This window comes from Thunnus albacares, chromosome 4 (genome assembly GCF_914725855.1).
Source record: "Thunnus albacares chromosome 4, fThuAlb1.1, whole genome shotgun sequence".
Taxonomy (NCBI): domain Eukaryota; kingdom Metazoa; phylum Chordata; class Actinopteri; order Scombriformes; family Scombridae; genus Thunnus; species Thunnus albacares.
This window is the reverse complement of record NC_058109.1, coordinates 32,712,783-32,933,568: the sequence shown is the minus strand read 5'-3', so window position 1 is coordinate 32,933,568 and position 220,786 is coordinate 32,712,783. Positions and strand designations below refer to the sequence as shown.

The window sequence follows — 220,786 nt, the reverse complement described above, 5'->3', positions numbered from 1 at the left end:
GGAGGACATTTCTCTTCATTTGATAACATTAAAAGTAAAGTTAGACTTTTCTTCTCGACTCATTTTAAGACGAGAGAGAGAGAGAGAGAGAGAGAGAGAGAGAGCAGCTGTGGTTGAGTGAGGAAGAGAGTGAATGAATAGAGGGAGTGGTGGTAGTGAGAAAGCTGGTAAATCAGATCAATAAAACGTTATTTGCTGATTGTTTCACAGTGGTTATGTTGTAGAGCACAAACACACCCACACCCCCCACACACCTCCACTCAACCCTGCAGCGGTGCAGCGCACTGCCTGATTTATTCTGAATACAGCCTAATACTGCATAAACAGGCCGAGGACAGAATCATCTGTCAGGCAGCAAAAACATACTGGTGTCACAGAATGTCACGGTGAGGAGCTCAAACAGACTGAAACATGATAACTCATTCTGACTGCTTCAGGAGCCTGACAGGAGAGAGTGTGAGTATGTGACCACAAATGTGGGATTTACGTTCTGCTTTAATGGAAGTATTTCATGTTTCACCTTTATATGAGGAAAAAGGCTTCAAAGATGAGCACTCTCTGTGAGTATCTTGGGGAAACTTTCCCAGCAGGTTTAGCCTCAAGGTGTTTCGGATCTTCAAAAAAGGCTAAGAAAAAATAGAGGGTGGATCATCTTATATTCAGGCCTATAATAAATGTTGAGGGAACTGCATGATCGGATGATAATTCTCTGTTCTCTGTGGGTTTGTCACTCGAGTGGTACCTTTCACATTATGTGTAGTTATGTGATCCACTGTTAACATGGAATTTTCGATTAGTGCGACTTTAAATCAACATGAAACAACATTTGTATTTGCATTCAACGACTACATTTCCCATGAGGTTTAGAGTGTGCGTAAGAACTGAAAGCTAGTGGAACTGAAGTGTGGTGGGAATTCGGTGGGAATTTATAAACAGGCGTAAAATCACTGTTGCAGTCACACACAGACAAACGTTCCTTTATTGTGTATTTATGGACAGTTTGCACATTTATGATTTATCATTAGCAATAAGGATGATTCATCAACTGTAATAAAACCTCTCAGATTTGTATTATTTGGAAAACAAATGAGCATGAATAAATAATAAAATGTGAATAAATCCGGTTGTTGTTTTTTTTTTTCTCTTCCTTCCAGTGACTGAACTTGCTGTATACATTATAAATCAATTCATCTAGCAAAAACATATCCTAACTTTATAAAATATGGGTTTTTCAGTTCAAGTCCAGTGTCTTCAAAAGCATCCTAAAGAAAAAAAGAAATCGTTTGAAACCTGTAGTGAAATGTCACTATAATACATATTCAAGAAATATCATGAGGTTCTTCTCTAATAAAAACTGACATCAACCATCGAGAGGAAAACCTACCAAGGTGAACAAGAAAAGACATTCTCTTGATGGCACGGAGAGGGATAAATTAGGGCTGATCATGTCGTTTTGAGAGCATTTAGATATAAACATTCTACTTACATGTTCGTCTTCACCTTTTCATCAACACTGAGGCAAACAGTGTAATCACATTTAATCAGAAGTAACACTTTATTTTACAGTCTGCGTAGCTTATGTGTACTATGTTCCCAGCATTCACAATAAAAATGTGTTCGGATATGTCCTCAGAATTATTGCACTGAATTGTATTAGCGCTGATGTTGATCCCAAAAGTGAGATCCACTGAATTAAATAACTTCTGTACCATTTTGTTCATAAATGTCAAGAGAATAAGAGGGCTTTCAGATGCAACACACCCCTCCCAGCAAAATATTATTCAGAAGATATTGAAACTTTTGGGTATGTTGGACGATCAACTCTAATATATGTCTAATTTTGGTTGAAAGCTAAAAAGATGCACAACACATTAATATTGGATTAGTATTTAGGAATTTTAAGGATTAATATTTAAGGGATTATTTAAGGAAATATAAAAATGTTGTTGAAAATTGCCCAGGTTTGGCGTATAGGCTAAATCAGGCTCCACTTAAGGATAATTTTGTTTTTTGGGCTTAATGATGATGTCATCGGACAGACTAGGTTTTGTCTGTCTGCTAAAACCAGTTCAACACTGGGTGCTTGGCGGGCCACTGGAAGCCATGTTGGAGACCTTGACAATCATTGTAGACGGGTGTCCTAAACATTTCAACAGAATTCAGCAGACATATACATTTTGTGCTGCCTTTTTCTACTGATATTTTTTTCACAAACACATTTGAGTCATTTTATATTTAGATATTATCAGCAACAGTTAGCTAACAAATCAGTATCTCACTCTGGTTGTACACTAGATAATGTACAAGCTAGAGTTACTGTAGCATCTAGTGGTCAATGGAAATTAAAACCAGCTGCTTTGCTTAAATGAGCCTGCTGCCAGCTACCTATTGTAGCTTACAAACAGCACTAAAAAAGCAAATGCTAAGGTTAACTGATGTTAATTTTGGCCATTAATACATTTCCAATATTTGGGATTTTCCAAATGCATTTCAAAAATCATTTTAAGCCAAATGATAATGTATGTCTATATATGTAATCAAGGAAAAGCATGTAGCCTGACATGCCTTGAGAAATATATATAGTAATATATTAAATAATATATTTGAAATAGATTCTTAGGCAGTTTAAAATATATATCATTTTAAACTGCTTAAAATAGTTTAAAATAATATATTTTAGATTTGCAACAGTTGCAATAAATTTCAAATATACTTTCTATACATTTAAAATATCAGTGCATTTGGAAAACATTTGAAATAGAGGCAAATGTATGAAGTGACCGATATATAATTTCATATATATATAGTTTTCTAATTTGCTGTCACAGTGAAGACTACTTTGTAAAGGAATCTTGATGAGACACTTTGGCTTCTAATACTAATATTTCCAAATATCTCTTTTTCTTCTTGGTTGTTACTGCATATGAATAATTATCTATGTTATATTTTTAAACAGTTAATTTTGTAACGGACCAACATTGCAGCTCACGTTATGGCTGCGAGGAGATTTGTGACACAACTTCAAAGCCTCTACAACACAGAGAGATTGTAGAATAAAGTGCACTGTAACTGAATCATACACGTCTTCCAAGTACAGTAGTTGTGCGCCGGGCAGCTTCAAACTGGGCAGAGGGCTCTAGGGCTCTCCTGGGGTCATTCATCAAGGTTGGACGGCGGAGAAATGTGCCTGTTGTTGGTATTAATAGCCTGGGGTGAAATAGGTCTTCTCCACTGTGGAGATGATCTGGCAACTCGGGTTAGCCCTATCTCACTTTTCTCCACTTTTTCTGACTCAAGCGTCATTCTGTGCCTCATCCTATTCCAGCTGTTGAGAGGCAGTGAGTGTCAGAACAGAACATTTGAACACACCCCCACCCCCACACTCTACATTACTCCATATACTCTTACTATTGTCCGGTTCAGTAAATCATATTACTCTGATAAATTCATGATTGATAAATTATCTTCTCTTTGTAGACAATAAAATTAAAATAATTTGTGGTAATTAAGGCAGTCTTTCCATTTATAAACAAGACATTTAAACTCAGAAAATGTAATCGGAAAGGAAAAAAAAATGAAAGGTTGGACTTGTCCCATAGAAGTCATGTTTACTTGCTCCATAGTTAAAACCTTTCACGTTTTGTTCTTCAGTCTCTCAAGGAAAAAGTCTTGTAAAGTTCCCGCATATCTTCTTCTCCCATTTATCTGATCATCTTGTTTCCCGTGGAGTTCCTCTAGACCTTATAGAAACCTGGGTTTCTAGATTTCAGCAGACAGAAACCTCAGCGTTGGAGTTATACATGCACTGATGGCACACTCTTGTTCAGGACCTGTGCTCTCATCAGCTGGACACTGGTCATGATCTTCTTCTGGTGGCCCATCAGCGTCACTCCGAGCCTCTGGATATCCCTGCATGACACAAAAAATGTACACAGAGCGTTCCATGACAGTCATAATGCTGATGACTTACATTGTAGGGAAAATAAAGAGGCTTTTTTTAGGCATGAATAATGTTCACATTTAAAAAGTTTTGTTGGAACATACAGTAAATTCGTCTGCTATTTGAATGAATTGTATTCGACACAGGCCTGTATTCATAATTTATTCATTGTGTTAATTAATAAGATATCTACCTGTTGTCTATCTGCTACCCTTTTACCTTGCTTTTGATGCTGTCCGCTGTTAATTGATACTCAGAACTTCCTTTATCTGTTGTCTTGACAAATTCTGGATATTGTTTCCTCAGCATTAAATCCATCAGTCAACTTTTTGCCTACTTTCTACTTTGCCATTCTTTCAATCAGTGTTGAATGACACACTGCAGCTATCCTGCACAGATATTCCTTCATTCCAAGACAGAAAGGGTGTAATCCCTCCCTTCCCTGATAGGCCTTTTAATGTGAAATACATAACTGCAGTAAGTGTTGAGCTTCACTGACAGAAGCTTAACACCGATCAAAAAAACAGCAAAGCAGAAACGGTTGGAATAAATAAGTGAATGTGAACAGTAATTCTGTTAAAAAAGAGAAACTCAGAGTAACAGATTGGTGAGTATGACATGATGTTGTTACCATGTGAGCATGTTTGTGATCAGCACAAATTATTGTGCTGATTATTACTTACCATTATTTGAAACTATGTCATTATTTGGATACATTGTTTTCATATTATGAACTATCTAAAGCTTCAGCCAAGAATTATTTGTAACTGAAATCCCTCCACACAACTCACAATGTGTTGGAAATATATTTAACTTTTACACTGTGCTTCTCGAAGGCCGGATGGAAAAGAAACTCCTGGCACAGATATAAAGGTACTGTAGGAGGGTTTATTATATTTATGACTGAGCTCAATGGAGGAAATGCAGTAGACAGAACTGTGGAGGTGTTAATTAATAGAGCAAATGAGTGGTGCTGAAATGACTGGCCAAACTGATTTTAGCTTGATTGGCTGAGATTTATTGGGAGCTTTTTTACAGTATGCAGAAACTAAATTTCAAAGTGTCAATCAAACAGTCAGACAGTACAGACTGAAGTTATTTTTCAGCCTGCAGGGTCTTTAAGCTACAAATATCACACAGAGTTGGTGGAGCCCAGCAGCTAACAGCTCAGCATCACCTCTGAGTTGTTATAACTCTCCATCATGGTCAGTACATACCCTTGGTTCATGCCTATGACGTGACCCAGAGTGTGGTACCCCCCTGCTGCAAAGCGGTCCTTGTAGCGGCCCATCTTTATGGTGTCCAGCCACTCGTCTACTGAGTTACAGCTACTGAAGTCGGGAATAGCTCTGTCCATCAGCGGAGGACTGTTTAAACTGCGACCGAGTGAGAGAGACAGATGGCCATAGATAGACAGAGAGAGAGAGAGAAAGAGAGAGAGAGGAAGATGAATGGCAAGACAAAAAGATTAGTTGGAGGGAGTACGAAAACGAGAAGAGTCAAAAAGTGAGCGAGAAGGAGAAGGGTTGGGGGGGGGAAGGAGTCGAGGGAGGTGGGGGGCTTTGAAATGTGCAAGTAACCGAGGCAGAAAATCAATAGAAGTTAAAATGATAGAGAAGAGGTGGCGGCTGTGGTTGCAGGATGACTGCTTTGGGTAGATTAATACAGGGAGAAATCCTTTACACTCCTCCTCTGCCTCTTCCTCTACCTGCCGTTTCCCTCACTACACACACACACACACACACACACACACACACAGATGCACAGACGTGCAGTGCCGCGCACCACTGACTTCGGAAGACCTGGGATCTGAACTAAGCAATTTACACAGGTCCAGCTTCAGCTGGGTGTCCTCTCAAACCTGGTCCCAGATTCACCGCGGATCAATGTCAATATCATAGCGAGGCTTTTACTTAATGCACAGCGCGTCTGTCAGAGATGAGCTTATTGGAAAGCGAACACGACCGCTCGCTTCATCTGCCAAAGAACTTTGAGTGAAACTTTAGGCTGCAACTTTATCCCACTGCGCTCATGTTTGATAGCAGCAGGATGAGACTGGATTTACTCTGCCTCCCACACCAGGACAGTTACTTAGTAGCCTAGCAGTCTGTCACCATATATTGTCCTGGAGATCATCTTCTCAACCCCACGCTGGTGTGTCTTGCATTGATTTGCTGCTTAATCCGCTAATCACATGAACCAATATTTGATTAAATGTTGGCGAACAGTCTAGCCAAATTAAATCAAAGAACTCCTCAGTATGTGACATAATGCACCCATGTTGCTTTGCTGCAGAAATGGATCTATTCAGCCGCCCACCCACCTGCAGAGCGTGTCAATAGACTTCAGGTTATCTGGGTTGCGGATTAGCTTGTCAAGAACGGTGACTATCTGGCAAAAGCGTGGCCTCTCGTTGCGATCCTTCTGCCAGCAGTCCAGCATGAGTGTGTGTAGAGCAGCAGGGCAGCCCATAGGAGCAGGAAGCCTGTAGCCTTCTTCCACAGACTTGATCACCTGCACATGGACAGTAAAAAATGGATAAAACTTCAGAGTCTGCTATGGAAATACATCGGTTAGCTATGGTCAACAGACAGCACTCACATCTCTGTTGGTGAGGTTCCAGTATGGTCGCTCTCCATAGGACATCACCTCCCACATGACCACACCGTAGCTCCATACATCACTGGAGGAGGAGAACTTCCTGTAGGCGATGGCCTCTGGGGCTGTCCAGCGGATTGGGATTTTCCCGCCCTATAGGGAAGAAAGAGAAGGACAATCAGGATGTAACAACTTTCTGAGACAGAGTTAGAAAAAATGTTATGGTTAAACATATGATCAGAGTCTGGCGAGATTCTTCGTTACCAAAACCAACAATGAATCTACTAACAAGAGTAGTTTGTGTATCAAAGCCTGATATATCTTATTCCACTGTAGAGCTTCCACATACATCGTCCTGCTGCTGTAAATACTGACTAGGGTACCAAATGTGAATCAATATGCTTCAGAAAATAGTCCCAGACAAATGCATTATTTCCTGTTTGAGTAACGTTTGCTAAGAACCACAGTGACAAGCTGTTGTAGGAAATTACTGAGGCTTTTTAAAAAATGAAACTACATATTGGTGACCCTTTTTCTTCAGTAGAAACAAATATTCTTGGAAGTAAGTGCTACAGACAGGGTTGGGAAAATAAGTATTTAAAGCCTTTACTTAAAGTGAATCAATATTTTTACTTTAGCAATAGATCAAATGACTCTTTGTAATGGGAAGCGTCACTCCTATGAACCCACAGAGAATTATTACCCAACTCTGAAGCTCCCCTCAGCTCTAGCTGCTTTTTAGTATCTTTCAGCTTATTATTTCAGTTTTACAACCAACTGAAGTGAAGTGGTAATACCACAGTGTAAAAATAACCCAATACAAGTAAAAACATCATAGGTATTATCAGCATAACCAATAAAATAAAAAAGGAAAAGTATTCATTTTGCAGATTGGCCTTTTTCATACTGTTATATTGTTATGTATATGTTTATTTTTTGTATATAGAATCTTATTCATATCAGTATCAAATAACTATACCAGTAAAATAAACGTAATGGAGTGACAAGTATACCATTATATACTAAAGTGTACTAAAGTGCAGTACTTGAATAAATGTACTTCCACCGTTGAGTAAATGTGCATGTTGGCAGAAACTTCAATGACACACTAGAGACTAAAGTGAGTCATTGTGGATATGTGATCAGGAAAAGATGTTAGCAAGTATGTGAACTACTTACATTATTCTTGATATAAAACTGACAGTTCATTAGGTTGAAAAATGGATACATCACTTCTTACACAAACAAAGCACTCCCTGTAGGTTATTTTAAAACATTTGAAGGTTACTCTCAAAATGCAGCCCATTATAGATACTTGATGTAGAGGTCTTCACGGGTCTAGATTGGCTGTGAGAGACTGACAGCCTAATCAGGTCAGATAGTCTCTCTTTTACTGCCATGGGCCCAGGGTCTGAGTCAATATGTCTAATATTTAAAAGGTTGAGTATCTGGTGAAAACAGGACTTTCAATTATATCTAAAAATTACTTTGAAGCATATAAACAAGTTATTTTTTGAATTAGTTTCTATGATTTAATTAGTTTGTAGGATATTATGATTATAGGATATATTATCTGTTATATAGCCTAAAGCTGCTCTTTCCCTCTGCAGCTGCTTATTACTTGATGATGCATCAAACAGCTGCAGATGTTAGTGTTCTTTCTCTAACAGAGTCTGTTCAAGTCTACTGCATTTCAGATCAGGCCAACATTTTGGACCCCTAAAGAGCTTGAAGCTTGATGTCCTGCTAAAAAATTAAAAGTGGCAACTTGCAACTGGAATTCTCTTACCCTAACTCATGATCTTAATACTTTCAGGTTCTTCAAAGTGACTTTGCTGCCAGCTTCCACACAATAAGCAGCTTTAGGGTTCGTGTGCATATAGTGTTTTTTTCTGAGCGCCAGCATCTTTTTTCAGTTGTTCCCAAAGAGGAGAGAGTGTATGCAGCAGCATGCAGCTGTCTAGAGAAAAAGCTGTGCACCCAGTGTCTTTTTTCAAAGGGCTCTGACTTTTTTGTGCCGTTGCTCTGAGCACCTCTAGTTGAAAATCACTGAACTTTTCAGAAAGGCGCTGGTGTCATCACTGACACTCCTGTTCAGGCAACCAATCATATATTAGATGGGACGGGACTCGTCACCCTGGTAACCAAGAAAATGGAGGAGAAGCTTGTTCTGGCTGTGTCTATCCTGAGCTTTATGATAGGACCTATGTCAGACAGAAACTATCAAGCATCAAAGCAAAGGGGCAATATTAGTCTATCATACAACGGCAATTAGAGAGGTGATATGTTGTCATAGAAATTGTCAAGATATTGTTGTCATAGAAACAAAACCCACTTGCAGAGTTTTTTTCTCTCACCGCACAAGCACTACATCCCAGCGCTCCCCAACGCTCTGCCAACGCTTTCTGTCAGAGAAAAACACTATATGGACACACGCACTTATTCACTTTTCAACAGTTCTCAGACAGTAATGTGAATTGTATTAATCATCAGCCATTATCAACCATTAATTCGAGATGTGCCATAATGATACTGTAGTGTACTGTAAAATCACAATCTGCAATCCCTTCAGAATGTCTCTGAGTAATGCTGCACAAAATCACCTTGCTTTCTGTAATCTGACTGCTGTGCTTTAACAGATTGTAACAGAGAAATGTGTTAAACTCTGATTTCCATCTGTGTGCTGTGAGCTGGTAGTATCAGACTCTGTGAGGAGCTGCCTTTTTTTTAGTCAAGACTTAATACAGTTGTTCCCATTAGGCTGCTCGTTCAATATTGGACTGCTGCCTCCTGGAGCACTTTACTTTGCTCTCGCTTTCACGTGACTTTGTATTGCTTTTGTACAATTGTGTTTGTCTCTAACTTTTATGTTGGTCTTGATGTAGTTTTCCTGGCCAGATCTCAGTGAGACTCCCTTTTTAAATGAAGGCTGTATCAGAGAAATAAATACATTTTACTTATCTTATCAATTTAAATCACTTAATATAAAACCTGTCCCCCAAACTGTGATGCCTTATATTTGCTCTAATAAAATAATCAGATGATTCTGGTGACATTATAGCTAGAAAAAGCTGATCACACCATTTCTATAGTTTGTCTTTTCAGTCTGAAGCTTAAAATTCAAAACATTAACATTTTGGGAAATACACTTCTTGGCATTCTTGTTGAGAGTTAGATGAGATGATCGATACTACTCTTATGTATGTGCATTAAGTATGGAGCTAGAGCCAGGAGGTGATTAGCCTAGCTTAGCATAAAGACTGGAAGCAGGGGGAAACAACTAACCTAGCTCTGTCCAATTCAACAATTCTCTAACTAGCACGATTCGTGCACAAACCGAAATGTAGAAACAACAATTTGTGGTTTTAGTGGGAGCTATATAGTGTCTTGTATGTCTTGACAAACAAAAGACTCACTTTCCACACTTCTACGCAATGTCTAAACTGGTGTGACAAGACTCCAGGAATCCACCGTTCACCAAGAAATTGTTCCAGTATGTATGGTACCAGTCAAAAGTTTGGACACACTTTCTCATTCAAGTGAATGGGAAGACTCGCAATTCTGTTTGTTTATGCATTAAACAAAAGATACAACATGTTCATTATTGAACTTTAGTTGTGCTAGTTGGCAGATTTTTGAACTTTGTACAGAGTCAGGCTAGCTGTTTCCCCTTGCTTCCACGCTTTGTGCTAAGCTAAGCTAATCATCTCATAGATCTCGCACCATACTTAATGAAGATATAAGAGTGGTATCAATATTTTCATGTCACTCTTGAGTAAACAAAATAAATAAGTCTATTTCCCAAAATGTCAAACTTTTACGATAAAATTTTCAAATTTCAGATTACTGAAGTCCCATCACATGTAATGACCTGACTCTGACCATGTCTTTAAAAAAACGTGTCTGAATGTGTGGGTGTGGCTGAATTAATGCTTGCCTCAATGTGAAAACTCACACTGGTGGTGTATGCGGCGTCAGGGTCGTCCTCCAGCACTCGGGATAGGCCGAAGTCAGACACCTTACACACCAGGTTGCTGTTGACCAGGATGTTGCGGGCAGCCAGGTCTCTGTGGATGTAGCCTAGGTCAGACAGGTAGGTCATACCAGCTGCAATGCCACGCAGCAACCCAACCAGTTGGATAACGGTAAACTGGCCGTCGTGTCTCTACGGGATGTCGGAAAAGGGAAAGGAAAGAAATTTCAGGAAGGAGGAGGTAAGTAGAGACGGTTTTAATGGCAGATCAAAAAGATGTGATGTATAGCAGCAGAAAAGATGAAGAGAATGATAATAGAAGAGATTTTAATCAAGATAGAGAAGAGAGTGAAGATAAGAGAATAATACATGCGAGGGATTTGCTTTTAAGTAATAATCCACATTAAATTCACATAAGCAGATACCTTAGCAGTTTGACATTGCCAATGTAATACAATGTTAATTCAACCTTTAACTTGTTAAAGAAAACTTTTGCTGCTCTAAACCACCAGAGCCTGATAGCTTTCTCCTGGCAACAATCCTTCCATACACAGGAAGTGATGTGTACAGTATCTCGAAATATACAGTAAGTACAATGTCACTCTCAAGTGAAAACCTTTTGGTTTTGAGAAAACTGAATTATCATGAAACTCTTTTAAAACTACTGTTTTTTTGGGTTTTTTTAATGGAATGTAAGGGACTGTTTGTTATTTTTTATAGCACTGGGAAGGGATTTATGTTTTTTATTTTGGCTTAGGGGAGGGACGTACAACTTGAAATGGTTGCATTTTGTATTTATTTTGAATAAATTCTTTCTTTTCTTTAAATTTTTTCTTTTCAAAATACTTGTTTTTTGGTGATGGGACTCAGAAAACGTTTCTAAGGAAATAAACCATTCAAACCTTCCTATTCAGTTTGTGTTGGGATGTGAAGGGTTAAATGAAAGAAGCACCTTTTGTCAGCCTATACGAATTTTGTGCCTCCACAGTTGCTAGGGAGAAAATGCTGCTTTCAGCTCTGTGATTGGTAGTCCAGCTATAATTTTACTGAGGGCCGAGTAATTCAAATGACAGCAAAATTGACCAATCATCCCTCTGAATGAGCAGGCTTTGTTGTCAATACTCAGGTTCAGGCTGCTGTGTGCTGTGAATGGGTCTGCACCATTACCACGCTGGTACACCTGTAGGCAGATTCTGCACACCATTGGACAGTTATTGTAGCCAGCAGATACGCCAAATTTCAGGGTGAGAGCAAGAGAGACTGATAAAACAGAGAATTGATGAATGTAAGTCATACCGCTGTGATTATTTGACAGCTAGGAAAGCTACCATGACTTTTGCCCTGTAGGTCGACATTGTTTGTTTTGTCAGCTGACAATTACGTGGTTGGTGCCACTGGTTGACAGATTACACAGATTACAGGCAGATTACACTCCATTTAAACAGTTTCCCTGGCCTTTGCCGTTACATGTTGCGGTGCACCGGCATACTGAAATGGAGCGGACCCAATCACAATCTAGCAGGAAAAAAACAGATAATCAAGCTGGGAGTAACCATGGCTAGTGAGGATTATTCATGCCTTTTTCAAGACTAATTTAAGGAAAAATTGGAGTTAATCAGCAAAGGAATAACAGTTACCTACACCAGAGCTAATTTAGTGCAGAAAAACAAAGGCTTTCTTCAACCCAAGGATTTTGTTTTCAAGTAACTTTCGTTAATGTGATCATCAAAGGCTAAATTTGAAAATCTAATAGCGGCCTCCATGCCAACTGATATTATTCTGGCTATTGCTGCCACTAGTGTGTATGTTACTTTATTTGGAAAAACGGTCATTAATATGCACATGTTGGTAATGTTGACTGTGTGCGCGCTGTGATGTGTGTATGTGTGTGTAGGCTTAATAAATGTTGGTTTTGTGTGGTGGGAGGGCTGGCTGTCATGCACTCATATTCTGCTGAAGTGCACACATCTTGTGTGATGATGTGATTATTTGTAAGGAGGATTTGCATTTTGCCTAAGAAATTATCTGGTTTGTTTTGGTGATAACTCCCTCTGTGCTGTTTGCTCGTTACATTGGCTGGACTAGTTTTTAGCGTCTTATTTTTGTTTCAGAGCTGGAGTTGACATAGGTAACTTATGCAGCACTATAGGAGAGGATGCAGTAAGTTGGGCTGGTAGTTTGTTTTTTTCTTATGAGGGAGGGGGGGTCAGGAGGCTTAAGAGGTTTAAGAGTCATGGATCGCTATTAAATGTAATGGTTGGAAAAAGTCAGCTTGTTTTTTATGTTCTCCAATACTACCTACCTTTGGTGTGAATATAATAAAACATGGTTATTTATGGTAGAGGGAGGGTGATGTATTTTTCCCCAGTCACTCAGGGAGGCTCCAGGAAAAATATTTGTAGCTCCGGGGAGGGTCAAGATAAAAAAAAAATCACACCCCAGCCACCCCCCTGCCTCTGATAAATAACAAACAGTCAACAAGCCTAAATCAAGTTTTTTTTCATTTTCACTAGACATTTGTGATGAGCAGCGACAGCCACTATGTTTGCAGGCAAAGAGAAGATATCCACCTACTCATTAACAGAGAATCAGATAAAAAGACTACAGATACAGTATGTCCACTCAGTACATGAGTGCAAATGATCTTCGAGAGGTGCAGTAAAAATGACGCATTAGCAACAAAGTCTGAGAAGACTGAGAACCATTAGGATTCTCAAATACTTCTAAGAACCTTCAAGACAAAAGGCTTCAATACCAACCCTGAGGAAGGAGTCCAGAGAGCCGTTCTCCATGTACTCTGTGATGATCATCACTGGTTTGCCTGGAAAGACAAACAGAAACACGCTGCACTGAATATCTACAGTGTACAAACAACCTATTTACAAGCATGTTTAACACTGATTTACTGTCTGTGTTACATATGGTGTATAAAAGGATGACATACTATGCAAAATTACTGTATGAAGAAAAGAGTGTTGTAGAAAGTAAACTAAATACTACTACTTTTGATGCTTTGTGGCATCAGAGAGAATTAAAAAGAAGTCAAAACAGTGCTCTTCAGTGTGCAAAACTTAATACAACAATTTTTTTAACAGTTACCCTGAGATGAACTTTTTAGCTTTTGCAAATAAAGTGACTTTATTTTATTGTTGCATGTATTTTTCCCCTTGACCTCACTCAAGAGTCACTTCACCACAAAAACAGTTTCACTTTTTTTTTTTTCACCCCTCATGGAATCGCATCATGCAGATACAGTGTTTATTTCATTTGACACTTTATGTCTCAGCACCACACTGCATGTTAATTCTGAGCAGGTTTTGAGTATGTAGTGAGTTCACACTATCAAAGTGATAAAATTAAGTGTGCTCCAAAAGTATGCATGCAATTAAAAAAACGAGCTTAAATTAAGTGCGACTTTGGTGTTCATTATTGTCCCACAATGCAATGCACAGAGGAAATAGTGGTTGCGTCTAACACCAGCAAAACATGAAAATACATTGTGAACAGTGGTGAGACGGCTCCAGAAAGATGATGAAAAACAAAAATGATGCTTCTTGTAGCTGTATACTATTAAAGTATACTATTGTACATACTGTATACAGTTAGTACATAGTATAAAACTGGGACACAGCATGAGAATACTGCCACAACCACAATACAATGCAAGTGAATGGAATCTGGTCTGTGGCACAGAAAACTAAAAAAGGTCAAGAGAAACAGAGTCTCAGGATAATCCATGGAGCTCACTGTGAACCGGTTCTATTAAAAGTGTGGCAGTTATACTTTGAAGAAAATCATTCTTTTGAATTTTTCTAATCACTAACAAGGGTTGAATGTGGAAAAAAAACATATTGTGTGTTTTTGTGATTTGGGTGAACTGATCCTTTAAAGCTAGAGTGTGGGATTTTTGTCTCCCTCTTCTGGACAGTGAGAGTAAAGGGGGGGCGCTCGGCTGTGATTGCCTGACACAGGCATGCAGCACGCTCTCATGCACGCCCCGAATGACAGGCACAAAGAGATAGCCGGTAAAAACGGATATGTTTTGATGGTCCACTGGCCCAAAAACGTCTTTTTTGACAGCCCACTGGGATTTGTCCCAGTATTTCCAATGATCAGTACACCACTGGCCGTAACCTACTGTTGCGGCTGTAAAACAGTTGATAAATTGTTTTGAGCATCACACAACCCCCACGAAATCGTTTCAATAGAACAGAACATTTGGAAAATGTAGAAGAGCAGCACAATTAACGGTCAAATGGCCAACACGGGAATGTCGCCCCCGACATGAGATTCAAAACTCCATATACTGTGAAATATAGAGATTAATCTAATGGTGATAGGCTTCATCAGTGTTGTGTGACCTCATTTGGCAAGGGCTTGGATGTAACAGACTTTCATTTATATTTCAAAGTTCCACACTGCAGGTTTAAAGAAACAAGGTTTGAAAGAGCCTAAAGCAAGTCAGCACTTACACTCATTTACACTCAGGTATTACCTGGCAGATGGGATGTATTTTAGGAGGTAAAATGTGATTATTATCATCCCAGTAAAGATTCAGTAACTCTTTTACCTCCAAAAATGTCACACCTTCTAATAGTCCTATGTGAGTTGAACTCCTTGGAAAATACTAGGCCATTTATACCCCATCCTTTCCTGTCTTTTCATTTCTTCAGCCCAGGTCCACCTCAGAATCACAATGGGCTTATTTAAACAGAATGTGAATGTGGAGCCAGAATTGTAAGTGAAAGGAAGAGGTCTCAAGAGCTCAAGAGCTATGGGGCAAAATCTGTGACAACTTTGCACAAGTGGTCTCTAACCTACATTACATTACACATAGACAAAGCTTATGATATGCGGGTAGCCTAAAAAGGTATTTTTATTGATAATTAATTCATGCTGTTTAATATTCCAGATGTCTGTCTAACTACTCTACAGTCAATAATCCTGAAACTGGCTTCAGATTGATAGACAGTTTAATCGTCAGCGTACTCTGGGTTACCACTCCCTCCAGTCGGATAACATTGGGATGGTCGAACTGGGCCATGATGGACGCCTCAGCCAGGAAGTCCCTCTTCTGCTTCTCTGTGTATCCTGCCTTCAGGGTCTTCAGCGCCACTGGGATGTCCCGTTTCCCCGGGAGCCTCATACGTCCATAACACACCTCCCCAAACTCCCCTAAACACACACACACACACACACAAAATGATCCCAACTCAGCACCAAATACATTCAACCAGGAATATTCAGCATGCATTGTGTTCAGCTGCACCCCCACCCCCTCTTAAGCCATGGTTGTAAATGAGAATGTGTCTTAAGTTAATTTCCCGAGTGAGATAAGAGAAACAAATCCACTTATAGGCTGTCTGTCTACATATATGTGCAAAACCTGAAGTAAGCCAATCATCCATCATCCGCTTTCTCATTAATTCTTATCTTTGGCGCAGAGAAACTTTAAGTGTGATTGCCGTTATTTGTCTTCCTCAGTTTTGTACTCTTTATCCCTCGTTATGGGTGCAGCAGTCATATCTAGCAAAGTGTATTGTAGAGCTGACACACTGTTAGTATTCCCTGCTTGTCTGAGGAGCTTTGACTGACAGCCCCACGCAACGCTCTGATTCCGCTCTGCCATCCTCCTCTCTGCTGCACACCACAGCCTTTACACCGGCCAATGATTTTAAGTTAGCTCAGCCAATGATTTTCACTGTGTGTGTGTGCGTGTGTGTATGTGTGTCTCTGTATGTGTGTGTAAGCGCACACAAGTTGATGGTTTTACCTGAGCCAATGATTTTCTCTATTTTGATCCTGGAAGCTTCAATTTCTCGGGCAAACTCATGGACCGCCTGGCAGGGGTCCTCGTATGTGTGCGGGTCGATATAGAACCTCGCATCGGGGAATGACACTAAGATACACAACATTAGCATTTGGTCACATATCAGAGAATGAGAGCAACATCACATCTGAGCCCCTGTCACTGGTGTGTGGAGGGAAAAACTTGATGAAAAGGAAATAAATGATTCGGAGAAAGGAGCAGATGGAGAGAGGGAAGGAATAAACAGCATGCAGGGAATAAGGCCGCTGTGCTTCTGTAATCGCTCAGAGTGTGGTGAAAATTGTTTGCTCTAAGGATGAACTTTATTACATCGGGATGAAAATGCGACCTCTTCAAGGAACACAATCTAATCTTTTATTGGTAATAATTGAGGAACGGGCCAGACATACCGTGACCGTTCTGGTAATGCATCTTCTCCTCATCAGAGTCCTGGAAGGCCTTGCTGTAGCCACAGTGTCTATACAAAACACACACATGCACACACAAAGGACAAACACACACACACACACACACACAAACACATAAACATACAGCGAGATGAATACAGGACAATAGTGAAACATTTGTACTATCAAACTCCCCTGCAGATAAAACCACAGCTCATAATTAATAAATCAATAATTGTTCATGATGAATTATTAACTTTTTACAGAGCTATTCATCATTTGGTGATGCTTAGTTATTTATGGGGGAACAATGGCGGCCTTAAGCATCTGGGAGCCCGTTTCAAGAGCTAATGTGCCCCCACCCCCCCTCAAAAAAAAAACAAAAAACGAGAGAATAACTTTAACTTTCTGTCGTTCATTGAGTTTACGAGTCGCACATGAAGGCACCACTCAGTTATCTTCTGATTTTCATAAAGCGGTTTTGTTTTGGTTGTTGTTTCTCCGATGCTCCCTGGGGACCGTGGAGCCAGTGTGACCACGCGGTTGCGTGTCCGGCCTGTGATCGGCTCACTGCTGATCATCTGCTCTGTGCAGATCTTAGTCAGACAGAGAAGCTCAGCAGGGATTCAGCTCAATCCTCACCGGCTCTCAATGCTCCGCCACCTGGCAGGCGACTGACCTCCTCCCCATTGACAGGCCCGCAGCTCCCACTCACTCACCAGCTCGTTAATATTTGTTTTTTAACGTTTTCAGCTATGTGAAAGTGGAATAACTCGCTGACTGTGGAGCATGACAGCGCAACCACTGGCACTCTGCTGGACAGCGACCTGGACGTGAAGCAGCATAATGAATGCTGAGTTGCTAACTCGTTCTAACTGCAATTAAAGCTGGCTGGTAGCTTTGCAGCGGTGTCCAGCGTGTCATCTTTGAAGATGAGATAACCACAGCTCATCACAATATGTTTGTTTTTTATATTTTTAAAGTGGGTGAATTATTCAATTCTCGCATATTAGAATTGCCTTTGGGAGGGCGGGGCTTGTTTCAATTGAAACGGGTGAAACATAGTTAAGGCCGCCAGTGATAGGGAATAACATGTCAACCTGTTCCTCTTGTTATTCAGGTTTTCCAGAACCAACAAGGTGGAAGATGAAAGAGGTCAGTCATCGCAAATGAACTTAAAGTGTCAGTACAGCCAAATTACAAAAAATATAATATATACTGTATAATATTTAATCATACAGGTTTTTAGATGCAGTATCATTCTGAGATTTCTGCTGCCACCCCAATGCAATGGAAGTGAATGGAAATTAGTTTGTGGAATGGGATTTTTATATCACTAGAAGGAAATGAAAAACATGTATTATATAAATATATATTGTAATTTGGATGAACAGACCCTTTTTACTTTGGTTAAGTTATGAGGTTTGCTAATAATTTAAATAGATAAAGTAATACACATATGTTTCTATTAGTATGCTTCCATGTTTTGCTAGTAATGTTGACTGACATCAGTCCTCATATAAAGAAGGCATTAACACATCTCTGGAGGGTGTTTAGGAGAGAAAAGGCAAAGGGATTTAAATCCTTCTTCACATATGCAGATTCAAAAGTAGCAGGCTGTCTTTTGCACTTTATGGGTGAAGCTTTATTTAGCATAAAGCACTCAGTTTATATACTCAGCACAATTTGTGTAGTTATTTTCTAATGTTGCCCCTGCACTGACACATGACAAACTAGTTCATCTGCTGCTGTTCTAGCTTGTGGCTCTGTAGTTTGTTTAAAATGTATAATATAAGTATGATGTGCAAGTTGTAAAGATTGATTGGCATTGCCATTCTGTATGTTCAAGAGACACATCTGGTCCTGCCATTGTCTGGTGTGGTTGCATCCTATTTCTGTGTTTATGTTAACATTAAATCCACTTTTTTGAGTAGGTAAATTATGCGTACAGCCACAAGTCCAGATCTGAACCATTGTTTTGGCAGTCAGTGAATGTGGAGACTCAGGGGAGACTGGACTACTGTCACTGTTTTCCATATCAACTAGTATAAAAAAAAAGACACTTTGGGTCGCACGAGTGAAGTAAAACACAAGCTGTTACTGGCCGGTGTGAGAGTTAGTTAGCAGGGGGTGGGGGAATCTGGGTTTGGAAACACGTTTTGAATTTGTTCAAGGGGACGTGTCCAAGCTGAAACACAGTGCTCTTTAAAGAGACGTGAGGCGGAGAAGAAATCAGCTTTGTGCTTCCTGAGTTTCCTGTAGGAATCAAAAATAGCACTGTTGTACGCCGGCCGGTACAGTGCATCAGAGGACATCCTCACAAATTTGAATGTTTCTACATCACGCTGTGGGGTTCCTTCTCATTCTTTGAGTCTCAGCCATCATTGCAAGCGTGTATGTTGAGTTCAAGTCAGAATGACTATAAACAGTGTGATCAGAAGGTAAGGCTGCTTTAGACTGTTTGGATTTCATTCTATACTACTTTTAAGCTAAAACTATATTTTACAAATGACTTCTACCTCTCTACTAATATTTGAGCAATTGAGATATTAATAATAGATACTAATTTGAGTCTTAAAGGCATAATTATTATTTCTTTCAATTTGGTTACTTTGAAAACCTGGCATGGCTGTTGTGTTGCTGACAGGAACTCTGTCCCTTCTACACAAATCATTCACTTGTCCAAGCTATGAGACGGAAGCACATGCTACTAATAGAGGAAAAGAAAAGGGTCTGCTTAAACCAAATACACCAGTTGTTGTGACAAATTGTTCCATTAAGTGATGACATGAAGACATAAAAACCATCTATATGTCTCCATGTTAGGACACTAGCATGATTTAGCTTGAATAACAGCGGGGCACTAGCATTAGCCAAATGAGGTGTATATTTTATTATCTGACATATATATTCATATATATTAAGATGTAATTAAAAATATCAGGTGATCAACTATTAATTCAGCTGCGGTGGCTTGAGGTATTTTTCATTATCATTCAGGTTTATTTCTTGTGTAAGTAGTGAAACTGTCCCAGGCCCATTCAGTCATATGGAATTTAAGGTATTTTCTCATCAATTAGATATTAATTTGGCCTACAGCCAATTTCAACTTTTTCCTTAAAGAGAGAAATCTCTAGCAGGATAAAGACTTTCTCTTTTCATCTTCCATCTTATTAGCATTTCATATACTGGACTTGTAAGGACAACATGATTTCAACTAGATAACAACTATAAATCCTCCAACTTATTTTTTTTCCTCAAACAGAATGGAAAGGAAACATTTAATATGCATTGAAGTATGAGTTAATTAAGTACAGTGAAATTAATTATTCGTTGCAGTACTACAGAGATGTAAGTTGAAGACATCAAAAGGGGGAGGAGGGGCTGATGGGATAAGTGGGAACATTTGGCTTGCAAGCTACTGGACATGAATCATCATAATTAAATCCACTATGAGGTGGAAATCATAAGTTAGCAAATTAACTAAATAAGACAGTGAGAAGACAGGGAGAGTTGAGGAGATGTGAGAAGCTGAGGCATTAGCTTTCAAAACTCCTCTCTACTCATCAGCCTTACTTCTGGTAGAAAAGCATGCAGATTATTTGTGCAACCCTGTATTATGCACACATCAATTTGACAAAAGGGAACAAAGGTATTTTAGCTTCTCAAATAAAGGCTTAAATGAGATCCTTCCCCACTTCAGGACTACATTTTAAGACTATTCTAAGACAGCTTCACTCAGATTACAATTTTACTTTCATTTTAGTTGCAGCCAATACTACACGTGGCAAAAGCGGGGAGAAATACAATGCACATGGGATTTTGATCACAAGCAACATCACACAAAGAGAGGCAAGGTAGAGTAGTGTAAGAAAGTGTTCCACACACAGCAGCGATGGGTAGTGTGGTAAAGTGTAGCCTTGCCGTTTCCTGCAGATGATGATGGCCAGAAAGGTGACCAGTGTGGACACCAGGGCCATGCAGATCCAGATGATGGTCATGGTGTTGTAGCGCAGGGGAGCTGCAGAGACACACAAACACATTACATCAGCTGAAGAAAAGGTGTTTGCAGTTTCCATTTACACACGCGCTGACACACACTGGCAAACACAGGTGGCAGGGAGAGTGTTCTTGGTTAAACAAGATAAACAAGAATTGGAAGCTTCATTAAAGAGATTGGCATTTTCTAATTACCACCTGTTTGCATTTTGAGAGTTTGTCCGTCGCATTATGGGAAGGAAATATTCCTATAAAAGATTGTTTGCTGTCCCAGATGTATATGTGATTAAGCTTTTACCTTTGAGCACACTTTTATAAATACCGACATGGAAATGCAAGATGTACTGTCTGTCAAAAAAACATTTTAATGCTTTGTCATCATTTGTCTTATACCTGTCAAAATTGATACATTAAGTGCACATAAAGTAGCGACTACGGATAATGTAATGTTATATAAAATGTTATATAAACTGATGTATGGTAACCTTCCTATAATGTGATAAAAAATGCTTTTCCCATATTATGTAATTATATCATGATTGTGGTGGCATTTTTTCATGTAAAATAAAATTCAAATGTAATAGATAAAATGATGATGCAATAAGTGATTTATGGAATAACAACATGAGTTCGTACACCTAAAACAGAGACCGAGTTTCACTTCCTGAAGCAAGGCGTCCATCTTGGTCAGGTATTGTAAGCAACACAACTAGCACTTGTTGGTAGGTGGGAGGCCAGTGAGGGATGGTGCTGGTTTTCGCACTAGAAACTCTAACTAGTTGGGGGAAGGGGTCTAGATGAGTTGGCACAGTGATGCAAAAAAGATTTCAGTGAGGATGTACATACTTACCTGTAATTACATTATACATGAAAACTATGTACATTTTAATCAAATTATGACAATGTTGGTCTTTAGATGGTGCTGCATGAAAATGTAAAGCAGCTTTAAACTAACTTTTGTAAATTGCAGACACTGCATGCAAGTGAACTTTTTCACACTAAATGTATTACTTTAATCATGTAAAGTAGCCTGAGTCCAGACCTCTGAACTGCCCACATCTCAGATTTATATTCAGCGATCTATATAGGTCTGGTGTTGTGCTCACTGATGGTTGTTCTTCTGGTTGAAGAATCAACTGAGCAACTACCACAACTTGTGTTAGCTGAAAATGTTGAGAAGGATACACCAGTCACTACTGACTGGTTAAGGCAAAATAACCTTCCCAGAAAATGGGAAGGTTATAACATTTTTAATGAAGTAAGAGTCTTCAACCACACTAACAGCTCTGTGGAGTTGTACCTAAGCACAGCAGTGCTTTGAGCTAAATGCTAACGTCAGCATGCTAACATTCTCATTTATAATGACAGTGCTAACATGCTGATATTTAGCTTTAGTTTTCCATGTTCACCATATTAGTTTATTGTGTTAGCATGCTAATATTTACGATTTAGCACAAAACATTAAGTACATGTTTAGTTTTGCAGAAACTAATAACACATATTAACATTTTGACCTGATGATAGTGCTAGATGAAAGATCAGGGGATAACTAAAGTTATTACAGTTCATTCTGTGGAGAACATGACTGTGTGTAACAAATTTCATTGCAATCAATGTTAAGATATTTCAGTCAGAATGGTGAACAGGCAGAACAGCATTTCCATCCATAGAGCAGCTAGCACAGCAAAAAATAAATTCAGTCTGATTACCAGGTTACACCTTGAGGCAGCTTACTGTTCAATGTCACACAAGCTTGGATACAACTCAACACTGAGAAACTACAGAGCTGTTTGCAGAAGGATGGATACGATTGTGCTGGAAAAAGGCTACTCAGTCTCATAAATTTTAGGACTTATTGATTACTCAGCATGTAGGCTAGTGGGATGTGTGCAGTTCTCTTGTTTTCCAGAGACTGAAAATGAATCAGTATCAAGTGGAGGAACGTTGGGGTCCAGTGAACAGCAGAATGAAGGGAGACTATTAGTCAATGAAACAGCACTGGGACTCCAACCAAGCAGGAGGTTGAGCTTTGCAGACCTAGAGTCAGCTCTGCACGTTTTCTGCCAAATCCCCTATTAGGAAAGAAAAATATTCCAATAAAAGGGGTCTTTAGTATCACCTAACTTTCCGTGTTGTACTTGCCTCAGGTGGACAAAGTCATGAAGGCTCCTACCCTACCCCGGGACTGTGTACAGCAGTTTAAAGCTAGGATAGGCTGCAGTTTTGCTGACAGGGGTGACCCTCTAACAAAGCGCAGATCAATGGAACAGAGGGATGGACTGAGGCGGTTATCGGCCTTACTGACACCCAAGCCTCTTGAGCCCCAGACCATGCTGTGCAGTCTGGCCTGGCTTTGAGAAGCTTTCTGTGCCAAGTCTTTTAACAGAACAAACTGTCTTACTGGACTTTTTCCACTGCATTAAACAGCATACAACTGCTGAAGGGTTCCTCTGGCTGAGGGCAGGCAGATGGTTTTAAGCAACAATTCAGTGATACAGTACACCCTCTCTGTTTCTCTGTTTCTTATAGAACATCATACAATACACACACACACACCTGCTTTCCCAGTCTGAATCTCCACATTCTGGCTAAAGCGTCCGCAACCTGCTGACGTTCTGGCTCGGACTTGGAAGATGTACTTGGTGCCCGGCTTCAGTCCCGAAACTCGGGCACTGGTATTTCTTGACTTCAGAGTGGAATAACTGTGCTCTTCATTATCCTGTGAGAGAAACGAACACATTTAAAGATTAGGTTTTGGGAAATTGACATGCTGGTCAGCTCATGAGCTCACTGTGTATCCCCATGAAAGCTTTGCTGCTCCTTGTTAACTCTTTACAGGAAGTGGTTTACGATATATAGCATGTAATACTATAGATTCATGCATTTCACAACTCCAAACATGAGCACAACACCAGATGTGGCCAGTTTATTGTCGGTGACACTGCACTGCACAGTAATGTGTAGTTTTGTCAACTGTCAAATTTGTCAACTGTCAGAGATTTTGCCATTTATACTAAGCTACCCCTTTAATAGGCTATCTCTGGTCGTATCAATCCATTGTGGGTACATTAATGAGCAGGGCAGCTTTATATTTTATATTTTTGTGATTTTTGCATCAGTGGGATAAAGTAGCTTGATTCGTCAGGTGTTTTTCAGGATTATCCAAAATCAGACATTTCCATCTAGTTATTTCATTCAGAAACAATTTTTCACCACAGTTTCTTGTCTCATCATTTTCATCTCCTATGGTCAATTAGCTCAATTAAAAAGAACATGAAGTGTGTCTTCAAAACGGTATTGTATCAGTTTTTTGGTTCAAAAGAGTACTCAACTGATTTAGCACTACACTCCAATAACATTGTTGGCTTCACAATGGACAGTTTCTAAAAAAAGGCTCAACATCAGTGCAGCAGAGCCAGAGATACTGTCTCTTTTCTTCCATGCATTACTCTTTCTTGTTTCTTGCTGACAGCACAATAGGAGATTCAGGTGTTTTATGCTAGTAGAGGCTAATGTAGCCTGGAGCTGCTAGCCCTCAGCAGAGATGAGGAACTACAGAGGTCTGGGAACTTTACTTCTCTCTAACTTCACAATGATTTGTTTCATTTTCAAACTTGTAGTCTTCAGCCCCAGCAGACACTGACTCGAGTAACATCACTTGAGGAAATCTATCAGATTTTACACAACTTTCTCTGGGGACACAAAAGGTTTTATATAACTTTTTTCACATATGCAGTATTACTCCCCAACATCTGGAAATGAACTTTGATGTGGTAAATTGGTGGAAATAAACCGCAAGATTTAGTAGTAGGTGGGATAAATAATAAAAATGTATTCAGCAACCTGTGGTACTGTCTGTTATTTGCTGGTGTTGCAATAAAAATTATTGACAAAAAAAAATCGTTGTATGTTCCAACAGCCACAGACAGAATTGTCTTTCGTATTCTGAGTATGCTTGTCATCTTTATGTGTTATATGTCTGAATTAAACACCACTAATGCTATCAGTCAAAATGCTTACAGTATTAAGATCATTTTGTAAACCTTTTTTTTTAAGAATGCAGGGCCATTTGTTGTAGTTTTTTGAAAGTAGGTCACTATCTTGAAACAAGATAAAAAAGAGCAGATCACATTAGATCTGCCATTTATGAAAAGCTTTACCCCCCACTTTTTAAAATCTTTTCTTAAATCATATGTGTTAGATTTCTTATCCTTTATCCTGTTATCATACATGAATACAGCCTTATCTGCTAGTCTGATGTAACTGGCAGGTAATTACCTAAAACATCTTTTGATCAGGTTCTATCAGTCAGGAAAAATGACAGGTACTCTGAGGAGTCTTTGTCTTATTTTCATTTTCCCTTCAGATGATAGCTTCTTTTATGATGCACCATTTGTTCAAATGTAAATTGTCAATCTTATTACACTTACTTGCCATGTTAAGTTTAGTTTTTTATGTACATATTCATTAAAAAAAGGGGGATGCATTTATTGTTTTGAAGGAAGCTTGTTTTTTTGTTTTTTTTAAGTCTTGATTAACAATAAAGTTGATCATTATCATAATCATCTTCTTTGCTATCCTCACCTTGTTTTTCATCTGCTTACTGCAGCATCTTTTGAAACTTAATTCAGAGATAATTCATAAGTGTGGAGGTAGAATAAATATAAAAATAATAAGAGGTGCAAGGTGCATCCAAACAGAGGAAAAAAGTAAACCATGCATGTGTCCTTAGAAAGGATAAGAGCCTAATTATGAAGAAGTGCTTGGTGCAGAAATAAGAGCCTTTTTTTTGTCTTCATTATTATCCTCAGCTAGTATGCTGCTGCAGCCTCCACCCTGCTGTGACTCATTGTTGTTTAGTACAGTCGTATAGAAACCTTAAGAAAGCACATTGCTGACTTGTCCACTTGAAAATCCCCCACAGGCGTCTTGCCCCCTGAGCAAGGCCAGATTAAGACACCAGTGCAAGAGACGAGCTAATCCTTCAGCGCTCTCCACACCATCCTGTTGTTTGGCTATGAGACTGCACGCCCCAAGGCCGCTCCCTCCGCAATTAGCTGATTTCTATCAACACACACATACACACACACATACACACACACACAGATCTTCTCACCCAAACACACGTGCATGCACACATTCACACACTTTCAGCAATTAGCTTGTCGTGAGGCTTATGCGCCCGCCAGCCGCTTGCTGTCACCGTCACTTGCACTAAGTTGGAATCTACACCATCTCATCCTCCTCCTTGCTCTCCTTTTCTCGACCCCCATTTCCTTTCAATTAGCCAAGCTGCCAGCAGGATCTTTTTCTTGGATTAAGTTATCCAGAGTCTATCCAACCGCCACTTCTCTGCATTCACAATATCTTGGCTCAGCTTAGTCGCAGCCCTTTGAAGACAATGAGCTGTGTCACTTTTTCCCCCTTCATAAGCTGCTAGGATAGTTTTGTGTTTGCCATTTTGCAAAATATACAAAATATGTAGACACAACCCCATGTGTAGACATAAACAGTATTTGTTTCGGTGCAGTTCTTGAGTGGTGGTGATGCAACAGTAAGTACCTTCTCATAGTATTTGATGTCATACTCCAAAATAACACCGTTGGGCTGGTCGGGTTCATGCCACAGCAGAGTCACACTGTTCTGACTGGTGTTCTCCTGGCGGATGGCTAACACTTCAGAGGGGGCTGAACAAGAAACAGGAGAAATTACTGCTTTGTCAGTTCAAGATGTGGTTCCTCAAAGACAATCACAAAGAGCAAGGTGATGAGAATACACTGGAGTAAAGTTCTGTTTACACAGGAAGTGCTGAATTTTATGAAACACATTCAGACAGGATGATGAAATGATGATGGACTTTTGAAGATTCTTAAACTTGCACAGCTTTCACAGCTACATCAATTGGTGCTGAATTGAAGCACTCTGCTAAATTCAAATTATTCTGACAAATGTGACTACCATGTGGTTTCAAAACTCGAAACTAAATAACACAGCACTTTTGTCACTGCCTGCCAAAACAGTTCTTTTTCTGATCTGACACCCGTATCTGCAGGACATCATGGTTTTGTGAGTGTCCTTCAAACTGTATATGATTACATTTTATGTATGTGTTTTCTGATCTGCCACCGCTATAGTTGAGATGTGGGCTAGGTTTAAAGATCCGATATTATGGCCTTCTCTTGACTCATTTTTGTCAACTCTGAGTCTCTATTTTAAACATATCGATGACATTTTATTCACCAAAAGTTGTTTAGATTTCTCTAAATCCATCTTTTCTTACAGCCCAGATTCCCCTCTGTCTTCCAGCAGGCTGATTCGGAAGCTATTTGCATAAAATCAGCATTATTAATGAGTACCTACTCCAATTGGCTGGGGGGTGGCCTCCACCTTCACCCCCAGCCAATTGGAATATGACCTAATGAATAATACAAATTCCCTTATGCCACATCTTTACCTGTAGTAATGACTGCTGTTGGAGACATAAGACAATATAATATATGAATATATAATAATATTATAATGAAGGTTAAGAATCAGTTGTTGCACAGCTGAGATTTCAAATGTTTCAGAATGGTTAAAATCATGTCTAGGTTTCCTAACAAAGTAGCTGGAGGTTGCTAGCTTACATTTAGCACACTTCCAGTGTCCTGCTTTGCTCGTCATCTGGCTGAAATGCAAACTCTGTAAACAGAAGTTACGCACACTATCAGGGTAGCGCTTGAGCTGCGAATTTCAAAATTTCAAATTACTTAAAAAGAAAGAGGAGATAGAAATGAGTAATTTTACAGCACAGGAGGGCCCCCACCATCACCCTAATCCATCCCAAAGCTCATTTTTCTTGTTTTCCACAATACCAGCCCCTTAAGGACAAAAACTACACAGTTAAAGCAGCAGCAGTACTTTTTTAGCCACTTGGGGGCAGCAAAACAAGCTGAAAACAGAATGAGTTAGCAAACATTATTGCCTATTTACACATCCAGCAGACATTTAGAAACAGCATTCATTTGGAGTCACCTTTCTGGCCTCTTGATGTACTGTATTTAAGCCAAGTATTCACTCTACTTTTAACTTTTTTTCTTTTTTTGAGAAAAATATCTGGCTCTTTAACAGCTAAACTACTATGTTTACCAGCTAGTTGCTAACTTCATCTGTCTGCTGTTTAGTCAAAGCCCTTGCTACTGCTGGAAATGAGGTCAATGGAAGTGGTGAAAACTAAAACCACCACACTTAGGAACATAAAACAATGTGCTGAAAGATGCTAAAATAGTATGTAGAGCTGAGGGGACTGCAAAGCCATTAATAATTCTCTGTGGGTTTGTCGGTGTGAAGGACCACTTTCCCATTACACAATGTCATTCCATCCATTAGTAACATGAAAATATTGATATGTCAAGTACAACTTTAATGTTAGGGAAAGATTGGGTTAACAGAGACTGACACTGGCCAGGACACATAATACAAGTAGCAGTCTTTGTTGACCCATCCTGAACTCCTTCTTATGACATTTTGCAGCACTACAACAACATTACACTATCTCCACCTTTTACTTTTGAGACACACAAGTCATAATTTGATGAGCCACAAGAGGTAATTTCAAATATATGCGTACGCTGTCATTTTTCTGGTGATGACAGTCTTTTCAGTCCTGTTCCATGCAAACCATGGTGAACTCTGGTTTGAACATTAAAGGGATTTTTGTGACGCATCCTTGTGGCTTAGTGGTTAAGACACCTACTATGTTCACAACATCCCTTGTTAGATTTCAGCTGGCTACCCATGTTGTATGTCATTTGACGTCTCTCCTTTCTCCCTATATTTCCTATTAACTCACAACTTGTCAGTCACTGTGGGTGGTCATCTACTGATGGTGGGCCACACTTGGAGACCATGACCAAAAATCAACAAAGCTTTGCTCTATTAAAACCAAAACCCCTGATCCTACCTGAACTAAAATAAGTCCTTTGATTCATTGGCTGCGTTCACACTATTATAGGGTTTCAGGGGCTACAGAAGGGACAGATATAAGCTAAAAAAAAAAATGCTAAATTTTTCCAACTATGTAAAGTTGGAAAGTTCACTGCTCAATACTTAAGTGGCAGTCAATCAATGACATGATTATTGGTAGTGATTACTGAAAAGTCAATCAGGATGAAGATAAAGCTGGCCGTTTATAGACTCAGTATGGAGTATAGATGTGTCAGAGTAGGACATGAGCACTCTTTGCTGACGGTGGCAGCTATTCCAACCAGTCCTTATGGAAACAAAGTGTGGGTGGCACAACCTGTTTTTCATTATCAGCACAAAATGTCGTTGAGACAGCACATTTCTTTCAAAGATTGTTATTTTGGCACTTTTGCTAAATTTGACGGTGGAGAGAGACAGCAAGGAGAGAAGAGAAAGACTTTTGATGAAGGGCCAAGGCTGGATTTAAACTCAAAATGATGCAACTGCAAGTGAGCTGCCAACATGCCCCATGGGCTAAGTTTATCTTTTATTTCTCTTTCTCTGGATAATTTACAACAAGTTATTCAAGGTTGGTTTTTAACATGAGACATCGTAGTTCTATGGTCTGAGCTTGAGCCATCACAAATTCTTTCACATACAACCATTGTCCTGCCTTCTAACATCTATGTGCCTTGATGATGTGATACTGTATGTCATTGTTTCGAACCCTACCTGCCTGGTTCGTTGTAATGTTGACCAAGGCGTAGAGTGATGGCTCATTGCTCAGGTGCGTCACCGCATTCTTGGCCAGGATGCGGAAGGAGTAGTTGGTGTGGGCCACCAGGTTGAGCACCGTCACCCAGGGCTCCGTCAACCCGGTCTGGCGCGGGACGAATCGAACTGCGGCTGTGCCCGAACGCTCCACCATCCCTCCTCCCACGGCCCCAAAACTCGCCCCTCCGACTGCCTTCCCTCCACCAGTGCCTCCTGGGGAGGATGCACAGTCCTCGCAGGGCCCTCCTTCTCCTGAGCACTTCTGACACAACACGTTATACTGTAGGTCGCTGCGACCTCCGGTGTCCAGAGGGCGATCCCACTCTAAATTCACAGACGTCCCGTTGACCGAGGAGATGACGTTTACTGGAGCAGATGGAGGGCCTGGAGAAAAGAAAGACAGTGTTCAAGTTCATTCACAGGTTTGATCGCTGTAGGAAATTGGATTTTTGAGGCATAGATAAGTCCGGCACATCATTCCATAGTTGCTGTACATTGCGGATGTGTGCAAGTGTTTGTGTGCACATGTCTTGGATATGGTTTTGCCTGTGGGATTAGATAATCTTGTGTACCGTGTGTTTGTGCTTACGGGAGCATGGAGCTGCTGGTGGGTCATCTGCCGCTCGATAGTAGTTGGAGTCACAGGGGCAGGCGAGGGCGGCTCTGGTCTCTGAGTGGCTGTGTTGAGGACATTTACCACACAGGCCATCGCCCGCCACTGGCTTATAGAAACCCACCTCACAGGCTGCAGAGAGAGAGAGAGAGAGAGAGAGAGAGAGAATAAATAGAGTAAATAGAGAGCTTGCAGGGAAGGGCTCTGCACTCTCATAATCACTCAGACCATGATAAAATTGAGAGAGTGCAGCCAGAAAGGCATGAATCACACTCCTATAGCAAGCTGTGCATATCAACGCCGCTTCAACTTTTTCAGAACTATGTCATCTCCTCCAAAGCATTCATTTTAGGACATAACCCAACCCCCCCTTCTCCAAATCTATGTATAATTACAGGCCTTGTAACCGTAGAGACCGCAGAGCAGGGGAGATGAAAGTCATACTTCTTTCTGCTCAGATTTGGGCTGAAAAGGCTTTGCACTGTTGATACTCCCAGTGAGACCATCAGAATCCAGACCGTGTTTCAACCTTATTCAGCTCCTCTGATACATATTCATTTTTAACTCCGCACTGATTAATAATGGAGGGGGCTCTGATAAATATACTCTTTTTCCAGGCATTTAATAGGCTTCTGCTATGGTAAATGGGGCAGGGGTAAACCTTGCATACACTCAGAAAGCAGCAGCTTTAGCAGTAGACACCGGCATGCTCGTGTTTGCTCTCCCTCACAGGGTAATTTATGTTTCCCAGAATGCTGTTGGTTAGTTTACAGATGCAGTGTTTTCCTAACCTTTTTAGTGTTATGTTTATAGAAGACCATTTTAGGTGCTTAGACTTCAAAGGTGCTGAAAGAAGCATGAAATTGGATAACCAACATGAGTGAAATTATAACAAAGTGAACAGTTAAAATGTATTGTGGATTACTGGCTGAGACATTTTTAGATGCATTTGAATGCTTTTACCTGAAAAGTACACATGCAAATGTCCCCCATGACTGCATAGAAACACATAGACAAACACATACAATTGATGTGCAACTTATCCATTTGGTTAGATTTTATGATGTCCTGCATGATGGCGTTCAATTTGATAGGCAGAATTAGAATTTTTTGCAGCCTTTTTATTTTCAGCTAAATGTTCAGTGGAACCGTAGTTAATGCAATGGTGAAACAGCTATTTCTTTTGAAAAATTAAACCATTTGAATGATGCTTCTTTAACCACCAGGACATGATCCCTAATTGGCTTCCTACCTGCAGCCTTGCATGGTGTTTTATTTGAAGTGTCCAGTCAAAGGTGCAGCTGCCAGGAATCCTACCCTGGTGTCTGTGGCTTAGGCCTGGAGTGTTTTCACTCTCTTCTACTCGCACACCCACATTATGCATGAGTAAGTTTTGACAGACATGTAAAATTGAAATAGAAATGAAAATGGAGAGGAAACTAAAACAATATGGTGGGAAAAAATTGTAATCTTTGCCTTCAAAGTTAAAATAAATAAAACAAACATAGATTTCTTTCCAGGTTTTCAGTGTGCCTGCTCTTATTAGATGCAGTGGGGTAAATAGTCAAAATAGAATCATCTGGTCTTCTGTACAAACAAAAACAAACCAAAATTAAAATAGAAAATATTATGTAGTAAAACAGAAAATTATTCATATTCATATTGGAAAATATGGAATATGGAAAAAATGAGCATTATAAAATGAGTTTAAGTTTTAAGTACTTTTACTTACAAAACACAAAGGTCATGTGACTTTGATACTTTTTGTCTTTTTGAGTGAGCACTCCACTCACCATAACCTAAAAACACTCACCTAAAAACAAATCCTTATATATTTTTAATATATTCTGTTTATTTCTTTTAATTCATGCGAGAATAAATTGATTTATATAGCAATTTTAGGGTTGTGTCTGAAGGCAGATTTCATAATTCTCATCAGTAAGCAACAGCTCATAGAGTTACAGCAGCTTATGTTAATACTCATTTTTGCAAAAAATGGACTTATAAACATGAACATAACCTCTGTGTTACAGTACAAGAGTAAAAATGTGATTGATAACTTATCCACACACAGTAAACAGTGGCCTGCTTCATTTATCGCTGAAGCAAAATTGACATAAATCTGTTCTGCTCAGATCAGCCAAATTATGTTACATACCTTTGTTATTCATCTAAGTAAATTCATAAGATGTTTGCAGGTCTAATCTATTGGGATTTATATGAGCCTTGTGTTTACATTGTTATTTACTGTAGATTTATGAGGAGTCATGTATAAGATTTGCTGTAATCTATAAAATGGGAAACTTCATGTTTTTTTATAGGGCCACATATTTTTGCTGCTATTTGCCTACCACTGCCAGAGGGGTGAGTTCCTCATCATAGATACAAGCCAGCTTTTCTTGCTCTGATAATACAGTGAACATAAAAAGATGTGAGTTCACATGAGTTCAAAGAAAGATGAAAGTATATCTGGAATGAAATTTTTAAACATATTTGATTAACTGCAAATGTCAGAAAATAGTGAAATATGCCCATTATAATTTGTAAATGTGTTGTTTTGTCTAAGCAATAGTCCAGATATGTCATATAGGCCAAAGAAAAGCAGCAAATCCTCACATCCAGTGATTTTTTGCATTCTTGCTTGCAAAAAAAACTCAAACAATTAATTGATTATCAAAATATTTGCAGATGAATTTTCCGTCATCAACTAATCAATTAATTGACTAATTGTTGCAGCTCAAATACATTGTAACAATATCAGTATATATTTACATAATCACATAATTCTTTCAGCACAATTCACACTGTCACTCAGCTTCATTTATAATTATTTTAGCTCATCCACTTAGATGTGTTTTTCTTACGGTAACTCCCACTGAATATTACACTTATTGTACAGACTGATGTGTGCAAAATTAGTTGGAGGGCTGGTTTTACTTTCCTCCACAGAAAGGGGAAGATTTCTTTGTGCTTGACATTTGGGTTAGTCATTTTTAATTAATTTAGGGTGGTACATAAGACATTTACAGAATGGTGCTTTCACAGCAGGGCTTCCTCTATATGGCTGGATTTCATAATTGAATTCCCATCATTTATGATTCACCATAGGATGTGCCATGACTTCTTAGCCGTCAATGCCACTGCTGAAAATGTCAGCGTCTTTCTTCCTGTCCTCTCTGCTGAGAAGACCTGCTTTCATGAAAAGTCACAGAGAAACATGCTAATGTGGACAAAGAGGGAGAGCATGACACTTTGTTCTCAGTGTGTGTGTGTCTGTCATACAGACTTTTCTGTGACATTGGAGTGACAGGCAGTGGCTTGTAGTCAAACTTGAAACAATCTAAACATAATGAGGTCTACATTTTAGGATGCAAAGCAGAGCTGGGAGCTCTAAGCTGGAGCTGAGTGAGCCAGTACTGTAATGTAAGGTGTGGTGGAGCTGAGAGCAGCTTGTATTTTGCAGAAAAGGATTTACCAGCTCAGCTTCCTTCCACTATTTACCAAAGAATCCTGTGCTGAGACAGAAATGTCTGGATTTTATTTACAGACATTAGGTTGACATGCCAACAAACCAAGAGGGACCTGCAGTTTCACACAGAAGTCCATGAGTCCTGCCAAAACGTTGATTCTGAAGCCTGACACCGTCCAGCAATGTATCCTGGGATGTCAGCAGGAGTCAGTATATATAATTAACCAGTATCTTTAAAAAAGCTTCCTCCTTGCAACACATTTCCTAATTGACAGTGGATGAAGTTAGCACTAGTGTCATGATCCAATCACACAATGTCTACAGTATGAGAAGAACCTCCTGTTGATTTCATCCATTACTCTAAGATGGTTAGCCCCATAACTAGCCCTCTCACCAGAGAAACATGCTAAATTAGCTATTAAAGACATGTATGTTTGTTAAGAAGTGAAACCAAGTTCAAACAAACATGTAACTCTTTTATAATTAGCTGAATTGACTGTATTTGTGTTGATGTTTGATTTTATTTAGATGTAACTGCCAGCGGCGGGGCTTCACAGCCATTTTGCTTCTGTAGTTCTTTTCGTCAAGAGGGAGATATCTCAGCCAATCAGTTCTGAATATCTCCAACTTGGAATTACAACTAGTGGGCTGATGATGGTTTTATCCACTCAGCTGCTCATAAGTGTAGTCTTCTCAATATGAATATGAATGTGACCAGGAATTAGCATTAGCATTAGGGCTCATTGCTAATGGCAAGCTTTGGGTAGCTAGCTATTGAAATTGTTGCAATATAAGACAACATTATCAGACCGACAAAAAGCTGTATTAATCCTTTGAACCCCATTTTAGTTCCATCTATCTGATTATTGCATAGTCTGAATCTGCTCAGTTAACTTTTAGCTAGCAATCAAAATCCAGCCATTATCCAGCTCTATATGAGTGTAATTTCTGAGCATACATGAAACACACATACTTTTATATGTAATTTATATGTAATTTGTTTGGCTGTGTTTAGTGATTATCATGTTCTGAATTGAATGTAAATGAACCAAGTGGTAGATGCAAAGCCTGATGTACTGTCTTCATATTTGCAGATCCATATATTTCAGACCTGGAGAAGGAGTTAACCTTTCCAGTAGTTAGCTGAATAATTTTTATCTAAGTAAAAAGTAGAAAAATGTCTTGAAATATGTCTGGAGGGCATCTTAAAATTGATTTTTTTATAGTGCTAGACTCTATTGAGTATTTCATCTGGCTATAGTGCCATATGCTAATACTTAAGTATCTGCCATTACTAACTTGATGTAAAATGAGTGTAAATGTAATATGAGGAAATTGAGCCTTTAACTACTTTGCAATAAGAGGTCGAAACTGTAGGATGAAACTATGACAAGTGTAACTGAGAATGAACTTTACCTCTAAAAATGTGCAACACACTACATACACACCCACACATACACACACACCTGCACAAGTGCTGATAATGTAAAACACAGAGCAGATGCTCAGATATGTGCACAGACACCATCACCACACACACACACACACACACACGCACACAATATTTGTATCACTATAGATAAACAGACTGGGGGCGATAGTGATCTTCTCTTTCACTGTCGCCCCACAGGAACCAGAAACTATTTCTATTTGCAATATTTATCCCAGACTGTTTTCTCTTCCTCCTTTTTATCCCGTTAATCCCTCCATCCCTTGATGTTTTTTGTGAAGCCCCTGAGTTGAAAAGCAGGTCACGATAAACATCGGAACAGCTCGTTCATCAAGGAGAGAGGCGGCGTGCGCTTTGAAGTCTCTGACAGATTCACCAGGAGTTCTACACACACTCACACATATACACACACATGCAAAGGTTATGATAATGCAGAACACACACAAACATACACATGAGGTGTTTGATGCAGCCACAGTAAGCATACGCAAAATGAATTTATCAGCACACAGGTAAATATGCAAAGGGAGAGCGAAGGCGGCCCATGTCAAGACCAGCTGTGATAACCTTTCACTTCACTTCTGATATGCTGCTCATTTGGTGCTCTGGATGAAGGAAAGGATGAAAATATATATATAGGAATAATAATAATAATAATAATAATATCATAATCAGAAGACAAATAAAGAGACCAACAGCTCCAAGACCAATGTGGTCAATGTAGAATGACAACTAATGCCTGGCTAATGAAATGATATTGGGAAAAATCCATTGAAAATGCCTTAGAATAACAACATCTCCAATGTGCTTCATACCATCTACTCTATGTTTTGTGTTTTACTTTGTGTGCCACCAAGTCAGATTTGTCTGGAATCTCCCAGCACAATCTTTACAGCACAAACAGGACGTGAGTGCTGTTCTTCCAGCACAAACTGAGCCAGGGCTTTGAAAGTTTCTGGTTACAGCCTGGGATGTCACAATCCTTTTATTTACTCGATGAGGAAACCTCTTCTGAACGCACCGTGTTGTGAGAGAGTAAACTATGAATCACATGTGCAAGTCAATGGCAACCGGTAGTTTCATTTATGTTTCCACACTGACAGCGAGTTTGAGTGAGTGATGCTATTTCAGTGATATTTTACAAGAAAAACTGATGGTATGTTATATTTTCTTAATGCAGAATGATGAATGAAAAAAATGAAATTTAAAAGAAGAACTATAACCAAATTATCAAAATAAACATTTGAGACTGTGGAACTCTGTATTGGAAAATACTCTAACGTACTTGGATTGGGACTGATAGTAAGAATACTTGATTGGAAAACACTAGATTACGAAAAACACAAAGTGTGCAACCAGTGGCCTCAGATCCCCAAAGTTTACTGTGTGTTTTCAGTTGTAAGTAATTTGATTAATGGCAAATTTGATTAGGAATTTGCACCACAAGCACTACATCGAATCATGTGGGTCTTGCATCATAAGCTTACAGTATCTTGCAGCCCTGTCTTGTAGAGGCCTCTGTCAAAAATGAGTTTTAGGGTAGGGCTGAAGGTTAGGGATATGCACCATGAGCACAATATGAACTATCAGTTGTTTTTTATTCAAATTGTCTAAAACTAATTGAAACACAGACAACCTGAAGCGAGGTATGGTCCCAGTGTAGGAGTACTAGTTGATTTCAGTGTTTTAGGCATATAATGAAGGAACAAACAGGGGCCCAACAAGACAGTTTTGAGACCTGAACAGTTCACTCCCTTGTAACAAGAACGTGAAAAGATAGTCTGACAGAAACACAGCTTGCAGCATGTTAAATTAAACAAACGTTCACAAAGTCTTTGAAACAGAATTAATGAGAGATGTTCATTTTGGGAGAGTCACGACTGCTGTCCAGGGTGCTGATTCTGGATCAGTCTTGGGTGTGTTGGTGTCTGGAAGGCACTAAGCTACCTTCGGTCAAGTCAGTTTAAGAGTTATTTCATTCATTTGCATCATGTCTGTGGCCAGTTTACTCAGTTTTCTCTCTCCATTGCGGCAGTTCTTGTTTCATGCGGCAGTGATCTACATAAAGTCTGAAATGATGTGTGCGGTGTGTTCTCTGCACTTGGGTACTGTTGTATTATGAAATAAACCTTTTTGAAAGTTTGCTTTTTTGTTGTGTCTAGGCTGTGTCACTGCAGACCTACGTCTCTGAAATGAAGATAGTAAAGTTGGGAAGTTCTTATGAATTATAGCCAAAACTTTACAAATATGATCCAGGTTCCAAAAATATTACATTTTCTTTGACAGCATCCAACAGGATAACACAACAAACGGTAACAGTTTAAACACTGTTATGACCGACTGTAGTCAAAACTATTTTTTTTCCATGAAAAGAATTTCAGAACATTATTTGTTTTGTTATGTTTACAGACATTTAATTCTACTGTGTATTGATCATAATAAGAACATATAATCAATTACCTCTCAGACAAAGTGATGGATATAATAGAATAGAAATATGGCCTATGAACAGAAAAAGTTGTGGAAATAGAAAGGAAAGGGATGTGGTGTGAAAAGGCACATGCATCTCTGTTTGGTCGCACTGCGTTAGGTAAAGTGTTAACGGAATGTGTGTGTTGGTAAAAGTGTCTGTACGTGTGTGTGTGTGTGTGTGTTACTGTGTGTTTGTTTGTGTGTTGCCTTGCGTGTCAGTACCTGTCAATGTAGTGCACTCGCTACAGGAGAATTTGCATTACAATGAATCTTAATAGCCGTGTGCGGCACTGTGTGCTGACCTTGATTTATTCCCTGTATAAGTGGGTAAATAAATACATTGGGAAAAAGGGGGAGCTGAAGAAAGCACATCATCGTCCCACGCGTGAGGAGACTGAGGGAGGAGTGGGGAGGAGCGGAGGGGAGTGGGGTCTTAAGTGTAACCTGGGTTGGCTGGTGAAAGCTCACATTTAGCGTGCTGTGCTGGCTCAGAGCCTGCTCTGCTTCAAGGATACATTTGAAAAATCAATAATAAAATGAAAACAATAAATGCATTTCTTCATTTAAAAAAAATAAGGACTGAAAAAATAAATCACTAAAATGTGTAAAGACACATTTTATGGTGGTTGTAAAAAAAAAAATCCCCATAAACAGTAAAGTAAGACTCAAAATTGTGGAAGAATTAGAAGTAGATGTAGAAGTAGAAGAATTTAAATAGATTCATAGCATTGAAAGACGCATAGCCATCACCACATTCAGGCTTACGAGCTGGAATGCATTAACATTGTGATGGTCACATGTACCTCAGTAAACAGAACTCCATTTGTTATTTTTTAATGGCTCTCTGGGATGTTTTCTTTTGTCTGCCAAAAGACACAAGTCATTTTTCTTACTTGGAAATGTTTTAAATTAATTTCAGTTAATTAATAAATAAAGGTGCAAATCAGCACTTTTTTGTCTTTTGTCTCCATCTTTGGAATTGTTGTTGAGTTGTTTTGGCACTGCCAGTCACAGAGGTCACTTTTTGCTACAGCTATAGTTGAAACTGCTTAAGTCTAGTCTGTTCCTGTCGAGTTTGAATCCGAACAGTTTGAAGATTTAGTCAGGAAGTCCAAATGGGAGTTCAGCCTGAGTCAGGACTGTGTCTAAAAGTGGTTGAGACCAAAAGAATAAGTTCACATTTTTTCCAAGTCTGTCATAAAAGAACAGTCAGGTGCTCTATTCCTCCTGTCCATGCTGCTCTTTATGAGATTCCTTCCTAATGTGCTTCCAATGCATGTGATGGAGGACAAAATCCACAGCCCCTGTTGTGTGCAAAAATCCATTCCAGCCTAAGGTAATGAAATCAAGGGTGGACCTTCCACAGTTACTGTTTTTTAGTATAAAATTCCCTCTCTGTGTTTCCACAGGCAGTGTTTCTATGCTGAGCTGTGATGAAGGGATAGTAACACAAAGGGCATAAAAGATTATAACCTTGGAAGATACTCTGGATTTGATTAACGCTGAAACTACAACCTAACTTCAGATAAACTTTGAATTTATTTTTTCACTAACGAGGATTGTGGATTTTGCCCACCAATCATTTTTATTGGAAGCACAATATGAATGAAAATTGTTTCAATGTACATACAGGCACCTGACTTCTCTTTTAAGACAGACTTGAAATAAAATGTGAACCTATCTTTTAACCAGTTATTGTCTTCCAAACAAAACATTTCATTTTCCTGTGTGCCACAGTATTTGGCATTGTAAAAAACTACTAAATACTAGGATTTAGAGAAGCAAATGCAGAACCTTTTATTTACTGGACACACATTGAACCATAATTGTGCTGCATCAGTCAAAAACAGAAAGTAGAAAAGCTGGAATTATTTGATCACAAATGTTTACTTTGCTACTTATCCTTAAACTTATGCATCAACAAGAGCAGATTGAAAAGTTCTTTAAGAACATCTCCAGTCCTGATGTCCTAGACCTCAAGCAGCAGCGACCTTGTAAGGAAGTGAGTGCACTCCAAAAATCCAGTGACAAAGTTAGCCAAAGGCTCCTTAGCTGGTTCCCCAGGGACCACATGAAGCCACTAACGAGCCGCTAAAGCTGTCTGAGTGATGGATGAAGGTGTTGGTGAGATCAGCTGTGGAAATGGGACACTCACCATCCACAGTGTCCCTCCTCCTACAATGCCAATCCAGATACTAACAGCTGGATTGTCGCTCTGCTACAGCTCACTGTACACTTTAAATGACGGCATCACCTTCTAATATGAGGTACGCCTGATTTACTCGGCTTTAGGTCCAGGTGCATAGAGACAGATGACTTTGGGGGGAGAATAGATGGGACTGGTTAACGATCTTTAAAGCAAGAAAGATAGATGGGTTGAGCTTGTTAGTGCCATGACCAGAGGACAACACAGGAAAATAAAATCATTATCAGTGTCCCTTGCAAGTAAAAGTGTCCTGTGGCATTCTGGGACATGGCTGTGGTCAGATTGGTACTGACATCCTTGACACTAATGTTGAACTGTATTATGATTTATGTGTTAAATAAAAAACAAGTTACAATTCACAGAAAATTAAAAATATTTTCATTCATCTTAATCATGATTATAATGAATCCAAGATGCAACTGTGTTATAACTTTTATATTGTCTGTAGCAGGGTGTCCGTACTTTAATATCGTCCTATTGTCATCACCAGAGATCACCAATGAATGGTGGATGGGGAGGTCTTTCTCTGTGATCACTCATTTTAAATATCAGTATAGCCGATCTCTCGTTAATCTGCATTTTTGTTCATTTTGTCAGATGATGTAGTGCTCATAAAATAATGATGTTATCTGCAGCCCGAGAGCTTGTATTTACTGTATGAACCATTTATGAGCTGATCAGATTTCACACTACTTCAGATGTCTGATAACAGACACAGAAAAATGTGTAAATGAGAACTATATGGTGCATTCGGCTGCAGTGTACGTGATCACAGAGAGCAGGAGACTGAACAGAGGTCCCTCTCTTCTTCTCTTGGTCTCATTGTCTCTAATTACAAACATAAAAAACTAGGTTTGCTGTAAATTGTGTGAAGACAAAGTCAGTAGCAAATGAAATGCATTCTTGAAATCCATTTTAAGTCATCTGTCAATAAATACAGGCATTTATATACATTCACTATTGCATGTTTCAGAGACTTGAGCCGCTTCAGCAACAATAGACCCAGCATGTTAAGATAGTGGAGCAGGGAAAAGAGCAAAGCTTTCTTGAGCACTGAGCAGGCATATGGAGAATGGAGATGCTGGGTTTTGTCAGACTGCAACAGTGCACTTGTCAGGATTGGCAGATGGAAAAGGGATCACAAATGGGTTGCTTGTGCTGATTGACAGTGCACAGACATGCCACTCCAGCAGAAACATGTCCTGTAAATGCACAGTGGGGAGTAGATTTTATTTTTCATTATAACATTCTAGTTACCCTAATAATCAACGATTCAGTTGTCGATGATCTGATCAGTTGTCGATAGTCGATCTGATCACCATTTGGCACAAGCCTAGACTGTAGTTTATACTGTACAGCATATTCACAAACCTTAGCACATTTAGCACAAGACAGTAGACAGCTCATTACACAGTCAGCTCCTGGACTCTGCCACAGAGACACATTAGAAGAGAAAATAACCAGTCTGTGGCAGCATTTATTAGACTGCAAAGTGGGAACAAGTGAGGCTGAACACTGCAATAAAACCTAAAGCCTGGTGCTGACCCACAGTTGGCTACCTACCACCAAGGCCCCAACTCAGAAAAAACAAAAAAAAAAAGTCACCTGGAGAAAAATAGCAAATTTTAAACTGTCAAAGTGAAAAAGCGTTAGTTTATCCCACCGGGTACCTGTGTTTCCTCTGGCAATATGATCATAACACATTTCTGAGGTCATCTACCACATAATTAGCTGACCTTATTGAGAAAAAGTGTGAACAGAGAGGAAAATATTACAGAGATTCTGGACATTGCAGCATTTGTCTGAGCGGTCTTCCTAATTAATCCAATAGAAACCACAAAAGTCATCAGTGTTTGTTTATAGGAATCCTTTCAGCATTTTTCTAATTTTTTGTTATTGAAAAAAGGAAATGTTTCATACTACAAGCCTCTTAGCCTCTTAGTGGGTGGTCCAGTATAGGTGTTTGATTGACAGCTGATGTAAACTAACTTGCTGGTAAGTATAGCTTACAAGCCAAGGACAGACAGCTTTTTGTTAGCAGTGGCTTTGAAGACAATGGACCACAACATTTAGCATCTAAACTGGCCGACATTGCAAGTAGGTTTTTAAACTATTCAGTGTTCAATAAATATTAACTAATTATCAAGCCTGCTGACTGGTGTTAGTGCTTTTTTATGTTTGTTTGGTAGCTCAGCAGGTTGCTGTCTGGCTTGTCATTGTCAGTCAGTCACAGAATGGTAACAATTCATGTTTTATGAAAATCAAGTTCAAATCAAATTAAACTTAGAGTAAGCATGAGCAGTCAGCACAAAGCCTTAATGAACTTTCACTATTTATTTAGATTTTTTCTCTCTTTGTCTCTATTTTCCTTTTACCAGATGACTGGAACTGACTCAATTCAACCAATCAAATTTTGCCACGACCTCTGTGAGCCAATCATCTTGTTGCTGTCAAACTTTAAAACTCTACTTTTCTCTGCTGCTGTCAGCTGTCATTTCAGTGTGAGATTGATGTGACCCTCCTCCTCATCCACCTCCAGGTTATTCAGAACCAGCTGTCCATGGGTTCTTCCACTGAGCTCATCAGAAGTGCCAACAAGTCTGTTTTTCCCTCCTTCACTGTCACCAGTGTCTAGACTCCACTGGGGGGGATATTCCTCTGCGGCTCATGGAGTGATTACCCCCCAAATATGATGACATCACAGTTGGGTCTAATCGCCAAGGACTCCTCACATATCCCTGCAATTTTTCCATGCTGTGCACACAATGTGAGATAAGCTCATTTAATAACTCTTTAAGTCTCTCTTTCAGTTAGTCTCTCCTGATTGGAATGATTTGATTGACCATATGTCTGTATGTCTTTTCTGTGTGTTGATTTGGAAAAAAAGGGTGATGAATACAAAGTGATACATGTATATGCAAAGAAGTTCTCCCTTGTCAATCTACGGACAAGGGTGTGCAGTTATGAAACTAAAAAATTCAACTCCAGTGTCTCCCTTGTTGATACTGATTTCTCTCTCAAAAGAGAGCACAGGACGTGATTTAAGGAGCAGATGATGTTTGCTTTAATTTAATTTCAGTTGGACTTAAAGCTGCACCCATCAGTATTTTTCTTTTAGCCATGGTTCAGATGACTATGTGTAATGTGAAAGGTGTTACTTGTAGTGACAAACCCCAAAGAGAATGATCACCAGACTCTGCAGCTGTCCTCAGCTCTACTGAACATTTTAGTGTCTTTCAGCTTATTGGCCTGGATTTTCTTATACCTGCATTTTTACTGTTTTTGTTCGCTCCATGGCTCTCATCATCTCATGGCAGACAGCTTTAATAAACACACTGTACACTACCTGCTCAGCACCAAACATCTGACTGACATAGTCAGAGACTAGCTGGTGAACACAGTGAAGCATTTAGCAGCTAAAGAGCCAGAGATTTCCCTCAGGAGGTGGTGGCGACCAACACAGCGCTCAATGGAGAATATTTGTGGCAAGTAACATGTCCTTAAATGAACCCTAACGTAGGTCTGTCTGCTGGAAATGAAAATCGGTTGCAAATACATTATATCAATAATATTACATTTATAAAGTGTGATTATAGTCTGTTGTGCTGCCCATGTGACCAAAAAATAAATAATTATAGGTTTAATACAAATGCAAATGCATTGATTTGATTGGCTATATGCCAAAAATCTGATATGTAGACAGACAAATCAAAAAAAGAACCAAAAAATATAGTATACATTTCTCACTTTAGGGTATTAATGTACAGTATTCACAGAGCAGATCTGCATGCTGTTGCAAAACATAAACATGCAATTCCAGTTAGACTTTAAAGGACGGGTTCACAATTTTTCAAGTCTGTCTTAAAACAACAGTCAGGTGCACAAATGAACACTGAAACATATTTTTGCTGTAATCATTCCTCCTGTTCATACTGACCATTAGAAAATCCCTTCATAATATATTCACAATGGAAGAGATGGGAGACAAAATCCACAGTCCTCCTTCTCTGCAAAAATTTATTTAAAAGTTTATCTGAAGCTTATATGAAGTTTCAGCGTCCAGATGAGTCAAATCAAGTAGATATCTTTCAACATTACAGTCTTTTTAGTGCCAAAGTCCCTCTTTTTGTTACTATACTTCCACCGCAGCTCAACAGGGAAACACTGTCTGAGGAAACACAAAGAGGGAATTTGATACTAAAAAGACTGTAAATGTGTCAGATATCCACTTGATATGACTAACTCAGACTGTTGAAGCCTCATGTAAGCTTCACATCAACTTTTAAATGCATTTTTGCGCAAAATGACTGTGATGGGCCTCCATCACTTACACTGAAAGCATGTTTGAAGGGGATCTTTTAATAGCCAGTATGAACAAGAGGAATGATTACAGCGAGGAAAACCTCTTTCACTGTTCATATGGACACCTGACTGCTGTTTTAAGACCAGTGTTGGGCAAGTTGAATACTGTAATTAATTAGTGATGAAAAAATAATTATATTACTTTATTACTTTTGTTACTCAGCCATCAGTCTTGTCGAAGTTGCCTTTAAACAAGTCAAAATACTCCACACACACGCTGCATCTTTGTATTCAACGCAATGAAATAGAAAATGAGGCGTTTGTGGTTCAACAAGCAGGCAGTAAACAGTTTGGAAGAAGTCCCGACCTAAGCTGTGCAATTCACCCACCCTCCAGCTCTGAATTAAACCAGCGTCAGGTGACTCCTGAATGTAGGCGTACCTGTGACTAATGTTAGCAAGCCAGCTAAGCTACAACACAACTTTGGAATTACTGCCAGTCGCATTTCTCCTCCTCCAGAGCGTCTGTCAGCTGAACGCAGAGACCACACTGATATCAACCCTCCATTAATCCCGGTAAGACAGCGAGCGTAAGTGTAAATATAATGGCGCGTTACAGAGATTAGTAACAGTAATATGATTACTGAATTTCAAGCTGTAAAAAAAGTAAAAGAAAAAAGTATTAATATTACTGTAATGTGTTGCAAGTAATGCATTAATGCCCAACACTGTTTAAGACAGACTTGAAAAATTTTGAACCTATCCTTTAATGATTTAGGCATATTCTCTCCTACATGTCTTTTACATGTGAATCATGTGTGTCTATAAGTCTGTCTGTTTTTCAAAGATACACACACTCGCTAGTATAGATATGTTACAGTTTATGGTACAGATACTAGCATTTGAACCCTCTCTAGCTGTCTGTACTTCTGTCTGCTGGAAAAACACTGATATCAGAGAAACTAAGGCAAATAACAAGTATGGTGTCAATATCTTAAGTCCATATACAGTACCAGTCAAAAATTTGGGCACAATTTCTCATTCAAGTGAATGGGAAGGTGTGTCCAAACTTTTGACTGGTACTGAACATTCCTGCCTCTCTTTGCCTCCCTGTTGGCCTCCCTGCTGGGTTCAAATCAATTCCATCAATGAAGCCATCACAAAAGGGAACATTACCGCAGTGTTTTCCTGTGAAAAAAGGCCTGGTAATTACAAATCAAACGAGACAAATACATCCTGGTTAATGAGCGTTAAACGGATGTTAATTATCCGATTGAATGGCTGTCTCTCCATTAAACTGCGTCTGATGGAGGGAGTGGGAGGAGAGGGAGGGGGGGTCGAGGGGAAGGGTAGCTCAAAAAAGAGGCATTCTGAAAGCCATATTAGCAGCAGATTGAGAAGATCAGACAGTGTAAAGTGTGTGTCGGAAACGCAAGCGAGAGGGGAAAGGCGTGGGGAGAGGCAGCGGGGGAGGGATGGGAGGAAGGGAGACTAAACTTTTCTCTTTTTTCCGACATTAGCAATTGCCACGATGCATCAGAGGGGAAATTAATCAACTGTTTTTGATTATTTATATATTTGAAAAGGACAAAGTGTGCACGGAGAGAGCTGAACACTGACGGAGTCACACTGTGCTAATACGGTCACACCCGCTCTGCCAGGCAGCTCCAGTCATGGCATATCCGTCTCAGAGGGATCAGAAGAAAACAAAAGTTCACTAAACTTAACATTCAAAACAAGGTACAAGTCCTCACTGATTCATCAAGCAGCTCACATAACAAGGGGGGAGTCTACATTTGGATTAGGAAGTACAGACAGAACTACTTTGGAACACGTGTTTTGAGATGAATGTCTGAGCAGACGTGCGGTCAAATGATAATTCCTGGCAGGATAAGAAAACATTCCTCTCAGGATCACCAAGACAAAATAAACAGGTAGGGAACACACTCAGAACTAAGCTCCATCAAAACTACTCAAGACCGAGGTTGTCAAAAGCGCTTTGAATAGTCTGATTAACCTTTGATACCTGGAATTAGTGACCTGCAATTGTGCTACATTATGATCTTTTCAAACTAACAGCGCTTTACATGACATAAAAACAAGCAGAGCTAAATCAAATGCTAATCTGCAATTTAATATTATGATTTTGTTTAAAACTGCTGATTAAAGACTTTATCCATTAATAATAAAAGGAAAAGAACATTGTATTTTGGTAAGACTTTGTTTCACATGCTCACATCCATCCTGAAAATCTGATATCATATACAGACTGAATTTTTAGATGTAGATTTCAAAATGTAATAAATCAAAGAAAGCACTACTGGTTTCTATACAGCTCAAAATGCTGGTTAAACACTCATGAATTCCTATCAAATTAAGAAATGCATGAAAAATGTCACAAGTTTTTAAATTCTATTGTTGTTCTAACGTAAAAATGAATTACCAACTCAAAAGAGTGACCAACTGCCTCTGATGCCCCACAGAGTTTGTGCTGATTACACTACTTGAAGATGTGTTTGGTATAATATGCAGAACTATAGAAACTGAAATGAACACTTAGTGCAGCGTGGAGGCCTGTGTAAAACTATTATTGTTTCACTTGATGTTATGTTTAAATGGTTGATATTCCTAAATACATTTCTTTTTAGTCAAATCACACAAACTAACCAGCACACAACAATAAAAATAGTGTTTGGTGCAATTTACGATAAAATAGAATAAAGCTGCCGTTTGCAGCTGTGTGTGGTGATATTCTACATTTTTCTTATGTCAACTAATTCCATGAAAAGACCAAAACCAGCAATCAATGTATCCTAACTAGTGTTGCCTGTGTATCCAAAGCCTGAAATATCTTCTTCCTCTGTGCCATAAAGCTTCATTGTTGTTCAAAAACACATCATGAGTCACACCTTTGCACTGGCTGACATCATCATGAACACACAAACTGTAGTTTATTTTATGTAAGTCACACTTTCTAATTACCTGCTGCTGGAAATACTCAGTAGAGCACCGAATACGTATTAATCCACAGGTGAAAGTAGTTCCCAACAAATGCACAATTTACCCTGTTACATTTACTAAAAAACTGCTGTTTTAGGAAATTATTGGGCCTTTTTTAAATTATATATAAAACTGCATATTTGTGACCAGTTTTCAGAAGGAGCCAGGAGCTTGGGGCACAGACAGGGTAGGGAAGGTGGAAAGACACACTATGCATTTTCAGTTTTTCATGGGTTTTGTTGACAGCAACAACAACAACAACAACAAATAGGATATCACAAGCCTTATCCTTGAAAAGCAGCAGAATGCATACAGAATAGACAGAGAGTGGGAGGACCTATAGTGGATCATTGGGGCTGCACAGCTCACACAGGGGCCCTTATAGCAGCTTAATCCATCCTTCGACATAGTAGTAGCTATTTGACAAATACCAATATCATATCATATCAGCTCAAATGTTGGCAAATTTGATCAAGATTGAACATAATTTAAGATAGAAAGCTAGAAACTGACAAAAGGTAGCATTTAACTCTGGTTTTTAAGTAAATTATAGATTAATTTATCTTAGGAATCGACTGAAGTTTTTGTTTGGCAGAAATTTTAGTCTCAAATGTTCTTCAAATGCCAACATCGTCACGATTCATCACACACACATACACACCCATACATTCAACCATCCACATCCATAGGAACGCTGCTCTCTTCAGTGGAGGCCTGGAAGAGGGAGAAGTAAATGACAGCGCCCTGTGTGCACATCAGTTTAACTCAACAAGAAGTCAGGGCAGAAAATCATTTGAAGAAGTCCCGCAGTCCCTTCAGATGGAGGCTGCCAGCTTCTCAGTGATCTGCTATCATGTTGCCTGTCTCTTTACTGTCAGCGCTAATAGCTCTTAGACACTGGACTGGGACATGAGTGGCTACTGCAGGCCAAGGGTGGCACACACTCAATCAATAATTTACCCAGCAGCGCTCGGCCTTTTGCGCGTGTGTTTTCATTCCTGAATTAAGCATTCATATGGGCTGCACATAAGAGGATTTGTTTGTGAGAGTGTGTCTTTGTGTGTCTGGTAACATGGGTATGCAAGCGTGTGCACAAGTGTGTGTGTGTGTGTGTGTGTGTGTGTGTGTGTGTGTGTGTGTGTGTGTGTCAGCAAAGTTGCTTTGTGTACTGATGTGTAGCCCTCAGCACCTGCTGTGGAGATAGGGCTTCGGCCAATCACAACAAAGATTGGAGGGAAGTTTGAGTGACACAACAGTGCTGTGTCTGGCTGAGATATGATTCATTCTGTTATCGCTCGCTCACTCGCTCTCTCACTCACTCACTCACTCTCGCACACACACGCGTGCACGCACGCACACACACGCAGAGTCATGATGGCTTAACAGTATTAAACTGTTTAATAATACCATCTCTTCCCATCCACTGTTTCTTTTCCTCTCCTCCCCTCTTTCATTCTCCTTTCCTTCCCCCATCATCCTTCTTCTTCTCTCCTCTCCTATTTCCTCACTACCTCCATCTCCTCTAACTTTCCCTTCCTTCCTCCATTCCTCACCTCTCCTCTTTCTGTTCTTTGCTTTCACCTCTCCTTTCCTCTCTTCTCTTCTCTTTCCCTGCCTCCCTCTTCTCCTCTCCTCTTTCTGTCCCTCCCTTCCTCCTCTCCTTTCCTTTCCTTCCTCTCCTCTTTCCTTAGTACCTCCTCTCCTTTCTGTTCCACCTTTCCTTTTCTCCATTCCTTCTCTTCTCTTCTCCTCTTTTTGTTCCTCATTTCCATCTTCTCTCCTCTCCTCTCCTCTCCTCTCCTGACTGACCAATCAAAATCCATCCACCAACGAGGACCAACCAGACGTACACAAAAAGACTAATTAGTCTTGGCATGGCAGCGACAAATCCCTCAGCACTGATGCTCACATACTCTAACAAACAGATGTACACTGCTTACACGTTTAATGAGACCACACACTCACACACACATTTGCGTGTGTACATACGTTCCCAACGCCTCGTTTCCCAATGCACAACATGCAGCCGCAGCAGCTGTGATAGCTGTTGTTTAGCGCTTCTGTAAAGTTTCTGTTTAGCCATATCAGTACGGTCGACGTCACTCTGTGGCAATAGCTGCATTATGTGTGATTGCGTGCATGTGTGCTGTATGAACACGATGGGAGTTTATCTATCAGCTTGTAAGGAAGCCTCCCAGTGTTATTGTGAGGTTGAATATCCCAATTTAGCTGAGTGAGGATGTTTCAATTAGCTGCTTTTCATGCCCTGCTACTTGCTGTGCTGTAATTCTGGTTTATTACATCTTGGGTCTTATTTTCATAGTTTTAACCAGTCAGTTGTGAAAACATTGTACTCGCCAAAGTAATTGCTGAGCTCTGGGAACACGGTGACATCACTACAGTGAAGTCCAACAGGGTGGACAGGGTTGTTAGGGGCTCACAGTGACATAAAGGCTACACGAAAGGTACATCAAATATTTAGACATTAGAACATGTTAGGCCTTTATCTCCCATAGTTGCTTACTTATATTAGCTAGCTTGTTAGCCTTAAAGAGTGAATAGCCATTTTATTTCTTTTCAGTCATTCTGTTTATCTCGTCTCTTATTTTTGTAACATTTGTAGTGCTTGTGGCCATTTTTCTGGCATTATTCTTCATGGATGTGTCTAAGTAGTCAGCTATGTAGGAAGATGTTGTCATTATTCATAACTCTGCCTACGAAACTCTGATTGGTTGAACGTCTACATCTGATGGAAACAGACATTTAATGGCACAACACCAGGCCTGTCCTCTTTGTAGCTGTTTCACATGGAGCTAATTTTAACTACTGAAGTACAGTACTTGAGTACTTGAGTAAATGGACCCTGCATGCTAAGATAACTGTAAGTATCCTATTGTTTTGGATCAGGAAAGATGCAGCACAGACAGATCCCACCATGTTCAAGGTAATTACTGCACATATAGTCTATGAAATTATACAATTCCTCAGTTGTTTTGGCTAATAATATAGTTTCCATGCAGCCCAGAAGCAAAATGTTCAGTGGCTCACTTCCAGTAGATGGCACAGCTGATGGGATTGAAAGCAAAAGACATCCAAGAGGAATGTTTATGTCTGAGAGTTTGGTTAATAATTTTAGCCTTTGTTTTCTCTTCTAAATAAGTTTGAATAACCTGGAGGTTTCTTTAAAACCTGTCTGATCGTTGAACTTTAGCGATGCTGCCGTGTCCCGGGACTTTGCAACTACTTTAGTGTGTACAATGTTATGATGACAGATAGGAATGATGACCAGGACTACAACACTGCCATCCAAGTCGGATTAATCTGTAATTTTCCTTTAATAAAAAAGTGATTATGTTCCTTAGAGTTCATATGAAGTTAATACAAATCTCTTGTGAAATGATGTTAAAGGACTAAAATCCTCTGTGTGTGTGTGTGTGTGTGTGAGTTTGTGTCGCCTTGCAGGAAGTCATATGTGTGTGTGTGTGCGCGCAAACCGGGCAGCTTTCCCGCCTCGAGGCTGTAAGTGTGGGTGTGTTTCTGGAGCCTTGGTGTCACTTGCCTCTAAACAGTAACAGTGTTGTTGATCAGCAGTTGTTTACAAACTGCCAGGAGGATGGAACTAATTTGATCACTCCGTATTCCCCCGTCTCTCTCTCTCTGGAGACCGTTTCAATTTGAGCTCCTTATACGTTCTCGATAGCGCGCCACCACAAGTTGATTTTGACAGCAATTATGAATACTGTGTTCCACTCAAGTGGTCATGAGCCAGAGAATAATGAAGTTCTCACCAAATCATCTGTTCCCCAAATCACTTAACTGCATCTTCATTAGGAACTTTGCAGCCTGCAGGAAGTCGTAGCGGGGGTTGGCTGAAAGACGTAACTGCTACGCGGCGCTCGGTACATGACGAAGAAATAGATCCATAAGCTTAATTTCGATTAAACTCTGTACAGTGTTCATGTACATCTCACCACCACATCAACTGCTTTCATTCACTTCATACACTCCTACAGCTGAAGTGACACTTCAGCTGATTTCAGGTCTTATTGATCAAACACTTCCACGTCTTTCATTGCTAATACATCAACTGACATTTCAGCTGCTTTCACCTCTTACTACTCAACTGTCACTTCAACTACTTTTAGTGTTTACATACAGACTGTCGATCCAACTCTTTATATGGTTTACTAAATTACACTTAAAACTAAAGTTTGAAATGTTTTCAGCAATTCCACTTCAAATGACGCCTGAAGTCCTTTTAATGCTTACTCTTCAGCAAACACTTCAAACCCTTTCACTGCTTCAACTTCAACTGACATTTTTACTGCTTCAAGTGCTTTGACTTAAACCGCATCCTCAAACAACATCTCACACACCATCTGTCTGTCTATTATTAAATGTTTATGCTAAAAATGTCAGAAAATAGTCAAAAATGCCCATCACAATTTTTCTGAAAAGACTGTCTTCAGTTTGTTTTGTACAACCAACAGTCCAAAATCCAAAAAATATTCTATTTCCAGTCACATAAAATGGAGACAAGCAGGAAATTAATACATTTGATAAGCTGGAAGCAGTGCAAGTTTGGCGTATTTGCTTGACAAATTAAATGATGATTTAAATTGTTGATGATTTATTTTCCGTTGATCAAATAATAAATTATTCAACCAATCATTTAAACATGAGTTGAGCTGGATACGCTGGTAATATGAAGGATGAATTAACTAAAAACAGAATAATTCAATAAAATCAATTTGTTATGTTTTCAGGAAGAAACCTCCATCTTCATCAGGGGCGAAGAGAGAGAGAGAATGGTACTCAACATTTAATAGAAATAATACTAGTCTGATAGTCATTAATCATACAGTATATAAGGAAGCCGTTATACTGGTTCAACACCTTTTCCACAGCTGGGTGTCGGTTGTTTTCACCTGTCTGGACTTTAGGCACATGGGGACCTTGTCAGAGATGAACATGCACAGGTCTAGTTTCTGGAATTTCAATGAATTTTACATGCATGTGTGTGTGGAGTGTCTCCAACTCTGCATATGTGCATCATATTGTATGTCTGAAGAGGAAAATACTAAAAGTGAGGAGGAGTGACAGCAGGGAGGAAGGAGGTGCTGACAGGCTAGAGAAAGGATAAAGCCCTCAGCTCCTCCGTGTGTGTGTGTGTGTGTGTGTGTGTGTGTGTGTGTGTGTGTGTGTGTGTGTGTGATGAAATAAATAATAGAGGAATATTAAATCCTCCTTGTCGCCTGCTGCTGTCTTCCTCTGATATTTCTCTATGGTGCCACATCGACAGATAACGATCACATTATGAGGCGAGTGTCACACCTTTTTCTTTTTCTGACGCCACACTTCTCTCATTTTTACTTTGTCTCATAATCTGTCTTTGTATTTTTTATTCTTTCATTTCACTTTTTTTTAACCTCTCACCTCTTCTTAGCCCTTCCATCGCCCTGCTCCTTTTTATTCATGCTGCTTTTTTTTTTCTTTCAATCTCCCAACCTTCCCTTCACTCTTTAAGCCTCTCCCTCCTCCCCTCCTCCCTCCCTCCTGCTCTCTGACTGACAGGGAGGAGAGTCTGAGGCTCTGAACAATTGCACAATCCCTCAGTGACTGGAAGGGCCAATAATTGTTGTCTGAGGTGACGAATTACAAGACCTGTAAGGATTGCACACTCGGACACACACAAGGTTTGATCACACACGTCATTTAAAGGCTAAAGCTGAACGTGTTAGGAATAGTCCTAATATTTGTATTGTTATAATTTCAGCCTTAAAACAGTGCCATCCAAAAGCAATTTTTCTCCAATTTGAGAAAATAATCAGACACTAGATTAAAAAAAACATTTAATTTGCCCTGACTGACAGTACAATTCTAAATCTCATTATTTGTTGTGGTCATGTTTGTATCTTTCCCTGCTTTAACACACATCAGATTATATTATACAATACTGTTATACACATGTGGCACAGCTAAAAGCCTGCAAAGTCCTTAGACATTGGATCAAACCAGAAAAATGAATTTGTTCATGCACGATCGATAGGTGAATTACTTTTGCCTGATGCCTTCTTCTTTTTGTAAAAAAAAGAAAAATGTACAATTTTCAAGCAGATACAGGCTATGTTCATGTGATAATATGTGTTTATATTTGAAGCTTTATTTACTACAGGAAGGTATAATCAGAGTGATGAGGGTATGTGTTAGTTGTACATTTTTTAAACTTTTTTTTTAAAGCAGTAGTTTGATTTGTTTGTATTCAGTGATAAAATGAATTATAACTAAGAATATATGGTTTATGCTTTATGGAACCATTATTTCCTGATGACTTCTTCAGAGTTTCCAGAAGGTTTGTAAGAAATTTGTTATTAATTATATAGAAAATAAAGACGGTTTTGAGTTATTTTATTTAGTTTAGTTAGTTGTGCAGAGATTTGAAGCACTTGTTCATTTCCAAAGGAATTTCTTCAGTTTACCCGCCGTACACATGGCTCTAGTTTACTCTAGCTTAGCAATTAATTAGAATTAATGAATTGTAAGTTAATCTATCAGTTAAAGAGTGTCTGTTTCACCCATAATTAGAGCCAAATAACACTGCCTGTTCTCTCTACAAAACCAGAAAATAATTAGGAAATCCTCTTTTTGCGGACCCGTGAAATAAACTGTCACTGGCGATTTTTCCTTTGGTCTAAACAAAACACTTTTAACCTTATAAATGTCACTGAGCGTTTAGTAGGTCAAGACAATACAAACTCATACTGTTCAAAGACTGGTTAAACACAGCAAACTTTATTTTACATTCTGGTTTAGATCTAATTGTTTCCAGCGATACAACAAATGTAAAGCTAAAAACAATTAGTCAACTAAATGATTAGTGAACCAAAAGACTATTAATCAATTCTGGTTCCAGCTTCTCAAACATGCAGATTTGCTGCTTTTCCCCCCATATACAGTATAACAGAAATGAAATATCTTTGAGTTTTGGTCAAACAAAACAAGAATCTTGAAAATGTCACCTGTGACTGATTAATCAACAACTTAAATAACAGTTAGTTGCTAATTTCCATTTGACAGAATGGTGCAGACGTGTTGAATGTTTCACATGATGTAAACATCATACAGTAAAATGCTGGAACAAGCTGATGCTGACAGGAAGGCTGAAATAAGATGATTTTAATAAGCTTATTTAAGAGAGAGGCAAAAGGGGGAAAATTGTATGTTAAGGGGTTAATATTGTTGTTTCTATTCTCCCTCTAGTAGCTGGATTATGTTATTTCCAGCAAACTCAGTCATAAATCACATGAAAGTATCAGACAGCGCAGTTCAGAGAGTAGGAGGACAGGCTGTGGTCCATTGACTGAGCAGAGGAGTAAGCTAACCCACATGTGAGTAAGTACCCACCCCTCTCCCCCTCTGTGTGTGTGTGTGTGTGTGTGTGTGTATGTGTGTGTGTGTCAGGCTTGGATGAGCCAGCTGAGCTGAGTAAATGTGACCAGCCTAAGTGTGTGTGTCTCATATCAGTGTGTCCTCGATCGCTCTCACTGTATGGGGCACTTTAGTCCATTCTTCACTGGCACCGGGAGGCACGCATACACACACACACACACACATACAGTACACATCTGCACACATGTACTGTATGCACAACTACACACACACACACGCAGTGTTTTGATGTAAACTCAAGTGGACGAGGGGTCCAGTCAACCACTCCGCCAGTCTTTCTCCCTCTACCCTCCTTCTCTTTTTCCCTTCGTCTTTCATTGCTTCCTTTCCTGTGACACTTTCAACTGCATGTCACGCAACCCTTTGCTCACACACATGCACACACACACACACACACACACACACACATACATCATGTCGTGCTCTCAGCCAGGGCTCTGCACCTTTATCAGGGGAGAGCCACTTAAGCACGCTCATATACACACACATATTCACGCACATTCATGTCTGATTTTTTTTTATATCCCCCCCCCTTCCACACACACATACAAGCCTTCACCACTTAAGTCGCCTCCCTTTCACCATCTCGTGCCCTCCCCTCCTCTCTGTGTCTTGTCTGGTCTCGTGTGTGCGTGACTGTGGCTGGCTTTGGCGAGGGTGAATTAGCACGGCGACCCAGTTTGGTGCCAGAAGAGACAAGACGTCAGCGGAGAATATATTGAAGAGCTCTTTATTTCCCCTCCTTCCACTTTCTGCTCTGGCTGCGGTGATGTAATGGTAAATAAAATACAAGGTTAAAGACCTCCAGCTGAGGATTATCATAAAGCAAAATGACTTCTATTATCAGATGCTTTTGTTTTTTTTTACCCCCTCCTCCTTAAAAGATCCTTTCCCTACAACCTCAGATAACTTACATTAGTATGTTTAAAATGTGGATAAAATCTGCTCCATAAACGAAACGTGACTTGAGGTGATTTTTTTCCTTCCTTCTGGCCACATTTTTCCCCGTTTCTCTTTATAGGTCCTGTTTTGCATTTCTGTGCTGATGCTAATTGCCTGCAACTAATTATAGAAAGTCTGCAAGTGGCCCTCTGAACCGGACACACACACACACACACACACACACACAAACACTCCACTTCCCACGCTTTTAAACACATTTTGACAAGGAGCTCTCACTGTGTCGAACCAAGAGGGTGTTTGCTGCTGGCCTCAGATTGGTGAGACACAACAGAGATTTGTGTGTGTGTGTGTGTGTGTGTGTGTGTGTGTGTGTGTGTGTAGGTGTTTAGGTGGGTGGGGGTGGTGGGGGGTGCAAGGGAACCGGTGTTGCGTGTCTCGTTCGGCTCGTTTAGCTGACAAACTGCTTTTAGCGTTTAATTATCCATCGTTCTGTGATTAATAGGTTTTAATTACTGTAACCCATGGCAACCTGAAATATGCACAGGTCTCAGAATGAAGTCAGCACATCAAAACTCTTGGGAAAAGAATCAAAAAAAGATAAAAAACAAACAGAATTTAGATTAAAAGGAAGAAAAACAAAAGAGGATCAAGACACGTTTCACTTATTATTCATCATGGACTGAAAGAAGACACTTGAGCTCAGATAGACACTTGACTAGTATCTTATATTTGTGAAAAAAAACTGCTAGATCTCAGAGAAGCTTTTGACCAGACCTTGAACTTCATTTATTTTTTTTCTGATGTGATCCACAGCCAGAACTTCAAACAGACTTCTTTATTCACTAGAAAGGTTAGAACCTTTCCAAATTCATGTGTTTGCTGTGAAGGCTTTTTGCAATCTGCAGACTTTTCTGCTGATGCTCTGAGCTCAGAAGAATCTTTCAGATAGTTAAATAAATGGGGAACTCTGATGCCTACATGATTCTTGTGAGTTGACAAATTTACCAATCGAGACAGAATGTACCTGCGTTTTCGAGTATCAACTAGGCAACCACATTGATCCACTGACAAAAAGAAACGGGTAGTCATGAGCATTATTGTGGTGGATACACACTGTTGAGCCCATTACGAGTATGATTTGGGCGCCATGACTGATTTGACCAAACTGGACCGAGACCATCAGTTGATGTTGACAGGGTGTGTAGAGTTTAAATCAGAGCTGATTGACAGCGGCCTGGCAGCACAAGCAAACAATCCCACAACTCACATCAGATTGTGATTCAAATGTTGATAAATCCTGACCGGTGCACAGGAATGACATCACTCCATTTCAAACCAGTAAGAACAACGCAGAAACAGCACAGACAGAAATCTCTCATGTGAAATAATCAAAGCTGTTTGAACTTTGCCAGGAAGCTGTGTGTTCATGTAGGACCCCATGGGTCACGGTTACAAGCTGGTTGCGATTGTATTCAGTGCCTTCAATGATTCTAATTACTTGCCTTTTGATCCAGTCGCCTGTCATGTTTGATCTTTACAAGTGGAATCAGGGCTGTTGATTTGCACGTGGAATAAAGAATGATAAAAAAAAAAAAAAATACTATTACTTAATAATCTAATCCCTTTTCCGCTTGGTTGCAGTATAAATCGGTAAGGCAAGCTCGATCTAATGACTCTGGTTTTTGATTTAGTACAGCGACATTTGAGAATTCATTTTAAGGAGGTCATCAGGTTTGTCCTCAGCTTTAGTCGAGACTCTTGACCTCACGGTGGACCTCACCTGTCTTAAATATGATGACAGAAACAGCTAGAAACAGCACGAAGAGGAAGCAATTTGTAGCGTAATATTATGGGGAAGGGGACGTTAGACGGTTGCTATGTTTCACTGACATTTTAACAAGGAAAGTAAGACATGAACACAACTCCCCTTTGAACTCTTTTCCACTTTCTGATATTTCAGGTAAAATCCTTACACTGACCTTATGATTGTGCATAATTATATAGATTACTTATAAGGATCACCTGGGAAATGATTTTCTTGTGAGTTCTTGCAATCAGCATTTGGATTAAGTAAACTTAATGATAGTTTAGATTTTAAATTCAGCCTAAAATCACTATGACACAACCTTGTGGTTGGTATTTGTTGTGTTCCCACCGCAATCGAACCACACCAGAGTTTGTTTGGAGCCGACAGACACTCTCCTTTTAGAAGATGGTGCAGTTAATTAGTCAATGCCAGAGGTCAAATGAATGTTTTCACCATCCTAACTGAACCAAACCAAATGGACAAACTCACCAGAGTTCATTTAAAGCTCAGTAAACACATCTTCAGTTAACTTACCTACACAGGAGTCTCTGTGCTCTTCGAATCCGGCAGAACACACACACCTGCCGATGGGCACCAGCCACTCGCCCTCAGCGCTGCAGTACATCTTGGGTGTGTCCCTCTCCTCGGCGTGATCCACACACTGACCTCTGACCTCCACCAGAGAGGACGAGTCGGCGCCCGTCACAACGTCGGTGAACACCGCCAGGTTACGGCTCACACCCACACAGCGCTTGTAGTACACCCGTACCGAGGTGAGGGCGATGCACGCGCCGATGTCCTGGAAGGCCAGGTAGAAGCCTCGTCTGTTTAGAGGACCCACGCCTCGCACCTGTGACGACACAAGGGTTTTAACACTTTGATCTCACACATCACAGGTCATCATGGGAGTGTTAATATGCTTTTACATCAAATATTACACAGAAAATATTACACATAGGAGGTGTTCGAGTACACTCTTTACAGTGGCTGCATCAGTGAGCTGGATGTAGCAACAGGGTGGACAGAGAACACAGAACAAAGTTTTTGTAACAACAATCATTTATGTGCCACTGCAAAGTCAGCAGTAATACAAAGCCAGTCATGCTGCAAATTTCATCGGTTAGTTTTTTGCACTTGTTTAGTAATGTCTTGGCTCCAACTACCCAGAAAGTGGTTTGATCTGTTTATGCAGATCAAATGATGCAGTGCAGTTTTGGTTATTGTTTTGTCATGAAACGGTATTTGCATTTGAGCCCAGTTCCGGGGAAATAGTGCCCTCACACAGAGGTTCTTAACCTGGGGTTGGAACCCTTTGAAGGGGTCACCAATTAAATGTAAGAGGAAGTGAGACAATTAACAGGATATGACAGATGACGAAGCATAGTTCTGGTGCACAAAATAGTCTTTTTCTTGTGAAATACTTAATAGGTTTAAACATTTTATCTGTAAAAGATATTATAGATGATAACACACAAGATTAAAAAAAAAAAAAAATGTTGAAAAAAGATGTTACAGGACTCAGGAATATTTTCTGACCTCTAAAAATGATTTAATGTAACAATGTGAAATCAGTGGTGGAACTGCTCACAACAAGTGACAGTCATTTTTAGGGCACAAGGCAAAAAGGGAACCTCTATCCTAAAGTATACGGCAACTGCATTTGCAAATGTGTGTAATTTAATGTTACTTTACTGAATTTATTATGTTGAACACCTGTAGTGACTTTACAAATGTATTTTCAGAATGAACACTTCGTATAAATGAGTTACGTCTGAATTTGACCAGTAGAGGCTGTATTGTGAGACTGCTTCATAAAATCACCTTAGAGAGTCGGCCAAAGAGGAGACAGATTTAGTCGAAATAGGCAAGTGCTGTAAACAAATATATATACTTTTAGCATGAAAAATATGGAAATACATATTTGTTATTTATGAAAGTTTGTGTATTTTAACAAAGTGTTAAGAAGAGCCAGTGCAACTTAAAGCTGGAAGGTGGAACTTTCACATATAAATAAACGCCACAGTGGCTTTTGAACAAAACAGGTGGAGCAGTGTGAATACAGCCTTAATTGAATCTCTGTACTGGAGTTTGGCAGCAGTCATTAATCAACTGCTCTGCTTCCAAGAACAACCTGGAAACATGGACGTTTTTACATTTTTATATGCTTGTTTTTCATATCGTATCACTTTTGACTATGTTGTTAACCCACCCAAACTGATCTGTGATCATCTGTAGAAAATATAAGGACAGATTTTTTTCTTTGAGCAGTAAGACTCATTTCACTAACAAAGACCACACCATTTGAGAAAAATGGTGCAAAAAATTGGCTGCAAAGCTGAGCGGCGGCGCCCTATCCAGCTCTTATTATACATCCATGGGCTGAAGCAGTTGGCTGCGTCTTGACGTCATCGATGTGTGGCGTACAGGTAGCGGTGGGCGGGGAACCCGGAAGTGAGCGGCCGTCCGGAGCAGTGGTGGAGGTGAAGGCAGAGAGGAGCAGGAGGTTCGGCGAAACGGGATTTGTATCTGGAGTTCAGCCGGCGTTGTGACGTCATCGGTGTGCGTCAGCCCGGTGGCGGGAAATGAACCTGGAAGAGCGGGAGGATTTGAACTGCCGGCGAGAGGGCTGATGGAAGTGGAGTCTGCATAGAGTTGGAAAGTTTGTCTTTATCATCATTTCGTAGGAGTGGGATGACCGTCTCCTTGAGAGCTCGCTGGAGGTGGGCAAACATCCGGTTGAAGATGTTAATCGCTTGGAAAAAAGCTGCGTCGGAGCGTCTTGATCCCAGCTGATCAGAAGTGTGGCGTCTGGAGGAGAAGGGTTCCATGTGGATGTGGTGGTGAAGGAGATATCATGTTGGTACTGCTGGATCTAGTCGTGGGCATTATGTTGCCGAGGAACGTGGATCACGGAGCACGGGCAGGAGGTAAGCATTTGCGGGAGAGAAAGGGGTTAGACACGCTTATATAGGTATGCACGGATGATTGAATTAGTGAGGCACAGGTGATTGAATTTAGTGAGAGAAAGGGTTGTGGTCTTCTTCCTGAACCTTTGTTATAATAATAACTCCATTAACATCCAGTAGGGTAATATATAACAGTAAGAACCTGTTGTCTCTGGTGATATATTGTTGTTAGGCAGGTGTTTATGAGTGTATACAGGTTGTATTTTGTTGTCAGACATGCTGTTTACAGTCTGCTGTGCATGATTTTGGATATTTATGTCTTTATTATATAGTACCACTAGATAGATGATAGGAAACAAGGGGGATTAACATACAACACAGGTCCAGAGCCAGGGATGTTGCAGTTAATAGTAAGAGTCCCAATTCCTAAACCACAGGGGTTCCCTGATGTTGCATACATCATTATGTTGGATATAGTATTGTAAATAATATCACAGTAAACTTGAGCTTAAACATGAACAAGAAAGACTGACAAGACATACTGTCTGATGACATATTGTTATTTTATTATCTCCTTATTGTCCAAGCCAACATCTAACTTTAAGAACTAAATCTTCATTTGCTGGGTTACTGTCATGTCATTTTCTTACTAAAGCTGTTACAAGTACAGTACTACTGTAGCTACTGTAGCTGTAATAATTAAAGATGAACTATGATTGATTTTGTGTTCATGCTGGCGTTAAGACCTGTCCTGTTTTTAGGCCTGTTTAATAAGATTACACCAGTAGTGCAGACAAGCCAATCTGATGAGGTTTCCTTGATATTACAGTATGAACCTTTTCTCTTTATATTTTCTGTTTCCCCTAAAGATGTAAGAGAAGAGTACACTGATGTATAGAAAGCACAGATCTGCTTTTGTATTCCTTTAAAGGAGCAGTTTCTAACTGCTGGGACATCATCACTGCAGCTTAATTAGTAGCTTTGTTTACAAACTGATTTGATGTATTGAAGACATTTTTTTTCGTTGTCATATTGACACACCAAGCTGTTGATACATCAGCGCTGCGTGCTAATTGGACAGCTAATTTTGAGTTTTGCAGATTTGTCGGGGCTATTTAAGGGTTGTTTTTCTCACTATTTCATGTAAATGACAGGATTAAACATATGGTGTGTAATCAGTATCAACAGTTGTCATTTAAGTTGCTTCAGGCACTTTCACTCCTGCTGCACTGTGTGCTTAAATTCCCAGCAATGGACACATTCTGGTTTCAGCTGCTCTGGTTTTCTGGGAAAGGAAAGAAAACATACAGTACCAGAAAGAGTGTCCAAACCTTTGACTGACTATTATCTATAGAATGACAAGAATACTGTAAGATGAGATCAAATAAATCATCCTTGCGGTCCTGTGAAAATCCTGTATCTCCAAAACAGTCAACTATTCATGAGCTTTGAAAATCAGGCTTGTTTTCAGCTTTGTGACAATATGTTTTCAAATAATACAAAAGAGGAATTTTGTCAACCCATAAAGGAACAGTCAATCCCTTATTTCCACTGAACAATTAAAAATGATAATAATATCTAAAATTCAGTTTTCAAATTCAATTTACAGTAGGTAAACAGGCAATGTAAGATGATTTGTAGTTTATAGAATATTGTTCAAAACCACCATAAAAAACAAATTTTCAACCCTTGTAACATGTAGGTTTCCAGCAGATAAGCCAAACAACCTGAATATGTCACAATAAATAGGATTAGCATTCAGTATAGACAACATACAGTATGTACATTAATGTATGTAACATTTATTTGCTTGAAAGCTATAATATGTAATTATTCTGCATTAAAATGTTTAAAAACAACTAGACCTATGTTATATATTGTGTTGAGTTGTGCACTTAAATTATCTCAAATGTTTCCAACAATTTTCAAACCCAGAGAAATCAGTAATTTTAATCAAGGTAACTGTCTGTTTCATTTGGTCGTCTGTAAACGGTGTCACACCCCCTCTACCAAAGAGTATATGTGTACAAGATGCATATGTTGATGTTGTGGTTGTCTGCCAGAAACTGTCATAAATTGACTTTTATTCAGTTTTAAGCCACATTTTTACAATAAGCTTTTTAGATTGTGGTTATTTTAATTATATCTTTTAACCAGATGAAGGATTTTAGTCATCGGATGTCTGGATATTAAGTTATTGGAGAAAAAAGAGGAGCAAACGTTAGCAGCAGTTCGGCTCACACAGAGCCCCTCCTGGACATCCTGTGTCTGCTGAACAGCATTGGAGAAACACTTATTTTTAACGTGAAACTGCTTTGTTCACTGTTTTCGCAGGTTTTAATCCCTGTGTATGTTTGTTTTTGAAGAGGAGGAGACCTCTGCAGATAATTTGGCTCCCGGTAAAAACCTGTTGAACGTCTGGATCTTAAGTTATCAGAGAAACAAGCTGAGTAAACGTTAGCAGCAGCTCGGCTAACAGACCGTGCCTGACATCCTGTATCTGCCGAACAGCATCAGAGAAACACTGATCTTCAACACGAAACTGCTTTATTCACTGCTTCTACCGGTTTTAATACTGGTGTACATTTGTTTTGGAGAGGAGACCTCTGCGGATAATTTGGCTCCCTGTAAAAACCTGCTGAATGTCTGGATCTTAAGTTGTCAGAGAAACAAGTTGAGCAAACGTTAGCAGCAGCTCAGCTAGCAGCCCGTCCCAGATGTCCTGTGTCTGCTGAAAAGTGTCAGAGAAACACTCATTTTTCATGTGAACTTTATTCAGTTTTTTACCTGTTTTTTAACCTGGGCTTGTATCGCAGAGTGAGATTAGTAGGTTAGCAATAGGGCTGTAATGATTATCCAAATCCAAAATTTTGAGACGGCCAAGACGGCTAACTTCTGGTTAGCTCTCTGCTAACTTGAATGGGGATAAAATAATGTAATTGTGCAGCTCTTCTAGAGACCGTGACACGGAAGACAGAACACGTCTCGAAACCGTAGACATTTGTGTCTTGGTTTCAGAACCATTACATCTCTAGTTAGCCAGCTATCTCTGGGCTTAACTCAGGTTTTCTGGGAACATGAAGCCGGCTCACTTTTTACCGGGATAAATCACCATGGTAACTTATGCTGAACATCTAACCTGCTCTGTCTTTAGGAAAAAGTCTTTTTGGGCCAGTGTGCTGAAGGATGCTGAAGTTGTAATTACATGGTTTGGCCACAATGTCCGACCACTGACCGATCAGATCAATAGAAAAAAAGTCATTCCTACAGGATCCCGACAAGAACAAAAGTCTTGACTTGACAATAATGTGACAGGTTAAAAAGGTTTATATTTCAGTAGAAACATTTAATTGTTCCAGGCTTTCTATTTCCACTCTAGTTTTACTACACTAAACACATAATGATGCATTTTAACATTTTAACTGTGCAAAGTTGATTTTATCCCCGGAGTGATAGCTGACAGCGCGGATGATTTCACTGCAGCTCAGAATAACATGAGACAACTGTGTGATGATAATTGGAAATAAAAACTAAAGCAGTGGTCTTTTATCAGAAAAATAGTCCACACTGTTAATTGGCTCCCATGATTATAAATGCAACATTTGGGTCAGAGAGACCTCATCAGCCATTAACTACTTTTCAGCTCTTTGCTTCAGTAGCAGAAACAGCCTGAAATTACATTTATGTTTTTTTTTTTTAATGTACATGACATATTCAGAATAATTTGTTCATCATCCAACTAAAAGGCAAAAATACTCACTCTATACTAAAGTCATATATAATAATTCCTACATGTATTTTAAGCCTTAGCCTAGTTTTAATATTTTGAAATTACTTCTAGTGTTTCTACATCTTCTTATTCTGTTGTATGATTACAAAAAAAGAGGATGTCTGTGTAGCTGTGTGCAGTTTGTTGAACTTTCTTGAGTTAACCCTCCTGTTGTCCTCGGGTCAATTTTGACCCGGGAAGAACAGAAAACAGTATCCTGACTAAGAAATTATGAATTATTTTAACTATAGTTGAGATTAGAGGAAAATATATATGTAATGTATATGTAAAAGATTAGTCAGGATACACAGCACATAATGACACCTGTTATCCTCCCGGGTCAAAATTGACCCGAGGACAACAAGAGGGTTAAGCCACTTAAGATAAGTTTGATTTGTCTGTCTCATTTCTTGGAGAAACTTGTTTTTGTTTACATAGATTTGAATAAATCACTTTTTTTTGTCAATGAAGAAGTCTCTGTCTCTTCTACAATATATATACATTATTATTAGACAGTTCAGAAGTTAGAAAGTTCAAAATTGCTATTTGGCATTACAGTCACGTGCCGAATGTTATTGGCAAAGCTCCTATACCAGCATAACTGCCACCTAATTGAAGTGGCTAACTCAGTATTAATGCCTAAGAAATCCAATGATAGTGTGCGATGAAGTACACAATGTCTTTCATATCTTTTTGTAACAATGTAATGTATCAATAAAAGTATAGTTCTACTCTCCAGTATCAGACTGAGGCTGTTATCAATATCACAGTATTTCCCATGATACCGAACCAAGCCCTGCTGTTTGTTTGCTTTTACAGATCTGCAAAACTGAACACAAAACAGCCTGAGTGATGAGACTGGAGGAGGCTCTCCAGGGCCGTGGATGTATCCAACTCGTCTTGAACTCCTGTGGAGGCGTACGTGCTAAGAATCGGAATAAAGTTTCCAAAGTAAGATTCAAAGAGCCTGCACTGACATTTACCTATTGTATCAGTCAGTTTTCATGATGTTGTTCAGAGCCGTTGCTCATACCTCAGTGTTGAGTTTAAGTCTGCGGACTCCCAGGTCCACCCCCGTGAAGCTCTCATCAGCAGCGATGGTGTCAATCTTAATGAACTGGTTCTCCCGTATGGCCGAGCCCACCGCTCTGTCAGACTCGTAGTAGTACAAGTTGAAGGTTTCCTGGAGAACAAACGGAAACACAATCTGATGTGAATATACAGTGAAGTGTGTGAGTACTGTAGGTTCACTGTAATATAAAAGTGAGTTGAAATAGAAATCTGATGTCAATGTCTATGTTGTTTTGGTATCAACCAATAATCAACCAATACCATTGAGATTTCCATATGAGTAGAGGTTTCATTTGAAGTGTTGAGTGAGATTATTTTGCAGCAGTTTGTCAAAGTCCTCACATGTCCATGCTAGATTTTGGAAGAAGGAAAAACACAGCTGCGCTGGGTGTGGTCTGTGTACTTGTGACCTCGCTCAGCTGTGATGTAGTTTGGTTGTATAGTGCTATGGTACACTGCTGCTGCACAGGGTGTAGGAAAAGCATTTTATCACCACTAGTTGGCAAAGCAAGCCAGATTATTAGTCTGGGTGAACTTCCTCTTTAAAGCTAAATTTGTAGTTACTAATTATGCATAAAGGTCATTGTTAAGTACTTCCAGTCACCCCACCTGTGTAAGAGTTTAAATAGACTTCATCTCAGATTGTGGTTTTTGAATACTAATGTGATTTTTTTTTTTAAATGCTAACCATATATTATACAAGAATATAAGTTATATCATGTGCATTTAAAAACTCGCTATCTAACCCTCTCCTGTCTGTCTGTGTGTTACCTTGCAGGTGCCCAGTACTCCAGGCATGCTGTTGCAGTCTCTCAGGGTGAACTTGACCTCGATGTAGATCCTCCTGGCTCCTTCACGAGGGATCCAGCCCGTCCTCAGCCAGTTGTTCTGGCTGGGGCTCATCACATTACAGACCTGATTCGAAGTAAGTGTCATAACAGCAACATACGTTATCAATAAAAACAAACCTTCTCAGGCATTAAATGTGCTGTGTGGGCCCTTTAAATGATCGCATTTTTGGTCCTTTTGACTTCTTTCCCACCTCCTATTTGTTGCTCTGTTCTTCACAACAGATAATATGTAATCAGGTGAAGAAGCCTAAGCTGACATGAAGATGAATCTGCGATCGTGATAGTCAGAATGGTAGAAATATGTATCCTTGCAAATCATAAAGTGTTCCTGGTTTTGTGTCATAAAGCAAACAGATTCCAAAAAACTAAATCCCGTGCACACAATGTAAAATGCAGTGCAGGTGATACACTCTGCAGCAGGTCTTTACTGAAATCATAGTAATGTCTCAAATGAATGTGGAAGTTACTTCCTGATGGTAAAGCATTTCATATAGCATCTTACTGGTTTAGCATTATAGAAATATATAGGTTCTATGGCTTGTCCATCCATGTGTATCCTTGTGTATAGTCTTGTATTTTTTCATGTTTTAATTTTTCAAAACTTTGAAATTTAACTACTGTTAAGCCTACAAACAATTAACTGATGAATGAATCAATCTCCCTACTAGAATTTTACTGGAGAAGCTTTGAAACAGCAAATATAAGTATATAAGTTATAGACTTGGGTCACAACTATTGATCATTTATCTGATGATATTAGTTTTCTCAGTTGTTTAACTGAAAATGTCAGAAATTTGTGGAAAACGCCCATCACTGTCCAAGGTGAGTCCAAGGTGATGTCTTCAAATAGCTTGTTTTGATCAACAAACAGAACAAATGTCAAATGTTATTAAATTTGCTATCACACAATTATTCACTGGAACCTCTGAGTTTTTGACATTTTGGCTCAAAAAGTTTTTTATACAATTAAAGTTGATTAATTTTCTGTCAATCAACTAATTGTTTCAGCTTTATTATAGACGGTTGTTAACTGAATAAGTAATAGATAAAAAAAACAACTTAAGACTCTTTAGTGTCTTTTCTGGGGATCATGGGGTCTCAATGTTGTGACCACCACATGTGATATGATTCTACAGGTTGGCAGAGAGCACCAGGTAAAACAAAATCAACTTTCTCAACAGGAATTGTGGCATAATCTTTAATATTAATAATAACAACAAATACGATACCATTTAATTTAACAGATAGTAAAGAACAACTTCTGATTAATTATCCACAGTTTGTGTTTTACAGTCACACTTCATTCACCGTGAACAATCCCAGTTTCCCAGGAAACAAAGTGATCCTGGAGATTATTATAATAATCCTAATAATACATTCAACCCCACCGCACACTGAAAGCGTTACACACCTGGTATGTGTGGATAGGACTGAAGTACTCGTCCATCTCGTTAATGGCGTCCCACTGGGCGGAGAGAAAGACAAAGACAGAGAGAGAGAGAGGGAAACATTCCCGGGTCAGTCACATGTTCACACGACTTTCAGAATCCTATGCGGCTGCCGTCTATATTTCCCACATGATCTTCGATTCGTCAGTGCCCGCGCGTCTCCCTAACCGCATGAGGAGATTATTAGCTTTGACTTCATGTGATGACTCCTGTCATACAGGCGGCGGTCATGCTAGTGTGGCAGGTGTATTATATGCTACAGTGTAGTGTGGTTTAAGTTTCCAGACGATCGCTGGTGATTTCAAACCTCATTATCTGTAAGACCGTGTCGGCGTGATGCACACAAAGACAAACATTAGAGATGTTTTTGTGTTTTCTCATTCACTTTCTCATGTTTTTTTTTTTTTTAAATCTAAAAGCTTCATCTTAAAATCTCCATAAACCCAGTTAAACTGGGATTACTGCTGGTTTTAAATATGCTGATGTATTCCACTCTGGCGTCCCGGCGACTGACGGTTAACACATGCAATCATGTGCTCCACATTTTTTTCGCATGTCGGAATTCACTTAACGTAATTCCGACGGGACACATTTTCCTTTTAATGAGATGCCCCTCATGTATGTAATTAGATTTACATTGTTTACCGAATGCCGCCGGCAGCCAATAATAGAATTACGAGGAGGAACAGGAAGTGAAATGTGTTGGTATTTCTAAACGTGTTAATGTGCGTTACACCTACAGTATACTGCAGTACTAAATCCAGCAACAGGAGTAAAACTGAATCACAGGAAGAGGCCTGTTCCACCTCCTCCTGTGTGTATTGTAAAGAGATATAAGCTGCACTCCCAAACACTTCTATCTAAACACGGAGGAGCCCAGAAAATACCTAGATTTCATGTAGTAGGACGAACAGGAAGATTAAGTTCTAAATTTAGATGATTTTTTAATCATCAGTGTGTATGTACACAGGAACACTTTGCTGTGTAAAACCAGATGATTGAACATAATCTCATTTCCATGAACAGATAGCAGCCCCACTGAAGACACCAGCCGCTTTATTTTTGCTCCATATAAACAAGGCATTTACATTATGCATACATTTGCATTTCATTTTGCGAGATCATAGTGAGTTGTCACTTAGCTGTCAGGTCTGTGATAAATCAGTCAGTCTTCAGATGTCAGTCCCAGTCAGTGTATAAAGGAGTTAAAACACACACACTGAATATATTTGATTTTGTTCATCACCAACATAACCATTGAGCTTGTTTTTTGGGTTGATGCATAAAAAGGTCAAAGGTCAAAGCCTCTATTCTAGCTACAGGTGGACTATGTGTGGCACAGGCTAAACTGCCCCCAAAATAGTCACAGTTATAATGTTGGGGAGAGAGAGAGAGAGAGAGTAAGAAAGAGAAGAGAGACAGAAGCCTCCAGTTATTGATTATGATTTCTACTCTGTGTCATTAAAGTGTCAGGAGATGTGTGTTATATTGTTGAAAGACGACAAAATGACAAGTAGGGCTTCTCAGTTGTTTGAAAAACGAATCAAATTATTACTTCTAAATTAAATTATGATAAAATAAAATTAAAAATCCGGGACACTAATTATGTTATAATTTAAAGCACTGTATAATATATTATTTGGAAAGACCTTCTAGAATTTAATGGCTTTACAGTGAGCTTACTTTAAATTAACATTTTTATATTTATTTTTTCTGCAATAACTTATATTTCTCAGTCACCCGTGACTTTATCCAACTTTATGTTTGTGTCAATCTATCATAACAACATATGTATGATTTATATCAGTGTAATATTACTGGGGCTGTCAGTCTGTTGTCCTATCAAGGCTCTGATGGAGAAGATTTATTCATCACAGTGCACTGTTTAAGATCAACAGTGTACAGTAAATGATAACAGGAAGGAAATAACAGGAAATAAAAATCCATTACAGCTGTGTGCTGCTTTTGTATTTTGTTTTGTGGACATGTGTGTAATTATGATGTGTTGGCTATGCTATGACTTTGGCATCATCTCTGTGAATTTACATCGTTTTAATGCTGATCAGTGTTCTTGCGTCTGCATTCCCTAAATAATGTAAGTAATGAATGTTATCAAAACAACAAATAACACCCAGATTGACAAAAACTGGAACTTTCCAATCCAACCTGGTGAAGATGCCTGCCTCACCTCTCAACAGCTTAATGCTGCATAGAAGCATGTTACACCTACTCACGGTTCTCATTGTCAGTGCAAATCCAGTTGCACAGTTACTTTCTCGATGTCATGAAAAAAAAAAGTCATCCTTTCGTGCTCCTGTATTAGACACATCCCACCGAAGATGAGTAAAAGAGGAAATGGGGTTGTTCTGTCAACTGGTTTATTCATGGTAACATGAAGACTCAATCACAGAGTGTCAAAAGTTCCCACAAACAGCTTAACTCAAACTGCAGGGGAATGGGATTTTAACAGCAGCTCCTTCATTCAGTATATCTTCTGCAACTGAATGTGAATGTAACTGTGTAAACATGGCGTAGACCAAGCAGGCAACCAACTAGATCCCCTGCCCATGTTCATGTTTGAGCAGGACACTAGAAAGTTCACTTGCAATGAAATCTTTTAATTTCCTGGAAAACAGGATCTTTAAAGTCTTTAAAAACACGTGGGCGAGAAGGATCTAATCAAGGTGTCCAGGGATTCGATCGGGCTGCTCAGAAGTCTCTGGAGAAGCGCGGCGATATGGAGCCGTAGCGAGCTGAGGACGACTGGCCTCCACCCACATCTCCCTCAGCTATGTCGTTACATCAGGAGGAGGAAGTGGAGGAGGAGGAGGAGACATTCTCAAATTATTTTTGCCAACTGATACTGACACAAACACCTCTAAACCCAGAATTTCACTCTGCTCAATTCGACAACCCACACAAGCTAATAACGGTTAAGTGGGAGGAGGCGCCAAATCCCATTAGACCGGATAACTTAATATATCCTCCCAAACTTAATGTAGCTACTCCCCAATATGCAGGATCACTTCTCACAACTATCTGAATATATTTTGATTTAAACTGTTCTTCCTTATCTGTTTTATTTGTTTTTGTCTTTTATTTGTTTTACAGTTTTTTAATGATGTTATTACATTTTTTAGCTTCACAAAAAAATGCACAATCGCCCCATCGCCCCTGCCTCTCCGTGGAAAAAAAAAAAAAAAAAAGCAATAATAAAACAGAAATATCTCAGTGGATGTAAACAGAACTGGTGACTCACTTCAGCACCAAACTATATGACTTCCTCCTCCTCTTCTACCAAGAGAAAAGCAATTCTCCCAATCTCCCTCCTTCACATGAGCTGCAGTGAGGATTACAGGTTAAAATTGGTATTCATCAGACTCAAAACCGATGCTCTCTTCAATCACGGTCACAATAAATTCCAACCAAACGATTCTGGCGTTGATTATTTTACAAAGGTGTGAGCACAGCCGATCTGTATGTATGCGTGAATGAAGACGCGCGTGTGTATTTAACCCCGGCGTTACCCGTGCTCCTCCTGGGCTGGGGATCCTCGGGCGAGCGGAGGAGTAATTGAAAGGGAAAGCGTCGACCCTGGGAAGCTTTGGGCCACGCCCAGCTGAACTCGGCCCCGGATAAGACGACTGCAAGGGCTCTCCATGGAACACCTCTCCTCACCCTAGACTCAACCTGCTCCCCCCCGTACCGCTCCAACACACACACACACACACACACACACACACTCCCTAAGGCGCCACCAGCCAAAAACCACTGGGATAATTAAGATGTAGGAAGTCTCACCCATCTCACCCATCCCCCCCTCCCCGTCCTCATCCTCTCATCTTTATCAGCTAAATTGAAACCGTCCTTGAACTTGTGAAGACCCGGACTAATTAGTGCGGTGTATAACCTCTCTATCTCCCTCATTATTCCCTTCTTGCCGTCACTGCACTCTCAACTTCTCTCTCTTTTTTTTTTTTTTTTTGTCTTTTTCTTGGGAAATCTTAGATTTTTACCTCCTTGTAATTTTCTCCAGGAGTGAAAGATCACAGTAGATTGTCAGGAGGTTGGGAGCTGTACAGCAAGAGGGGAGGTGATGAGATTGGTGGAGATTGGTTGTTGTTTAGTTGTGAGAATAATGGAAATCTTTTCTGTACACGCTCAGCAGACAGACAGGAAGAAGAAGAAGAAGAAGAAGTCAGGGAGAATCAGCAGGGCATGTTTATCTTCTGAGAGAGCGATAAGAGAGTTTTCTATCATGGCGACAACAGAGATGCGGTGCTGCACAGAGCGGCCGACTGACAATGCAGCAGCGTGGGTGTGTGCGGATATGTGTGTGTGTGTGTCAGAGAGAGAGAGAGAGAGAGAGAATAAAGTACAACTTAGAGAGAGAATGAGACGGAGAAATTAATTGGCAGTAAATTGCACATCTGTTTCCTGCCTGTCGACTCATCGGATCTCTCATCAGGAGAAATCAAACGTGGCAGCACACAATGCAAATATACCGCAGGTACAAACAAGCGTATGAATATAAAATGTCTATCATCTCCGTACAGTAAATGAAAATATATTTTCACTTCATTTGTCAAACACCAAAATGTTTCATCTCCATTATCTCCAAAGTGAATCCAGACTGTACAAGTCTGTTTCAGGAGTGTTTTCAACAATTTACTAGGTTGTAGTAGTGCTGAGCTGTTTCTGATCAGTTCACTTAAGTCCATCAAAATAAAACGTGTCACACAATTCTCTCAACAGACTGTGCAGTTCAATGCTTTATTATCCAAATGATTTCAGCTGTCTCTCAGGTTGTTGTTACTTTATATACAGTCTTTCAATTAGTCATGTAAATAACCACAAACGGTGAAAAAACAACATTGAAATCTTGTAGCACTTACTGGAAAAGCCACATCTCACACGGGCCTTTATTATCAGATGAGTTTGTCACTCAATCTCTATTTTTCAATACAAAATAAAAAATGCTGTTCTGTTTCTGAGTAGTTTTTTTTTTTTTTTAAAACACAAGAAAGGTTTTACATTTCATTTCGGATAAAGGCCAGAACAGTCAACTTTCTGGGCAGTGATATAAAGATAAATAAACATTTTTTAAAAGTGTCTTACATATGTTGTGATCATCGTTAATCATCACAAATTTCAAAAATATCTCGATCATGATATGGAAAATGTATGAAAAATTAAAATTTGCATTGACACTCGTTGAACTGTGTTCCACTGTTTTGCATTAAGACCAAACTCTTCAAACCAGTAAAACCAAAACTCTAATCACTCACTCTGTAAGTTGTCAATTACATTTAAAGCTTCATTCAAGGTTCCTTCTGGCTCAATTAGCAAATTCCAGGATGTTTCTGCTGGAACACTTTATCCTCATGTCACCAATATTGTCATCTGTTAACACGGAGCAACCATCAACCCACCACCCGCTCGTGCTACACGGGATGTAAAACAAACAAACCCTGACTGAAGCTGGCTGGTTGCCTGGAGCAGAGGAATAAATCAGAGTTCAGAGAGTTCAGAGAGTGAACATATGACATCTAATAAATGATGCATCAAACAGTAGTCTGTCAGATAAAGACCATGAAGTAAATAGATGGTTATAAGTTTAAAGTTATTTTTTACTTCCGTGTTGTTTCAACCATCCACTTTATCAGCTTGTTGCTGCGTTTTAGTAATTAGCTTGAATGTAACTTTAAAGCTCATAAGCTGTATTCCCACCACATTAAATTGTTAATCCACAACTGCTGTAATTAACACTATGCAAGTTTGAGTTCTGCTTCATGCACTGTCAGATTTTTAAAAACGGAAGCCAGAGAGAGGAAGAAGTGAGGGAAAGTAGGTGCATCAGACTGAAGATTTAAAGGGGACATATTCTGCACATTTACAGGTCTATGTTTTTAATCTGTGGCTCTACTGGAATATTTTTTTTGCATGATTTACAGTTAAAAACTTCTTATTTATCTTATACTGACCCTTTATGCAGCCCCCTCAGTTCAGCCTCTGTCTGTAACAGGCCGTTTTAGCTCCTGTCTCTTTAAGGATCCCCTCCCTAGGAGCACACTCTCTTCTGATTGGACAGCAAACCATGCAACAAACTAAAGAACTACTTTTTCTCATTCTTTGCTCGAAATGTCAACTGCTCAAATAGTACATGTTCGAGCTGAAATTTGATCCAAAATATGAGAGTGAACAACACAAACAACACATGGAAAAACAACAACAACAACAACCTTAGCAACAAAGGCTACAGAATAGACGGGCATGCACGCGAGCTCGTTAGCAAGGTTGAAAAAAAACATTGCAAATGAAGCACTGAGAGCAGGTTGCAGTGGAACTTAACATACTAACATATTTAACATCTGACAACAGATAAGTTAATAACATAAAAATCACAAAAAGCATAATATGTCCCCTTTAGGAAAAAATATGATGGAGGAAAAGACAGAAACTGATTCAGAACCAGCAGGATTCAGATTATGAAGAGAGACATGTGAGAGAGCAGAATAACTGTTAAGGTCCATCATATATTTTTAAGGCATGATCTAAATCCAGATAAATTCAAAACACATGATTGGAATCTGCTGTAAAATGATTGACAGGTTTTACTACAGAAGCTGTCATTATACAGTATAACAACTATATTAATGTACTGTTCTCCCATGCCGTTTAAGGGTTTATTACATAATTAATGCAAAATTGTCAGATACAGCAGTTGAGAAGCACAAAATGCTTTTGGGAAAGTCACACATGAAAATCAAACTATTCATGTCTGTGTGTCATTTGGCTTTAAGTGAAACATCTATACTAGAAGCCTTGGAGATTGTTGGAGATTGGTTGTTAAGACTGAAAGGTTCACGTCTTCATCATCACAGCCCTCGTGGACCCGTGACAGAGCCGACCACTACAGCCCTGCTTGTAAGTCACTTTGCAGCAGAGTTTTGAGAAGCACTACAGAGTGCTGGAGCAGACAGACAGGAAGGAGCGGTGATAAGAAAGTGGACGATAAGCTCAGCGTTGCACCAGTGTACTAAATTTGAACCTGTGATGTTACGACTCAATTGCACCTCAGTCCACTGATTCCCCAGCATGCCCCGGGTGTACTGATATTATTGCTCATATCGTCACTATCTTCATTACATAAAATACAAACAAAGACAAAATCTCAGTGTCTTCTCATTTATTGCTAATTGTCTTCCTGATCGGGACGATCCGGGGTCCCGCAGACGAATGGCTCAGCCTCTTCTGACTCTTTTGTGGCAATTAATACTCATCTGATCCTTGATTTTTTTTTTTCTGATTCTCCACGCTCCCTTTCTCTCTTTATTCTCACTCTCTTTTGTTTTATCCAGGCTATTTAGCACTCCCGCTTAGACAAAGAAGTTGCAATCTGAGTTGCCTGAAGATCAGATGAGCTGTTGTTAAGCAGAGTAAAAGGCTAAAAGTGTTTGTTTAATGCAGTCGCCTCTCCGAGTCTCCGGCTGTACTCTCATACGAGTCCGACGCCCTGTAGCATGACATCAATATCGGTCTATTCATAAAGTGTGATATGAAAGAGAGTGGATGTCAAAAAAAAAAAAAAAGGATGAAAGAGAGAATGAAAGATTGATTAGCAAATACAGAGAGAAAAGGAGTTGAAAAGAGAGATGATTATGTGCTGCTGGTGTGAGGGACAATAGAGAGGGAGTTGCCTGTTTAAGACTCTATTCATCATTGTTGTTTCTGAAGAGGCTGAAGGCAGCTGTGGGTACACACACACACACACACAAACATTCTTGCAGAGTGTTAGGGGTGCTGATGGAAAATATTTCCTATACAAGTTACATTTCTGACAAGATTTGCTTCAAGGCTTTCCAGACTGCACAAACAAACATGCTGCTGTTGTATTGAACTTTTTTAATGAAAAATAAGAAATGAGAGAGAAATAAAGAAATGAGCCAGAAGTCGTACTGTTCTGTTACTGTATGTTGTCATCTGTGACCTTCACCGTCCTTATTTGTCCTCTAAAGGCCTTCTTCCTGCCAATCAATTATTTACATAAACAATAGACACATCCAATGTAGTAAACACTGGAATAACAAATCTGACCTGTTACCTTTCATATTGCTTCACGCTTCACTGTAATTTTGACTGCATTTATGAAAATGAAATCAAATGAAAACAATAATAGAGTCTCATGTATAATGGCAGGGCCAGGGTGAAGATTGTATGCAGATGTGGTAGCTGTTGATAACGTATGTGCAGAAAATGAAGTTTTTCAATCTTTTTCAGAGTCGTTTTTAATATAGAGGTGAGAGTGCTGCACAGGTGAGTGGAAGTGGGTTATTGTTCTTTATACAGTAGATAATAAAGACAAATTAAATAAATAAAAAAACAATAGGTCACTCAAGCTGCAATATAGTTGTAAATGTTGAGTTCATGGTAATGTGCATTCTTCCTACAAAAATAAAAGAATGTTTTTGTGAAATCACTTTTTTTTTTTTTTTTTAAATAAATTACAAGAATTCAGGAATGTAACAAGATAAGTCAACCTTGTCTCCTGCTTTTCATACTATTAAATGGTTCAAGGAGCTACTAAATGGTTTTGCTTAATACGTTTTGAGGGAACATAATTGCTATTTGGATTAGATTCACTGTGTTTTCTAGTCAACAACAGTCTACATTCTTGTACCAAACAGAGGTCATAGCAGGTGGTCGTGCTGGATGGTATTTGTTCAGTGTTTAGGACTCTGAGCCAGAAGACTTGTGGTTGGGTCCTACGTTCCCATGTGTGTACTTTGTCCCATGCCACAAGTCAGCGTTGACTCATCCCTTCAGCTGGATGTTGTTCTCTCCACTGTGCAGAATGATGTGCGAGCAGAGTTTGTTTTCACATTCATCCGCTAAAGAAAGAAAGTTTCTTGTGTACTTACAAGTAGAATTTGTCACATCACAACTACTTCGGAGCCAATCACGGTCCAATTTACGACTGATTTTAAAATTTGAAGTTTTGTATGCTTTGAGTTTCCTAAACAGAAGACTCGTTTTTTAAAATCATGCTCATGTTGCCGTGAGCAGACACTGATTATCAAAAATTCTTCCAGAAAATTTGCTGTTTTTTCCAACTAACAGTCCAAAATTGAAGAGAATCAATTTGGAATGATATAAAACAAAGAAAAGCATTACATCTTCACATTAGAGAAGCTGCAACCAGAGAATGTGTAACATTTAATTAATTACCATATTAGTTTCTTACTAATTTTCTGTTGATGAAATAATGGCATGTTGAAAACCGCAGGATTACACACTGAACATTACAGCGGTTAAGCCAAAGTTCAATTTTGAGTGTTGAGATATTTTCTTTGATGACTTAATTTTTGAAACAGCAGTTGAGAAAACCATCTTACCAAGACGCATTTACGTTATATGTTCTGAGGCTTTCGGTCATATCGCATGATCTTCATCAGCAAATGTAAGTAAAGCAGTACTGGCAGACTTCAGCTGGTAATGGCCAGATTATGGGACAAGCTAACTGCTTGTAATCCTTTACTGTCACTCTCTTGCTATTATTTTGTAGCCTTAAACTGTACAGAAGCTGCAGACAACACACACATTTTAGTGCGAGAGGCGTCGAAAGAAAGACAAGACAAAGCCGGAGAGCAGCGTCGCCTTTGAAAGATCTAATTTCAGATTAGTATGTTTGATGGAGGTTTCTTTAAAAATCATAGACAGAGAGAAAAAAAAAGACAGAGCGGGAGGGATAGAAAGAGAATGATGAAGATAGAGGAAGAGAGTCAGTGGGGTGTGATGGCTGTGTAACACTGTGTGTGTGTGTGTGTGTGTGTGTGTGTGTGTTCGCTGGTGGCATTTCCAGGCTTAATGCTGGGCTCTATGTGAAGTAACAGGTCTGCATATTAACTCAGTGGAAATATCAGGCTCTGCCCAACACCTTCCTGCCTCTCAGACTATCAGCCACACAACCAGAACAGACTTAATAACTTTGCTTGTGTGTGTGTGTATGTGTGTGTGTGTGCGCGCACATCTGTGGTTCTTTGACAGCGATAACCTTTCTGGAATGGGAGTGTTAATTGCACTAGTCTGGGATCAGTGGGGGAGATGGTTTAATTGTAATCTATTCTGAGATGCAGTTCTTACAGGACAGTATGTATCTGTGTGTGTGTGTGTGTGTGTGCATGTGACTGTGTGTAAAAACATGAAAACACTCTTACATAGAGAAATTAGAATAGTGTTCATGATAAAGTTGAGTGTGTGTGGGGAGGTGGAGGTATTATCATGGAGGCTTTCCTGCCAAATATCATCTGTGGCAGTTTCTACCTCAGAGAGCCTCATCAGTGTCCTCTGTTCACCTCTCCAGGCTTCCAGCACTCTCACTCGGGAGTATTTAGGGAATGTCCTATTCGATTTTTGGTTCCCAAGACTTTTATTTTTTCAAATTATCCACCTGCTTCACCAGGGGATGATGGCTAATGATGGATAATGGAGAGGGGTACACATCTATCTAGATCCATTCATTGAACAGTTTCTATACGTGTGTTGAGACTGTTGCAACAGCTAAATGTAAAGCCGACTGGATTTTTGGCTTTAAAGTCGAGACTAAAGTCCTTCAAATGGAGGCAGACAGCAGGGTCAGTGGAAACACACACTGTACTGTTTCAAATGTCAACAATGAGCTGTAAAACTCAAGAAATAATGTTTTATTTCAATCTTTACTGCAAATACCGCAGCATCTATGAATGATGGATTTTTTTTCCGTGTGAAAAGAAACTTGAAACTTTGAAAATGCCCTGAGGGGGCATTCAGCCTAATATCAGCTCCACGTGAAAAAATGCAGCCCTCCCATTCATTTGTATGGGAGCAGTGCTTGGCAAAAGCGGCTATCTGGCAAAAAGTTGAACCAGTCTCAACTTTTACTGCAACGCAACCCAACATCATCCAGCAAGGCGCTGCGTTGGCCAATCACATACATGCAAGTGCACATTCCTGTTGGATTATTTTGAAACATGTACACCATATTCGACTGTTTACCTCATGATTGTGGAGAAGAAAGATTAAACACAGTTTCCACCGTGATAACTTTGTCTGTGAGTATTACAAACTGTTCTGTAGTGTTCTGGCTACTGATAAACCTTTAAATGCATTAATCTGTAGCTCCAACTCGACTTCCTGGATTGTATTTCATTGTCTCACCGGTACCTTAAACATCACGCCCCCACCACCACGCCGTCTTGTAGTGTTTTAACACAGGGCAGTTTTTGGTCTGAGCATGGCTTAAGTTACGCACATTTAGCTGGTGCAACAGCCTTTAGAAGTCTGCAAGACTCCAAGAAAAGCTGCAAGGGAGGGAGATGACTCCACACTTGAGGCCCATTTCAGATCATTTCATTCCAAACAGATAATCCCTGCTGCTCCTGTTAAAGCCGACAGCAGAATAGAGCTGTCTGTCAAACCCTGTCAAGGCTGAGGTGGTCTGTTGACCTCAGATCTCTCATCCTAACACCTGGGCAGTTTCCCCTCCGAGGACTGCTGCAATGATCAGGAAAATTCAAACCTGGATCACACAGGCTTCAGCTTTCTTCGGGGGAAGTTCTGACATGAGATCTTTCAAATCAAGACGGTCCATCTCCAGACTGAGCACCATTTACCATCTGCATACTCCTCTGCAGCTGCAGATACCACATCCAGACCCTCTAGTGATACCTGCAGCGCATCTTCACCTAGCATGTTTATTAATACCACCAGGAGTCACTATATACCTAAAGCCGCCAACGGGTAAAATTTACCTATGCACCTGGCTACGGCATTTCTAATACTAAAAAATATCCTCTGTCATTGTAGTAAGGCATTATCTTCACAAAGAAATGTCTAAAGTCATGAAATGAGTTTGTTTAATCATCACCTGTGATTTGGTCGTCTTGTTTTATAATCTAAGTATCTTTAAGAACAGTATTAGAAGGAATATTTGCATATTTGGGTGGTGTGATATATTTATAAAACGACATTCATCATATAATGAGATAACCCATGTTATTTAAATGATCAAAGTAGCTTAAATACACCAAAAAAGGACAATAATGAACCAAAATAATAATAATCAACAACCACTGCACTTATGGGTGATTTAATGTCGCAACAAAATCGTCATGACAAAGCCAAGCGCACAATTTCAGCTAATCAATTATTAATTTAGGCATTTCAACAAAGTGTGAATAAGAGAACATCACCAAGAAGCTTTTTTTCTTTAATTTATAACATCATAACACAAATATATATTTCTTTTTTGATGTTCCAATCATGAAAACAGAGCAAGGCATCTGGTAAATTAGGGAAAATAGCCTATAAACAATAAAGGATAACACGGCAAAACAGAAATGAATGAATAATCAAATAACTAAAAATAAGTTTTACACACAGTGAATGTTTGTGAGGAGGCTAAATCATCTTCATTTGAACACATCTGATTATACATGTCCCTCAAACCACTTCGAGCAGACATTCAACAATTTTTGCAGGTCATTCTCCTCTGCTCTTTTTATCATTTCATTATGACTTGACGTAGTTATCAGATCACACACTCCCAACAAATGCCATTGCCTACCAACTTAGAATGTTTAAAGTTGAATTGCACGGAAATATTCGGGTAAATTTGACCTGGTGGCAGTTATAGGTATAAATGCCAATCGTTTTTTTTTCACTATTTTGAACAATAGAGGGTGCTATGCAACATTGTTTTAGGTCAAAGACTGGGAGGCTTGAATATTTTATTAAAACACTGTAACGTACAATTGAAAACCTGCCACGACGGGAAAATTTTACCCCGATTGATAAGTGAAATACTTCCCAAGAGCAGCTGCAGAGGTGTATTAGCACCTCGATCAGCGTGTAATCAGACCTGGAGGATGGTGTTACTGATAGCAGCAGAATAGAGAAAACTGTCACAAAAAATGTGTTGCGCTTCTCATCCCAAAAAGTTATTTATGAATAACTTTAAAGTTAAGAGACAATTTATGTGTAAATGTTTGTGTAAATGTGTTTCTCTAGTTCAACAGTCAGTTCCTATATGAGCTTTTTAAGTTGTAATCATGAATTCATACTGTATAACATCAAACTATTAGTTAAACAAGCTGGTTACAAGCATGATTAAACTGCTCAATTAACAGTTCAGTTCTTTTCAATTTACTTTCCAGCAATATAATGTAAAATAAATATAAAGAGACAAGAAAGACAGTGTTCTGTATGCATGGCAGTGCTTTAGTGTGTCATTGTTGTTTTATTGCTTTGTTACCAACTGTTAGACTTTTCTCTTTTGCCCCCAAAAACTTTAAATTGTATCCTCTCCTCCTTTTGAATTAGTCCATTTCTTTTCCTGAAATGATAAGGAAACAATGTTGATGGTCGATATTCTCGTCGACCTTGCTGGATAAAGTCTAAGTAGAGTGAATACCTTCTGGACTAGCTCATTAATCACAAAACAATTACTACTATAAGAAATATAATAAAGAACAGAGGATAGTGGGATGTGACCAGCAAGTTCAGGTGGTCACGGGCCTCGCATTAACACACACAACTAATATAAACACAGCAAAATTAAGCAGGGTGTTGTTACTGAGTGTTTAAAAGGAAATATTCATGTGAAAAATGTAGTTTTTTCCCTTTGTTATAACACATGCCACACATCAGTGTCTATTACATGTGCACAACCTGCTCTGCTATTTTGACTGTTTTTGTTGTCCTTGTTTTTATGATCCTACAGCAGACAGTTATTGTGATCAAAATGTGAAGCTTGGTTTGTGTAGTTTGGTTATTATGATTAGAAAAATATTCCAACAGTGGTGATTGTCAAGTATTTACAATATGTGATCAAGAGCTGCAAATCTCTGTTAATGATGTGTTTTAGAATTAATACATTAAAAATTGCATGTTACATTATATCATCATCAACATCCCAAATATTAGGTTACATTTATTTGGCAGACGCTTGTAGGAGGAAGATTACAGTAGATATTAGGGTTGCAATGGATCACAGAACTCATGGTTTGGATCGTATCATGGATTTGAGTCACGGATCGGATCATTTTTCAGATCAGCAAAAAAAAAAAAAAGGGAGACAAACAAATAAAACTTTGTTTTCCATATATTCTCTAAAACACATACAGCATGAAACTTTTGCTCATGGTCTTAAATGAAAACAACATTCAAGATATCCAATGTTAAATCTTAAAATATATAAAATATTCAAAGCTCAATTGTTAAATTAAATTGCAATATGAAGCGCTGATACCTTCTTTCTTTAAACATGGTGGTGAATGAAACAACAGCCTGTCTCCACATCATCAAAACTTGATGATAACTTACAAACCTGAACACACGTCTCGTCCTGCAGCTTAGTTTGTTGAACGAGCCACCAAACAGACATCCACCGGTGAAAAGTGCACCGCTAACATTAGTTAGCAGCTACGTAGCTAATTAGCTGCTCAGCTTCAGCACATTGAACAGCATGTAAACATATCTGCAGATGTCACTACGGACCCGTTAGATGCTGGTTTGGTCGTTGCTCTTCAAAATCCCCGTTAGCGATGCGCTGTCTGTCCATGACTTGTACTTACAGCAGTTTGTTTACTTTGTCTTAAATGAGATATTAAATTTTGCAATTAATCCGCAGTTCACGTGTGCCGAACTGTGGGGGGCGATCCATACAGATCACGGATCAACTGCGGTCCGTTACACCCCTAGTAGATATCATCCAAAATTGCAAGTGTAGCCCTTTTAAACAAACAACTTAAAGCATGTTCAATGCTACAGTATACAAGATTCTTGTGTTAGTATTATTAATTTATGGAAACAAGAAAGGGGGCACTAGTCTGTTACTGTCCATCAGCTACCCTCCATTGGAATGAATGACGCCTGTTCTTCGTGAGTTAGTTAGTTAGCGTTAGTTCAGTTAATAGTCAGATACAACTTTAAATCAGCACAAGTTGGCAACATAAGCACAGTCTGACATCAGCACTTAGATGACCAAGAATAAAAGAAAATGCCAGAGTGGTGCCTCAAAGCGGCTCAATGCCTGAGAACTTCCCTCATGCCAGCAGAACCTGGGACCAGCACTTTGGACAGCAATCACGATGCACTTCATGTTCCAAAATATCTACAAACCAGGACATTATAGACTGATGGCTGATAGCCTTCAACCTTTAGCACCATAGCTTTATCATCCACAAAGCTGTGTGAAACCAGGTAGATAAAGTCACATTAACCCAAGCCAACGGTGGAAAATAAATGTAGATAAGTAACTGTCATATTCCTTTGTTTTATATTGTTGTGATGTGAAAGTAGCAGGCACAGGATGCGTACAGGTGTGAATGATAACTAGAGGTTACCTTCCAACACTATTATGGTCATATTCCAGCCTGCTCCCGTGAGCGCTGATGTTGATGGAGGAGATGTCTGACAGAGCAGACACATTATTTCTTGGTTGCCAGTTTTTAGACAGCCTAAATTGGGCCTAATTTCTAAATTAGAGATCCCCTGCAGACATGTTTAAGACATATCAAAATACTCTGCTTTGAATAATAACTTGTGTCAGACAGGCTTCCCACAAAAAAGTTCAATTACCTCGTTAGAAATTCTTCAAATTACATTTAGTTCTTCATCATCATTTAAAAGTCACGACTGTCGATTGACAGAAATCTTCTATTTTGAGATAATAACATACATTTAGAAAACATGAATTGAAAGCATTTTACAGCAGGAATACATGGTGGGAAAACTAATTATGTTAGTATATTAACATCCAGCTGTTCTACACTGCAGCTTACCTGCATGACCCCTGCAGGTAGAACCAGCGGCGGAAGTCACTGTCAGACGGCACAGAAAGCAATATGCAAATATGTGTGTATGTGTGTGTGTGTGTGTGTGTGAGAGAGAGAGAGAGAGAGAGAGAGAGGAAAAAGAGAAAGTAAGAAGGAGTTGGAGAAAGAGTTAGTAATAGCAACAGACTGTGGGCTTTTGACACTTCAGCTCATCACTTGCTCATCCACATCATGGCTTCCACGGCCCACGTTAATAATCTCTCTCACACACACACACACATACACACGCACACACACACACACACACACCACTGTCAGCTCTATTGATTGTGGGGTGGCCGGTGGATGAACCTGTCATGGCCAACATAGATCGGACGGGAGGATAATGAAGTCTTCCTGCCCTATCTGACAAGCTCACAGAGAGAGAGAGTGAGTGTGTGTGCGCGTGTGTGTGCATGTGAGAGAGAGAGAGAGAGAGCGAGAGAAAAACTGAGAACGATGCTCCCGGGACAGCCCACGGGCGTCCTAACCATTGCCTGAATAAATTGGATGGAAAGAAGCCCCTCGAGTCGAAGACGTGATCTGTCATGATGTCATCTAAACGAGACTCCTAGAGAGGGAGAGGTCAGGGTGCTAATAAAGACCTTATACACACACACACTCACACTTACACACACCATCGATTGAACAGTAAGTGCAAGCTGACAATCTTCAGCTATTTTGCTGGAAACATTTTAATCCGGCTGTAACATTTCTAAAAAAAAAACAAAAATTCAGCTTCCTAGTCTTTCCATTCTTACGAGCTCACATCTTGGTGATGTCTCATTTTTCTCTCATTTAGGGATTTGGGATTCAGGGATTTGCTGCTGGCTTGGTTGTTAAAGGATGAAGCTGGTGTTATTCTGTACTTTTCCTACTGACCACAAATTCCATTAAATGACCAAAACCAACAATGTGTTAGTTTGTCTCAATAATTTCTAACATCGCTACCCTGTCTGTGGCTCTCAGCCCCGAGCCCATTGGTTCCTTATACAGATCCACAGACATAAATGTTAAAGAGTAGGCCATAAATATACAGTTACATTTTTTCAAAAGGCTCATTAATTTCTTAAAACAACTGGGCACTGTAGCTTGAAGCAAACAACATTCAAACAGGAAGACATAGCGCATTTGTTGGGGACTATTTTCAGCTGTGGATGAATATATATCACTAGATATGTACTAATATGTACTAGAATACATATTCTAGTGAACTAGTGATAGTGTATGTGAACTGAGTCAAAATAAACTACACTGTCTGTGTTCATTCCAGTGCAGGAACATGTCAGGCAGTGTAACAGTGTGGCTCACTGATGTGTTTTTAATAGTTTTTGGACAACCGTGGAGCTCTACGGCACAGCGGATTAAGATATATCAGGCTTTGTTCCTTCCAATCCTTGTTCAATTCATTGTCAGTCTGTCTTATGATGGGATTTGTTGACAATAAGAAAAATACAGAATATCACCAGCCTCATCCTTTAAAGCTGCATTAATTTATTTTTTGCCACTTAAAGTAGGGGCACGACATAAAACTATAAACACAACATAGATACATTATCACCTTATAAGGTTGTTATGGTGAATATGTTAGCAAACACTTGCCCATATAGACATCGTGTTTCGATATAGACGTTGTGTTTCTGGCCACCTGATGAATGTAAGTACAACATTCGCTCTCCTTTTAGCTCTGTTTTGGTCTCCACCAACCTGAGAAAGATCTGGTTCTTTAGTTGCTTAATGATGCACTATGATGCACTATGTTCAGCCAGCTAGTCACTAATGTTTGCTGTTTGGTGCAGTGCACAGCTGCATGCTGCATCTAGGAAAGAAAGTTGATGAGAGCACTGATAATGAACCGAAACAGTAAGGCTGCAGGCTGTAAAAAACCAAAACAATCACCTAAAAGACACTCAAATGCTAAAGAGAACTGTCCAGTTGGGTTATAATCTATGGGTTCCTCAATACAAATACATACAAGACATTACACATTGTCATTTGACCCATTTTCGTATGAATATATTAAGGAAGTAGTGCAGCTTTAAAAGATACTGTAATTGGAAAGTGAATTCATCTGGGAGGAAACTAAATAAACAATAGAAAAGCAAAATAAACTGTTGTCTGAGCTGCATAGAGGAAACTGTCTGTCCCCGACCCCTGTCCCTCTGTCTGAATATGACTTCACATTCAGGAAACTACACACTGACAATTTCAATCCATCTTCCTCCAGCATGGATTTGACACTTATTCCTCTTGTATTCCCCGTAGGCAACCTCTCTATCTATTTTTTCCTCTCTCTCTCACCTTTGCCTCGCTCGCTCGCTCACAGCGACATGTGTGTCGCCTCCTGAACAATACCTCAGTGTAAAAATAATGTTATTGAGCCTGCAGATAACTGCAGAGCCGAGTTTTATGTATTCGTTACGTAACAGTATTTCACATGATATTGCAGAATCTAAACTTCTCAGGCACTTTGCGGATCTAACAAGGCATGACCGTACAAACATAAGTCACTCTCAGCTTCAAAAGAAAACAGCTTTGCGTGACATAATCATCAGACGACAGAAATCTTTTCCTTTCCACTGCAGTTGTGTTTTCTCGACCTAAGACCATCAAAGAGCTGCTGCTGCTGCCCGGAGCAGAGGGCAGCTGAAAAACTGATGCTGCTAGCATGGCACATTTATAACACTGTAAACTGTCAGGATAGCAAAATATGACCTTATATGTGTTCTGAATGAGTGTGAGAGTGAGTGTGAGTGTGAGTGTGAGAGTGTTTTAAAGAGAGCGAGTGAGATTTAGAAACTGTCAAAACATCCATTTATCAAAGAGCCCATGAGGTCTCAGCAATGTTTTTCTCTCTCGTTCTCACACACACATGCACACATAAACATTCTGTCTAAAGCACCTTGCATATTAGTCACACTATTCATAGTGTCTAAGTAAGAACAAGTTCTGATTTTCACATGCCATGCCAACAATAAAGTCTGTCTAAAGGAAAATGAGAGATTTCTTTTTAAACACATTATACATGTCAAGAAAATTGCTGAAAACATGTGAAAAGACTGTGAACTATGTAGAACTGAATTGTGGAGTTAAGAGCGTTAAACTGTTTTTCCACCAACTGTGCTCAGGATTTTTTGGGTGGGCCTGAAACGATGGCTGTATGACATAGATGGGTTACTAGCACAACACCCCGCCCTCTCCAATATATAAACACTAGAGCGCAGTACTCATAGTTACTATTTTTACACCGGGTAGTTTTACAAACTTTCATCTGAGAAAACTGGGATTCACTTCGGAGAATCCACTGTTACTGGTGAACGGGGCCATTTTCAGTCAATATTAGCACTCAAGGAATTATTTTAAACCTAGCCGCCAGCAGCTGTGGCTTCAGCAACGGCTGTTTAGCTGGGAGGACGGGTAGAGTCAATGGATGGGGCGCTGGCAGCAGGTGACAGCGGCTACCGCCCACCACTTCGGCTTCAGCACCGCCTATGCGGCTGGGAGGTCCCCAGCCAGAGGGAGAGCATTTGCCAGGCAGCACTTCACCAAAAACCACACCGTGAGAGGCTTTTCCTTCAAGGGTGACGGCCACAATGAAGCCGCTTTTCAGCAGAGAAGTGAGTAACGTTAAGTGCATTGAACGCCATTTAAAAAAAAACAACAGTTTAACATAATGATTGGTGATAGATCGCTTGTTGACTACTCATTTAAGTTATATTTTTGCATTGTTGCTTGATGTGTGTCTCCTGTCTGGGACGTCCAGTCCCGTAGGTTGTTTCTCTCAGGCTCGTGACACCGGTTGCCTTTCATGTTGATTACCGAGGCCACATTTCTTCCATTTGAGGAGGCTGCATGTGGGTTTTCACACATGGATCCTATTGTATAATTATATGGTCTTGTCACTGATTGGACTTTGGGTCTCACCTGATTATCTATATTTGTATTGTTATATCTTTTGTTCTCTACGCTGATGATGATGGCAAGAAGATGGATTAGTGAGTGCTGTTGTTTTGTTTTGTTTATTTAGTCTTTATCACAACTGCGCACCCGATATAATCTTAAGATTTGGAGTTGTGCGCACCACTACTTAGTAGCAGTTCTATATAGGCTATAGACAGCTGAAGTGCCTCCTGTGTAGACAAGTTTTTACAATTCTGCAGATTTTGTCCGCCATCTTTTACAGTGTAGTTGGGCTAGAACAGTATCTCTCCACTGCCAGTATGGAGCAGAGTAATGATTACAGCAGCAAACTCTGTCAATGTACATATGTGAGTATTGTATTAAAAAAGACTGAACCTACCTCTGCATTGTCATATCACTTATTATAAACACCTATATGTCAGGTACTTTCAGGTTCTTTATGGCTGCTTGTAGTTGCAGTAGTTTATCCTGGAGCAAAAGCACTGAGAGTGTTGTCTTTAGCAGTGCTAACACTGGCGTTCATTGGTACTTTTCTGGCTCCCAGTCAGACTGGCTGAAAAACCTGAAAGCAGAAGCCGACCCGCAGCTGCTGCTGTTCTGATAGCTTTGCTGAGGAATCAGTTTGAATGCATCATTATCAAGCTCAGAACATACCCAGTCTACAGTGGCACTTACTGCTCCGAGTACATCAAACCTCCCACATGGAGGACAGCAGCTCCCTCACTCTTCACCTACTTACCTTGTGACTTACTACTCACACTAAGACAGCTGAGCTCTTTTTTTTTTTTACAAACACTATGTACCTACATAAATGACTGTCAAAATACACATGGTCACTGTCAGTGGTCACAATGTGAGTATCTGTGTATGAGCAGTAATACAATGTTGAGCTAGTTGTGCAGCAATCTGTACACTGACTATTTGATCTCAACATGGCAGAAGCATTGACATTCTTATTTGTCTCACTAGTGTTTTAGTACAACCTTAATGAATATGTCACACTGCATTACACCACACATATTCTGGTAAAATGTGTATGAGTGTCTGACAAAATGGGAATGCTGCTGATATCAGGCAGTTTGCAGACACTGTCCAGAGTTATTGACCTGACATGCTGATACAGATTTTAGCTTGGTTAGTAGTTTGCATTTTGTCTCAAGTCCAAATTGCTCTTAATCTTACATTAAACTGTCCTTAATGTTTTACATAAAGCACTTTTTTTGCTTTGCAATTCCTTTTCTCAGTAATAGCCTCATAAACACCAAAATCATTACACGGTTAAAAAGGCAAGTGAAAATAACAACAGCAAAACTCAAAAAACACTTCACATGACTTTCAAAGTCATCATTTAAGAATTTAATATAATGAATTACTTAAGTTAAATCTGTTAATGATGCATCATAGGATATACTGTACCCTATAGATACATAACAAAATGCCATTTTTATGTCGGTGCTGTAACAAACAAAGAGGTCAGGTTTTTTTTGTCCTGTGACCTAACTGCTAACCTCTGTGACCTAGATTTTGCATAATGGGCATGACTGGACACATTCACATATAGGTGTCAAATATTGATTTCACCTTACATGGAAAAATGCTGTTTAGCTAACTCTCTATCACAATGGTGAATTGAGCTCCTCAATTACTTAATGCTAATATTGTCATTTTAAAGGGAAACAGGAAACATTTTTACAAAATGTGATATTTCCATATGAATGAATGCTTTTCTGTGTTTTTTTGGGTTCCTTTAGTCAGATCCTGTACATTACAGTTCATTTAATGTTTGCTTCTGTTTCCATGCTCAGAACAATTGATAGTTTTTTCAAAGCATCACAAACAATCTGAAATTAATGTTTGTATGGTTGGATTTGATCTATTCCAATACAAGACTATTAGAAATTCTGTAAAACGTTTCAAAATTCACCAGTCAGTTGTTTTAGTGAAGGACTGTAGGACTCAGCAGTCTAATGCTCCATTAGCCTATAATGGTGGATTGAGCTCTAAAATTATTTGAGGAAGCCTGAAATTCTTCAGGGAATGTGCCCGTTGAGCAACTTTTATCGGAGGGGAAAGGGCCGCCATCTTAGAACAAGCTATCCAGTTCTCTGAATACATCCACATTACACGTGTCAGACATGACGCTAAATGATGGTTATTCATAAGCGTCTGAAACTTAAGTAGCATCTACTATGTAAAGAGTAGTGGTTGAGGGAGTGATTTCGGACACAGCCTCAGAGTTAATTTAGCAAGCTAACATAAACCTTCATCTGCACTCCAAAAGACAACAGTCTAGTTGTTTTTTATCCCCGTACACGTATGCCACTTTTAAATTAGCACCGCAAGAAACAACTTCAGATCCTTGCCATTCAGCACAAGATTCATACCTTATGTAAGCTGACACAAAGCTGAGCTCCTGAATCCATTCAATCAAACATTTCAAGTGCAGGAGCTCATAGTGAAACAATGTCTAGGAATGAATAGCTATGAATTAATATATCTGGCATATTGGACCGATTAAATGAAACACTACAGGCTGGGTTTATGTAATCTAGATGTTATAACACGGACCTGTCAGGCAGAAGAGACTCACTTCTCACGCTGATTTTACACAGAAGGAGTCATTTCGCCCCAGAACTCTAATCCAATTCTTCCAGCTCTTTTCTCTGGACTTGAAAGACAATCCATCTGTTCCTCCTGGCCACCGTTCAATCACACCGCCTTCTGTTGTGTGGGCCGGAGGTGAGTTAAATGTTTCTACCACTTCACTGACAGCCAGGGGAGTCGGGGATACGGTGGCATCTCACTGCTATAAAAATCACTGCTGGAGTCCTAATTCATCACCCCCAGGCATCATCATGTGGCATTACAATATGCTAATGTAGCGACGCCGTGCCCTCACTGTCACCTCCTTCGTTCTCTTTCATCTCTCTCCCTTTTCCCCCCCACCATCCCCTCCTCTTCCCATGTGGGGCAGCTGGGCTCCCCCCTCCTGTGATTTGCACCTCGCTGCCGATATGCGGAGGGGGTTGAAAATGTTGGACCCGATGTTTGAATTAGGTGAGCGTTACATGTAGTTGTCTGGCTGCAACAGACGAACATGTAATTAGCCCTTTGGTGTCACCGTGACAACCGGATACCATTTAATAAGCGCAGGCTCCCTCTTAACTGGAAAATCACATGCTTTCAGATGACAGGGGATAAAAATAGGAATACCTTTGCAACAGGTGTCATTTTGTGGTGAGAATTTGTGCAGTTGGGATTTCACAGAGATACAGGACAATGAGGATTACCCAGCAAACATACAATGCTGACTTGACGTTGATTTGATATTGATCATTTTGGGATCAAGAATTGGATTTGTTCAAATATGTATGTTTACAGCACTTCTATTATGTGAAAAGCTTGTTCTTGATGGATATTCCTTAGTGGACATGTATGTGTGTTACATTCTTAAATCTTACCCCATGTGACGGATACGTTAGCCAGCCCCAGTCTCCTGTGATCGTCGTCGTGTCCAGTAAATTCACTGCAGAAGAAGAAGAACAACAGAGAGGTTTAAGTGATGAACTTTAAATGATAGTTTTTCTCATCCTCCCTCCATCCATCCTGTCCTTCATCACCATCCTCTGTGTGCACTGGAACCCGACGGACTCAAGCACATACACACATACACCTGTCTGACAGGTGTGACTGATGAGGCGGGACGGTCGTCACAGCAACTCTGAGCCGGGTGTCACAGTGTGTGATGTCACCTTGACCTGGTTCACCCTCAGAGCTGGAACCTCAGCCGTCCAAGCTCAGAACAGAACAAGACACAAATAGTTTACTGTTAAATTTGCAGGGTGAAACAGTCCAGGACCTCAGCATCGACTGGCTGTTAAAATACTCAATAAACTGTTGATTTAAATATGAATGTCACCGGACAGACTGCACCTTTTCTTTTCTCTTTGCTTTAACAACTGTTAAATGTATATACATCCCAAGTTGTAAACAAAATATATATAACATGAGTAACATAACACCAGCATGTGTGCAAAGACAAGCACACTTGTACAGTGTGTAATACCTGCCAAAAATTCAGAAATAATTTGACAAATCACCATTATAACTGTCACCCAGCAGCTCATAGCTCTTATTCAAAATAATAAATGTCAGTTTCTTCTTACTTTTCATTCATTTTACAAATTCAATTTGCTGAGCTTCTCCTCAGGTGACAGACATAATTGATATTCACTGTATTATTAAACATGTCACTACCACCTACACTTACAGTATTATTCAGTCATTTCTGAATGCTGATTCATTTTCTTAAACAGACAAAAGTACAAAATGACAAATATTTATCTTTATTAGCTTAGCTTATTGGGTGTTAGCTTAGACTGAACTTATTGAAGTGAAGGTTTCATGGAAAACTCAAACTGAAGCAAAACCGAATTTTCTCCTTGCGTTTGCTAAAATGTTTGAACAGTCCATGTTTATTCGTCCCAAACAGCCAATAGCTACTGACAGTACAGACGTTAGCTGTAATGTTAGCTAGCCAACACAGCTGACTGTACTTTGCTAGTGTGCCAGTTTGTGTGACAGCTCAGCCTCTGACTGATATCAATAACATTACTCACCAAAAGTTCTGTTTATTATTTTTCTCCAGTTTCTCTAATGTTTCCTCTTGTTGCTATACATTTGTCTGGTAGATTCATCAAGTCCCAGGAAAAGCATTTTAGCATCTTGTGCTTAATTTGTGCCGCCTAGAGCGAATGTGCATCCGTTCTCTCCCACTCGCATCTTTTCCATTGACTTTGTGTGCAATGTTGATGCATTCACAATTTGTTTCACATTCTGTCTCGACACACCTTCAGATCTGAGTGACAGGATATTACAAGAAAGAGGGATGTACAGATGAGGAAAAAGCCGACGAAGAACTAAGTGAACTACTAATTCCACCCAGTGGCAGTGTCCATATCTTGCAGATGTGTGTGTGTGTGTGCGTCTGTGTGTGTGTGTGTGTGTGTGCGTGTGCACGTGTCTCCCCTTCAACACTCCCAGCTCTGCCTCAGGGCTGCTTGTCAAGCAGCCAAGTGATGTTTCTCACATTAGAATGAGTTTAACAAAACACTTCTCTCATCTTTCATCTTTCTGTCTGACACTTGTTCTCTTCCTGTATCTCCTGCATGTTAAAGCTACAATATGCAACGTTTTTGCCTTGCAGTGAGAAGTGAACTGCGAGGCCTGGCCTTCTCCACCTCAACCGGCTAAGTTCATGTGTGGATACTTTTCACTCATACTGATGAGTATTCAGATAAACACAGACAGATCATCTATAATCTAGAGCTGCTAACTGGTTACTTTGAAAAAGTAGCAAACTGAAAATAAGCATCAAGTCCAAGAGAGATCTGACATCAGATGTTTTACATATACACAGTTTGGGGGACGTTTCTGACCACTGGTAGAAAGGAAAACAACAACATTTATGCTTTTTATTATCATTATTATATTATTTAAGTTGATAGGGAAGTATCATGGCTGAAGAGAGAACAGCAGCACCTACATCTGCAATATAAAGACACCACAGCGATCAGTATTTCAAGCATCTGTGGTACACTTACACAGGTGTTTTTCATTCTGCCTCATTAGACCTCCTCTGGACTGTGTGAGCAAACTGTTGGACCTGTTTGGTCAATAAAGTCCTTTCCAATTCATTTAAAGCTGCTACATTTTGACCACAAGAGGTAGAGGAACCCCAAAACAAATACATGACATATCAGCTTGTAAAGTTCAGCATCCATACAGCAGACACTAAGCAACATTATCCTTCAACTGGAGTCGTGTTTCTGTCTGAATTCACTCTCTGCTTTCATCTCTATTAACTTGTGAGAAACACGTCTGGCTCTGTTGCTTCTAGAGGTTCAACTTACTTACGTTAGCTAGCCTAAATGTCGGTATGAAGTTGTCCGCTAAAAACAGCCGCTTGCTGCTGCTGGAAACGAGCTTGATGAGACTGAACCACATGATGTGTTGTATTAAAACCAAAGCAATGATCTAAAATAGACTAATAATCAACATGACTATCAGTCTATAGCCACGCAGCTGATCTGTTTGTACTTATCACAGCATGCTATCTTAGTTTGGTGTGTTAGCATGCTAAGATTTTCTAAGTAGCAAGAAATATGTAACATAGATCAGGCTGATGGGAATGTCATTTGTTTTGAAGGTGTCTGGTTAAAATTTTGTCCTGATAATGGAGCTACATAAAAAGTCAGGAGATCATCATAGATTCATCCTTTGTGGACTATTATCTGTACCAAATTTCCTTTCAGTCCATCCATTAGTTATTTCAGTCTGGAATAACCCACACCACCATAGAGCCACACCACTTAGCATGGCTAATAAGCACCGTAGAGCTGCACAGCTGCCTGATAGTTCTCTGCTGATATAAAAAAAAAATGAATGGAGCTTTAAGTGCTGAAAGTTTGGAAACTACAAACTCCCAGCATAGATCTGCTCAACTTCAACCTAAAAAAAGATCCACAGTAATGTAACACAAATGATGTCCAACAAAACTCAATGATCTGCAAAATCACTTTATTAAAACTATACCAGGCAGTCTGGCTCTTTGATGGCTCCAAATAGGGTCGGCCATTCTGAAAATAATGAACTTGAATAGCAAGAATCTTGTAACATGCTAGTAAACTGCACACAAGATGCTGGTGATTAGCAATCTGTGCAACTTAACAGTGCTCGGTTGCTTCTGCTTCAGCGAGAGTTTTGTGATTTGCTGTAAAGTGTCAATGTGTCACTTCCTGTGGGTCAAGTAGTGTCTACACCCACAATTCATAGAGGCAAATGGGCTGATACTAAAGCATGGTAATGGGAATAGAGCACTCTTGTCTGCTGCAGCTCCACTTCATGATTTAGACTAATAAGACGGGAGTATTTTTCCATAAAAATCATGCTAAGTGGAGCTTCATGATCTTCTAATTTCTCCGTGCAAAGACTGTTGCTTCCCACACAAACACACACAAACACTCACGTGTTGCAATTAGCTAGTGTGTCACTCCTCCTAATTTGGGCATTGGGCCGCTGAGGAGGGCAGTGGGTCAGAACACATAGACAGATGGCAGTGCCACCATCCTCTCATCCCTCCATCCATCCCTCCCCCTTCCACCAGCTTTCTCTCTGCCTTTCTCTCCCTCAGGGCGCCGACGTCCCATCGTCTCGTATTGATGGTGCGCTGGCCCCTCACGCTCTAGCCAAGGTCACAAATGGATGCCGCCAATTACACTCCTCTGAGTGCTCTTCATCAGCCCACCGAAGTGACATAATGAAAGCGGCGTACTGGCGCAAGTGGATTTAATAATTCTTCAACGCACCGAGGGAATTTTGCTCTGTTATACTGTTATTATTAAAGGACAAAAAAAAAAAAAAAAAAAGACAAACATAACCCCCCCAAATCTGAAAACACGAGGCGATGTATTATCACCACAGCACACCCTGTGAAGATTCACAAGCTTTTCCCAGTGGTATTAATTTAATTTCCACTCAAATGAGAAATCCCTCTGTCTTTGAAGGTGGTGGGAGTCATTTATCTAATTTTCTCTAGCTGTCTGAATTATGACTCGTATACAAGCGATAAGGTTTAGTGGCATGTCTGGTACTTTGCTTTTATGTGACAGGATCTGTGTGAATAAAACAGAGGACAGGCAGTAATTAGCTCTTTGTTTTTGTTTTTTTCTCCTTCTCACTTCTTCTCATCTTACATGCAGGAAAACAGATCTGAGGCTCAGTTCTCTCTCTCTCTCTCTCTCTCTCCCTCTCTCCTTACATCACACCTCCACCCTCATGGCCAGGGGTTTTTGTTTGTGTTGGTGACTCCTTCAGCCTAAATTTTCAGGTTTTGTCATTACAGCCACAGTCAGTAGACAGATGGATTGAAACAAGGCTTGTTTTTCCAGGGTACTGACTGAGGTCGGAGGGTCCTGTGCTTCAGTGGCAGAGCTCCAACTAAAAAAAAAAAAAGTCTGCAGCAGAGAAGAGGTCAAGTCTTCATTTGACGGTGGAGGCAGCCGAGGGGGGGGGGGGGACGACCAAGTGCTTCTCCTCAAGGACTCCGGGCTTGAAATTGAGTTTGTTCCTGTTTCACAGCGTTCTGTTCATAACTGAAACACAAACCACCAATAGCAGCCCCCACTCCACGCGCCCACCACCCACCCCCCACACCGCACCACCTCCACCAATTTCTCTCTCTCGCCCTCGCACTCCTCATCTTGGAGAGCGCCAAATGAAAAAGCTGTCCGCCGACTTGAGAGCTTGTTTTCGCTCGCTCAGAGACACGCCGCATATTTCCCAGGGCGGTGGTCAACTTTCCTCCACCATTACTTTCCCCTCTCGCCCTGCGACTCAATCTGGCCAGTGGGTTGGCTGGTGTGTGGACGCCTGCGGCCTGGCATTCATGTTGCGAGTATGTATCAAATCAGCAGCCGGGCCCACCAACGCTTTCGAAAGGCAGTGACGCGCACGCATGCACACACACACACACACACACACACACACACACACACACACACACTCTCTTTGTCCCATGCAGTGGTCATGGCAGGCTGAAAGAGGGAGTGTATGTGTCTGAAGTCAACATGGAAGAATTATGGGCTGTCTTGGAGGAAGTGGAGTTTGCCTGCAGCGCCTGCAGTGACTCCATAAAGCCGACAACGACAAAACAAAACAACAAAAAAAAAAAAACCCCACACATACACACACACACACACACACACACACACACACACACAGTGGGGGGAACTATAGAAGAAGGAAATAGCAGAATAGATGCTCAAAACCTCATTTCCACCCCAAAAGACATGGCCATACATTTCAAAGGAGAAAGTGCAGCTATTATTCTACACCAAGTGTCTAACCACACACACGCACACACACACACACACAGCACTGTATATATACATACATACACAGAGATAGCAGACAACATGCGAGAGCAATCAAAAATGTGCATTGTACCATTTTCTGGAAGAGAATAACACACACACACACACACAATGAAACACACATTCAACAGAAGTACAGCCTTGCAAACATGTACAAATACATACACACACAGACAGCTGACACATATGGGTACACACACACACACACACCCGCACACACACAGACACACTGATGGCACAGCTCTTGGGCCAGACAGGGACTATGACAGCTGTGTAATTATCTCATCAACACCTCCCTTCTCTAACAAGCTTCTCCTTCTCTTCTCTCTCTTCTCGCCGCCTGTAAAGCTCCTCATCAGCGCCGCGACCAGAGGAGACGATAAAAGCCTTCACAGAGATGAGAGGAGCTCCACCAAAACACCAAAAAAACCCCTCTCACTCCCTCTCTCTCTCTCTTATTTTCACACATGCATGCTGACGCACACTCACACACACAGAGACAGCCATCTTCTATCCTTTCTAGTTTTGTTTTGCATTTGCTCCGCAGTCCAACACCAATTCCCCACTCCCCAATTATGAGAGCAAGTCCACATAAATTACTGCCTCTCAAAAAGAAAAAAACAAAAAAACAACAACACTCTCGGCCTTTGTTCGCTCACGGTGGCAACAAACCAATACAAAATGACTTGAACCCCCCCCACCTCCTCCTCAGATTTAAATTTATTTCTAACACTTTTACAACAGTAATCCTGATGATGACTGGTGATGGCTTGTATGCAGAACAAAATTAGACATGTGAAATGAAAGGTGGAATACAATTAAAGATGTTCATTGATTCCTTTGATTGAAAAATATATCAATCTGTTGCCTGTGAGCAAATAGAGGAGAAAGGAGCATGAATGCAGCGGGTCACGTTATTGCCGCACACAAGGACACTCGAGTACGACAGCATGGCGGCTGTTTGAAGCCGCTCTTTTCAAGCATTTCCACATCAAAACCATAAACTAAGCAAGACATGATTTCTCAGGCACGACTGTGCTGCATGATAAATTTACTACGAAAAAAAGTATGATTTTTATTTTGGATACCAAGGCTGTCGCTTACTAGAAGGTGCCATGCATGTACAAATAAGAAAATAAATATATTGTGACTTTGCAAACAGCATATTCTGGGCCCTTAGCCAGAATTTTAGAAATACGGAGCTCACGAGTCAAAATTCCCAAGAAATTTTTGATAAGCCATCAACCAAATTCTGTACAATTTTTTTTATTCGTTCATTCATTTAACTTCATTAGCAGTTAAACTTCATTTAATTTCTGTAAATGTTATCTCCTTATGTTATAGTGTACATGTTTGGATCTGTTCTCTACACTCCCAGGTATGTGATAAAAAGGGCAAAGTTATTTGATCATAATTCACTTAGTTTTTGGTCTGTGTTAGGGTAGAAAAATTTAGCATAAAAAAAATCAAAATCAGCCTTCCTATCATTCAATATATTATCAGAAATATTCACATGTTTATTTTTTGATCTAGAAATCAGCTTTTGAGGATCCTCATCATCCTGGACACCAGCCTGTTTGTTAACTTATATTAGAATACTGTAGTGTGTACTATATTGCAATTTATCCCCACAATTTGTATATTTGTGCATACATTTTATTTTTCTTGAAAACCTCTCATATATTTCTCCTGATGCAGTTGTCACCGTGGCAACAGATTCCCTAAAAGTCTGGTTTGTAAAAAGATGTAAACAGTGCTTCCAAAAAAAAAAAAAAAAAAAACAATCTCTCAACTGACTTTTACAAACTTTACTCAGCCAGTAATCCTTTTTTTTTTTTTTTTTACAGAGTAGGGAACAAAGTTTTGTGGCTCTCTGGATGACAAATGGACTGCAAATAAACCACAACACATGGGAGCAAAACTGCAAGCTGGGATCTCACCCAATACATAACATATTAGTGTTGCAGCAGCTGCTTTCCCACAAACTGACATATGTCACTGCACAATATACCAGCTTCCTCCTGGTTGCTGGCCCTGTTTCCATACCGTGTAATTTACTTCTACATCATGATAACCAGGATGTAGTATTTCTACATACTGTTTATTTTTGCTGTAAACCTAATTAACTGATCACATTTCTTTCATTGCAGAAAACTAGAAACACCTTTTTTTAAACTACCTAGTGCATATTTATAAGCCATAAATAAGTGATTAATAAATGGTTTATAACTGTAGATAAAAGGACATTTTTAAATGTTTATTCATGTATTTGTCAATAATTTCAACTCTTCCTGTGAAGCATCAATAACTAGTGATCAGATAATATATATTTTAGTTTAGTTATTAATGAAGTATTCGTGTATTTATAAATGCATTCTCACTCTCCATGACAACTGATCAAACAACTGATCAAACTTCAAGGCCATGAGGTGTTGCTGAAAGTAAAATTTAGTAAGTGGACCTTGAGTTAAACTTTTCATCAGATTTCTATTTCCAAGGTCAAGAATGAAGCTCAGCTGTTTATGAGCACATTTATTAACAGTTTTAAATCAATGTGAATGATTGCATATTGAATACATGTTGTATCAATGTAATAGTTGACAAATACATTCATAAACAATTTAAATGACTTAATATCTACTACAAGCACATTATAGTGTACAGATATAAACCATTTATTAAGTGTTTATATACTGCTTACAAATGCTGTATTACAAAGGTTAAAGTACAGTATCATGTAGCAAAAGTCAAATGAATCCTGTACTCTCATTTAAAAATGTTTTCTAACATTTTTTAAAACTAACCTCGTCATGAAAGTAACACAATCGGTGCATTAAGTGTCGCTCCTCCCTTAAGTGTTAACTTCACTGCTGCTCCCCACTGTCATAGATTTTCCTTTCTCATCAGGTGATGAGTCACACACATCACTAAACTCCGAACAACAAAACACCATCAAGTCAAACTTTGTGCGTTCTAATAACATTCTCTTGTTTATCGCAGGAAGAGACGATCGATAGAAGCATCGATGCAGGTTACAGACGTGCAGATTTTCTTGGAACCGGCTGTTTCGAGAGTTTATGCCTATTGGCGACAGAAAATGATGTAAAGCAAAATGGCTGATCAGTTATAACATGATCATTATCACAAGACATGGAGTCCATGGTACTAACCAAGTTAAACAAGAAGAAAAGACGATGAAGTGCTTATATTAGGAGTTTAAAGTGATGTGGAGACAGAGTCCTTGACATTGTATGCAGGCAGCTCGTTACACTTGGTTGAGAGTGTAGACAGGGAATTAATCGTTTTTATAGAAAAAAAAAAGCCTGACATTCTGGCTGCTGTCATCAATTACAAACAATCATGTCAAACTACTTGTGCTGCTCCTCTCCTCCTCCTCCTCCTCCTCCTCCTCCTCAAGCCAAAGTCATTGGTTCCCACCAAACATGTAAATCTTTTATTTTTTTTAAGTATATGATTTCATTTTCAAAAAGTAGTTTCCTAAAACAACTGGATACTGTAGTAATTGTTACTCAAACATGAGGAAAAGGGACTATTTTCAGATGCGGATTAATCCACATTTGGTGCTATAGTGAGTATTTCTGGCAGCAGGACAGTGTGTGTAGGATTGAGTCAAAATAAACTACAGTGTGTGTGTGTGTGTGTGTGTGTGTGTTCATGGTAATGAAGGGGTATGTCACAACAACAGTGTGGCTCACTGATGTGTTTTTAATAGTTTTCGGAGAACAATGGAGCTCTATGACACAGAGGAATAAGATATTTCAGGCCACAGCTACACAGACAATAGTTATCAACAACTTCATGTAACACCAGAGGAATCCCCTGGCCTCTTCAAAAATAATCACAATGAGCGCTAAGCAGCGTGGTACACAGATTTTAAATGGATCAGTGCTTGATATCTGAAAATGAAATGAAAATTCATATCAGTGCATTGTTGGTATGGTACTATGCTAACAATTTAGCTAACGCTATGCTAAGTGACATAGACACTGGCCTTATCCCATCAGTGAGAAAGAAGAAACTATCAATACGCTTTGGATGCTAAAGATAGGTGAATGATCAGGTCTGTAATGAATACGAACATGATATAGACCTACTGCCTGGATTCATCAGCTAATTAGTCATAATAATGATGCCTTTGTTTTAAATTCAAATACCATACATGTAAATAACACATCTGCAACATTATTAAAATAACTAAAAGGCCACTCATCTTACTTTGTATAATATCAGGATCCATCCATCCATTATCTATACCTGCTTATCCTGCTCAGGGTCGCAAAGGGCTGGGGCCTATCCCAGCATGCACTGGGAAAAGGTAAACAGCCAAACACATTCACGCTCATATTCACACCAACGGGCAATTAAGAGTCTCCAACTCAACTGAGCTGCATGTCTTTGGACCTTCAAAGTAGACCAGAGCATTTGGAGGAAACCCACTCATAGCAGTGAATGCTATGGAGAGTTAGCATGTAACACTGGAGCCAGAGATGTAGTAGCACAACCAGTCAGTCTCTCTTCTTTAGAAGCAGCAGAATATTTAATATATGTATTAACATTTGTAATTCCTTGTTAATGGATTTTTACGTGTTTGTTTACTTTAATCTCACCTTTTTTCTCCCTTATATCCTATTTTTTTTCCCAATGATTTGTCATGATTTGTCAAGACATTGCACATTTTCATGCTTTAGGTATATTCCTAAACAGAACATAAGCTGACTTTATACGTCTCAGTTACCATTGTTGCAGTCCATACCTTTCCATATATACTCCGCCTGGTAATATCTTTTCAAGCTTGCTACTGCTGACACTATTTCTCTCTCTCTTTCTTTCTTCTGTCCTCTTAGTATTTGTTGCAGCAGTGGCCTATTTTCCCCACAGGGATCATTAAAGCTTCATCTCGTTACCTCTACACCTACACTAACCTTCTTCTCTCCTCCTCCTCCTCCTCCTCCTCCTCCTCCTCCTCTTCCTCTTCTTCCTCCTCGTCTCATCTTTTTCCAAACTCTCCCTGAAGTTCTTCTCCCCAGAGGCCCTTCTTTTCTCCGTGTGTCTCCATTGTGGTGTAAGCATTTTGTCCTTGGTGCAGAGAAAGCAGTACAGACGGATGGAGGGAGAAGACAGCCGAGAGGTTTATTATGACACCCCCCTAAAAAACACTTTGTTTTCAACTTTTCATCTTCTCCTGTCAACTGTCTGTTTGTTTTGTGAGTGCGAGGAATGTCATTTTAGAGGTTTAAAGTGGTAAACAGAGCCTATAACTGCCAACAACAACAGTAACCAGCCAGTGCTACACACACACACACACACACACTCACAAACATTATAACAGATCACCACTGTCCTTGATAAAAACATGCATTTTTAGTGTTTGGCGATTATTCATTTTTGCAGCAAAAGTGTGTCTCAAAAAAATGTGCTGAAAAAGAAAACTTTCTAAAAAGAGAACAGAGCAAACCCACTGGCATACCAGTCCATTTTTTGAAATCAGCATTTTTTATTTTTTTTTTGCCATAAAAATTGCAAAGGTGGACTGAAAATGGTCTCATTGGTACAAGAGCCCTGCTTCATTTTCAATAGTCTGGATCTCAAAAGTTGAGAACATGTTTTGACCAGTGCAGGAAAGTAACACATTTTACAAGAGTGGAGAAAAGCCCAAAAACATAAATACAGACTATTTTTTTTTCTTCTTTCCCCCCCTCATTAATTATCTCATGACCCTTCACATTTATCCTTCTGACCCTTTGAAGGGGGCTGACTCTTAGTTTGAAAATCACTGGACTAAAACTGTAAGTAGTTCAGACTTCACTTCAAGCAGCCTCAACAGTAAAATGCTGCTAATACACTGATGCGCCAGTATTAACAATCAAATCATGTCATATATGATAATACAGTGTACTTTGAACTTTGAGTACATTTTGACTGTAATAATCTGTACTTTTACTTTGGATGAAGGACTTTTACTTGTAACATTTACATTGTTATATTGTTATGTTGCTATTTTATTGTGCTACTTCTACTGAAGAAAACAGGAAAAATACCCGCATACTGTACTGCTGTCATATGAAGGACATGTCTGAACACATGTGAACCACAGATGTTCATTATCAGGAAAAGGTGAAAATATGCTCAGCTAGAAAACACATTTCGTAATGAAACACTTCACCGTGTGTGATTGACCCGACGAAATCTGTAAATGAGCAAATCAAAAAACGCCACCGTTTTTTTTTCAAAAAGTGATTTGCGCATTTGCTTTGAAATAATTCCAGAAATAGTTGAATACGCCAAACAAATCACATCTTTTAATTTATGAAAATATAAGTAAAGAAGACAGCGAACAATCTGTCCAGTACGTTGTGACCGCAGACACCCTCCAGGACTGTGCAGGCTGCAGATGGGCACCATGCTGCACAGCCGGCCCTCAGGGGACTCCAGCAGACAGGGAACAGGGACTGACTTGATTTAGGTGTACTAAACTGTTTCTAGCTTTATCCCAGAGTAATAGGACACCGTAACATGCTTGATAGTTTTTTGATGAAATCGTTACCTGGCTCATGCATTTTTGATTTGTTGATTTTACAGAATCAATAGTATAGGAGACGACGAGCATAGTACGGAATTCTAATATTTTTGTGTTGATGTATTGTTACTAACATGGGAAGAATCTTATGATGAAGACGGTATATTGTCTTTATTGTTGTTATATAATTCATGATTTAATTAGGAGATGTGACATGCAGATTTATCTCTAGTTGTGGTGTGTGTTCGGTGCGTTTGTTGCACCTGCAGAGTATTTGTGGATATGCATGTGTCTCTAATTGACTGATAAGCAGTCCTGACATGAAATCTTTTTTCAATCACAATAGCGAGGCGGGAACTCGCACTTAAAAGGCTGCCGACTGTCTTATCGCTCCACATCACAGACGCTGTAAATGGCTGAACAAAATACACAGGAATCCAACATGCGTACACGGATCTGCTGCTACTGTAAGCTACAAGTATTTTTACACTAGAAACACAACAGCACATATCATCATTACCGCCAGATATCCGAAACTGTTATGGAAATGAAGCATGGAAGTGTGCAGCATGCAACTTTTTCTATAATATCAGCACAAAATGCACTAGAGACAGCGCTTTTTCTACCACAAAACCCCCCCAAAAAAACAAAAAAAACCCCAGCAGATTATCCTGTAAACACGCCCCAGTTTACTCCTTTCCAAAATCACAAGATTGGGTCACAGAGAGAGGGCAGTGGAGTGGCTGCTCCTCTGCTGGAGTGGCAACTACATGATTTGCTTTACACTGGCCAGCGCACCCCTGCACAATCCCTCATATCTTATTTTAGCAGGTGCTCCCAGGCTGGAGAACGGGACCCTGCTTTGTATATCCCTGCAAGGCAGCGTGTTTGCTGCATGATGGAGGGTGGAGGATGCTTAGGGCCAGCGAGGCTCATCCTTTCCCAGGGGAGAGGAGTGAATAGCAGGCTATACTGCTGCCCAGGCCTGCCTAACTTCCCCAGGGAAAACATCCAGAGGGGTATAGACGTAGCGGAGGAGAAGCATGTGGAGCTATTTATAGAGCAGGTAAAGAGGAGAGGTGAGGAAAGAAAGGGGGGGGGGGGGGTGAGAAAGAAGAGGGGTGTTGCAAACAAGAAGAAGAGAGTCTGAAAGCAGATGACAGAGTGTGATTTCTGCAGCCGATAGCGTGCACAGAGATCTGGGTTGACGTTGTCTGCAACACCTGCTGAACAAAACACAGCCGCTGACTTTTAGCATGGCCTGCCTGTGCAGAAGCTAACAAAGTATGCCCCAACCTATTGATTTATGATAGAGAGAGTTCACGCAGAGGTTAGCCACGCTCAACAGAAAGGCAGCGAGATAGAGCAGAGAGAATAGGAGAGTCAAGATGACAGCGATATTTTATCAATACGGACTTGACTTGCAGCCTAGAGATCTTTGTTATGTTTCTATACCAGCCCGCTTCTCACTCTGCCTTCCTTTTTAATAAATAAAATTACTTTTATTCTTTATTTATTTTCTCCCTCGCTGGCTGCTCCACCCGCAGGCCCCCGCGCTGTCAGCTTGTTTCAGCCCTTGTGCAGCATGTACAGTATGTCTCTATTTCACACTGATGCCCTTTAATCATTTTCATCATTTCAGTGAGCTGACATTTTACATAAAGAGCTCTTATCATCCCTGGCTTATGCTTAATGATGAATGGTGATAATTACTGTCAGTCAGTGCAACTTACGTGCCACGGTCATGTTACTATTTCTGCTCTGGAGTGTGTGTGCTTAAAGTGAGAGAAGACGTTGTATCCATTGGTAGATAACATAATAATGTGGGACACATACTATACTACATGCGGTGGTCATGACTCTGTTTCATGAAAAATCATTGGTACACTAGTCATGCTAGTTAAAGCTGGGGGTTCCCAACCCCAGGCCTGTGACTGGTAACGGGCCACAAAACATTTGATTCCAGGTCTCAAGGAAATGATATGATTTGGCAAGAAACTGCAGTAAGTCATCCATAGGTGAGGTAACCAGTCTGTCATCGCCTACTTAGCTACTCAATCTCCATATGCTGTATTCATATTATTATTGCAACAAGCTCGCTAACATGACATAAAAATTTAAAACATTGAGACGTCCAAATGTCTGGTCTGTATTATGGTCAATGAGTCAATCCTACATACACCATTCTGCTGTGGTAAATATTCACCAGAACATTAAATGTGTATTGATCTGCAGCTAAAAACTGTCCCCAACAAAAGGATTTCCTGCTGTTTAACTAACAGTTGCTAATAACTACAGTGGTCAGCTGTTTTGTGAAATTACTGTGCCTTTATAGCCAATGAACTGTCGGCTATTGTGACCCATTCATTAGGAATGAATAGGCTTTGGTTCCACAGACAGGGTACAAAAGGCAGAGACTATTGAGAGACCGACTAACCCTTTTTATGGAATTTGTTGACCGTAAGTAACACTGACTGTAACACCATCATTCAACTGGTAACACTTTACTTTAAGTCCCTCTATTCAATGTTTATAAGCAGTATATCAAATTTAAATAAATAGTTTATAACACAATATAATGCAGATATGGAGTCATTTTTACATGTTTATTAAGGTACAGTATTTGTCAAAAATGATCATTTCTTCTATGAAAACATGTTTTCTATTATTACAACTGTGTTTTACATTGTCATTCATTTTCTGTGTAAATACCACCATCCATTCATTGCTGCCCACAGCAGGAGTTACAGGCAAATACATTAATAAACACTTACATCTGTTTACACCTACGTTAGTGTGTTATGTACCATTTATTACATGTAAAGTGTTATTAATAACCAGTACTGAGAACAGTGGCAATACAATCATTTCTGTATGTATGGTCATTAGCACTGCTGCTCTATGCTAACAGTATAGCATATTAATACTACAAGAATGGCAGATCAAAGAGGGAAAGCTAATCCTTTAGCAAAAAAACCGTTTGTCAGAAGCTGTTATTATATGGCTCTGTTATGTTTTCAGACCCATTTGTCAGATTGTTAGCTGGGTATTTCAAAAACCTGTAAACAGATATGAAATGAGAAAAGAAATTGTGTTTTAAATTAGGTCACAGGCTAAGGATCATTTACACTGTTTTCTTACTGCAAACTTCGATACATATATTCCACAATTGCCTATCACTATATGTATTTTTATGCGGATCCAGATGCAGTTTAAAATTTCTAAATTGCCTCTATTACTGAAATAACAAATTTAGAAGACCATGCAGCCTCTCTCCTTTTTAGCTGCTTCACAAGAGTATCTACATATTCATCCATTGTGAATTGATATCTAACAGCTCCCAACCTTCCAGCCCTCTCCAGCTCCACCTGCTAAGAAAACAACTAGTCTCTTTTGTGTCATATTACATTAGCATGGAGCACTGAGCCAGCAGTAATAGATGATGATTGTGATTAATGAGTGAGTAATAAGTCTTGATGTAGTCCTCTTTTTGGTGTCCACATGCATGTGTATGACTTTTTGCTTACATGTTCTTGACTGCGTATCAGTGTGTGTGTGTGTGTGTGTGTGTGTGTGTGTGTGTGTGTGTGTGTGTGTGTGTGAAGCCCAGTCACAGTAAAGTCCTGATGCCGTCCGCCTGAATGAGCGCCGTCACGCAGCCACCAGCTGTCCATGCAGCGACACCGCGACACGACGCAGTGACTCTCAGTGTTATTAGCAACAACTAAAATAAAGCAGTCTGAGGTTAAAAATAGCATAAAAACAACAGGAACTGAGGTGCGTGACTCAGTATCAAAGCATAAATTCTAACACTTGATGTGATGACATGCTGCTGTATTAACGTGTTTGTTTTCCCTGAAGGATGACATGTCAGAGTGGAGAAAGTTGCATTGCAGAGCTAACTCGAGCTTTTTCCTCCTCTGTCATCACAACCGAAAGCTGTTGCTCCGGCGTCACCAACACTGTCTCAGCTCCAAGGCCTCGCAGGGATACACAAGCTTTGTTGTTAATCCAGTATGAGTGTGAGTAGATGAATGAATTTAGCTTCATGCATTTAAAAGGGCCGAGTATAAAAGACAGAAGATGACAGTACAGAGAGAGAGAGAAAAAAGGAATATTTGGACTCCCTGCTTTGGCTCTTTTTGTGGGTTAGACGCTACTGGATCGTTCCATTAAACATCACCGGAAGGGTTGTCTACAAGTTTAGTCTTCTTTTTCTTTTCAGGTTTGACTCTTGCAGTTTAAATGATAATTATTTAATTCAGTTAGCTGTTTTTTTTTTTTTCTCAGCTTTTCTGGCAACTTCCCAGAATCAACCTTGAAATGATTTATCTTCTTCTATCGAGTTTGCTCTCTGTATTTTTATAAGACCTTCCTCACCTACGTATGACTGCCCTGATTAGTCGTGTTAGCCATTCACACTGTGATAAAACACAGAGCTGGCTGTGCTAAAAGAGAATAGATAAAGAAGGGAAATAAAACACATTTTTACAAGTGCTAATAAAATAAATTACTTGCAGGTGGCACAATGGCATGGCAGTCTGGGAGATTGTGCTGTAAATGCTAAATTACAGTTTCTCCCTCTTTAGCAGGCAACCTTTGTGAATTATTTTGACTGTAAGACTTTTTTTTTTTATAAATAAAGGATCTAGACATACTCGTAACATCTTGTCCTATGCTCTGGATGTGTCTCGGAGTAATGATGAATTTGCTGTAAAACAGTGATGGTACACTGTAAGAGTCAAGAGGTCAGGACAGGCAAAGGTAGTTTTTAGGCTTCATTTACCACACGGAGTCCTGTCCTCCAAACAAGGAGAGGGTGTTTTTAACACTCTTTCTTTCTTTTTTTTTTTTTTTACACTAAATGCTGTGGTTCAGTAGGAGGTAACTCACAGGCTAGGCACTGATGCAAGACATTGAAACAGACTTTTACAAACCTTTTGCCAAAATACCCTCCATTTGATTTATTCACCTTCTCCTCCCTTTTTCTTTCTCCCTATCTGTGTGTATAAGTTAGACATTATAAACGCTTCCGTTCCCTTTAGACTAATGCCTCACATATTCCAGGCATTAATATCATCCTCACATAGATAACTTGGTTAGATGGAGTGTGTGTGTGTGTGTGTGCGCGCATCTGTTTGTGTTGTGTGCGCATTTTGGATTTTCATCAGATGAGAGATGAGTTATGTGCTTCCCCCCACCGCCGTCCACATATTAATTACATCAGGCCTGTGATATATGGACAGATCACTGGGTGTAAAACACATTATTTCCTTATGGAAACAGGAGAGATCCATCAGCCTGCATCACAGTCTGTTTGGGACTCACCTGAGCATCTAGCTTACGTGTCACAATCAGATTGCAAATCTCTCCTGCTGTGCGCCTTATGAATTCAAGACTGTCCTCACCAGAAAAATGACAGCATCAGGCTTTTGTTCGAGTACCTAAAACGACCCATGTTTAGGTTTACCTGAGAGGGACCTCTTTTGACTGTTGTCTCTCAGAAGCAAAGGCAGAAGTAGCATTTCATGGTTATATGGCCACAAAATCTCTAAGGGAAGGTGTTGGGGAGAAGTGGTCAGGCCTGGAGAGCAAATGACTTTGATACAGTAACAGTGGAAGAGCAAAACCATTTTCATAGATTTCAGGCTGAATAGTCAGGAGTTCCAGCCATTTCTGTTACTCTCCAAAACTGACAATCCGACATTCACATCCAACACTGCAGAGGTGAGAGAGGAGCAGGGGTTTGAACTTCTCTCTGTAGCTGTCTTTTTTTCCATTTTAGTTTAATTCAATTTATGCCACTTTTCATGTGAACAACTACTGAGTGCAACACTGTGAGACTGTCAGAAAATGTGCACCATGTACCCCTGGATGGTCTATATTGTCCCTATTGGAAGCATAAACACGTTTTATTTCTGGCGCGCTCAGACAACTAATCATACCAACCCTTACGCTTTCATTTACTACTTTACATTTACAAGTTCACAAATATTACAAATACACTGTTAGGAATCACATATTATAGGCTTTTCTTTTATGTAATCGCCAATAGATTAAACAATCTTTGGCAGCAAGACTGTAACTTTTGCTGAACAGGCTACAACTGTAGCCACAACTGGTAACTACAAGATGACGGCACAGTGACTTTACCTTAATTTCCCAAGATTCTCTAGAATGAGTCACAAGCAGGAAACAAAGAAGCCTGTCTGCTGGTGACTGAAGGGTGTGTTTACATCTGATTAAAATGTTTTAGTTAAAGTTGTGTTAAATAAAGTAAGCAAATATTCAGTAATGACAGTTACATAATAAAATCTAGCTAAAGTTTGCTAACATGAGCTAACATTAGCCACCATAAGCTACTAGTCATACCAGGCAAAGTAAGGCTGTAGCAACAAAAGCTGAATTAAACTGAAATTGAGCAAGGGTGCGCTTTATTGCGTTTAAGGATTTAAAGACACCTCTCAGCAGAGGTTAGAGGATATTTTTTACAACTAAACCTTAGGTAGTTTATCTATAGTAAAGCCCTAATAGTCTTGTGGGAAATAGAAATAGCAAGGAATTCCCCCCTTCCCTCTTTTAAACTTGTAAAAAGTGCAGGAAATGTTTCCACACATGTTAAAAGTTCTGCAAAAGTGGTACTGTGTGTTGTTGCCAGTGCAGTGGCGAGGCTGTACAGGAGATCTGAGACACCAACGTTCAGATCCTATCAACAGTCAACACTGCTTTCTTTTAAGCATGATCACAGTTTTTCTATACCTTTAACAAGTACTTTTAGTTGCTCAAACTCAACTGAACCTCAACCATAGAGGTAGCAGATTGGAAAATGAGCAATGACAAATTATTTTGTCATCTAGTCTGGACTCTCAGCTTGTTGCTGTTTGAGTGCATGTGACTCAGAGGAAACACTCTTCACAAAGTGAGCTGAGCACAAACTTTGAGTTTGACCTTATTAGTTGGATGGCTCTTTGTTGCCGCAGCAATTGGAACAGGTTGGCAGGTTTGTCGACGTTTATCAGAGCATATTAGACCTTCGCTGGGCTTCTATTAAACTTAATGAACATTTAAATCCTTTAATGGATTGAAGGGAATTGAGAGCAGCAAATTATCAGCTAGGCGCTCTCCGCTGGTGTTGATAAAGACACCCGCCGATGGAACTTGAAGAGACGCATTTAAGACAGCAGCCTCCCCCTTCTTTCCCTCTCCTCATCTCACTTTGTTCTCTCTCCGTGACCGTCTCACACTCTTCTTGTTTCTCTCCTTCACTCTTTCTCTCTCTTTTGCCTGTATATCCCTCTATCACACAGCCGCTCTTTTGTTTCTAACACACGCTGTGCTCCTCTGTCTGTCTATGACTGAGGAGAGGAGGGTGTTGCTGCAGAGCCAGATCTCTGTCATTTATCAGTCCCCATGAAGGGAACATCATAGAGATCTCTCTCCAGGAGGGATGTGCTAACACAACCACAACACCAGCCCATTACAGAGCTGTAAAGCGTCGCCTGCAACCTTCTCTCTCTGTCTCTCACTCCTTTGCTTTATCCTCAGCCATCCCAGTGAGGGATCTTCTACTCCACATGCTAGCAGAGCAGAGAAACATAAATTACCCAACAATACAACTGCAATCACTGAGCGTAGCCAAGCCGGCATAAGGGGCTGCTGAACTCTGGCCAGCCCAGCATCAGGTCCCGCTAATGGGCAGAAAGGGCTCAAGAGAGGCCGCTGCTTTCTGAGGCCTGGCCTGCTCCTGGCCACAGCTCAGGAGGACTGACAGACTCGACTGTATTGATCTGGTAGTTTCTATATTCCTGTGGACAGCTGGCTAACAAGGCTGATGTCTCAATAAAGACCGGTGCCTTGGGGAGAAAAGGGGGAGCAGCCAGCTGCCCGACAGCAACCTGTGTTAAGACAAACCAGCAGACGGAGAGAGGGAAAGGTTCACGCCATCTCTGGTTTTTTAATGCGCCCCCACAACGCTGCACATATTGGCTTAGTCCCCACAGGATGACACTGGAAACTGTTATTATCAAGCCAAAAGTGAGCCAGGTAAAAACACAGTTTCAGCACATAATGACATTACTTTTGAGAAATTATATTGTTTTTAAAGTGATACACAGAAGTAAATCACAGTCCTTTGCTGTTAAAGCGTAATTAATAAACCTCTCATTTAAAAGATCCTTTCATAGTTTCATGGTGAAGTCATGACTTATTAATACAGCGCTCTGTTAGCGTGGAACACAACCCCTCCCAGATTTCTCCTAGAGCCCACCATATCTCCTAATTGTCTTCTATCTATTATTGACCGAACTGACAGCTGTAACTTATTGAGCAACACAAACAAAAGAAGCAAGAGTATGTGTGAGAGACACAAACTGACAGACTGATTGATGAGGATGGTGATCTATTTTTGATGCGTGAGACTTTGGGGTATAGTTTGGCCGCTCTGTGCGGTGAGGAGGTGGAAACAGGCCGCTCCGTGAGTCGATAATAGGTGTTAGGAGCTGAAATATGGAGGAAAACATCTTTCTTTTCAGCGACGAGTCTCATCAGTAAGCGTACTGGAGTGTCCTTGAGCAAGATACTGAGGTGTAGACACAGAAAAGGACAACACACTCAAATAACCTGAGCGCTAAGCACAATAAATATTTTTCTCAGTAATATGTGGCATAAAGGTTTTCCCTCCAAGCTATTAATTATGAAAACTCTGGTGTTATTTTATTTTATGTGTTACTAAACATGCGGCAGGTACACTATTGATCGAGGAGAGATCAATACAAACAGCAGCATCCGAGCCGACTGTAGCAGTGATCAAAATCTTCTTCTTTTTTTTTTTTTTTTTTGATTTTCTTACAAGCTAAAATTTGTCTTTGCCTTTTATTGTACAAAGAGAAAAAAACTGCAGCTCCCAGTAGTCAGACTTCTTTCAACTTTTCTCTCTTCATTTCCTGTTTTCCCTGAGATTTTGTTGCTTCTAAATTACGTGTTCAAATCTTAAAATCATGCCCTAAAAAAGTCTTTGTTGCTAATCATTGTTCCCTGCTCTTGGTCCTCCTGCAGCAGAGGTATGTGGTAATAATCATCCACCTACAGTTTGCTCATTAGCAGCAATTCCTGCTCTCTGCATGGGTCTTTTCATGTTCTTCAGTACTAACAACAACCTGAAGGAACGCTCTCTATCCTCGCTGGGAATGCGACAGTGTGAAACTGTGTGCAGGAGTTGAATCAGGGACAGTGCCCACAGACAGGAGGGGCTGCTCAGGGAAACCACCACCTCTATACAGCAAATGACTGAGTACATGGTCACAACAAATGTGGGAGCTGCTGGATACAACAAGGTTGGTCTTCATTTCCTGCTCCCTGTACGTTTGAGGCAGATTCAAACACTAATGACCAGTATTTTGTACCAGTAAGTTAAATTTTGCAATTTTCATCCCTCAAAATTGCACAGATTCAGCATGTCCCGACAAAAGTTTTCTCTTGAAAACACCAAATAGCCCCTAGTTTAAAGGACTTTTATCACAGTGGTCATGTTCTGAGTTCGTACCTCTTCCTCAGATGTAACAGGAGGAACTGTTCTGTTCTAGGAGGAGTGTGTGATTCAGTCTTTATTGTCAGTGCAGAAAAGCGTCTAAAGCAAAATCTGGAATGTGAGATTCTCAATTTTGTTATCGTAGCAGGAAAACACTACAGTCTATGGAGACCCAATGTGTTCAAAATAAAATAAATGGAACATTACAAAATAAATGATTATATGAATAAGTAATGCCAATAAATATACAGTGTATACAGTATATATAGTCTAACCATGACATTGTGAAATAACCTAAATACAATTTTGGACTGAACTAAAAATGACCTGCAATAACATTTCATAAAATCTCATAATAATGAGCTGAATAAAATATTGGATTATTTCACAGTTTAATGGTATATAAATATTATATACTGTATATTGTCTGTATTTATTCATATGGTTATTTATTTCATAATCTATTGTTTATCATTTATTTATTCAATTTTGAATGCCTTGGGTCTCCATATTACCAGTTATAGTAATAAAAAAATTTACACATATCAGACTCCATATTTAAGTAGGAGGTTAAATATGTTGGTGATCCGTCCCAACCTCCCAATTAACTTCACATAATAAACCACAATTGTAATTACAATGAAATTCTTTTTATAATTTGAAATATAACTTCTTTTTTTTTTTTTTTTAACATATTTTAGACTTTATTTTACAGTATACCACTGGTTCTCAAACTATGGTACACATGCTCCCTCTAGTGGTACATGGAGGAATCTCTGAAATATTTTTTTAAAATGAAATAAAATTAATTTAAAAACATATAATACTATCAAAATACTGCTACAAATGAAAATACCTTAACCATGAGAACATTGTAATGGGACTTAAAATAACTTTTGCCCCTCATGTAATATTTTTGTTTCGATATCAGCCTGCTACGTAGTCGGGTAGTAGCACACGCAAACATCCATGATTAGTTACAAGCTAACCTGTGATGGCAAGATAGTAAGCGGAGGTAGCTAAAATGACAAATGGTTCAAAAACACTGCAATCGTGGCTCTAAACAGGAACTATTAGTAAGAATGGTGCGGATCAGAAGGACAGTATTTCGAGAAGCCCTGCAGAAACTGAAGTGGACGACAGTGAACCGAGCACAAGTGCTAGTGGCTACTTCAGCAGCACCAGTGAAGCCAAAGAGATGACACGCATCATGTGTGGGGAGAAGGCTGCCAAACAGTTCATCTTGGTGCCACCTTCAAACGACACTGTATCGCAGAGAATAGGAGCCATGGCAGATGACGTTGAACATAAACTGACTGAGTGCATTAAAAGTAGTCGCTATTATTCTATCCAGCTAGACTAGACGACTGATGTTGCAGATTTGGCCAATTTGCTTGTTTACATCAGAAATGAGCATGATGGTGCAGCTCAGGAGGACTTTCTATTCCGTCAATTTCTGCAGACCATAAATACAGAGTTTGTCCAAGAGAAAAAAGTATGTTGGAGTCTGCACAGATGGTGTCAAGGCTATGATAAGTCACCACAGCAGAGTAGCAGCTCATGCTTCATATGGAGGTAAGGTGGCTTATCAAGAGGGAAGGTGCTTTGAGGCTTTTCAAATTGCACACAGAAGTCCAAATGTTCTTACAGGAGAAGAGCTTCCCCTCATCAGAAGTTTTTGAAGATACTGTGTGGCAGAGTCAAGTGGCATACTTGTTGGACATTTTCTCCTCTTTAAATGAATTGAATTTGGGATTACAGGGACTCTCCGTCATTTTTTTTTGATGTGCAGCACAAAATCAACACAGAGCTGAAAAAGATGGAGTTGTTCGAAATCAAAGTCAAGACAGATGATATTTCAGCTTTCCCCACTTTAGACAGTTTTCTGTCTGACAATGACCTGACCCTTGATGTTGAGGGGACAACATCGTTGCGCACCTCATCTCGCTCAGACAACAGTTCCATGAATATTTCACAGCGATGGGCGAAGCGAACAACTGGATGAGAAATCCATTCAGCATCGAAACCTTTGAAATACCCAAGGACTACCCAGAGAACTGTCTTGCAACAAAACATTGAAGTATGCTTTCAGAAGTCAGTCGTTGTTGGACTTTTGGATATAGCAACACAGCAAATACCCTGTGCTTTTTGACAAGGCCATGCGCTTTCCTTTTGTGACCACATATCTGTGCGAGACAGACTTCTCTTCACTTGCCGTCATTAAAAAGAAATACAGAAGCAGGATGGATGCTGAGCTAAACCTGAGACTGAAGCCGATCTCGACTGGCCCAGACAGACTGTGTTCACAGACGCACCTTTCTCTTTAGGCTTATGTACGTTGTCAATAGCCACCAACATGCTGGCCAACTTTTAATTTAATTTGTATTTCATCTAAAAATTGTAAAACATTTTAGCAAAAGCAGTCTATAAAACATGGTTGTTTGTTAAATGGTTGAAATCAACCCTTTGTTATTTTTTTTTATGAGATTTGATTTCATTTAGGACATTGAATGTATTTTAAGTGTATCTGATGCACAAATGCAGAGCTCTTAGCTAGGCGCAAAGGATCGTGGATATCAGTGACCGGTAATGGTGGGTTAGGTTTCAATACTGCACTTCACCATGTTTTAAAAAAGAATCTCTGATTTCTCCAATAATGGCCCCAAAGCCAAACAGCAAAAACCCTTACCCTGCCAGAACACAGTCAACTCCCTGCCGGCAGACCCCAGAATGCAAGAGTGAGAGAGCAGGAGGTCTTCAATGAAAGCCTGTTTGTAAAGCACTGTCTATGGCCTGTTCAGAGTTAATGTTTTCAGTTGCTGTGTGTGTGTGTGTGTGTGTGTGTGTGTTATAAAACGCCTCATTCTATTGCTACCCGTATAGCGTGGCTGTGGCTCAGTCAACAATAAATCATCTTCTGATTAGGAATAAACCTGCATTCTGTCTGTGAACTGTCCATATCTGAATATGGTACTGTGCTGCTTTGACATACAGCATGTTGCTGTTCAAGTTTGCTGTCTGTTGTAGTGTAAAATATTCTAAAACTGGTGTAGAATGTTGTTGGCCATTCAAATTAATACAAAAATCATGATCATTGTGCAGCATTTAACATAATATCAGCTCTGACTGACTTCCATCATCATCATCATCATCATCATCATCATCCCTGAGCAGGTTGTTGGTATGCAGTTGTTATTCTTAATGTTCTCACTTGCTGTGTGTGTGTGTGTGTGTGTGTGTGTGTGTGTGTGTGTGTGTGTGTGTGTGAAGGGCTGCCCTTGCATTGTATGGGAGTTGTGTGGAAGACTTTCAGTGCCAGTTTTAGTGCTACCCCTGTGTACAGCGTGGTTGTGGCTGACAACAGTCAACAATAAACAATATTCTTATTAGGAATAAATTTACCTCCTGTGTGAACTGTGTGCAGCTGAACTGGGCCTACACCACTGTCGGTCATGATGGTGGTACTTGGAGAGCCAAATGTTTTCCGAGGTGATAAATCTTATAAAAAGTTTGAGAACCACTGCAGTGGAGTATGAGGAAAAATGGGAAAAGAGTCAGATGGATGATGTGTGAAAAAGGTTGCCAGCGAGATCACAGTTTTACCGACATTGCATTTTCAAGGTATTTTTGCCGTCCAATGACAACAATGTACCTCCTGATTTGGTGATTTTGAATTTTTCACATAAACAGAAGAATTGTGTGTTACTTTAAGGATTGAGAAAATTATAACACAATTATAACACTACCAAAATAATAATTTAAAACTCATTGGATTATTTGAAAAAATGTGCATCACAAAGCTGAAAATAAAAACCTGTTTTATCACTTATGAAAAGTTAATGTTTTGGAGATACATGGTTTTCACAGGACAGCGACTGTATGCCTCTTAGAGCACCTTTTTACTGCAATATGTTCTTTTTTCACTTTATAAAAACATTTAAAAAACAAAAAAAACAAAAGTGCTTTTAAATACTCTTGACCTTACCTCTGAGACTACAAATCTTCCCACAATTTCTGTTATGAATTCACATAGAGAACGTTCAGATTTACATCACTTTATAAGGTGCCACGCTCCGTCCCTGCGAATGAAATATGTGGGTAAGCTAAGCGGTGGAGGCTTTACCTTCCTCCACTAAATCCCTGCTGGTCTGTCACTGATTCTAGATCATTCTCTTCTCTGTATTTATTGTTTCTGGATAGAAAGCAGCAGCAATATGATTGTGTAATAATTACCGTGTCTCTCGTGCACAGTGTGTCTAATATTTAAGACATATGCAAAAACATTATGAGATGTCAAAATATTAAGGCTGGCTTTCCTTTTGTCTCGCTCCTCCAGCTCTGACGCCCTCTTACCAATCATACACACACATATATGTACACACACACACACACACACACACACAGCGCTCCAAACACAAATAAATGACAGGGTTTGAAGGACACTAGAGTTATGATGTGAAGCGGCTCGACTTACATATACAATAAAAAAACCTCATTGTGTCAGTGAGTAGTGGAGCGTTTGGAAGCACCAGTCTTATAAAACTCTCCTCCTCATTTATATGTATCTACACAAGATGAATATGACTAGAAACATGAACAATGGACAATAACAAAATGGCTGGTCATGGCCATGTCACATTTTCACTTTACATCTAAAAATCATTCACAGCGTCTTTCTTGTGTCCGTGCTCTTGAGCGTTGCGTGTATGAGTGTGTGTGTGTGTGTGTGTGTGTGTGTGTGTGTGTGTGTGCGTTGTCGAGCCGAGTTCCGCAGGGCTGAGTGAGTGTTACCTGCTCCTCCACCAATTTAATTTCCAGCTGTTAATTCATTCTAAAGGTTTTCTTTTCCTCGTACATGTAATATTTGTAATTGCCCTCGAGTCGGACTGCAGCCAAACCAAAGCGAAGAAGAGAAATTAATTTTCTGTACTATCACTTAAGAGTGCAATGGGACACCCGACAAAAGAAGAAAAAAAAAAAAAAAGAAATCTGTTAGCGTTTAGAGATGAGCTATTTATTTGGGCTTAATTACAATTTTGCCCGTAATCACTTTACAAAATAGAATGAAAGCAGTGGTTACTATTTTGCAGGACCTTGAAAAATTGATTTGTTTTTCTTGTGTTTAGTTATATTAATTTGAGTGCGGGCTAAGAGCTCAATCTAATCTTAGGGAACGTTATATTCACAACTGTGGTGACTTTATTCATGGACAGAGACATCTTTTAAGGTGAAGTGGTGTGAATAGAAATCAATTGGATCGAATGGATTCGTACACATCGATTGAAACTTTGAAATAGGATCCACTTCATCATCATGTTTTCAAGTTCACCATGTTGGAAGCCACCATAGGAAAGTCCTCCACCACTGGATGCCTCCGTTTTCATCTCATAACAACAAATACAAGTTTTTAGAGGAGGCCTAGAAGACCATTTAATATTTCTACTCACAATTTTCCACCACTGTGTTTATGAGCCATAATTATATACTTCAAGCCCTCAAACTGAAAAGACTCCAATCAGACAATTTAAATGGTTCCCACTAAATTATTTGTGAATATATTCTGTAAAGGTTCAAATTAATTATCTCGTTAGAAGTAAAATGTTTTCAACAAAATTAAGTTTTAGTGTCACATGATGGTCTCATTTCTGTTTTAAGGAGGATTCACAACCTTGAAACACTGAATTTTCTTCATTTTTAGGAAACCAAATTTAAAATCCCAGTGATGTCCTGGATCGCTGTGTCCCCAGTTTGATCCCAGCCGGGACCCTTTGTTGAGTGTTGTATCCCTCTTTTCCCTTCATACTGTCAACTATCAAATAAAGGAAAAAATGCCTAAATGTCTAAATTCATTTAAAAAAAAAGTGAATAAATATTGGTGGAAAATACCACCAGCTTCAGTCTATTTTCTTAATACAAAGTGAATCATTTAAGTTTCCAAATGCGCCTCACAGTCTAGATTTAATATATAAGACCTACATATGATCTATCTATGTATGATATACAAACAAAATAATAAACTAGATTATATTTATTAAAAAAGTTTTTTGCATAGGAGGCATATTTTTTGTGGTGATCTAATTTTTATTAGCTGTTTGTGTTTAACTTATAAATCGAGAGCGATTGATCAGTAACACGGCGGTTTAACTGTGAAAACACATTGAGACAAATGATGGACAGTAAAACAGACTTTTCATCAGGAACTCTTTGTTTTCCATTTCACTTACACCTGAATGCTGACTGTCAGATTCTGTATAGGTAACGGAGGGGGGGGAAATAATGTGCGTCTAATCGCACTGAATCGCTAATCAGTAAAGGGCAGCATTCATCACGGGAGAGAGTGAATGTATTTGAATCAAACAGCGAAGGCATAAATGAAGGAAAGATGAAGACACTTGACCTGGAAGTCAATTTGCAAAATTATGGTAAATGCTCTAAATAGGAGCAGCTGGGAGGGGTAGGAAATAAAAACCTGACATATAAATAACACAAGATTTTAATGGCGGGTTGTGAATGTGGCCGAACAGACGGTCTGTCTGTCTGTCTGTCTGACTGCATGGTAGTCCTCGCTTCCTGCTCTGTCCCATCCCGACTTTACAGAGCTTAACACAGGATAAGTGGCCTGCCCTCACCTCTCCACTGCTGAGATGATCCCACCTGAACCAAGGTACTGATCTCTTTTTTTTTTTCCGCTTTATCTCTTCTTCTGCTGCCTTTTTTCCTGCAGCGGTAAGCTGAATGTTGCCGCCGGGGCGATGAAGGCCCTAACAGTCGAATCGCTGCTGTCACTCAGCCTCTTGAGACCAGACCTATGTCAGGGACCCTATCACACACACACACATATATAAAAGAGGTGCCGGGGGGACTTTGTGGGGTGTGTGTGTGGCATTAGTTGAACAAGTGACAACAACAGTTTTCCGTCTCGTGGTGGAAAGATGAAGGACGGGAGAATGGAAGTAAACAAACCCAAGCAAGGGCTTAAGGGAGCAGAGTGTGTGTGACAAGAAGACACACACACACACACACACTTTAAGAAGCTCAAAAGGAAAAACACAAGTGTGATTGATTCATAAGATGTTTGCCTCAGATCAGGATGGAAACAGCACACACACTCTCACACACACACTTTCACGTCACAGCCTAACCCCACAGCGAGCACATGCGCTGTTGCAACTGACACGCAAACCGGGCAAATATGAGCAATGTCAAAACGAGTTCACACACACACACACACACACACACACACATGAGCATCACCTGGATTTTCTTGAGTTGTTGTGCAGAGCAAACTTTGATGTCATGCCACACGCAAACACACTATCTGTAAGTGTGTGTGTGTATACATTTGTTGACCCGTGTGTGTCACGCATGGGTCACGTCGGCTCGTTGCTGTTTCATGTGTTTTCAGAGAGCTCCACATGTATGAAGTTAATCCTCGCTGTCAGAGAATATGCATTATTCAACTCTGTCTGTACATACACACACACACACACACACACACACTCTCTCTTACCTTCGTTGCTGTTAGTTCCTGCGGTGCCCAGAGCTTGTAGTGATATAGTCCATAGCAGCATCGCAGCCAGCCCCGGATCTGAAGCCATGGTGTTCTCCCTCACACCCCGCCAGTCTCCCTCTGCCTCTCTCCCTCTCTCCTCTCTTACTCCCTCGCCCTCACTCTCCCTCTCTGCCACTCACTGCCTCTCTCTTCTCTCCTTCTTCTTCTTCTTCTGTGTCCCAGGGTTGAAGCGAGAGCCGGCGCTGAGGCTGAGGAGAGAGTGTGTGTGTGTGTGAAGAGTGTGTGTGAGTGTGAGGGCTGCGAGCTCATTGGGTTGGAGTTAGAGCCTGCCTCTGTGGCTCGCTTCAGTCTGCCGGCTCCTTCACACACACACACACATACATACATACACTTTCAGCAGGCAGCCGGAGGGGGGGAGGGACAAGCGCGTCTGTCAAAGTCTCGGCAGCCAATTAGAGCGCAGGATCGGCCGGCGCTGCTCACTAAATGCTCTTTTCTTTGCCACACCCTCCTGTCCTACCTGCCTGGCCAACTCTCACTTTCTGTTTATCTCTCTGGGTCATGAGCTGGCACACTGCATCCCTCTCTCCCCCTCTCCCTGTTATTTACCCTCATTTGTCATTGGCTTGCTTCTCCCACACACTCTCACCTACCCAGTGGCAAATATCTGACTGATGGGATGGACTGAAAACAGCAGCATGTCTCAAGGCTCAAGGACAATGATCGGTTATCGATCTTCTGTATTGCGTTCTTAAAGCTATTATCTATGTTCAGATGCAGCCGAGTGAATCCACACGTGTGTGCGTGTGTGTGTGTGTGTGTGTGTGTGTTCAAGGACTATAGCTGTGGTTACATGAACATTTTTTTTCATTCTGATTGAAATTCAGATTGAAGATTTCGGGTCAACTGTTTACATTGGATGTGATTTAATACATTCTGGTGTTTATATGCAATCACGCATTTAATCAGAACTGCTGTGCAAAAGTGCAAAAGTGATGAATACATCAGGGCGATATGTCAAAATGTTCCTACTGGCCACCGTCAGCCCAACAACCGAGGGGTGGAGGGGTGTGTGGGGGGGGGAAGGTTGCTTGAGTAAAACTCAGGAGAGACTCAGCAGCCAGACATTTCTCCGCTCTCTGTTTACGAGCGGCTGAGATTGTCACTACAATGAGAATAGCTGGTCCACTTTAAGTTAGTCCACCTTAAGTGAACCGGTCAGGTTAGGCTAACCCGTTGTCGCTAACAGAACACGGGAACTTGGCTTTGATCTTGAGGAGTTGTAGCATTTATTCACTGACAAACAGCCTAAACTGTACACACACTACTGTACTACTACGTTCACAGCTGCTAACTTCATACTCTACTGTCACACACACACTCTCTCTCTCTCTCTCTCTCTCTCTCTCTCTCTCTACCGTCACATCGCCTAATGTGTGATGTGATGGGCATGTGGAGTAAATAGAAACAGAGACAAACGATCAGATTAAGTGTCTACATGATTATCAGGCACTAATATTTTCCTATTGAACGTATCATCAAAGGTTTACACCACCCCTCTCAACCCGACTGAGAATTCCTTCCGATCGGTCCGGTCTCTTCTGATCGAGGTGGTTACATGAGGCATTTTTATTCTGATTGGGCTATTCTTCCAATTATTAGTGGAATATTAGGATGCATGTAAACGCAGCTTGTGATCTTGTATTGATTCATGTGATGGTGAGGAACTCTGCAAATGTTTCAGATCACAGCACCTGTCCTGATCAATAGATGTTTCACTCTGGTCACACTGCAGCACGAGACACACACACACACACACACACACACACACACCGCTTCAGAATGACCTGAGCTGTGTTGGAGTGAGCGATGATTACACACACTGTGGTTTACCGCACTGACACTAAAGCTAAACGCAACTCCATTAATGTTAACTGATGTTAAACTGGTGCAATAATAATAATATAGTTGACAAAACAATCTCACCTCAAAGTCCATTTAGCAGCTGTTCCCGTCCTGTTCTCTTGATTTAGATCATATAATATGATCAAAAGCTCTGGAACAGCTGCTAAATGGACCTCAAGGTGAGATTCTTTTGTCAGCTCAGTCAACAATGAACTTTTAATCTCAACAATATACAGTTTTAGTGTTCATCATATCAATTAGCATCAGACTGATTCTGTATTTATTAAAAACAAAATGATATTATATAAAATTACTACTACAGCTGCTGTTATTAATACTGCTACTAATACTACTGCTACTGCTAATATAAATGAGTTTGATATTGAGCTAATATTGTGTTTTTGTACTTGTAATTTTACTACTACAATAGCTACAAGACACTTATACTACTACTGCTACTATATAACCAATATCATGATAATAATAATAATAATAATAATAATAATAATAATGATAAAAATAATGTGTAATTGGTACAATTTGTACTACAACAAATAATATTTATTATAATGTCATTTGTATTTAGTTTACTACTGCAACTGCCACTAATTTAATAAAACTAACAATGTGTCATGTGCAAAATTTATACTTATAATAATAATAATAATAATAATAATATAAATAGCTAATAATAATAGAACTAACTGTTATGAGAACTAATAGAACTAATAACAATAATGTAGTTTGTACTTCTACTACAACTACTACTGTACCAATAACAGTACTGCAGTAACACTGACTACTACTAACATGTAATAAAAAAAAATAAATAATAATAATAATTCTTAGGTTATGTTATTACTTGGGTTTTAAAATACTATTCAATATTTGATCATTTTAAAGGTTTCCTTAATAAGCGTTATCAGTGATGCTGTATTTTCTTTGCCTTATGATGGATTATAGCTATTTACCAACATCCCTCTGTTTACCGGGGCCAGCTGCTCTCTTGAGTTGTAACTTTATTGTAATGTGTACAGGGTGAGTGTGTCACCGCCCTGCTCAGACGTCTGCCAGCACTGCTGCCATGCTGAGTTTCCAAACTGAACTGTACGCCCTGTAAGCCCCAGGACACGGCAGCACAACACTGTCGCCGCTCGGCTGCCATCACAACAAGACTGGTGCTGCTGCTGCTGTTGAAGCATCACTGTCGCGGGACCGCTTGATGCACATCGCATGCACAACAGGAAGAAAAAAAGGAGTCACACTTGTCCTGCAAAATGTTTATAAGTGAGGAATGTCCCTGAATGTTGAGTGTGAACATACATGCAGCTGGCCTGTTCAAGTGAAGGAGATGGAGATTTAGTTGTGATGAGTGTCCAGGCCAAATTCAGGCAGCGCCGCGCCTGCCAAACTCCTTCCTCCACCCCCCCTCAAGCCTGGAGACACAGAGGTTTCTGTGTGAGTTTATAATGGTTCCTCCACAGCATGTATAGGGGAGCCTTGTGCCTACGTGCAATGTCTCAGTAAAGGGTGGAGCGAGTAAGACGCAAACGCACTCAGATGCAGAGGGATACGCATCATACTCAGGCAGACGTCGTTATTCTCTGTGGCTGTTTTGTCCCTGATCTGCAGTGTGTGTGTGTGTGTGTGTGTTCATGTGTGAGGCTCCGTTGCTTTACCACTAGGCTGCACTGTCAGTCTGCCTGTCTAATAGGCTGCACGCCTGTGAGGACAACAACACTGTCATCTTCACTCCGACGCTCCAATCTTTCAAGAGCAGAGGAGAGAACGCTCTTGGAACCCTTAAAGCACAATCTTTACCAGAAAAAAAAACAAAAAACCACTGATTTCTGTCAGCGTCTCTGATGTAAACGCATGACCAGAGGGATTTGTTAGAGAAGAAAAAGATACTTTGTAAGGGACAGGCTGACAAAAAGAGTTCAAACACAGAACAAGTAAATCTATGTTTTTTTTTCTATTACCAGCATAACATGGAGAATATTTAAAAAAAAAAAAACATCCACTAATGTACAGTGACTTTCCATTAAGATGTGCAGCCTGAAGCAGCTCACCATAAAATATTTGCTGTGTTTTCGCACCCAAACATGATCCATTTTATTGCATTGTATAGAACCAGAAAATAGATGTGTATCCCCAGAAAATCTCCCTGGCTGCTGTCTCAGTCACCTTTCACATCTTCAGTAATTGATTTTCTATGCAGAGACACATCAGTGAGACATCTCAGTTTAGGCAGCGGTGTAAAGTCTTCTCTCATTTCTGGCTACGGGAGGCGGTTGAAAATTTCCACATTCAAAGTAAAACGTCCGAGAGTGTGTGAGTAATAGTGCTCTGAGGCACAGGTATTATAATAATAATAGTGCGGGGATATGACTCAGAATATGAATATAAATGTGGACACAAAGAGGAATAATACTAATAGTGTAGGGTCATTTTGTGCTTTTACCATAACTGAAGCAGTGTGAGGGATATAAATGTGTGATAGATGTGGTATTATATACACAGACTGAACCTACACACACACACACACACACACACACACACACACACACACACACACAGGCAAGCTCATTAAAATGGCTCCCCATAGCTCTCTGCTCTCACAGTAAGTCTTTGAGAAACCTTGTTGTTGTATACTTAGAGTATATGCATCCTCCATAATGAGGAAATTTACGAACCACTGTCTCCGCAGCAACAAAGTGGGGAGTCCCCCTGTATATGTGTGTGTGTGTGTGTGTGTGTGTGTAAGACCAGCTCGTGACAGGAATCTAAGTAACTCCACCTGGGTTCACCTAGGGGGTCTGTGGGCACCAGTTGGCATTAAAACCTTAAGATGTGTGCTTGTACCGTATACGTGACTGCATGTGTGTTTGTGTGTGTGTGTGTGTGTGTGTGAGAGAGAGAGAGAGAGCGAGCAGATGGTGGGGGTCAGTGCGTGCCTACTGTTGTGGGGCTTGTTGGTGTGTGTTGGCTAAATATAGCGCGGTAGTGACAGAGCTGCTCAAAACACAGTCAGTGACTCCGTCGCCGCTCTCACTTTAGTTCTCTGATCAGTTCGGCTCAGTTCATTTCACCTCAGTGTAATCGAGTCACTTCAAAGCAAGTGAATTCATTTCAGGTAAATTAATTTCAACTATAAACTAACCAACCATAGAATGACACTGAAAGCTATAATTTTACTTGACAACTGTTATCATCACCAATTAACATAATAATTGCTTTTATCAGAAAAGCATTTTTTTCCCCCAAGAATATACTCCTTTACTTACTTTATACATATACTGTTAAGTGTTACATAGTAGCAGGGCACTTCATTTTCCAATCGCATAGATTTAGTTTTATGTTTAGTGGGGACGGACAAAATATAGAGTTATATATGTGCACTTGCTCATTCATATGCACACATGGCACACACACACACACAGTGTCTGACTCAGCAAAACATTTACTTAATTGAATATGTATTTGTTGGTATAATTCTCCTAAAACCACATGTGTGTCATGATTTGTTATTTCTGATTTTAAACAGATATTTTACATTTAAGTTAATATAAATCTGAGACTAAAATTAATATTTCAAATTGACGTTTGGTAGATTTTCACAATAAGTGTTACAAGAAAAACCTGTTTAAACCAACTATCTGCTGTGAGGTTTTCAAACCTCACCTGAGATTCTGTAGCTCGGTCCTTTCAGTGTTTCGATTTAGGCGACACAACTCAACAGTTTCACGACAGAGACACAACAATGCTCAGGCTTAGACAGATTTAAATGATCTCAAAAACTTATTATCAGTTTTCATTCAGCTCCTTAACTTATGACGACATCTTTCACTATGACATCAAAGCTCACCTGAGAAGCTGCAGCTCACCGGTCAGTGTGTCATAAAATGACGCCAGACATAAACTAAAAATGTGAAATAAAAATATATTCTGTTACATTTAGACAATAAATAGTAACTGCTTCAGATTCACCACCGTTCATCACTGACTCCACTACTACTGCTTCACTGCCTGCACCAGCGTGTGATGTAGCTCAAGCTGGGAGAGGACGATGGGCAGGTAAATTAAGATTGGTTGTGTGCTTTTAGCCAACAGTAATTTGCTAGCTAACGTTAGCTAGTTAATAACAGTTAGTTGGTGTATATTATATGGCTAATGTCATTTGACTTTGACAATATAATTTCATATTTAAAATAACCCTAACCTTACTTTAATATTAAAAAATGGTCATGTCATTAATCAGCTAAAACGTGTTGAATAGATAGATAGATAGATAGATAGATAATTAGATAGCGCTACAAGGTGCAGGAGTCCAACGCTTCAACATCTTTCATTCCAGGTCACGCTTCATTATAGAGCGTGCTTTTGGGATGATGAACACCACTTTTTGGGCCATCTCTCACCACATCTTTGTACCTCACGTAAGTAATACTGAAGAAGAGTAAATCAACAAGGATGAATTATTTTTTCAGGAGGTACAATTTCATTTCATTCTTCTTCTTCTTTTTTTTTTTTTTTTACCATTTTACCTTTCCAGGTGCCATCCTCCATAACATCTGCCTTTGGGCTGGTGACATCATGGCCCCGGAGGATGAGCCTGGGGAGGATATGGAAGAGGATGAGGGGGAGAAGGCTGGTTTGGAAACAGACAGTGGTGCTCTCTGGCATGACCAGCTGTCTGCAGAGGTGTGTGCCCTGGAGGAGCTACCCCCTGACCACGACTATTTTTACACAGACAAGTAAAAGAATGCTAAAGCCTGTTTATTTCAAATGTTTTGTAGAACAGTTTTGTCTGTTGAAATATTTGGTGGTGAGATTTTCTTTTTTTCAAAATAAGGTTGTGAAGTAGTGTTATCTATGAACCATCTTTTATTCTTGCCTCTTTCTGAAAACATCTTAGTGACAGCTGTCGAATGGCTCGGCTCTGCAAACCCAGTCGATGGACGATGCGGTGGACGCTGGAGAGATGCATCCCCAAACACACTCTGGAGACCAGCCCAGATGATGTCTCCCTGACAGAAGACACCAGGGTTTTATTGTGGCAGCCCATCCAGGTCCAGCAGCACCATCGGGGACTCCCTGCTCAGCAGAACTAAAGTATACATAAACACATTTTCTAAGACCTAATATTTATAACACTGAATTTAAGACTTTTCAAGGACCTGTTATTTATTATGTACTTTATTTATGTTGTAAATTGTTGTAAAGACCGCTGTACATGAAATAAACAATGTATTTAAAAATTACTTTATGTTAATTCATTCATTTAATATTTTTAATTTTTTAATAAATCTCTCGAGTAGAGAGAAGAGCAATTCTCTCACTGCTCTCCTCTCCTCTGCCTCCCTCTATCCTCATGTCTTTTTTCATGAGCTGAAGAAGCTCATCCTCTCTCTCTCTCTCTCTCTTTCTCTTAAGTGGCTCTGGCTGGCTTTCCTCCTCCTCCTCCTCCTCCTCCTCCTCCTCCTCCTGGTCATCCACTGCTGTACTTGGCCCTGGTGTGTCCTCAGGGATGGAGGTAATTAGGACAGTGGGTGTGGTGGAATGCCTCTGTCCCAACACGTCATCCATGAGGACAAACCGAGGCCAAGTTGCAGCAGTGGGTTTCCCACTCATGGCCTCTCCTGACCCTGGACACTTGCAGTCATAAAGCAGAGGAAATCAATCATTGCAGTTAACAACAACAACAACAGCAGCAGCAGCAGCAAAACAAATTTCAGCAAAAAGTGTGTTTATAAACTTGCGCAGTAAATAAATATTTCAATTTAAAATCAGATGTACATACTTGCTATTTTTTTTAATTGTCCCTTTTTTCTTTTGTTTTTGCTCGTAGGAGAGTCACCTTGTCCAGCATGCTCATTTTCTCCAGAATTGTCCTAAACACAGAGAGAAAACAAGAAAAAAGGGAAACACTAATCAATCATGTTAACACAGGGATGCAAACTTGATATGGATTGATTTGGATTGGAAAAGGTGACATGGCAGAACAGACACAAATTCCCCCAGAAATCTTTTACTTGGATGCCCTGTTATAGGTTTAAAAGAACACTTCACACCACCAAACAAAAGCAGCTTAAGTAGCTAAATAACCAACTTCAGGTTAGCCATGTAATCACTCCCAACACTTGTACTGGACTTTGAAAGTGATACTCAACCGTCTGAAAAGCAAGCAGGGTTCTCAACCTGTCTGTCCGTCTTTGTTCACCTTGGTCCATTTATGTACATGATATGAAGTATAAATTATCTATAAAATCTCAGTAAGATATAAGTCAACTTTTGAACCTGTAACTTAGGTTGGATGCGGGCAGCCAAGCTGCAGTGCAGCGGCTCCAAGTAGCAAGCTAGCTAGCAACGTTGAAAATTTGAGGTTTTAAGGCCCCTTGGTTTTTTTTTAACATTTGTATTGTTGGCTATTTGAGTGAGTTGAAACCTAACACTTACATTTAAAAGTGTAATCATCACCAACATGCAATGAATCTTGGGATAGGTTGGGCTGCGAAGGATCCAGCTGTTTGATCCTCCAAATTCAGGAAAAGAACGCTGCATTTATTGGCCCCATTTGAATGAGCCTTTGAAATGGTACAGTCTTGTTGCTCCGCTGTGATGCATTCAGTCTTCAAATGGATGAAAACGATATGGCCCCTGATTTGGAACACAGCTTTTATCATAATAACCCACTTTTCCCAGAAAACACACAAACCTGGCAACCTGCAGAGACATTACTGGTAACATTATGTGAAGTTAAAATAGCACGATCGCTAGAGATCCGTTAAAATATTGGTAGGGACATGTCAAGTTCAAAGAAGCCCTTATTTGAAACAGACATATATTAGAGAAGAGCCTCCATTTCCAATTGATAAACTAAGTATATTTGAGTTTTAATTTGGCGTGAATAACTTTTGCTGTTAATACAAACTCAAGAACTTCCTTCATGTTTATGTTCAGGATAATTTACTCTACATTGCTATAAAACAACAGTCATGCCAACACTGTGCTGCTCTGAGTTTTTCTTTGTAACAGAACTCATTCACTTGTTCGATCTTTAAATATTTGTAACCTGTTCTACTTTTTTTGGTTTGTTGTTTAGCTACAAACAATCAGAATCAACACTTCCTGCAAAGATGTCACATTCACATGAAAGCCTTCTAAGGCAAATTTAGGCATATTAATGCTGTTAATGCTGGAAAGGCTATTGTTTGAGACTGAGTCATTATTTGAATACCTCTTATTTGAAAATTTTTCAGCATACAGTTTATGTTAGATAAAGGACTAAAGGAGGTTTACCTTTTTTCTCCAAAAAGATCCTGATTTTTTTTCTTTTCTTGTAAAATGACTATCATTGAATCTCTTCCTGCACATATGTTTCACAATAAAAGCCTACCCCTGGCCACTTTTAATGTGGAACATCTACTGTTAGATTCTGTTAGATTTTTTTTCTTTCTTTATTTAAGAATTTATGACATTTGTTTTTTATAGGACTAAATAAGGCATATGTTATTTCTCTTAATAGGTAAGTGAGCCAAGTTCAGATGGATTCCCTCCCTGCTACATCCCTGTATGAAGGTAACTACTGTATATTTGCAGTCACAAAGTCAGCCAGCTGAATCAGCCAGGACTCATCTCATCTAATCTTCCTCTCATCTGGATGGCTTGTTTGAGCAAATGCAGCACCAGTGAGACTCTACAACCCTGCCGTCCACTCCAGTGTCCTGACATGTTCACCTTTTTTAAGATAATCATTTTCCTCTCACCTTTCTGGCAACAGCAACAGACAAACACTGAGTATCTGAAACTATTCAGATCACCTGCAAAGACCTTATTGCATCTCTTCATCTTTTTTGCTTATCATCCCCCACTTCTCATCTCTGCTCTCCAACATGAAGGTCAGTGAACTGTCTTATCAGGGTGCTGCAGCTTACACAGTTCAGGGTCAGAAGTTCTGGGCTTAACAGGTAAGCTCGCAGAGACGAGCTTTGTGACTAAAGTTGAGTCATAACAGGCTGCAAAAAATGAGGGTGAAATATTCAGCAACGGATAGGACTTGGTTACTAAAATAGCCATATCAAAAAAGCAGATGGTAGAAGATGATATAAAGTTATACAACGTTTTTACAGATACACTTTAACTGATGCAGCAGATTTTGCCTAATCCATAAAGAAAAAAATCCATACAGTCAAAGTCCTTCTAAAATCTACAGCACATTTAAACAATCATCAGCTTTCACCAATTTGCTAATGTAACTGTTAGAGGGTTGACTGTGGAAATGCAGAGACAGTATCTCACTGTCAACTTGAAGCCCCTGGCAATACATGTACACATTAAAACACATATGCAAATGCACATATGCAATATTGTACAAAACACATATGCATGAATACCATCAACAACAGCCAATTTATCTAAACATATCTCTACTATTGGCTGGTAAATATTGGAACACGGTCAAATGCATTCAATTTTTTATTTAGCTCCACCAACAACATTTCACAGTTATGCCAACTTCCTGCTCATTATAGCATACCTACTGAACTCAGTCCTAGCTGTAGTTTGAGGTAATGCTAACAAAGCATGCACTTACATGGTAAACATTGGCATGATGCACTAAACTGACATCAGGCAATGTTGTCAGAAATGGTGTTTGTGGAGCATTGAGTGCCCTTTTTAAATGTGATGTTCTATCCTTCGAGCCTGCCTCCAAAGCAACTTTTCATCTCACAATTTGACAGATTTTTATTCACAAATTGCAAATGGTCCAGTTCCCAGACTGACAGGACTGATATTTATGTAACAACAAACACCAACTCTGTGTGCAGTGTGTATTCTGTATGTATGTTTGTACCAAACCTATTTCTAAACTTACCAGAAAAATTCCAGTAGTTGCTCTCATTTCCCTCCAGAGCCTCTCTTTTTTTGCTCCCGTCACAGAGCATAATGAAGAGGAGGCATACGACTTGAGATAACCACATATTACTCTAGGACATACGTCTTCACGTCGGTTTGTTCTGCTGCTATGGATAATCTGCGTGTTTGCCTCCATCTGCTTCCTTCAACTGATTTTTATGCATTCATGCTGCCTATAAATTCAGCTTTGCACTGTATTACACAACCGACATTCACTACATTAGCTGTGAAGCAACCTCAGAGCTGAGGTTTTAAAGAGTGCATCAATCATGAAGTAGAAACTGCTGCCTCGCCACTCTACTCTCTCATTCTAATGGGCACCACCTACCCCAACAATACTGAGAGGCTTCAACATATCTGATTGGACATTGTCTACTCCTGGCACTTCTTATAGAGGGTTCTGGCAGGTCAGATGGAGGAATTTCAGTCAAGAGGACCTGGTTAAAGCCTAGAGAACATTATGAGGCTGCTGCTTTGCGTAATCACTGCCCACACACTTAGGCTTAGGGGTCTTGGCAGTACTTGTCAAGAAAAATAAAAAGTCACAAGAAAGTGTTTATGGAAACAAAAAACATCAATCTAGAACTGACTGAAGGTTAAAAACAAATCTAATACAGTACTGTAACTGTTCAACTCGAGCACCAGGCAAATAACATTGATATTGGACAATGGTGCAGAACCCTGGATTATGTTCAATAACTTTTTTTACATTCAGTGCCAATGTTTTTAAAATTCTTTATACATCTGGTTAAGGTTAAGGAAAGATCATGGTAATAGTTAATAAAAAGCAAGCATCAATATTAAATCTATGATAGGATCTGCATAATAGTCTCTTAAAAAAAAACACCCATCCACCACTCTTACCTTCACACCCTAACTTTCTGTCTTGCTACATAAAAGCTACACCACTTCCTGCATTAGCACTGAATGTTATGGAGTTATAGAGTTGTCCAATATGGATGTAACTTTTAGGTATACTAGGCTGCTATGATAAACAAAAGTGTATAATTATCAAACTTTGAAAATTAAGTTTGCAATGGTTTGCTTGGTGACACTTTATTCCCATACTGTAATGTGATCGAGGGTATGTTACATTAGAAGTGATCTCAGTGGAAATCAAATCCCTACAATGCAATTTTAGTTCCCACTAGACAAAGCTAGACCATAAGTAACCCAACTGTACTCCCGACAAACTTAACAAAAGTCTAGATGGACACACTGAGCTCTGTGGGTCTGTTTAGAGGACCTTTTACCAGCTTTCATTAATGTTACTGCTAATCATGATATTCATTGTAGGATTAATATCATCTCTTCAAAGATGATTCCTTCTAGCAAGACATTTTGTGAGCAACTTGTTCAAGCTGACTGTGTAACCCTGTGAAATCTCTCAGAGCATTTAGGTCTGCTGGTTTTAATGAGCCTACATCTCAGCTAAAACATTTGCAGTCTTCTGCTGGCTATCTGTGATGCTTCCTTTGAACCCAGCTGCTTTTGACTGAGCAGCCAGAACCAAACAGAATTCAACTCTAAGCTGTCAAAACTGACTGTCTAGCCAAGTCTGACGCACTGCTAAAACACATTTACACAAAGCGATGTAATCTGTTTTGAAATCAGTTCCTTCAGACAAGGCTACAGACTACAGACTGCTCACAGCCTGATTAGTATGTTAGACTTCAAGTAATGAGTGTTGATTATTCAGTCTAATTTACCTGCATATGTTACTGATTGCTGCCTCATTCGTTTTTCTCTCCTGTGCTTTCTTATACGGTACTTCACACAGGTCCATGTATGTTTTTGCTGCAGCTTCTAGTTGCACTACATTAGAGGTTCTGCAGTTTAAAAATGTAGCATTTTGTGTTACTTGTGCATACAGCTAAACATATCAACATTGAGGTATCTTCTCGAAAGCGGCGTCATTGTTAACTAATAGCAGAGAAAGTTATTTTATCATTTATCAACTATATTTTCAATTTTTCTCAAGTATTCAGTTGGTATGTATGGCATTTATACTGCTGATACAAACAGCAATAAATATCTATTTGAACAACATGAATCATCCTTGTATACATTCAAAAGTATGGAAGCTGAGGCTTTATTTTCATGCTGTAAATTCATGGATAAAAGCCTGTGTTGAATTATGGCTGAGTCTCAATTAATTGCCAATCCAAACATTCAATAGTCCAGCACAAGCAAAAATGTTGGCCTCTAAAAAAAAGCCAGTGTAAAAACAATTGAGGGGGGAGATGGAATAACTTGTACTATAAAGGCACAAAAGGTAAATACAACATACAGTACATTTTAACAGCACTAAGCTGGCTTTCAGACTGATTAAATAATGCACGGGACCATGTTGGTGGACATGTGTTTCAGGTTCTATTGAGACAATGAAATATAATCCATGGAGACCGGTTTAAGTGATGGATCCATTAGAAAAACCTTAGCTTTGTACTGAAGTTCTTTGAGAAATTCCCAATGTACAACGTAGTACAAATTCAAGAGGTTGTGATATGTAGCATAACAAGCTAGAGAAGCTCTAAAGGAAATCGCGTTACTGCTCATGCTAAGTGGTACCTGCTATACAAGGGACAACTCTCCAGAGACTGAAAACGTAATCGCTGTTATAAGTCTTCAGGGCCCTTTCTAAACAAACTAACATGTCGTTTGAGGTGTTGGAACATGTAACCCAGTGTAACAGTGTTGCTCACTGATGTGTTTGATAGTTTTTGAACAACAACGGAGGTCTATGCCACAGAGGAATAAGATATATCAGGCTTTGGATACACACACAATACTTTGAGTAGATCAACTTATTGTTGGTTTGATTCTGCACATGAGATTTGTTGACAATAAGAAAAATAAAGAAAATTGCCAGCCACATCCTTTGACACTTCCTGCAGATGTTTCAAATTAGAAGTCTATTAGAAAAGGGAGGAATTATGCCCGTTGCAACATAGAAAGGGTTCATGTAAAACATCTGTGCAGGAAGTGTTGAATTTTATTGATGTTAGCTTTAAAAACTAAAACTAAGACAAAAACAGCAAAGTCAAAATGAACTATAAGTCAGAGCAGCAGAGTGCTGAGTGTAATATGACTATTTCTGTAAAATGCCTGTATAACGCTGCTGAAATGTGTATTATTATGGATTTATCAAGATAAGTAAAAATTTAGGAAGTGTCATGCCAATCTGCTGTTCCAAGTTCCTCTTTTTGACAGAATTAGTGTTCATTCACTTATTAATTCCACTTGCTTCTTTTGCTGTTCTTTCATTCTGTGTTAGGTGTAAATCAAACTCAACCTTCATACGCATTTTCACATTAAAGGGCACCTATTATGCTTTTCCTTATTTTCAAGCACATATATAATGTTAGTGTCAGATGTTCATGTTTAATGTGGCCAAAGTGTCAAATAATGAGGTAAACGTATGTAGAAGTAATCCCTGTTTGCAAACAGCTCAGCTTCGGAGTAATTTGAAAGCTTGGTTTCCAACGGTATTCCCACTTTCAGCTTGAGCCGATGTCAGCTCATGATGGATTTCTTTATATGGTCATCTACGCAACTTCACTGCTCCGCTCCGCTAACATTATGGCATTTTTCCATTGTTTTGGGGGTAGTCACATCGTCCATGACCCCATTACACAGCACTGCAAAGTAAAACGAGTAGTTTACCCGTTGGACGTGTGCTGGTCGTCCGCAGCTCTTCATAAAATATCATCATCGCTGTGGCTGTTTCTGCTTGTATTATTCCTCCCCGCATTATTAGGGCCTGAGCCCAAAGGGCGAAGACCCTATTGTTAGGGCCTGAGCCCAAAGGGCGAAGACCCTATTGTTTTTCGTGCGTTTGTTTCTTTATTATTAGGGCCTGAGCCCAAAGGGCGAAGACCCTATTGTTTTTCGTGCGTTTGTTTCTTTATTATTCTTTATTAATACGCCACTTCAATCCTTAATTTGACCCCCTAAACATGCTCAAAAACTCACCAAATTTGGCACGCACATCAGGTCTGGTGAAAAATTTGATAAAATGTAAAAATTAACCCCCGAAGTGCCAAAATGTGCTCGAGAGCGCCACCTATGTATCTAAAATGGCCGCCACGGCCCGTAGGAATGTCATAGAGAGATCAAACCAAAACTCAATTATTCGTCTCATCAAGACCTACAAATCATACGCTGACACCCCTGACCTAAATCCAACAGGAAGTCTGCAATCAGCTTTTCAAAATAAGACTTTGCCCCAATTTTGGCCCCCGAACAAACGCTATCTCCTCCGAGGGCGTTAATGGTATCGGCTTCAAACTTGAATACATGACTTATCACACTGTGTTGAGCAAAAGTTATTAAAAACTTTGTAATAACTCGAACGGTTTAGATTTAGTAAGCCCTGAAAGTTGGAGTGCGACATTACACCTTACAATGTAAACCAATGGGGAGGCAATCTCTGGGCATGGACTTTGTGCCAAACTGGGGCATCTGGCGTCTAAACTATAAGTCCGACCACTTTCAAACCTGTATCAATGGATTCGCGACGAAAATTCCTACAAAAAAATGATATTTTTATGTAGGATTTGGCCAAAGTCATGGGATTTATGAGGATATTTCACAAGAAGCGTTCTCTAATATCCTCCTCTCCAACTGCTCCTGGTGATGTCACTCCCTCAGTGCTCTGAAACATTCCGCAATACACACTCATTATAAAATCACAGGAGGAGCAAGAAAAGACTTTAAAACTCACACTCTAATATCTCAAAAACAATAAAAGATAGAAAACACATGTAAATTCAAGATTTGTAGGTCAAAGTCTCGTGGCTCATATAAAGTTCAAATGAAGTTTGTATCTAAAATTATGTGGAAGCAGTAAATGTTCAAAAAGGTGTGGGTTCGCTCACACCCTCCATTCAAATATATGAGTATTTTTCTGTGTCCAGCTGCAGTTACTTATTGTCTCTACACACCTGACAGTACACATGTCAATCAAACTTTCAAAATAAAAGCACACCACACTTGTAAGAAATATCCCTCATATATATAATTGTCTGTGAACAGAGGGGTGGGCTCACAGAGAGACACTGGTTAGCATTGTGTGTCAAAATACTCTCACACTGATCATCTCCAAACGTTTTCTTGGTTCCCAGAAGCTTAGCTGACTGCGCCGCGGCCCGATGTGCGCAAGGGCGCGAAGGCCCGTCCAACGCTGCTTGCAGCTTTAATTCTTTATTAATACGCCACTTCAATCCTTAATTTGACCCCCTAAACATGTTCAAAAACTCACCAAATTTGGCACGCACATCAGGTCTGGTGAAAAATTTGATAAAATGTAAAAATTAACCCCCGAAGTGCCAAAATGTGCTCTCTAGCGCCACCTATGTATCTTAAACGGCCGCCACGGCCCGTAGGAATGTCGTAGAGAGATCGAACCAAAACTCAATTATTCGTCTCATCAAGACCTACAAATCATATGCTGACACCCCTGACCTAAATCCAACAGGAAGTCTGCAATCAGCTTTTCAAAATAAGACTTTGCCCCAATTTTGGCCCCCGAACAAACGCTATCTCCTCCGAGGGCGTTAATGGTATCGGCTTCAAACTTGAATACATGACTTATCACACTGTGTTGAGCAAAAGTTATTAAAAACTTTGTAATAACTCGAACGGTTTAGATTTAGTAAGCCCTGAAAGTTGGAGTGCAACATTACACCTTACAATGTAAACCAATGGGGAGGCAATCTCTGGGCATGGACTTTGTGCCAAACTGGGGCATCTGGCGTCTAAACTATAAGTCCGACCACTTTCAAACCTGTATCAATGGATTCGCGATGAAAATTCCTACAAAAAAATGTGATTTTTATGTAGGATTTGGCCAAAGTTATGGGATTTATGAGGATATTTCACGAGAAGCGTTCTCTAAAATCCTCCTCTCCAACTGCTCCTGGTGATGTCACTCCCTCAGTGCTGTGAAACATTCCGCAATACACACTCATTATAAAATCACAGGAGGAGCAAGAAAAGACTTTAAAACTCACACTCTAATATCTCAAAAACAATAAAAGATAGAAAACACATGTAAATTCAAGATTTGTAGGTCAAAGTCTCGTGACTCATTTAAAGTTCAAATGAAGTTTGTATCTAAAACTATGTGGAAGCAGTAAATGTTCAAAAAGGTGTGGGTTCGCTCACACTCTCCATTCAAATATATGAGTATTTTTCTGTGTCCAGCTGCAGTTACTTATTGTCTCTACACACCTGACAGTACACATGTCAATCAAACTTTCAAAATAAAAGCACACCACACTTGTAAGAAATATCCCTCATATATATAATTGTCTGTGAACAGAGGGGTGGGCTCACAGAGAGACACTGGTTAGTATTGTGTGTCAAAAGACTCTCACACTGATCATCTCCAAACGTTTTCTTGGTTCCCAGAAGCTTAGCTGACTGCGCCGCGGCCCGATGTGCGCAAGGGCGCGAAGGCCCGTTCAATGCTGCTTGCAGCTTTAATTTTTCGTGTGTTTGTTTCTTTCTTCTTTCTTGTTACGCCACTTTAACTCTAAATTTGACCCCCTAAACATGCTCAAAAACTCACCAAATTTGGCACGCACATCAGGTCTGGTGAAAAATTTGATAAAATGTAAAAATTAACCCCCGAAGTGCCAAAATGTGCTCTCTAGCGCCACCTATGTATCTAAAACGGCCGCCACGGCCCGTAGGAATGTCGTAGAGAGATCAAACCAAAACTCAATTATTCGTCTCATCAAGACCTACAAATCATATGCTGACACCCCTGACCTAAATCCAACAGGAAGTCTGCAATCAGCTTTTCAAAATAAGACTTTGCCCCAATTTTGGCCCCCGAACAAACGCTATCTCCTCCGAGGGCGTTAATGGTATCGGCTTCAAACTTGAATACATGACTTATCACACTGTGTTGAGCAAAAGTTATTAAAAACTTTGTAATAACTCGAACGGTTTAGATTTAGTAAGCCCTGAAAGTTGGAGTGCGACATTACACCTTACAATGTAAACCAATGGGGAGGCAATCTCTGGGCATGGACTTTGTGCCAAACTGGGGCATCTGGCGTCTAAACTATAAGTCCGACCACTTTCAAACCTGTATCAATGGATTCGCGACGAAAATTCCTACAAAAAAATGTGATTTTTATGTAGGATTTGGCCAAAGTCATGGGATTTATGAGGATATTTCACAAGAAGCGTTCTCTAATATCCTCCTCTCCAACTGCTCCTGGTGATGTCACTCCCTCAGTGCTCTGAAACATTCCGCAATACACACTCATTATAAAATCACAGGAGGAGCAAGAAAAGACTTTAAAACTCACACTCTAATATCTCAAAAACAATAAAAGATAGAAAACACATGTAAATTCAAGATTTGTAGGTCAAAGTCTCGTGGCTCATATAAAGTTCAAATGAAGTTTGTATCTAAAATTATGTGGAAGCAGTAAATGTTCAAAAAGGTGTGGGTTCGCTCACACCCTCCATTCAAATATATGAGTATTTTTCTGTGTCCAGCTGCAGTTACTTATTGTCTCTACACACCTGACAGTACACATGTCAATCAAACTTTCAAAATAAAAGCACACCACACTTGTAAGAAATATCCCTCATATATATAATTGTCTGTGAACAGAGGGGTGGGCTCACAGAGAGACACTGGTTAGCATTGTGTGTCAAAATACTCTCACACTGATCATCTCCAAACGTTTTCTTGGTTCCCAGAAGCTTAGCTGACTGCGCCGCGGCCCGATGTGCGCAAGGGCGCGAAGGCCCGTCCAACGCTGCTTGCAGCTTTAATTTCTAACTGATCTGCTGAACAAAGAGCTCCAAATATGTCCATATCTTGTTATTTTGACCGGTTTTTAGCGTTGTTAATAAAGCTCTGCTAATTCAGTGAGTAACGTTTCACTTCCTGTGAATTCTCCACAATAAAGTTCACAATTTTACTTAGCTATTTAAAAGCTTTCAATTTAAAGCAGTAAAGCAGGATATGTTGTGTTTGCATCAGCAGCAACTTAACACGACTCTGATATGGCTGCCACTCGGCAGCTGCTGGCCAATCAGAACAGAGTGGGCTCATCAGAATGGGGTCCTTGAAAAGACAGGAGCTCTCTATTAGACTCTATTAGATACAGAGGCTGAACTGAGGGGCTGCATAAAGTATTGTCACATTCTGCCTGGACTTTGTTTTTGTTCTCTTGGTTTTCTCTGTTTCCCTTGTGTGTTCCTCCTGTGTTTATGTGCACCTCCTCTCACCTGCCCTGCATCACCCTTGTTAGCCCAGCCTTGCTCCTAGTGTCTTCCCCAGTTTATCAGCTCCCAGTCTGCCCGTGTGTTGTGTCACCTGTTGTCTGATTACTTTAGTCCCTGTCTTATTTTGAAATGTTTTCTCCTTGTTTCTTGTTAGCTTTACTTCCTGGGTTTTCCCACATTTGTTGATTACTTCATGTGTTTCACCTGTGTTTCGTTTCCCTCACCTGTGTTCAGTTTGCAATCACACCCTGTGTATTTAAGTCCTGGTTTTCTGTTCATTCTATGTCAAGTCATCTGCGTTTATGTCCTGTGTTCCTGGCCCTTGTTCCTGTGTCTAAGTATCTTCGGTGTTCCTGCGTTTATGTTCCTGGTTCCTGTTCCCAGTGTCTTCAGTGACTTTATATTGTTCGTTAAATATTCTGCATCGTATCCTGCCTGCCTGCTGTCTCTTGCGTTTGGGTCCACCTGCTCCACTCACCATCTTGACAAGTATAAGATCAATAATGAGTTTTTTTGAACTGTGAATCATGCAAAGCTCCTCTTGTGGAGTCCAAAAATAAAAAAATAGACCTAAAAAATGTACATAATAGGTCCCCTTTAAAAACACAGGGAGGGATTTTTTTTTCTTTGAGCTGCTGGAATTAATTTGACATATCTGAGCAGGAAACATTGACTTTTATTGAATAGCTTAAACCGAATGAAAAAACAGCAAAGTAGAATATCTGGACAATATATGAAAACAGTATTTTTGTTTCATAAAGAAACTCAGAACAGTAGAGCACTGAGTGCAGCATGACTGTGTTGATCCATATAATCCTAAATTTATAAAGACAACAGGTAAACATGATGGAAATTATTTCCATCAACAGTAAATTAAAACAGGAGCAATAGGAAAACAGGGAGACATCCTACTAAAATGTTAAAATACTGTATATAATACATGTAAAACACATATGGTTGCTGATTTAAATAAATGGCTGGCCACTATTTAATTTTAATTTACAGAATTTCAAACTTTATCTGGTATACAGGCTGTTAGTCTTGAACTGTGTACATTGTCTTACAGATTTCAAACCCAATTTCATACCATCGATACAACAGTGATTATGTGTCAGTAAACACAAATCAGATGAAGATGGTCCATTATTACATAGACCCTTGAAGTAAAAAAGAACACGGTGTTGAGTAGTTGACAGTTAATTGGCCAATCTGTTTTTTTTTTTCTTCTTCAGAGCAGCCATGAGCAGCAGGGACCGTGAGAGGGTTTTAACCAAGCAAAACATCAATAACGAGGTCACACTTTGTGTATGACTGCGTGTTTACAAGAGTGTACACAAGGAGCTGTATTTTCATTTCTTTGTGTGTGTGTGTGCGTCTGAGAAAATCAGAAAGTGAGTGTGCAAGAGGGAGAGGGGGCTTGAAGGGGTCAGCATTGTTGTTGTGCTAATACAGTTTAGTCCTAATTAGCTGGCTGCCTTTAAGCCTCAAGTGTCCTCTCACAATACACACCATTTCCTAACAATCCATTTCCATGAAAACAAGAATTAGCCCTGAATCTACAACATGATGACCCAAAGTCTTTGTGGTTGTTCTATTTTGGTTGTTTTTTTCCTGTTTCGTGTTCTCCGATGAACATGACATTTCAGCATAAGACTGACATCCCAAAAGACGAATAGCCAAAAGTGATGAGTTGTCTTGTATCTTCTGTCCAAGAAAGCTTGTCTTGACTTATTTGGAAACCCCAAGAGTTGACAGACTGACAGACTGCTCCACCGAGACCCTGTCAGACACTGTGTGTGTGTGTGTGTGTGTGTGTCACTCTGTATGTGTGCATGTGGCAGTACTGAGGGTCAGAGACTGCCTGTGTGACACATGGCTTGTTGTTTCTTAAATCAGGAAAAAGACAAAAAGATGAAGACAGATGGATTGAATATTTGAAGGATATTGGACCAAAAAAAAGTCATTGTGGTGAAAGGGAGCGGTCATATTAATAAAGGCAAGGCATGATGGGTGAAGGATGTGAAGTCTCCTCGATCAGAATACAAATTTACAAGGTGAAAACACACACAAGAGCATTTTTTACATCATGACCTTGTTCAAGTATCTGTGTCTTTCATCTAATGATCCATTAAAGTTAATCTAATTTTTGAATTGTGCTTATTTGCTATCTTTCCAGGAGGGAGATGAGAAAATCTGTCATATCTCATATCTGTCTGTTAAATATGGAGCTGGAGTTGGGTCATGTTAGCCTAGCTTTTTGTTTTTTGATTTTGTTCTTATCACCATGTGTATGTTAGTGAATCAGAATCTTTGCAATCTGCATACTGCCAGGCTCCCATTTCTCTATATAAGGAGATACAGACGGGTGACAAATTCTTTATAGAATAAAGGTGATCACTCAGAACAACTTTGTGTTGATTTGCAGTGACCCTTCCCTCTAAGGGGACAAGTGGACCCAAACCATGCCAGCAAAATGCCCCCCACAGTATAACAGAGCCTCCAGATCCTCTCAGGTCAAGCATTCAGACCTGTACCAGTTTTTTCCTTTAATTTGTCAACCGTATGTGCGTTTGCCTAGAGGTGCACCAAGGAGAAAGCGGAGAAGCATGGCCCCTAAAGCAGAAAAGTTTAAGAATGTAACGACTGAAGAAATCAAGACAATAGTGTCCAAGGTGGAAGCCAGAAAAGGCACAGTTTTCCGAAAGTTTTTCCGTGGGAGTGACAATAGGGAAAAAAGCATGAAACTTGGGCTGCAATAACTGGAGGCAGTGAATGTTGTGTCCCCTGATATACAAACTGTGGCTGAGGAAAGAAATAAATGATTTGATATAAAAGTTGATGCAAAAAAAGAATAACAGACCAAAAGAAAAAGAAGTTAACAGGCGGAGGACAAGGACCACTTGATGTCAGCCCAAGATGAAAGGCTTGCCGCAATTATTGGACAAACATCCACAAGTGGGATACTTTCAACAATTTATTTAATAAATGTAAGATGATATTTGCAGTTGCCTCTGTTTTTTGTAATTAACGAGCACAAAATGCAATCAAACATTTTATTCAAACGAAAATTGCAATCAGAATAACGTGCACATTTCATCCAAATGAAAATAGCAATGCAAACAATGAATTTGAATTGTAGGCTCAGATAATGCTGGAGTGGAGGATGACATGCCATTGACCTCTCACTCCCAGCTACCAGCCACACATTCCACTTCTCAAAGCACACCTCAGAAAAATGTAGTGGCTTCAATATGGGAACATGTTTAAGTGTCCAACATGGAAAAGCCAGTTATTTCATAACAGTATTATTCAGTTTGCCATTTTAAAGTTAGACATTTAACTTCATCAACCATCATTAGAGACGCTGCATTAACTCATGGCAGGCCTGCAGCCCTGCCAGGAGGTCCCACACTTGGTTGTGCATCCTGTGCGTCATGTGGCCTGCAGTGTAGTTGCGGCTCTGTTCCAGGAGGTAGAGGAATGCCATGAGTCATTGCAATGTTGTGAAGGACACAGCATGCCAGAATGATTCTGCACACCTCAGCTTCCTTCAGGGAAGGTGCCCCCCACTGTGTCCAAACACATCCAATGGCCCATGAGCAGCCCAAAGGTGTGCTCTATTATGGTGCGTGTGTGGGCATGATTGTGGTCATAGCGCACCTCTTGAAGGTTACGGGATTGGAAAATGGGGTCATGAACCATGTTTTCAGACCATATCCCCTGCTGCCTAAACAATCTAAAACAGTTTAGCATAAACAAAATACAAGGTTTAGATTTAATAGTGGTGGAGTGGTGGGTACCTCCTGGCCAGCGGGCCACAACGTTGAGTATGTGGCAGTCAGCATCATAGATTACCTGCACGTTGATGGAATGGTCATTTTTCTGGTTCATAAATAGGATGGAGTCGGTAGATAGAGCTTTGATGCACATGTGGGTGCAGTCTATTGCTCCAAAAGTGTTTGGCAGTCCAGCAATGTCATTGAACCCCCTCTCCACATTACTCTGATGTTGTTCATCACAAAGGAATTTAATATGGTCGAGCATTAGCCTTATGATGCCATTTAAAACATTTGGGATGGCACAGGTCAGAGAAGGTTGCAATATCCCAGCCCCATCTGCAATTTCACTCTCAAGTGTCTCTGTAGCCAGGAAACTGATGGTGGACAGGACTTGAACCTTGAGGGTATTGGTTGAGAGCGGTGTGTTCAATGACTTTTACCTGTTCAACAAACACCTGCACATGAATAAAAACCCACATTCTGTATTTATACTGTGTACTGTGTCCTGGTCAGAGGCACATGAACCATTTCTACTGGCAGAATGCATTCATAATATTTATGAATTATTTGCATCTGTATTTATTGATATTCTGATTGTGAATTCATTGTTGAATAACCCAGAATATGATCACAGTGTCTTTTGAACACTGGAAATTATTTATTAGGCTAAATGTTTCAGGGAAAATTGAAATTATGTAACTTCAAACCCGACACTCGGGAATTTTCAGTCTCACATGTGACTGAATAGATATAACGACAAATTATGTAAAATATAAATGTGTTTAAGCTGTGTTTCTTGCTGACAGACAGACTCTCCCTGACTTTAACTTTATCCATAATAAAAGTTCATGGGGGAAATAACAAGATCATGAAAAGAAAAATCTTTCTAATAAATGAAGTTGTTTATGGTTCTTTTGTTGTTCAACCAATTAACACAGATTTTTAACTAGACGATGAATCAGAAAAGAAATAAAATATAAAACTTGGGAGTGATACACTTAAATTTAATCTGTTATCTGTCTCCACATTGGTATAAAACTACAGTGATGTATCCGATCAGTCCGATCAGCTGCAGCATCCAATCAGTAACTGATATCCAATAAGGGGGCGTGTCAGCCGGTAAAAGACTTCCGTTAAGGCTGCTCTTGTGTTTTCTTGCTCCTCGCTCTTCAGAGATCCCTTATAGATCTCTTAGATCTCCTTGCTGCATCTACAATTATGTCAATTTTCTCAGATTTTCTTTCTACTGCTGCTACTGATCCTTATAAAAGCAAAACTCATCATGGTTCCTGACTGATTTGTATTCCAGCTGCTTGTCTCACATCATAAACATTTCTTACCTACTTCCTCATGTTCAAGTGTCTTCTTAGATCTGACCCTGATTATTTCTGCCTCTCTTACTCTCTTTGGACAGTTATTCTCCCATGCTGCATGAGTCCCTTTGCAAAGAAGACACTGGCATAACAGATTTTGTCTCGTACATTCTTATTCCATAGCTGTCCATCACCCCTTTACACTCTTTGAATCTGTACATCCATTCAGTGTGAGATTCCATCAACAACAGCTTTTATTGGAGCTTTCTTGCTAAATGGAAAACATGAGTACACATCCATCCAAGCACCTAACATTGAGATTTTCAAGGTTTTTTGACATTCACTCAACTACTATCAAGCCGGATCGTTTTATATCGATCAGTTTAACTTCGCCCACTTCATTCTTAATCTATCTTGCCACAGTGTGCTTTTCTGACAAAGCTCCATGTCCAGCACCTTTTTATCAAACCCTGAATCTTAAGTCCAACCATGTTTTCTTTTTCATGTTCACTCTCATTATGACTCGATGAATCAACTTTCTTTTTCTTTCTCTTCTCTGAGGCTCTCCTGCTTCTAAATTCAAAATCCTCAACTTCCATTTCCTTTGTTCCCTCTCCATGTTCCCCTTCCAACCCTGCAGTCGCCATCCATGTATCCTGCACCACATTGGCTAATTAGTCTCTCTGTATAGCACTGCATGACACCATACAGTCACTCCCCAATGAGTGGCAAATACAACAGTCAGCACAATACTTTGGTCAAAAGAGTTATGACTGTGACTTAATTTGTTTAAATATTTTATTTGTACCTGGGAAGATTTCAGACATTAAAACTAATTTTCACTCTAGTAGGCCTACTGATGCTCGCATTTGCAATTATCTTGCAGTCTTTTACATAAGCTTTATATAAGCTTCTTTCCAAGTCTTTTATTAGATTTGAAATGTTACAGTGGGATATATGTTAGCCGCTCAGTGAAGATCAGACTCTGACTAGAACATTTAACACTGACAACATTAATTACATTCAGTTCCCAGCAATGAAATAACAGTTATGAACTAAAACTCACAACCTTTCAGAGTCAGACTCTGAGCCTTCTTGTTCGTTGTCTGGCAGATGCTGTCTAAATTTCAAATGTAACTCCACTATTTAGTCTGTCAGGTCTGGACCAGGGTCAGCATTAACAATAATGTGATTGTTGCTTGCACAATCTAAAAACAAATGTTTTGGCTCAACAAATTAATGTTTGCATCAAGCTTTTTGAATTATGACAACTTCTGATAAGATTATGTTGAACCAACAAACTACATTGAGTTAGGGGAAGGGTTAGCTTTCACTCTACAATCAAAGATATTTTTAATTACCACATACTTAATCACTGGCGATGTAAACAGTTTTTAAGTAGATTACTAAATTAAGTTGTTCCAACTAGTTTTTCCACAATATTTAAAAGGAATTTTTAGGTATCATGTACTTTATTACCATAATTATGAAAAGAATTTTGAGATTTTGAGTAGAAAAAAATGTGCCTGTGAATTAAGATTACACAAAGTCGTTAACGGTTACATGAATAAGCAAAAATTGGAACATGTTTATCCTCCCCACTGCATAAATGAAAAGCCATCTTTAGCTGAGCAGCTTTCACAAATAAAACTTTATCATTCTAATCCACTGCCATGCTAAACTAAAGGATAGAATGACCAGATTACACTGCTAAATATGACTAGCCTCAGCTATGTGTAGTAGTAACAGGTTCTATCAAGTTGTGTGTCAGCAGGTGTAGCCTAATTTCTGTGCGCAAGTCCACTATTGGTCATTTCACAATTGAGAACGTGCCCAAAGATATTGCTTCAGTAAAATTTGTTTGTAAATGAAATGATGCTCACATTGAAAACATCCTCTGTATCCCTGTGTGATATTTGTCCCGCGACAGCTTCTCTAATACACAGTACAGACCGCAGTTTTTAGGGCCAGGTGCCACAGCTGCTCTCCACCGACTGCAAGGATCAGGGCATGATGGGTAACGCCTGGCTGTCCCCTGGTGAAAGAGCTGATTGGCTCAGGTGTTTGATCAACAACATGACGTTGTACAGAAACTCTTTATTTTTTGTTTGATTGTAAAGATTTTGATTTTATCAGTCTGATCCTGTACTAAGAATTCAGATGTGTGGTTGATGATTTATCAGCCAAATAGACACAATATGAACATTTTGTCATTATCTAATTCTAAGCATTATGAACTGAAATAACATAAAACTTTTGCTAACAAGTGTGACATAAAGATTCTCCTCTGTACAGATGTGAAGCCCAGACAGTCTGAATATTTTACAGATAAAGGATATTGTGGTGGAAGTAGACCGAATAAAGGAGACCAAGAAAGAGGAATTTGGCTTTTGTATATTTATTTATCTTTTGTGCAAAAGGACCGAAACCTACAAAGTGACAGTCAGCATCTGCCGAGGAATCAGAGTTTTTATATTCAAAGGAACAAAGACTCAATAGTTACACTCAATGAGAAAAACACATCGATGATTGATTAAGGCGTTTCTCAATTGAAGGCTCACCCTTTGTCTCAAATTTGTACGGGGGACAGTTAATGTTCAAGCTCGGGCTATATTTCAAGCTTGCGTCATTTTTCGCGTAAAAGTGGTACAAATCAGGCATTGTATGAGGGAAAGACAGTTCATGTGCAGTATTAGAAGTTCGAGCAAAGTTCAGCGGAAGGGAGCCAGTAACACAGGAAATCATACTTAGATTCAAAGGTTATGTATTAAATGATAATTGTATATTCAAGGGTTATACATTAAATGACAAGTTATGTATTATATGAGGTAGGTTATGTATTACATAATACTTAACTTTTTCCTCTACAGATGCGTATTTCTGCTCCTGTCCCCTGGTATTTTGAGTATTAATTCTGGACATCTCTGGAATGAGATGTGAATGAGTTTAACAAGTCTGACGGCAGCTGACTATGGTCAGCATGTTGACTGGCAGGTAGTGGTCCACTTGCTACAGTGATTAAATTTCTATGTAAAAGAATTTAATAGTTTGATATTTGAGATTAATAAATGAATAAATGCTGTTTTGATAATCACAAGGTAATTTTAATAGGTTGTACACTATCATACAGAACATCATTAAAACAATGTTAGTGATTGAGTAGCTACAAACTTGAGTAGATTGATCTAATAACATTTTCTTGAATTGGGATCTGATCTAACAGGATGTAAATATTTGTGACTTCCTGTATATTCTTGGAAGGCTGCTGGAAACTGTCATGACTGCAGCTTTTTGTCACCGCTCCCTGCTGCTGCCGCCTGATCCGGCCCGCTTTCCAGGCAAGGCGCAGTTCATCTCGAACGAGCCTAATGTCATTCCCCACAAGGAAGCACTGAGCTCGCCACAGCAGGGAGTGGGGAGTGACAATACTGACTCCACCCCAAGAAAATGTAGCTTCAGAGCATAAAGACAAATCCCACGACAGCCTCATGTGTTCCGCCATCTAGTGGTGCTGCCATTACTACGGTGGCAACAAATTGCCAACTACATGTTACTCATAGAGGGTCAAAATTGCCTGAGATCTGGATAGGTTGGCCAAATATTGCACACTTCACCAGATGATGAACAAATCGGTCTAAAAGGACCTGACCGATACTCCATTAACAACTATCATAATGTTGAATTAACTCTGCAGAGGAAGGATGGCAAAGCCGTAGGTGTGAACTATGACTGTATGGTTAACAGAGGGAAGTGCTGCAGTCATACAGCAGGACTATTTTACAAGGTGAAAGATGTTGTGACCCAGGGCTTCACAGGCACGGCTTGGTTCCAGTGTGTGCTTGGAACCAATCCACTTGGAAGAACGTGGTGCCAGACAGTTGAGAACATTCAAGGGCCAGGTCATGGACCTTTTTTTTTTTTTTTTTAACCTTTATTAATTCAGGGGAATTTTCACTGAGAGCAATGCTCTCTTTTTCAGGAAAGTCCTGATCACATTCACACAGTTACACATTCATAACTGGAAGCTGCCCAGTACAACCAGTGTATGATCTGCCGGCCACTGAGCAGCTCCACTAGAGCGGTTGGGGTTAAGGGCCTTGCTCAAAGGCACCTCAGTGGCAGTAATGAGGGAGGGGCAAGGAAAATTATGAAAGTACAGCTACAGCATTTGAGACAGATGCATTTGCCTTGCAATGTCACATAAATATTTATTTCCTTCTTGCTCATCTCTGTCTTCACCTTTATCCATTTCAGATGCCTCTTCTTCCTGTTTCCCTCCGAATTAACTGAGGTTGCAAGTTACATAGCCCCACACAAATACTTACAATGTAATTAACATTTTTTTTACCCTACCAGGGATTACATTTCTCAAAAATTTAAAACCTTTCAACCTTCGAATTGCATGCTCAACATTGATTCTGACATTTTCCAAGCAACGCCTTTCTGTAACTAAATGCTGGAAGAGCCGGAGTTACACCTGGAGGCCATACATCTGTGATGATGAATCCATGATCCGCTAAAATTTGATCACCATGAATCAGGTTAGGACAACTGTTCTTTGTGATAAAAGTATCACTGGCCCTTCCACCAAACAATTTTGAGACTTTTGGACTGCCAACTTGATGATCCTTGGCTGCGGGAGAAAAGCCATGAGGGCGAACGAAAGTTGCCAAAACTGTCAATACCTATGCCGGTGAAAAACTCATCAAAGGATCAGTTTGTGTTGCACTTTTGTGTTTCGTTTACTTGTTAGAATGCATCACACTTCTGCAGAGGCATGATATTTTCCAAATCATTGACATTCACTTCAGCACTAAGCTGCCTCTGTGTTTGCTTTTACATAGCAGACTGATCAGAGCAGTAAACTCTGCCATGAGGGAGAACAAAGACGTTACTAGGACGAGGGGAGGACATTTCTCTTCAATTGGTAACGTTAAAAGTTAAGTTAGACTTTTCTGTAGGCTTCCTGAGTCATTTTTAAAAAAGAAGGGAGAAAAAGAGAGAGAGAGAGAGCTGAGAGCACCGGTGAGAGAGAGAGAGCAGCTGAGGTCGAGCGAGCTAGAGAGTGGATGAAGAGAGGGAGCACTGGTAGTGAGAAAGCTGGTGAATCAGATACATAAAACGTTATGTTCTGATTGTTTCACAGTGGTTACGTTCTAACGTTCTAAAGAGTACGGTCTCGACCTGCTCTATGTGAAAAGTGCCCTGAGATGACTTTTGCTGTGATTTGGCACTATAAAAATTGATTGATTGATTGATTAACGCACAAACACGTCCACACCTCCGCTCAACCCTGCAGCTGTACTGCCCTGCATTGTACTGATTTGGTGTGAATTCGGGCTAACACAACAGCGTCATCTCCCTTTGCCGCTTTGCCGGCTGTCCCTTTTACACACCGAGTCAATCCGGCTCTATGACTACCTCCATAGCCAGCTTATTGGCGGAGAAACTCTGCCCCCCCACTCTGTATCTGTACCTTTTATACAGAACAGCGAGGCAGATTACAGGTACAGAATTCCCGAATGGAGAGCAGGTCGTCCAGCTCCTCCGGTCCACATATCGAAGAGTCTTTGGGCAAGATACTGAACCCCAAATTGCTCCCAGTGGCTGTGCTAGCACCCTGCATGGGTGCTTGGATCTGCTGGTTGACTACACTGGAAGTGGAGCTGTGGAACTGGATGTGTGTATGTTGTCTGACTCCTGAAGACAATCTTTTCATTTCAGCTGATATTTAACTTAAACAGCTCTTCTGATAAGTTAAATAAACTAAAGTAAGATGTGTAACGTAAAGTTACTGTTTGACATCAATGAAGTGGTTTTAGGTGTTTATCTTGCGGCGCCTCTGTGACATTTTGCACCCTGAGCTTGTTTCTCTGCTGGATGCACAGAAGGCAGAAGCCTCGCTCAGGTTTGGTCTCTGTGGGGAGAATGTTGGTTCTTTTGTAGAAGGCTTCCTTCTTGACTTCCCCTCTAAAGTTTTAATGCCATAATTTGTCCAAAGTATGGATACATAAACTTGGGCACAGCCATAATAGACTCTGTTAAAATTATTGGGATGCGTTTCTTTATCAAATTCCAGAAACAACATTTAATCTGATTTATTGACAGGACAACTGAAAGAAAAGGTTCCCAAACTTTTTCTGCAGGATCCCCCCCCCCCCCCTCCACATACAAGCACCTACATACTGTAAACACACTCTCAGTCACATCCTTTGAAGAATTAGACTTCTACTGTAGTCCTGCAATCTCTTCAGTGATTGAATTTGTTAATGTAGTTTTTGCTGTATAAACACTTTTTCTGTGAAGCGCCTTCCTGACTTTACTTTCATATACTACAGTATACTGTACTGTCACTTTCAACATAATCTTGATAATAAATCATATATACTGTAACCAAACACACAGCAGGCACATTAAGGCTACATCCACCCTCATATGTTTTCATTTTAAAACGCATAACTTTTGCCACATCTACGCCTGGTTAAGTTACACTGCTGTGCCTCCTGCCTAAATGTGCACAGTGTCTCTCTCTCAATGGAAAGATGCAGCTTAGGGGGGATCGCTGCATATAACCCTATACTTGTTATATATATTTATATATATATATATATATATATAGACCAGGCACTACAGCAAATCAATAGGACAGGCATTTGACTTTTGTGAGGGGGCACACAATGCTTTATATATTTGTTTATCCTGTTTATTATTATTATTATTATTATTATTACTATTATCATTATTGCATCATTGAAAGTAAAGTCAAGAAGGTGCTTCACAGAAAAAAGTGTTTATTATAAAATGAAAACAAAAAATGTAGTCAAAAATGATGGCAAACTGTATCTACTGTACACTGTAGAGGCTGCTGATGCCTGCTTGGCCTTTCCTCTATTTTAGATTAGATTAGATTGAACTGTACTGTCACACCTTCAAGTGGGTAGCCCTGTCGTAATGGAGATGCAAATCCCTGCTGCACTGGGCTGAAATAAAATGATGAAATTTAAGCTCCAATATCAGATTTTCAAACAATCTAATAGACATTAGTGTCTAACATTCAAATAAATGATCAATACAGTATTTATTTGGTGTCCACAGCTGATTTATACTGTATGAAAAGCTTCTTCAGTTCATGAAGTCCCTGCAGCATCTCAAGGATATTCTGATATGTTGATAAATGATAAATTGATGATAAATAAATTGGTTGATGATAAATTGCTAAATAATAAATAATGAATAAATAATAGTGATTAATTTAATCTATGTGTCACAGGAATTTGAGGTCCAGTATTTTTCTGATCAGGCATCTGACAAACAGGCTCTATCATTATTATTATTATTATTATTATTATTATTATTATTATTATTATTATTATTATCATCATCATCATTACACTCAGAGCAATAGTTCTTATATCTAATGTTGCCTTTACACTACAGTGGTACTGTGGACTTAACACATGTTTACTTCAACACTAATCAATATTATGTTACACAAATAAAGAGATGCAGAATTGGATCAGTTTTTCATAAGTTGTTATGGTAACATGTGGTATGCAACATATGAACAGTGGTGTTAATGCAGTCTACATCACAAGGTGGTTTATGTCAAAAGTATACTGGTTAAGTGGATGGTTTCCAGTAGCTCAATATGATAAATACACACAATAAAAAAATCTCTTTGTCATCCGGTTAATCCGCTCAGTGTGCGTTGCTTTGACTTCTGTGTGCCAGAGGTGTAATGAAGGTATCTAGTCAGGATGACACTGTAGCATTTCATAGGCTGGTTTGCCTGAAAAAACAGTTTCTTTGATTAGTTATGGTGCTGCACTGGCCCTCGCAGTTGAGTTCCGCCTTTTTGGTCCCGTCAACGTCACGTTATTAACTAACATTTAGAAAATCGATTTTTGACATTTGTGAATCAGTGCAGAATCGTCCACGTCCACATCGCGATGCATCTAAGAATCATTTTTTCCCCCACAACCCCTAGCTGTAAGTGACAGCATGGTCTTCAGGCGAAGCAAAAGAATGAGCAAAGCACTGACGGCTTACAGTAAGTGCACTGCCATAATTAGAAGGGTACATCGGATATATGTTGCAGTGAGAGGAGTAGAGCATGGTCATGTAATTTAACTAAACAAACATACTTGCATTAAATAATTATTTTACATCTAAGGAAAAACCTGAGTGAACATGTCCACTGGCTGGTATTGGGGAAGGATTTAAACCTGTATCCTTGTTTCTGTGATGACAGCTCTAATGACAGACTCTCCATGCTGCCACAGGACAATATTTTCACCTGTGTTGGCTCACCTTACCAAGCAAATGTGACAAGGTGACACAAGGCTAACTGAAACACTGATGCACACTCTCTCGCCTGTTTCACAGAGATTGTGAAGTACTTGTTTTAGTGCTTTCATTATCCCTGTTTCTATCTGTTTTTGTGCCCTTGTTCTCTGTAAATCACATTGTGACAAACTTGTTAGTTCAAAGACCTCTATAAATAAAATCGACCTACACAGAAATAGGGTTATATACAATAGTGCTAAGAACAGGAAGAACACATCTAGACAAGAGATTATCCTTGTACTGCACAAAATATTTAGATTTAAATCAGAACATATTGAGTAATCCTTGCAGCAGTGATGGCCGTGTGCAGCAGTAATGCTAAAAAGAAGCTGGTCATATAATGCCCTTCAAGTGAGAGAGATACATTTATTGCAAAGGCCAATATGTGGCATTTAACGCATATACTGACTCATGACTAAGTTGGTGAGGATCAGAGCAACTCTTAGAAGCTTAAAATGTAAATTAATTTTGTTACAGAGCACAAAATATAATTGGGTATGCCTAGACCTGAATGCAGATGCGTCTTCATCAAAACCATCAAATCACATCCTTTTTAGGGGCTGAAGACAAGACAATGTCATTAAAAGGACATCTAATGTGAATATACCTACATTACTCTCCACCATCATCAAAATGAGAGAAGAATATCTTTGAAGAATGCTGTTCATCCCTCCACAGTCCAGAGACTTGGAGAATCGATGAAAAAGAAACACTGAAGCTGCTCTGGAGGCTTGAGGTAGAACAACACCTTACTAATACAGTTCACTTTTCACCCACATGTACTTGTGTAGGGTCCAGCTCCAGCAACCAAAGGACACAACTCTGCTCTACTTTTTTCTTAATTGATATTTTTTAAAATAACAATGTATCAAATGACAGTGTGTAATGTAAGAGGCATCACTCATAGTGATGAATCTACAGAAAATTATAAGTGCAGCTCCCCTCAGCTTTACCGAGCTTTATAGTGAGTTTCAGCTCATTGTTTAGCTGTCTGGCTGTAACTTTACTGTTTTGGTATAATGGCTATAGTGTTGTTTTCAGCCACAGCAGGCAGCTGTTTTTAGAGAAAAAGCTCTAAAAAGCCACTGCCTGCTCAAAGACACTACCTGCTCAGTACCAAACAGCAAACAGACACAGTTAGCTGTAGACTAGCTGGTGAACATAGTGGAGCGTTTAACAGCTAAAGAGCCAGATATTTCACTCAGGAGTTGGTAAAGACCAAAAACAGAGCTAAAAGAGAGTGAATATTGGTCTTGTATTCACCAGATGGACAGAAACATGACTCCAAATGAATGATAATGATGCTCCGTAACTGCTGGATGTGCAAATAAGAAGTTGAAATGTGATGATATGTCAATGTTGTGGTCACACAACACATCAGTTAACATCAGTTATTGCAGGTTTAAGGTGTGCTGAGACAGGAAGTGAATTTGACTGCTGGACCAGTTGTGTTTATTTGCCTCAAACAGCTAATATACTGAGTGTATGGATGTTAGCTGTAAGCTAGCTGAGTGGGAGTGTGTCTCTGTGTGTGTATATGTGTTTCAGCTCTGCCTCAGACTGAACACAGAACTCTCCAGTAACTTCACTTCTCTTTATTATTTCCCTCCAGTCTCCGTTTTCCTCTCGCTGCAGTGTGTTTATTAAGCTCCAGAATATTAGAATTGTTTTTGCTCAGACATTTTCAACTCACATAGATGTATCTTGTCAATTTACGAATTTCCTCTTTCTATTGACTTTTCTTGTAATTGTGCCACCTCTGAAATTCACTGAACACAGAGTGTAGTTTTCCTGTTTATCTCAAACAAACAGTTGCTGCGGCTTTTGAAGATGTGAAGCGCATCACTTCCTGTGTGACAGATGAGTTTTCCCAGGAAAGATATTATGTCATAGCAATCAGCAATAAAGAGTAGCAAAACAAACACTGTTTATATGAGAATATCTCACTATAATTAAAGAACCATTTATTTATTATCTGTTTGTTTGTTTGTATGTGTATTTCAAACATGTAACAAATAAAAAAACAAAAACAAAACAAGACAGTAAACATATACAGCAAACTCTCAATAAACAAAGTATCATAAACATAAATAAACAACATACATAAATATTACATGTCTGAAAAGGAATTATACACCATTCCACAAATTTACCCTGCCAATTGAAATGCACATACTCTTCAGAGTGGTACAAACACAATGTTGTTTTGTTTAAATTAAACTTTCCTATTAAATTATAACCTCACTATCTGTATAAGAACATTATTTGTATGTTACCCGGAAGGAAATAGTTTCTTGCTTTATACACTATTTGTCTTAAATTCCACCAGATCCAATTTCAGAGCATGTGACTCTAAAAACATGTGTTCATAATATCTGGCAATTGTTAACTATCCACATGGCTCTTTTTGAAGTATGCATAATGAGTGTAAGTTGCTTTTGTACATGCTACCCCATACATCCATACAGTAATTCAGTAATTTATAAAAATCAATATTTTTGATTCTCTACTTATGTCAATTATGTACAAGATGAAAAAAAATTGGGGCCAAATACTGACCCCTGAGGGACTCCACAAGTAATATCCATGCATGTTGATTTATAGTCATCTATCTTTACAAATTATTGCCTGTTTCTTGAATAGCTTCTCAACCAATTTGGCACAATCCCTCTAATGCCATACCTTTCCAATTTATCGAGTAATATATTCTGATCAATGGTATCAAAAGCTGTTTTTAGATCCATAAATACTCCCACTGCATACTTTTTTTGGTCTATTCACAGGTCTATGCAGAGTTTTTCCAGTATCTTAGAGAATGAAGAAAGTAAAGAACCGTGAAAGTGGTGTCTATCCCCCGCTTCATATAATGAAATAACTTTTACAGTTTTCATTTTGCTTGTAAATGTACCAGTTTGAGAGGACAAGTTACAAATGTGAGTTAGTGATTTTGCAATGACATCAATGACGTTCTTGACTATTTGCCCACTGACTTCATTCCACTCAGTAGACATTTTATTCTTACACTTGCTAACAATATTGATGATTTCCTTTTCTTCTACAGCTCTCAGAAAAATTGAACTTGGATTTCTCTCCCCATAATCATTAAGGCCCCCCCTACTGTTGTTTCTGGGTCATTGATTCCTTCTTACATATCCTCATAATATAAACGTAAAGTCACAGTGGGAATACTTGTCATTGAGGCGGAACATAACAGTGAGTAGAGCCTTTAAGTACACTGAAGGTAAGACCATCTGATCTGACTGCAGACACCTCCTCCTATCCTCCCCTCTGTCATCTCCAAACAAATCTCCTCGCTCATTTACACTTCTAAAGGACGCCTACCTGCCTTAAGGAAGTGCCTCTTGTGTGTGCGTGTGTGTGTGCGCGTGTGCGTGGGTTCGTATGGGCATGCCTGCCGGTGTGTACGTGCGAGGATAATTAGAGGAAGCTATCTGTCTTCGCACCCTTGAGATTTTTTTTTACAAGCTGGAAACAGTGATGTCAATTCATTTCGCAGCGTTTTATGATTAATTCTCCCAGCACCAATTTTCATTTAAGGCGTAGAATCGATAGGGGACAAATTTTGCAGCTGATAAACTGCAACGGCCCCACTGTGTGTGTGTGTGTGTGTGTGTGTGTGAGAGAGAGAGAGTGTGAGAGAGACCTATCATCATAGAGGCAGCAAGGAAACACACACACACACACTCCTAAGCTTGAATAAGAGAGTACGAAAATAGATCTATGTCACGTATTGTGCAACTCACTGCAGAGACAACAGGGTCGTCCCCTCTCAATCCTAGTCTCGGTCTGAGGATCTCTTTATCCATGACAGACTCTCTCAGAGGGGTGGTTTATTAAAAAACTGAGCGAGGAATAGGGAGAGGAAGACGAGGAGGAGGAAGAGGAGGAGGAGAGAGCGAAGGGAGGTAAACAAAGACTGTCACCAAACAGCCTTAGAGTCCTTTGTCACTTTGAGAAAGAGAGCAGCAGCTCCGGCAGAGAGGATGGAGCTGTGAGTTTGTGTCAGCATCCCCGCATTAAGTGTGTCTATCTGCGAGTCTGAATGTATCTCTGTGCCTGTGATTGAAAAGGGATGGTAGGAATTGTGGGAAGCCGTGGGAGGTTACTCGGAGTGTTGCATCATGGGAGGTAGGGTCAAATAGAGTTCAATGCTGAGCGAGTTGACCCAGAAGTATTGTCAGGATAACATGCACGCAGATGCACGCATAGGATAATGCCTGAATCCAAAATTTTTCATCTTGGGGGCATAATACCCGTGGTGCCTTAAAGCAGTGTTTAAAGCCTTTAAACACACACACACACACACACAACTGCTGCACACAAACATACAGTTGATGAGCTTATCTCGTCTGAATGTAGGCTATTTATTTGTTTGCCAAGAGTGGAGATAAAGCAGAGGGACAAAGAACACCAGACACTGTAAATCCATTTATGTGTGAGAGAAAGTGTGTGTGTGTGTGTGTGTGTGTGTGTGTGTGCGTAACTGGCTACTGTCCATCTGCATGGTCAAGTTATCCACCGATTCAGCTGACAGTCTTTCTCCAGCTCACTGTTCAATGTCAACACTTTAATTAAATGACACAAATGAAGCCGGTGCACATTTGTATTCAGTGTGCATCTTGCAGTGGTGATTTGGAATCACTGAGCAGGTTCTCCTGATCAGCTCGTTAAAAGGGATGTGGGAAGCAAACTGAATCAGGACTCTTGTTCTTATATGAGTAACAAAAGCCAAGCATGACTGCAAAACCATTTTTTATCGCACGTCTGGCTTCATTGTTTGATAGTTTACAACTGAGATGAGACCATATTACATTCTCATGTGAGTGAGCTTGGTCAGTACATCTCTCAGAACAAGCACAACATGCTAACATGCAAGGTCACTAATGTTCTTCACCTCAAGCATATACCTGAGTGTGGCTGGAGACGCTGTACAGAGTGGCTGTGTAGATGAATAAATGATGATTTCTCAAAAAAATAGCTCAAACCACTGTTACTGTCTCTTCAATGTCTAGTTTTTAAAATTTGTTTCTAGTCATGCAAGCAGCGTGGCATTGTGGTGATGTCAGTCAGTCAGTCTATCGGTTCATCACTAATTTTAGTACATTCAGGGTCCCCAGAGGAAGAATCTAATTTGATCCCTGGTGTTCCATTTAATGATACCAACAGAAAGCTTCCACTTCACTACACACACTTAAGATATCTCTAATAACTCTAATGTCTGAAGTGATGGAAGGTCCCCCATTTACTGCTGTACTGCTGATGGTTTCTTAAAACTAGGTCAACTATGTAGTGCAAATGTGCAATTATTTTTAAAATTGGTGCCCTATGACTAGAGAAAACTGAGAAAAAGGCAGCAGATGACCTTATTGCTCTAAGGGGGAAAATCCTACAACAACCAGAATGCATTGCACATGGTCATATCCAAGGCCACTGATGGTGTGTTTACAGAAACAAAGTTAGCAGTGATCAGCATTATATCTCTTTACCAAGGTTTATTTTTCCTCATAGAGTCCAGATATATCATAACAGTATGCAAGAATCGTTAAAACAAACGGCGTGCTTGAGTTAGTTGTGCGGATCTTTGCAAACTTACTGAGAACTGCACACAAGCCAGAATGCTGCCAGAACACATTGGTGGACGGTAAAAAAAAGTTTTGAGGAAGTTTCAGATAAGAATATGAAAATGTTCTTGCATGAGGCTCATTTTCTCTCAATGTTTCATCCATCCAACATTTCTGTTTTCTGATGTTCAATTAGAATGACTTACGTTCTCAGGGCCAGAGCAAACAAGACTGTTTAGGTCTCATAGGTCACCTATGAGGAGACGAACATTAAGTTTTCACATGATTTATGTTGATTAATATGAATGAAATCAACTTTAGATGGATGTATTGTGTCTACTGGGGTTTGCAGAGAGTGAAGGACGGCAATTATTTCAACCATATTTCTTTGTGCCATGCAGCAGCCATACTTAAATTAAACCCACTACATGGAGAATTGTCTTGTTAAAATAGGCTTTACTTTCATCAAGCTTTAACAGACAAAGCAACAACAGCCACTGGCACAGAGCATGTGGCTGCATCCATAATCACCCCTCAAAGTGTGTATGGCTTTGAGAGATAGTTTGGTGTATCAGGTGAGAAATTCCAAATTGCATATTGTCTAACACTTCAAAGGTCAAGTTATGCGTAACCATGATAATGCATACTCATAAGTAATGGCCATGTTACATGGTCATTATGCACGGTTTTCTACTGATTGTTTTGGTGAGAGACTGTCTCAAATGGTAATGAGGCTAGAAACATCCACATCATTCAAATTGTTACAGACTGCTGTTTATTTCAGAATCTTGTAAGAAATGAAACAAAGATTAGATGGAGCAATGACTAGTTTTATACATAGGGTCAAAAAAGAGACTGTACACATATATTTTCTTGCAGTTTGTCATCACAAAGATAATACCATATATAATACCATTCAATAAATTGTAATATAAATTGTTATACCTTAACATATTTTGAGAATAAAGTCCTATTTAAAAGTTATTTAAAATGTCATGAGAGTAAAGTTGTTTTTCACAGTAACTTTTTCTCATGAAATTACATTTGTATCATATTATAACTTTATTCCAACAAGTACCTTAAACTAAATGACAAAATACGTTGCTGGTCCATGCACTCCAGAATGACACGTAACTGTTACTAATCACTGTTGAAAATAAATACAGTTTATGATGTGTGTAGGTTTGAGTACATTTACTCAAGTACTGTATTTAAGTACAAATTTGAGGTACTTTACTTGAGTATTTCCATTTTATGCTACTCTATAGATCTACTCTGCTACATTTCATTGTACCTTTTACTGCACTACATTTATTTGCCACTTGGTTAATTTCAGGATTTTACATAAAATAATATGAATTTGTTATGCACTTTGTGTGAAAGGTGCTATATGAATAAAGTGTAGTAATATTATCATTAATTAAAAACATATGCTACACTTATATGATGCAGTACTATTCCTAGTAATCTACTCAAAGTATCTAAAATTGGCTCCACATTTTGAACTACAACTTAAAATGTTCTCACATGTGTTAATAATACAAACAAACAATATAATATACAATATTATATAACACTCTTAAAGAAGCCTTTTGTTACTTTAGGTACAATTTGCTGATAATACTAAAGTACTTCTACTGGTGTCATGCCATTAGTCCGATGGCCCATTATTCCGAAACCCCAATAGTTTGAAAAATGTCCTTTTGGACCAAAAGCTCATTAGTCCGATGGCCTGTTATCCTGAAAACAAAAGCCCACTGCTCTGAAGGCCAGTTGCTCCAAAAATACACTCTCTCCCTTGATGTGCAAATGATCATTTTAACCCAGACCATGATCAGTGTTTTCTGTGCCTAAACCTAACCAGACCTTGACCACAGCACTGTCCCCTCATAAAACATAATTATTTTTATGTCAAAATACACTAAATTATCAAGGGCAGAAGACAACAGAGGTAGTCTTATCAGAATGCCTAAGTATAAATAATGACAGTGTGTCATTATTGGTTATCAGACACTTATAACGTTTATTACCTGACAAAACAGGCTTTTTATATATTACTGAGGTCTTCTGCTAAATTCTGTGTCATGTTTCACTCAGTAGTTTAATAAATCAGCAGTTATAAAAATGTGTAAACTGCATCACTAAGTCAGGCAGGAAATTATCTGGGAAACATCGCGTTTATTCACTTTACATGGAGCTAAAATTGATACTGAATTATGTTAAATGTTTGCTGAATGAGTTAGTGTCTGTTTATGAGTCATAAGAAATCATAAATTATCTTTTAGAAGGAATAGATGTTTACCGGTAAGCTCAGCTCTGTTAAATTTAACAATAATGGAGGTTTTTTCCTCTGACAGTAGGAAACAGCTGAAGACTTTATTTGCGTTGTCGTCAGTCACTTAAAATGTAAATTAACTTATCAAATGGACTTTTCACAATTCACTCAGTTCTGATAACTTGTCAGCCAAGTTGGGTTGCCCTCGGCAGATGCAGCAGAACATTACCCCCTTCCTCGTAATGCAAAAGTAATAATAATAATAATGGACTTGCCCTTTAAAGGATCAGCTGAAAGATATTATTGAGAATCAAGGTATGCATGATCTCTGTTTTCATGCTGATGACAATAGTAGGCATGTAATAAATGATATATGTGATGACACCTTATATCAGACCTTGAAATCAAACAGTGAAGATGATTTCCTGTCCCTTATATTTAATTATGATGGTGTACCACTCTTTCAGTCCTCTAAATTCAGTATTTGGCCAATACTGTGTTGCATTACTGTGTTGAGATACCACCTGAGAATAGAGATAAGCATGTACTTTTATGGGCTTTGTGGTTTGGATCCCAAAAGCCAGACATGACCTGCTACTTCAAACCATTTGTGGAGGAATGCACCAATCTTTCACAAGCTGGTTTTGAGTGGAAGCATTCTAGTGATCAGTCACGGAGACACCCGAAAGTGCACCCATTGTGTTGTGTGTGTGATTCAGTAGCAAGGCCATTACAACAGAATTTTAAGCAATTTAATGGTGAATATGGCTGTGGAGTCTGCCTTCACCCTGGGGTGCAAACAAGGAAAGGAAAAGGAGGTTTACACATGTTCAGATGAAAAACCAAGTGACAGAAATAAGACGACAGTAGAAATAGGACAAACTGCTGAAAGAGAAGGGAAGACTATATTGGGCCCATCTGTCACTGTAGATTTAGCAAAGTTTGATCTAATTGGTCCCTGAATATGCACTGTGTGTTGCTTGGTGTGTCCAGCGAATTTATGGATTGATTCTAATAGTTATTCTGAGCCATGGTACATTGGCCCACAAACAGCAGTCATGGACAAACACCTCCTATCTATAAAACCTCCAGATACTGTTGCTTGATCTCTGACTGAACGCAAATTCTGAAAAGCCCACAAGCTTCTGTACTTGAGCTTGCCAGTTCTGAGAGGCATACTTCCACAGAAGAATCACTCTCATCGGGCATTACTGGTAGAGGGCATAAACATTCTGTTGGGGTCAGAATTAAATACAGAACAGATAAATTACGCCCATAGGTATGGAGCCAGAACAGCATCAGTTATATTTTGGCATTGAAAACAAAACCTGAACTGAAAAAGCAAACATTGGCATTGAAACACTTAAATTGGAAAAAGTTGTATTGGCATTGAAACAAGTATTGGCACTGAAACAAGTATTGGCACTGAAAAAAGTTCCACTGAAAAATAAAACACAGACATTAAAAAAATTACAATTTTACAATCTTATAATATTATTTTATTTTTATACTTTTTGCATTATGATGTGTTTTTCAATGTCAATTTTCAGATTTTTTCTTAATGTCTTTTTTCAGTGACAGATTTTTTTTATGCTGTCAGTATTTTTTCAGTGTCACTTTCAGTTTCAACTTTCTGTTTTTCAGTTTCAACTTTCAACAACAACAGTCGTTATTTGGATAAACTGACCACATATTGGGAATCTACATGGTTACTTTATTGCCTAAAAAAATATTAAATCTTAATAAAGTGACATATTAACAGTCCTAGAGCGAAAATTACAACAGTCTGGCTCAAAATCTCTGTCATGATAACATCGCCCCGGGATATCCAATCTTCATCAGACTACAAGGCATACTGGGTAATGAAGGCCTAGCAAGGGCGTTCCTCTCTATGCCAAAACACTGACAGAAAGTTGAAACCGAAAAACAGTGACACTGAAAAAATACTGACAGCGTAAAAAAAATCTGTCACTGAAAGACTAAGAAAAAATCTGAAGATTGATATTGAAAAACATCATAATGCAAAAAGTATCAAAATAAAATAATAAGATTGTAATTTTTTTAATGTCCATGTTTTATTTTTCCATGGAACTTTTTTCTGTGCCAATACCTGTTTCAGTGCCAATGTTTCCTTTTTCAGTTCAGGTTTTGTTTTCAATGCCAAATGTTATTTTCGATGCCAAAATGAAACCGTTGCTGTTCCGGCTCCGTACATAAGGCAGCAGTATACTTTGTTGGAGGTGTGCAGTGTGCATGGGGAAGAGCACATGACATTCAGTGTTCATTCACTTCTGCATTTGAGCAAAAGTGTTGTGCACCGGGGTCCTTGGTTGGCTCACTCTGCCTTTGTTTGAAGATTTCAATGGATACCTCCTGACACAAGTAAAAAGTTGTACCACAACAAATATGCAAACGAGTGGTGTTATCCCATGTGCTTTTCACTGTTTAGCAAAATAATTCCTAACAAATGCAGCTGCAGAAGTTAAAGATTTCTGTAATGAAATGAGAACCGAATAGCATCATGTCAAGAAGTCTGCAAAGTTCACTGAGGTGATTGCCCTTAATACACCAAATGTAAGATAATATCTGTTTGTGATCAAGCTGCCCTCCACACAGTGAGAGATTCCCACAAACTCTGTGGTGAATTACTACAAGAGAATTGCTGTACTTGAGTCTCCCACTTTATTAACATGGGTGATCAGTGTTTATATGCCATAGGAGACTATGGTAATTGCACAGTGCAGAAGTTAGCCAGAGGTTCTCTTATCAGAACTCCACTAAGCTACATGTCAACTGTCCACTTTCCCACAGGCTTTCACAAAGCCATAAACACTACTCAGGGAGTTAGACCATGTATGTATATTCAATGTGCACAGTCCAGCTCGATTGTATATCAGATATTACTGTAAATGAATGAATGTCAACTAAATGTGAAGATGGTCACTTATTCATTTACATTTGCTGAGTTAGAAAGTAACTAATTGCTATTACTGTTACTGTAATTGAATATAATTGCACTATAATTGAACTGTAATTTAAGGTGAGAATCACTTCTATCAAGTCTATTAAAAATGTAAGTATAAGGAAACAGCACATATCAGAGTGAAGAGTTAACTACAAAATGTACATTTATTCTTTTTAGATACATTTTGCAATGTATGTAATCAACATTAATGTATTTCAATGTAACGTCCAAAAGGACATAAGTGCAAGGTATAGGGGCAAAACAATTCTTAAAGTTGCATCTTGCATCTTAATGAACTTGGGTGAGTTGGGTCTTGTAAAAGGAAAAAAAATGTATTGCCACTTTTGGACCTTCGGACCAATGGGCAGGCCCCCTTCTACTTAAGTAGAATTTTGAATTCAGTTTCAGAGTTTTATTTGTGATGGAGTAATTTTTAATTTTTTACAGTATTTCTACTTTTAGTTAAGTAAAGGATTTGAAATTCATGGGTTGGGTTAAAATTACCAGTTCGTTAAGGTTAGGTGATGTTCATCGTCATGGTTGCAGTAATAACCACATGGTAAAGGTTAGAGGACGATTGTGGTACTAAATAATTGGGTACGACCCGTCAGTCAGCCTGTATCTCTCTTCCTGGACCTTTGGTTTGTTGGGTTTAGTCTTGAGTTTATTTCCTTTTTATATTATGCACCCCACTAAATAATGCACTGATGTTACTGATTTACATACTTTACATTATCCTTGCTTATACTATGTTTTCTGTAGTAAATCTATTGTTAAAAGTTGTGTGTTCCTCTCTTTATCTTTCCCTTGAGCATTTTCTCAAAATATTACAACTTTATTATGAAAAGCTTAGATTTTAGTCTTGATACTCCACCGAATTGTAGAAACAGCCAGTTAAGCAGACACAGAACTGTTGCAGAAATAAGCCAATTATCTTTGTGGGTTCAATCAAGGTTGGTACCAGCACCCACACGGTCCCACATGAACATGCAACTGTGTATGTGTGTATGTGTATATGTGAGTGTGTGTGTGTAATCAGGAACAGTAGAGTAATGTTCCCCAGAACACAGCTGCTAATTGACAACAAAAGGCCTGTCAGTGTGATTAATGACAAGGGAAGTGTCCCTGCCTTCTTCCTGTGTGCTACTGTAGCAGCAGCTCTGAATGCAGCCGTGTGCACTCACAGGCAGGCGTGCATGTGCATCTCTGTTGGTCTCTTTCTGTCTCATTCCACAAGTTAATACCTCCACTTATCTCCGACCTTGCACACTGGCTTTTCTTCTTTCCTGCAGACCTTGTCCACCAAGAACGAATTTCTTTTAATTTTTTTGGCTCAGGGGAGAAAAGGAGGGGAAGACTAACAGGAGGAGGATGACACTGTGCCATGACTGAAGAAGAGACAAAAGGTGGAGCCAGAATGCACTGTCACAACATGACATATTCAAAGAGGTACTTCAGAGACTACAGGGCTCTGACTTCTTGCCATAAAGTTGTTTTCACGCATATCGCACTGCTGGCGAGGGCAGGCAGCTCTTTTGTTGGCTTGTTTTTGAGGTGAGAGAGACAAGAGGGAGTCAGGGAGGGAGAAAGCAAGTGAGTCTATTGATTAACGTTTCTGATTCTCCCATCGGGAAGCAAGCACCAAACCCAGCCGGGGTAAAATCACATCAGCCATGGGTGCTAAATTGACGGCTCAACTCTATGGAAAAATCCATACTTTGTTTATTCCAGCAATTGGGATGCACCTCACAGCACACCACGTGAGACTAAGAAGTATACAAAAGAAAAGAATCAAATGTTCCAGCTGTGTGAACTCCTCATACCTCCTGATTTCATCTCTTTGTTTAACTTACAGTGGAAGTTTATACGTTCTAATTTCTTTAAGTTTTTATGAACCAGTTCTGGTTGATTACAACTCTGTTACATGTACCTGTGGTTGGTTCAGCGCCGCTGATAACTCATAAGCGAAACGTTGTTAAAACACAAACCACGCCTCTTTCCTACCATAATAAGGTAGACAACGAGATACAACCGAATTATCACCCAAACTAACCGTCCTCTGAGCTGGACTAATAACATGGTCTTTATGTACAGCTGGCTGTGAGACAAGTAGACAGGGACCGTCTAAAAAGTGCAACACTGAAAAGAGATACTACAAAAATATTCAACTTTACTCATACAGTATAGTGTCTTCAAAATCACTTCACACATCAATGATCTACTGTTCGTTACACTCCAACACTGGAAAAATTAGCTTTTTCATAAATTTGGGGAATTTAAATATTCATTAACTGCACCACAAAGCAATTATGTTTAGGGTACCTGAATGGCAGCTCTGGGTTGGTTGGTTAGTAGAAACAAAATGATGTTGCCTTTTATTCCTTGTCTTCTTCCTGTTCACGGTAACAAACAAACCATGAGCTGTAAACATGAAGTCATATGGACTGAGAGGTAACCCTCAATTTCTAATTCACTGGAGCATTTTGGTGATGTCATCCTGCATCATCAGCGTTACTTGGATCCACAGAGGAAAATCAAAGTCTGGAGCAAGTCATGCATTGCACTGTGTTTATTTCTGTTCTCTGGTGTCATACTGAGCTCACAATAGAATAACTAATCATGACTATTATTAGTCTAGACTGCAACTGGACCTTACATGTCATAAATAATGCTAAAAAGAGGCCAAAAAAAAGGAGATTTTTACCCTAATATCACAGGCAGACAGTCACAACAGGGATCACTACATTTCACTCTTTTTAACTTTTCACTTTTTAAGGGATAATCACTACATTCCTACATCGCAAGTGATCGCAAATAAAAGCTTTTTTTTGAGGTCCATGATCAGCAGATGAATGTAATAGTAGTTTATCTTGTGAATTTTTGTTAAAGTCACATAATTGTGTAGTATAAAGTAGTGTACGTATAAATCCTGGTTTGTCCACTTTGCTTTCAAACCACAAAAAGGAAGCACACCAGAGTTCCCTGGGAAACAGACTGACTGGAAAGGTGGATCTGCATATTGTATTCAACTTAAAGCTTTGACACCAGTATAAACTAACAGAGCGGGTAAACACACCAGAGGTCATTTACATCTCACCAAACAGCTTGAGTCTTAAAGTATCCTTAATCTCATCGTTTGGGACATTTTGTATCCGTTATACTCACCAAGTGAATGGCTGAGACCACTCTTCAGTGGATTTATTCACCAAGTCTGATTCTACTGCACTTTGTCACATTTTGTATTCATCAATACATCAACTTCCCCACATCAGACAAGACTCACACAAACTTTTCTGCAATATTTTTACAGTTTTTCACATTTCTGGCATGGAAACTGGACCAGTTTGTCTACTGAACACAATGTAATGAAATTGGTATCATTCTCCTGGTAAGTCAGCAAACAAAGGACAAAGTACCAGAGCATTACTGAGATTGATGACTGCAATGTCATTACTGAATTTCATAGTGTAATCCCTTATACGACTTTTAAAAAGCTTTATTGCCCAACAGTGGAAATGAGGGTAAAACTTTACTTTAACCAATCTGACAAAAGCTACAGAAATATTTTCATGCATACTAAATAAAATAACTGGATAATGTTTACATGCTCCACAGTAAACAGTCAAAAAGGGCAACCTTTTGTAAAGCTGCCACTTATGGAGATACACAGCTTTCACTGAAAAGCAGGATTTGTCACTTCCTGTTTTTGCTTCGGCCACGCTGACAATAAAACCCCCTGAATTCACTGAGCACAGTTGAACCCGAGGACAAAAACAACACAGCCCCGTAGATAAAGAGAAACTCCTGAAGAGACACACTCGACGGTGCTCTCGTACAGAACTCTGCACAGCAGCGGTAGCGCCGATCGTCGGTAGGCATGCTAACGAGGCCGCGGCACTGCTCCACGTCCTCTAGCTCCGAGCTGGAGAAGTGTCCTCTCCCTGAATGCTGGAGCTGACCACCGGGGAAGTGAACTGTCTCATACTGTCCCAGATGGACTCATTATCCAAATAATGAATATCTCCCTCATGCACACTCACTCACTCTCTGTCTCTTCCACCTCTCTCACACACACTCACTCACTCTCTCCGTTGTCTCTCTCGTGAGCACATCAAACAAAAGACGGGTGAGAAAAAAGTACAAGACTAGACGTAAGGAAAGTTTTTCCTTGACATGCTTCTCTCCTCTTGATTAAAGAGGGTTTTCTCCACCAGGTTGATTGTAGTTTGCTGCTTTTGAACACTACAACCTTGGTCAACTTTACTGATGCGAATCAGAGGCATCAGTTAAAGACAACCGTAAATTTAAAATTCAGCGAGGGTTTCTGCTTCTTTATGCAAATGAGCTAAATCAAAGAGGATTTTTAGTTTTTTTTTTAGATTTTTGTTGAATGCTTTGGTGCCACTCTGCAGTCAGTGTTTCTCTTGGCAGAGTTTCCTTTGGACAACATGTTCTGAAGATTCAAAGAACATAGTCGCACACGCTCCCAAACATCCTGTACACACACACAAACACACACTTTTGGGAATGAGCCATGCAGGGGGGCAGTGGTACGGCTGCACATAATGGCCGCTGTTGTGATTGTTGACAGCTTGGCAGCCGTCGAAAACACTGTGTGTGTGTGCGTGTGTGTGTGTGTGTGTGTGTGTGTGTGTGTGTGTGTGTGAGCCACTGTGGCTTAATGTTTGTGTGTGTTTATTATATATATAGAAAAGAGCGTGCTGATCAACACAACAGTGCCTCAGTCCCACTATTGGCCCCTGAAAACGCAAGGGACTCCGGGCACAATTAAAACAAGCCAGCTGCAATTATTAGCCGCCTCTCCTTCTCCTCTTCCTCATCACCGTTCCACCCGCCCTCCCTTCCCCCCTTCTTCCCTTCTAAAACAGAGAGATAAAGTCAGGTCTCTGATGACTACTGTCTTGGGCCTTGCTACTTTGCCAAATGGAAACATTGCCGACGGAAGAAAAGAAGGGACTGAGAATGTGAGCATTGAATGTGGAGCAAACTGAAATAGCATGTGTGTGTGTGTGTGTGTATGTTTTTACATTATATGTGTGTGTGTGTATGTGAACACCTACAGTGTGAGCCTTATACTGAATGCAGTGGTGGAAAAAGCAGTCAATAAATTTAAAAATTACAATGTAAAAAAGACTCCTCCTCTGATAGAAATACTAGAAACACAATAAAAACATTTACTTGAAAGGAAAATGAGAAACTTAATTATACTGTAGATACTGATTGGTAAATCGCATGATAATCACATTACAGAAACAAAACTATTCTAACCAATCTTATGGGAATCGTTTAGGAGCAGACAGGAGACTATAAGTGAAGAGTGAACCAAAACAGTGAAGTTGAAGCCTGACAGCTAAACAATGAGCTGAAATCACTGATCATTCTCTGCAGGTTCATCATTATGATTCACACCTCTCATATTACACACTGACATTTCATACATTGTTGTTATTATAGAAACTTGATGCAATCATAGCCCCTTTAAAGTCAAACATGAAACAGATTTGTGATGCATATTGTTCATTCTGTCAAAAGCCTCTGCTAATAAAAACAGGAAAACACCACAAACTAACTAGCACCTGAAGCATCACCATCCCGAACAGCGAGTATTCAATCATAGCTTACTGATTGTATTAGTATTAAATGCACATTTTATAGTTTTACAAGGTTTCATTTTATAAGAAATTAGTCAGAGACATTAAAGTCAGCTGGAGACCGTTTTCAACCATCTCATGGAGCTAATGTCATTTAGCTGGCCAGCTACAACTGATTTGCCAGTGACAGCTGACATTTCAACCAACAAAATCGATGGTCCCCCCCAGCTAGAAATGAGAAACCTCTATTTGTTTATGTCTGTCTGAAATCAAAAGCCCATTGTTTCAAAAATTACCATGAATTTCTAGAGATAAATCTGCCACCCTCACTGAGCTAAGCTGCATATGTACCATGTGAGAATAGACGGTTGACAGGCGTAGCAGCACGCAGTCAGACACACCTGAGCAACAAACTGAAAACTGAGATTTGGGGGGGGGGGTTGTGTGGTTAATTGAAGTGGATTTTCAGGTTCTGAATGTATCTCTAGGGCCATGCCTTATATTTTATTAGTTGGTCATGTGTTTTGTGTGTAAAAACTTAATGTGCAAAGTAACTACAGCTGTCAAATATATGTAGTGGAGGATTAGTACAATATTTTGAAATGTAGAGAGGTAGAGGTAAACACTGGCATACAATGGAAGTACTCAAGTAAAGTACAAGTACCTCAAAACTGTACGCAATAAATGTAAATGTACTTTGTTGCTTTCCACCACAGCGCATATGTACATGTATATATATGTGTGTGTGTGTGTGTGTGTGTGTGTGTGTGTGTGTGTGTTTGGTTTCCAGAGGGTTTTGCTCAGAGGGTGGGTGTTCCTAATCTTGGCTGGCGGCCTGCAGTTCTGTCGATCTCCCACTGTTTAGGAGAGGCTTATCTAGAACTCCAGCTTAGATATAACACATACACACTTCACACATACACGCACACACACACACACACACACACACACACACACACACACCTATAGTTCCCACTATGCCTCGGCAAAGACGGAGGAAGGAGCAGACAGTGGAAGGAGGGCAAGGCATCGATGCATGGACAACGCCTGGCGAAGATGTCATGAAAGAAATGTGAGTGAGATTCCAAACATAAGTAAAAAAAAAAGCAGCAAAGGGAACAGTGGGGGTGAAGTCAAACCCCCATGGAGGAGCCTCGACTCCCTGCTCTCCCCTATTGACCCCCCCTCCAGTCTTTGCCTTTCGCCCTCCTCTTGCTCTGTCCTCCTCTCCTCTCTTTGACATGTCTAACCTCACCCAGTTTAACCCTGTCTTCCTCTCCAGCCCTCTCAGCCTCCTCCTGCTTCATCCGCTCCTCGACCCGTCCCTCACCCTCTACAGTCTTTCCCCCCCCCTTCAAGCTATCACCCTGGAAAGCATTCAGGATGGCTTATGCTATGCCGCCTGGCTGTCTTCGTTCACTAATGCAAGTATTCAGCGGATTATAGGGAGAATGCGTTGACTGCCGCCATAAACCATTTCCATGGCTCTTGATCACAAAGTGGAGCTGACTTCTGACTACAGAGGCTGACAAAAAACAAAAAGACATGACAACCTCATTACTAATTGAGTCAGTATTGATTAAATACTTATACACATATAAATATACACTCCCTAAATATATCCCGATTCTCGTCCTGGCTGAGGGATTGGGCCCAGTTCATTAGTTCAGCTTACATAAGTATGCTAACGAGGCACTGATTTTATTGGCCTCATTACACCACAGGGAATTGGCCCGATAAAACAAGAGTTATGTAAGAGAGGAGAGGACCGGAGTTTAACATCTGCCCCTTCGTGGCATTCAGCCCACCAGGCACCAATCACCAGCACAGACAGAGAGACAGCGAGTGAGACAGAGAGTGAGAGACAGATCCCTGGCCAAATCCAAATTTGGCAGGCGTGTGTGTGTGTATGAGTGTCTGCGTGTGTTTGTGCGATTTGTTTTGGTCTTCTCTTTTTTGTGCCTGCTTCTTTGCCAAAGCTGAAATTTCATGGGTGGGAACTATCAGAGGTGATTCTGAGTGCAAAGCTGAATTATTTCTTTTTGTGTGTGATATAAGCGCCTCGGGACATATGTGTGTGAATGTGTGTGTGTGTGTGTGTGTGTGTACGCGCATGTGTGAGTGTGTCTTTCAGGGTATCTCATGTGCTTTTGCACCCCGCAGATTCCTCCCCTGAAAAATTTAGTCCGCCATTTGTTCTCGTTTCAGTGTATCAATGAACATGAAGGAGAGCACACTGTGAAACAGAGCGATCCATTTCTTTGCATGTGGGTTTAAAAGCCGTCTGATCCCACGCCTCAACCGGGCCGGTTGATTCAGCGGCTCGCTAAGAGCTGCTACCTTTTGTGCTGTGATGTGATTATCACTAAATATTATCCTAAACCTGGTCTACATAATGTCACTTGTGTTTCATCAGAAACTTCCCCTGCAGCTGAGAAAGTAATTAGCTGTTAAGATGAAGTCGTGGCACGTTTGTCTCTCTACATGTGATTTGCAATAAAGCTCTCCACACATTTCCAATCAAGCACAGAGCAGAGCCACGAGAGGTATATTCAACACAAACAGAACAGGAAACCAGGACAAGCTGCTTGCCATTTAAGTCATTTAAAGATTTGAACATAATTAGATTATTAGATGTATTGAATTTTTTTCAAAATTAATATTCTGTTGGTTTCTTATCAACTTCAAGTAGCACTGATTGATTTTTCTGAACTCCTCAACACACAGAAAAACATCTTTGACATATTATCATCATAAGTTGTTATGGCCTAAGTATTAGCAAAGAGTTGCCTATTTACATTAGCATTCAGTAGGAGTTGTTTGGAATGTTTAGTAATGTAGCCGCTAGATTTTTGACCCGTGTGTCAGCCCCATTTGTGACCTCAGTATTCCATACCGACATTAGACCTGCATGTAAAAACACAGTCCTCTGATGCATTTGAATGAGGCCAGTCTGGCGGTGCAGCAGGGCTGTCAATGCAGACGGCTCCGGGAAAAAAATGCAGAGTTGCCTGGCAAATCAACCAGGCTCAACTTTTGCTGCGACACAACGTGGCGGTGGCGGCCAATCACATGCATGCAAGCACACTTTCCTGGTGGATTACTTTATAACATGATTGAGTATTTCTACCATTTACCTCGCAATTGTTGTGACAAAAGATAGAATAGTAGTTGCAGTGATAACTTTCTAGAGTTGTAAAATCCTGTTTTCTGAGTATTATAAACTCCTGTGCAGCATGTTGACGTCTGATAAACCTTCAAACTCACAAATCAATTACTCAAACTGGCGTGAATCCCTTCTTACTCAGTAACTCGGTCACATAACGTTCCCCTCCGCTTGTTGCCTGGCAACCTGACGGTGACAACAGGACTCTAGGAAATAACTGCTTGCGACCAAGAAATAGTCCCACATATAACCTCAGTTGACTTCTCCTCTCAGGTTTGCACAGGGAACACTATGTGACCGGATCACAGAGTAGCATATAAAATATTGAGGTCACAAATGGGACATGGTGCTAGTGTATGGTGTGTTTGCAGCTACTGTAGAAACTGAGTTGATGAGAGCAGTGAGACTGAACCATACAGTAAATGTGATGTAATACCAAAACAATGGGCTAAAAGAGGCTAGCTTTGTAGAGCTACATACTATTATTGAGTGATAATAATATGTAAATTCATCACTGCAAATTACCCTTTCCATATAACATGTAGCTTGTAAGAAAAGTATTTTATATCAGCATTTCAGGTCGAATGTTGAAACTGCAACATTCCCTGGTCTGATAGTGACAAACATCAGTGCAGATGTATGTGAGCAAAGCAGCAGTTTCTTCGCTCCAATTTTTTATTTGCTGCTCCCCGCTCACTCTTTGGTCATAAAACTGCTCCTGTTTTCTCCACAGCAAATGTGGTAAAAGCTGCCCATCTGATGTATTATATGATGCACAGTGAAGCATTTTAGAAGCAGGATGAATGCATAGACAGAGGAAAGACTGGAACAGACATGATTCATTCTACATAGTGCTGTGGGTAAAAATGTTGAAAGTTAAAAGTTAGCAGTAATCCCAGACTGTATGTCTGTACATTAAGGAAACAGAGATGTTTTGTAGTATGGAGACAGGAGTAGGAAGGAAAGAACAAGAAGAAAATGTTAAAAATCAGTCAGTCTGAGCTATCTCATAGACACACACATGCAGTCAGAGCATGGTGTTAAAACAAACATCTGTCCTGTCAGTCAGATAACAGGGTAACATGTTCATTACAGTAACTGTTTGGAGGCAAAACACACACAATGTAAAACACTGCAACGCTTACATTTGCGCAGCTAAAGCAAGATAAAAATTCACTTCATGTTGGATCTGACTGCAATTTGCTCATGTGACAGAGCACTGTCTCCCAGTCTGCCAGTGGTGGAAAGTAACTAAGTACATTTACTCAAGTACTGTACTTAAGTACAATTTTGAGGTACTTGTACTTTACTTGAGTATTTTCATTTGATGCTAGTTTATACTTCCACTCCACTTCAAAGGAAATATTGTACTTTCTACTCCACTACATTTATTTAACAGCTTTAGTTACTTTTCAGATGAAGATTTGACACGATGGATACTATAACAAGTTTTTAAAATACAACACATTGTTAAAGATGAAACCAGTGGTTTCCAACCTTTTTGGCTTTTGACATCTTACAAAAAGCAGTGTGTAGTCGGGGTCACATTTCACATGTCTATGAGTTGTTAACAGCTCCACCAAATAGTGATTTTTCTCTCTAAACTTCTCACATGCTTTCATTTCAATAAATGTTCAAATGATCCAATATTTCACCAAATATTAAAGATTAGAGAAAAAGTCCAAAACTGAAAACAGATTTGTGTATCAGAACTTTGTTTTTTATTCTTTTCTCTCCCATTAATCATTTCACAACCCCTCGGATTCATCTGGTGACCCTTTGGAGGGGCCCAACCCCTAGGTTGGGAACCACTGGACTAACTAGTTCAAACTAGCTCCACGTCCAGCAGCTAGAATCAGAAACAGGTTTATTACCAAGTAGGTTTACACATACAAGGAATGTGCCTTGGTGTTGTGGTGCATAACAATCAAAGAAGAGAAAACACAAGTATCTACAAAGTCAGAGAAAAAGTGATATAACTATATAGATACATTTTACAATTAAAATCTGAAATAACGTAATTATAGTAAAAATATATTGTAAGTAAAAAGAGCTATTGACTGGGAAACTGGGTATTTTTCAACCTGGGTCTTATTCTCTGACTACCATAAATTCTCAAATAGTATTTTCCCCTGTTCCCTAGTTAATGCAAACTCAAAACTTCCTCCATGTTGACCTTTTGTCTTGATAGGTCCTTTGTAATGTCCATTTCCAAGGTACTATTTCCATCAGTAAGACTCATCATACTCTCAGTTTCCCTTTTCTGACAGAAATAGTGTTTTCATTCACCAATGAACTCCATTCTTTTCACTTTTCTCTTTTCCCCTAAGATGAGGTGAATGCCACTCAACACTTCCAGAAATGGACATTTTTGTGTGTATTATATGAGCTGGTGTAGCAGGCTGCTACAGCTGATTCCACCCCCCTAAATGTGTTTTGAACTAGCCTTTATTAGCAACCGGCCTTTATTTATTCATGCTGAACATGCGCCTGGCTAGTAGTTGAGATCGGACATTATTTGAATACCAGCTTTTATATGAGAAATTTACGTTATTTGCACACCTTTGATGATGAGATTCAGGAAATGCAACACCGGCAAAGCAAGAATCAACAAGCAAGACTTCCTAAAGCTAAACTTTTTGCCATCACATTTCCTGCATCTCTAAAGATGTGGTGAGTGCAAAGTGATGATTCAGAATGGTCAGAATTATGAGAATAAGTTGCAACCCAAGTTGAAAAATACCAAGATTTCCCTTTAAGTCCAGTGATGGGAGGGGAACATTTGATAGCCTGAATGAATATTTCTAATATCTATATCTAATGTGTAAAAGATCTGCATCGCAGGTCCTAGCATGATGTTTTTAACAGTTGAAAATATCCAAATAACACCTTGCTTTTGTTCAGTGAACGGTAGTTGCAGCTAAACACTGCAGGTCTGTTATTTGCTGACAGGTACAGGATGGTGTAGCTCTGGGAAACTGCTTCTTATTACAGAATAACAGTGACCTTTAAAACATCCCATCATGCGCACTGGGTGTTCTTGATAAAACATCTGTTACTGTAGTTGAAAGCCACACACCGCCACCAGCACCACAACTTGGTGTCCCGCTCTGCTCAGTTCAGTTCTGCTCTAAAAACCTCACACAACTTTTTTCAGGAAACTGCAGGATTTTGCATAATACATAGCATGACAAGGGCCATCCTCGTCTTTACTGTCTGCTGGACTCGGATCTTGAAGAAGGGATTCAACAATCAGAGTGTCTGCCATTTGGAAATATATTTATGTCCATGGCTGATAAGCTTGATATTTTAGTATCGGGTATACATCTCAACAGAATGCAGCTGGTTTGTTTACAGTGTAAAATCAGGATTATGGACCATGAGACTTTCGGCCCACTGGCCTCGCTTTGACTCTGTGCGCATACAGGGCTGAACAAAAACAGGCTTTGTCCCAGAGACGCAATTCGAAATGGTGCTGTCGGGCTTCCCCCCCTTTGGCCACTGTGAGAAACATCAAAACAACTGCACTGAGGCTTAGCGTCACACACTACAAGATATTTCCTCTCCTAAATACAAAAGTCCTGTGTTACGAAAAGTTTTTCAACTTTTGTGTCACAGTTAGTCGTGTTTTAATTCTCTATTTATGTTAGAGCAAATAAGTTTGATTGAATGGGAATACAGAGTACAATAGCAAGTGAGACTTAAACGTCAGGTGTAAAGCATTAATAAGTCATTTTTTGGCTGATTTGCAGCAGTGGAACAAGCTATAAACACAATGTTGATATATGATCATCTTATAAAGTAGATATGGTGAACATGTTAGCAAACAGTTTGCATATCCAGCAGACACAGAGCAACATTAGCATTACCTTTGGAGTCGTGTTTCAGGTCACCTGGTCAATGTAATGTAATGTGATGTAATGTAATTCGCTCTTGTTCAGTCTACATCAACTACTGAGACGAATGCTCCATTATGTTCACCACTTAATCACGAACTTAACGTGTCTGCCGTTTGATGCTGGGCAGGTAGTGAACAGTGGGTTTCCCAGAGCCAGCTGCTGCTGGGTACAATCAATAAGAGCGGTGAGACTGAACCCAACAGCAGTAATGCTGGCCTGAAATACCAAAACAAATAGCTGAAAGATGCTAAAGAGGTTATAATGCTTTGTGGCTTCATCACTACAAGCGAGACCTTTTACATTATAGGTAGTCATTCGATCCATTACTAAAAGAAAATATTGATTAGAACAGCTTTAAATAAATGTCCTGTTTGAAGGATATCTCAGATTTTTTACAGCTTGGATCTTTTTGTGGTATTTTTATAGCTCTGGCCTCTATATTGCTCAGAACACAGCAACAGAGTCTGACAAGGCAAGAATCAGGCACTGTCATCTGATTAGACAGTTTAGCCAGATTATCTAAACCAGTGGTTTTCCAAGTCTGAAACTGTGCCCCCCCTCAAAGAACATCGAAACAACTGCAACAAACATGTAAACACTGAACATGTATAATGGTACTATGCTGTACATGTTCTGAGGCAGTTTCTATGAGAAAAATGTAAAAAAAAGAAAATGTATTTATTAACTGTTATTTATTTATCAGCTTTAGAAGCCCTGTGGTTGGCTGGGCCTGAGCTCCAAGTGCACCTACGTGTATGCTACCAGCTTAACAATTCAGACAGCAGTCACTTAGAAAATTAAATGTCAAGAGAAACATGCCTCTAATAATCTGTTAAAATGCACTGATGGCCGAAACCAGCAGCAGTTTGGCAAGTGTTTAATGGCCATCTCAGTATGGGGCGGCTGTGGCTCAGAGGTAGAGCGATGGTTCGATCCCCGGCTGCTCCAGTCTGCATGTCGAAATGTCCTTGGGAAAGATATTGAACCCCACATTGCTTGCGAGTGTGTGTGAATGCATTAGATTCTCCTTCTGATGAGCAGGTTGGCACTTTGCATGGTAGCCCCCGCCATAAGTGTATGAATGTGTATGTGAATGGTTGAATGTTGGCATGCAGTGTAAAGCGCTTTGAGTGGTTAGAAAACTAGAAAGGTGCTATATAAGTGCAGTCCATTTACCATTCCATTTATGGAGGCCTGTGTGTAGGAATTGGCGCCATCAGTAGATGAGATGTGATGAAAACTGGCCAGTCATCAGTCTTTTCTAACAAAACTGAACAAAATTGAAAGCTACTCTGTGATAGAAGTTGTGTATGATTATATTTCTCTTTAAATGCAAATTCCCAAGTTTCTCATATTTCCCATGTGGAGAAATCTTCCTTTAAGAAAACATTTTTCAACATGGTTGAGTATACTTTTCCTTACTTTTTATGCAACTTCTTTAGAAGCCAACCACCAACACTGGCTGTCCTGCTATTTTTGGCACTTGAACAATCACTATTCTTCTTCTTCTGTAGCCCGAAAATTATACTTCTAAAACTGACCGAGCTTTTCTCCCCTCTGTGTTCTCAAGGACTTGCAAGTATTGATCAAATCAAAAAAGCCGAAACACCAGCAGGGAATACACACTCCAGCAGGCAGATTTATCAACGGTTGGTTGTTAATGAAGTCACAGTAGGCAGACGGAGTGAAAAAAATGTCAAAGTGACATGCAGGGATATCAGCTAGAACACTGGAAATCTGGTAAATTAATTGATGCCCTCGTGATTCTCTTTGATAATCGCTGACATCTTACTTTGGGAATGCTCACGGACCATTTGCGCCATACCTTTTTGAAAAAGAAAATGTTATTGTTGTAAAAAAAAATTCTGTGCAAAGTGAAAGCAAGTGTTCGTGATTCAGTTGGTTTGATGAAAAGACCAAAAGACCTTGTCGGATCAGGACAGCCTCTGGCAGAGTTTCCTGTCTAGTACTGGTAGACTGGTAAGAGTGTTTTCAGCCTCCCAGTCACGGAATTTGGGGGACTTTTACTTTCTATTGCGATCTTGTGATGGAGCATGTCCCCTGCATAACACAACAGTCAGCATGTGTGTATTCCTGCATTGAGATGTTGTGTGTTATTTATGTGCTATTCTATGTGTTTGCATGTACACAGTTTCTGCATCCCTGCGTGTGTGTGTTTCTATGTGTGTATGGTGGTAGCGTGAGCAGGAGTGTATGTTTTCAGTGCTTCCGTGACTTGCCAGGAAGCCCCCCTGCTGTGCTGCTGAGTGCCTCCCCTTCAGACGCATTAAAATAAGATGAGTGTGTGTGTGTGTGTATGTGTGTGTGTGTCTGTGTGTGTGTGAGGCAAAGAAGGAATGAGATAGTAAAAGAACAGAGTTAAAGGAGAGATTAAAGGATTGCAAACACACACATCATGAGGCGGATCTCTGTGTGCGCAGTCACACTGCACACATGCAAACATGCCTGTATGTGTGTGTGAAGGAATGAGTGTGTTGGAGTCCCTGTGGGCCATTAAACTAAGATGAGTGCCATGTTGGATAGCAGAGAGGGAGAGATAGCGGAGGAAAAAGGGAGGAGGAGGAGGAGATGTGTACATGGTGGGTAATTGGCTCTTAAGTGCAGCACGCGTCTTTACCCAAGAGCCTCTCCTCTCCGCTCCTCTCATGGCTGCTGTTTGTTGGGCTGCAAACTCCGTCCACTTATCTCCTCAGCCAGCAATCACTAGAACCTTAAACACACACACTCTTTATCACTGACTTACATGTTCTCTTCCTCTCCTCTATTCTGTCTGGCTCTCCATTCTTACTCTTACCTCCTCACTCCCGCCTCCCTGCCTCTTTCTCATACACACACATTCACCAGGGAGCGCTGCAGAGTGCTAAGAAACAAAGCAACACTATGCATTGTGTACCATACAAAATATTTACATCATCACCTTCGTTTTCACCTCTCAAATTCTGTAGTATTATATGAAGGGCTTATCTTTTTTTATCCTGAGGTCATGAATGAACTGTTTTTTTACATCTTAAAGGGTTTTTTCAAGTCTCACATTCTCTATGTTTGTCATGTATGCTGGTGGCTGTAATCATTCCTACTTTACAAACCAGCCTTGAAATGAACCCTATCCAAAGTGATTGCACATGACAAAGACAAATGTCTGTGCAAAAAAAGCATGCTAAAGTTCAGGTAATGTGAAGGTTCAGCAGATTGAGTTATACAAATGAAAAGGGTATACCTTTCAAAGGTACAGTGTCAAGTATGAAATTCTCTCTTTGTGATTCCCTGAATTGTGTTTCTTTGCCGACCCATGGTAGAGGGATACATCTTAGTAGTTGCATGTTGGTTTGTTGCTGAGACGCAACACTGACAGTAACCCTACCTGCAACCAAATCTCCAGATTTACATCATCCTTATCACAGCAACCATGTTGCTTATTATCTCCCATCTGGATTTGTTTCCCAAACAACATACAGTAGTTCAAAACAGTACAGCTGACTCTTTCATCTCAGAGTTTGGAGCTTCTCTGAATGTACCAGAGACATCAACATAACTAAACATCAACATGCTAGCATCATCATTGGGAGCATGTTAGCATGCTGTGAGCATTTACATTAAATACAGCCTAACAGAGCTACTAGCATGGCTATAGACTATTAGTCTTGTTTGCTTTTGTTGTTCTTCTGTCTTTGTTTCAAAAAGACTTTTCCAGAGCACCAAAGTTGCACCAAGTTGCATACCATCCATATCCGTCATATTTACCAAGCACAGACATCTTCCTTCTAGAAGTGCTCTCACTGTGTTAATAAAAATCAAGCCAGTTAGATACTTCTATGTGAAAGTGAGAGTGAGATTGGCTAAACGTTATACCAGCTAATCCATCTGTTCATTCAAGAGTGAGAGTGGAAAATAAAACTGCAGACCAAACTACACAAACTAACCCCTTAACAGCAGCGTAGGTGCTGGGGAATAGACAAAACAGCATACATATTTAACACCTCTATGTTTGGAATTTTTGTGGGATTACAGCATCTTTAAAATGATTCTGATGGTATATTTTTTCTTTGTAGGAAAGTGGGTCAGTGGTAAAAATTGCTGCAGCCTCTGTGTTGCTTTCAGGCTAGTTTCCTTATCTGGACTGTTGCACCCAGTGTCTTTTTTGATTTTACCACAGGTAGTCGCAAAAGTCAGAAATGTTAAAATCCGACACGCAGGGGCTTCGTGTTCTTTCACTAAGATGAACCTTTGCAACATTTTCTGGTTCTACTCAGGTATTTTCAGAGGTTGGGGAGTTTCATCATTCACTTGATTTACATCTCTGCTATCTAAATGTATATAACAGTACAGCCACACTAAATTGATTGAGCTAGATGCTTAACTTCCATTTGCTTCCACTCCACCAATGTAGTTTGCTTTTCAACCTAAACTGACAAGATGACTGCCCACAAATGGCTGATTACAGGAGGCGTAGGTGGTACCTGGCGTCCTGTCCACCTGTCTGGCTCTAACCTAAGCCTTGCTGTCCTGGTGCATTATGGATTTGAATCTGGTCCATGACCTTTTTCACATGTCATCCCCTCCCCGTCTCCCATCCCTCATGTCTCTCTCTAATCTGTAGTCCAATGGAGCAGAAATAAAACAAAAGAACTGCTGCTTAGAGAGATGCTTGAAGATAATTTAGTGCACCTCCTCTCCTTTCAAAAACAGGAAAAAACTTTTAACATACTCCCTATCACCTACGATTCATTCCTGACAAACATATGCACAAACACACCAAAAACAGCACAAAATCATTTATTTATACAGCAGCAAATATCTGTTTCCAAATCTGTGGCTCACCTGAGTACAGTATGTTACAGAGTTTGCTTGAAATCTTGAACTTTACATGGCTATATTTCTTCAGCAGAAACGATGTGGTGGCAAAGACTTCAAAGTTTGTCCCCTAGATGCCCTTAAATAACATCTGGTTAGCGTTGTTAGCATTTGTCCCAAAAACCAAGGGACCCAGCAAGCTGTAAACCGGCTTAAACTTTCTCCTCCTGGTGTGAAAAGCATCTGGTGAATAAAACTAACCAATTAAAATCCAAAATATCAGCCTTATTCCTTTTAAGAACCATACCCTCTGTGGGTCAGGATCATCCCTTAAAGCGTGCAGCGATGGATGTGGCGGGATAACACGAGTGCGTGTTTATGTGTGGCTTCCGTGTCCCAGGGTTGTCAAACCTTTACATTACAACATCATGACACATCAGAGGCATGAATGATTGAAGAGAAAAGCGAATGGCACATGCAAGGCTAATTCAACCCATCTAAAAGTCCCATCATCCCTCTGTCCCTCCCTGTTTTTCCTCGTTGGTAATAAGAGCTCCAGACTCTGCTTAAAGTATTCAGGGAGGAGAGATAAGCCCCTTTGCTTGGGAGAGAAAAAAAAAAAAACTCCTGCAATGATAAACAGCTGCTGGAGAAAAAATAATATTCCTCAACAGAGTGAGTGAAAAGGCTTATGTTTATGATTTCTCAAAACAACTTTATTTCTGACCTCTCCATAATCCCCAGAAAGTCTTTCAATTAGAGAATAGCTGAGATTCCCCCTATTACTGAGCGCCCTGCTCCCAGACAGACTGGGGAGAGAGGGAGATAATTGGCCAATAAAAATGTAAATAGGGTGGTGGAGCAAACCAGCATGTGATGTGGGAGAGTTGGGCGGGGGGGTTGTTGGTGGGGGATGGATGGGAGGGTTTGGGATAATCCACTGTGACAGGTTGTGTTGATTTTGTTGGTTGCTAATTGGATGCTCACAGAGTTCTTTTCTGCGCAAATACCATAATACCAAACAGACATGATTATTGATGGCAGCAAAATGAGATGAGGGAGGTCCAAAGCCAGAGTCATTTGGACGGGACCCCCCCTCTCACCTGACCTCCCGGATGATGGGTTTGGATAACAGGTGAAACTTTGTGGAATGACATGATTTGATTTGTTTGGGTAAAAGTTCAAAGTAGGGTTAGTCCTGTAATTGGATTTGACAGCAGGCGATGCGGGGTTTTAATTAAAAATATGATATCATCTAGTGTAGTCTGGCTCCAGTAAGATGGATATGGATTCATGCAGTGTGTAAAATTACATATTTATAGTAGATTGTATCACAGCACCACACAAGTTGTCCAGAAGACATCTTTAGAAATATTCAGATCAGTTTCCATGTTTTACAATGTCTGTTTAAATAGTGCGCTCTATTTCCAGTTTTAGGGTACAGCCAGCAGATTTACTGTTTGGTTCATTCTTATCACTTTAATCAACTTTGTTTCCAGGTGCAGCAAGGTGCTTTTAGTGAAAAAAGCACCAGAAAAGTAGCACCAATCAGCAGACAGCCAAAGGTAGCAACTAACTGGTGAAGAATGTGGATCATTTAGTTGCTTAAGAGCCAGACACCTTTCTTAAGAGTTGATGGAGAGAAGAACCAAAACAGAGCTAAAAGGAGAGTAAAAATTGGACTTACATTAACAAGACTCAAAATAAATGCTAATGTTGCTCCATGTCTGCTGCCAGTTTTTTGCTAACGCATTAGCCATATCAGCTTTATAAGTGTGATTTTTAGTGTATGGAGGAATAGAGTGGTGGAGTTCTGTGATTAATGCAGCGTATATTGAAATTGTATAAATTGAAGAAAAAAATCGCAAAAAGAAAAATAATAATAATCATTCCAATATATACAAACTAAATGACACACAAGACCAGTTACTACAGTAAATCAATGAAAAATAAGTAACAGAACAAACAAGAAAACAAAACAAAATAAATCCGGGCCACATAATTAGCTATAAGTACAGTAAAAAAACAAACAGTAAACTTTGGCAACAAATGGAAAATAAAAAATAAAGGGTCTCCATGTATCAAAACCAGCTGTAGGAATATTTACATCCTGTTAGGTTCCTTCCTTTATATACATTAGAAAATTAGATTAATGCAGCTTTAAATTAAAGTTTCAATATCTGTCTGTCTTAAATTTAAAGAATATTGATACCACTCAGTCTGGGTGTTAAATACAGAGGTGAATAGGATTAAGACTGTATTTTTGTAATGTTGAACAGAGCCAGGCTAGCTGTTTACTCCTGCTTGCAGTCTTTATGCTAAGTTACACTAACTGACACCCAGCTCTAGCTCTGTACTTAGGATATAGACATGAAAGTGGTATCAATCCTCTTAACTAGCTCTCAGCAAGAAAGCAAATAAACCTCTTACCCAAAATGTCAAACTTTTCCTTTAAAGCTGCATTATTATCATATTATGCTTATGCACTTATTAACAGACCTCCATAATAAGCTGGACATCACACATCTCTAAATTTGGTGGTTAGCATGTTAGCAAAAGTTTCCTGTTTGCAGAAACAGCAACAATATTAGAATTCCTTTGGAAATATTCACTCTCACTCAATATTCACTTTCCATCTCACTTTGTTTTGGTCATCACCAACAACTGAGGAATATCTGTCTAGCTTCTAAATGCTCCACAATGTTTGGTGCTGCTTACATTTGGTTTATCTGAGCTCTTTTGCATAAAACAACTGCCAGCTTGAAACAGGATTGATGACGGCACTGAGGCTAAACCAAACAGTTAGGCCTACTTTGTGAGCCAGAAAACCAAAATAATAAGCTAAAGTCACTACTGATTAGGGTGTTTTGTTTGAACCATTGTTAATAATAAAAATACTGATTAGTGCACCTTTGCTGATTCAGTGACTTTCCTCCCTAAAAAGTGTAAAATTCTGAATAACTGGATTGGTATGTGACATGCAAATGATCAAAATCTAAAATCGTTAATATCATTATTTGAGAACTAAACAAAACAACCAAACAAAGACAAACCCCAAAACTAGAAGCTGACAAAAATGGAAAGAAAACAGAGGGCAAACAAATCAATTCCAAATCCAATGTCTATTTTCAAAAAAGGACAGTGTATTATTTTCTCATTTCTTGAAAAGTAGACAGAGTAAAATGGGCACAAAATAGAAAAACCTTTCAGAAAGGCTGGAGCAAATTAGTTTTTTCCCCAACACCCTTTGGAGTGTCATCCCAAGTTGTTGGGGAATAACAAGCTGAGAATTTTGTTTAGTGTGTATGTGTGTTTGCTCATGTACAAATGTGCAAATGTGTACTACGGCCTTTTGTCAGACAGGAAGTTCTTCATTAAGCGGAGTGCTGAGGGAGAGCCTCTGCTTCTCCTCATGAGAATTCACTCACAAGTGGCAGGATACACTGCTGAACCGGCTTTTGTCACTAAATTTTTCTTTGTATTTACCATAGACTGTAAAAAATATGGACGTAGTCACCGTGACGTCACCCATTTGTTTCTGAGGACCGGTTCTGAAGCTCAAAGTGAGAAGCTCCAGCCGTCGCCATCTTGGCAGTGCCTGACTCCGCCTCACTCCCGACTAATCCAAAATTGGCAAAGAAGTGGAGCTGAGGCGGGCCGAATGAAGCCTGGTTGCTGAAACAAGCCACCTAATGGCTAGTGACCTGTCACTCAAAGCAGCTATGTCCTTAATTATGCATAACTTTATGGCTTAATAAATTTAATTGGTGAGTTTTAAAAAAATCAGCTCCCTGTACAGTTGTCTTGAAAGGGAAAAATAGCTACAGAGACCAAAACCGTTTTTTGTACCAGGCTGTAAAAATGTTTATTTCTGCTGTAAAGTTGGGCATTTTAACTTGGGGGGTCTGGGGGGGCGACTCAATTTTGGAGCCAGCTTCAAGTGGCTATTTGAGGAACTGCAGTTTTTGGCACTTCTGCATTGGCTTCATTTTTCAGCCCCAGAGGATGCCACTTCATATTTACTCAAGCCTTCATCTCCAGACCTGCCAACCCTAGACAAATTTTTTGAGTACCACTTCGGCAACCCAGATGCATCAGACACAAATCACTGCTGTTCGCACAATTAATTATTGTACATAATTTGCATACAGATGCATTAAAGTGCATCATTTACATACATGCAGCAGTCAGACAGAAAAGAAGTGAGGGAAGCACTGATATGAAAATTATTTATACCATTAACAGATTGTTTACAAAAATATCTGCAGATGCCAATACTGTTGGCTATGGTGAAATAAATATTTTAGAGCTGGTTAATACAACTGTTCTCATTATAGGACAGCTATTACTTAATGATATGATGACCTGATGTCAATACAGGCTGAATACGAACATATATGAACATGAACATGTCTGTTGAAACTGTAGAAGCAATCACATCCCTCGTTACATATTATACTTAATTTGCAATGGGGGTGTTTCCTTGAAATTTTCCTAGAGTAGGCACACACACACACACACAAACACACACACACAAACACACACACACCTCCCGGTAAATTTCTGTGTAACTTATTATTTCCACGGTACATGCACTCGCTTTTTTTCATCGTGCCATGATCTGCCCCTCTTATTACAGTTACAGGTTTGGCTGCAATGATAATTATGAATACAGTACTATGAAAAGTCACGTTTAACGTCTGTGACACACGGACAATATAACTTAACGTTACTTTGCCAACTTAAATGCCTGGTGAATAAGCAAGCTAGCTTGCAAACTACGTAATGTTAGGCTAACATTATTAATGTTAATTATTTTCCCAAGATTGGCAGGTCTGCGTTAAGCTTAGTTAACTCAATTCACAATTTTAACTTTCCACATCCACCCCAGTCCGTTTACCTTTGCGGAGGAGTTAAAAGAAGTGTCCTCACTTGAGGAACCAGCCAGCCGGAGTGAGGAGGGGGAAAGACGGATAAAATCGATGTCATTGTGGCGTTAAGCATTTGTCAATTATGCTCATCCCCGCCTGATATTTGGGTGAAGGCGGGGGGGAATGAATCCGGCCCTACAACTGGTTGAACTCTTTTGTCTTTCGACAAGCTAGACACTGTTGCTGAGTACTGAACATGCACAACTGAATTCACAGGCGTCACCAGCTTTTTGCGTAGTTTAAAGTGACAAATCATACCAGCATACTTTGTTGTCAAAATGCGTACCAGCTATGTAAAATGCATACAGGTTGGCAGGTCTGCTTCATGTCTCACAGATCTCCCAGCATGCCACTTTGATATGTTTCGTCACTCTGGAGAAACGGAGAAATCAGCACACTTTGTAATCATAGAAAAAAGGCAAACATTAGAGAGACCATAAAAATAAAAAGTAACTAAGGCAGACAGGCTATTAAAGCAAGTACCAGTCCTTCACATATTCCCTTACAAAGGCATTGTAATTTAATTGATAGATTTGTACTTTTTAATTGTTTATTTTCAGAATTAGAATCACAACAGCAACTAAAATTAAACACATGGATGACTTGGATAATGTACTCAGGATAAAGGACATTTGTACATCAACATTTCCATGACAACTGAGCAAATTCCATCTGCAGTTGGAATCTCAAGACTCAAATGCACTGAAAGCGATAATTGACGCACATCATTTGATGCTCCTATGGCGCACTGCAAGCGTCAGATTTGAAACGCTAACACCACAGAACCAACACAGATTTGTCATTTTGCCACAGTGAATCATCTGTTGACTGTTTGATGGTTATTCATTTATGCTTTAAAACGTGACTGCTGTGAAATAATCAGAATATAACGTTTTATTTCAGAGGTTTTGTTCTCTCTACCGCTCGCTTTCCTTGCTTGACCACCGCCGCGCTGTCTCTCTCTCACTCGCTGGTGCTCAGCTGGCTTGCGCTATCTCTCTCTTTTTCGGCTGCAGAGAAAACTGGGCCCTCATTTGACGCTCCAAAATCGAGACAAGGTAGGAGTTTGGCCGTTAAGACATTTTGACGCGCCTCATAACGCTTTTAGTGCGTGTTCGGCCATTAAAAACAATAGGTGTACTTCAAAACGCATCAGACGCTTCCAGTGCATTTAGGCCTTGGGCCTTCACTTTAGACTATTTTGTCATTATTCAATTTTTACACATTACCGAAATGAAATAATAGTAACTGTAGAAAGAACAAGAAGGAATTTTTTTTTTTAACAAGATAAAGCATCAAGATTTTTACTTGATTTCCATTCATTTGAGTTACACTCAATATGATGTAATATTTTTACTTTAACTCACAGAACTTACTAGCCAATGTACTGGCAGATATAATCTTGCACTCAATGTAAAAATAGGATTTTCGAACCCAGGAAAACTTTTTCCGACAAGACACTTTCCCAAAAAAATGAGAAGCTCACCCAGGAAAACTACTCGCTGTACCATGATAATGAGGTCCTGCGAAGGGACAACAGGGCCCTACAACTACTGCCCACCAACCTACACCACGTGGCTATTTATTCCACAGAGCTGAAGAAGTTTCAACCCAAACAAACAGCACCATTGTCCAGGAAGAGGAAAACTCCACTGACAAGGAGTCGAAAGAGGAGGACTCATTGATGAGGAGGAATTGAAAGAGGAGTCCATCAATAAGGAAGAACTAGATGAGACAATTTCCCTGGACCCAGCAGAAAGATTCAGGCATACGACTGACAGAGTTAAAGTGAAGGAGGAGAAGGATGCCATATGCAAAAGCAAAGAGGCTCTCCAAACAGAACTTAAGAGGCTTAAGAAAATTTTGTAAGATGAAATCAAGTTCACTCAAGATTTTGCTGAAAATCCCCGTTCTCTTTCAGACTGAAATGTTCACTAATCTCTTGAATGATAAAAACACCCTATCATTATACAGGTCTCCAATCTTATTCAAATTCCCCTCCAGTCAGGATTTTCACAAACAAGTTGTCTTTCCTATTTTAACAGATGGATTATTCTATGTAGAGGAGTACTTTTGTCTGTATTGGGAACTTAGCCCACACTACTCTAGAATGCTGCATGTATTGTATACCTCTCCTCACCAATCAAACTACCCACAGCATTCTGTGTCAAGGTCTCGATTGGTTTGAATGGGGCTGTGATTTCCTTTTCTATGTGTGTCATTCCAAGGTTTGAACTACAGCTGGCCCAATGTTTGGCTAGCTTTACCATTTCAAATGCAATATTATAAAGCTCTACATGGGGCAAGGCTAGGTCTCCTTTACTTCTTGGATCATAAAGCTTTTACGTACTGATTCTAGGTTTCTTTCCATTCTCAGTCTTATTCCAAGATATTTCATCCCTGATGGTGTCCATTTGAATTGGAATGCAATAACTGCGGCAGGATGACACACCTTGGACACTGGCATAACCTCAGACTTGTGCCAATTAATTTTATAACCAGATATCTGTGAGAACTCTTGAACTGTTTCCAAAAAAATAGGGGCTGACGAAGTTGGGTCTGAGGATAGTCAAAGAATGTCATCCGCATACAAAAATAATTTATGTTCCCTGCCCCCTGCCTTCACCCCTTTAATTCCCACTTCCGTCCTTACTGCCACTGCAAGAGATTCTAGAAATAAAGTGGACAATAAAGGTGAAAGCTGATCTCCTTGCTTTGATCCTCTTGAGAGCTGAAAAAAGGGGGACATTTGTCCATTGGTGAGTGCTGATGCTCTTGATTCTGTATGGATTATTTTAACCCAGTTGACAAGTCTCAACCCAAAACCAAAAGCTTCCAAGACATGTACCCATTCGACCCTATCAAATGCCTTCTCTGTATCAAGGGAGAAGCCTGCTACTGGGCGTTTTCTTGATGACTCATCCATATAAGATGGAGCAACTGTCTGAGGTTGTCTTAGGATGACCTCCCCTTCACAAACCCTACCAGGTCTTCATGAATAATATCTGCTAAAATATTCTCGAGCCAGGTCTTTAATAAGTACTTTACAATCTACGTTGACTACACTGACAGGCCAAAATCTACCTAGATCAAATGGGAACTTATCAATATTAGAGCCTCAGTAAATGTATTTGGAGGCTGCCCTTGTGAGATTGACTCTTAATAACCTTCAGTTAAAAAAGGTGCAAGTGTATCTGTGTTTTTTATAATACTGAGAAGCAGAGGCATATATTTAAGCTTCAAGTCTATTTTCCTCCCACACAACATTGTTATGACAATTATGCAATAACATAATAAAATACAAATCATAAAAGATTTTCACACGTTTCACTTGCAATGTTTTCAACATTACCTCCATATATGTTTATAGTCATGGTTTAATTGTTTAGAGAGAGAGAAACCGATTTCCCATCAATTTCACAGTGATCTTTTTGAAAATCCAAACTTTAAAGCTGCATTTAGTATTTTTATATTAGCAATGCATCAAATGACTTTGTATAATGTGAAAGCCCTGACTCACAGTGATAAACCCACATAAAATTATCACCCAAATCTGCAGCGCCTCTCAGCTCTACAGAGCATTTTAGCATCTTTCAGTCCATTCTTTTGGTTTTACAGCCCACATCTTCAGTTTGTTTCACTTTCATCAACCTGGTTCCTAACAGCAACAGGCAGCTATGTTCTTTAAAAAAAAATTTTTTTAAATCTGGTAATCCTATGGCACACTACCTGCTCACTAGTGAACATAGTGAAGCTTCTATATACGCTAAAGATACACTCTTAAATGTGCTTAATCACTTTCTGTCTGAAAGTAAAATCAGATATTGATACTGATCTCTACTTAACCTGTGTGTTAAGTAGGGGTGTATCGGTACGTGTATTTGTCCCGAACCGTCATGGTACAGTTGTATGAAGAATACACTCCATGACGCGAACAATTACTGTCAAAATAGTTTAATAATCCACTTAGTCCGACATGCAGAACAATAATTCTAGAGAATGTTTCTGGCAGCGCACCACTAGCATGCTCATTACGTTAGCCAGCTTAGCCAAGGTAGCCTGGGTTATCCTGCGGTCAGATGACAAACAAGAGACCCATAACACTGACTGAGTGCAACACCATTATTAAAATATGTTCCGTTATCTCCGTAGTGAAATGATACCGTTTACCCGTTGCTGGGGAGTACCACTACATATGTGAAAAAAATTGTATCAAGTCTTGTGTGGCTCCAGAGAGAGCTGTATTCAAAACAACTCGCCCAACCTAATGGAGACTGCTGGGTCTAACTGTACTCAACGTTTACTGAATCTGTGTTTCTCCATAATGACACCCCTGAACCCCTGCCAGCCCCCAAAAAGATATTTTTTAATATTTGACATCCGAATGAATATCCATTCATTTGGAAATCGATAGCGTTTGGGAGTCTCAGTGCAGCACTGTTCCGGTACGTGAGTCAACCTCTGTGTCGTTGCCTGGGAAACTATTGGTAGCGTGGCTCCGTTAAGGAGTATGTTTGCGTAGCGAGTGGGAAAGAGCGAGGGGCAGAGAAGTGACGGTGGATGCGAGAGGGAAAGGTTAGTAGTAAGTTGTCAGTCTGGCAGTAAATGTACAGTACAGACTACAGTGTGTCAGTTAATAAATGCTAAAAAGTCACGTCTGTTGTTTCCCCAAATGCTGGAAAAGTAAAGGGGGTTAGCTCCAAAGTTAGCAACAATGGGTTAGCATAACCTGAAGACACAAAACAGAGAAATACAGAACGGAGAAATGTGTGGCTGCTGAGTTTACTGTGCACTCTGTCCCGTTACACACACACACACACACACACACACACACACACACACACACCCGCGCGCATGACTAATTGATTACTTGAAGATTATGTACAATTTTAGTCGACCAAAATTTTCTTTGGTTGACTACAGCCCTAGTTACTACATCATGCCCGGTGAAACAAATCAAATATGCAGGAAGCTTTTGCATAAGCCCAACCCTGCCCAACACTACACTGAACGCGTACGTGACTTCTGTAGTCAGAGGTTGCATTTCAGCCAGATGACTAGCAAAGCAGGACACTGAAAGTGTGCTGCTGCTGGTTTTTCAGCAGCTAACAAGTCTTTACATAGCCTTCCAGAGGGAGTGGAAATTTACATCAAGAATGGCTGAAATTAATTTTTGGAGACAACTTTGCCTCTGTTATCGCAAGGTGTTGTGTTTTGCACATTTTGCAACGTACTGTTGGTACACAGCTGTCCAGAGGAACTTTGCAGGAATATAGTAACCAATCGCTATTGTTAATCTGTAAGAACATAACACATATATATAAATTAAGTTTATAAATAATTTGTTTCTTAAAATAATACGCTGCTACCATCGTCAACAACATTGTCTTATAAAATTCTTCACACCTTCCATTTTACTTTTCTCTTTTTTCCCCAACAAGATACATAGGTGAGCACCTGCACAGTCAATAGGAACCACTACAACAGACCCCAAAAAGAGAATCACGTCACTCTTCATCTCTAAACTATTTTGACTATAGATGTATTATAAGAGCTGGATACCGGACTAAAAATGGTGCTCATTCAGTCCTGTAGAAAAAAAGTGTCTAGCCTCCTTTCTAGTTTCCCCCGCTGGCCCCGCCCGTAAGTTCCCACTCCACCCATAGACTTTACATTGTGATGATGTTAGGGATTTTTAAATCACTTTTCTCGGCTCGGGGAAAGTTTTACAAACATAAAACCTCCATGGATCAAAAGTTCATTATAGAAAGAGTCATAATTGACGTTTGCAGTTCGAGGTGCCCCGTCAACAGTTTTACAGGCGTCTCTTTTTCAATGGTTGTCTATGGGGAAAATCCTTTTTGGGCCGCAGGGGGATTTTTCGCTGCAATACTGTGAGCAGCCACTGGGAAAAATTGGCTGCAAGGCAGAGCGGCAGCGCCGTATCTAGCTCTTATTATACATCCATGATTTTGACCCTGAGTTTGAAGAAGCTGAAATCTATTGAAGAGCCAGAGGATGCCACCTACAATCCTGAGGAACAAAAAAACTAATTTATGGTAAGTTCTTCAATACGTTGGTTCACAAATGCAACGTCACAGCTTTAGTATCTTAACTCTTGTAGCTAACGTTACCCTTTTCAAAGTCCGTGTTTATTTTATTAACTTGTTACTGAGCAATGTTAACGAGCTTAACATACTAATATTTGTGTCTGTATTATTGGCTTATATGTTACTTAGCCTAAAACACTAGCTAAGTGATTTTTTACTAGAGAAACCAATATACAATACAGCCTACATGTTTAACTATATTTTAGTAATCTACACCAGACTATATAACTTTACAGAACACATTAGCTGTAACGTTGTGACACTAGGAAGAAGATAGTTACATGCACTTTGCTTTTTAGGTTGACAATAAAACCTTCATAGAAGTGAACACTGCCTCATAAGCAAGTTTATATAGTATATAGAGTAGTTTGTATTAAATACCACATGTAAAATAGTTTTAAAAACATTTTAAAACCAATGTGACTTATAGATTCTTGAACAAGGAGCAACATTGTTTGGTATTTTGTATTTGTTGGACATGCTTTGAAAAGTGTGAGATCAATTGCAGTAGACCTACATCGGGACATCCTGCAACCCCAGAGGCTGACATGGTTCACTGACATCTCCAAGAAATCTACTGTGACCTACCTTCAAAGACAGGATGACCAACTCACGGACAGCTAAATATTTAATTAAAAACAAGCAGTGCATCAGCCTTGTTTCTGCTATCATGTAGACTGTCTGGGAAAATAGAACCATTTATAGGTTTAAATCTGAAATCACTTCTTCTGAACACTTATAACTTCAACCTTTTTATTTTAAATTCAATAGATCAGCATTTCACTCATCTTACTTTGTTCAGGAGGTTTGCTGTAAAAATAAATGACCAGCAAACGTCCATCTGGATCAATGATTTTCAGATCTTTTATGGTGGTCTTCCCTCAAGTGGTTAAAAAAAACCGATTAGTGGAAAATTGGACATTTTTGGAAACATGTTTATTTGCATCCTTTCTGGGATTTGATGAAAATACCATACCACTCTCATGTCTGTGCATTAGCTATATAGCTAGAGCCACAATTCAATTAGCTTAGCTTAGCATTAAGACTGGAATCAGGTGGAAACAGCTAGCCTGGCTCTTTCCAGTGTTCTCCAGGCTGTATTTCTTTACTTAACCCTAGGGGTGTAATGACACACCAAGTTCACGGTTCTTACTGCTTTTGAAGTGTCACCAAAATCAGTTTCTGAGTAAGTGGGAGGCGAAAAAGAGCCCACGCAGTTGCACAGTCATACTTCACTTTCTATCTACAACACCAACTTTCTTTCAACTGCAGACTCCGGACTGCAACTCCACAGGTCTGGAGAACAGACGAAGGAACAAGTTCAGTATTTGTAGGCATCTCAACACCAAAAGATAGCTGCTAGCCTGCCGCTAACACTGAATTGTAACAAAAGGAACTGAAGTAACAGGTTGTAGTAACACACCTAGTGGCTAGCAGCTGTGTTTTGGTGTTAAAGTGTCTACAAATACTCAAGGAATTCCTTCACATTAATATTGTCCACTAATAACTCTTATAATGCTTTCAATTTGATTATACAGCCAGGTTAAACTGGTTCTGTTCCATAAGTAAGAAAACACTATTCAAAGTCACACTAAAATTAGTAAAAACCATAGACTGTAAAAAACATGGACGTAGTCACCGTGACGTCACCCATTGGTTTGTGAACTGCTATTTTGAACATGAATGCATAAATAGAACTGGATACAGCATCGAAGGCAGGGCCCCGTTCATTCCTATGAAAGTTGCTCAGTGGCGCATGAAGCCAAAAAAGTTCGACTTCCGCGTATAAAATTACCCGTATCTTCCCAGTATCATTGGGCCCATAGAGCAAGAGCATTAGTGACTTTCTCTGGCCGACCCGGCTACTTCCAGTTTAGCCCTCCGGTTAACTTGAACGGGGATAAAACAATTCACTCGTGCGGCTCTTTTAGGCTTTCGAAATGTGATCGGACTGAACTGATCAAATTCTGATAGTGAGAATAGTCAAAAAAATGTATTCACTGACTTACAGACATCTCTTTCACAATGTAAGTCTATGGAAAAAAGTCTTTTTGGGCCCAATAGCGTCACGTGACGTTGTAATTACACGGTTTGGCCACTATTTCAAATTGGCTTCACAGCCTGGCGCTGTTCCTGGGAGCTTGATTTTGAAGCCTTGAATGTAGTGATTAGACCATCGCCATCTTGGATTGACTGTCGCCATGTTTGACTTTTGGAGCCAGTAGTGACTATATTTGGGTGAGAGGGTGGAGCTGACCCTAGCGCTAGCTGCTAGCTTGGTTGGCACAGTGGATTTTCAATCTATGGTTAACAGTGTTAATGCTAATGCAAATACTAATTTTCTCTAGCAAAAAACCAGGCCCAACTCACCGGAGAAACTGATCATCCCACTCACTGGTGGGTCTTTATTAAAACCAAATGCTGAACAATACTTTTTTTTAAATCAGTTTCCATCTAAACTGAATTAAACCATAACAAAAAACATATGTGGATGTAGTATTGAAAACACTAAGTGAAATGTGTGAAAATCTTTTTTGATTATTATTTTATTATTTATATTGAATTTTGCTATATTCTATGAGAGAGAGTGGCTGCGCCAGAGATGAATGAGATGAATACATCTCAAACTTGGACCTAAAAAGACATTTTGCAAAATAACCTTCAAATAATCTTCAGAAAAGACTCTAAAGAAGAGCATTAATCAGGAAGAACAGAAGAGAAATATCATCTTTGGATATATTTTTTTTCAAAACAACTAGTTAGCTGTGAACTGCTAACTGCCTCCAGAAACTTCACTGAGGAAGCTAGCAGAAGTTATTTTGTGAAGACAAGAAGAGAAATTAAGGGGTCCTTGTTGGTGGTATTCTCTCTCTCTATTAACTGGTGTGATGGTGGCACGACCGATGTTTGCAGAGGCCTCTCCTAGGTCCGACTATGCATTGTCTTTGTCCATGTCCACGTCTGTGTCATGTGGTGCGATAGGGAAATATGTCTATGATCATTAATTTCCTTTGGATATTTGTAACAAAGACTACTTTTGCTACGTGAAATACTGGCCAGGAGCTAAATCAGCTGAGAGAGCTTTGTCTGCTACGCCTAGTGGGCCTAAGGGAGACAACGGACTAGCCTGGAGCTGCGCCAGAGAGGAAACGTTGAAAGTGGTACGACAGGACACGGAAGCAGGGCAAGCATGGAGGAGTGCAAGCTAGGCTGTTAACCCATACAAACCAGCAGCTCCAACAATCATGCTGCCTAATGTTCTCTGGACAGCAAAATGGATTATATGACACCCCCAACGGTGCTGATTATTCGTTGACATACAAGAGCTGTCTTCATCCAACTGAGACATGTATACATACATATATATATATACATATATAGATATAGATATTCTAATCCTTTCTGTTGTTGTTGTCAACAGAAAGGATGCTGTCAGCTGGGAGTTTTTTTGTGTATGCAAATACACAAGAAAATGACAATAAACTAAATCTTGAATCTTGAATAATTGTTATAACTGTTATATTGTTGTTGTGTGGGTATCCCAGGGAGGAAAATAGATTTGATACTAATCAAAGTTACACACGTATAGCTCAAGCGAAATGCAAACAGTTACCAGGTCTGTGTAGATGGCTGGATATTCTACTTTTCTTTCCTGGAGTGGGTGAAAAATCCAATGAATCTCTTCCACCGAGATTTCTTCTTGGGTTTTTCACCACACTCTGCTGCCTGGGGGGAGTCCATCTTGTTCTCCCTCTGGTCTTCCTCTTCCTTGTCAGAGTCTGACTCAAAGATGTTGAGATTCATGGCCTCATATTTCAAGAACCTCTCTCTTCTACATTGCTCCTCGAGATTCTTGATGGTAGTTCGGAGGACATCATTCGTCTTTTTTAGGCCCTGAAGTTCTTGGTTGTATTGCTCACTCAGGACCTTCTCATTGCCTTTGAGCACATTGATGCGGGCGATCTTTTTGCCAAGCATTTCCTGCCTGTCAAAGGACTTCATTACAATGTCTTCAGTTAAGTCTCTTTGACTTTGCAGAACTTTCTGAAGCCTCTGAATTTCTCTTTGTACAGCCTCTTTCTTCTTGACCATGGTAACCTCCCTTTGCTCCCTTTGGCGGAGTGCCTCAATGGTGTCGGTCAGCTCTTGGTTGTACATTGTCTTTGTTTTTTGATGTTTGTAAGTTACAAATATTTGTAAGTTACAAATGCTTGTTGCGTGTGTTCCAACAAAAGAGTATTTTCCTGTTGAACACTGTGTTCCCTTACTCATTACTCCTACTGTCCTAAGACTACAAAGGGAATTCTCAAAACAAGATAGAATGATGTCACAAAGGAAAATGATCTTCCAAGCAAGATGGAATGATGTCACAAACTTTATTCATTAAGCTCCGCCCTTCATAGTTACTGTTGCTATGTCTGTCAAGCTTTCAGTTTTCTCACAGCCCATTATGCAGTTTTATAATTTCAAGATGAAAGATTCATTCAAGATTCATTTTTGTTATCATTTTACAACACAAGGTTGCACAACAAAATGTAGTCTATAGCCCCTCAATGCCACTAACAAAAACAGAAACCACACAAATGGTCCAACAAACAACAAGTCACAAAAACAAAACTATTTTTTATGTTGTAGTGCAGAGGATGAATTGAGGAGTCTCACAGCCTGCCAATTTTTTCATTGGGGGCAGGTTATATCTGCCAGTACACATTAGTTCTATTCACAAGTGAAAGTAAAAAATTTTAAATCACATTGAGTGTAACCAAGTGAATGGTTTATCTTGCTTTGGTTGTTTTGCTTGGTTCCATCTTTCTAACATTTAAATTAAGTTTTGACTATATCATGGTCAATGATGATATTTACTATCTTCAATCAATTTGATCATTTGCATGTCACACACCAGCCCAAAAATATAAAGATTTTACTATTTTCAGTAAGGAAATAGTTTATGATTATGAACTATGAATCAAACTTTTGGAGACTGTGCAGTAAAAGCATGAGCAGAGCACTGATGACTTCAGTATGCCACCATGATTATAAGGGTATGTTGGATATATGTTAGTACAGTGAGGGGAGTATAGCATGTGAGTGGAGCAGCAACTCGGGTTGGGCTTCCTGAACTAGCTTGCAGGTTTTGCTTCATTTACTGGTACTAATGATATTATACACAACAGGCACAAATAGGTTAACTAAAAACATGCCAAACAAAATGTCCCATACTTGATAATAATTGAGTAACTTAAAATACAAAGTTATGGATCTTTTAAGTGCAGATGTTTTTTACTTGGGCTTTGGCTCTAATTGACTTCAAGTTCACTTGTCATTGTCGAAATACATCTAAGATTTTATGATCTCACTCATAATCAAGAATTTTAGAACACTGAAATAGATACAACCTTAGGAAACAATTTTTCCAACAGTATTTTTTACATGTTGTGTATCATGTTGTCCAAGCTCTTGTCAAAGCTATATAATGTTTACACTGACTAAATATTCAAGCCCAAGACTTCATGTATTATACTATTAAGGCTATTCACTGGCGCACTGACAAACTCCTATTTTCCTGCAACTCACTGAGGTTATTTCCTCGACTGTGCTGGTTTGGTATCTTGGTGACTCACTGTGCATTACAGTACAGTCCTCAAAAAGTCTGGACATTCTTTGTGACGTTGACCAAACAGAGGCAACACTACAGGACTTAAGACAGGCATGTACCCTTTTGAGGGACATGCTGGTGACGCCCTAAGCGCCATAGAACGGACGGATCTGTTGGCAGAGCAGCTGCTTTTCCACAGTGAGTGTAACATCAAGCACTGCTGCCATTTGTCTGCTCTATTGCGTCTGCCAGCTTTTAACATTTTCTTTTTTTAAAAAAACTTTATTTTTATTGTTTTCCTTTTAGAGTTTAACCATTTTCCCCAGCCTTTTGCAAAATATTCTTCTTTCATTTTTAACCTACATGTTAGATTCTCCATCACTAGAATATCATCTATGATAGTCAGCCATTGTGTAATCTGGTGCATCAATCTTGAGCCAGTTTTTACTTTTAGTACAAATAAATAGTTACAAATAGTCTTGCAAAATGTGTGCACTTCTGTCATTTAAGGTTTTTAACATCAACATTTTTTCAACTTTTGTAACAAATGCATGTAGAATATTTTGCCAACAAAATAATCAAGGCTCATTAAGAAGACAGCCATAAAACAGTCTTTCAAGATTTGTGTATGAGTTCTTTCATTTCAAGTTTTAAAGTTCTAAGTGCAACAATTAAACTTCTTAAACACATTTATAAAATCCAATAAAATAGACATTGGAACCCACAAAATATTCTTGGCCCATAATAAAAACAAAGTTTACAAACAGTCCAGCAAGATGTTTGCATGACTGCAACAATATGCATATTAACACTGTTTTAAAACACTGAATTATTACAATCTACACATGTGCATTGCAATAAATAAATAAATAAATCAGAAGTAGTGAAAAATTACCATATTGTTGCTTGCTCAATTTTTTTATGTTGATAAAATGTCCAAAAATCTGTATTTATTCTATTCTATTATTCTAACAATTGAATAGAAAGCATTCATTGTGTGTTTGTGTGTGAATATGACTGCTCCACTCACAGAAACGATTTTTGAAAACAAGTGTGTGTACAACTGTTCCAGCCACAATTATCCATGTAGTAAAATCAGTGTGGACCAAAAACAAGACCAGGTCAAAAGCTAGCATATGGCTGGACCGTGTATGGGCAACGTGTGAAATCGTGGGCAATTTGTTACAGAGATAGTCAGTTGTAGTGTGTATAATATCAATTCCTGGATATTAATTGTTCATCTGCAGTTTTCTGTAGTGGTCCCAATAATATTTGTTGTTAAAGTGTACTGAAGTAGCATATCACTATGACATAGTTAAGCTACGTTTGAGTAAAAAAAAAAAAAAAGGGTATAAATGCAGTTGCAAGAACAATACTTTCCACTCATATCTTGGGATGTTTGATTTGACTGTTTCAAAATACAGTACAGCTGTTTCAAACGTTTATTGTTTCACTGCTGCATCTCAGCTTGTTTTTGAGGTTTGTCATAAGTTTCAAGGAGACTATTTTTCATTGAAAGAAAATGATTGGGATTCTCTAACTGTGCACTCTCCCTCATAAATGTATGCACCTTTTCCCAATCGATGATCATGGAGGCTATGGTGGAAATTATAAATGAATGTTTTGACAGCATTTTGGGTGTAAATTCATCAAGTTTAAAGTGGTCTATACAGTTCTAAAAATATTGTAATTGTCAATGAACTTTATCCCATGGGTGAAGCAAGCTGATGTCAGCCATTATTCATGATAACTGTGGTAACTCCCACAGTAGTGCGGGAGTACACACTCTATGTGTTACACCCATAGAGTATAGGCTCACTCAAGGGGAGACATATTTCAGAAAATCATTTATTCTAAAAGAACAAATGGAAAACACAGTGTGAGTCGACTGATCCTCCGTGGCTTTACTGATACATTAACTGCCAACTGAACTTAGTTGGAATGACACATTGACAACACAAAACAACAACAATACAATATCAAAATCACATTATAATATTAAAATTTCAATTTTTCAAAATACAGTAATCATGTAAAGTAGCTATTTCCATTTAAGACCAATAGGTTTACAGAATCACAAATATATATATATATATATATATATATATGTATATATATATATATATATATATATATATATATATAAAATAGGATATTAAAAATGATCAAATCTATGTAAGAGCTTTGAAAACGCTATATCAGTCTATTATCTACAATGATCTATAATCTATATCTATAATAATTCTTATTGTCATTTCCAGTATCTTATTCCCTCATAACTTCAGTCACACAACATTTACATTACAATATGATCTCTCTCATTCATCATCTCTGTCTACATGTGACATATTGCATTCCGTGAGCTGCCTGGTTGCCTTGGCAACGGTAAACAACAGCGCTGCTAATCAGCTGTTCGGGCTCTGACTACTGACTACTGACTAACTGTCTACATTCTCTTAACCGTTATAAACAAACTGAAAATAAATGTTATTAACCATTATAATAAAATTAATAAAACAAAATATAAACTACAAAACACTCTAACATTAAATCGTACACATACATATATATCAGTGGAGTCAGGCAAACATTACATCTGACTCCCTTTGGCGTTTTGACAGGTATAATTAGACAATAACCATCAGCATAAAAGGCAAGTTAGTGCCAACTCGTCCCAGTTTAGGACACTAAGCTAGCGCAAATACCGCTGACAAACTACAAATTACACACTACAATACATAACAGTACATTAAATAGAAAAACTGTATAAATGCTAACATGACATTTAACCACCTAAAAGAACAAATGGAAAACACTGTGAGTTGGCTGATCCTCCGTTTACTGATTATACATTAACTGCCAACTGAAGACTGCAGGCTGCAGGCTCACAGCTTATATACCCCTAGGTGATCTTGTGCCTTTTTGCCTTGACCTTTTTGCCTGTGTAATTACTGCCATGGGGAGGGTCATTGGAAGGACTAGTGTCCACTGTTTAAGTCAAGAGTTAAGCGTCATTCACCATCGCCTTTGTGTCCTTTGCTGTTGTGTATGGATTTGAGTACTGGTTCTGGCCTGATTCCCAAAACTAGTTCTGGTTTTGAGCCGTTCCTCTGCAATGCTGTTGTGTCCTTGGTTGGTAGTGAGGAGCATGTAGTGATTTTTTGACTGACCTTTTTTTTTTTATATAGCTTTGTCTGTCTAAGGTGAAGCGTTTAGCTTACATTCAAAGCTTGATAAAATTAATAACATGTTTGTCACCAGTCAATATCCTTTGTCTGTCTAAGGTGAAGCGTTACATCTAGTGTATTCTTAATTTTATTTTCATAAAGATATTGACGGGACTAAGTCCTCTCAACCATTGTGCTGATTTAGTAATAAAGTACTGATATTTGAAACCTGTACCTCAGTGTTAAGTATTTTATATTTGTCAAGGTTTGTTATTATGTATTAATGGCAGTACTGTTAATTCAAAATGATTTTAAATTAAGAAGCTCTTTTATTGTCCAAGTAGGCATTGAAACTCAGTAACATGGTCATTGAAAGCTATGTCCTTCCTAAAAATTCTTCATACACACATAATGGTGGAACCAGTTAAACAGACATAATTATGAGCTTGATGTAGTTAAATAAAATTAAAAGTAGTGGTTTGGTCCCTCTGACTGATATATTGTTATACATGACATCATTAGATTATTAATACTGAAGCATCAGTGTTAGAGCAGCATGTTACTGTTGTAGCTGCTAGAGTTGGAGCTAGTTTCAACTACTTTATATACAGTTATGGTTTATATGGTTTAGTCCAGTGTTTCCCAACCTAGGGGTCCAGCCCCTCTAAAGGGTCACCAGATAAATCTGAGGGGTCATGAGATGATTAATGGGAAAGATAATAGGAAAGAAGAAAAAACAAAGTTCTGATACACAAATCTGTTTTCAGTTTTTAGACTTTTTCTCTAATCTTTGATTTTTGCTGAAATATTGGATCATTTGAACATTTATTGAAATGAAACCATGTGAGAAGTTTAGAGGGAAAAATCACCATTTGGTGGAGCTGTTAACAACTCATAGACATGTGAAATGTGACCCCGACTACACACTGCTTTTTGTAAGACGTCAAAAGCCAAAAAGGTTGGAAACCACTGGTTTCATCTTTAACAATGTGTTGTATTTTAAAAGCTTGTTATATTATCCATTGTGTCAAATCTTCATCTTAAAAGTAACTAAAGCTGTCAAATAAATGTAGTGGAGTAGAAAGTACAATATTTCCCTCTGAAATGTAGTGGAATGGAAGTATAAAGTAGCATTCTTTTCCTAGAAATGTCTCTAATTAATGTGTAATCTCTGTTGCATAATTTAGTTTTGCTTCATGCTTTTCACAAATCAACTTGACCCTTTCCTCAAGCCAGTGCAGAATTGCGGCCTACTGTGTGGTGCTGAAGTGGGCGTTCAAAGGAGAGCACCTTGGTCATGGCAATAGAAGAGTGTTGCCTAGTTGCATTGTTCCTGCCATCAGAAGCAAGTACCCCTCCATTTACACTGGGTTCAAGGAGGCAGAGGACATGTTCAGAATTATTTGATATAATTCTGTATACACACCTATCCCATGAGTGACTCTTCAATTACTGCACTTTTGACTGTACTGCTAAGCAGTCTGTTGAACCTGCTCCAACCTTTATAATAATAGCAGAACATCTGTTTGTCTTCCATTTCAAATGTTTGAATACAATCACTGTCAATACAAATACCACAGTAAAGTATAAACAATACTAACAAGTCCAACCTGGTCAAGTATGAGTCTGTTTTGGGGTCTCTCTTCAGGTTCAATACAAAGGTAAGTATGACACATAATATTTCTTCTTTATCTTACAGATATTACAGTGGTCATTAGATGTTTCATGGATTTCGACATTTTCCTAATGCCACTCTATATCTCATGAAACGTTGCTGAGCTCTGCACAACATATTTTCCCAGCTAGTGAACAATAACAACATAACATAACAATGGAGACTGTGCAGGATCTATTACTAGACATTCCAGTAATTTATCACATCTTTATCCTCCTTTGTTGTTGCCTGTGGCAGTGTTGCCAATTTGGCGAGCGCTAGATTTAGCGACTTTTCAGACCCCTTTAGCAACTTTTTTTTTCATAAAAGCAGCTAGCGACATATCTAGCGACTTTTTGGATGGACCTCAACTTCTCTCCTTGACAGGGAGTCGCCAGTATTTCTCAGTGAATGAGCGCTAATGTGGCTCTCTGGATTGACTGTTCAGTGGATGGGGCAGCAGCAGCACATTCACTGGACCGATCATCAGCCAGACAGAGTTGTGAATGAGCTGTGAATGTGTGAACCTAAAGACCAATCATTGATCCTTGTTTTTATTCTAAATGATTTGACTTACTAAGTTTGATTTTGTTTTGTCAAAATAGACGGTTAACAATAGTGAATTTATTCCAGTGCATGACCATCTCTCTATTCATGATACTTCAGTTACAGAGTTGATACAACAGGCTAAATAAGACAGTTTTTTAAAATTAGAACTAGATTTAGATGCACATTGAGGAGCTGCTTGAAAAGAAAAATAGCTAATTAAATAGCTAGTTACAGTCAGTTTAGTTTAATTTAACTTACTTTTCTTTAAATATTTTAAAATCTTGTATGTATGTATGTAATTACATCATGACATCATTGATATGCAAATTAGCACATGACGTCATCTAGCGACTTTTCCTATAGGCTTTAGCTACTTCCCACTGAAAATAGTTGGCAACACTGGCCTGTGGTCTGCCAACGCTGAAGTACAGCCTCTTCTGAGCATACTTCAGCATGGAAGAATGGTAAATCTCCAGAGAGCCTGTGTTGGTACAAGCTTGAAAACCACAGTTGGTGCTACATCCACAGATGAGAAATGACCTAATAATCATGTTGGTAGAAATATTTGTACAACTAGAAATAGAGAAAGTGAGTTTACTAGCTGGGTGTAAAAGTAGTAGCAGCATTAGTGCTAGTCTATTAGTGTAGTATAGACAGTAAAACAGTAGTGCAGTGTTAGTACTATTTTTGTGGTGTAGACAGTAGTGCAGTGGTACTAGTCCTCACAGCAGTGGACTTTTTTTTTTACTAAGTGTTGAACCTACAGGTAAACTTGAATGAAAACATATGACTCTGTGAACAAGCCATACCAGTGTGGCAATGCAAGGCAAGTTTATTTGTATAGCACATTTCAACAAGGCAATTCAAAGTGCTTTACATAGAGCATAAAAGGCATCAAGACAGAAGTGTGCTTGAAGTGTGCCATCTGCTTCAAGTCTTGAAGGAGATTTGTGTCCATCACAACTGCTTTGTGGGCCTGGAAAGCACCTACATCCACTCCCATATACAGCAAGTGGTTCAGTCCCCTCTGGAACCCCATGACCTCCATCGCTACAGACCTGGATTCTTCTGTAACTTAGAGCATAACAATGACTTATCAGATATGGCATATCCACGGTATTTGACAACCTGTCAAATAAGGTTTCAAACAGATGTATTAGGTTCCAAACAGAGATATTTTTACATAGGCTAATACTGCACGCTGAATTACCTCAACCAAGTCAAAACGAAAGTTTTCTTTTGTAGCATCGTCTTGGAAAGAGTAGTATTTGCTACTGTAACCTGGGGGAAAAAACAAAGCTTATACTGTTTCACAGTAAAATTCCAGATGCTGTTTCCTAAGTGAGGCACTCCATGATTTTGTGATATTGATCATTGAAGAGTACAGTCTAGACCTGCTCTATGTGAAAAGTGCCCTGAGATAACTTTTGTTATGATTTGGCGCTATATAAATAAAATTAAATTATTGAAAAAAATTGAATTGAATTGAAATTGAAAATTGAATTGAATTGAATTGAATTGAATTGAATTGAAAATTGGAATGAATCTTTGTATGCATACTGACTAATGGGTATGAGTTAGTTCAACTGAATGGCATAAAACTGGGTTTGTTTTGGAATTTGTACATCGAGTAGTTCAGCCCAGTGCCCATGTGTGTTGCTCCAATAAAAAGTGTAGCTGCGCATATCAGAGGATTGTTTTCAGCCATCCCTCTCTGTCCATTTAGGCAGGTCCACAGAATTTTAATTTGGCTAGAATTAATTGTAATTTTTTTCTCAACTATGCAACAGCCACATTTGCTGCATGTTTTATAAAGTTCAGTGAGCTTTGATTCATTCACCAGCCTCTTTTCCAGCCCATCCTCCTGGAGTATCTCCATGGGAGCTTCCTGAGCCAGAGCCAGAAACAGAACCTGGGCTAGAAAGCAAGGTGGTGCTGGGTGGTGCAAAAGGAAACAGAATTTCCATCTCTCTAAAGCTCATGCTGACGTCGCTCACTGCAGGTTCCTCTGCATCTTCCTGTTGAGATTGATTAGACAGGATAGTTTTGGAATTTATAACTAACAGCAATGATGTGTTGATAATTTTTTTTTCAATCTAACTTCAACAGCAGTACTATGCAGAGTTGATAGCTGTATGATGAAGCCGTGTTTTTCCTTTTACAAAGATGACAAGACAAGCCATTCAACTCACTTGTGATACATCTTCAGTAGCTATATGCAAGAAAGTCAAAATTGTGGTTGATGCGGTGGTAGTCTGGTCTTTGTACAGACAAAATCAATGGTGAGTGGTTACAATTCAATTCAAAACTTACCACTGATTGTGCCCAAGTTGGAGGCAGAATTGGTTTCTTTTGAAGAAACATCACCAACATCACTTCTCTGAAAAGTAAAAAAGAAGTAGGTTTTTCCCACATCAAAGTATGAACAACATTCCTATTTTACAGCGCCAACTAAAAATTCTTTTCATACAGGTCCTAATAAGGGAGAAAAACGTGTAAGTGTACAGCAATTTCCCTGTCTTCCAAATCAGACTAGCCATATGGTATTGAGGTGTGGTGTAAACATTACACAATTATAGAGCTACAACTTGGCAATGCTAGAGAGAATTATTCAATGAGTCTTTCAGTGTGGACATTAGAACAGAACATATATATGGGCTCATTGAGTTACTACTAGGGGTGTGCCTGAATACAAATACATTATTCGGCAAAGCACAAATAGTGGGTTTTATACGAATATTTGTTTCATACAAATATTTAAAAAATTATTTGGGGGTGTTCCCCAGAGATAAAGCTGAGCTACTGACACAAGCAAAGTGTTCCCAAGGGACTCTCCATAACCTGTTGTTCCCCTTCTCCTTTCCTCAAAGGTTGCAAAAAATAGGCAATAAATGAAGAATGAATGAAGTGCAACACAATAATTGCCTTTGAAGTTCCCCCCTACACATTACACGGTGTGGTGTCTCTGTGTTATGGGTGTATAAATAGGAAGAGGTCTGCCTGTATGAGGTGATGAGTAAAGTTTTAGCTCAGTAATCAGCGTAGTCGTCTATGATCTGGGAGACTCCAGTTCAAGACCCAATGTGGGGACCTCCTTTGTAAGGTAGTTTATTCATGAACACTTATTGTAACACTTTAATTTTCTAAAATTAAAAGTGTCATAAAAACAAAACCAGGATTTTTAAGCCTCTTTCCACTTTTATTCGAATACAAATACAGATACAAATAATTTTGCTGCCTCAACAAATACAGATACAAATACAAATACTGGGATCTCTGCACATCCCTAGTAACTACCATCATCATTCATTGACAGTGAGTATCTCTGTGATATCTCCTACTGTATAGAATATGCAAGCTTATTGAGTGATTGTTTTTGTTGTTATCCCGTTCATCGTTATACTGATGCCGAGTGAACACAGTAACTTTAGCTAATAACATTACCTCCACTCTGTCTGCAGCAGGTCTCTCCACTCTTGGAACAGATTTTTTCATTAGTAATTTGTGCTTTGGTATAGGATTTCTTTTATTCTTTGGTTGGCAGTAGTCCTGGTCAAAATGGTCACTGCAGACCTGATGGTCTGCAAGGTGCAGTGTATGGACAGGAGTGTCAGCATCCATTTTTAGCACAACTAGCCACAACTTTAGTGTGCCCCTATCCAACAAAAGTAGTCATTTTGTTGGCACAATTTGGAAATGCGCAAACATGAACCATTGTTTTTTAAATCTTTTAGATAACACTAAGCTACAGTGAGATTGCAGAGCGAGACTTCTTTGACAAATTAAAGGAAAAACCAACACAAAGTGTCTCAGTAAGGTGTTGGGCCAAGTGGACCCAAACCATGCCAGCAAAATGCCCCCCACTGTTGGGGTCAAGCATTCAGGCCTGTACCATTCTCTTGATGTTCACCACACATACATTTGCCCACTTGTTGAGAATATGGTGAAGCATGACTCATCTAACCATATCACTTTTTTCTCCACATCTCTGTAGACCAGTACCTATGGTTTTTGCACCACTGAACTCTCAAATGTGCATTAATCTTTGTAATGAGGGGTTTATGCACTATATACACCGTATATATATATATATGTATATATATATATATATATATATATAGGGAGAGAGAGAGAGAGAGAGAGAATATGAATGGCTGAGAGAGAGGATATTAACACTTTTTACAAGATAAGAATATTTTTATAATCTTTTTTTTTAAGTCATATCCTTCAGTTTCATGAATAATAACATGAGGGTATCATTTATGTTTTACTTTGTAGTAGTACAGCCGTGGACGATTTGGGAGAACATGGAGAAGAACCCATTCATGGGTCTTTGGGATGCTAGAGGTGGAGGCCACATGCCGAAGGCCAATACTAAATTTGGACAGACACCATTCCAGAAGGAATCTGCTACCTATTATACAAAAGTATGTAGTAGATGGTAGTCAAATTCTTAGTGATTGCTGGAGGGCATACAACACTCTGCTCAGCAGCAGGGTTACATTCACTTTCAGGTGAACCACAGGCTATGAGAGTGGAATGAGTTGTGTGCTGCTAACTGCTTGTTCTTTTTTTTTTCTCTTGGGATTTATATGTGTTTACCATTTTTTAAAGGGAATTTTTGGATAGACAGTATATATTTATCCTTTCTGTTGTTGTTGCAATGCTATGGGCTGGGAGGAACAGCATTTTGTTTTTTTGTGTATGCAAATACACAAGAAAATGACAATAAACAATAAACTAAATCTTGAATCTTTGTCCACCCACAAACAGGCGTCCACACTCAGCACTTGAAGTGTACATGACGCACTTACAAAGAAGAGCTTTAGTGCTACAGGGGTAACCTATGTGAACGGTCCATACGAAGAAACATTTGCGTCATTGAGTGTAACTACTGGCTTGGGAAAGAGCGCAGACATGGACTAACTGGCCACTTATTCGATGACATCAGAAAAGTTTATAAATTGGTAATGTGAATTAGCACAATTTTTCTGACACCTGAATCTGATCATATATCAAGAAAATGCTCAGCCTCACACAAAAGAGAAGTACAGAACTTGCTCTTTTGTTATTGCTTTTAGGCTTTCCATTGTAATTATTCAGACTTTATTTTTTATATCCATACTGTGTATCTATTGTTATTATTCATTATGTGTACTCATTATTTGAATTTAGAAAATAAGTTGTTGCTTGGTACTTTTGAATAAAGAGTAGAAACCACTTTAATTGAACATTCCCTCATTGAGTTATGAGGGAAAAAAGCAAAAGATGCAATCTTTTTCTCCAAATGAAGCTTTATTTTTGTTTTTCAAAGTTATTATTCATTCACTTTTAGTTGTCACACAACCAAGTTTATCCTTTTGATACAGTCACATGTAATTTAATGCCAAATTTCTCAATCCCTCACAGAATAAGACAATTGTGTGGTGAAGATTCTACAATGTGATGATATGTCCTCATTCTGCTGAAGTGCATTCGGTGATTAATTGATATAAACTTTAAACTGGGCTGTAAAAGCTAAAATGTAGTCTTTTGTTGTAGCTTGCATGATGGCTAGTAGTCAACTTTATTTGAGAAGCCATACTGTGATAAGATTTACTAAATATGTTAAGTGCAAAAAAGACCTGAATCCTTACACCTAATGAGTCTTCTGGCTAGGTGTCTCTTGGCTGCTTATTAGATCCAGGCTATTAATCAGAGGCTGCATCCATTTCTCCCTCAGTTTAACAATATTTCTTAATTTAAACTCCTATACATCTTTCTCTCTGGTAGTTGCTGGTCATGGATACTTAAAGCCACCCTGTTCCATTCTTTTCATTGTGGTTGTGACAATAAATGTTCATAATTCCATGTTGTACATATTACATAATATAAGGTACCACCTTCACATATTTACAACACAACATACAAAGATGTATGTTAAAAAACATGTGCATGCAACATGCAAATGGATTGACACACACACATTCATACAGATGTATACATAGCTGTGTAGGCTGTATTGTTTACTATGATTTCAAATAGAAGTACTGTATTGCTGCCATAAACATAACTAAATAACAGAGAAAGCAGATCAGTTGTCATTGTCTTGTCTCAAATAATCAATTATAAATGAAATAATCGCTCTTATTTCTTGCAGGGCTATTTTGTTGAATTGTGTTATTTTCAGAGTACATTTCATTACTGCTTGTATCATTTTATATGCATTTAAATATATTGTCATTGTTACACCTTATGCCCATATATGTATCAGACAAGAAGACATGGGAGAGAACTGAAAGATTGCCTATGTATTAAGGCAGAGTGGCCCCCTGCTGGATGTGTTAATCACTTAATTTTAAGCATTAGCATGAAAGAGTTCACAGTATTTATGGCAGGACAAGATGCTATTAAACAAAAGCATTTTTAATTTGCTGGATATCTCCCAGATTAATGGGATAGTACTGAAAGTGGTTGGTAAACACATATGGGATAATGAGAGCAAGGAGGATGAAACAAGAGTGGTGGTCGTCGTCACCATTCTGGGAGCAGTGATTCCCGTACTCACTCCAACAGACATTTAAGTATTGAGAGAAGGTAAGCTAACTACATCTACACAGAATGTATTTGTGCCGCTTGTGCTTTTTAAATTCTTGTCTGTGTATGCGCTTATTATTATGGCATTATTATTATGTAATAATGTTGATGGAAAAACAAGTATATCATAAATTAATTGATAACGAGAAATTAGCTAGATCAGTTAACGTTAGATTAACTAAAGTTAGTTAAGTAATTCTGCTGCTGTGTCATCACAGCGGAAGCACCTTGACAGCTCAGCCCATCTGATGACAGTTTTTAAGTTAGTTATTCTTGCTCGCTTTCTAATTCATCAACATGAACTACTGTTGGACAGTGGTGATGGGGGATAAGTTTGAAATAAATGAAAGTTGAATATGGAATATTTTTTATATCCATAGTTAGTATTAAGCTTGACTGTTGTACTGTTTTTCTTTAGCAGATCCTTCACCATGGAGGACAGCATTACAGCCTGGACTACAAGGGCCACTTCCCAGCGTCCTTTGGCCCACAGACAGTGGATGGAGGGGAGTGATGGACAGAACACAGGGGTTGAATGGATGGAGCAGGAAGTGTGTGTGAACAGAGAAATACAGAAATGAATGGTAACTACTTGTCGAGATGTCTGACGTGCATGGTATCCAAAGACAAAAGACTAGGGGAGTATTTCACAAAACAAGCGTAGCAAGTTGGACAGGTAAGTATATTTTGATGTTATGGATTTTAATCTGTAAAGTAAACTTAATATGAGGTTAAGAATATGATCCATTTATACATTTTGAAAATGGTTAATCATTAAATTATTAGAAGCTATTCAATATCTGACTAACTGATTAATCCTGCTTTGTGAAATGCCCCCCTGGTTATGAGCAGTCCCTGAATTACCTGAGCAAGGTTTCATTTTTTCCTCATGGAGACTTTTCTCCATGTTGACCTTAGTCCTACTTCTTGTCTTCAATTTTCATGGTTTTTCATTCAAAGCAAAGATGGAAGCATTTCAAATTTGAAGTTTTTTTTTTCCCCCATATATTTCAGATGTTATTGGGCCCTTTCTCACTCATCTCAGTTGTACAAAATATTCTTCTTTGTTCTGGACAATGTATCAGCGTCTAAATTTGGATTTGGTTGTGCTGCACAGCACTCCATATACTTATATTGAAGCAGGGCTGGGCAACAATTCAATATCATTGTTAACCATCTTTCAATGGGATCATATTGTGATACAGAAATCTGTTGTCCAAACTGATAATAAAATGCACATATAAAATTTTCTCACAAAATTATATCTGAAATACCATTTGAAAATTGCAGTTTTATATTACATTATATTACATCTTACATTATCATGCAGTTTAATGTATTTAACATCAACTAAATTACATGACCCGCGATATCACGTGAGCTGATACAGTGATATGTTGAGAAAAAGTTCTTATGATTATTGTGATACTTATTTCTCCATATTGCCCAGCCCTATACTGAAGCATTTTGAGAAGGGTTTGCTTGATTGCTTTATTGTTCTTTAGCACAGATGAGATTGTTACAATTATAGACTCTTCTGCTCTATACAGGCTTTATCATACAAAAAAAAGTCAGTCACAAAATCACTACATGCTCCTCACTACCAACCAAAGACACAAAAGCATTGCCGAGGAACAGCTCAAAACCAGAACCAGTTTTTGGAATCAGGCCAGTACCAGAACCAGTACTCAAATCCATACATAATGGTCTCTGCTCCAAAACTGAGCATAGCATAGTGGGAGCAAACGACGCAAAGGTGAAGGTGAATGATGTGGAGGCAATGGTGAAGGACACTTAACTCTTGACTTTAACAGCGGATACTAGTCCTTCCAATGACCCTCCCCATTGCAGTAATTCCACACTCTGACACCCTCAGGTCGCCAGGTTGTAAATGCAGGCTTACACAAGGAACCAGGTGAAAACTTAGCACCATCGCAGGAGTTACCACAGTTATCATGAATACATGGCTGACATTGGCATGCTTCACCCACTTTAAGCCTGATTGGGTTTACCCAAATATGACTGGATCCAGACTACTCGTCGCCAACCTATGTCATGTCCTTGGGATGCCATACCCAAACAAGAATATGTGGATAATCGTGAAGGACAGTTCACACAAGTAGCCCCGCCAGGATCTCCCCCCCTCACAGCACAGTGCTCCCCTTCACCTGACCCTCTGCCTCACATCACCCAAAGCATTCAGAGGAAGACTCTGTCCCAATCAAGGACCCAACAACCCTCCTCCCCCCATCCACCACACTCACCAATCAAGGAGTCAGTTAAAGCTGCAAGGACCCAATGACTCCCCTCCTCCCTCTAATATACTCACCAATCAAGGAGTTGGTTCAAACTCTCAGTCAAATTGATGATGTATTGAACAGCAAGAACCACAGACATCACCACTCAGGTGTCCACTGAAGATGAGACAGACCCCATGCCACGTCCTTTAACATGCCAGTGATGTTAAATAGCTGGTGGCATGGTCAAACACATTGTAGCAATTACAGACCATCTGGTACCTTTCTCAGTAATCTTAAATTTGTCAATGTCCAGCCACAGCCAGTCTCCTTTCCTGTCACAGAATCCCTACAGCTGAAATGAGCTCTTCTTAATGTCAGATTGTTGGCTAACAAATACCTTTTGGTTAACAATCTGATAACTGAGAAGAATCTGCATTTGTATGTTTCTGTTTGAGACCTAGTTAAACAGCACTACTGGTGTAGCAACACAGATAGAGGCTTGTCCTTCAAACTATAATTTCTATCAGTCAGTTAGACAAAACAGTGTGTAATCACATTGACCTAAGTGAATTTACATTGTTTGCATATCTTGCTCTTGAACTCAAAGCAGAATTATCAGTACTTAGCATTACATTATATTGGCCAGCAAAATATTCATCACTGTTTCTACAGAGCTGATCTCACTTGGTATCACTAGGCATGATAGGTCAAATCTGAATGGAGACCTGAATATTCATATTAATAAAAAGCTATGGAGCCTATGAATTTACTGCACAGTCAGTTTTGAACTCACCCAACATGTAAATGAAGCCACTCATCAGTATGGTAACACTCTAGACTTGGTAATAACAACAGGGTTAAACATTGACGTTTCAGTATTTGAATCATCTATTTCTGACCATCACTGTGTTTTTTAATGCCAATCTAATCCTAACAAAGACTAAAAGGAAATTTTGGTTCAAAAGAGATTCCTAGATGACAAGGCTGAAACAAATTTTCTCATATTATGAGATCATTTGAGCCATACAGTTATGACTGCTTTTTAAATGAAATGGTTGAAAAATTCAACAATACATTGTCATCTGCTTTAAATACTGCCGCTCCACTAAAGATTAAAAAGAGGTCAACTGACACAATCTTCTCATGGTTAAACAATAACAGTGTTAATGAGATCAAGAGAATCGGTCAGGTGGCTGAAAGAAAATGGAGGAAAACTAGGCTCACAGTTCACTGTAATATATACAAGGAAGCCATGACTGTCTATAACAAAGCAATATGACTGGCAAGAAAAGATTACTTTACCTTTACCCTCCAACATATTATTCTTACATCATATAACAATTAGAGCCGGTATTGCAGTATTGTTGCTGATGTAAACACAGATGATCTGAGCAAATCCTGTAAAAATGATGTAACCATGGGAAAATTCACCTGTACTATATTAACTGAGTTTTGCAAGACTGTCACTGAATGTAACTCCTCCACCTCATGTATTAACCCTGTACCTACGACATTTTTTAAGCAGGTGTTCGACAGTGTTTCAAGTCATGTCCTGAAGATTATAAATACATCTCTTCAAACAGGCATCTTCCCAAACGTTATTAAACCCTTACTAAAGAAACACAACCTAGATCGTAATGCACTGACCAGTTATAGGCCGATATCCAACCTTCTATTCATTAGTAAGATACTTGAAAAAATAGTTTTAGTGCAAATAAACTCCTTTCTTAAAGAAAACAATATCCTGGAGGAATTTCAGTCAGTTTTTAGAACACACCACAGCACTGAAACCGCTCTTACTAAAATAATCAGCGACCTCAGACTAAACTCTGATGAAAATAAGGTCTCAATTCTAATCCTCTTAGACCTTCTAGAGGTTGATTGACCATGATATCCTAATCAATCATCTGGAAAACCGGGTTTGTCTTTCTGGCTGTGTGTTAAACTGGTTCAAAACATACATCAGAGGGAGAAAGATTTACGTCAGTCTTGGAGATCATGTGTCTGAGAGACATGCTGACCCCAAAGCAGTTGTCTGCTTTGGGAGCAGAGAAAGGAGCTACCTTGGTCCATTATTATTCACTTTTCATGGTGCCACTTGGTGACATCATCAGAGAGCACAATGTGTTAAATTAAGCGGATGACACACAACTGTACATCTCTGCTGACCCAAATGATGCTGTAGCTATAAACTCCATTCCTACCTGTCTCGTGGCAATGAATAAATTGATGAGCAATCATTTCTTAAAGTTAAATGAGGACAAAACTGAAATCCTATTAGTTGGCCCCAAAACAAAAAGAAAAATGCTGTTTAATAATCTGGGGAAATTAACTCCCTAGATTAAATCTAAGGTTATAAATCTTGGTTCAGATTCAGGTTACTTTATTTATACCAGTAGGTAGATTTGGTTTGCTGTAGACAAGGCATCCATATTGACACACATTTTACAAACAGTGCAGACAATAGACAAACATGATAAAGTGCTCAAGGCTCCAATAATCAGGATTTAAAAAGAGAAAAATGACAGTAAAAAACACTACAATACATATCTACTAGAATAAATAAGGTAAAATACAAGGTAAAAAAAATAAATAAACGTTGCTTCCATAGCATCTGTGCAATGTTGCTACGTCTTGTTCATTTGATTGATGACTGCTGGAACAAAGCTATTTTTATACCGCTTTGTTGGGACTGTAAACCTCTGTCCAGAGGGAAGAAGCTGGAATTCACTGTGTGAAGGATGGGAGTCGTCATTTAAAATCGAGCTGATTATCCGTTGTAACTTTCTGGTGTACAGAGACGCTGGGTTAAGCTGTGACTTACTGATCAGCCTACAAGACCATTTAACAATTTGATTCAGAGAGTTTCTGTTCTTTAAAGATAGGTTTCCAAACCATGACATCAAAGAAAAAGATGAAATCAATTCAATAAAAGGATGATAGAATAAGGTCATCATGGTTTTGTCAATATGGAAATAGGACAGTTTCCTCAAACAAAACAAACACTAATGCCCCTTTTTGCACACAGCTTCACAATTTGCTTCAAAGTTCAGTTTTGAGTCAATAATTGTCCAAAGATATTTGTAGTATTGCACACATCCCACTGTCTGACCCTTAATGGATATGACTTCATGTGTGGGGGCATTTCTTCTAAAATCAATTATCATGTCTTTGGTTTTAGATATGTTTAATTGAAGATAGGACTCCTCACACCACTTGACAAAGTCATTGATGACTGAGCTGTGGCGAGTCTCATTGTCCTGGAGCCAACTAACAATAACAGAATCTGAATATTTTAGAATGGTCCTATTTTCTCACCTGCTCCGACACATATTTGTGTGGAGGATAAATAGCATGGGCGAGTTCTATTAGTTAAAAAGTCAAGTTTTTCCAAGGTTTCATTAAAATTGATGAGAACAACTGGTCTAAAATCATTACAGGGGAACTGGATTTCAGAACAGGGACTACCACAGCATCCTTCCAGACTTACGGTACATGCTGTGCCTGTAAAGACTTAAAAATGTAGTTGGATACAGGACTCTATTCTTTTTCACAAAATTTAAATAAGCAACCACAGATGTTGTCAGGTCCATTATTTACCCTTACTGAAAGGAATACCTTTTCAACATCCTTTTGGTCTATGTCAAAGTGCTGATTGTCTTCAAGGTTGTGACTCAGTTCCTGAATTTCATTACTAAAATCAAAAGTATCAAAACGATTAAGGGATTAGCAAACTCAGTGTCTGAATTGAAGACATCCAAAGTGACATGACTGCTGTTCTTTGGATTTCGGAGGCCTGCTACAATTTTCATGCTAGACCAGGCTGAACCAAGGTTGTATGCAGCCATATTGTTCTGTAGTTCAGATTTATAGATCTGTTTTTCTTTTAAATGTTCTGTTTTCAGCTCCTTGGTAGCTACATGCAGATCGGAGGCTACTCCCTGTTTAAAAACAAGTTTCTTTTTCTGTATATTGGACTTAATGGATTTGGTCACTCATGGTTTGTTGTTTGGGTAAATTTAAATCGCTTACAAGAAATGATCATGTTCCTACAAAAGGCAGCATATGAGAATGTTACATCAATAAGTTTGTCCAAATCATCACCACAAGACTGTTTAAACATGTCCCAGTCAGTGCAGTCATTCTTGCAGGCAGAGCACAGATTCTTCTGTCCAGTCTTTTATGTCTTTTGTCTGTGCTTTCTCTCTTTAAAACTGTTTTATATATGGGCAGTAGTTGCACACAGTTATGATTCACAGGGCCTGGTGGGGGTAGTGGGAGTGATTTATAAGCGTCTTTTACTGACCCATAACAAAGATCTTATGTCTTATCCTGCCTGGTTGGACAGGAGACATAAAAGTTTCTAAGTGTCTTTTTAAGGGAGACATGGTTAAAATCACCCAATATGAAGTTTATGCATCAGGTGAAATCGACTACAGTTTTTGCACTACATCAAAGATAGTGCTGGAGGCAAAGGCAGCATTTGCCTTCGGGTGGATGTACACTGTTGTTATAAAAAGTGGTGGAAACTCATGTCTCTTACAAATTTTGATCAATTGAAATCTCTCAATAACATGAAGATGCAGACTATACATGAAGAAAAAACTGTCCACCCAGTTCCTCTAGGAAACTGCAGGTGGGCTTTGAATGGTTCTTAGATAATAGCAGGACCGTTTTATGCAGTGTTCTTGATGTGGTTGACTGATCCATATACTCTTGTAGCAGCTAAAGTCTGTAGCTCTACTATAGTGGTTGTTTGTCTCTGTGTCACTTCCCTCACTTGTCCCCTCCTTACTAGTTCTCCAATGAATGCTTTCAGTGCTCATTGGGATTTCCAACCGAAGATTCACTTTATACTTTTTTTGTAATGTATGCATCTGCATTACTAATGCATATCTCCAACTGTATGCCTTTTCCTCATAAATGTTTGTTTTACAACTGACAATTTTACAACTGACAATTTTATTATCAGCAATCAGCATATTTAATTTTGTCTTGCCTTCAGTCTCTTGTCACACTTTGTCACTTTTTGTCTAGAAAAATGTCGACTATTTATTGTCATATTTTACTCCACAGAACACAGACAATGAGGCCAACACTTCCATGGAGCAAACTGTGATGGGAGTTTATGACATACAGAGGGAGGGTGTGGAGCCTGAAGATGACCCAGAGAACACTGGTGTCCTGATTGAAGGTGTGGAGGTCCTCAGTGGTTAGGGGGAACACTGCAATTGATTGTGTTTGATTGTGTGTTATTTAGACTGATATACTGCTTGAACCTAAGCTACCTACCAGAGTTCAAATTCACTTATGATGTCCTGCAGAAGTCTGGATGAGCAGAGGTTGTTGTCCGAGGCACAGCTCCTAAAAAACAAGCCTCTGGAGTGAATAAGCTTGAAGAAGACTGATAGAAGCCTGGTACTTTTCATATCTCTGCTATGCAGATTTTTTTGTGTTTAACTTTGAAAGTTCAAAATTAGAAGTCACAAAGTTGCGAGATAATGGAAGCGGAGGACAGTAGTGCAACGCTCTCAGCCCCGGTGTTAAAACCAGTGAAGTCAGCTAAACTCCTGTTCAAACAGACACATACCAGCATCTCTGCCATCTCCTTCTATACTGTCCACTGTGATCAACTCTTTGGCTGACAGTGCTGTCAGCAGCCAAAAAGTGCCCATGGTGTGTTTGGATTTTATAACTGAACTAATACCAGGATGCAAGCTTTTTATTTCATTTCGAGTCTTGCAGGTAAAACATATGACTCATGTAGGCTGTATTATCAGGTTAGTGTGGGGCAGCTGCTCTGAAGGTGCCCTTAATTTGACTGTAACTGCGGTAACTGGGTGGAGATGAGCCTCCTGAATTTACACCCAAAATGCTGTCAGAACTGTCATTTATAATTTCCACCGCAACCTCTATGATCATCGACTGGGAAAAGGTGCATACAGGTATGACGGAGAGTGCACAGTTAGAGAACCCTTATCATTTTCTTTCAATGAAAAACACAGTCTCCTTGAAGCTTATGACAAACTGTCAAAAATGAGCCAACGAGATGCAGCAGTGAAACAATAAATGTTTGAAACAGCTGTACTGTATTTTGAAACAGTCAATAAAATTCAGTGAATAGCAAAGCTGCCCGTTGCATTACTTTATATTCATGTAATAAATATACAAATATTAATTAGATGGTAATCAGCCTGAGAAATTAAGAAAAAGAAAAAAAAATGGTTATAATAATCATCTGCTTATAGTGATCAACTTGACCCAGACAGACATGATCACTATGAGCAGTTTGCACTGTAATTAGAATTAAAATAAGTTCTCTTTCAAATCAAACATCCCAAGATATGAGTGGAAAGTATTGTTCTTGCAACTGCATTTATACCCTTTTTTTTTTTTTTTACTCAAACGTAGCTTAACTATGTCATAGTGATATGCTACTTCAGTACACTTTAACAACCAATATTATTGGGACCACTACAGAAAACTGCAGATGAACACTTAATATCCAGGAATTGATATTATACACACTACAACTGACTATCTCTGTAACAAATTGGCCACAGTTTCACACGTTGCCCATACACGGTCCAGCCATATGCTAGCTTTTGACCTGGTCTTGTTCTTGGTCCACGCTGATTTTGCTACATGGATAATTGTGGCTGGAACAGTTGTACACACACTTGTTTTCAAAAATCGTTTCTGTGAGTGGAGCAGTCATATTCACACACAAACACACAATGAATGCTTTCTATTCAACTGTTAAATAGAATAAATACAGATTTTTGGACATTTTATCAACATAAAAAAATTGAGCAAGCAACATTATAGTAACTTTTCACTACTTCTGATTTATTCATTTATTTTTTGCAATGCAATGTGTAGATTGTAATAGTTGTTTTAAACAGTGTTAATATGCATATTGTTGCAGTCATGCAAACATCTTGCTGGACTATTTGTAAACTTTGTTTTTATTATGGGCCAAGAATATTTCGTGGGTTCCAATGTCTATTTTATTGGATTTTATAAATGTGTTTAAGAAGTTTAGTTGTTGCACTTAGAACTTTAAAACTTGAAATGAAAGAACTCATACACAAATCTTGAAAGACTGTTTTATGGCTGTCTTCTTAATGAGCCTTGATTATTTTGTTGGCAAAATATTCTACATGCATTTGTTACAAAAGTTGAAAAAATGTTGGATGTTAAAAACCTTAAATGACAGAAGTGCACACATTTTGCAAGACTATTTGTAACTATTTATTTGTACTTGGTTGTCTTGAAGCCAGTACGCTTAGGATTTGGAAGTGAATACAGCATTCCCAAATGCATGATTGGTTTAATTGGTGCTTCTTATTGAGTGCTAGAAGGAATTAAGTCACTTACTGTTTTAGTCACTAATTAAGTTAAAAATGACAATGGGCCAGTAGCACCTGGCATATTGTGGAGATGCGTTAAAAAGACAATGTAGAGATAATGATGGTAAAGATCTGGTGTACTGTGAGATCCACCGGAGGTCAGAGTGTCTCTTGGTCTCTTAGCTTTGAAGTTTGCGTCAACCATCCCTCAGAACAGTGTGGTTGCAATTTGGACTGTTGGTTTACATTCTCGGGTGGCATGAATATATGATACATATATATGTATATATATGTATATATTATATGATAACTAAAGGGAAGTTTAGCATGAGATGGTTAAAGGGGAGAAAGTTGAGACAAACAGGTGTCCTTTTTATGTATGCTAGTGGACCTTCGGTCTACTAGCACTAATTGAAACAATAAGACTGACATTAATATATCAGACAAAACCTGTACTAGTTCATACAACAAGGCTGAGTTTTGTTGTGCCGATGTTTGACCAAGGTAAACTAAACTTAAATGAACTGGATGAGACTAAGCACAAACATTTGAATTCAATAAAAGGCAAATTAATTAAATGTAAATATTAAAATGACATTCCACCCACAATCTATGTGGTGCTCAAATACCACAATCAAGACAGACTGATTTTACTTGATTTGTTTAGATGGAATATAGGAGGCTTGATGAAATTACATTCATCCAATGATTTACTTATTTTTCTGAGTGTAACCTATAGACCCAATAACATAATTTCCTCTAGATACATGGTATTCCGTTGTTAAACAACTGGATTGCTTTTGATTTTGAATTTGAACCAGGAAGGTCTGACTGGATTTAAACAGTGGGTAGGAATGGATATAACAGCCATATGCACAGTTACTCAAAAGGGTAAAATGAGATGCTTTCAAGAATTAAAAAACACATCTGACCTAACAAACCAGGACTTGTTTAGATATTTGAGGGACTATTATATATTTTTTTAAAAATCTAGAAAAATGAGGACAAAATACATCTTATTATAAAAGTACTTGTGCAAGCACACTAATGTTTTTCACAGAGTCATTTCAATCCTATACTTTTGTTTGATGGAATCTAGAAGGGAATCAACATTATATGTTATGGCTAAATAGGAAAGAGAACTAAATGAAAAGATCCCAGAAAAGATGTGACATGATATGTGAAAAATACACCAGACCACAACACAATCACAGAGATGGAGAGAATTAATTTGGCGGAATCAAATTCATTATTTCATCACACATAAAATTAAAAGTAAACAAATGAATATTCAACAACCATGCTGGAGACTGGAACCAGAACCACACTCACATTGTTTGGAGTTGCATGAAAAGAAAACCTTTCTGGGATGGTATACATTGTGTTCTGTGTGAGACACTGGGTTATGAACCTGTCTTGTTTTATACCTGGGACATATAGAAGGAACTGTTCCCATGGCAGACCAATACTTGGTCAAGATTCTCCTCACTGCTGGAAAGAAGGCTATCAGTAAAAACTGGCTCAAGATTAATGCACCAGATTACACGATGGCTGACTACCATAGATGATATTCTAGTGATGGAGAATCTAACATGTAGGTTAAAAATGAAAGAAGAATGTTTTGCAAAAGGCTGGGGAAAATGGTTAAACTCTAAAAGGAAAACAATAAAGATAAAGTTTTTTTAAAAAAAGAAAATGTCACAAAGCTGGCAGACACAATAGAGCAGACAAATGGCAGCAGTGCTCGATGTCATACTCACTGTGGAAAAGCAGCTGCTCTGCCAACAGATCCATCCGTTCCCTGGCGCTTAAGGCGTCACCAGCATCTCCCTCAAAAGGGTACATGCCTGTCTTAAGTCCTGTAGTGTTGCCCCTGTTTGGTCAATGTCACAAATAATGCCCTGACTTTTTGAGGACTGTACTGTAATGTTCTACCCAACTTATTTTAAGCAAATGCCAAATGTCCAGCCTATGACTGACCTGGCCCTGCTAAACACACTGTTAAAGATCTGTTGTCTTTGTGTTGTGGGCACAATGTATGGCATCATCAGCCACATTTTTAATGGATAGCCATTGTCTCCAAGAAGCCACCGATCCAGAGGACTAGCCCCCTGAAAGACTGTTGGTATGACAGAGTTGGCCAGACTGAGAGAGTCATGGATAGACCCGGATCATTTGCATACACGTCACCAGGCAATTTGCATCACAGGTTGCCTGGATGTTAATGGAGTGGACTCCCTTTCAGTTTACACACAAGTGAGAGCTTGGGTAGAGGGTACATGTAACTGCACATGTGTACAATCAATGGCACCCCAAAACCCCTGGAAATTCACAATTA

The 220,786-nt window shown here is 39.3% G+C and overlaps 1 protein-coding gene and 1 long non-coding RNA gene across 5 annotated transcripts; one reads left to right on the top strand and one right to left on the bottom strand.

Moving 5' to 3' along the window:
* Window positions 1-2,743: 2,743 nt before the first annotated feature.
* Window positions 2,744-120,297, bottom strand: epha8 (eph receptor A8). 3 transcript variants are annotated; one of them, XM_044349061.1, is made up of 20 exons: window positions 119,442-120,297; window positions 90,396-90,460; window positions 67,123-67,176; window positions 65,632-65,775; window positions 64,823-64,972; window positions 57,649-57,964; window positions 30,034-30,189; window positions 29,403-29,828; window positions 26,289-26,413; window positions 23,283-23,445; window positions 20,616-20,748; window positions 16,731-16,798; window positions 16,285-16,410; window positions 15,501-15,686; window positions 13,271-13,332; window positions 10,494-10,703; window positions 6,542-6,691; window positions 6,264-6,454; window positions 5,158-5,316; window positions 2,744-3,909 (listed from the first exon to the last, which is right to left on the bottom strand). In XM_044349061.1, the coding sequence occupies exons 1-20, from the start codon at window positions 119,527-119,529 to the stop codon at window positions 3,795-3,797; spliced, it is 3,087 nt and encodes a 1,028-aa protein (XP_044204996.1). In that variant the 5' UTR covers window positions 119,530-120,297; the 3' UTR covers window positions 2,744-3,794. The 3 variants fall into 3 exon arrangements, with proteins under 3 accessions (XP_044204996.1, XP_044204997.1, XP_044204998.1); XM_044349062.1 differs by having other exon boundaries at window positions 20,652-20,748; XM_044349063.1 differs by lacking the exons at window positions 64,823-64,972; window positions 65,632-65,775; window positions 67,123-67,176; window positions 90,396-90,460; window positions 119,442-120,297 and adding an exon at window positions 59,413-59,863.
* LOC122980751 lies at window positions 59,892-72,148 on the top strand. Of its 2 annotated transcripts, none has more exons than XR_006403078.1 (4): window positions 59,892-60,041; window positions 64,609-64,740; window positions 65,639-65,785; window positions 71,325-72,148. It is a non-coding gene; the product is annotated as an uncharacterized LOC122980751 (long non-coding RNA). The 2 variants fall into 2 exon arrangements; XR_006403077.1 differs by lacking the exon at window positions 71,325-72,148 and adding an exon at window positions 65,934-66,057.
* Window positions 120,298-220,786: the final 100,489 nt, after the last annotated feature.

Excerpts from the sequence above, each read along its gene's own strand:
- epha8 (XM_044349061.1), bottom strand. The coding sequence starts at position 119,529 with ATGGCTTCAGATCCGGGGCTGGCTGCGATGCTGCTATGGACTATATCA. Across the intron at positions 26,414-29,402 it reads CATTACAACGAACCAGGCAG|CCCCCTCTGAAGTGTTAGCC; the intron begins GTAGGGTTCGAA and ends TTTCTTGTTCAG. Across the intron at positions 6,692-10,493 it reads ACGCCGCATACACCACCAGT|GGCGGGAAAATCCCAATCCG; the intron begins GTGAGTTTTCAC and ends TCTTCCCTATAG.